Here is a 251,339-nt window from a genome sequence, read left to right on the forward strand (position 1 = left end):
AGAAAACATAGCTATAGAAAACATAATTTTCCACGACTCCACTGGAAAAGAGAGGAAAAAAGGGTGAAATTCTTCAAGAAAATTAATACTTATAAGCTACCATGTTTCATCAAACATACCTCATGCGAGTTTATAATTAAATTAAAAAAACAGAAAAGTAAATAAAATAACAAAGACTTACCCAAGAGTGGGTCTCTCCTTTGAGCTGCAAATGAGGGAAAAAAAAAAGCAATCAGAAACAAAGTAAGTAGGTATCTTTACAAAATATAGATCGAATCGTGATTACTACTAACATCAAACAAATTATGATAAGATTAACAGAAACAAAAGAGAAAAAAAGAAAATCCACAATGATATCAGAATTCACTAATCAAAAAAAAGAATAGCACATGATCGCAGATAAACAAAGTTCACAACTTCCTTCCTTCTCCCCAACACCCAAGCCAAAAAAATCCTTCCTTCTTCCCAACACCCAAGCCAAAAAAATCCTTCCTTCTCCCCAAACACCCAGACCAAAACATCCTTCCTTCTCCCAAAACACCCAAACCAAAAAAAACCTTCCTTCTCTCCAAACACCCAAAAAAAAAACAGAAAAAAAGGACAAAATCAAATATCGATAAGAACCAGTCAACACAATTATGATAGAAAAAGCAATATTAAACACTCATAACTAAAATTACAGAAACAAAACAACTAAAATAGTTTACTCAATTCAAGATCGGATACCATAAAAAAAAACGGTGAAAACCAAATATAACTGATTTTTTGGGAGGAAATCGCTTTGAAAATAACGGATCCGTAAATAGTTACCCTAGATATATACAAAGATCAAGAAATCGATACATACAGTCATGTATCTATATATACAAACAATGATCTATTCAGAGATAAAGCGAGGAGAGAGATAAGAGAGGGCGCGCACCTCATAAACCAAGATGAAAAGGATCAGAGAAGCAAAGAGTGTCTCTGAGATTCGGTGAGAGTGCTATTTTAGAGAGAGAGAGAGAGACACACACAAGGAGAGAGGGGGAGGAAAGAACAAAGAGATTTTGAGCGGTGGGTTTGGACACTGATATTAATGTTTTAGAGAGAGAGAGTTGGTAGAGAGAGAAAGGAAAGAAGAATTAAAATAAAATAAATTGTTGCTTAGAAAACACGACGAGCGCGTGCATTGCTGTAGAAAATCAATTGAAATTGTTGTTTTAAGGCACTGTACCATATAGCTACGTACTAATAATAAATAATTAATAATAATAATAATTCAAGAGGACTTAAATGAGATTAATCTCATAAAAAAAATTATATAATAACAGTAAAATTTCTAACTCTAAATTTTTTTCCATTCAGAAAAAATTGATTATCCCACTAGATTCATTGTAAATAGTTCAAGTAATTGCCAATTTAAAATAAAGGCAGTAAGCATGATCTTCATAAAAATTTGTATTCATGAGATTTTTTCTTTCCTAATATTGACTTTCTCAAAGTCAGATAGCTCATTTCAATTAATTTTGATCTAAAACCTAAAACTTGTTAACGATTGTAACGTTTCATAACTCCCTCTTTCAAATTTTGAATATTCATATAAAAACTATATTACTGAACAATACAAATGAAGAGTTGCTGCGGAACAATGCAAATGATTGAGATGGCTAGATGTAGCAGGACATAAATACTATGAACTTCATAGTGTTATTCACAAATTATGGGAACTACAAATTACAACCATCACAAATCATATACATCATTATGGTAATTCAAAACAACAGCTAGAGTTGAACTTATAATGAATAAATATCAAAATAACCAAAAAAAAGCCACATTGGAATCACCACAAGCTACTAAAATTAATGCATAGAGAGCATCAGTATTGAAGATACAAATTAGAAGCAATAAAAGTACAGATCAAAGGGCCCAGAATGAAACAAATTGTGACAGTAGCTGCAGCTAGCCCCAATGATTGGCCTAACCACTGATGTGCCTGCAAGAAATGCTAAAACCATAGCATAAATGGACCATTCACTGAGCAAGAAGGCATATTTTAACAAGAAAGTAGCAATATAATCCCTTTTAACTCCTGAAGCCCCAAAATTAAGAAACATCGAGGCAGTTGATAAACCAAATGCAAATGAATTTGCCATCACAAATACTCTAAAGCCAGATGCTTTGCTTAAAATTGCCAAGCCTTGATTATCTTGGCCATCCTTGTAGTACCCACCAGGCATTCTGAAACCCGCCACAAAGTTGACAGCGGCAATGATAGTTACTACCAGCAAGTTAACATTGCCAATTTCCTTGAAACATTGAGATGCATTCTTTTTCTCTCTTGCAGGCTTTGCTTCTTCATGGAGAGCTTCAGCTGCACCTTTTCCAGGTTCTTTTCTCTCTTTGTAGTGGTTCGTCATGTTCCTGAGCATCACTAGCATACACTTCTTCAGTTTTTATGGTGTCCAATTCTTCCAAACTTCTTACAGTACCTCTTATCCTCAATTTTGAGCCAGCAAGTATTTGGGAGGGAAAAAAAAAAGATTGCCATAAATCTTTCTGTATTAGTCCATGAATTTTGCAATATAATTGAATTCTGACATCTTGGATATGTGGAGAATACCTTTCCATGTTGTCTAAACTTCGTACTTAATTTAGTAATGTCAAATGTGGTCAAACGCCACTTGTTTATAGCCCCTTTGTCAACTCTACAATCATTTGCTAGCAATAATAAAGTTTTACAGTGCCCTTGAAGAGCAGCACAATGGAAAGGGGCGTTTCCATCTTTACCTCGATTGTTTATGATATCTGCAAAAACTAGTGTTGATAGGAATACCTTGACCACACTGTTCCTACCACTTTCTGCAGCAACTTGGAGAGCTGTACGATCTGTATTATCCAATAACTCAGACATATCGGGATATTTTGCAATAAGCTGTAGCACAACATCATCATGACCAGCCTTTGCAGATATGTGAAGAGCAGACGTGCCTGCTTTGTCCTCCACAGAAGCTAGGGAGGTATCAAATTGTAGCAAGAGGTCAACAACTTCTGCATTGCCCAAATATGCAGCATGGTGAAGAGGAATCCATCCAAACTTATCAGCTTCAGAAATTGCAGACAGACACCTCTTTAGCACCTCACCTATGAAATCTGAGAGGGAGAATGAGTTTGGCTTAGATAAAAAATCACATATAGTTAACTTTATTTTGCTTCTGATATTTATCTTCTACAACTGAGGTGAATACAAATTACACGTATAATAGATAACTTCAACATTGCTTATGTTTGCCATGATTTTCTGCGAGTTGTTACCATTGATGCTTGCCCACCAAATGCAAGAATGTGTGCCCCTCCAGGACATCTAATAAGTAGTTTTTGTTGGTAATGTTTTTTGAAACTACAATAATCCCTATTTGATCTCTATAGTTTTGACAGGAAACCTAGATGAATTTGATGTTGAAGATAGTTCCTAGAGCCATTTGCTATTAGAATCCTAAAAAAATAAGAGCAAGTTGGTTCGGTTTCAATCAGTTTATCAACTTTTTAACTCTCTGATAAGTTTGCTTGATCAGGTCAGATCAGGCGAACATCCAAAATGGGAAACATGCGTGATAGATCAACAACATACTTCCATAAGGTTGTGAAATTTTCCAAAACAACATTTTCATGTATAAAAACAATAAATTCAGAAGGAGATTATGTTTCAGGGTAAGAAGCGTTTACTTGCCCCAATGAAGCTAAACTTGTAAGATAATTTGATTTGTGAACAGCGGATCTTGGAAGAAGCAGGAAGGAACTTGTTTATATACAGGACAAAAATCTTCCAGTACACAGCCATAATTTGTATGACCATATTTTTCAGAACAATCAGAAACTCTACAAGCCATAGATTAACAAAGGCATAAGTTAGCCAATTCAGGAATGAAATCAGGAGTCAAGAGCCAGAAGGAAATAAGTGATTCAAAAAAAAGATAATAATATATGAAACTTGAAAGTTATGTCTTTGACCATAAAATAGGAACTTTACAACCCTGATATCAAAAGCATGAGGATATCCTAGGTTCTTTTTGATTTACAGTGATGAACCACTCACGGATAATCCATTGATGTTGAACTCTCACTGGAAAACTTACTCTTCTCAGCTCTAATGATTGCCACAAGCAAAACATTCATACTGTTCCTTCCTCCATAAGAGCAAGTACGAGCAACTTCAAGAATAAGGCAAGCAATTTTGTAGAACTTCCTATCCACAGTAAGGAAGAGTGGAGATTCTCAAGCATTATTTACAACTCGAGCCAATTCTGGTTCTTCATTTATCAGTAAATTCACAATCTCAAAGTGCCCATTTCGTGCAGCCTCATGCAAAGCAGTATCTTTTTCCAGATTCTGCATCCTCAGCAGTTCCTTCTCCACTTCAACCTCTATGAGTTTTGCACAATTAATTAGAAATTGAGTCACCTGGAGACGTCCCAATCTTGAAGCTATATGTAGTGGTGAATCGCCTTTTGAGTTGGTTTGATGCAGAAGTGATGGATGTAAAGGAATGATCTTTTCTGCCATCTGCAACTCTCCACATTTTGCTGCGATATGGAGAACGGAATTTTGGCAGCCAGATGTCACTTGTAGCAAGTTATATGAATCAGTATTTCTGAGATTCTCAAAGAATCTTTGATCTCCAGAAATTACAACAAGATATAATTTGGGATCCATCACTATTCAGTACAGACCTAAGCTGATCTATGCACAAACAAAAAGAAATAGACAGAACAAAAGGGAAACAAAAGAAACTCATGTTTGACCTTTCTTTCATCAATGATACAGTCAAGCATGTCTTGAAAAATCTTCTCATTTACAAGTTTTCTATAGATTATTATAAGAACATCGCTATGTCCACTCCAAAACAGCCTTCCATGTCCTTCCAAGCAATGGTTGGCTTTGTCTTCTTCTCTGTCCAGTAATAATCTAAACAGATAGTGAAATGGTAATTTATTTTGCTTTCAAAAACAAATGGGACAGCCTTTTACTTTCAGAGACCATTCTTTCTTATTCAATAAACATAACTCAATACATGCATTAAATTGGCGTTAATTCAATTTATGCACTTACAAATAATAGGCTAGAAGCTTCTTAAGAATCAAAACAAATGCCATTTAATTCAGATGTGGCTGATATAATGAGTTACATTATCAAAGTTATCAACTTTAAACTTGATTTACTCTGGAAGTGATTTCTGAAGCATAAAACCATCAAAAAAGCATCACCGTTTGTTTAGTAAAAGAAAAATGGAAATATGAAGAAAAGAAAAACCTTCGCTTAGACCATCCAACAGACACCTTAAGCGCATTTGTAAAACTCATTAAGTTGCTTCGCATAAAATAAATGGATGTTTAAGAGTACAAGAATGAGAACTTGACGTTCGTGCGATAAGATACTCTCTCAGGACATAAATCAAACATATTGCAGACAGAATGGGAAACTAAATTTTTAAAATAAAACCTATTATTTCACTTCTCGATTCCCTCCTGAGAGGCGAGCGAGTTGTCTACTATAATTGAATCGCTGAGAGAGCTTTTTGGCTGCTGTTCAGCATTCATTTGCTGTTCCATGTCCCTTAGCCTTGTCCTCACCACGCTTGTAACTAGAACTGTAAAAAAAGAAAAATGGTATATCAGTGTGTGTTAAAAAGCAGTGCAAAGCAGAGAGAAAATCAGAGAAAGAGAGAGTGGTGAGTGTACTGGCGGCGGTGCCAATGGTCCAAAGCCAGAGGATCTTGAGGCCTGGACTCTTCTCTCTCGGCATTTTACAAATGGACAGGCAAGTACTTCACTGAATTTGCTAAAAATAAGCAAAAGAGAACAAGAACAAGAACAAAAATTAGCAATTTGTACGTCTGATTTTTGAACGGGAAGTCTTCGCACAGTCTGCACGACAAAAAATGCTGTTTGCTGACGAGGCAAAAGTTTCCCTCGAACTCTGCATATGAGATGGAAAAGTTTCCTTCGCGTAAGAGAGATTTATAATAGTCACGGGCGGAATCGAAAAGGCCGAGTAACCCAAAAAGCCCAAAACTTGAGGGCTAAAAGCCCTTAATTTTTGAAAGACCAAAGCCAACTAACCTAACATTCAGTTACGCTCCCTAATACAAGCGCTTCCATGGCCACAAGCCTTCGCTGACAGTGTTGAAGATGTCGAAGACGTTGATCACGCGGCGAAGTATTTTGGAGACCACTTATTCAGCTCCAGTTTTTAGGAGATTTCAATTTCAACAAGAAATAGTTATGGGTACGATATTTACCAATTCAATCACCTGTGCTGGTTATACTAGTTACAGAAATAGACATAAAGGTTCAAGCTTTGACAAATTTTTAGGAGAGAAATGTAAATATGGGTCATTTACTAATGTTGATGATGCCTTAGTTTCGTTTGATCGGTTGCTTCATACAAATCCTCCTCCTTCTATTATGCAATTTAATCAGTTATTATCTGCACTTGTAAGAATGAAGCATTATCACACTGTGGTTTCCTTGGTTGGAAAAATGGAGTTATTAGGAATCTCATTTAATGTTTATACTTTTACTATTTTGATTAATTGCTTTTGCCATATGCACCTTGTAGATTTTGGGTTCTCAATTTTAGGGAAAATTCTCAAATTTGGATTTCAGCCCAGCATTGTAACATTGAATACCTTAATTAATGGACTATGCACAGAGGGTAAAGTTGTTCAAGCGGTGGAACTTTTAGATGAGATAGTAGCCAGAGGGTATCAACCTACTGTATATACTCATACTAATATAGTTAATGGTCTGTGTAAAATTGGGAAAACCAGCTTGGCTATTGGTTGGTTGAAAAAAATGGTTGAGAGTGGTTGTGAGCCTGAGGTGATGGCGTATAGTACAATCATTGATAGTCTTTGCAAGGATAGGCTAGTTACTGAGGCTTTAGACCTCTTTTCTCAAATGAGGAGTATAGGCATTTCACCTACCGTTGTCACTTACAACTCATTAATTTATGGTATGAGCAATTTGGGTCAATGGAAGCAAGCAGCAGCTTTATTCAAAGAAATGCGACAGTGGAACATAGCTCCAGATATATTTACTTTTAGTATATTGGTTGATGCACTTTGTAAGGAAGGAAATGTTTTGGAGGCCAAAGGTATGTTTGGTAAGATGATTCAAAGGGGCATTGAGCCTGATTTATTCATCTACAGCTCCTTAATCCGTGGTCTCTGCAATTCTAGCCAATGGAAGGAATCGACCACTTTGTTGAATGAAATGATCAAGCGAAACATCCCTCCAGATGTTGTTACATTCAGTACATTGGTTGATGTGTTCTGCAAGAAAGGAATGCTTTCAGAGGCTCAAATTATTGTCGATATGATGATTCAAAGAGGCTTAAAGCCCAATGTTGTCACTTACAATTCATTGATAGATGGATATTGTCTCCAAAGCCAAATGGATGAGGCCCGAAGAGTATTTGATGCAATGGTCAGCAAGGGTTGTATACCTGATGTTCTTAGTTACAACATCTTGATTAAAGGATACTGTATGAGTGGAAGGATAGATGAGGCAAGTCAACTTTTTGATGAAATGCCACAAAATGGATTGATTCCTAACTTAATTACTCACACTACTCTAATACGTGGCTTATGCCATACAGGGAGACCTCATGCAGCAGAAGAGCTTTTCAGTAAAATGAGTTCTCATGGCTGTCCTCCAGATATAATAACTTACTCAACTTTGCTTGATGGCTTTTGCAAACAAGGGCACCTTGATGAAGCACTGGCGCTATTTCAATCTATGAAAAAAAGCCAGTCGAAACCTAATAATGTGATCTATAATATCCTGATTGGCGGCATGTGCAAGGCTGGGAGGCTTAAAGATGCAGAGGAACTGATTTCTTGTCTTTCAGTTGAAGGGTTTTAGGCTAATATTTGAACATCTAGTTTATTAATATGTGGCCTTGAGAAGAATTAAAAGATGAATAATATAGATTTCCCCAAAAATGGAGGAAGATGACTGCTGAACTAATAGCTGCTCTTTGTCATGAAATGGCCAGTGCATGCATTTCTGCAAATTCCACAATGACCGCCTTGGTCGTGGAGCTTCTGTCAAGTACTATATATTGTTCTGAAGATGCTTCAAGGGTTTTCTCAAGGCTCTCAAGGTGCATATGTGAAGTGAGATATTTATATTAATGAATCTTCAATGGATACAGAAAACTGCAAGGAGCTTCAAATATGTTGTAAGTTATTGGTACTTGAATCTCTTTTAACATTTGATCAATGCCACTGGTCAATTGCTTTTGCTTTATAGGGAAACCTAATTTTCTCAGGCTTTTTGGGGATCAGGTAGCCATTTACTGAAGCAAATGTCTACATACGCCACTGAGGCAAAATCTTGAATGATATAGCCAACTAATTTTGTTGGAGAGAATTCAAGATCTTTTGCATTGACAGGATCTCTACTTATATAGGAAACCTGGGCACTTACCTTGAAATTGTTTTCCAGCAACTTGACGTAAGTATCTCAAATTTCTTATGTAAATAGTTCTGTACCAAGAATGTGATGACTCTGGTGAGTATCAATAGTTCTTCTATATATGGTTGTCCTGTGTTGAATTCATTTTGAAATTTGAGCTCGAAATATCTTAATATGATGACATCTGACTAAAATTCCCAATTCTGATGTGAAACTGCTCACTTCAGTTATCTTGTTCTCATATCAGTATCCTGCTTTTGAAGGTTATGTATTGTCATAAAATGTGCAGCTTTCATTTTGGATTCAACAAATTTGCTCTCTGATATGGTTAAAACACTAGATGCCAGGAATTTCGAACTCCTTGCACACAAAGAATTCATGTTCAGAAAGTTAAAGACAAGGTGATATGACTGATATAAATTCAATCAAATAATGGATTTAGATTCTATTATATTTGTCTATTTTCATTGTTCTTTCTATGTCACTCTCTCTCTATATGAATCCATATTAATATATATATATAGTACAGCCATGTGTCAGTTTGCAACTTTCTTGGGGGACATCAAAGGTGATGATGATGATAATAATGTTGCAGCAAGAATTTTAGGAGCTACTTCAGCTTCAGATTTAAGGAGCTTGAGCAAGAAGTGCAAATGGGTATATTCAATCTCCTACCTTGCATCCTGTTTAGTTTTTCTTTTAATGTTTCAATGCTAGAATAGAAAAGATGCATTCTTTGTCAAATTTAAGTTCCAGCAATTTAAAGGAAAGGAATGGCTAGGAATCACATAATGATTATGCTATTTACATCTTGACAAAGTGCTTTTCACTTACACTGTGTGGGATTTGGGTTCTACGTGCTGAGTGAAGTCTCTAAACTTCAAGTCAACTTCGAAGTAACTAGTATGCCAATATTGTAAAGTTTACTCCCTTAATTAACTGGCTGTGTATAGACATAAAATCACTTTAGAGCCTAATCTTCCTACCAATTCTGTGCTTGTAAGTCATCTTTGATTGGGAAACTGAACAGCAAAATCCGATTGCTGAAGAAAATGGTTGAGAGAGAAAGCGAAGAACAATGCAATCAACTAGTTTCATCAAATTTGAGCTCATATCATTTGGACAACAAATTTTTTTCCTGATCAATTTCTTTGGACTTTGGTGAAAAGATGATAATGTTAGGGGGACTTAGACATCTCATGTACTTCTCTAGATGGCACTGTTCCCTTGTCCATGTCAAGATTAAGCGATCTGTTGATTTTTATTCTCTCTAGCAACAACTTGACTGGAAATTTACCTCAATCATGAAATGATATACCGTATGTTTTATGTTATAGACTTTTCAAACAACAGTTTATCAGGCAGCATATCAACAAGTTTGGATTCACTTATTGGACCCAAATTGTTAAGGCAAAGGAACAATAGGCTTTTCTTGGGTCCCTTCAGCCTTACAAAACTGCACACAAGTAGAAACTCTTAATCTTGGAGATAATGAGTATTCAGGAAAGGTTCCTGAATGGATTGCAGAGAAGCTCCAACCTGTGCTGATTATAAGCCTGAGATCAAATTTGCTTACGGGAGAAATTCCATCTAATTTATGCAGTCTGTACTCTCTTCATATGCTGGACCTAGCACAAAATGACTTTTCAAGAGATATTCCAAACTGCATTGGCAATTTGAGTGGAATGACAACTGTTCTTGACCGTGCAAGGTATGAAGGACGGTTGTGGATAGTGGCAAAAAGTAGAGAATACTTTTATGATGGCACCTTTTATCTCGTAAACAGCGTAGATCTATCAGACAATAACCTATTTGGAGAAATGCCAAAAGGTTGATAGATCTCTCAAGATTAGGAACTTCGAACTTGTCCATGAATCAATTGAATGTTAAAATACCAGCTGATATTGATAACTTACAAAGACTCAAAACTTAAGATCTTTCAATTAACAATGTTTGTGGTACAATCCCTCTAAGCATGACCTCCATTATTTCTCTTAATCATTTGAACTTCCCATTTGAGTGTCCGATCAGATCCAACCATTTATGGAGGAAATCCTGCACCATATGACCTTCCAGTACCCACAAGGTGCAATGGCGACAAAGATGAAAAACCTGATCCTCTACTAAAAGGAATCTATGATGAAGAAAAAGAAGATAGAGATGAAAATGAAATGTTCTGGTTTTACATAAGCATAGTTCCAAGGTTTGCTGTAGGGCTTTGGGTCATCTGTGGAACTCTAATAGCAATGAAGACATCGAGACAATCCTTTTTCTAGTTCATTGAATGACACGAGAGACAGGTTGTTTGCTGCTTTTTCTGTCACATTTGCTCGCTTGAAAAGATCGTAAGCAGTAAGATACTTGGGAGGGGAGATAACACTAGAAGGTGCTGTAGAATACAGGTATGTGAAAGCTTTGTTATACTGGAAGTAGATGTACTCTATATTGATTGAAATAAATCATTCTGAGAAGTCTTTGTCAAATGATAGGCTAGGACATGTTATCAGCAAGACTAAGTGTATATAGAAAATTTTGAGTATAAGTGTTACACAAAAGATTTCACAAAATCCAAGATCATGAAATTTCCTTTTTGCTATTCTTGAGAACTTTCTTTGACCTTGTTGTTCTGAATGTCTGACCGTTGCATGAATGTGAGAAAGAACTAGAATATAATGTGGATGAGCTAATGAGTTTTCATCTAATAGTACTGTAAAGTTTCGAGTTTGAATCCCAGTCAGAGCTAATTAACTGAAAATAGATACTCTAAATGACAGCCATCGGATTGGATCAGCTGTACAGATGCTAATCCAAGGGACCTAAATTATTCTTCTAGATTATGGGAATCTGCAGATGATATTCAATTTATTGACATCTCACAACTGCTTATGCACCTAACTCTAATGAAAACTGACTCAATTTAAAAGAAATATGGTTAGCAAGGTAAAGTATAACTTCTGATTTAACACCTTTGGATCTTTGCTTATGTTTTGTTATTCAGTACCTTCTATATTTTTCCTTTTCAGGTCCAAGCAATGATGAACACGACACAAAGCAGTATGTATTTGATGCAAATAAACAATAACAAAATACAATGTACAGTATACTGGTTTAGACATTGACATGTATAAGACAAAAGGCAGTATATTAGTGCAAATGAAATAAGAAAGAAATATATTTATGTCAGGCTTGAATTGAGTGAAGGTGATTCATCCTCTTGGGATAGGATTTTAGTCTTGTATGTATATATATATTTTATTGACATAAACAATGAGAAAAATTGGTAGCAGAGATGCAGTGCTTTGTTTGACTCTGGAAGAGGATGCCAAATTTGACTGAATGCTTTTGGTTTTTGGCCTACTTTGGGGTTGTTAACTTGTTACTAGCAGCGGCAAAAATTTAATGGCTATATTTGTGGGCAAAGTCTATACTTTGCATTTTCAAAGTTAGACATTTTAAAAGGTAATACTCACTCGATCTCATTATATTTGCTTGTTATTTCTTTTTGAAATATTTGCAAGATTTTTAAATTTATATATTTAAATGATTATTTTTTCGAGAATCATATCTATGATTATTTATTAAATAAATGATTTTTATTAATATCTTAATGAGTAAAAGATAAAAATGATAATAATTTTTATTGACTAAATTTTTAATATATGTATTTTGTCAAACCATATAAATAAAATGGGACGGAAAAAAATATTATATTAGATAAAATTGTCAAATAAGGGATAGAAAAGGGAAATGCTATACTCTCACGGTTCATTAAGTGAAATTTTGACCACAAAATATCATGGAAATTTTTTAAAATTTTATCTTATAAAACAATGATTTTTTCTTTTTTTTTTTAAATTTAGCCTCCTTTACCTTAATTTTTTAGACAGTCTCCATCTCTTACCCTAATAATAAATAGGGATTAAAATCTTACAATAATCTTATAATAACAAAAGATTGTGTATATATATAAAAAAAATCATATCGAGATATTCATACTTGTAAATACAACAAATCTTGTAAAACTTTGACTAAAACCTAAAAACTAGTAATAAACAATTAATTAGTGGGTCCATCACATATTTTTTTAATTGTAATCCTAATTAAGCAAATTACCAAATATCAAAGATTTGCCAAATTACCTATTAAAATCAATAATCAAAATTGCATAAGAATCACAAGTTAAAGAAAAAAAAAAAAATGCTTCCATTCATAATTCGCGGATACTTCCACAACTCCATATATACACTTCCAAGTAATTGGAAAAATATATTAAACATAAAACAAAAAAGAGGAAAAATGTCTGTAGCCTCTCGCATGCTAAATACCCCTACCACCACCAGACTCTCTTCCTCACTTACCTCCTCTGCTTCATCTCGCTCTCCTCTGTTTCTTTCTTCCAATTTTGCCCTTCCATCTCTTCTTCGACTGCCTCCCATTCTTAAATCTTCTTCCCCTCCCTTCTCGAGGGTTTTTTCGTCTTCTCTGCCCTCAACCTCCGCTACTACCTCCATGGGTGACGCTCCAGATGCTGGCATGGACGCTGTCCAGAGACGCCTTATGTTTGAGGATGAGTCTGTTTTTAATCTTTGGCCTTCTGGTTAATTGTTATTTACGTGTTATTGCTTTGATTAAATTGCTGTGTAGCTGTGTTCGCATAAGTCTTTTGGTTATTCTTATTTTCCACTTATATTGGTTTTGGTAATACTGATACTGAAACACTTCAGAATTATAAGAATCTCTCTCTCTCTCTCTCTCTTTATTTTCTATTGTGCTCTTTATTTCCATGTTTCACATGTTCGCATTAGTCCGTGTTTGACTTTATAGTTGAAAATTTTCTAGTTTTTTGGGTTGTAAGTTAAACAGAAAGTGTATTTGTATATTAAGATTTGGATTTAGTTGTATGTATATGTCTTAAAGTTTCAATCTTTTATCGTGTTCTATTCATATGTGTTAATTGATTTTCTGGGTTCGTTTTGTCTATTGATTAGAGCACTTAAAATGAAGGATCTGCTTTGACTCTAATAGGAAAAGGTTGAAAAGTTAAAAGAAAAAAAATGCTGTTGGAAGTTATCTAGATGAGTTCGGTTGAATGAATCACTGGCTCGTTTGAAAAGGCTGATCTTTTATTGGATTAAAGTAGATTAGAGGAACGAGATTTTAGATTTCTTTTCTCTTATATTATTTAAACGGTTGGATAATAGACTTTTTAACAAAGTTCTTTTTTTTTTAATCCACTCAACCTTAGAAGTTAGAACTTTGGTTTGGTTAATGTTTATATTCCATGTCTTATGGATCTGAATTCAGATCCACTTTTTAACATCTGGGAAGTTCCTTTTTTGTGTTTTGCTTTGAAGTTGCAATCTGCATATTTTACTGGGGTTGCAAAATAAAATGAAAATAACATGTGAGTATGACTTGTGTCTTGATTATCATTTTCCTATTTATATTGCTTGCAGATGCATTCTAGTGGATGAGAATGATAAAGTCGTTGGTCATGTCTCCAAATATAGCTGTAAGTAAAATTTCCCATTCATAACTTTCTGTAATCTATTCTATGTTAAAAGGTTTTTGGGAATTTAGCATTTAGTGATGTTGAAAATTTGTGTTGTACATAATACGTTATTTATGTTGTTAGTTCAAATGACCTGAATAAGCAATATGCTGGAAAAGGAAGAAATCTTAATCCCCAGCTTGTAGTTAAAATCTTACCATTAAATTTGAATTCCGTTGTATTTGTTTTGATAACTCAAGATCGTACTATTCAGGTCCATATGCACACAGGATAAATTGTGGTCATCTTTGTTTTCTCATATTTTGATGCTTTCGGAATTTGCAGGTCATTTATGGGAAAATATTTTGAAAGGGAACTCGTTACACAGAGCCTTTAGTGTATTTCTCTTCAACACAAAATATGAGCTCCTACTTCAGGTATGTGATTACTACTCATGGGTTAGATTATAGGGGTTTTTATGTTATGTTTCAGAGTTTAAAGCTCAATATTATTCCTGTTTCTCTTTTTAGATCTTTTCTGTATCATCTTAAACACACAAGGTTTTGCATTTATTGGTGAATGCATGACTGAAAATTTCAAGTGGTACTAACAACTTAAAGTTATGAACCTTATTGGTTTTTTTACCTGATTCCAGAGTAGTAGAATGTTAGAACAAACTTATGAGTATGACAGAGAACAGTAGATTCTTGGAGGACAAACCTATATATATAACACATGATAACTTGTTATATATCTGTAATTGTAACTTTTTGTGCACTTTATTCGAAAACTGAAGATGGAAATAAGAAATGTCATTTAAGTGTGGTTTTCTTTTCTGTATATAAAGATTAGTGCAAACTGCCCATGCCAATGGACAGAACTTGAGACCTAAATGCCAAGTTTAGGAACCAATAAAAAATTTAGATGACTTGTTCTAAGATCTGTCTTTGTGGCTCAAAGAACGTGAATGGGTTAGACAAATTTCATTGGCAATTATTTCATGAAAGTTATGGTATATTGAGATTACATGCATTTTTCAATGTTGACAGCAACGCTCTGCAACAAAGGTCACATTCCCCCTTGTGTGGACAAACACTTGCTGCAGTCATCCTTTGTACCGTGATTCTGAGCTTATCGAAGAGAATGCTCTTGGTACATATTTCTGTATTTCTATCCCAATAAAAACTCAATCTCCAATTTCACTGGAAGATCAGTAATGATTTTCTTTTTCTTATATCAGGTGTGAGGAATGCTGCACAAAGGAAGCTTTTGGATGAGCTTGGTATCCCTGCTGAAGATGTTCCAGTTGATCAGTTTACCTCATTGGGGCGTATACTATACAAGGCACCTTCTGATGGAAAGTGGGGAGAGCATGAACGTAATAGTTTGATGATTAATTTTACTCTTTCCTCTATTCAATTTATATTATCTGAATCTTTTGAATTGAGTATGCCAGTAACTGCATCCCTACTAACAGTATGCTGGGTCTTTCGCAGCTTTTATATTTAATCTATATGTTGTTGCTGTTTCCACCAGAATCTCCTTGACTGTCTTTTTTTTTTCCCCTCCTTAATTTACAGTTGATTATCTGCTCTTCATAGTTCGTGATGTTAATGTAAATCCAAACCCTAATGAGGTAGCTGATATCAAGTACGTTAACCGAGATCAGTTGAAGGAACTATTAAGGAAAGCAGATGCTGGTGAGGAAGGTTTGAAGCTGTCACCATGGTTTAGACTAGTTGTTGACAACTTCTTGTTCAAATGGTGGGAACATGTTGAGCAGGGGACACTCAAGGATGTGGTTGACATGCAAACAATTCACAAGTTAACTTAAGATTTTAAAGCAAATTTGGGACAAAGTTTGATTGTGTGGTATCACCTGTAGCTTTATTTAAATAAATTTGGTCATTTAGGAGTTCTAAGCAAGTTAGCTTTCCGTATCCATTGTAACCTTCAATATTTTCCGAAGAGAGTTTATTTTAGCCTGGTTATGCTGAATTTTGAGTTATTACCTGAAACCAGCTGGGCATAACGTCTTGTATTATAATCTAGAATTGGCTTTTATGATTTAAGAACTTAATAAAGACTTTTATACTTGCATTGATTTTCTCTTGACAATGGAATGGTCCTACACACACCAAATCAACCAATCTATATGAGCATAACCTTGCTTTTGTGACATCTGAGAGGGACTATTTTGCCTAAGAAACTTTTTCTGATTACAACCTTACCAATCTGTATAATAGTTTTACAGTATAGAAGTACCAGTATGAGAATAGCCTTATCTCTCTTTTCTTATTAAAATTAAATGTTTACAGCGAAAAAGACAAAAAGAGATTAGACCTGCCGCTACCCCAAGATCTGAGCTAAATTTGAGAAATACCAGCCATTGTCTCTCACCAGTCCTAAAAGGAGGAGCAGACAAGTGGAAAAATAATTCCTTGATTGAATCTGTTTAATGCAATTTCTATCTATAAATATAATGCAAAAATGAAATAGAACAACTCCAAGTGGCATGTGCTGGCATGTGCTAACATGTGATCGTGGATTATAGCTCAGTTGTTCATACAGATAACTTTCAGAAATTAAGGGCAAAAGAAAGAGAAAGAGCACAGCAAAGAGTTCCCTTAAGACTGTCCATAACAATTCAAAACCATTCTGTGAAATTAACAACCGCACTATTGAACATTGCTATGACACAACAAAGAGCTTTGAGTTTTAACTCTAGAAATGACAAACAGAATATCATAATCTTTTGCACCTTCAGAGAAAATTTGCAAGATTGTCTCTAAAATTCAAAGGTGAATTCAAGAACCATGAGCTTACAAATAAGAATTACAACAGAACCTACTCGCTGTGAATAGCTTTTTGGAAAATACTCTCTTTCATAGAAAAAGGCAGCTCAGACAGACAACTCAGATCGAGAAATAAGGATCCCGTCAGTGTCTGCATAAAGCCATTCCCCATCACTGATTCTGGTCCCTCCAATGGCTATTGGAACATGTTTCTCCCCATTTCCCTTTTTATTGGCTTTCATTGGATGAGAAGCCAGAGCCCTGACCCCGATATCACAACCATTGATCTCATCAACATCCCTAATGCAGCCATTGACCACTATACCTGCCCACCCATTATTCTGAGCTTGTACCACCGGGTTACCTCCCAATATTGCACATCGCAAACTGCCACCCCCATCTACAACAAGAACTCTGCCATTGCCCTTCTCCTCAAGAAACTCACGAATCAGAACATTGTCTTCAAACACCTTAAGCGTCACTACTGGACCAGAGAAGACTTGACGCCGACCATAAATCTGAAACATTGGCTGGAGAGCCCGGAGTTCTCCACTCACAATGAGTTGTGGATTCGCATCACAAACTTCAGCAGTTGTGACAAATGCCATCTCTATTCAGTGCCTTAATAACATAAAGCATCAAATGCATTAGAATAGTAATAGGAAAAATATTATTAATTCATATTTCACATCTTGAACTGCAAGATAATAGTTAAGTATCAACTATCAACAATACTGGCAAACTAATAGGTATGGTTTCCAGTTTTATCACAGTTGCTAGATGTAACCCCATTGAGTCTGGATTTAAAACAATTATACTCTCTAGTGGTTTCCTGATACATCTGATAGGAAAAAAAAAAAAGTATCATAAATAAACAAGTTCAGAGTTTCCATTGCAGTACTAGATGCAAAACAAAGAAAACCTCTTGCATGCAATGCTAACAATGAAACTGACAAAGTAAATCTATTTGATGAAGAAACAGCAAATTTAAGACTTGTGATTACAAAAAGACATCAAGCACAAATAATTCCAGGGCTTCATCATTAAATTGAGAAGTAATAGTTTTCATCGGTCATTCCAAATACTATTTGTCTATCAGGATGGTTGAAAACTCATGTCAAAGCATCAGTCAGACTAGAACCACTTTGTAAATCATATACCCTCCTACCAAACAAAGTGCTGTTCCAGTTTTACAAGCAGTAGTTTGCGACATAAAAAGCTTGTTACCACATGGAAACGGGGTAAATACAGCCTAAAAGATAGTATCTTTATCATGTCTCAAATTACAATTTCTTTATCTGCCTTATAGTTGCTCTAATAATTCCATTGAATCAAGTCATGAAGCAGGCAATGGAACAAAATAAAAATCAATCCCTACAGTTTCATGTTCTAAACGGACCAGCTCAGGTAAAACCCAAGAGAAGTCCTTTCATACTTCAAAAAACAAATTAAAAATTCAGGTCAAAGAGCCCATTCACTTCCTCAATGAATCCGCTTTATTCGCCAAAACCACATAAACCCAGCCGAACCTCCATAAAGCTCTACTTATTGATTGTTCTATAACACCAAATGACTCAACAATCTAACGACTATGCCAAAAGATCAAAGAGGTAGTAAAACCAAGAAAAGTCCCAAGTATGCCATAAACAAAACAATCTAAATATCGAAAAATCATAAATTACATCCACAAGAAGTCTCAATAGTTTTACCTGGAAGTTTAAATTCAAAAATCTAAGTTATTTAATTAGATCCAATTTGTTCATGTGAGGGAGATTTAACTGAAGAATTCTGCAGCTAAAAAGCTAACCAAACAAATATGAGATATAGGCAAAGATATTAGATTTATAATAAATTCAAACACAATAATCCAAATCCAAATCAATCAAAGACAAATTCATATTAGCTCGAGTCTTTGCATCCAATCTCACCGAGAAAAAATCAAATGGAAAGGAAGAAAAGAAAAAAAACGAAGATTCAACGGCAAAAATTTACCAGCGATCGAGCACCGAACAAATCGGAATAAGTGAATTTGTCTCTGTTTGCGAATCTAAGGATTGGCTTCAACTGTATCTATAATCTATCACAGTATCAATGAAAATTAAACAAGAAAGAGTGGGAGAAATGATAGCGCATTAATTAATCACTTAAAGAGCCGCAGAGAGAGCGAAAGAGTGAAGTTCACGATTGTAAAGCGCGTGGAATTGATAAAGTTCTTTACTTTGCATAATTGTGTTATTTTTATTATTACAAATACAAGCATTCATTTTGAAAGATATTTATAAATCAAATTAATAATTAGTAATTACGAATCCTTCTCTCAACGACATATATCGAGTTTATCTAATCGGTTTCATGGCCCACCTTCGTGTGCATTATAATTATGGGAAACGCGACCCATACAATAAAATAAAAAAAGAGTTTTTTTTTTTTTAATTTTATTTTGTAATATACGTGAGTTTCATTCAGCCAGGGAGCTGAGAACTTCGTACACCGATGGTTAAAAAAAAAAAAAAAGGAAAAAAAAAAAAGACGAAATAAAGAACCTAAACACCAAGTACTAGGAGGAAAATAAAAACACTAACTGATATTAATCAATCACCTAAACAAACCGACTCTGAATCCTCAGTATCTTCGACCACCATGCTTGCGTCTTCCCTTGTAACACTCATGCTTGAAGCTGATGAGCCAACTGTTTCTGTTATATCTCTTTGCAAAAACATTCCCTTTCTCTTCCTCCTCTTTTGCTGCCACTTTCTCACTAACTCAGAAATTTCCCTTTCATCTCTAGTTTCCATTTCTTTCTCTTTTGATTCCTTCGTACCCAAATCTCTGTCATTGTCATCGTGTTCACCTAAAGTCACTCCTGTTAAGGGGAAGAGAAGAGGTCTACAACAACAGATTATAATTATAACCAATAAGATGTAAATGTATAATGTAACCCAGATAGAAATTGTCCATTTCCAATTCCGAACGATTTGCTTTGTCCATGGTAGCTTAGATTTCATCAGAATTTCAGATTCATATAATTGCGGGAGATATGATGTTCCAGCTCTTGGAATCAAAGTCACTCTAATAGATTTCGTTCTTGAATAATGTCCTTCCTTGTGATTTAATATCTGAATAGATATCTTCTGGGTCTCTGCAGAGATTCCTAATACTAATGGTATGCTCATAAGACATGTTCGTAGGAGGCGAATGGGTAGGCTTCTAAATGGCAACATGCATGGCTGGCTAGATTTTGCAATCACAAGTCCATTGCTTGATAAAAGTTCTGCAGCCAACTGATATGAAACTATATCAAGAAATTATAAAACATCAAAGTAACTAGAATCAAGCTTTTCTTTAATCTAGGGTTTTCCTTATTAATTTTTTGCTTGGAGAGTTTAATTAGCATACCTGAAACACCCCAATTTGCCTATTGTAGTCAGATTCAGGCACCAAAAGCTCCAAAGAAACATGAAAAGTATGACCAATTGGAACACCCATTTGCCTCCTCTTGATGCTATCAAAACTAAAAACAGCCTTAGGATTCACATCAGTATAATCAAAGAACAATCTCTCTCTTAAAAACACAGGCTCCTCCACGCAATAATGCACCAACCCAACACCTAAAAATCCAGCCAAAATCATAACACTTATCAAAACCATAACCACATGTACAGCACCCAGAACCCCAAATCCTATTTTCCTCACTAACGTTATACTGCCATGCGTCACTCTCAAGGGAATCTTGAGAACTTCAGACTCTATTCTAGCGGTTGCCGCCTCTGTGCTGCGGTAGGACTCGAAGGCCATGGAGAAGGAAAGTATGAAAGGCGATAAGAGAGCGACAATGCAATTGTATATAATATCAGCTTGAAAAGAGATTAATTTTGTGAACCAATTTGATTTAGATGTCAAGTGGTAGAGGTGATGATATTCTTCTTCCTCTTCCATTGTTGACGGTTGTGTTCAACCGTTAGCTTCATCCAGCTAGACGGAGTTATTACAGAGAGTGTTCAAATTTGAGAATTGAGAATTGAGAGTTAGAACCTAAAGCCTCCACCTGTGATTGCATGCAAAAAAAAGATGAAACGTGGTGGGTAAATAGAGAGTTATTGTTGACATCTGTTACAAATGGACTTATCTTGCCTAAAGGAAGATTAACTATTTTGCCGTTGACTGTTTTTACTTTTTACCATTGTTTTTTACATTTAATAATCGTTTATTATTAATCCATGTTCGCTTAATAATAGTAATTTTTTGAATTTATAATATATTTATACCTTCCAATTATTTTATGAAATTATTTAAATTCTTTTTATTTGTTATGAAACTCAAATACAACATAGATAGTCGTCTTTTACTTTTATAATCGAGAATATTTAAATCCGAAATTACTCCTCCAACGATAATAAAAAGCTATATAAATTTTAATATGGATATGAATAATGAAAATCATTTCTTGTTAAATCTATCTATATTAATCACTACTATTCAAAAAAAATTTATTTATATCTCAGTCAATAGATTCGATTTTTTTTTATCTGTCTCAAATTTCTGATCCAATATTTTTTTTGATAAAAATCAGTTATCTTTATCATAGTTTTTTATTCTATATATATTAAATACAATAATTTTAGAATAAACAACTGAATACATCATGGATTTCCATATTCTTTAGATTAGAAAAAAAAAATCCATAATAATATATTAAGAAAAAATATTATAAAAGATTATATTTAACCAGATTAATTATATTTACTTAATTTGTACGAAAGACAAATTAGACTTATTTTTACGGGATGAAGGTAGTATTATTACAATGTTATAAGTTTCTAACATTTTCATTTTAAAATTTTAAATGTAAAATTTAATCATAAATATGATTGAGTTTAATTGTATATTTATTTTCTCATAATTAATATGAAAAATAATTTTATAACAACCTTGTACTATATATACACAATGATCCGTTAAACTAATTAAGTTAGGATCTTATAAATAGATTTCATGCAAGAAAATCTCAAGTGTAGTTGAACAAATTTAGCCTATGTATTGTATTGTAGAGTGAATTTACCACACACCATTCTTTTCACGTGTCTTTTTTTTTTTTTTTGAACAATTTTCACGTGTCATTCTAACCGTAAAAATGAAAATGTACTTGTATTAATTTAACTGTACTTTCAAGATTTCCCGCAAACCAAAATATTTTTGCGGAGACAAAATCTATAATACAAAAACTAATTTTTTCACAATCTCACCCATAAGTATTACTTCCGTACAGAATTAACAAAGAGTTTGACTCTGAAATTGTATTCAATTCATCTAATACGTCAATTATGTAAACTTAGGTTGCCGATCAATTTGATAAATGATAATCATTTGGTTTTGATTCCTGTTCAATTATATATAATTAATGTAATTGATTTTTTATACTCGAGATTGATGGTTCATATTGAAATAATAGAATTAAATTTGAACCAGTCTTATTAATTTGACATTAAATTGATTTTTATACTGTTTAGTAGGATTCGATTATTATGATAATTAATTCGATCGGACTGAACTGAATCGAACCAATTTAATTAGATTAAACTAAACATAATGCTTATCTCTAATTCAGTAATAAGTGTATATAAAATTTTTACATAAATTAAAATTCGAAACTCTCAGTCCCATTACCTAAAAAAAATTAACAAGCAAATTAAATAAAGAATTTAAAAAGGGTAAAATTCATGATATTTTTGAAAAATTATATAAAGTTCAAATAGGCAATCTCATTCTCAAATTGGTAATATATCTCGTTCTAAAACAAAAAATGGTAATATATTAAAATTTTACAACTGATAATGAGGTAATAATAAATTACAGTATGGTCAAAACTCATTAGTCGGTAATTTTACAGACGAAACGATTACAGTGGGTCCGACATTACTCCCTCCTTATTGCAGGCGCCAACGGATCATTTTCGAGAGAACCCAAGAAGAAGAACTGTATACCTTAAAAAGAGAAATAAAAAGAAAAATTATTTTATTTTTTTTTAAATATATTAATTATTGATTAATATTAATATCCTAAAACGGGCAGTGTCACACACTTTCTCTTTCAAACTGTCTGTGTGTTGGAATTCTGATAATCTCTTCCTCAAAGCCTCCATTTGCAGTCTCTCTCTTACTCTCTAATTAGTTTCAGCTCCAAAATTAATCCAGAAAACCAAAAAAGTGGGGCCAAACTTCCTTCACAACCCTCCAGTCTCTCCCTCTGAAAATGACAGTCGCGTAACTCTTACACTTCCCTTTCTAATCTACCACCGGAAATGGACCCGAATCCACCGCCGCAACAGCCATCCACCTTCGCCGACTTCGAAACCAAAACCCTAGTTTCCGCTTCCAATTCTCAAACCGATGACTTCTCTAACAGAAATGACTACGCCAATGCTGATGATGCATCGGGAACTGCTATCAGAGGAAGCATTGCGGAGAGAAGAGCTGCAAAATGTGGCTTCAAAGCGGAGAGGATTAATACGGCACGGTTTCGGACCACTAGCCCCTTGAATTCACCGGCTGCGACGGCTCTCGTTCGGTCTCCTTGTATTACTATTCCGCCCGGGATTAGCCCCACCGCGCTGCTCGATTCGCCGATTATGCTGCCTAATTCTCAGGTGAATTCAGTTATTTGATTTACGATTTTTGTTGTGAAGTTGACTGTTTCATAGGACATTTTAATTGAAATGGAATCATTAGTGTCTGAATTCCCAGTCATTTCCACGATGTTTCAATTCTGAACCTGATTGTGAATGTGTCTCTTTGTTTCAATTTAAAGAGTGTTCTGTTTGATTCTGCAATTGTGTTTGGTAATCGATCCCTCACCTCTGCTTTTTGATGGATTTTCTGAGAAGAGGGAAAATTCTTCTGTTTAGTAATTGTATATGACAACATATAGCTGTTTGTTTAACAAGCTTAAATAGAGAGCAGGGAAACCCAATAGTTGGCATGTTTCAGATTGCAATTTTTTCCTGGTGAGGAAAAGATTAACGGAACCTAGAGTAATGCAAGCACTGTCTTAACGGACTGCACCATCTCTACAGAAATCAAGTTTCTGCTGTTTATTATGGTTTCTGATTGCTTTGAAATCAAGGGCTTGAGCTGGTACTCTCAGAATTCGTTTGAATAGATTTCACACAACAACTTCTACTAATTTTACATAATCTGCACTGCTATTGCACATTCTAGTGCTGCTTGTTTTCATTCACCATGATTATTGCTGAACACTGGCACTTATCTGTACTGCCTCTGAACCTTTTCTAGAATGATCAACCAACAAGATCCCTCCCGACTTAGCTCATACTCTTTTTTTTTTTTTCTTGAATATTACATGTTAAAATGTGGTTGCTTTCCAAAGCAACAACGTCCCTCCTTCCTTGGCTCATACTCCTGTTTTACATGATAAATGAACTTTTGATAATCACCGAAGCTATGTGTCCCTTTATATCTTGTTTACCATGGCATTGGTTGTGTTTATGGTATGTCTCTTTAGTTCTATCATCATTCTTTCAATGTCTGCACACATTATTGCCTATTTTCATGATGTGACCTGCGTGGCTTTTTCCAGCCCCACTTTTTGTTTTATATCAATTTCTTTGGTTTTTTTTTTTTTTTTTGGGAAAACAGCCTTCTCCCACCACTGGAACTTTTCCGTTACCGCTACTCAATTATGAAAGTCCAATGCTGAATACAGTGACTTCTGCTGATGGGGACGAAGGCTGTGATTCTGGTTCCTTCAGATTCAAGCCTCACCAGGATCCGGGTTCTTTGCCAGAGTTTTCTACCTTGGAAATTCAGGTACTTGGTGTGCCAACTAACATGACTTGTTCAGTGTTGTAGAACAATAGTCAACGGTTAAATTGTTCCATTCCCCCCTCCTTACAATAGTCAACGGTTAAATTTGCTCCATCCCCCTCTCCTCTTCCCCTTTCTCAGCCCAACAAAAAAGAAGTTATTTGTATGAATGAGTAATTGTTTATAGTGGTCTTGGTTTGGTTCAAGATGGTGTCAGATCTACAGTCTATAGAGTCAAAATTTTACCTGAAGCTTTGTACATTGAGACCTCTGAGCAGATATTGAAATAGCATTGTCTGACCTAAGTTGATAGCATCATGGGCATAATTCAATTATGGTAACTAGGTTATTCTTGTAATTTAATCAATGTTTCACTTGGGATTTCTATCCTATGTAAACTTTTTTTTTTGTTCTTGGGCAGGCAAATAATGTAGATTTTCAAGCTGGTTCAGCAGAACCATCAATGGATTTTGAATTCCCTGTAGAGTTTTCGAAGGAAGCTACAACAGATAGCTGTGCTAAAGATTCAGAAACTGATGTGAAAGTTTTAAATAGCATGATTGCAAGTGCCAACTTCAGTGACATGCAAATGGGTCATGCGGATGTAGGTAGCAAACAAATATCTCTTCATATGGAACCTGTTTCTGGGGAAAATATTGGGACACGTCAACCTTTGGATCATGAAAGAGGGATATTCCGTTCAATAGGAATGGCAAGGAATTCAGAAGATGGATACAATTGGAGAAAGTATGGGCAGAAGCAGGTGAAGGGTAGTGAATATCCTAGGAGCTACTATAAGTGTACGCATCCAAATTGTCAGGTGAAGAAAAAAATTGAGCGTTCACATGACGGTCAAATAACTGAAATCATCTACAAAGGTGCCCATAATCACCCTAAACCTCAGCCTAGTCGCCGAGCACAAGTTGGACCAGCTTCTTCATTTGATGAGATGCCAGAGATGGATGAAGCCAGTGAAAACCGTGTCAAAGTTGAAGTTGGGTCTATTTGGAAAAATCCACAACCAGGGTCCAGGGATTTTAAGGCTGATGGTCTGGAAAGAACATCTTCAACATCTGTTTTAACTGAGCTTTCTGATCCATTCTCAACCACCCAAGTCAAATCTATAGGAACTTTTGAATCAGCAGAAACTCCAGAGCTTTCTTCCACACTTGTTAGTAATGATGATGATGATGATGGGGCCACTCAGGGAAGCTTATATGTTGGAGTTGATGCTGATATTGAGGAATCTGAGTCAAAAAGAAGGTAGTTATCTCTATGCAGTTGTGAGTACTTGCAATGCAAAACATGATAAATTGGATATATTTTATTCATTAATTTTTTCTCTCTCATTTCAGGAAGATTGACAGCTGCTTGGTTGAAACTAGTTTGGCATCCAGAGCTGTTCGTGAACCAAGAGTAGTTGTCCAAATAGAGAGTGATGTTGACATACTTGACGATGGGTACCGCTGGAGAAAATATGGTCAAAAAGTAGTCAAGGGGAATCCAAATCCTAGGTATTTATACTGTTTTATCATAGTCCATTTCTCTACCATTTTCAATTGAAATGGGCAAGGAGTGATAGGGATTCTTATGTGGACCTCTTTGAATTCTTATGGAGTAGGTGTTTGATTTTTGCGAGTGTAAAATTTGTATATTTCACCACATATGTTTGCCTTTCAGGTTTCTTCCTGTTTGGCAAGTACGCTTGATTAATGCATTTAAAACGTGTTTTTTTCTAAAAAGCCAAATCTCCCGTCTCTTTGACAGGAGTTACTACAAATGCACGAGTGCTGGATGTTCAGTGAGGAAACATGTTGAGAGAGCCTCTCACAATCTAAAATATGTAATTACAACATACGAGGGGAAACACAATCATGAAGTGCCTGCAGCCAGAAACAGCAATAATGTGAACTCAAATGGTAGCAATTTACCTCAGGTTACTACCAATACACAGCCTGCCCTGGCATTAACCAGAAACGCCAATGGGGCAAAACCTGAAACACAATTTCATGAGCTTGCACCTGGTTTTGATAGAAAACCAATATTTAACAATGAGTTTTTGAGACCTAGTTTTCCTGGAAATTTCAGTAATGAAATGAAGCTTGGAGCTTCCACCATTTATCCATTGAAGTTTCCCACCTTTCAACATACCATGCCTTACAACTCTTTTGATTTCAACCGTAGTGCAATCCATCACTCTGGCTCCATAGCTTCTCTTGTTCCAAATTTTCCAATTTCGTTGCCATCAACTGTTCATGCATCTGCTACTGTTTCTCTGAGTGGTGTTGATTTTAATTATAATGGGAAACCAATTGGTCAAGGTCAGCCTTTCCTCTCAGGACAGCAACTGGTCAAGCCCAAGCAAGAACAAAGAGATGATAATCTTTATGAGGGTCAGCCTATCATTGATCATGTAAATGCATCTCAGCCATCATCAGTATATCAACACATCATGGGAAATTTTCCATCATAAAGAACTTGCCTTACGTCAAAAGTAGCATCAGAAAAGAAAAGGGTAAAAAAAGACACAGTTCAAGTGATTAAAGGCCTTTCTCTTGCAATGTTGTTATTGTGGTAAATTTCTTTCTCATATCTACAGTAATGAACTTTATATTATAGAAAATGTACACAGGTACTTGTATTAATTTATATAGTTTTCAATTTTGTAAGTAGAAGCTCCTTCTCTCTTACTCTACCGAGACCTACTTTGATTAACTTGTTGGAACCCTTTAGAGTAAGTCGCCTATATAGTGATATTTAAAAGTTAATATATGTATTTGCATGTTTGTACAGTACTTAGAAGACAATGCTTGAAATGCAATGCTATGGAAAGTGAATTTTTTAAATTATTTGCTTCCCAGGAGCATACTGAGACGAAAAGGAATTGTCATGAAGATGATTACATTTTACTTTTCATGTACACTTCTTTAGAGTCATTTTCCACTGACTGGTTTTCCCCTTGTCCAGTTTATGTTTTCTTCTGAAATGAGAAGAATGTAGCTCAATCACCAATATAATACGGTAAGCACTTAACACCTATCATTAAATTGTTTCTTCGCATGTTCTTTTCCCTGTGTGCATTGAGCATGCATTTAGTTGGCAAACTATTTTAGCTCTGCTTGAAAAAGCCATGACATTTTAAACCTTAACCATATATTAGAGAGAGGCAGATATATACATATGCTCGACTTGGTTTGGTTGAGTTCCTCAATGGTCGAACTAAAACCCAAATTGACATATTTGATCTTTGAATTTTTTAAAATAAATTTGGTTGTTCCCTTGAATCGTTTTGTCATGGGTCGGTTTCTGCGTCCATGTACATCCCTACCTGCCCCCATAGCATTTTTTTGTGAAGCAAAGCTTGGATTTTGAACATTTAGCGTTCCTAAAACAAGAATGTGATCACAGGAACATCCTTCTTTTAAGAATGATAAGAAAATTTAACATCAGTACTATCAAGCCTTGTGTAATTTTTACCTCAGGGTTACACAAAACAGCAGAGATCCCATTTACTGATAACTCTAATCAATTTATAAGACTTCAAATTTCTCAGATCCCCTATCTGATATTTTGGCCTATGGTGCATGAATTGTCTCTCCAAAAACCACCGTGTTTTTCCATCTTTGATTATTACTTATTATTCTTAATTGTGGTGAATAGGCAATTGGATTCTTCCATTTTCAAAACAAAAACATCATATTTGAACTCCATTAGATGAATGCAAAAGCCAGTGAAAACATCCATTGACAAAGGCACGATGAGGATCTTGGTCAGGACAATAATAATAATAATAACCCTCTGTAAAAGGAGGAGTTCGTTACATCTTCATTCATTATTTTACGTACTCATCTGAGGATTGTTCTTAACAGGATCGAACAAGAGAAGGAAGGTGGAAGGTTATTTTGATGACATTGAATCATGAAGTTCAGCAAAATCAAGGTCTACGAGAATAGTGTTTTCTTGCCAACCTAATTAAGGGTTTTGATTAATTTAAGTTTAAAACCATAATAATAAAAGGGGAAAACAGAAACAAAAATTGTGTTATTTTCAATGCCTCGTTTGAGAATTCAAAACAGAGGATCGGTGTATTGGGCTTATGATTCTTGAGCCTCTTTTATTTGATATTGGGGTACGCCTTGACGCTTGTATTTCTATTTAATCAAGGTAGCAACTCCAAAACACAATCCTTCAAATGGAGACGTTTATGGCTGATAGTACAATAAGAATACTGTACGCACAAAACAATACTAATTCTTAATCTCCCGTCTTCATTAATTTGCTTTTTAGAAATCAAATCAAGTTTCAATCGATTAATACATGCGCAGACATGAATATCTAATGCCATAAAGAAACAAGCTGCGAAGAGACGAGCTATATAAGTATCATCTTTCTCCTCCGTCAGAAGAGAGAGAGAGAGAGAGAGAGAGAGAGAGAGATGTGCCAGAACACAACCATCAATATAGGCATAAATAATAACAAAAGGAGAAGCTCAAAATATATAAACATCTCCTTATTATTTCCTCATACTACAAGCTTTATCTTCAACCTCTAGTTGAACCAAGCTAACTGACCAAAAGGCAAAATCAAATTAGCTTACATGTTATCTTAATTACACAATTGGCATTTGTAAAAGTTTTGATCTTTCAAGTGTGTTGACATTCAGCTCATCCTTAAATCTGCTCTACCTCCTCAATCTTATACCAGTTTAATTATTAGAGCTAAAAAACAATTATCAGCTAAGTAAACGTATCATAAGCAACTATTATGGGCACACACCAGTATAGTGTAAACATAACCAACAACTCCCATTAAATTCAACTCATTAAAGGCAGAAAAGTTACCAATAAGGCCATACCCGCTTCATAATTACCATAATAATAACATATCTCTAATATACATTCCATCCCACTATCAAAGCAGATGCTAGGAACTCCCTTGTTATGTTAACTGAAAACATCATAGCTTCCCACAAGCACCAGAAAGGAAAAACACAACCAGATCGTACCCAAGAAAACATTAAAAAGGAAAAAAAAAAAAAAGGAAAACATGGGAAGTAGTAGTTTTTTTAAGTTTGGCCCTCACCCTTCACTTTTTGTGGCTGCCCCTAACGCCGGGACGCGGTTTGGAGGATGAATCGGCAACATGGACAGCATGTAGATTCACGAGCTTATCTTCCTCGTAGGGAAGCTTTGGGTGGCGAGCCTCGTGATGGATCTGCATAGATTTCAGGTCAGGAGCGGTGACTTTACAGTGAGGACACTCATACTTGGCGTGACCTCCTTTATCTTGTCCCGTCCTGTCTTTCTGTCCTGCCTTCCCTCCGCCTCTGTTTGTGGTGGCTGCATCGACCTTCGCCGCGATCTCCTTCGCCGTATGCTTCTTTGGCTTCGCCTTTCCGGTCATAATTGATTGATTATCGGGACGACGGCAATCGCCGAAGATTGGTTGATGGATTTTGGAAATAGAGAAACCCTAGGAGGGAAGAAAACCCTAAATAATTGGGTTATTGATTGGGAGTGAGGGAGACAGAGACGGAGATTGTAGGACTTATATATGTGTAGGCTTATCTGCCATGTAGGTGATACTAATTTTTATACTCTAAGGATGAGTTGAGTGAAACCACCACGTGTTACGCATTAATTGGACAAGGTTTTCGTTTATTTTCGACGGCTGAGGCCAATGAAATTATAATTAGAGATTGAGATTGGATATGACATGTATTCCTTTTTTTTTTTTTTTTTTTTTCTAATTGAGATAGGATAGTTAATTATTGATTATTATATAGTAATATTTCAATATTATTTGTCAAAATTTTTATTCAAAACTTAAAAAAAATCAATTTTTGGTATTATATATTTTTAAAAAATTATTTTTTCACCTAAAAATACAAATTCTTTTGATGGCATTTTCAAAAAATAAAAATTTTAATATGCATTAGACTCAATGTTGTATCGATGAAATATAATTCTAATAAATTATTTTCGTCAATTTTATTAATATAACAATTTTTAAGGATTTGGAAGTGATAATTAAAATAATGGAAAGCATGTACACCCTTAGATTCCATATGGTTGTTTTTATATATCAACATCTAAAGCCTTCGTTTGTTATAATTGTTTATTTTTAATTTTTTATTTATTAGAAACACAAAATAATTTTTAGTTTTTGATTACTCATTTTTTCAAAACCGTTTTTTCTCTAAGATTATTTTTTTCTTTTCTTTTGGTTCATAAGGTAAAAAATTCTTCCAACTATCAAATCTCTTCTTTATTAAGCCATTAAAAATTTTAATTAATAATAATTAAAAATCCAACTCTTGAGAGTAAATAATTAAAAATATTTCACACTTTAACTTTTAAATTTCAATAAATTTTACGGTAATTATTTATTATTATGTATACAATCAATTGAATAAAAATATAATATCCAAATATTATAATAAATAAATAATAATAAATTACGTTAGAAAATAATAATAAATATAAAAATAATACTAAATAAAGAAAAGATAGAAAACAACATAGAATTTCAATGGAGATAAAACTATTTACTTGTATATTTTGGATAATTGATATTAGATTTAAATAGGTAGAGAAAATAATAATAATAATAATAATAATAATAATAATAATAATAATAACATTATGAGGATAAATCTTATCAAAATGAAAAAAAAAAAGGAGAAATGTAGTTAAAAACAGAAAACACAATGATATAAACCGTTATTTGTAGTTTCATAAAATTTATTTTTTTATTTTAAAAATAGTTTCCTAGAAAGTAAAGAAAAAAAATTAAACAAGTTTTGTTTATTTTTTAAGAAAAAAATGAAACACAAAATATTTATTTTCACCAAGATTACGAAAGTGATTTACAAATTTTCTTTGCCTTGTTTTTCCTAATTTACCCCTTAATATCTTACTAATTTCTCTTTTAATATCAACGTATGCCTTAAATAATGTTCCAATTTTAAATAAGAATTTAAATGTTTTATTGGAACGAAAGAAATACATAACGTGGAAAAAAAAGTTTAACTTTGACTTTGGAAGGTAATTCTTTTCATCTTTATTTGGAAATGTTGTGTAAAAATATAAAAACTTGTGCATACGAAAACTTATGCTCGTTAGACCTTCCAACTACCTATGGTTATTGAAAATATATTTTAAATATGACTCGATTTTTCAAATATTCAAACAACGTCCAAAGGGATTCTTTTTAATGTGTTCACCTTTGTGGCTACTTTCTATGCAAACTCCATTTTATTCAAACTCCATTTTAATTAAACTTTTTATATTGACAATGTCTCCAAAGTTATCAAATTAGGTAAAGTTCTCTATATAAAAAGAATACTCAAAATAGGGGAACGAGGAGTAACAGAGGGAGTATATTTTTTATATTAAAACAATAGTCGTTTAAAATTTTTCTTTCTTAACAATTGACATTTTTTTTTACAAAAGGAATAAATCTTATAATGTTTTAGAGTAAAAAAAAAAAAAAATTATATTTTCAACATTATCATAATTGATATAATTTTGAAAAATAACAATTAATTGGCCAATTACCCAAAAAAATAATCCCTTCATTCTATTTTATTTACTTGTTATTCCTTTTTTTTGAATGTATAAATAATTATTTTTCTCATAATAACTTTTATAATTATTCATTGAATTTTATTAATATCCTAATGAGTAAAAGACTTTTGGTAAACAAGAGAAAAATATCTTTTATTAACTAAATCTTTAATACGTGTATTTTATCAAACCATGCAAATAAAATGAAACAGTAATAAAAAAGTTACTAATTGCTAATAGTTTCGTTTACAAAGACAAACCCATCATTTGGGGTTCCAACAATTGAGGAAATTTATAATTGAGGTGGAATTCCAGATAATATACAAATATGATGATTAAATCTGAAATCCCGAAATTATGCTATAGTACCTCCATCATCGCCAATGTGGCAATCCTCTCCCTTGTATATGAAAAGTTAAAAAATAAAGGAAAAGAAAAAAAAAAAAAAAATGAAAGGCACGAAACAATGAGTACAAATGGATAATGCTTTGATAACGGAAACTGTATAATTGGAGACTATAAGTCTGAAACATATGCCTTTGAAGTGGCTGACTGGCGATTGTTGTTAGTAACCAAACTAAAATGAGGTTCTTAATTGGACTTGATCTGGGGCTTCTGTACATTCTCTTCTCTGTACAGTAAACGCCTCTTGTTCGACCCGAATCCATGGTACTGGTAGATAATGCTGTAAAGACACTGCCTCAAGCACACCACTTTGAAGCTCTCAATGAACTTCTGATCTGTAATCCTCGATTTCACACCAGCAAAATGTTGGTATTCCTCAAACACAGAAGACAAGCACCAATTTTGAAGCTTTCTAAAGCAACCAACAAGACAACCCGTGCGATGCTGCAGGAGAAATGAAATGGAAAGTTAGATGCATATGGTCTTGTATATAAGGATCAAAGAATCAATATAAGAATGCCAGCAATTATGGACAGCAAATCATGCAGGAATCAATGAGGGTCTATATGATATTGAGCTACTGCTTGTGCACCATGAAGTGTCGAGAATCAGATAGAAGGCCAAGGAATTATACGAAACAAACGATATGATCTCAGAATGGAGTAATGTTAAACATGTTCTGAACAGACACAAATATGTATCAGCAGATGTTAATAAATTCACTTAATTACTTCAATACACTGTCCTATGACAAGAGAGAGAATGAGTAACAGCCTTCATCAAACAAAATAACAAAAAAGAGTGGTTCTTGTTCTTCCTATAGTTAGGACTCACCTATCTAACACTTCTTATGAACATAGGAAAATAATTGGGGTTAAGGAATTCAAGATACAGTTAATTAACTGAATCTCTTAGGTTTAATTACCAAGTTGGATGGCAAAACAGAAAGCATCCATTGTTACGATTTCAAGAGTTACAAACAGAAGGCATAATGGAAATTGATTCTGAGAGCACATAACATTGCATATATCTTGGCAACTTTCAAATGCATATAGGAAAGAAAACAAATGGAATATGCAATAAAACTGAATACCTTTCCACGTTTGCAGTGAATCAGAACTGGATGATTCCTCACATCTGGAAATACCAATAAACAATATCAATAAGCATAGCAAGAAAGAGTCATTGGAAGGGGAGAAAACAAAAGTAAACTACGAGGGAAAAAAAAAAGCAATTGACAGTTCAAAATAGAAATACAAATTTTCTGCAAATTTTTAATTACCAATTAAGACTTTAAGAGCATTCATGATAGTCTCCTCGGGAATAGATACTGAAGGTTCCTGCATATACAAAAAATTACAGCATGAGCAACAGAGATTGCAAAAATACAGCTTATACAGTATTATAATAACCACTACAAATAAATCATCACAGCCAAGCAAGCACCAAAGTTATAATCTTTTATTGAAATACTATTCAGAGATTTTAGGCTCAAATGGTTATGATTATCATATAAACGGTAAACACTATTCAGAAAGCCCATAAAATACTTGAACAATAAGAAAAAGAGAGAAAAAATTTTCAGCTTTAAAAGAATGAAAGAGAAGAAAAGTAATATTACCGTTTTTCCTTCAATTCCAAACTGAAATAGTTTGATGTTATGATCACGAAGAAACTGCATATTCTCTTCTGGATAAGGTTCGTAACACAAGTATCTGCACAATCACAAACAAGAAACGTTGAGGAAAAAGAAAACAAATATATACAAACACATTCACATATCAAATCTAAGGGTTTATTACTATTTAGCAGTTGTAGAGATCAATTTTTTGATCAAACTTACTCATCCAACTCTTTCAAAAACCGAAATAACAATTCATACCACCAAAAAGAAAACACAAAATCTGCGCAAGAAATCACTTACATGATTGATCGGAGATTTAAAGACTCTAGAAAAGAGAAATTGGAAGGTTGAGGGAATGCAGATCTGTAAATGCCGTCATCAACCATGGAAAAATTCGCCGGCGGAAACAAAACTTGGTCGTCGTCGTCCTGAACGGATTCGAATATCAAACCCATTTGTGATTGTTTCTATTAACCCTTGCCAACAAAAAAAGAGTGGGGGGGCGGGGGACAAGCAAAACAAGTCTTCTCTTTGATCGTTCTATGAATTATAATATGAAATCAAAAAGAAGACTTGCTGTTTAAAAAGAAGGATCAAGAACAAGGGGAGGAAGAGCCCATTGATTCAGAAAAAAGACAAGAAAAGAAAGCGAGAGAAGTAGGTATTTAATAGATGGATTAGGAGAAGAGGAAGAAACGAAGTCGTTTTCAGTTGGGATTCCGATTCCGATTCCAACTTTTGTTTGAGATTCAGTGTTTGGAGAGGAAAGGGCTATCAGATGAGTGGTTTTATTGAGAGATTTTAGGATTGGTTGTATATATATATATATATTATTATATATATATATATATTATTTTATTTATCAAAAATAAAAAAAAAAGAAAAAGAAAAAGAAAAAGAAAAGGAGGTAGAGGCGGCATAGTGTAAAGGTGATAGTAATGGATGTGAAATTGTCCAAATTGGACCAGAATTCTGATTTTATATGGATTAGATCTTGAATTAGTCAGATTGATCTCATATGAAAGGACACGGATTAAAGTTTGTGGGTCCCATTTAAGGAATGTTCTACGAGTCTTCTCATCTTGACACCAATGAAACTCTAATCAATAGAAGTGAATTGTTCTTTCGGATGAAATTTAACTATAAAGTTTATTTATTATAATTTTACATTTTACTTTTTAATTTAGAGTTTTAAGATAAATTTTATTTTTTTATTATATTATGTATTTTCAAGAATAACTTATATATCCTATTCTTGAAAGTCTTGAAAAAATTTTCCGATCCACTGGTCAATTTCTTGGTTGACAATTTGGAAATTTTCAATTTCACGTCTTTCATATGGGAAAAAAAAAAAGCAGTAGGATAAAATTTCATAACTCTTATATATTTTTATAGATTGTTACTATTATTTTTCTTCATTCCACATTTAAGACTTTATAATAGTTGAAAATTATAAAATCAATTTCAAAGGTTTAATTCAGAAGTAGGATTTAAAATTTTAGCAGTTTTCACAATTCATTGATCGAGTATTTATCAACACGAGTGGCTTTTCCTTTTTTTTTTTTTTTTTTTTCTTTTAAGAATAACATCCCTGATCGATTTTTATTCAAATAAAATTAATATATAAAAATATAAAGATTATCACTTTAAAATACTATTTGGATTAAAATAAGAAATTCTTTTGGAATACTATGGGATTTGATTTTCATTATTTTTTTAAATTTCTAATAAAATTATATGAGTTGCAGTTGTCTTTAATTGAAATTCATCATTTAAAAACTTAAAAAAGAAGAAACAACAGTGAAGTGTTTATGGGTCTCAAACTGATCTGATCCATACATTCTCTTCTCTTCATAGGCTCATCCATAAAGGATGGGCCTCTATGAAACCAATATATAATTAAATTTTTTTTCCCTTAGTTAATTAGTTAATCTCTTTTGTTCCCAAATGTGTAGATAAGACCAACTGCTAATAGATATAAGTTTCGAACAATTTTTAAAAAATGTTTAGTTAATGGAACCATGAACCCGGGCTATGCAAGTTTTTTTCAACGAAAGACAGAAATATATGTATGAAATAATGAAAAAATTTACAAACTAATCTTGAGAATTGACAAATGCCAAAAAAATATGTATATGAGATGCCATGCACATACATAATTACAAAACCAAATCTCCAATGGCAATTATAAAAAGTTTCACAGATACATGTATGCAATAGAATTACAAGTACAAGAGAATATTGCAATTTGACTTCTTTTTTTTGCCTTTTGGGTTTAAATATAAAGCTATTATGAATACACCATCTGTAATTTGGCTAATAAGAAGAAGGCATGCATGATTAAGCAGATGAAGGCCTAACAAGAGGTGAATTATTAGTTTTTGCAGCCATAGAAAGCTCAAATTGCCTTAAAGAAGGTTGAAGAGGAAGCAACTGATCAGGAGAAATCAGATTATCCCAACCTTGAATTGGGTTTTCATTTCCTGAACCATCCCATCCTATATGCGTCACATGCTTCACATCTGTTGGAAGCCCTATTTCCATTTCCATTTCTTCTATTTCTTCTTCATACACTGCCAAATTAACAGGTACAACAAGGCATCTTCTAAGTAATTTCTATGAGCTATAATATTATATGCTCATAAAAAATAATACTGCTAATTAAGTAGCTTACCAAATAATTGAGAGAAGGTCTTGAAGCCCTTGACTATCCTGTGAAACCGATCAGAAATATTGGGTTTTGAAAGAGCAAGAAATTTCAATGCATTCTTCATACTCTCATCAGAACTTGATAAACTTTCCTCGTCTTCTTCTTTTGGTCCTGGTAAAAGTTTCAAGAAAACAAAACACAGATTAACAAAAACACCAGAAGAAACCTATGGGACAAACCAGAGCCAAATTAATAATAGAAACCAGAAAGATAGAGACTTGTTGAAGATGGGTTTGTATCATGTGATGGCTTAGTTCTTCTAGGATGGTGAATCCCAATAGCCACACTTGATTCAGAGACACAACCAATGGAAAAAGGAAGAAGAACAAGCCTTTCCATTCTATCTCTCATTTCTTCATCAACAAACAAACAAACAACCAAATAAAATTATATGTGAAGTGGACTGAGAGACCGAAAGAAAAGAAAAAAAGTTAATAGGTCGGTTGAGGAAGACAACCCTAGAGCTTGGATTTGGGTTTGTTATATTGGTGGTGGTGGTGTTGGCTTTGTAACCAAGTTAATATAATTTCACGTACAACAAGTCAAATGTACAAATGAGTTCTTGTTTGGTAGAGAGAGTGAAAGAAAGGGAGAGGTATATATGTTTGTTTCTGTTTTATTTTTGTTTAATGTTTTGAGTTACAAGTGATGTTTATGTTTGGACGTGTAATTTAAAAAATCAAGAACAGGTTTAATTGATAAGTTTAACCTAATTAATAACAGACCCAACATAAACGTATTTGCTTTAGACATGCAATAATCCAAAGTAGGTGGAACTGCTATGTTTAGCCTACTGCAATCTCCCAACTAAACCTAAAATTAAAAACTATAATTATATTTATCTTTTTGTTTAAGTTCTCCACAGTGGGCTCCTACTTATACTTGCCTGCTTCTCTTGTAGAATAAGCATTAACCTTTTTTTTTGTATTATTGTTTATAATTTTTCTAGGTTAATACTTTTGCCCAATTCTTTCTTTTTGTTTTCTTGATTTTTTTTTTTTTTTTTTTTTTTTTTTTTTTTTTGGTGGGTTTTCTTGGTTTGGACTCAATACCAAACTTGAAGGGGAGAGTGCAATACAAGCGATATCTTTCTCTTAGAATCCTGTCAGAGCTCTCTTTGCAATTGAGGACCAAACTGCACTTTCTTGTTCTTAAAGAAGAGAGAAATGATTGATGCTCAGAATATTAATTACAATAGAAACATAAATTTTTGTTGGGACAATGATGTAGTTGGACAGGGGAACTTGTTTCTAAAAATCATTGAGTGATCAATGGAAAAACAAGTTCCTTTGCCTATTATTAGGATAAGATCAAGAACTTGGATAAATTGAGTATATTAAAATGAAATTTAAACAGGCATTGGCTAGTTAATTTCGCTTTCAGATACATATTTGGGTTTTCTATTTTGAAAAATGAAAAATCTAACAATTTTCATTCATTAGTACAACTGAAGAATGGGATAATTTTCAAACAAAACATTTAAAATTATTTGGAATTATTGTTAATACAAGTGTCGATCTATTTGTGTCAAATATATAAATTATATGTTGTAAATAGTCCGCACTAGCTACATCTTTGGCAGTAATCATGCTTTAATAAGCTTATAGAACAAAATCTCAGCTGAGGCAGTCTGACTCAGATATTAACCTGTAATTATCAGAGAAAGAAAATTAGGTCAACATGATCAGAAAAGCAAGAAGAAATTGTATCTCTGAAATCACTTTATATTTTCTATTCTATTTGCTCTTTATTTTCCTTCAATTCTAATAAAAGAATGAAGATCAAGACTTTTTCTTTTCTTTCCTTTTCCACCTGGGAAAAATTCAGGCCTACTCAAGTAACAGATATTTACCTTATGAAGAAAAACAACTGTACAGCAAAGCTTATTGAGTCAGGATTCAGGAAATTCTTACATTTGTGGTAAAGCTCTCAACTACTCCCCTCAGTGTCTAGTACTCTGTTGCTAATCCATAATCGTTGTAAACCAGAGATGCATTACATTTACATCCACATGATTAACCGTTTCAAGCCCACATTCTTATTCTCTGTCATCATCATTCTGCAACATTCCAAAACACACTTCACAGATTAAAAAAAGTTGCTCTAGGAAGATATTGATGTAACTTTAAGGGCCAAATAAGGATCGTGATATGTCATAATATAAGAAAATACTCTTTCTGCGAACTATCTTATTAGTATCCATGAACCATACTGGATCAGGAAATTGGCTGCTGTCATATAGTTTTGCCTTCGTAATAAGCCCAAGTTAGAGAAAAACAGACTTAAATGCCAACACATTACACATGCAAGAGGGCAAACGGGTACCCCTCAGGCCACTGACTCATTCAGAGATTAAGGCCGGTTATAGACAATTACTCTTTCCGCAAACATTCCAAGAAGTTTTTTCAAGTTTCATAGTACTATCCTCTCAAAAGAGGAACTGCGCTCAAAATCTCAAAATAAGAACATGTGGAGCAATGTTGCATTAGATCCTTGGGATACAGACTGTTTCCTTTTTAGTGGAAAAAGTACTTATCATGCCTATCATTAATTTTATGATACTAATTAAAAATAAGTAGCTTTTTTTTTGTCATACAATTACTTGATTAATTTAACTCTGTCTATGTTGCATCAAAATACCTTGATAAAAAAAGTGAAAGAAAATAAGAGCAGAAATATAGAAGAACCAAAACAATTTCCAATCCATTAATCAAAACTTCATTTAACCACTATTCATACAAATACTTGAATAAACATAAGCTCGAGTACACTTCTGTTAGGTCGTGCCTAATGTATATGCTCAATGATGTGATGCTTGACAAACAAAATCAATCAAAATGTTACAATTTTAATTTTTTAAGCCATTTGAGGATTGTTGTAAATAATAGGTAATTGGATAGGAATATTATGGCATCATAGAGAATACCTGCATTATGCTTTGGGATGAGGGTGTCAAAGTCAGCAAGACATAACCAAGAAGCTTGGACTTGGTCAAGACATCATGTAATTCCAATTGCTTCTCCGTTGAATTACCATGCCAGCCTCAGTCATAATTAGTTGCTGGGTAATAAGGATATTAATTGTAGCAAGTAAGAGCATCACAATGACCTATGGCTCATATTGACCTACGAGATCACAACCATAAGAAGCTCTTTGTTCACCAGTAATCTCCACAAGAACAATGTCCATTCTTGAAATGATGAAACCGGCAAAGATCTCTCACGATTATTTCTCTAACTGAAAGCTGAGAAGTATACTTGATAAAATTATGACAATCAGAGCAGATACGAAGGTTCTTCATTATACGAATCGGCATTTCAGATGATGTCCGCATAAAAGCATAAGCAAGTGCTAGTTTCTCGCTATGGAAACCAAGAAGAATTTCGCTCTGCTCTTCTTCCACATCTTGCATTATAGGTTTCACATCAGATGAGTACCCAATTTCTTTCAATCTTCCAATGAGCTTTTCTAAGTAGGAATATATCTCAGTGACTTGTGGATGAGACCTATCTCCCATGACAAAAGTATGGACCTGATTCTTCAGTAGCATCCAAGACTGTCCTGGGAGTTTGTTAACTCTTTTCTGCTGCATTAAACTCCTAATAACAGCTGCGTCTTCCCATCTATGACCTGTAGCATAAATATTTGATAACAAAACATAAGAACCTGCATCAGATTGTTCAAGTTGAAGTAATCTTTCAGACACCCACTTTCCCATCTCAAAATTTTTGTGTAGTCTGCAAGAGGATAGAAATGACTTCCAAACTGCACTTTGGTCGGAGATGCTATTTTCTTGAATGAAATTCTTTGCCTCATTCAAGTGACCAGCTCGACCATAAAGATCTACCATACATACATAGTGTTCAGCACCAGGCTTGATACCATAAGCTTTTTGCATCAACTCAAAGTACTTGCACCCTTCTTCAAGCAACCCTGCATGGTTACAAGCAGTTAAAATGCCAATAAATGTAATCTCATTTGGTGTAATTCCCTCATTCATCATGCATTCAAAGAGTTGAACAGCCTCCCTTGCCTGTCCATGCAAAGCTAAACCGGATATCATTGATGTCCATAGTACAACATTCAAATTATTGTTTTGTTTAAAAATCTTCATAGCATCACTCAAGCTTCCACATTTAGCATACATATCAACTAATGAGGAACCTAAATGAGCATCGATTTTGTGCCCAACTTTCTGAATGTGGGCATGGATCTGTCTTCCTAGTTCCAACATCCCACTATTTGCGCAAGCAGAGATAATGCTTGTCAGTGTAAACTTGTCCACCACAAAATATTCATTAACCATAAATCTAAATGTTTGTAAAGCAAGTTCATAATTGCCATTCCTAACATATCCAGAAACCATTGAGCTCCATGAGACAATGTCTGCCAATGAATCATCACAAGAAATCTCCACAGGCATTTTCCTAAATATGATGGACGCCTCATCCATTTTCCCACATTTGCAATACATATCTAGAAGTGAATTCCTAATGAAACCATTGCTGTGAAGTACAAGTCTTAGAACCCGGCCATGAATCTGTTTGCCCAGTCCCAAAAGCGATAAACAGGAAGCCAAATTCAAAGCTATAGAAAAAGTAACTTCATTGAACACAGGTCCACTTTCCACCATCTTATAAATGAATCCCAGTGCTTTTACTTCGCATCCATTTCTCATTAGTCCATCTACGATATTGTTCCAACTCGTTACATCTTTAAAGTACAAACTTTGAAACAAACCAAGTGCTCCTTCCACATTTCCAATATGCAGATATCCACCAATCATTATATTCCAAGACACTGTGTCTTTGCCCTCCATTGACTCAAACAATCTTTCCGCGTAATCCAAAGCACCACATTTAACATAAAGATCAAGAATTGAATTCTCCAAAACAACATCTAATCCAATCCCATTTGTCAATATCCACCCATGAATCCCTTTCCCATTTCTTAGTTCAAACAAACTAGAGCAACACTTCAAAACGCTTGATAAGGTGAATTGATTAGGACAAATACCTTCCTTTTGCATTCTTCTAAATGCATCAAATACCATTTCATACTTCTCACATTGAGCAAAACCTGATATCAGAACAGTCCACGAGCGTACGTCTCTATTAAGAATTTCATCGAACAACTTGTGGGCGTGATGCAAATTCAGACATTTCTTTGCGTAGAGGTTCAAAAGATGGTTAAGGGTACCCACATTATGAAGAGAGCCAGTCTTGATAAAATTAGCATGCAGTATTTCTGCTTCTGTCAAGTTTTTTGAGTGACCAGAAGATAAGGGTTGATGGTGCCTATAGAATCGCCGACATTGGTGACGCTCATATTTAGTGGTGTTTATAACATGTGTGATTATGGGAACCGGAGAGGGTGAGAGGGTCAGGTTATTTTTGAGATAAAACATATGGTGCCTACTCAACTGCATCTCATTCTACCGGTATGGCATTATCAAGCTTGATAGTTTCAGACTCGGTCACAGTTTGGCTGCTGAAAGAGTGTGACCACAAACGTGGACAAGAGCTACATTTGCGCAGGGTTTCGGAATAAATCATGCCGAGGAATATTTTTCCCTCCATACTCAAAGAAAGATCATTCAGCAATGCCAAAGGAAAGCTTTCCATCGACTCAAAAATAATATTTCTTATTTAGAAACTACAGATTTTTTTTATGCAAGACTGCAAGAAAACTTTACATAATTAAGTAGTAATTATCAATTTGACTATTTTCGCACTAACCTGAAAATTAAATTATTTTGCATTCCATCGCCTTTATTTTCCATACTTACAATACAAATGACACTAGTAAGTATCGACTATTACTATTTTACTTACTAATGTATCCGCTCTCTTAAACTCTATTTTCCATTAAGTTAAAAATTCCAAAATCATCTCCCTTAACGAAGGCACTGCCTTGCATCTCCAAAATTGTTGGCAGGAACTAGTAAACAGATCAAATATCAAATTAAGCTACCTGTGTTAACATTCATCATAGTTTGCCAAGATCATAGCTGATGAAAAACTTGTTTAAAGCCATTAATATATGCTAATTACACAAATGAATAACTGAAACTGTCTAGTTTCAACTAGTTAGTATAAAACCTTTTCAACAATATATAAAAAGAATTAGGAAGGAAAAAAAAATGGAAACTGCATTACAGTGTGCAGAGAGATATGTTAACCTACATTTTTAAACTCATAGAGGAGGATAGAAATAAGAAGATAAAGAAAAGCCAAGGAAAAGCAAGCCTCCAATTGTAGCAACTGTCCCTTGTGAGATCTTAGATGCTAGCATGCTCCCTCCCACCACTGCCAAGGAAGTGCAGATTGTGTGTCCTAGGGTAGCACCCACAGCTACACCGATTGCATTTTTGTGCGTTGCTAGCTGCAGATCAGAAATTCTAGTTTCAGCATTACATGAATGCCATCGATAAAGAAAAATGCAGGTGTAAAATTGCATGTGTTGATATGTGTACATAAATGCCTTATATAAGAAGAGAAGTTAATTTGATTGAACTTTGCAGCTAAATGTATAAGAAGAGAAGTTGATTAAATTGTCTTACAGCAATTGTTGCAATCTGGCTACGATCCCCCCATTCAGCTAGAAAGGTTAAAATAAATGACTGCATAATGAAACAAAACTATATTATTAATACAAGTACCAAATGATAAACAAATAATAACAAGGGGCTGAGCAAAAAATTATATCAAACTATCATAGATTATACTCCATATTTCATGCAATTAATACTACTATATAAGTTCCAAGGCATCAAACGTACTTCCAAAAATATTGGAGTACAAAATCTTGAAAAGAAGCGGCGGAAGGTTGTTTTCCCTTGCCCTGCTTCCAGCTTTTCCTCTACCTGAAAGCATAATATACAATATCAGAATAGAGATAATACCAAAATCTGGCAAGAGTGATGCAGAGACAAAGAAGAAGGGGGAAGGGAAGAACATTGAGTTTTGATCTTCAAAAGCAATCCACAGAAAAAATCTTTCAAAATCATATACAAGAAAATAGAAGGAATCTCAATTTAGTATTATTAACTAAACTTATAAACAATAATAATAAGCATTGGACAAAGCAAAACAAAAGGGAACAGACCATAAGGACATCTTTCTAAAGAAGTGTTGTTTCTGAAAGATAAACCATCAAGGGGAAGAAAAGTAAACAACAATATGTTTACAAGGATGGAAATATGGAAAAGATGGTTCAAGGCGACTCAGTAATATGCCAGTTCATTGGCTAATCCAAGCAATTCATTCATGTAATGGGAAGATTGCAAAGAAAGAAGCTTCATGCAATTGGTAAACAGGAAATTGCCTATCAAAAATATATATATATAAGTAAGCCACAAATCTCCACAGGCCAAAACTAATAACCGTCCTTTTAGCATATCACTTGTCTGTAAAGAAATCAGAAGCTTGATATAGAAGCCAGCATTTGAATGCCATAACACCATTCAACCAACAAATATGTTCTCACTTTTCGTTTAAAATAGAATTGGAATGAAGTGTGTGCAGCTTTGGAATAAAAATGCATCAGCTTTACTGCAAAAACACCAATGACAATGTATGAAACTGAAACTGAAAATGGGAAAAAGAATACTTCTTCCATTTCTTTTTTCTGGGATGATTTTGAATCAGATCTCCAGGCAATGTAAAGTAATCGCAGACCAAAAAAAGCATAAAGAACTGCACGAGAAAAGAAAATTCCAAGGTTAATGATTGATAATTAAATCCACATAGACATGCTATAGCATATTGTCCTAGAATGTATATATGGGCAATGTTTTCTGCATTTAACATTTTTTTACAAAATATCCAGAACCCAAATCAAGTTGATTTATTAACTTAGTTCAAAAATAATCTAAAAAATTTTTCCACAAAACAACATTATAGAAAGCTTCAATGGCTGCGAATTGCTTATCTAGAAGAAAGTGAACAAAAAATGACATGCTGAAAGCAATATTACATATTGCTCTCTGCATACTCATCATGCCAACCATGGCGCATCCAGAACCCAAATGGATGATTTACCACAACAAAATTTTTGGTTCTTGCCTAACACTCAATATAGAAACTACAGGATACATCTAGAAATCTCCAAAGTCTTGAATTCAAAGACACTTCCACATACGCCACTCAAGGTATTAGCTGGTTAATAAAAAGTGCAACATACAGAATCATCAGATTCTGCTACTTTTCCAACCTCTCAACATCCACAAACAATAAAATGCACCGAAAAGGACTAGATTATAACTCCAAACTGATATGAACTCACATCACGTATGATCAACAAGACATACAACAGAAAGCATCCTATATAAAACATTAAAAGGGGAAAGAGAGTATATGCCACCCAAATAAGTATTAATAGATACAATTTATATTTTTAAGTACCTGTAGCAGCACTATTTGTATGCTTTCTTGATATCAAATTTGGCACAATCCTACCTAGTCCTGTAGAAAGTACCTAATTAACACATAAAACAAACTTTTTAAGTTTCATAAAATTGAGCTGGGAGAAGTACTTTCTAGTTGCTGGCACCATTCCATTACATTGCCATGCAAATGCATTGCAATATCAGGTAGAAAACAAGTCGCGGCAGATCTAAAGGGAAAACATAACTCTTTCAGGCAAAGTTAAAACAGAAACAAAATAAATGGATAACTCACTGTCATAACCACTAATGCAGAGAGAGCACCAGATAAAACAATTGACTTGGGGTGGCGCATTGCCATAAGAGCTGCTATAATAAAAGTCTCATCTCCAATCTATAAAAAAAATTGTCATCAAAAGAAACATATATTAGATAAATAAGCAGCAAAAGTTAACTGCAGTCAACTCTTTAATCGCCATCACACAACAAGAATGGGATCATTTATTGATGGATGCCAGATCATCTTTTTCCTCCTCCCTTATTCTAATAAGGGCATATGCAGAACACAAAATATTAAGAGAAATCAGGACTTGCATTGCAGAGCTAGTAAAAAAAAATGTTCAAAAAGCTGAAATTGTTATATAAGAAGGCGAAAGTAAGAAATGAGCTCAGAACAAACCTCACTAACAACAATCATGGACAAGCTTGCAATAAATGCATCAAAAATTCCAAGACCAGAGTCCACCTGAAGTCCAAGATTATTAACAGAATTGACGTCAAGGTCATGTGTGATTATCTGCACTCACAAACCCCAAATACAATAAGCATATCTCCAGTTATAATTGAAGCAGAAAACAATTTCCGCTATAATTTTTCAAAATTTCCAAATATGGATAAGCTCACCATGCCACGGCGGCCAAGATCTTTATGAGATACAGTCGACTCTTCCTTCCCATTTTCCATCAAAGTTTCCTGGAAAAAAAAACAAAAAGCTTGAAATAAAAAAAAAAAAAATTGTTTTATGCAAAAAACAAAGCACACGAACTGTAGTAGAGAGAGACCTGAGCAGCGACGTAGGAGAGAGCCAGTAATAGGAAGGAAGCGAGAAGGAGAAGCCTAGAATACGAATGAAACCCCATGATAAGAACGAATTGGAGGTGAAGTAGATGAATAAGTATGTGTTTGGCGAGAGAGAAAGCAGAGGAAATTGGGGAATTAGCTTAGCTTTTCTGAGGCAAGTGGATCAGAATCATGGAAATGAGATAAAAAAGATAGGAATGGGGATCTAATTGTACCTTTACTCCGATTTTAAGGTACAGTCGTGAAGTAATGAGATCTAAGAAAGTAGAAACGAGGGAGAAAGAGAGAGATCTTGCGAAAGAGCGAAGATCCCCAGAGGAAAGAGGGAAGTGGGAGAGATTATGTAATATAAAAAGAATTGCGCGTTTGGTGTATGACCAAACAATTTTGGGCAAATTTTTATTTAGTCCTTGAATTTTTAATCTAATTGTAATAATCACTATATTTTGATCAAATAACTAAATCGTCTATAACTTTTAGATACATGAAACTATTTAATCCTTTTTAAAAAAATGCCATTTCACCTTTGAGTGAGAGATTAATTGTCAAAATTATGTTAATTTTCAAAAAAAAAAAATATCAAAATTATGTTAAATAGTAATATAATACTCCGTTGCAACAAAAACAGTCAACCTTTTCATTTTGCTCTGTCCCAAAATATAGTCAATTTACTTTTTTTTAATTATAATTAATCTTTAAATTATTTACTATGCCTTTTTAAGTTTTATCTTATTTTTAATAATCTTCATTAATTTATTATTTTTCCTAAATCAGTCATCCTTCAATTAATATGGTATTTATAAGTAGTTTTTTTTTGCCTCTTGAATTTTAGAAAATTATCAATATTAGTCACTCTCATTAATTGCAATTTACATTATGATTTTTATTATTACAATATAATATTAATTGCTTATATGCTATTTAAAACGAGTATAATAAAAATATTCGACAACAAAATTTTCCACCAACCATAATAAATTTCATTTCTTAACCTGCGTGGAAAAGAAAGTGAAATGTCTTGTTCAAGTTGGAGCATGAATTTTTGACTTTGGTAAAAGTAAAAACAGAGACATAGTGGACAACTACACAGGACTATTTAAATTATGGAATATTCTTTTTCAAATTGATGCAGTTGCAGACTAGGCAGTAAATAGTGCAAAAATTATAAAGCTTGAATCTTTTTCATAAATTCCTGAGTATTAACTTCAGCTTTAAAGAATCATATACCAACTACCAAAAAACAGAATCCATGAAATCATTCCTCATGATAGGTTAGCTCAACCTTTTTTCAGCTTCTGATACTATCCTTTGTTCTTCAGCTTCTAAAATTATGATCCATAATTTGTTTTCGTGAATTTTAAATTATTGATATTGCATTTCACTTGTCTCCTCCTTGCATACAAGTATGAAAGTTACAGGTAACTTCATACGGCTTGAGAAGGAAAGATTAAAAGAATGATGAAATGTAGATTCAAGAAATGAAATGCACTTCAAAATATCAAGCAGTAAGAGTTTGAAATTTACAACTATAATATCCAGTGGACAGTTTTACCCAGAACAACAGCAATTATGATGGAAATAAGAGCTGTCAAGGCACCATGTCTAGAAAGCCAGAACTCGTACAGCGTCAACGGCCTAGTAACCTGCAATAATACTTTCTGGAATTGTTCCTCCAAGTCTTCTAATGAACCAGTATTATCAATGACAATGTCAGCCTTGGACCTTTTCAGATCTAGGGCCATCTGAGCATTTATCCTATTTCTGGCATCCTCCTCGCTGGATTTATCTCTTGCCATAAGCCGTTGAAGCTGTGTTTCCATATCAACCCATACAATAATAGTCGGTTTTGTCCATTTATCTATCTTGGTCTCAAAAAGCAATGGGATATCAAGAACAATTACTTTATATCCCTTCAACCATAGCTTCAGAGTTTCCCAGAAGATGCCAAAAGAGATATAAGGAGCCAAAAGCCTGCAAGAAATGAGAGCCAAAGTTAAGAGTGAGGTAATGCACAATTCTCTGAACATTGTCCAATGCAGTTCTCTTGCTAGCAAACCAATGCAAAACCAATACCAATGCTCTAGCAACCAAGATTTGAGACATCATAACGATTTAACCTTGGAAAAGTAAAAAATTACGAAACAGAACTTCAATCATATGACTTCACTATTAAATCGAAACTGCTTTAAGATTATCATTGCGATTAGGAATTCAATTTGCTATGACATGACTATCAAACTAAATCGTCAAGGAAGTTGAAGACAAACAGCTTTTGTAGAATCATGAACTAGTGGAAGCAAGAAGCTAATTAGCCAGTGGCCCTGACACTAAACAAGGAGCTTTGCTTCTATTTCCATCAATCAAATAACATATGTTCAAACTATGCATTTCTATATTTCCTTCAGATCACATTGATGCATTTCGATACCAGTACAAAGGGGATTCTCCAGAAATTTAATCCTTGCACTACCATAGACAAAAATACAATTCTAACATAGACCGTGCAGCCATGATGATAACAAACAAATCAAGATGATTAAGAGCATTAAATTTTATTCAGTTGCTCTATTGATTTGTTAGCTTATCAATTGATTCAAATTTAATCAATTTTCATAGACATAAACTCCTATTAGGAACTAAGCTTACCTATTAAGAAGTTGACGTTTTGCAGTATCAGAGAACACTATCTGGCCTAATTTTGGCCTATCCACTTCCCCATTAGCTTGTAAGATATCCTCTCCAAATGCTGCAACAACCTTCTTATATCCACAGGCTTCTTTCTTCAAAACGTCCTGCATAAAGTACCTAGAGAGAACATCAGGAAATTTTAAGTGCTATAACCTGAACATAAAGCATATAACTTTAGAGAAAAAAAAAAAAAAAAAAAAAGCTCCAATCGAATACTAAAAATAGAAGCGATTACTATGGAGATATATAAGAGAAACGAGCATACGCGTGAGACGAGATCGGCGTCAACAATGGGAATTCCATGGGTTTTGAAAAGATTGGAGACAGTACTCTTTCCAGACGCTATTCCACCAGTCAATCCCACCATTCTCATTCTCACTGCTGTCTTCGAGATGCTCCTTTGGCACTCATAGTCATGTACAGCCTTTTGAAAGCAGGTTAGAGGTGGACGGATTTCATAGGACATCATCGAAAGCTAAAAGGAAGATGCCATAGCAGACTCTTTGAACAGAAAAAGACAAAAGTCAGGAAAAACAAAAGCTAGAGATTAATACCCGGTTAATATCTGGGCGGGCCTTGCAATGCATTAAGACCCGGTTAATATCTGGGCGGGCCTTGCAATACATTAAGACCCGGTTAATATATAAAATAAAGAAATAAAATTTTATTATTAATAAAAATTCAGAAAGTTTGTATTTCTTCGTCAGAGTCACTTGTGTACTCGTCTTCATCTCTAACCAGAGTCTCATTTTCAATCTCTAAGCATCTCTGCGACTTCATTATTCCGTCAAGCTCCATTGCTACTTCTTTCATTGAAGGCCTATTCTTACCATTTGGATTTACACATTTCACAGCAAGTTTTGCAATGCCATGAACATCTTCACTCCTAGCTTCTCTAGGATCAAGAATTTGAAGCAGGCAATTCTCTTCTTCCATTGAAGTGAAATGTGCAACAAGGTTTCTCTCATCCTCAGCTCTAGTAGAAGAAATTGGCTTTTCTCCAGTTAAAAGCTCAATTAGCACAACGCCAAAACTGTACACATCACTTTTCTCTGTAAATTGACTTGTGTAGAAGTATTTAGGATAAGTATCCAAATGTGCCTTGCACTATGGTGGTTATATGAGTTTTGTCATATGAGAACGATCTTGAAGTACCAAAGTCAGCAACTTTTGCACTATACTTCTCGTCAAGAAGTATATTTGAAGATTTGATGTCCCGATGAAAGATTGGGAATGAAGCTGCGGAATGCATATAGGCTACTGCTCCAGCTACTTCACTTGCAATTCTAAAGCGATCTTCCCATGAAATCGAAGATTCTGTATTTTCCTTATGAATATGATGAGAAAGAGTTCCATTGGAAATGAACTCATATACCAACAATGGAAATTCAGTTTCTAAACAACAGCCTAAAAGCTTGACAACGTTTCGATGATTTATTTGAGATAGAATCACAACCTCATTTACAAATTGATCAATTTGGCATCTGTCAATAGTTTTTGATCTTTTAACAGCAACTATACTACCATCTGGTTGTTAGGATTAATTCAAAATAATATTATTAAAAATATTTTGAGATTTTAATTTTAGTTAGTGCAGATTTTCTGCATAGAATTTGATGTTTTTATTATTAGGATTAATGATTTTTAGGAGTATTTTTAAGTCTTATTTGATTCACTTGTAAACTTATAAATAGGCATATCCTTTTGCTAATTCAGGTGTAAAATATTGTTAATCATCTTGTGTATTTCCATTCTTCCTTCCCTAAAAATCTCAACACAGGTAACATTCCCTTGTAAACTGTTCCAAAGCCTCCCTGACCAAGAAATCTACTTTGGTTATAGTTGTCTGTTGCTCTTTGTAGCTCCTCTGCAGTAAATACTTTAGCCTTTTCACTAATTCCATACCATGCCAGCCTCTGTTGCAAGCCTCCATTTTGCTCGAAATATTTTGATTTTCGAATTCTTTCTCTTCTTTTCTTCAAGAATTGGTAAAATTTGTAGGCAAAAAGGAATAAAGATGTAACTCCCATACCAATAACAATACCTGAAGTAAGTATAAAGATAATTTAGTAATATTCATGCAAAAGCTAGAGTTTAAACGTAAAACATCAAAAGAACCAAGTGTGAGAAACAGACCCAGTACTACAATAAGTTTGGCTGGAAACTTTTTACTACTTTTTGGTGCGCAGTCTACACCAACTGCAATAGAACCATTGGGATCTTGGCAGGGTAAAACCCCTGGATTTGTCAAACGACTCTCATTTGTAAGAGGAAGCAGAAGAGGTGTGAAAGGATAGATAATGCTGTCATCTGACAATTTATTGGCTTCAATAACGCTTGCTACGTCGCACTTGCAACTTTTGAAATTGTATCTCCCCTTGTCACCATATACACCAGCAAAGATATCACCCCTTTTTTAGTTTGGTTCTGAGTTGGGCATACACATCTTAATGGAACTATAAGCTCCTGGCTACCAATGTCGTTTTGGTCCATAATTGCCTGACAAGTAGTTAAGCCTTGGTAAGTATTATCGGCAATAGTAAAATATGTCTCATCTGTACCTTTGATATAAGAAGTGTTGTGCTGGTAAATGCTACCAGAACATGAACAGGAAATAGGAACTGTGATTAATTTGTCAGAGGGAAATGTGAATATGGAAGAAACATTGTTGATCAAGGCTAAAACTGAGGCTTCTGAACCTAAAAGAGAAGAGACGGTGATTGGTGAGTCATAAGGTGCGCGTGATGAAAAGGTTAAGAAAGCTTGACATTGGAATTGGTTTCCATTGCAGACATACCCTTTCGATATAGAAGAATTATCTGCACAATTTGTTGTCCTCTTGCTAATATATTCTTGTTGGGAGTTTACTGGTTGATGGGTTAGAAACAGGAGAAGGAAAATTGAGAGGCTGTAAAAAGATGATAACTCCATGGATTTAAGTTCTTGGGCTAAGGTCTGTTGAACTTAGTTATCTAGCTACTTTCCTGCAACTGATATAACTGGCACAGCAATTAGGCTGGATTCTTTCACTTGACAGTTCTGGAGAACTATAAACAAACGTAAACAAGTAAACAACAGCCTCTTCTTGGACTTTTAACGAGAAAGGAAGTTTCCAAAATGTTTCCCCTTCTATAAAATGTTGAACATTGACTCTTATAGCATGCATCTAACGCGCTAATAATACAATAAATTTATCTGTAAGTTTTGGAAGAATTGTATTTCTCTTATTTTTTTATTGAGGTAAATATATATAAATTGCACTAATGTACAGAGACTGGGACTGTGAAATGTAACTTTGATGCAGCTATCCATACCACAGAAGATCGTTCATCGTATGCTGGTCTCATTCGAAACGAAGCTGGGCAATTCTTGGCAGCTTGCACAGGTCATTTTGCGGGAGTGCTGAAACCTCACATTGCAGAGGTCATCGGTCTTAGGGAAGTATTGTCTTGGCTGCTCACGAGATCTATCGATTGGGTTCCGGTGGAAACAGATTGCCTGCAACTGTAACTGCTGGGTTTGAATCTTATTCAGACTGGGCACCAGTGCTCGAAGAGATTAAACAACTGATTTCTCAAATGCCATCTTGTGAATTGGTTTGGGTTAGGAGGCAAGTCAACAAACCTACACACACTCTTGCTCGTGTGGCATGTTTATATCCTTGTTTTCGTCTATGGGACTCAGACTCACCCATGTATTGCAACTCTTATTTCTCATGATTTATTATAAATATATGATCTTATTTACTGTCAAAAAAAAAAATATATGGGAAGGTAATAACGAATAAGCATAGAATCCCTATAATCACTCCGTAAAATATCCTCTGACAGCTCAAGTCAACAATATGAATAATTAAAAATCACTTAAATACAAAAATAAGTCAAATTAAGATATCCACATCTTTGCATTCATACACAGAAACTACACCAACATATTTAGTCTTGAATGATAATCAGAGGAAAAAGTCCAATTAAAATGTTACTGTTTTGATACCTCTAAAAAGCATTCATTAATGGTTGGGATGATAAGCAAACTCAATCTGTAAGGGTGAGAATACAAGTTTGATCTCGGGCAAAAAACTTTTAGGCTCTATGGTTTGAGGGGATTAAACCTTGCTGGTTTTTTTTTTTTTTTTGTGTAAAATGAAGAGCAGAGCTCAAAAGAAACTACAGTAGACAAAGTCGAGGATTTTAATCTCAACAATCCAGATTTTAGACCAAGCAAGCAAAGAAAGAAAAGAAAAAATCTCATCTTGCTTAGAAAATCTATGTCAAAGTCCAATGTGGAGGCTGCTGAAAGTCAATGCCGTTTTAAAATTGAAGTTGGGGAAGATAATATATTAATTAATATCTGATGTGAAATAACTTGGTTTTTTCAATTGCCAAGTTAAAGTCAAAGTTATAACTCAACTAATATGCATAATAAACGCAGGTAACCAAACACTATTGCCTAAGAACTCAGTTCCATGGAGGCACCATCATCATTTTACTGCCTTTCAATCTTCCTGTTTCTGTTTCTTTTACACCAACCATCAAAGTGCCAGCAAGAATATCTTAACAATACTCAGCTCAATTGTTATGAAAATCCTTCCATATCGAAAGGGTATCTTTGCAATGGCAATCAAATGCCATGTCAATCATTTTTGACCTTTTTATCTCGCCCGCCTTATGACTCCCCCGTTTCCATTGCTTACCTTTTAGGTTCAGAAGCTTCAAGTATAGCCTTGATCAACAATATACCACTCCATGATAAAATTTCCTTTGAAAAATTGATTATAGTTCCTGTTTCTTGTTCTTGTACCGGTAGCATTTACCAGCATAATGCACCTTACACTGTTAAAAATCTATCTGAAACTTACTTTCGAATAGCTAATGACACTTACCAAGGCCTAACTACTTGCCAAGCACTAATGGGTCAAAACTACTATAATTCTGGAAATCTTCAGGTAGGAATGGAGCTAATGGTTCCTTTAAGATGTGCTTGTCCAAGTCAAAACCAAACAGCAAATGGGGTGATCTCTTTGCTGATGTATATGGTGACATGGGGAGATACAATTTCATCGATTGGAAAAGCTTTCGGGGTTGATGTAGAAAGCATACTGGAGGCTAACAAGTTGTCACAAAACAGTCTGATCTTTCCATTTACACCTATTTTGGTTCCGCTTAAGAGTGAGAGTTGCATGGCTAATTCAGATAATTTCTTTTGCCAATGTCCTAATGGGTTTCTTGTCAATGGAGGGGCAGAAGGTCTTAATTGCATACCAGACAGCAAAAAATTTCCTGTCAAACTGGTTACACTATTAGGTATGTATCTACGCCCTCTCCCAATTCAATCTGGCTTGCGTTCGATTACATTATATTGCACTACAACCTTAGTGTACCTCTTTGGTTTAGTCCACTTATTCATGTATCTATTGTAGGCATTGGAATTGGGATCGGACTGTTGTTTGTATTCCTCTGTAGCTACAAGTTATATCAGTACCTAAAGAATAGAAGACAAAGAATTCGCAAAGAGAGATTACTTGAGCAAAATGGAGGCTTCTTGTTACAGAAGAGACTATTATCTTGTGGAGGAGGTGAAAAGGCAAAATTGTTCAGGGAAGAGGAGCTGAAAAGAGCAACAGACAACTACAACCAAAGTAGATTTCTTGGTCAAGGAGGTTATGGCACTGTGTACAAAGGAATGTTACCAGATGGCACAATAGTTGCTGTTAAAAGATCAAAAACTATTGAAAGAAGCCAAATTGATCAATTCATAAATGAAGTTGTGATTCTATCTCAGATAAATCATCGAAACATTGTCAAGCTTCTAGGCTGTTGTTTAGAGACTGAATTTCCATTATTAGTGTACGAGTTCATTTCCAATGGAAACCTTTCGCATCATATTCGTAAGGAAAATTGTAGAGAATCTTCAATTTCATGGGAAGATCGCTTCAGAATTGCAAGTGAAGTAGCTGGAGCAATAGCATACATGCACTCTGCAGCTTCATTTCCAATCTTTCATCGCGACATCAAATCTTCAAACATACTACTAGATGATAAGTACAGTGCAAAAGTATCAGATTTTGGGACTTCAAGATCAATCCCATATGACAGAACTCATTTAACCACAGCAGTACAAGGAACATTTGGATACATGGATCCTGAATACTTCCACACAAGTCAATTCACTGATAAAAGCGATGTGTATAGTTTCGGGGTTGTGCTGATAGAACTCCTGACAGGCCAAAAGCCTATTTCTTTTACTAGAACTGAAGATGAGAGAGGCCTTGTTGCACATTTCATGTCATCAATAAAGGAGGATCGTCTTTCTCAACTTTTAGACCCCACAGTTGCTACAGAAGCAAGGAAAGAAGATATTGAAACCATTGCAAAGCTTGCAATGAGATGTCTGAGATTGAATGGAAAAAAGAGGCCGACAATGAGAGAAGTAGCAATGGAGCTAGATGGATTAAGGAAGTACAAAGGAAGCTTGGAAATTGACAAGCCTAATTGGTTGATCAAAGAGGAAGGATTGTTGCTGCACTCTATTGATGTGTCTTCACAAGAATCAATAGAGGATTTCATTACCTTGGAAATGGAATCTACCTCACTCTAGATAGCTGATTATATTTTATTTTTGTAAATTCTCCTAGGGAAGTTTATGTGTATAGATAATACTTATTGGTAGGTGCAACCTTGAATGAATGTATCTTTTAAATTCATTATTTTATTCAACCTCCAATTTTGTGAACATGAAATAATTTCAACAGCATAATATTCTTTAATTTGTTCCTATATGTTATCCACACATTTAACTTTGAAGGCATTATTTAGAACATCTAAGAAACTTTAAACTTTATTGTCCGTCTGCTAGCAGCTTTTCATTTGCATTCAAGATAGGGACAGCACTAGAGCAGAGGAAGAATCAGACATCACTGACTAGTTAGAAGAAGCAGCTTCTGTTTGGAAGGTTTTGGGAACTCTATTAAGTTGCTTAGAAATAAGCAATCCAAAATGGAAAATAATAATATTTGACCTCAGTTTTTCGTTTTGAGATTGGTTGTCTGGCTATTATTTTGCAGTAAAGATACTAAAAATGAATAAGACTCTTTTGATTGTCCATTGTTTTACTTCTCTCAAATAAATGATCAAAAGGTGCTTTGTTTCAATTGTGTAAACATAATACATAGAAATTCTTGATCATAGAATAAGCATTGCTTTTATTATCCAAAATAAGAAAATGGGCTGATCACATCTAGATTGAGATGGTTTCCATCTCTGCATATTCATGTTCTGCAGTTTCATCAAAGGCATACACAAAGGATGATGCTTCATCACTCAATGAAAGCTCATGACCTATCTCTATGGACTTTTGTGACTTCCTTAGTTCATCCAACTCCATTGCTGCTTCTTTCATTGTAGGCCTCTTTTTCCCATTCAAACTTAGACATCTCATTGCAAGCCTAGCAATGCCATCAATATCTTCTTCCCTTGCTTCTCTAGCGACTATAGGGTCTAAAAGTTGGAAAAGGCGATCCTCCTTTGTTGATGATATGAAATGAGCAACAAGGCCTTTCTCATCTTGAGATCTAGCAAAGGAGATAGGTTTTTCCCCAGTTAGAAGCTCTATTAACACAACACCAAAACTGTAGACATCGCTTTTCTCTGTGAATCGACTTGTATGAAAGTACACAGGATCTAAGTAACCGAATGTTCCTTGTACTGCAGTAGTTAGGTGAGTTTTGTCATATGGGATTGATCTTGAAGTTCCGAAATCGGACACTTTTGCACTGTACTTATCGTCTAAAAGTATGTTTGAAGATTTGATGTCTCGATGAAAGATAGGAAATGAAGCTGCAGAGTGCATGTAAGCTACTGCTCCAGCTATTTCACTTGCAATTCTAAAGCGATCTTCCCATGAAATCGAAGATTCTGTATTTTCCTTATGAACATGATGAGAAAGAGTTCCATTGGAAATGAACTCATAGACCAATAATGGAGATTCAGTTTCTAAACAACAGCCAAGAAGCTTGACAATGTTCCTATGATTTATCTGAGAGAGAATCACAACCTCATTTATAAATTGGTCAATTTGGGTTCTGTCGATAGTTTTTGATCTTTTAACAGCAACTATGCTACCATCTGGTAACATTCCCTTGTAAACAGTGCCAAAACCTCCCTGACCAAGAAATCTACTCTGGTTATAGTTGTCTGTTGCTCTCTGAAGCTCCTCTGCCGTAAATAGTTTTGCCTTTTCACCTACTCCACAAGATGCAAGGCGTTGTTGCAACAAGAAGCCACCGTTTTGCTCAAACAATTTCTGCTTGTGCATTATGTATGATCTTCTCCTTAAGAACTGACATACCTTGAAGACGAGAAGAAACAAGCATAAGAGTCCAATTCCAATGCCAATACCTGAAGTATAAATACATAGACAATTTAGTATTCTGATTGTCATATATAGAAAAGCTGTTTGATTTCTTTTAAGTGTATGCAAGAGAGAGACCTAATATGATAACCAGTTTGACAGGAAACTTTTTTCTGTCCTTTTTGCAGTTGAGACCTTGGACGCTTTCATCTTCAAGAGAATCATAAATAAGACAATTGCAGAAGAATTTTCCTGGATCAGCCTTACAGCTCTGGCTTTTAAGTGGAACCAGAATAGGTGTAAAGGGATAAATAGGGCTGTCCTTCGACAACATGTTAGCCTCTAATATGCTTGCTTCATCAACACCAAAAATATTGCCAATAGAAGCAACGGAGTCTCCATCTCTCAACATATACATCAACAAAGAAATCACCCCATTTGCAGTTTGGCTTGAACTTGGACATGCACATCTTATTGGAACCATCAATTGCCCTTCGATTGTTAAATTAGGTGCATCATAGTAATTTTGACCGAGAAGGGCTGCACAAGTGGTCAAGCCTTGGAAATTCTCATTGGCTATTGCATAATAATAGTCCCCCGCTTGAATGGTGTAGGGAGTGCTATGCTGGTATATGCTGCCTGTACAAGAACAAGAAATAGGAACTATGACCAATTTCTCTGAAGGAAATTCTTCTCCGGGTGAAATACCATTATTGATTAAGGCTATACTTGGGGCTTCTGAACCTAAAAGAGATGCAATGTTGGCTGGGGAGTCATATGGTGAGCGGGATAGAAAGGTCACGAAGGATTGGCATGGAACTTGAGGTCCATTGCACAGGTATCCTTTGGACACATTACAGGTAGTTTGATTGCTGTGAAGATACTCTTGTTGGCAGTTTGTTGGTTGTTGAATAAGAAATAGAAAGACGCAGATGAAGAGGCAGTAGAATGATGATGACTCCATGAGTTTAATTTTTGGGATATAGGTTGATTTTGTCTGCAATTTATTGATCTTCTTGATTTACTGGTTGGAGGAGGTGAACCCGAAAACTCTCCTTATGCAGGTCAAATATGCACTTCTAGCCATCTCTATCAAAAAAGAAGGAAAAAATAAAAAGAAGGAAAAAATATGTTCAGTGACTTATACAACCAAATTCGCAAACGCAAGCAGCTTTCATTTGCATTCAAGAGACAGAAAGCTTTCAAATGTCACTGACTGGTCAACAGAAGCAGGCTCTGTTTAGCAACTCTAGGAAATTGTAGAGAAATAAACAACACTAATCTGAACATAAATTTTGCCTGCCTTAGTTACTAAAATATCCAGTGAAAATGAAGGTACCACCAACATAGATTTACACCATTGATTTCCCTAATTTAAAGGTCTTTGATTCCTAGCACTGGAAGGAAATTTTGGAACTGGAAGAAATTTCAAGCTCTTTGAGTATTCTTAGAGATACATAATGGAAAATAAAGTGGAATATTCATTTTATGTTTTCAGGTTGGTTAGTTGGCTTGATGTTTATATTGCATTGAAGATACCCAAAATTGGTGAAGAAAGAGTGCAGCTGTTTACAATTTGATGCAGTGTCATCATAATCAAGAAAATAATTGCCTTTCAGATTGATTCAAAGTTTCAAGTTTTAGCAGATGAATATGAATGTGAATAAATGACAAACAAGTTAAAAATTGTTTTAACAACAAGAAAACCCACAAATAAAATTATACCATTACTTTTTGTTTATTATAGTCCCAATCTTTTAATCTCTCTTTCTCTCTATTATATATTCACTGCAACCATCTGATGAAAAACCAAGTTCAGTTAATGCTTAATGTATTACACAAGACAGAACTCTAATGCAGATGTCAGAAGGGAAGCAAGGAATCACTAATGTTAGAAAATGACACTACTTATATAGTATTATATCCAACCTAATTATTGTTTTTCTTTTTCATGTACATGAAGTAACCCGTTTCTTGGAAAATATATATATACATATACAAGAATTATACAGTGAAGATTTAATAAACAGTCTTTGTCAGGATTATATAGTGACTGAACAAGTGAGACTGTCTACTGATATTTCAGCAGGTATTAGAATTTCCACTTGCATATTCCCTTCCTTGCTTAGTAATCTTAATTCTTCACTCATTTTCGCAGGATCAAATAAATCCGAGACTGCCTCTGTTATCTCTCGAACAAAGTCAACGATCACCCCTTCCACGCCCATCAAATGCTGCACATATACCACTTCTGGCACATTGCTGCGAAATGCACAACTATTTTTTACTGTGTTAGTGAAACTAATCAATTCTGCAGAAAACCCCAATTAGTAAATGTTACTAAAAAGCAAAAAAACCGAGAACAATTCAATGCTTACTTTAGTAGGCCATAACTGATGAGGGAAAGCTTAGACTCTTTAACTTTTGTTACTGCTTCTGGATTTCTAAAGATAGCCTTGACTTCAGATACAATTCCTTGCAGGTCACCTTCCTTACAAACTTTTATTGCTTCATCCAATGAATTCCTTCTTATGTCCGCATATATTTCTGATCCCCCATTAGTTAAGAAGAATACCTGTTGTAATATTTAGAAAATGGAGCACGGTCATTTGCTTCAATTCTATAAAATCTATAATTTATATATTATTACAGAATCAAAAAAAGATGAGAAAGTTATCTTACAGGATACTTATTCTGCAATTTTCTCATCAATTGAGCTGCATCAGGTTGAAAGCTAGAGAACATGATAGGTCTATCCTTAGCATGCTCAAACACAACCTAGCCAATTTTTGAAATGAATTATTTACTTCAAAATTCATTTACACTAAATAAGCGGTAAATAACAGATGTTAATTCGCAAGAATACCTTCAGGATTGCTCCAAGAATGCGTTCGAAATCTTCCTGTTTGTAGACAATCTGATCATCAAATTTCAACTCAATATTGAAGCCTATTGTACTATGGACGTTTTCAAAAACCTCTTGTAATGTACAAAGAGGATCATCTTCTTCAACTTTCCATTCAAAGATTCTCCCATCTTTTGTTCTCCTGAACAAAGGCTTTGCCACCTGAATTTTGATGACAATAGAGTATAAAAAAGAACTACCAACAATATCAATACAGTAAAAATCATACAAATTATGAATATATACTTACATGTGCAGCCTCCTTTTGGGGTCCATAGGAGAGAAATTCAGCTAAAGTGAGGTCTGTAACTCTTTTCTCAACAATGGCACCCTAGAAAATTTAGCATTACTTAACAAATCAGCATTAACGATTAGCCTGTTGAAGAAAATTCTTACAATATTAAAACAACGGTAAGGTTAAACATATAAAAAGCAAAAACCAACTGACCTGGTCTTCAGTAAGAATGAAGTTGTCATGGAAAATGACTGGAATGTCATCTTTGGTCACCTACAACAAATATGTTTTGTTTTTGTTTACAGAATTCTTTCTAAAGGAGCTTCCCTCATCAATAGTAAAAGAAGAAAGGGGGAACATTTTGACACAACAAGACACCAGAAACAAACCAATTAGTACTCTTCAAAGGAGATTGTTGTTCTGACAAAATGTGTCAAATTAATTAAAAGTTAACAATTACATATTTCATGTTGTATTTTTTATTTAATTTTTAAATTAAAAATATATTTGGTTAAGTTGTAACATAATAAACGCAGCAAAAATTGTCCAATTCACTGGTTTTACAATTGTGAATTATCCAGATGATATAAGGGTAGAACAAACATCTACAATTATACAAACACAACAATTACGTCTTAATCCAATTTGGTTCTATCTGTTCTAAGTCTGCACAAACATCAAGAAACAGCGACACTTTACAACTTATAGATACAGACAACAAAGGTGACAAAATGGAAAACAAAAAGTCCACGTGGTTACATGACAAAAAAATCCATAATCCTCAATTAATCGGTGGCAGTTTTCCGCGGATGGAGACAAGCCTAAATGCAGCTTTTTGGCGTTCGGGTGAGGAATATAATCTTAAAAGCATTAACATTTACAACAAATAACAAGTAAAATAATAAAAAAAAAATCCGATCACTCACCTGAACATCAAATTCAATGAAATCCAAAGCCAATTTAGCTGCAGCATTGAAGGAGAGGATTGAATTCTCTTTCTTGGATTTCATTCTCCTATCAGAAGATTGTAACATGTTCATTCCACTCCCTCTGTGACCCATCACCACAAATTTTGGGAATTTAAATGGAACAGACTTTCTGTTATCATCACCATCATCATCATTAACACCTGAAAATATCATTCAAGAAGTAACCATATAAATAACCAAGAATAGTAAAGAAATGAAAATTATATCATAGATTGTGATTCAAGAAACCGAACTTTTATTGGAGAAACAGGTGGAGCAGAGGGCTAATGTTGCACTTTCTTGGACTTGATCAAGATTTGGCACATCACATACATGAACAGCTTTGAGAGCCATCTTTCTTTTAACTTTGTAGAAATAAGGATTTCAAGAATGATGACTCAGATGAGAATGCGTAGCTCTGTCTTGACAAAGGCTGCAGGGCGAGGCAAATGCAAGGGATGGAGGGATGGTACTTAAAAGGGTCGGTTGGAGTCTAATTTTGAAAAAGAAAACATATGTAATAAAATAAATAAATTGAGAAAAAAAAAAAGAAAAAAGAGAGCATATTCTTGAAAGGGAGAAAATAGAAATAGATAGAATATTCCACTTAAATGAGGTAGCATTGGTTTTTTTTTCCCCCTTTTTTCTTTCTTTTCTTGGTTAATTTGGATTGGGATTTTCTTGATAGATGAAGAAAGAGAGTAATTTGCGGTTTTTCTACATCATACTATCAGTTTTAAGACAGAAGAGATATTTTCAAGGGGGAAAATGGTGTTTTGAGCCTTTCAAATTTGTTAATGGAAACGTAGAGGAATGTTTTTCATACGTGGATTACATGTCCATTCAGTTTTTGTGTTTTTGATAAATATACTTTTATATTTTCTTACAAAAATTCCATATTTATTTTGCTAAAATTGAATGATTTAGTTAAAGTCAAAATTATTAAAGTTGGTAAATTAGGAATGACAAAGTAACTTTCTTTCTTAGAATAGATAAATTATGTTGTTCTATTTAAATTAAGAACAGTTCAGGGTTATCAAATCATATATACAAGGAATTACAAAAATAATTTTATTTTTGGATTGTCTTAAAGATGCATGTCTAAATTATTATATATACATTTATTATTAGATTATGCTTTAATACCTATTAAAACTTAGACTTTTTTTCTCCCTGAATATTCAATGGTTGATGATGATGGAGTTCTAGATACATCATTCTTTTCTCAGATTTCTACAAAAATCTCGATTTGAATCTTCTATAAAGGAAACAAAAAAGTTTTCAAAGATAAAGAAAATTTTAAACATAAGAAAATATGGATGTGTTTTTTTCTAGGGAAAAAAAAAAGAAAGAAAAGGAAAGCTTTTATTGGACCTCTTACCATTAAAGAAAAGGGCAAAGGAAAAAAGAAAAAGAAAAAGAAAGACTGTTGCAGAATGCACTAGAACATGATAGGAGTCTCACGTTCATATATAGATATAAATACAGTTGGTACATATTAATTCTAATTGCAGACAGAGTAGTTTTGAGACTAAAAGACAGCTTCTAGTACATTTATACGTGTCAAGAAAACACTTATTCTATAATCTGAGCAAATGAGATGAAGCCACCATACAAGGCAAATATTAAAGCTTGGAAAAGGTAGGGTTTCTTTTCTGGATTTGTGCTTTAATGGCCTCAGTTAAATCATCAGATACAAGCATTGCAGAATTCCAAGTTGCAATATAATCTAATCCTTGTTCTAAATTCATGTCTCTGCTTCTTAGTAAGACTGCTTTTGTCCCAGTGACAGCCAGAGGAGACTTTGCTGCAATCTCTGGCCAAAATCAACACCAAATTAAGAATCAGAACAAATCATCTTTAGCTATTGAATTTTTATAAAATACAAAAATGATTAGCAATGTTAAGAATGATGATTTAAATAACTATAGAGATCTTAAAAAAGACCAATTTCGAACCACATCTACAATTGATCTAATCAAAATATCAATCTAAAACAGTCACACAACAACACAAGTCTCAACAAGCACCTACACCTGTTTGTGGACTGCATGGTGAGCCTCGATCCATGATGAAAATTATGGATTGAGTTTTTGAATATTCAGTATTTTCCAAGTATGGGCTCAGTCCATGAACAGGTCTTTACATAACAGTTATGAGACTGTATAAGGATATGCCACCATAACTATTCTGCCAAAAACTCATACTGGACAGGACGCAACATGGAAACAAATGTCAGTGATTCATGAAATATATGCACAGCCATATATGATATATCCAAACCCCACCACCATTTTTCCTTTCTCTTTTCCAGGGACAAAATCAGCAAGCCAGAAGATTAGTTTGGAGGCCTCCCTTGCGACACTGGTTGAAAATTAACTTTGATACTTCTGTGAATAAAAAACTGAAGGTGAGGTCTATTGGTGTCATTGCCAGGGACAATCAATCAAAGATCTTCAAGTGGGTTGTTAAGAGAATTCAGTTTCAGACATGCCATCAAGTTCTTGGAGCACTGGTAAGTAATGAGGGAAGCTGTTTGCTTCCTCTCAAGGTTATTATCGGGTTGGTCATCCAAGCTATTCAGGATCCTAGCATTGGCTGTTCCGCCAATTCAAAGCGTTGTCCAGGATACAAATTGTATTCTCCTTATATGTCTACTAATGAACATGGTCAGAAATAAGAATTCTAATAGATTCCGTGTTCCCTTACTACAAGAACACTACTGATAAATCTCTCGAGGCAAGAACACATGTATTATGCATACATTATACAATACCTAGTGCTATAAGAGAGTGATCATGTCTGTTTATAACATTTATAACACAGTTTAATTAGTTCAGATCATATCATTTAGTAACAAATTATTCACATTCATTGTAATTGTCAGAGAATTAAGAGAATAAAGATACGAACTTACCTTCAGCTACAAGCCTTGCACCTTCATCCAATGACTCTTTAGATGCAAAAACCCGTGAAACCAGACCCAACTCCTTGGCCTCTTGACCCGAGAATCTCCGACCCGTTAAAGCCAATTCCATCGCGTTACCATAACCGACTATACCAGGCAGCCTCTGGAGTGTCCCGAGATCCGCCGTGATCCCCAAATCCACCTCCTTAACTGAAAAGAATGCATCTTGAGTACAATACCTGATGTCACAGGCAGTCACAATATCAACACCCCCGCCAATACAACCCCCATGGACACAAGCTATTACGGGTTTCCTACACCTCTCGATCGCAGTGATCGCATCCTGTAAAACCTTTATCTCTCGTCGGAGCTTCTCGTTGGCACGGGCTCTATCGAAGGATGGGGGATGGTCGGTGATGGAATTTAGTGCTTTGAAGTCGATGCCGGAGCAGAAGTGATCGCCGGTACCGGAGAGTACGATGACGGCGGCGTCTGTATTCTGGTCCAGAGATGAGAGGGCAGCGGAGAATTCGGTGAAGAAGTCACGTGATAGGGCATTGCGATGATGTGGACGGTTGAGATATAAATGAAAAACTCGTGAATTTGGGGATTTTTGTAAGATCTGTAGGGTTCTGTATTGCTGCATTTTTCGTTTATCCTAAGTGAAAAAAGGGAGAGGAAAATGAGAGAAAGTGAAGGAAAATCGGAAATGATAAGGTGACAAAAAAAAAAAAAAAAAAAAAAACTTTATTTAAGTCAATCAATAATATTACAGTCATGTGAGAAGCAAGGACACGAGTTTATAAATTAAACTTCCAATAAATATAAGTATTTATGATATTCTTCCACAAGATAAATAAATAAACATATCATTAAAATTTATTTACAAAATATTTAAAAATATGAAAAAATTAGAGAGCTCATTAAAATACTAAAATTTTTTAATTATCTTGACTCTCAAGATGATATTAATCTAAGCAGTCAATTAAAGTACAATTAATATGTTTTCTTAACAAAATATATTTATATCATATTTCAATGTAAATAAATATTTTTAATTCTAAAAATTTTAGACTAGAGAACCTTACTCTTTTTCAAATCCTCTTCAAAAATTTACTTATGCTATTTAATTTGAAAACTCATAACGTAAATATTAGCTATTTGAATTAAATATGGCTCGCAATCAATTAATTAATTTTCATCATATCTTATTATACATTAGAGATTTTAGAAATTCCATATCCTTATATGTACACAAAGACATGGATTGTTTTATTTAAGCAATTAAATCAGAAAATTTATAAATCATAGAATATTTTTGGTTGGACCTATTTAACAACTAGTGTGGGCTTTGTTGGGCTGAAATTAGACTTTTTAACAAGTAGCGTGGGCTTTGTTGGGCTGAAATTAGACTTAAAAGATTCGGTTTATCTCAACTTGTCCTTTTTTAGAAATGTTTTCTGTATTTTTATTTTGAATAATTAATGATAATAATCTTTAATTTTTTTTTATAATATTAAAAAAAAAAAAGAGGATAATTATTGAAAAACGTTAAGCTCACCAATATTTTACTTGAACATTTTGAAGACGCCTTCAGTAAATCAAATTGGCAAATACTTCTTTAAAAAATAGGTCCTACCGGGAGTCGAACCCAGGTCGCTGGATTCAAAGTCCAGAGTGCTAACCACTACACCATAGAACCCCAGACGGCAACTATTTCAAATTTAGATATTTATAAGATAGAGTTCTAAACAACAATTATTGTTACCTTCCAATCATAAACAGAAAGAAGAGTTGAAGGCCAACCTGCTACGAAGAGAAATCCATACACGTAACATTTCGTAATGTCCTCGTACACTGAAACATATTATTATTATTTGTTGTCCACTTGGATGCCAGATGTGCAATGCAATGAGCAACGTTGAAAATCGAAGAACTCAAGCTACAAAATTGATTAGAAGCTCATCATATGAAGAGACTTCACCTTCTCTTCCCGCATCTCTATCTTCAAGTATAGTTTTAAGAATGTTTTTGCCATTTTCAATATATAACTTTATCTTTTTATTTCTTTTGCACTAATACTTAAAATATATATATAGAGAAATTATTCGAATTTAAATATTTTAATATTGCAATATAATTATTCGATCGCTAAATTACTGCATCAATATTAATTAGCATTAATTAATAAAAATAATATTAATGATAAATTATTATTTAATTACTGCCTCAAGATTTTTTTGGAAGCACAAAAGGTCCCCAGCTTATTTAATTTAATTAAAGTAATTGAGTAGTGCGAAATTGGTTGTTAATGATTGCTATTACAGTATCACTTTCAACAAATCACATCATCAAGTATTTTCTTAATTAACGACTCAGAAGTGTTAAGGATTAATTAATGTAGACAACTCACCTTATTTACTTCAAAATGACCTAATTATTTGGGAAATCAAATAATTGGTTCATCACACCTCCTAATAAATTAAAAAAGTTACATTCAAATTGTAATTAAACCCGGACCGAATTAGACGGTCCTCCAAAAACCGTGATTTACAAAAAAAAAAAAATAATAATAATTATCTTATGGATGAGATAAGAAAGTTTATTTTATTTATTTTTTTTTTTTTTGTTAATGTTGATTGATGAAGTTGCATACGAAACTTTGTGTACATTGATTGAAATTAATAGTTCCACATAAAGATAATTGAGTTAGAGATATAATAGTAATTTAGGATTATCATGGTCCCAGAAGGTATTATAATTTAATAAATCAAGAAAGAAAATTAAGCCATTTAAAGAGCTCCATCTTGCACGTAATCAAATGATTTCCAGCTGATTAGAGTAGATTATAGTAGAGTAGATTTTTATTTTTTTAGACAAAAAAAGATAACACGGTTTGTTAAAGCTCCAATAGGAAAATATGCTCTTTAATGCCTCACCTTCTTTCACACAATTATTGGATGCAATTCAAGATTGCGGCACCAATAATATATGCATCTGCCTTGTTGTCGGTTAAATGTTATTTACATCATAAAAATTAATTAATTTTTCTTAATTTATGTAATAAATTTATTTAATTAATATTGAAAAGAATCTAACTTTTAATTACTTTTCTTTTTGAAAAAAAATATATATATATAAGCTTTTAATTCTTTCAATTTAGACATTTAATTTCATTCTCTAGGTATATAACAAAGAATGCCCCCCAAATCTTTCAAATGTCAATTCTTAGTCTATAAATAGATCTTTCAAATCAGTGCATATATAATAATAACGTAAATATTATTCTAAAAAAAGAAAAAAAAATCATGTTTTCCTTGCTTAAAATTACATGTTGTTAAGTAATTGGACACAAAAATTAATATATATCCATCTTCTAAGGTTACCATATTCCACAAAATTCTCAATGTTGTCTTGTTCCCCCCACCATCTCAATAATTATATGTATATTCAAAACCAAATACGAAGAAATTTTCAAACACAACCACTCTTTTTTTAATTAATTATTAATTTTAGTGTTTGTCAATTTGACTTGAATTTGAAGTTTTGTTTTCGCATACTATTTATATTATACATGACTTACATGTCATGTATGTATATATATGTATATCTTTGTAATGCGTAGTCTGGTTGGTCTTCTTATGAATACAAAAAGTGATAAATCTCGAGTTTGAGTCTGAGTTCTCTCAACCATAAGAATTTTTACCAGTTTAGCGACACAGGAGAAGATTGCATCTGTTGTGTAGCTCGTGGTGTTAATTCAGAATATTGGGCCTTCTAAATTGAAGAAAAAAAAAAAAAAAACTCTGTAGATTTCAATGATTGGAGATCTCTCTAGATCAAACACTCAACAATTATATATGGGTGACATCACAAGGGTTGTTTAGTTGTATTTATTATGATCTTGAGACAAATGTCTGGTTCAGATTAAATTTCATCTATGGTATGCATGAACATGTAATTTTCAATTTTCATAGTGGCCAATGAAAGCGATTCTTCTTTCATTTCTAGCTATCTCCCTTTGAAGCATTTTGCTTGCAAGTACAATTGCATGGGATAGTGATAGAAGTCCACTGTTATATATATGACAAAATATATTAGATCTTATGTAATTCATAAATTATCTCAAGCAAAATAGTTATTAAAAATTTCGATGGACCGACCTGTAACGCCCCATTTTTCTGTGTCTGAAATAGTACGTATGTGAATTATGAGCACCACTGAGTTTGATACTTAAATTATTTGTATTTTAAGTAAATTGTCATCGCAACTTTGGTAAATATGTAAATTATGAGCACCACTAAGTTTTATACTCAGCGCGTCGATTTTTATCACGCATAGGTTGAAGATCGTGGTTGCGACTTGAAGATTTGAAGAGTAATAGCAAAGCAGAAGTGACTAGTTTAGAGTTAGATAATTAAGAATTATGACATGTATAATTATTACATTTTTAGAGATTATATGATTTGAAATATAATTGAAGCCTGTAATTATTTTGGCGTAAGTATTTAGAGAGAAGAATAATACTTATTAAATGATTGATCATGAAATATTTTAAAATAGTTCACTAAGACTTGATATATATAATGAATGCAATTATTTGATGGATATTAAATCCTATTGAGGATTTATACAGTTATAAAAATATAACAGTGTTATTGTGTTCTGATGATTATTTGGAGATGTTGGAAGTTTGGAGTTTAATTGGGAGTGTTTTGTATTCACATGATTGGCGAGCTCAGTTAGTTTTTTAAAGGGAACTTCTTCTAGTTTTATGTAAGATTTTTCCAATCTATGTATAAAAAAAAAAAAAAAAAAAAAAACATGACATAATATTTAGCATGCAGGATGATATCAGCATGACAGGACATAGGTTCAACCAGAGTATAGCGTCTCGGTTTGGTTCATTCGAATAATGGGTGGACCGAGAAGGGATGTTACACGACTGACTTTAATTATTATTATTATTATTTAATAATCCTGACACTGAATTCGCCGTTAAACTTAAGAAAAAGCGAAGCCAAGTAGGAAAAAAAGCTGAAAGCTGTCAAGCTGTGATGGTTTACACCTAGCAGAAATTCTGAAACAAATCCTAACAATTTATACATAATAAGAACAAAATGAAAAAAAGAATAACAAACCATCATTAGTGTTATATTGTTGAAGATGTCATGTATTTTGTCATTGCTTTTTTGCCTGAAATAACTGCAATAACACCAAAGAGCTAGCTTGGAAATAATCTCGTCTGTCACACGGAATTTGTAATATATATATAGGAATATTACTAACAAACAAGAAACAAAAAACAGAAATGGGAATTAGGGCTTACGCGTACTCTTTTTTCTGTTTTTCACGAACAATAGAGGAAAATTTGTACACAATTAATAAGAAAAGAAACGGCTAAAAAGCCACTCTAAAAGGGTGTTTGGACAAACCTTCACGTGAATTAAGCTTTACGCATGACAGACTTTCCATATCTTAGTAACGTAAATCCCCTAACTTCACTTCTTCATTAATATATCTTACACCTCAACACGCTCTTTCCAAGCGTGTATTTTTCCATCAACAGCTTCGTTCCAGGTTTTTAAACCCTGAATTTTACAGGCCTTAGGCAAAAACTTAGTTATCTCTGTTATTTACCGTATCGCAGTTGAAAGAGTGTATTATAAAACATCGCTCTCTTTAACAATAACGTTAAATATAATGCTAATAAACTAGAGCTTTTAGAGATAATTGACAACTAATAAAATAACGAATTTTGCCGAACGGTGCCTAAGAATATAAATACTAATTAAACTTTCAAGATTTTCTTGATTCCTTTAACTATTGACTCCCGAACTTGATTCTTTAGTTTTAAACGCTAATTCTGCCTCTAAAGTTTATCTGATAATGCAATATATTTCTGCGAATTTGATTGAATTGATCATCATCCAATCAATAAATATACTATATACCGACTTATCTTAGTTTTATTTTTCATAATTAATGATTGAATAAGCATCTTTCTGTGTAGTAGAAAAATTTAATGAGATGAATAATAGGTTAATTAGTCACCCTCTTAGCTATATATATATATATATATATATATATATATATATATATATATATATATATATATATATATATATATATATATATATATAAGAATAAGGTGAATTACTAAATTGTTAGTGTTACGTACAAATTAGGGTAAATTAAGTTAATTTCCAAGAAGATGATGATAGAAAGTAAAAACTAAAAAAAGAAAGAAAGAAAGAAAGAAGATAGATCATAAATGAGATGTAATAAAGGCCATAAGATTGGAATTATTGGGACGCGAAGTGGGGGCACGTGTTTCAGAGATATGTGGCTGTGTGTAAAGAATGATTTTGTGCTACGCTACCTACTATGACTCCACTTGTCAATGCAACAAGAATGAGTTCATTACGCACACTCTCTTCTGTTCTATTTTTATTTTACTTCTTACTATTTTCCTCTTAATATATAAATCCAAACAACCCATTGCTTCTTTCTGCATGAGGTTGAGAGCTTTCTTCTTTAGATCACAGAGAGCTAGGGTTTCTTCAAGGCCCTGCTTCTTCTGTTTTGTCCATAGTTTCAGAGAGAGCTAGAAAGACAGAGAAAGAAAGAGAGAGAGAGAGAGAGAGAGAGAGAGAGCCTTGTGCTTTGTTATTCGGAGATTATTAATAATGGCAGTACTTAGCACTCACCAACCATTAGCATTTGCATTTGGCCTCCTTGGTATATATACAAGCTTCACTCTTTCTTGTTCTCTTTTTGTTTTCTGGTTATCTTTCTTCTAGTTTATTCATAGGTTTAAATCACTGATTTCACTTTCTTGTTGTGTGACTTAATTGCAAGAAGCCCTTTTGCAAATGTTCAATTAAGTGCAGTTAAAACTGCTGCTTAATTGATTATCCAATGCTTAAAAATAATGTAAATACATTTTATTAAATTTAATATGATCCACCAATCAGTTTTGGTTCAAAAATATATTAAATCAAACTTATTTTGGGAGAATCACAATCAAAGAATTAAGAAAAATTATGATCCACCCTCTTAATAAATAATAATAATATTAGTATTTATGAGTTATATATGTGAGTATATGATTTTCTTTATTAATGTATGAAAATGTTCTAGAATACCAAAAAATGATTAATTAATGATTGCTTTTTTTTTTTCTTTTGTTCAAAAAATGGTAGGCAACATTATCTCAGTGTTGGTGTACCTGGCTCCAGTGTGAGTACCTTTTTACATTCAATCATTTTTTATTATTGAATATGACAGGCAATTACGAAAAATCAATTCTTGTTTTTTTGAAAATTTTCATTACAGGCCAACATTTTTAAGAATTTACAGAAAGAAATCAACTGAAGGTTTCCATTCACTTCCATACCTTGTCGCACTCTTCAGTTCTATGCTTTGGCTCCATTATGCAATGCTCAAAAAAGACGTTTTCCTTCTTGTCACCATCAACGTATTTGGATGTGCAATTGAGACCATTTACATTTTCCTGTATATGTTTTACGCTTCCAAAGAAATTCGGGTGTGTATATATGTAATTATAACATTTCAATCATTAAAATGCTTAATCGAATTTTATTTTATAATTACTAAAATAATGAAATAATATATTTGCAGGTCTCAACTTTCAGACTTCTTGTGTCCATGAACATAGCTTTGTTCTCCTCCATTGTCCTCTTCACTCATTTTCTAATGAAGGGTTCGATCCGAGTTCAGGTTCTTGGTTGGATTTGTGTTGCTGTTTCTGTCAGTGTTTTTGCATCTCCTTTAAGCATTGTGGTGAGTAAATATTATTAATTAATTCTCAGAAACATATATATTATTTATATTCTCGATTCTTCCAGTACTGAATAATTAATTTTTTTTTTAATAATTTATTATGTAGGCTCAAGTTGTCAGAACTAGAAGCGTCGAGTTCATGCCATTCACTCTGTCGTTTTTCCTTACACTGAGTGCTGTTATGTGGTTTGCTTATGGTTTTACTACAAAGAACATGTGTGTCGCTGTAAGTTATTTTTCCGGCTCTTACATTAATTACTCATGTTCTATTCAATCATTATTATTAAGTGGGACATATTATAATTACTATCTGTCTCTAAATCATGGATTTATGATTGTCGTACTAATATGTGAATATGAGGTCCACATTAAAATAAAAAAGATGACTTTGTCCCAAAATATCTAGCTAATTATATGTTTGATGTAAACAAATTTCATATTTTTATATTTATTATATATTTTACTTTTACGAAATGCAATATAAATAAAACAAATTCAAATAAGAAAAAGAATTACCCAATATTTTTAAATTAATTTGTGTTAAATAAGAAAAAGACTCGGTCTAAATTAATAGTTCAAACATTATGCTACCGAACACTGTAAAAAATAATAAAAACTACTTAAAAGACTCTTACCAAGTACAACCTTAATATAATAAAGAAAAATCAATCCCTTGTATCCCCTTTCATTAGTTGTAAATATATTAACGGATTTATAACCCACACGGAATAAAGTTGTCATAAAAGATCTAAAATTTCTTATCGTCAGTGTGGATTTAGCTATGAACGAGACAAGATGGAAATGATTTATATAGCCGTAGTAAACTAGTTATTAGAATTAAGGCTTTGTTATTATTGTTGTTGTATTTTGAATATATTGAATAATAATTTTATTTAATTCGATAATCTAATTGGTTTTTGTTCATTTTGATTAGCTCCCAAACATCTTAGGATTCATCTTGGGGCTACTTCAGATGCTGTTATATGCAATCTACAGGAAAGCAAAGGTGGTGGTTATAGAGGAAAAGTTACCAGAAAAAAATTTGAAGAGCATTGTCATACTAAGCACATTAGGCAATTCTGAGGTTTATCCTGTGGATGTTCGACCCGAATCCGAACCCGATGAGAATAAAGTTGCAAAAGAACAAGAACAAATAGAGGAAGGAAGCAAGAAGAGTAATGAGAGAAGCTTGGAAACATCAAATGATCTTAATCCAAATGAAATTGCAGTTTAATATGTTCTCATGTATTAATTATAAATGGCTGAATAATTAATGTTTGTATACTCTCTTTTTTTTCCCTTTTTGTGTATTATTACCTCCCTTGGTTGATGAGGGAGGTATGTGTTATATGTAAGCATAAAACAAGAGAAATACTAAAAAATAGGTTTTTTTTTTTTTTTCAGTCCAAAATGTAAATCGTTTAAAGTTTTTACGCGAGAATTAATTCTCTTAAATTATGATAAAATTTGAACAAATTACCCTTTTATCTCAAAACCAAAGGATAATATATAAAGATAGTTTTTTTTCTAATATAAATAATGTAAAATTAAAAAATATCATTTATTACTTCTTAAAATACTCAAAACGAGGACTTATGTTTTGAAACAAAATAATTACACTAAAACGAATTATATTTTAGACAGAGAAAATATCAACTGAAATGTCAATTCATTCTATATTAATTTTGATGCCTTAGGATCCAAATGTTCCAAGTTCCATTAAAATTTGGATTACTCTTTTAGTGGGTTGTATTGCCTTTAATAGACTTTATAACGGATTTTAAAGGCTTTATAACGGTTTATACTACCTTGACGAAGTTTGTCATCTATTATAACGGTTACATACACAGTAACTAATGACAAAAAGAAATAATTAGTTGGAAAAGACAGTGTGTGTAACTTTCAAGTGGAAATAAATATTATACCTAATAAAAATCACATCAAATACATATTATATGGCCTTTGAGAAGAGGGTATGGTGCCCTAAATAGATTTGTCTGCATCAGACAGGTTTGATGCATACTTATTATATGACCTAGACTTGGCTTTAGCATTTATTATCAATTTACCACCGCCGTTGGTGGTGGTTTCAATGGTTAGCTACTGGTTTTGGGCAATCCATGCTTTAGACGTGGCAACTTTTACAAGGTTCTTGTTAGATATTTTCATTCTACTGCTGATTCTGATTATAACCTTCACAAGAGTCAACAAAAACACCTGACAATAGTTGTTCCACTGCTGCAAATTCCGTACATTAACTGTTCTTAAAATGTAATTTCTTTTGTCCTATAATACTTATCTTGCTTTCTTTCCTTTTTCAATTTTGTCAAATTGCAATTTTGTTTTTTATTTTCAGAGTCAAAAATATCCCAAGTTTATTGTTTTTACGCTTGTTTAATACCCTTTTTGTTCTGTAAAGATCGTCTTTTATGTGAATAAGATGAAAAACGGAAACAAATAAATTATCATTACATTAATTGTATTTTTTTTTTTAATTTATCTGAAAAGAAATGTAAAAAATATTTTTTGTGACGGATGAAGTTTTTTTTTTTTTCTTACCAAAAAATATAATAATCAAAGTACCATATTATCATTAATTAAATCCAGATATAAAAAAAACTAAAATATCAACATTTAAGATATTACCTTCGTTCTGTTAATTCCGACATTATTTGATTTTTCACTCGAATCATGATATACATATACAAATCATGATATACATTATTGAATGAAAAGAGTGTAATCAATCATTTTGATAATCTGTATATAAATCTAAGTCATGATATACGTATACAAATGATATATATTACGGAACGGAAAGAGTATAATCAATCATTTCATTTTCATAATAGAGTAGTTGCAAGGAAGAAATCATCACATGCCATGAAACCTGGCCTAATGGCAATGGCAAAGCAGGGACCCTCAGACCATTTCAATCTCTTCCTCTCCTCTTTAATTATAATATCTCTCTATATATATATTTTTTAAATGGGCTTTATAGCTCCAATTTTTTCATTTATGTTAAATTTATAATAATTCTATAAAAATGTTGGAATTACAGCATTGTAAGAAAATTATTCTACCATCATATCTTGGAAGAAGAAAAAGAAAAAGAAAAAAAAAAAATTCACATCACATCAAAAGTAAGCAACTAAGCATCCCTTTCTTGAAACCGTTCTTTGAATCGTAATTTAATTAGAAATGTATAAATCTTACAACTTTGAAAAGGAATTCAAAATTATAAGCTTCAATTCATTATTAGAACAAGATGAGTAGCTTAAATTCATTGAGTAAGATTACACAGAAATTAGTTGGTAAAATGCCATTCAGCAAGATTACAAAGTACAGACAGCAGAAATGTTATTGCTCAAAAGAAACCTACACAAGAGCAAAGAAGAACATGACCCAGGCTTTGTAACTCAAAATTTTGTTTTTCTTTTTTCTAAATGTCTTGTTCTTATCTTGCTCTCTTGGCAGATAATGTACACTCAATTATGTTTTTCTTCTTCATAATCATCTTCTTGCTCTACGTTTCAACAAAAAGAGAACTCTAAAAAAGTGAGTAAAAAATTTAAAAGAGAAAGTTAAGAACATGTTGGCAGACCAGCTCAAAGCTTAGCTTCTGATGCTTTCCCACCTCACCCCGCAAGTCCGGTGGCAAAGTCAGGAAAGAAGAGAAGATGGAGAAATGATGGCCAGAATACTACCCATTACTGCCATCAAAACTACCTTGAGCACTTTGTCGCCTTTTTTCTCGCCAGTTCTCACCCCACATCTTTGCCTCTGCAACAGCTCGTTCTCTATCTAAATCCCTGTTTAACATTCTTGCCGTTTCTCTTGGGGAATCCTCTTTTTCCGACCCATCCAAGTCCCATCTACAACCAGATCCTCCCCCTTCTTCGCTCTTTGATAACTGTCCACCTCTCTCATCTCTGTGTCTTTTATCATCCTTATCACCAGAACCCCGAGTTTCATATGCCTGGTTTGCCAAATAAGAGAGAGCAGTTACCACATCCCCAATGAGAGGGCGTGCAGCAGCCTGTTCCTGGATGCACATGGAAGCCACTGCTAGAGCCTGGTAAAGTCCCCTCATCGGATACCGACCCTGCAATAGTGGATCTGCCAATTTCGAAAATTTCCTACGATCATTGAATAGTGGACGAGCCTGCATATTTGTAAAACCACCACCACCACCACCAACACAATTATTAGAAGGGCAGTGAAACAATGCATGTAACAGTAAGACAAGAAAATGAAAGGACAGGTTATACTATACGTTCAGAGTATTACCCATGTGACAAGGTTCTGTTCCCCGTGTGGTCGAGTACTGTCAATGGCTTTCCGTCCAGTAATGAGCTCCAAGAAAACTACTCCAAAACTGTAAACATCAGATTTCACAGTCAATTGTCCAGTCATGGCATATTCAGGAGCACAATAACCATAAGTGCCCATAACTCTGGTGGATACATGTGACTTGTCTCCAGTGGGACCAAGTTTTGCAAGTCCAAAATCAGAAAGTTTTGGGTGAAACCCTTCATCAAGTAATATGTTGGATGACTTGAAATCCCTGTAAATAACAGGGGGACTTGCTTTATCATGCAGGTATTCCAAACCTTTGGCAGCACCCGCTGCTATCCTCATCCTTGTGTTCCAATCAAGTGGTTCCTTTTCAGGTGGGAGATCTGGACAAAAATTCATCAACCACCATTCAAGAAGAACAAAGGCAATTGTGAGAAACAGAATTGGTAAAATATCTAATATGCATCAATTTTATATCAACATTCAATGCTTCTACACCTCTCCGAATGCAGAAAACAAGGCTTGAGCTTCCATACTAAAAAACTTATCTAGAACAAAGCCGGGTACTGAAAAATTTCAAGGTCAAAAGTTCATTGTTCAGTCGTAATATCAATATATGGCCTCCCATTATTCACCATGTAACTTGATCAATTCTTGGGTTATAATATTAGATTCTTTGAAATTTGGAGGCCACATCCAATTATCTATTAAGTATCTCAGTCAAAGCAACATCAATGGGTAGAGAGTAGAAAATAATACTTTCAACATGTCTACCAAAATTTTCAGTAGCCATGGTATGTCAGCAAACTTGAATTCATGAGACAACAATAAGCAGTTAATGTTATTATCACAAATATTGATGAGCAAACTGAAATTTATGCTTCCATAGTCACAAGTAGCAGTAATTTATAGTTTTAATATCTTACAAGTAAAAACTAGTCAATTATGAAAACACAGTTGATACAGGTTCTTGGTTTACTATTACCTCATGGATCAACAACCACCCTCCAAATAAAGTGCCCAAACTTGCATATTTGAACTCATACCCAGTGAATGCACATATTCTTTTTCTTGAACATCTAGTTCTAAGATGAATGATATTCCACTTTCACAGACTATACTGTTATCATAATTAGAGTTCAGTCTAGCTCAGTTGCAAGAATTATATCTATCTCTTCAACATATTAACCCGGGATTTGTAATTTGGGTATAAATTTATCGTTAAGTAAAACTTAGACATATGAAGTATAAATGAAATTATTCCAACTTCCTTAAATAGGCAGGTTTTCAGCTGAACAAAAATACCCAAGAGCTAGAGATTAAATAAAAGGACTTAAAAGAAACAAAGAGAGAAGAAGAATGCATCACATTCATCTACCACTGAAGGAATATGTCAATTTTATCCACCAGGAATTAGAAAAGAGAAAAGGAAGAAAGAGAGTTTAAAAATATGTCTTCTAGTCATTACAGCACAAAGTGCCAATATATTTTAACTGAGTCATCTTAGCTGTCATTGCAGAAATTCAAAAAGTCCAACTGATTTGACCCTAGCCTTGTCTTTGCTTTAGCCAACCTTTAAAAGACAAATCTTTCAGCTACTCTACACAGAGATCGTGTTTTTTAAGTTGTCATATAACTGGGAATCTACTTAAGGAATTCTTTTTTTTTTTGTTCTTTTTTTTTTTTTTTTTTTTGACAACTTTGATTTCGTACCATTATGCAGTATTATCATGCTTCAATCAATCAGATGGTACAGATAACATAGCATGATTGATCTTTACAGAGGAACACAATGCTCTTGATAAGACAAATAAAAGAAAACACCAAAAACTGAAATTGAAAGTTCAGGAGAGGAGAATAACAAGATTACCGTGAAGGTGATCTTCCAACGATCCCATAGGCATAAACTCATAGACAAGAAGCCTTTGATCGCCATCAGCACAATAGCCAATTAGATTCACAAGGTTAGGGTGATGTAAAAGGCTGAGCATGAGAACCTCAACCAGAAATTCCCTATTACCCTGGAGGCCATTTCTATCCAATTGTTTAACAGCAACAACCTGCAACGCATAAAGATCATTAGAAAAATCACCCAACCAAGATTTGGTTACAAGTCTCTTAATGTAGAATAAGAATTTTAAACTCAGAATATATGCCCGCCAAACTTTTCATTACTCTTGATAAATTTGAGCACAATGTCTAACTTGAAAGGACCATATTATTTTGCTATCTGCATTGACTGCAATAGCTCTCTTCCCTTGAAATTTGAAACATTAGCAATGTCATCTAGCACCAACATGCCATAATAGGTGCACAATATCAATAAGCTTAGGGCATAAGGATTGGCCTATTTCAACTAGCAACAGCTTGAAATGAGCAAGGTCATCATCAATAACAAGCTAGAAAAAAGCCAAAAACTAAACAGCTCCGCATTGATTCCACATAGAATTCTACTCACTTTACAATTCTGAATAATTGGTGGATAAGAATTTGAGATATTTGATCAACAACTACAGGATACAAAAATCAGCTTAAGGAGTCTATAGCCATGCTGTCACTATCTTGCTTTCTTTTTGTAAACCTTGTGAAGGGCTGTTATAATCAGAAAGAAAATCTAAAATCCTCATCTATATATTTATTCACTATAGATGTTAGGGAAATGCTAAAAGAAAACACCTCCAAACCTTATGTTTGAAACTAAATTCAGTAGGATACGAATTTGATTGAGGGACTATGTTATGCCTTCAAATGCTAGACTTCGCAAAATCATCATGAGAAGTTCGAATTAAAGATTCTTAATCTCATTTAAGTTAGGCAGAGACATGTTCATCCAGAAACAAGGAAATGCCTAGAATCAGCGTTTATGAATCTGATAATAAAGTGAACAAATGTTATCCACAACATTTACCTGACCAGTGCTCTCAAGGCGCCCTTTATATACACGCCCAAATCCTCCTTCTCCCAATAAGGACTCTGGCCTAAAATTCTTTGTTGCAGCTGCAAGCTCCCGAAAGGTAAATATTTGAGCCGCAATATTGACCCCAGGTGCATCCTTTGGAATTGGGAATTCTCTTTTTGACCTTCCATTAGTTCTTGATCTGAGTCTATCGGCTCCTGCAAATTTCACCCCCGACCGGACAATCGGATTAATAATTCAAGACATCAATACACGGTAAGATAAATAAAATAGTTGCATGCAAATGGGAAAAAAAAAAAAAAAAGGAAGTCCTTGATCGAGTCATTGCCAATAAAATGAAGACCAAACTCATAAAGCGACCATGGCGGATACCGTTTGCCATATTTATCCAAAATTTGGTTTTTTAAAATTGGCAATTATACCCCGAATTCTCCGTATCCTTCCCTTCACCAATCAACCAGATCAAACCCAACTGATAAAATTGATCACAAGATCTCTTTTCACTAAAGAAATCAGCACCCTTTATAAATTGAATCAAAATCCGGTAAGGTCTACAAGAATTTTATTTTTGGTCTTAATGAAAAGCCTAAAATCTAAAGCTCTGAAGAAATTTTATGAATGCAATTCAATCCATCATACAAAACTGACATAATAAAATCAAACAGTCAATTGAGTGAAAATATAAAATCAGTAAGTACCCAGATCAGATTGGTGGATAAATAAATAATAATAATAATAATAATAAAGCGAAAAAATAGATTAGTAAAAATAAAAACTAACCGGACGATAATTTGGAAATATTAGAAGCTTCAGTTGGCAAGCTCTGTTTTCGATCATCAGATTCCTTCTGTGGATTCAGAGTTTCTTCTTCCCTTGAATCGAAACAAGGAAAACAACCCATCTTCTACAAATCAATTAAAAAGAAAAAATTTTCCTGCTCTCCAAACCCTCTCCTCAAATCACAGATGCATAAAACAAAGTTCGATCAGAATCCCATACTCTTAAAAATCAAATCTTTATTTCCCTTCATAAAAATCTCATCACAAAAACCAAAAGAACTGTGGTGGGTATCGCTTCCTTTCTCCAATCCCAAGAGTCAAAGAACAAAGTAAAGGAATCCAAGTAATGGAAACACCAATATCTATAAATATAAACAGATCAAAAGAACTCTCTTGGGCAAGCTAGAGAGAAATTGCTTGCTGGTGATGTGAGAAAGAGAGAAAAAAGAACATGAAAATGGGATTGGTGGCAGTGGAACGCACTCGTTACGCAGCCGGCTTTGTCTTCGGGTTCGTTTACACTTTACACTAACATCACTGTACAAAACACGCTCACTTTATATATAAAACATAACATCGCATTCTCTCTCTCTTCCTATCTATCTCTTTGACCACTAATATTATATATATAGAAAGAGAGTTAATAGAAAGAAATGCGATCGATATTCTTATTCTTACCCACCTTTTTTTTTCTTCTGCTGTGTAGTTTCCAAAGGAAGGGATTAACAGAAGAAAACAGAAATGAAAATGAAAATTCAAAGACTGTAAAAGGGAAAGAAAATGAGAAGAAGGGAAAAAGAACGTGTACGTGTCAAATGGCGGGACTGACGGAGCTAACCAAGAAATGGAAAGCAAAAATATTTCTACTGTGATTAGAGATTTGGATTACGTCTTAATCAATTAATTCTCTCTCACACTTCGCATTTTGTTCCATCAAATTCTCCTCTTGATTCTTCATAATTAGATTATGATAAGCATGTTCAAATTCACTTACCTTACGCTTTCATCATACACTCGTGTCCCGACTCTTACCGGATTGATTTCACTTACCACTCTAATCAATATTTTTTATTAGTCACAGTTCTATTTTTTTCGATAAAAATAATATTTACAGTTTTTTATTTAAATTGTATTTATGTGCATCTTTATTAACAAATATACTATTATTAACATTATTAATCAAATCTTAAATCACTAATTAAAATATGAACCTCCCACTCTGCTAAATTAGGAAAAAATTATGAGATTATATTAGGAAAAATTAATAAAAAGTTATATTTACCATATTAAATATATTTTTCTTAATTTATTCAAAAAAGTCAAACTTAACTTATTTTTATGAGACAGGAGAAACAATAAATTAAAAATATATGTGGATACAGCAATTTTGTTTAATAGAACTAATTAGATCATAATTTATGTATAATCCTGTAATTAAAAGTCAAAATATTAGAAAATTTCAAAAATAGTAATAATCCATATTATATAATTCATTTTAATTTCAACATATTAGAAAAAACATAATTAGATTCTATAATATATTTTAGCGAAAATATATTGATAAATAAACATACTTATATAATGATTTGGTCAATAAATAATATGATTTTACTATTTTTATATGTTGATTAATAATTTTTAAGACCGAACAAGAAGAGAAATATGTATGAAATTGCTTGTTGGATTCAACCATGCCAAAGGATGTTATAGTAAAATTACATAATATGCTTCCATAATCACATTATAGTAAAATTATTAAATTACTAATATTATTATTAGAACGAGGAGATATAATTTATCTTATGATCACATAGCGTAAAAGTTTTAAAATTATTAAATTAAATAATATAATGGATGGTTAGATTGTTTTAATGTAGTAGAGTATTATTTTTTTGGATTAATATATTTCCAATGGAAGATTTATTGTTTGTGTTGATATTAAATATTATGATAATATAAATTTTGAAATGAATTTTATATAATTTATTTATATTAAATGAAACCCTAAAGAAATCATACATTCTTTCACTAATAATTTAACCTATGAATTTATTTATAAAATCATGAAACTTCCTTTCTTTTTAAAAATTTTAAATGTTTAAAAAATAAAATCAATTCCCAAAAGTTTTTAAAAAAATTAGCCTTAATTAGGCATAATAATAAGAACCTTGTTTTGGAGATGATATATATAATAAAATTAGCTTTTTTTTCCCTTTTTTTTTAATTATTCCAACAAAATTCCAAAACGGTGTCTCTTAATAGAAACCTCATTAAATTTCACATTATTTTTACATATATGATGTGGCATCACATTATTTACCATATTTAACCTTCTTATTTTTACATTTCTTGATTGAAAAAAAAAAGAAAAAGAGAGAAAAGAAAGATAAGAGTGTGTGAACCCAAAAGGATAAGTTGAAAAGTAAAATCCCTTTCACATTGTTACTTGGTCTTTCAAGAACAAATGCCAAGGAAATCCAAGTGGGTCGCATTGCAATACCATATTTGCCCTTGTGAAATTCGAACTCATGGAAATGTGGTGATAACAAGCCACCGACAATATTCCAAAAACAAAAATCCATGTATTGGACTTAATAAGGATTCTTCTAGCTAAGGGATTAGGAATTTAGTAGAGAGATTCCATGCCAAATTTTGTCATTTTCAAGAATGAATTATCTATGGTTTAGAATTCATGATTAGACAATGTTTATCGAAATGATTAAAGTAAATGTCTTCAGATTAAAGTAGATGTTCTTATCGGTCGGATTATCTTGTAATGTAAGAATTTAGAATATAATTTATAATAATACAGTCTTTTTTTTCAATAATATATAAAATTTTCTTAAATTATAATATTGTCCCCCATCTTGCTCATGCCTCTAAAGCAATAATAGAAGAGAAATGGGATCCCATTCCACTTATCCTATGCTCTAGTACATCATGCCTATTGGTAATAATATCACCATGTTTAACTCATGTGGTAGAAATTAATGAAAGAACATAACATTTTTGTCCTTTCTAACCATATTATAAAATATATGAAATAAACTAAACTAAGGTCAAAGTGTAGAACACATGGCTCTAACAAAGCAAAACCCTAAAAGATCACAACTCATATCTCACAACTAGAGCCAAATAAAGGGAAGATTCCAAGAAACATGAACAAAGAAGGAAAAGCACCACTTACCAAATTATTCTTGGCACGTTTTGGTGATTCATCAAATGAAATCCCACCACCACCTCCCATATTTCTTTCCATATGCAAAGATACAAACTAATAATTTAATTTTTGAAAAGCCAAACACTTATTTTTTTTTTTTTAAGAATTTTTTGACCAATTGGATAGCAACATCTTTGGTTGTTTCACCCTTTATGAGTTCAAAGTTTAAACTAATCAAGGAATGTCATGCAGCCTACATCTCTTTCATGAAAATTGAAAGATTTGCCAAGATAATTCTTTTGAATTTTACAATTGGAGAATAGTTTTTTATTTAAAAATTTATTGATAAAAGTAATTTGAGAAATTTATTTATAATGTTTTGAAGCATTTTACATATTAAAATTTTAGTTTAAATAAACATTGAGAACTTAAAAACGCTATGAAAGGTGATTGACTTGGAAAAAGTGATAGATAGATAGATAGATTTGTTTACGGTTCGCAATAGCTTTTTTAAGTAATTTTTAGCGTTTTAATTAAATGATATTTTTTACAATGTTCGATAATTTAGAGATTAAAGTAGCGTTTTATAAAAGATTAATCCCCTTGACGTTTTATAAAAAATTATCTAAACAGCTAAATACCATTAAAACAGCTTATTTTACCGAATATACTCATAAAAATGGAATAAGTAGATTAATTTACCATATTGTGTACCTCATTGTGGTATATAGGATGGTGGATGGAAAAGTCCGTTTTGTTATTCATTACTTCTTCTTTATTTTGTTTCCACAGGCTTTGGTAATTGGGGTAAATAGTACTTATTGCTTGCTGACCCTTTTATGCAAAGGCAAGTAAAAAGCAAAAGCAATTAATGTAAAATTAATTGTTTGAGGCAAAAGCAGAAGATACAATAATTGTGTACTTTGAGACACTCAATAATGTTTTCATCTAACTAAAGAGACAGAGTTTCAACACATTTAGTAGTTTTTACTCTTCTAAGTTGTCTCGGCAAAAAACAAGTATGGAGGCCTCAAACCTCTATAATTTGGAGAAATTACTTAAATATTCATGAGTTTCACAACAAGAGTAAAATGAGCTTTTAAGCTATTTTTCCTGATACATTAAAATATCGAATGGACCGAAATAACAGCATAGACCGCATTAGTAAAATGATGTTACAAGTCAATTTTTATGCAAATATACTAAACGTGCCTTGTTGGTCCAGTTAAATATGAATCATTTACGCCAAAACTAGAAAATTACTAAATGCTAATGCAGGAAGGAGTGAGGAGTTTTAACTGTGATTAATCCCCGAGTCGAATTAAGCAGTTTCTGGTAATGAGATCCGGATACCGCTGATTTTTTTTTTTTTTTTTTTTTTTAAAAAGGAAGAAAAATTCACTTTGTTCTAAATCAAATCCTTGCCAATTAGATGGAGAGTAAAACCACGCAATACCATTTAACAACTAAATAGTAAACACTACTGAGATACTTAATCTTGATAATTTTTTAAAAATATAAAAAGATTAATTAAATAAATCCTAATTAGACATTAAAAAACCAAGCATTAGTTTCTCACGAGGGGCATGAAAAAGGAAAAGCCCAAAGGCCCGTAAGGTAAAAGCAAGTTTGTTGTTGGGACCCAGTTAACTCCGACAGACAAATATTTCGTTTTGGGCCTTTATTTGTGGGTGCTGTCTTTGGAAACTTGAATGCCCTAACTTGATTGCTTGGCCCACTAAGTGTATCAACGTGAAAGAAGTTAACCTTTCATTTTACTTTATTAATTACTTTTCAAATTTTAGAAAAAACGAATTATACATTTTTAAATTACATGATTAAAAAGCAACGGTTAATTTGAGTGAAAATGACTTAGATCTCTTAAATAAGAGGAACTGTTCGGTTCTTATAAATTGATAAAATCTCTACTCGGAATAAGAGATCGAGTGTTTAATCGTTGTGAATGTAGAAATTATCTATTAAAAAAGACACTGTAATTGATAAATTTCAAAACGAGATTAATTTTATATTCGGTCCGAAATGGATATGGAGAGATTCAATGCAAAACTATATACATATATATAATTTAAGAAATAAATAATAAAAAAAAGAGTTATTCGAATGAGTCGGCTTTTTATGTTTTGTACAGTAAAGCGAGGCGTTATGAGCTGAGCAGGAACTGTGTTGAACAGTCAGAAAGGTCAACTTGCGTTTGCGCCATTTGAAAACACCGTGAGCAAAGAAAAGCCAGAGACAGTATTGGACAGCTGAAAAAGCTCAAAATAATGCAGAGGATGGTCGGACCCCCACTACCCGATCCAAAAACCCTGATCTTTCGCCGGTATTCGGCGCAACCGTACCCAGCACCAGCGCCGCCTGGATATGGGTAATGCAGGCCACGCCTAACTTTATTATTTATTATTAGTATTATTATTTTGTCTTTTAATTTGTTTTTCTTGGTCTCTGTTTTTGTCTCTGCTTTAGGTGAACATGTCACCAGAGAATATACACATGCATTATGTAATTGTAAATGGATTCATCCTTTTTACTGTACTTACTAACCATCACAGTACTCCTTTTGCTAAGCTCGTTAAGTAAAAAATTAACCACCATCGCGTTTAGCTGGGATGGTAAGCGCCCGCAAAAAGGTTATCGTAAGAATTAAATTAAAATGCAAGTTCGATCTACAAGGTAAAAAATCTTAACACTCTATGCAAATTTCATTTTTTTTGGATGTGAAGAGAATTTGAATTTAGATCTATTTTGATCGGTGTAATACACGTAAGTGGAATTTCAAATCTACATATGCTTTGACAATTAATTATTAACATACAACTTATATATCTATAAACAAAGAGTCACAAATGATCACACCTTGTAATTTTGCTTCTAAACTATACAATCTTGTTTAAGTAATTTCAAAGTAATGTTTGGTGGAGGAAACATTACAATTCACACGCACCACAAACTTTTTCCCATCTCAATTTCAACAAAGAATAGTAATAAAGATTTACTCTTTGTATCGGTATTTTTGTTCGATGTATAATAAAAAATATTTTCATTTGAAATAAAATATATTTGTAATTGACTTGATATAGAGGTGAATCCGTGCATCGGAGGTGTAAGTGGCTCCTTAAATCGAGTATAGATAAATCCTTTCCATTAGTGAGGTTAATTCTTGAACCGTTAATTAATTTTATAAAAAGAATTTATAATATGCGCGTAATGGTCACGTCACAATAACAAAAGCAGACCCCTCATTTTCCTTTTTGTAAAAATCTAAAATCCGACAACTAGGACGGGACAGCCGTTGAAGAAAGTCAGGAAAGAGAGAAAGGTAAAACAGTAAAAGAAACCATAACAAGAAAGGTAAAACAGTAAAAAAAGAAAAGTTACAGACATTTCTCTAATATCTACTACTCCCTAGAGTAGACAAATAACTTGTAGCCGCCTTCTAAATCTGACAGCTTTGCTTCCCAGAAATTCTATAAGTGTACACATGATGTCTTCTCACGACAGACAACAATCCTTTTAAAGCAAAAATTACAACATAAATTTAGCACGCGCTGCGACAACTACAGACAAACCCTTCATTATTACCATAATGCCCTTCCACCATAACCCCACTATATATAAATACGTTACGACCTTGTTTTCCTCTGCAAACAAGTACAGAATCATATTTTTGTTTTGAAAGAAAACGAAAATGCATTACCAGATGACAGAGACATGGAGTGGTGGTTACTACGAAGCAGAGCCATTAGAGAGAGTGGTGAGATTGGCATCAGAAAGTGCAGTGGTTATATTCAGTATAAGTAGCTGTTGCATGTGCCATGCAGTTAAGAGGCTGTTCTGTGGGATGGGGGTTAATCCAACAGTGTACGAGATTGATGAAGACCCAAGAGGAAAAGAGATAGAAAGAGCTTTAATGAGGTTGCTTGGGAATTTCTCGTATTCTTCAAGTGCAGTTCCTGTTGTTTTTATTGGAGGGAAACTCGTTGGTGCCATTGATAGAGTTATGGCTTCTCATATTAATGGAACTCTTGTTCCTCTTCTTAAGGAAGCTGGTGCTCTTTGGCTTTGATTTTTATGAGTTTATTGTTTTTCTCTAACATAGGAAAATTAAGAGAAGTAAGTCATCAGTTTGTTTTTAATCATAATATAAATCTAACTTCTCCATATTTTGTTTTAATTTGAAAAAAAAAAAAAAAAGAAAATGAAAATTTCATTATCGGGTCTTTCCTTCTATTTTATTATCATACATACACACTGTGTTATTTTAATTACGTAGCTTCTAATTACGTTCTGTAATGGATGTTTAATTATTGGGTTTCTTTGCTTAATTAATCTTGCTAAAAGAGAGGAGGAGATGTCCCGTTGACCCGATGACGATTATGTTGACAAATGAATGAAATTGAGCCACGTCAGCAAACAGACAATCACTGAAAAGTAGTGAAGGAGTGAATTGGGAGGGACATACTAACAGATTCATGTCGGGTTGTCTTATGTTTATTGTTAGAGGCATGCTTGCTTATGTAGCCCTAATTAAATTAGGCTCTCTAAAAAGTTACAAGACACCAGACAGTGCAAAATGATTTGAGATTATAATATAATTAGGTGTCCATAGAATGAGGCCAAGAAGGATTTCACCACTCACACTTTTAATTTTAAGGGATATTGAAATTAATTTAGGATGTTTCAAATTAATTAAAAGTTAATGTTGATTTGTGTTTCAAATTATGGTTTTCAACATAATTGATTTTCAGCTTAAAATAGATTAATCTCTCGTCTAACGGTTAAACACGAGAGGATACTACTGATAGTAAAAAAAAATACCATTTTGTTTTATTGAGCTATGAGATTGTATCTATATCTTCAATTTTGTAAAATGTAAAAAAAAAAAAAAAAAAAAGATATATGTTGCTGACAGATATGAGGCCCAAGCAGACAGTAAGTTGCCAGCAATGTAGTATTCAGTTTGGGCCTTACAGGGTCCCTAAGTCTTGAAAACTTGGGCCTGTACATTCTCTAGCCATGTAAAGATTTGACCAAAACTCAAAGTGGGCCTTTGAGTATTATTATTATTTTTTTCATAAGAATAATAAACACACACATAAGAGACATCCACAAGACATATCATTTATCAAAATTATGAAAATTTTAACAAAACATCCTAATCCATTTATCACAAACACATGCATGGTTCATACATGATGCCTCTAAATATTATTATTATTAGTTATTAATTTTTTTTTTGAAAATGTAATTCATTAATAATAATATCAAGAATTATAAATAAACATATAGACCAGATATAGATATAAGTAAATGTAAAAAATAATGTGAATGCCAAAATTGAATAAAATTGAACCTAATCTTGAAATTATGTGAGTAAAATGTTAGTATTAAATTATAAATTGAGGGATTAACTTGTTAAATGTAGAGCCTTTGTTTAGCAATTGATGATTGGGTATTGATTATTGAAGATGAGCAATCTTGATAATATGAAATCCTGGGTAAAAGACACAAACATTGAATAACACTTCTACTAGTACTAAACTTGAAATCACATCAGGATACTTTGACCACTCATGAGAGACAACATTCTACATGTGCATAACTGATAAGCTAAGTCCCAACTGGATGAGCTTTAAGCTTGGGTTTATTTTTTTATGTCTTTGATCAAAATAGGTAAGAAGCTGACATTTTTAGACAAGTGGGTGATAAATAGAACAAAATCTTTGATATAGCACTTTTTTAACAAAACAAAATGATCCCAAATCAAATCCAAACCATCAATCCCAACCTAGGGTTTTAATCGCCGCTCCGCCATCTGACTCTGATTCTTGTCTCAACCAGTTTTATGGTTAGATCTACACATGTTCAATCAATTCCTAATTCAACTGTTATTTCATACTTCTCTATCCAACCAATTCTTAATTTACTTTATTTGAACATGAGATCTCCATGTTCCCAATTGATAAAACTCTAAGAACAAACATATGTGGTTGGGTTTAGTAACAATGCATGATAAAGAAATAGCCACATATGGAGAGGAAACGACAAACAATAATGAGTCAGAAAGCAAGCTATCTATCAATATTACGGAACATCAAGAAATTCCAATCTTCTCTTCAGTAAAATATTGTCCTTTTCAATTCTTAGACTTTACACACTCAAAAGATAATAAAATAATTACAGAGACAGCTTCCACCTCCAAATCAAAGCCCACTACCTGTCAATCTGCTACAGAGTTGTAAACCCTTTCTCTTCACAAGCTTCCAAAAGGGTTCTTCACATGTTTTTGTTTGCAGTGAATAGATAAATCATTTCTACACTCTGATTACAGTTGGTCCTAACACCAACTACTCACGGGCTCATTATATGCATATCTCAAGATCTATTATTGCAGAATAATAATATTAATAATATATAATCCCTACTGTGATGTGATATGCACTTGGATAGATTATCAAGTACCAACCATAACTCTACTTGATGTTCTTGTAGAAGCTTCTCCTATGTTTGCTGCTATGGCTCCAACCATTTTTCTCCTTCTTGCAACTTTTTTTGCTTCCCTGTTTTCTGTTCTTGCTCAATCTGAAAATCCTATTTCTAGTATCAGTGTTGTTGGTGTTGTTTATTGTGATACTTGCTCCACCAACTCTTTCTCCAGAAACAGCTACTTCTTGCCAGGTAAAAAAATTCTCTCTTTTTTGTTATTCATTTCTGCTCTGGAAAAGGGGGGTAAGAGAGTTCAATTTTCTATTCTGAATTCCATATATATTTCAAATTCATTGATACCAAACAGGGGCAACAGAGTTCCTGAATTGTTTTAATTGGATTTCTTTTTTTCAGGTGTGGATGTTCATATACGATGCACGTTCAAAGCAACTTCACCAAAAACAGCAGAGCAGATAAATTTCTCAGTTAACAGAACAACAGATAAATATGGGATATACAAGCTAGAAATACCACATGTAGATGGAGTTGATTGTGTAGATGGTTCATCAATTGAAACTTTATGCCAAGCAAGTTTAATTGAGAGTTCATCTTCAGCTTGTAATGTTCCTGGTCTAAAAACAACAACAAATGAGGTATCTGTCAAGTCAAAACAAGATAATCACTGCATTTACAGCTTAAATGCATTGAGTTACAGACCAGTCAAAAAAAATATTACCTTGTGTGGGAACTACAAAGAAGAATTATCAAATTCCTTTAATTCTTCAAAATTCTTTCTTCCTTTTTTCCCACCATATGGTTTTCCTTGGCCACCTCTGGCTCCATTCCCTTTTCCTCCATTGCCACCACTTCCACATTTGCCTTTTCCCTTTGCACAACCACCACCAGCTTTGCCTTTCCCATTTCCACCACTTCCACCTTGGCCTTTTCCCGTTGCACAACCACCACCAGCTTTGCCTTTCCCATTTCCACCGCTTCCACCTTGGCCTTTTCCCGTTGCACAACCACCACCAGCTTTGCCTTTCCCATTTCCACCACTCCCACCATTTCTACCAACACCATCTCTTTTTCAACCACCTCCTCCACCGGCTTTTAATTTAGGAGATCCAAGAACTTGGATACCTCGTATTCCACCATTTCCACCAACACCATCTGTTTCTGAACCACCTCCTCCACCGGCTTTTAATTTAGGAGATCCAAGAACCTGGATACCTCATATTCCTCCATCCACAGCAGCTCCTCCTCCTCCACCTGCTTTTAATCTAAGAGACCCAAGAACTTGGGTTCCTTACTTCCCTCCATCACCTTCTAACAGACCTCAGAATCAAAACCCATAATAGATTTCTTAATTATATGAATGATTTATGTTTAATATGTTATAGTTCAGAATACCATGAGCTTTTTTTATGTATAATTAAAAACAGATGAGTACAGAAATAGTATGTCCTCAATAACGTCATTATAGCTATCATTTACTTGATCTAGTTGGAAGAATTGTATATAGACAGCTGTTTCATATGTTCCCAACAAATGAATTCCATAAGTTTGTGGAATTCATTCAGAATTTCATGTTTTTATGTTTCGTGTGAAAGAAAATATTCATTTGCTCTCATAAATAAGATTTTCTGGAATTCAGTATAAAAGTGGCAAGTTGAAAATCTAACTGATAAATTAAAGATTTCAACTGCTATCCAATAATCTAAATTATAAATTGAAGATCTCAATTGGTAATTCGTTGATGCATTTAACACTGACTTTTTGCAATTTCACATGAGATGCATTGTTGCCCTGTAGGACAATTCAGAAAGAAATGTAAAGTTTGTCAAACCCATAAAACATAAGCAGCAATAAATACATGCTAGTCCTCAAAACATATATATGTGTGTGTATGTGTAGACAGAAATACATTTAACTAATTGATCAGCAATCTCTTGTTTCTAACAAATATATATGTATATATTCATATAATCAAACTTATAGAATATAAAATTTTCTTCCGTTCTCCTGTGAGATCTTAAATAAGTTAAAAAAAAAAAAAAAAAATCAAAGTTTTACTATTTATATTATACAAACTGTACTGTCTTTGATGCTTCCTAAGTCGATATATATTTCTTTAAAAGACTAGAACCCTTTACAATTGGTGGGATTTGCCAAAGGAAAATGATTCATTGCATAGTTGTAAATATGTACCAAGTAAAAGCTTATTGAATCATGACCTTTTGTCTTTGAGGACTAGCGTGCCTACAAATTAAAGCTCCTAAAATGAATCAAGACTCATAATCAGTCCTTCTCAATTTTACAGTTACTTGATTTGCACCCTTCTAGCTGCCTCACTCTCTCCATTAGCTCCTCAATAGTCTTGTAAGCATCCTGCAGAAAAATCGATGAAAGGGGAATCGATAAAAATAGTTAATTTTTCAAAAAGAAGTATGAAAATATAATGCACCAAAAAGGCCTAACCTTTAACTTCTCTGTTAAATCCTCCTCCATTTGGTCCCTTCTAGTCCTTTCTTCCTGTATCATTTCTACAAGAGCAATATTTTCTTGATCCAACTGTTCTGCTTTCTTTTTTTCAGCATCTAGCTCTTCTGTTTTCTCCTGAAGCTGTTCATTGATAAAAGGAATTCAGTAAATTACAAGAAAAAAAGGGGGCAACCGGGCAAGTTTTTCGGTTAATTAAAAGGTTATCAACGCATGCCTGATTTTCAAGCTTTCGCTGCTTCTCCCTTTCATATTCTAAAGACTTAATCAAATTATCCACCATTTTCCCAGTTTGTCCATTGAATCTGCAATATATATAATAGCACAAGTTGATGGTTATGTAAATGTATAGCAAAATTAATAGCAGAGGAATATATTAAATCACTAATCATACCTATCCTTTAATTCAGGACCCTTTTTCTTCAAGTTATTTGAACTCTTCATATCATTAGTATTGGCAGCCTGTCCATTCATCTCATTTGTGAAGACTTGCTGCTTAATGAGGGAGCAGTTCAAAGAAAATTTTCCTTTGAATGTAAATAAAACAACTATATAATAGAAAACACATTAATAGAATTTACCTTTGAATGAGAACCTGTGGCCATTTGCTGACCTTTTACTACGGAACAATACAAAGGATCTGTGGTAATACTGCGCAATGGTGTTTCACCAAGTTTCAGACAAGCTTTGGCTTTTAAATCCCCATTAATAGAGCTTTGCTGGTTTGGACTAATTGCATGTACTGCTGGAAATCCTTTAGCAGAGCCTTTTACTTTATTTTTTGATTGCGAAGTGCATTCTATGTTTGAAGAATTATGGTTCTTGGGGTGCCGCCTTGCAGCATAACCAATCTCCTGGCAGTTTGAAGACCTGATCAGAGTAAAATTGAAAGGGTTATAACTAATCGAAGTACCTGAAGGTAAAAAAGAAAAACATTGAGAAAAAAAAGAACTAACCAATAACTCTTCTGTATTGCATTCAGTCTCGCCTCTAGTCTTGAGAGACCATTTGTACGCTCAAAACCTTGCTTATCATGAGCTGGTTCAACAAAATTAACTTCCATTAAACCTGCAGCAGTAACAATAAACTAGAGATTAGTTTATATAAAAATACAAAGAACTGAAACGGAATGATAATAATGAAGAATAGATCCTAAGTAAAGGTACCTATTACTCCACGGCCATCGCTCCCAGCAGCATTCCACACCCTCCAGAAAGGCTGAAATTAAATCCTTATATAATTTGAATTTCGGAAAACATTGTAAAGCACAGATATTAGAAAAAGGAAAAAGAAAAAAAAAACCTTGATGAGCCTGTTCTTGTGATAAACATTAAATCCCTGAACATCAATATGGTGGTGAGCATCTTTTACAAACCCAATTGTCCCGTATGCGGCCACCTTAAAGAGCAGCAAACGAAATCAGGGTTTTTAGGCAGAACGAAGAACAATAAAATTGGAAAAAAAAAAAGAAAAATTACATCTGGATCATTCTCTACATGCTGAGGTCTGTATACTATATTCTTTGCCAAAATCATGTCATTTACTATGTCATGATGTTCAACATCCTTTCCCCGGAGGAATATTCTGAAGCCAGTTGGAAGTCTGAGATACAGAATTGCTGCATAACTCTAGTAAGCAAGATATAATCAACAAACATTAAAGAAAAAATTATTATTCTGTATGTACAAAAGGAATCATGATTATCACTAGTAAAATGATAATTTACAATATAAACAAATTAATGTTTATTCATACCCTTAATGAATGCTGATAAGTTAAAAAATGCCTTGCACTGGGATATTGTTTTGCCATTTGTATATTCCTCTCGTCTCGGTTGACTCCTCTAATTTGTATGTCCTGCCATATTACAAATTCCACAAATTCACAAGTAATGGCTACTACCTTCTAGTTGTATGTAACTTTCAGAGAAAGGAATTAAGGTTGTTTAAGACATACATGTGGATTGGTGTCAAAATCCAGTTCCAAATTTCCTTCATCATCTTCCCAAAGATTATAGATTATGATACGAGTACCTTGATCTTCCAGGAATTCGAACTACAGCATTAAAAAAAAGTAACCAGTACCATTAGAAGAAACTAATAAAACCTAAGAGCACTGGGAAAATCTTTAACTTACCTGCTTGAAAAGGTCTTCTTCACTTATAAATGGTGACCACTGCAATATGATTTCTGAATTGGCATTCCAATCATTTAAAGAAGATCTTATTTTCTTGTTCCATTTATTAGATTTCCCTTTCTTCTCAAAGTCAATCTTGAAATCGAAACGGAATAGAATAAATAAAATAATGGGATTAATGCAATTTATAAGCAAATCTTGAATAGAGCATAATACATGCTATCCTTAATTACCATGGGAACCACAATATCTTCTTTTCCTGTCGCCCGTAAAAATGTGTAGGAAAGCAATCCAATGCTCTGTGTTGGGCTGAAAAACAATAATCAGTTTATCATTAAATTCAAAAATAGTACTAATAATAATTAATTAAGCACAAGCTACAAAAGAGACAAACTAACCTCTTCCCATCATCACAACGAGAAAACACAATCACATCTGCTCCGAGCCTCATAGTACTCGTTTTGAAACCATTCCCATCTGCAGCACTTAAAAAAATTAATTAAAAATGATTAACACCAACTATTGATTTAAATTTTTAGGAGCTTAAAGAAATTAGATAGCTCACATTGGCCAATTGCGTTTGACATCTTGCTCTTAGCAGAGTATCCTAGAGACATACATTGCCGCATTTTATCAGGATTCATTCCACCACCATTGTCTGTAATCAAATGAAATTTTTTACTATAAGAAAGCTATCTAACTCAAATAATTATTTATTATATTATGAATCTAATTGCATTGTCAAAATCAAATCTCATAGCATCAAATTTGTAAATACCTTCTACAAGAATCATCATGCTCCCATCTTTCTGGTTTTCCAAAACATCCACATTAACATAGGTGGCTCCATTGCAAACCTGATGCCCAATAATTTCAAGTTAAATAAAATCAAAATCATCTTTGATTACAATGTTAATCTAGTTTAGTGGTAATTAAGTGAAGACCTCATCTAAAGCATTGTCTAAAAGCTCTGCAAATGCTCCCAATGCCCATTTATGACTTGTTGCATTTGAATGTAGAAACTTTGGATGTACTCTAACATGATCCATGCCAACTGCAAAAAAATTTCAAATTTTTTTATGACATCAAAGTTTAATCACGCACAAAAAAAAGTGAACTTAAGAATTTCTTTCAACTTTTTATAAATAAATTAATGTGTATGTACTGACTAGCAGAATAAGTAGAATCAGTAGCAACGTCTTCCTCGTAATCTCCTGCTTTCCAGAACTGCTTGCAACCGCGTGAAATCGTAGCCACCGCCAGTTTATTGTTATTATTATGAGCAACCGTCAATGGCAACAGCGAGTTGTCCTTCCGTTCCATTGTTTTTTTCAGTAATGGCTGTGGCTGTAATTCCTGGTTATTGTTAAGAGAAGCAAGAAATCCTGCAGGAGGCATAATTGAACAAAATTCCTCCTCGCGTTTCGGTTTCTTCAAGAGATCACCGAAACTCGAGTTTTGCTTCCGTTTATTAGCATTGAGATTTGAAACACCGCCGTCGTCAATGTCATTGGAATCGGAATCGCTTGAACTACTACTACTACTGCTGCTTCCGCTATGATAACTAATTTGCGTTTGGGAAAGCTTCAGAAGTTTTTGGTTTAGCCTGGGAGATGAGTTAGCCGGTTCAGGATTTTCTCGCTTGACTATGGAGTCCATGAGTGCGTTATCTGTTTGGGAAGCGAGAAACCGAGGGAAAATAAATTAAAGCCGACGAGAGAATTGTGAAAAGCGAGCGGTTGTGTTTGTGAAGGAGTTGTGGCTTCGTGGCGGGATTCTCTCTTGTTTATAAAGGGCTTGTTACGGTTTTGCATGTGCGAAAGCACACAGGAGAGCTACCTAGCATACGTCTCTAGCTCGAATTCAACTATTCAACCAGACCGTTCGATCAACAATTTTATTGGAGCAAAAAAATAAATTCAACATGACCGTCCGATCAACAATTTTATTTGAGTAATAAAAATCAATTTAGATTTGGGATATTAAGCTTTGTATTATACAATGGGAACCTATTATAGGAGTACATAACCAAAATTAATCAGGAATATTAACTATACAAGAAATTTTGTATATTAAAAATTAAAATATTTATAAAATCGATTCTTCCTATTTGGAAAATCCTATTTCTACAAGGAATTTTATTACACAACTTTGTTCTTGTACTACATCCAATTCACAGGATTTGGGGTAAAACCCTGAAATCGCAGTGAAGCTAATAGTACAATTTGATTGAATTAAGTATTCGATTACAAATAATTATTTTCTATCAATTGAAGTCTAATAATGACACGTTCTTTCATTAATGTTTGGTAATTTAAACTCTTCCATTAAACGCGGTGAGTTCTTGAAATGATGGTGTTGCATTTTTTTTTTTTTTTCATCTAATGAGGTTAAAAAAAAAGAGATTTAGCTATTTAGCAATCACAAGTTATTACTTCCTAATGTAAACTAAATAGCAAATTCCATCCCCACCAAGATTAAAAATTTAAGACAAACACCATCTTCAAAGCATATGGTGTAATATCCTCAATTTTGTAGTTTTTTCTATTTTAGCTTTTTCGATGAATTCGGTTATCTGAATAAAAGGAAAACTTAAAATAATGGGAAACACTATAGATTGAGGATATTACTATTAATTAAATGAAACATTAATTGATCTTTGCAAATCAATGTGAAAGCTTAAAGGAAATCAAAAATGAGTTAAAAGATGAATGACTTCTCGGTAAAGCACGATTTTACCCGAAAAGCCTGAAAAACGGTAATTTCCGTACGATTTTTACCAAGTGGAGTTTAGAATATTAAATACACTTGGTTTATACCTAATAGGACTAAAGTAAAATGATTAAAAAGATTAGAGTGCCAAAGGATGAAGGGAAAATAAAAGGGAGGATTATAGTGCAATTTGCATTTAAAGGACATGGAAGGAATTTTTAATAAAGTTTATTATATAATTTTATTGAAGAAGAGGAAAGAACCACGACACTTCACTCATTGTTGCAGGCCAAACCATTCAAGAAGAGAGGAGGAGGGTTTTGAGTCAAAACCAAGCAAAAAGAAGGTGAAAATCAAAGAATTTTCAAGTAATTCTTAAGAAAAGGTTAGTTATTTTCACTTCCTCCTTCATTTCTATGGATTACTTTTTGAATTCCATGAACTTTGAAGTGATGTGCTTGTTTGTGTAATCTGATTTGGTGAAGATGAAGTGATGAGAAGTGATTTTAAGGTGATTTAAGATGATTGAAAGTAGTTATGCATGAATTCAAAGTCTAAGTTGCATAAGTCACCAAGATGGGTGATTTTGAGTTTGTTCTTGATATGCCATGAACTAGGGATTCTGATATATCTTATATTATGATGTTGTGTAAGTAATAGAAGAGTTGAATTGCATGAATTTGTGCTGGAAGTGAGTTGAGAATGCTTGAGCAAACATATCATTGTTGGACCTGTTATAGTTGGGCTGTCTGAACTTCAGCTTCTGTAATTGACCTATTTGGCTCAGCAAATGAACTTCAAAATTCATGAAAATTTACATGGAGATAGGCTAAGATGTTGGGTAGGTCGTGGTAAAAGGGGAAGGCCATTGGATAAAAGGAAATGGAGTTATAATTAAATTAGTACAGGCTGCTCAGCATGAGAAAAAGTGACATTCAGATTCTATAATTATGTCATTTAAAAATGCAAATGAGCTTTAAAAATTATGAAATTTTCCAGAACAGTACCCTAAGATGTTGGGAACCTACTGTCAAAATTTCAGGGCAATTGAATATGGGGAATTTAAGATATAGTCAACGCAATGCCAGCTACTCAAATGCTGAAATTCTGCATTTCATAAACCTTGAACGAATTTAGCATGCTATTCACTTCTATTGTTTTCATTGTTAGTATTCTGTGTCTAGGATGTGGTTAAGTGTTGGATATGAAGTGTTTCATGCTTAAATTCAGATCATATAACACTTGGACAAGTATAGTGAAAATGAAAGAAAAAGCATGAGACTACATTCTAATGCTTAATTTACATTCTTCTAGAAGTGCATGTGTGTACATTGTGTAGTATGATCTTAATGTGAGTATTAATATCATGCTACAGCTGCTGAGAGAAAGGGAGTTGAGGAGAGGGTGATTAATAGAGGAAAAGGGCTAGGGGAGCCATCTAGTTCAGGTTAGTGTATATTATTCCTTTCCTACTTTTATTTAACCAAAATGAAATTGATTTTGCAAAATATTTTCAATGGATTTGCTTTATGAATTATAATTATATTCATAAGTTTTTAAAGAGGAAAAAGATTATTTTGAAAGCATACGACTGAATGATATTTATAAATGAATTTTATGATTCTTATACTGTGAAAGAGGAGGACGTTGGCCAATTGATATCTGTAGTATGAGGGGTGGCCGTGATTGAATGTTTTTAGCAGTGGTTGTGAAATGAAATGTTGTCCATTGTGATTTTCATATTAGTACATAAATGGAATGGTTTAAAAGTCTTACAGCTGATATAGATATGGTTATTACCCCGAATATCATTTCATTTGTTGAAGTTGATATTACGATCGATTGAACATGGATATCATCACTAGATGATATATGATTGATATGAAATTCTCCCTCCATGTTGAGGTTGTAGATTGCTCCCTCTTCTGAAATCATATCACAGATTGAGGTTGTAGATAGCAGGTCTAGATGTGCACATTAGACACTGATGGCCCTCAGAATTGACTCTATAAAAGCTGTAAAGACCATATTATGAATTGATGATTTAAATGGTATTGATTTATTTTGTTTCTTATTTTCTTTACCATGGTGGATTTATGAATTGTCATTCCTTATTATTTTTATTAGTACACCACTAAGCCATATGCTTAGCGATAGTTGCTTTTGTACTATCGCAGATAAAGGAAAGGAAAAAGAACCAAGAGAGGATCATTTTTATTTGATGTAGATAGTATGCTACTGATGTAGCTATTGTATATTTGACTTCTTTTGGAATATGTATGATGTATTAAACATTAACAGATCATTTATGTATATTTGAGCAGATTCATGTAAATTATGATTGTATGAATTTGAAAATTTATAGTCTATTAAAGTAATTAATTTCTATTATGTATCTAAGATTTGAACAGAACTCCAATATGTAATTAAATCATCCATGGACTTATGGGTTATGGAACCATTTTATTTTATGTTTTTTTTTTTATAATATGTTTAAGAAATTATATTGAGATTAATATCTACCAAAAGAAGTTATATATATTTAATAACTAAATTATTTTGCTACAAGATATAAAAATGAAGGAATTAAAAGGATTAAGTCCCTTGTAGTATACTTAGTAAGCATTTATAAGAATTAAGTGCTTATTAATTATATTACGGGCAACATGTCATGTCTTACAGTAGGGTAAGGTGTGACATATGGTCTGAAGGTTGGCATACTACACTCAGGAAGTTATTATGGTTGGCAAAAATACAAGTTGGCGTTTCTAGCTAGATGTTTAAATACTCTCTGAGGTGAGATAAATTAACTGTGATTTGTGATTACCGTTATTTGTTTTTAGCTATTTATATTTTTCTAACAATTTTACAAGATTAATTGGCATATATATAATAAACTCTTGCTTCAGTTATTATCATATATATAAATATAATTTCCTAAAAAAACAAAAAATGTAACGCATCACTCTTAAACTGCCACTCCACCGCCCACAATTTTCTTCAGTGAATAAATGACGAAATCTTTTTTTTTTTTTTTTTTTTTTTTTGAGAGGAGACGAAATCTTTCTTGGCATATATAGCATTAAACAGTATATATATATATATATATATATATATATATATATTAAGTACATTGAAGGAGTACTACCAGATATAATTTTGCAAAATCTTTTTTTTTTTTTTTTTGAATAAAAATGCAATATTTTATATAGTATTCTTCCCTATATGTAATCTGTCATATAGCATATTGTACAGTATAGAAATTTTGAATTTGTATATTATAGATTTTGAGATCAATAATTGAGATTGTCACCTCCAAACTTTATGTCATTTACAAACATCATGTTGATTAAAGATAAGATTAAGCTATGTCTCGTTGTAACAATTGATTTTTTTTTTATTATATCAGAAAATATTTAAAGGGAACATTAGGTTTGAATCATATGATAGAAACTGAACCAATTGAATTAATAATAGTTTAAAAAGCAAATAAATTATTTATTGTTTAACCAACTCAGAAAATTTTCCTTTTGGAATTTCCAATTATTATTAACATGGTTATTTCTATGTCAAATGAGGTAGGATGTAGGGTTTGTCTTCCATATTTATTTTATTTTTTTGGAATTTTTTTAAGTTTAATTTCCATTAGCAAAACTTAAAATACATTTCTCATAAGACAGATGACAAAGCAAGAAAATTCTGAGTTCTGGGATTGGCCGCCATTGTTAATTAGTAGGAAGTTCTTGCAATCTTCCCCATGTTGTGAATATTAAAAGGATGGAAAATATTGAAATTCACCAGGAAACTGTTTTAACTTTTGAATAGTAGCATGTGTTAGGTGGAAAATTTAAATTATTCCATAATTGCTAATATTAATCAGAGTACTGGCCATGGTGGTGCCAGAATAGTAGAGCCTAACTATTTATAACCCTTATTAATATATGAGTAAGCAAAGTCAAATATGTTTTTAATAAAACCCTCTTGTCTTATACCCTCAAGGCAAATATTAATATATAAAAAGTAAAAAATATGCTTCTCCAATCAATTACATTATTGAGAAATTTCTTAATATTTTCTTGAGATTTCTGACTATTCAGAGAAATTAGCCGTTTCATGTCATTGTAATAAAGGATCAAATGGCCTATGAAATAACAGAGAAGATAAGTATACCATATATAAAAAAAACAGATATAGACCTTTCACATTGCATTGACAAGTGGGTTATTTTTTTAAGAATATATATATTTTTTTGGTCTGTTTAGTCGTTATATATACAGAAGCTAGTTGCATCTTTCTTTGCCCATATTAATTTGCCCTTTTGAAGAAAGCAAAGTGTTATCTTCTATCTTTTTTCCTTCTTATCTGCTATTGATCTTGAGATACTTCTCTCTTATATATGGCTACTTTCTCTTCAACCTTCAATTTTTAATTATCAGTTCATGTTGTAGGTATAATTATTTTTTGAAAAATTTTCTTGGTTTCTTTTCTCTTTTCCTTTCCTCTTTTGGGTTTCTTTCATGATCACAGTTTCATTTCTTGATTTAGATAGATATGAGTAACACAATGAGGCCGAGGACGAAGGTCATGTTTCACTTGATTTACGATAGGGGATAATGGATCGATCTTTTTCTTTTTGGCCCTCTTATTAAATCTTATAGTTTCTTTTTTTTTTTTTTTTTTTTTTTTTAATTAATAGCATCTTTCATATAATTAATTTCTTATATAGATATGAAGGGAGGTGTTGTGTATGGTTTTTGAGCTCAACACTTCTTTTCTTTTTAGCTTTCTCTTGCATAATTATATATAAACAAAAGTTTTTCTTTTTTCCTTCGAGAAATTTTAGTTAATGGATGTGATTAAAGTGAAAGAAAGAAAAGGAAATCTGATAATCAAGACATGGGAGAGGTGCAAATCCCTGGGTCGTAGCAGCAAGAAAACATCAAGAATTGTGAAATCTTTAACAGCTAAGAGCAAATCATGGCCAAGGGTCCCTCCATTAATACATGATGAAGGTCAAGAAGATGATCAAGATAATAAGAACAAGAAATGTTCATCAAGAAAAAGAAAGGTAACCCCAGAAGGATGCTTCTCTGTATGCGTAGGGCCACAGAAACAGAGGTTTTTTATAAAAACAGAATATGCAAACCATCCACTTTTCAAGATTCTACTTGAAGAAGCAGAATCTGAATATGGTTATAACCCAGAAGGTCCTCTTGCACTCCCATGCAACGTCGATATCTTTGTTGAAGTGCTTTCGGCTATGGCTGACAATGAAGAAACGACCAATCGTATTCATGGCTGTGGGTTTTCCAAGAATTTTAACTCTTATCGCCTTCTCAGCCCATCAAGAATGGTTGCCATCAATCACTTTTAAGTTTATTTATTATATGTATATTACTGCTACTGGTATATACATATATATTAGTTATTTCAAGGTTTACGGTTAAAACGGGTTTGGAAGCTGAAAACCCTTTTTTAGATTTTTTTTTTCTCTCCTAATCAAGACTCTTCAAAGATAAAAAGAAGAGGTTTCTTGCGGATTAGGTTTTGTGTTTCTTTTTGGTACTTTATTAAAAGTTTGTCTGCTGAATCATGTATAATACGTATACTACTGTTATAAATATGTAGTCTGTTTTGGACTTTTTTTTGTTAATTTTCCAAAATACAGACTCTATATATATAGCTTAAATACAAAATACTTGAGGAAGAAAAGCAGAAATAATTAATTAAACCTTTGTTTAAACAAGTTTGAATCTAAAAATTATTTATTTATTCAATAAATTAATTGAAAATTTTAAGTATTATCAAACAATTATAAGTTAATAAATACTAAAAATGTTAATTTGTAAGTCTAAAATGATGTTATATCAAACATCTTAATCATCCTTTTATAGAATAGAAATAAGAAAGAAATGATGTCTGGCGAGAGGTGGACTGAAAGCAAATTAACAAAGGAAAGTAGATAGCTGGCTGCTACAAAATAATCAAGTAAGCAAGTGGATCCTTCATGATTAATTAAATATATATTAATGATATTTTGACCTATTGGAAAATATTTAATTGCCTAATTAAATCAATCAATTAACCAACATTTTATTAAAACTAATATTATTTAAAAATTTATGATTATTAATTTCCTTTCCTTTTACATAAATCCTCACATTGCATAACTAATGATAAATTATAATAAAATTGATTAAATTACATTTTATTTTACATTATTATTTCTATATCGAATCATTTCATTACTATCTAATATAAATAAATGTAAAGTTAAAAAAAAAAACATAATTTATTATTTATTTATAATACAGTGTTATAATTGGGGGTCCACGTGTCCACAATGACGTAAAGTTGAAATGTAGAGGGCTCAATTTTGGATTAATCATGAATATGGCAAATATAAATAAAGAATGTGGCAGGCAACATTGTGGAAGAATTGAGCCGCCACTAACTGTAGTTTAGTGGAAAAAAAGTACGCGTGTATAGGCATGATCCATGACATTGTGAGTATACCGTATATGCAAGAGTATATTAATAATAATAATAATAATAATAATAATAATAATAAATCCATTAAAATGTCATATTTTTGAATTTATCAAACAATATAAAAAATATATTATCTATGCGTTTTAATAAACAAACTTATGTATATTATCAATATTATAATTTATAGTCAGAGAAGAAGTCAAAATATTAGTTGGTGAGTAAACAATTAACAATTAAATTAAAAATATGTGGATTGAGTCAAAAATATTTCAAATTTTAAAATATTAAAATTATATAGTGCCATGTTTCAGAGTATCCCCTCCACGTATGCGGTAGTTCATCAAAGTTGACCTTAAAATTATTATTATTATTATTATTATTGTGATAGTAGCGAGTTTGAAGTTTACACGTCTTGTTTGGCGACGGGTTTCAGCTTAACTGCTCTTTTACATGGAGTTTTGACTAAAAGTTAGCTTAAAACTATTAGCCAAACAGAGCCTAAAGAACAAATTTGCTGGCCCTGACGATCTTAGCTTGTGAAAAGGGTTTGGAGTGGAGCTAAAAGTCCATTGCCTCTTTAGAAGGCCGATTTTGCAAATTGCAAAAGGCCCAACAACCCGAAACAGTCCATCCCATGCAATGTAATTTACGTCAGACGGAAAATTTTTCTTCGTCAGAGCTAGCTAACTGAAACTCCGAACTCGAACTTCTGAAAAACAGTGGATAGCCAGCAAAAATGGAGAAGAAAAGCAGCTCAGTGGTGATTATCCACAATGCGAAAATCGTTACTATGGACGCCAATAGCCGAGTCTTTAGAAATGGAGGGGTCGTTATCGAACAAGATAAAATAAAATCCATTGGTCAATCTCCCGATATCGTCGCCGAATTCTCCGCTGTCGCCGACGACATCTTCGATCTCCATGGCCAATTCTTACTCCCTGGTCCTTTTCTTTTTCTATTCTAATTTAGTTTCGTTTTATTACATATTTGAGCGATTTAATGGTTAATTCATTGACTCATTGAGTTGACTATCGTTGAATAGGATTCATCAACACGCACGTTCACACCTCTCAACAGCTCGGTAGAGGGATAGCTGACGATGTAGATTTAATGACTTGGTTGCACCGTCGAATTTGGCCTTATGAATCAAATATGACCGAGCATGACTCTTATGTTTCCACTTTACTTTGTGGAATTGAACTGATTCACTCCGGTGTTGGTGCTCTTTATCTTTTTTGGTTTTTGCATTTTAATCGGGAGATTATTTGATGGATTTTGATGGCATTTGTGTTTTATTTGAATTAGGTGACTTGCTTTGCCGAGGCAGGAGGACAGCATGTGTCTGGAATGGCTCGAGCGGTTGAGGAACTAGGGTTGCGAGCTTGCTTAACTCAATCTACTATGGATTCTGGTGATGGTTTACCACCATCTTGGGCCAGTCGGACCACTGATGACTGTATTCAGGTTGAGCATTGCTATATTCTTAGTGGCAATAATTACAAGTAGTTGCAGCTTTTGTATGCAAATATGCATTTCGCCATTTCCAATAGAAACAGAACTTTACTTGAAAGTAGTTATTAATAAGTGTTATTGTATTCCCATTTTTTTATCTATATTTTGATAATATATGGTATTGATTTTTAGACACCAACCCTGATTTCTCACTTGAAGGGTGCAGTCTCAAAAGGAGCTTTATGAAAAGCATCATAATACTGCGGATGGGCGCATCAGGGTATGGCTTGGAATTAGGCAAATTATGAATTCCACTGATCGCCTATTGCTTGAAACAAGAGATACAGCTATGGAACTGAAAACTGGAATCCATATGGTATGAGCTCTCTTTTTTGCTGTAAGAAAACTGCTTAATATTTATGTTTTTGCTTGGTTGAATTGTTATGAAATATGGAAAAATTTTCATTTGCCAAATATTCGAAAATTCAATATATCTTTTGCCTCAATTTCAATATATTTACCATTGACATGTATAGAGAAGCATTTAGGGGAATGAATTTGAATTGTGTATCATATTTATTAGCCTACACAAGTTGAAGTGAATATAACTCATATAGATCTGGACACTGGATGGTGGTCAGATTGAATGATTTATCAGAAATTGACTCAAAAAACCTCTTGTTGCTTTTGTCAGAGGGTTCATCTTTTTTTTTCTTTTCCATCTTTCAAAAGGGAACTTATATATATATATATATATATATATATATATATATATATATATATATTTCCTCTTTATCCTCAGAAACTTGTTTCTTAGTCACGTAATTTCATGTAAGGGCCAATTAACTAAGTCTGAATTTTGATGCTTAGAGAGTGACAACATGTTGATTTTGGAATATATTCATTTAACCTTTCTAATCTTTAGCATGTCTCAGAGATACCTTATGAGAATGAAGTTGTGAAGAATACGCGAAAAATTGAACATGGAAGTGGGACAGTCACTTATCTGGAGAAGATAGAATTCCTGCAAAAGAATTTACTGGCTGCTCACACAGTTTGGGTCAACAACACTGAGGTGAGTAGCTGCTGCTAATACTTTGTTAGCCATTGTGGAATTAATATAGTTTGGCTTACTTTTCATCCTTCTCTAGAAAGTTATAAGTGGCTAAGTCATCAATAAAATTGTGTAGTATATTAGTTAGGCGGTTGGTAGAAGTATTTCTGAATTTGACTTTTATTTCTGGCCAGGCTTAAGACTGTCATGATGATTGATTTTGACTTTGAAGTTGCTTTTTATGCTTATTTTTGTGCGAACATTTTTGAATCTGGTCTTGGATGTTTCAGAACTACACGGTTCGTTTATAATTACAACAATAAGTGAAAATTTATAATTGGATATCAACTACAAAGTTGAATGGATATTCATACATGCCATGCCACCTTAATCATAGGCCATAAATAGTTAACCCCACTGCAGATGTTTTGCCTTTTTAACCTGTTAGCATAACTCAGGACATTTTCATTGTGACTTGCAAGTACCATTAAATTGAATACTTCACTTTGTTAATATTTTTGCTCATGCATACTGTTATAAACATCTAACCATCAGATATGCATTATGTCTTTACACATAAGGGAGGAACCATATGAGATGAAAATCTAACATTCTTCCATTTAAGCATGATTGATGAATGCGCAATCGGAAGGACATTATGTGGAAGCTTATAAAATTATAGTGAAGCTCTGTGACTAGAAATGTACCCATATGAAAAAACTTATATTTTCTACGATATGCTGAATTATTTGGTGTATTGGTATTTTCTTGCACACCAGTAGTAAACATTCGTTGACACTTTTGCATATAGTCCCTAATATCATGTTTGTATGTCATCCTTATTGTATTCCCTCAGATTGGTCTTCTTTCAAGTGCCGGTGTCAAAGTATCTCACTGTCCAGCTTCTGCAATGCGAATGCTTGGATTTGCACCTATTAAGGAGATGCTTGATTCTGGGATTTGTGTCTCTCTGGGAACAGATGGAGCACCATCAAATAATAGAATGAGCATGGGTTCGTTAACTTTTTGATATTCTGGTTCCACTCACTTTTCATTCCAGTTCAGTAAGTGCATATTTCTGAGGCAGTAGATTTGCGAGTTAGCCCACTTTTGCTTTCTCTTTTATCAAATGATAGATCTGCTATTAAATGAAGTTGTCGAAACATTCTCCTACAAGGTATAAATATCAAGGTTCACTACTATGGACATGGAAAATTTTTGAAACTCTGTATGCAGAGGAAATAGCTATTATGAATAATGGTGCATAGGCATGAACTAAGTAGAATAGGTGGCACTGCTGATTTACCAACAAAGTGAAAAAGAAAAAAAAGGAAAGAAATTCTATACTTGATATTTAATCTTTGCGAAGAATTTCCCCTTTTACCAAATCAATTAAATAATGGTCTAGATTAATCTTTGGAATAGCAATTACTGCGAACTTACAGATTTTGCCTCTTCGCAGTTGATGAGATGTATTTGGCTTCTCTGATTAACAAAGGAAGGGAAGTTTTTGCAAATGGAACAACTGATCCTACAGCTCTCCCAGCTGAAACAATTCTCAAAATGGCAACCATAAATGGTGCAAAAACAGTACTTTGGGATGATGAAATTGGATCAATTGAGATTGGGAAAAAGGTTGGACAATTAAATCAAATTTAGTTGCTCTTCTTCACATGACTGTCCCCCTCCCTCCCCATCTTGTATAACTAAATGACAATCCAGTTCATATCTTATTCCAACTTTGTCATACTTTTCTAGAAAGTTGGTGCTGATTACATTTGATTTTCTTAATTTGGCAGGCTGACTTGGTTGTTATCAATCCAAATTCATGGTCTATGGTCCCTGTTCATGACTGGTATTAGAACTGCTTTTGGAAATATATATGCAATTTAAGTTGTTAATTTCATTAAGTTCATGTTGAGGAAAATTTTGAAACATGTGCTCAAGTTATGTTTTCTGATGACGCGTAGGCTTTGAGGTTTATGTGAACTGTAAGCAGTTATTTGATGCTGAAGGCACTTGTAGTTCTTGTGGTTCCATTTTCTTGGATCTTCATTGAAACTATAAGTAGTTGAAGTTTTGTAGTAGGGATTTGATTATGCTGAGGGCTTAAGGAACCAGTTCAAATAGCATACCGTAAATAGTTGTTTAAGCTGACTGAACAGGAGATTAAACTTTTCTTATTTCGCCTGGAAAACCATCAACTCGAGATCCAACCGCTGAATGCTGATACTTTCTGTTTCGTTGAGCCGACCCTTTTAGAAAGGAATAAGACCTGAGAGTCTTTACTGGGGAGTAGGAAGCAAAGGCATAACGCTAACCCGTCATTTTCCAACAAAATTTTGTTTGCTGAGCTTTTTTAATCTCAATACCTTGCATTCTTTGCTTTATGAAAGTGAGGCCTCTTGCTGCTCAATAAACTTGATCTGCGGCCTCTTGGATTGATATTTTGCTTTTCACCATTCTGCAGTATTTCAAGTCTTGTTTACTGCATGCGGAGTGAGAATGTTCACTCTGTAATGTGCAATGGCAAGTGGATTATGAAGGACAAGAAGATATTAAATGTTGATGAGGTACCTTATAATAGCATTTGTTTCCTGTTTTGTGTCATTAAAATTGTGCAATCTAGTTTAACCAATCAAAACCAAAAGAGTATCCTTTTGTTACTTGTGGCCGTTGTTTTTGAACAGGGAGAAGTAATTTCAATGGCTAAGGAGGCTTCTAGTGAACTTCTGAAGCGGGCTGGTATCAGCATACCAAACAGAATGAATGTTCTCTAATTGTTCCTCTGAAATTGTTATCCCTCCCACAGTCCCCACCAAAAAATAGAAAAAACATGTTAAAGTTCAATTCATGTGTGAGATAGTTTGAAGATTTGGTTGTTACTGACTGTACTTTTCTCGGCAACCGAACATAGAAGAGAAAATGGGACGAAGGAGAGGCATCAGTTGGAGTTCAGGATTAGAATACCGGCGAGCAGCATCAACCAAAATGTAGTGTTGACACATCCTGTCATATTTCACTTGTAACAAATTAGAAATTAGAAAAACGATGGGTTGGTTGTAAAACTACAGAATTATACGCAAGTAGGAGGAATAAACGACAAGGCGGTTGGAAGCAGTCATAAGATTATGATAATATGATATCTTTGGATTTATAATTAAGAATGCTAATTTTATTTGAGAGTGCCATTTTAATGTCATTGCCGATTATTCTCCAATGAAAAGGGAATTAAAACAGCATAAATAAATGAAGTTTAAATAGTGTTTTAAACAACGATAAAAGATTATCGAAAATTACTAGAAAACGGAAACGAGAAATCACCCGTCAAATAATGGGCCATAGGACTTAATAACAGAGCAGCCAACACGGCCCAAATCTGGCTCTCCCATTCAATGATTTTAATAAACCGCGCGCAAATAGAAGGTTCGAAAGTTATCCAGAAAAAGTGAAAACCCAAAACTTCGTCAAACATGATATCCCCAAGCCTCCCTCCAAAATATTTCCCCACTCTGAAACTTCTAGAACTTCCCAGTATTCTCCATTTCCAATTCCTTCTCGAGCGCACGCAATCCTCTCTCTTCTATATATATACATAACCAAAACACCCGACGGTACATCAAAACTCAAAAACAAAACCAGACAAACAATCAAATACTTGTTCTATTCTATTAAAAAAATGGATATGTTCGACGATCTTTACAGGAGTTATCCGACTCGTCCTCGCTACTATCACCACTCCTCGCCGATGGTTACACCAGTGAACGTCAATCGCCAAACGACGCCGGCTTCCAAGGTGGTCTCAATTCCTGTCCATTATGTCGGGTCGGAGCGGTCAAGGGCCGACTCTGCTACCAAGATCCAGAAGGTGTTTAGGGGTTTCTTAGCGAGGAAAAACGTCAAGAAGATTGCGGCGGTCAGGAAGGAGGTTAATGAGATCGAGAAGAGGATTTTAATGAAGGAAACTGTGGATTTGATTCGGATAGATTCCCAGGAGCGGTTGAAGGTGAATGAGATGCTTATGAATTTGCTTTTTAGGTTGGATTCTGTCCGAGGTGTGGATTCTGGTGTTAGGGAATGCAGGAGGACGGTGATTAAGAAAGCGATTAGGTTGCAAGAGATGGTTGATGCGATTGTTGCTTCTGATCACATTGCGAGTGAAGCTGATGTGGCCGCTGAACCCGAAGCTGTTGATCGAGAAGACCTGGAAACACGAGATAAGGTCCATGAAAGTGAAGGTACTCCTGCTAAATCTGATTCTAAATCAAATTCCTTGGAGAATGCTGCTGATCAAACCCTAGAATTGCAAGATATTATTGAACCTGTATCTATGCGTAGTTCTGTTTCTAAGGCTAATGCAGTTGAATCTGAAAATATACCTGACGTTGGGGGAGATGCTGTAAATGTGGAAGAATGTGCAGACAATGGGAGTGCAAGTGAGGAAGAGAGTGAAGCAGATTCCTCTGCAAGCCCTCAGAGTTTGATTGAGGGGGATGGGGAAGAGGAAAACGATTCATTGGGAAGCCATGAACGTGCAGTAGCAGAGAAGGAGGAGGAACATTGTGACGGTGGTCAAGGAAAGGAGGTGAGCAGAAAGAGTAAAGAATTGTTGGAAAAGATGATGGAAGATAATGAGAAAATGATGGGATTGATGGCAGAATTATTTCAGAGGAATGAAACGCAGACAAGGTTGTTGAGCTCACTTTCACAGAGAGTAGAGCATCTTGAGAGGGCTTTAATGTGTGAGAGATTGAAGAAGAAGAAGAAGAGAAATGCGCTGCATTAGTAGATTGTTTGGAATCTAGACGAGATATGAAGAAATCTGGAAAGAGGTAGTGAATCCTAATAAATATGTAAAAAGTATGATCAATATATGAAGTTTGGCATTCATTTTCTGAATTGGAATTTGTTTTTTCATCTCCAATCTTGTGAGTTTGAATACTTCTTGTTATTACTACTTTAAAGTCATCTCTCGACACTTTAATTTCCATGAATGAAGGAATTCCAAACCTTTGGTAGTTCTTCCATGGAAGACCAATCAGTTATTGAAGGAATTTCAATTCAATTCTCATTTCTCATTGTCGTGCTAAGACTTCAATAGCACTCGATATATCCTGTTTAGGTTTTCAAGTCAGAATCTTTGAATAAAACATAGAAATTTGAGTTTCTGCAGGCAGCTACAGTGAACTGCCTCAAATTGATAGCCAAAGATTAAGCATGAAGGAAGGAATATTTCAACCCAGATATAGTGGAGCTACTATTTTGCCGACAGTGATTAAGATGAGTATGTTCTACCCTAACAGGAAAATTTCATTCTCGAAGCCTAAGATACCATGGAATGATGGGACAACCTTATCCAATAGCATCAGCATCCTTAAGTTGAATGTAACAATCACAGCATCAATTCTAAATCCTACATGTTACAAAACTAGTGAAGCTCAAATTCACTTTCAAAAATTTTTATGATCTTGAAGAAGGTTGTGAATTGTGATTCATCACTCTAATGGCTAACACACAATTTTAGTTTCGTTGGAAATTAAAAATAGGACATTTTTCACCAAAATGAATAGTAATACAGTTGCATTGGAATTGTGTATAAAGAGATCAAACGTCCAAAACCTTCACATGGTCACTGGCATTTCTCTGAGGAGTTGGGCTATTCCAGTCACCCAGTGGTCCAACTGTATCTTGGTCCGACCCAATCTGGTGAAGTTTGTTGGTAGTTTTTATTATTGGTAGGTGGTTGAATAAGCTTGAATAACACTGTAGAATTGAGATTATTCAAATTCAACGTGTTCCACGTTTTATATAAGTGAGAAAATCAATCATATTATATTTGACTGGTTGACCCTTGCTCAGTAATTGCTTGCTATACTTTATGGATTTTCATATAATCTTGAATTTACTTTCAAATTATTTCTACCTATATTTCATTTGCAAGTATATGCTATAACAAGTTTATAATATGAAATGCAGTTGAATTTTCACTCATTGTGTGATAAATAAAAAATTTAGGATTTAAATTGTCACGCTAAAAATTATGATTACATCTATTGATGATTAATTTTAAAAAAGCACAGTGGCAGTTCTTTTTAATATTAAACTTCCATTTTTTAAATAGATTTATTTTTACAAATTATACATTCAATTTTAGATGTTAGTGTTGATTATGTGCATTGGATATGGATATAATTTTTATATTAAAATATTTTAATAATTTACATATTAAATATGATTATTATATATAGGTTAAAGTTGTGAAACTTTTCTTTTCTTTTTAATAAAATAAAACTTTTAGTTAATTAAACTAAAAAGAAAATTCAGTACCATAATGATTAAAAAAAATCCAGTACCATAATTGTGATAAAATTATTTTTTATGAGATAATTTTAATAAAATTATAAAAAATTATAAAATTAAAGAGTTATCAACATAAAACACTTAAAATAAAAAGAAATTGTCGAACCTGTGAAGTCATATATGCACTTATTGTTAGCTATATATATATATATTATTTATTTATTTTTAAACAATAGAGATAAATTTCAAATAAAAATTAAAAATTTTAATTCATTGCAGCTTTTGCTAAATTTATTTTTCACTTGATTTAATTGATTCCGCTGTTCCAAGTTCTGACCACCCAAGCAAGCCAAGCCCAGCCCCCTTCTTCTCCTCTCTCTCTCTCTCTCTCTCTCAATCGGCACCGTCGCCCTTTTTTTCTCTATCTCTCTCTGCAACACACAAAAGTAATTTTCCATCAGAGCTCGAAAACCCTAATTCAAGGCAGATTTCTTCTTGTTGTTGTACTTTCTCCTCTGTTATCCAAATTTGTAATTACTCCGAAGCCCTTTCTCCTCCTCTTACTCTTCCCTATCTGATTCCTCTTTCGATCTTCACACACACTCTCTCTCTCCCTCTCTCTCTCATTACCTTTCTCAATCGTTTTTAGCTTTTGCCCTTCCTCCATTACTTGACCGTCTGATGGCTGAAGGAAAGCTCGATCTGCCCGACGATCTCCTCTTATCTAAGCAATCCGATCACTCCTGGAACCCTAAAGGTACTCTTTTAGTAACTTTGTTTTTGTAATTTATTTTTCCATCTCTTGCATTTAACTGATTCGAAGTTAATGTTAGGTTTTTGGTTTTGTTGATCTGAATAGACCAGTTTATTAGGCCTTGCCTTTCTGCTTCATCTTCTTTCCTTTTTTCGGAATCATTTATTTGTATTTAGTGCCAATTTCATAAGTTAGTTGGTGCTAATGAATATCAATTCTTTAATTTTTAATTAGGTTATTAATTTTTTTCTCAGTACTGATTGATTTGCTTGTTTATATGTGTGTACAATTTATGATCTATTGACAGTCGTTTAATCTTCATCAACTGCTGCTTCTAAGCAGTTTTATTATATATGTCATTTTTTAGGTTCCTAATTTTAAAAACCAATCCAGAGTGCTGAGAAGGTCAACATTTAAGCCATTTTAGTATTTCTGTTGTTGTTAATAATTGAAATTTGCATTTATTATGTTGCATGCCTAATTAAGTTTGATTTTATGTGCTTGAATTATGAAATGGACCAATAAGCTTATCATTCTGTTTATTTGTGGTTTAGTCATAGCTAAGCATAGTATTTCCTTCTGAATAAGCTTCAAATATGTAACTCTTCTTTTGGTTTTATTTATCTTCACATTGTGACAGTTGAAGCTTCTGGAAGTGATGAGGAAAAGGTTTCTGCAGCATTACATGATGAGACAAAAGGTAGTTCAATCTTCTTTGTTTTTTCTTGACAAAATTTGATTTTTTTTTTTTCAATTTTTTAGCAATTTGGTGTTATTGGTTTTGCCCTCTCCCATGTAAGTAAACTGTTGATCTTTTATTACAGATCAAGTGGCGTCAGAAAGCAGTATACCTTTATCTCCTCAGTGGCTTTATACCAAACCAAGTGAGACCAAGATGGTATATTGCAGCTTCATCGAGATAACTATTTTTGAGATTCTATCTTGCTGTATTGACGCATTAAATCTGTTTGTCACACACATAAAGCTTCCTCTCTCACTTTTGGTTTAACATTCTTTTGCTCCATTTTGTGGCTTCGTAAATCTGGAATTTGCATATCTTGATAACTTCTTCACCTTTTCCACTTCTATTAACGTATTGAATGTATCAAAACATTGAAACTGGGACCTTTTCATGTTGTTTTCATTTTGCTGCCTCACACATTGCATAAAATCAGAATATGTATGCCTGCCTTAATTTTAAATTATTTTTTTTAATGCTTATTGTGTCTTCTGTACTTTGGGGCCTACTCCTACAAGTGAAATTTTGAGAAGAAGAGCTGTGCTATTGTTGTTTATTGGATGTTCCCATCTCCAATCTCCAATCTCCAAGTTATTCTAAAGCTTATGAAGGCATAAAATCTCAAATTCCTGTTTTTTTTTTTTTGGTAGTCTTCATTCTTCTGACACGTTTGAGAGATTAATGCAAAATGTTCTATTAGGGAGTCGTGTAGCAAGACCTAGACCTTTAGGCTACATGTTTTATGTCTGCCATTTGTTCTAGCCCATTTTTTTGATTATTTCCTTCTTTCACTGACGTCAATAGCATTTTTTCCTGCTGTTCACTTTCCATGGGTATGTTCATGACAGGACATGCGTGGTCTAACTTCAGCATCTCTTGGAAATTCCAACGATCTTAGCCAGAAGGATGGTTGGCGTTTGGATGGAACTGAGGACAAAAAAGATTGGAGAAGGATTGCTACTGAGAATGAAGGTAGCCGCCGCTGGCGTGAAGAAGAAAGAGAAACTGGTTTACTCAGTGCTCGAAGGGATCGTAGGAAAACTGACCGTCGTGTAGACAGTGTTTCAATCAGAGAAACAATGGAAAATAGAGTTTTGCCTTCCCCTGATCGTTGGCATGATAGTAGTAACCGTAACTCTGGGCATGAAGCACGCAGGGATAGCAAATGGTCATCTAGGTGGGGTCCTGATGACAAAGAGAAGGAATCTCGAACTGAGAAAAGGACAGATGCGGAGAAAGAGAAGGAAGATGCTCACCATGACAATCAATCGTCTATGGTTAGCAACCGTTCATCTTCTGAGCGTGACTCAGAATCTCGTGATAAGTGGAGACCACGGCATAGAATGGAGGTTCATTCTATGGGTTCCTCTACCTACCGTGCTGCACCTGGATTTGGAGTTGAGAGAGGTCGGGGTGATGGTTCAAATTTGGGGTTTACACTAGGACGAGGAAGGGCAAATGCCATTGGTAAGTCTTCATCTGCAGGTACTGCTATTGCTTCTCTTTTCCACAAAAGTGGAAGTGTCATTGGAAAGCCAAACCATAAAGTGGATACATTTTGCTATCCCCGGGGTAAGCTTCTTGACATTTATCGTCGGCAGAGGGTGGATTCATCTTTTGCTGACATGCCTGATGAGATGGAGGAATCTTTACCAATAACACAGATTGGAATTAGTGAACCACTGGCTTTTGTTGCTCCTGATCCTGAAGAGGAGGTAATTGATTGCTTCCCACAATTAATTTATCTATCTACATCATGACGATGTTTCATTTGAGTAAAAGGTTTTACTTGACTTAATTCTTCCTTGACCTTTATTTGGTTTGTAATTCTGACAGGCTGTACTTACTGACATCTGGAAGGGGAAGATCACAAGCAGCGGGGTGTTGTACAATTCATTTAGAAAAGGGAGGTCAACTGAGAACGTTTCAGGTATTTTAGGTTCAATCACTTGAACAATTTTTCTATGTTTGTTGCTTTTATCTGAATTTTCCTGTATGTTCCTTGTTTGCATACAGTTGGAGATGACGAATCTAATGAGGGGAAACTGACTATCCTTCCCTCTGCTGCCTCTGAAGAGACTGCTGATTCTTTTCAAGAAGCTATGAACAATGGTGCATATGAAGCTGGTGGTGATGATTCCTTGTGGAATCATGATTCACATGTAAATGCATTAAATGGTGAGCATTACATTGATGTTGCCATTATATGCGATGCACATAAAATCTTCTTATATTCTTGTAATAGTAGAGTATTGTGTTTGTGTCCTTTTACATTTGAATGAAAGTGATTATTTATTGTTCCAGAAAAAGAGGTTAATCTTCAAGAAGCGAGCAAGGTTATGGCTGATGGAGTCAGTGCTACAGTTTTGGAAAGCAATAGTGTTTGGAGTGCGACAGAGATTGGCACTTCTTTTCATCCTGGTTCTGAACTTGATATTGGCAAAAATGGGCAGACAGTGGACTCTGTTTTGACTAGACAGTTTCTTTCCGATGATGTTGATTCCACCTCTTCTTTTGCTGTTCAGTCTAAGCTTCCTGATGATTCAAACTCTCTATTTGTTCTCCCCTCCCCTGATCAAGATCATTTTGGCACCATGTCGAACTTGGCAAATAAAAATGAGGGAAAAGACCTTGAAAGGAGCATGCCACCTGAGGATTTGTATTTCTATTATGTTGATCCCCATGGACAGACTCAAGGGCCATTTCTTGGAGCTGATATCGTCATGTGGTTTGAAGAAGGCTATTTTGGGATGGAGTTGCCAATCCGCTTGGCAGATGCTCCTGAAGGTGCACCATTCCAAAGTTTGGGTGAGATCATGCCACACTTGAAACTGAGGGGAGGGTATCCTAGTTCTGAGATGGAGCAGTCTGGGGCTTTGGGAGGAAATTTGGAACCTGGTTTACCTGCTGTTCCTGCTCCTGAAAATACCGATCCATCTTCAGTACATGACCTATGCCAGCCTTTGTCTGACTTGAGTACTCTCTCAGCCCAGCATGCTCAAGCAAGAATGACTGAGCCAGAGAATCCACTTCAACTGCCACACTCAGAGGGTCAAAGCTTTCATGATTTTGTTGCTCAAGATGAAGGTTTGTTCTTGTTTTTTACTATTATCTTTTGGATTGTTTAGTAAAATTGAAAGACTTCTGATCATACTGACAAGGTTTCTTCTTATATCCTATTCTGATAATCTGTTATGATTTTCCAGAGATTGTTTTTCCGGGAAGACCTGGCAGTAGTGGCTACCCTACTGTCCAATCATCCGGAAATGGTCATGACCCTTTGGCAAAATCTAATGGCCACCCATCTCTTCCAAATAAATTGACAGAACCTGGTCAAAGTGATAAGTTGCACCCTTTTGGCTTGTTCTGGTCTGAGCTTGAAGGCTCTCAAGCTAGACAGACCGAGTCATCTGATGTGCCTTCAAGTCTGGGAAGGACTGCCCCATATGGTGCTATGACTGAGCCAGCTTCTGTTGCAGAGAAATGGTCCGATGTTTATAGACAAGATATGCTTTCTATCCCCAACTCATTTCAAGAATCCACTGCTGCTCGTCATTTGTCACGTGTTGAACAAGAGCATAATCATTTTGATCTAGCAGAGCAGCTTATGCCACGGCAATTTCAGCAGCAGCAGCTACAACAGCGAAATATGTTGTCATCACATTCACGCTTAAATGAATCACTTTTAGATCACGTGCCAGGTCAGAATCTTATTCACCATCAACAATTGGCCAACCATCCTGTGCCTGATCTGGAACATCTTTTGGCACTTCAGCTGCAACAGCAGCAGCTCCAACAACAGCGGCAGATTCAACTTCAGCAGCAACATCAGTTACAGCAACAGCAACAGCAGCAGTTTCATCAACAGCAAAAGCTTTTGCAGGAACGACAACAATCACAAGCTCGGCAAGTGCTTTTTGAGCAATTGCTGCATGGTCAAATGTCTGACCCTGTCCTTTCACATTCGCGTATCGATCCTATTAGAGCTAACAATGTCCTTGATCAAGTCCTGTTGGAGCAGCAACTTCTGCATGAGCTGCAACAACGGTCTCATCATCCCCAAAGACACTTTGTTCCTGCTGTAGAACAGCTTACTCAAGCAAAATTTGGTCAGACACCACAGCAAGATCAGCAGAGAGACTTGTTTGAGCTCCTATCACGTGCACAACATGGGCAAATGCAAACTTTGGAGCATCAGATTCTTCAAGAACAGTTGCAAGCAAGGCAGTTTCCACTAGGATTGAGACAGCAGATAAATGTGGAAGAGGAGAGACATATTGATTCTGTTTGGCCAGTTAATGAAAATGATCAGTTCCTTAGGAGTATTGGCGGTAACCATAGATCTCACTCTTCAGGAATTAGTCCATTGGACTTCTATCAGCGTCAGCAGAGGCCACCACATGAGGACCAGCTGAGTCACCTTGAGCGAAACCTCTCATTTCAAGACCGACTACGGCAAGGGCTTTTTGAACCTGGTTCAATGCCATTTGAGAGGTCCCTGTCTTTGCCTGCTGGTGCTTCTGGGATGAATATGGATGTTATAAATGCTATGGTTCATGCACATGGTTTAGATATGCAGGAGTTGAGCACACGAATGCAATCTGCTGGTCAAGTGGGAACATTACCTTCTGGCAGCCATCCTCATAATCCTCATCACCCTATGGTTCCTAACCAATTCCACGCCTCACATTTGGATGCAATCGATGGCCGCTGGCCTGAAAGCAATGGCCCACTAGCAAATGACTGGATGGAATCTAGAATGCAACAATTGCACATCAATGCTGAGAGGCAGAAATGGGAGACTGACACTAAAATGGCTTCTGAAGATCCAAGTTTATGGATGTCAGATGGGTCAGATGATGACAAGTCAAGGCGACTGTTAATGGAATTGCTCCATCAGAAAGCAGGCCATCAGCCTGCAGATTCGCTACACATTAATGATGGAATATCTTTTGAGAAGAGGTCACTGTCAGGCTTATATTCTGGATCAAGCGCTTCAGATCACCATTTCACTGTTACGTCAGATCGAGAAGCCAGTCTGAACAACTCATTTGTGGTAGGATCTTATGGTTCTAACGTTGGTGAACCAGTAGAGGTTACTCCAGTGGGTGAACGGGTCAGCAATTTGGGAAGCACAGAAAAATTATTATTTAGATCTGAATCTGGAGCAACGTTTGAGGGGAATTCATCTTTGTTAGGCATTAATGAGCCTTCTCATGCAGTTCTTAAAGAATCTAATTTCATTGATAAGTCATCTATCAATAGAGAGTACCTAGAATTAGAAGGAAGGAAATACGGGTCCAAAAACCAGGGTATGACAAAGAATTCAGTTACTGAGATTCACAATTTAGCTGAGCAAACACGGATGGCTGCTGCAGATCATGGTGAGGTTCCATTTAACACTCTTGGCAGGCACTCTTCCCTTGGTGTTTCTGGTAACTTTTCTTTCTTTTTTTTTTTTTTTTCCTTTGAAATTCATGCTTCTTATTTATGCAAATATTGTTCTAAATATTCTTTGCTGTGGGAATGCAGGATTTTATGATGAAAAGGTTGGACCACAAAATTCATTTGGTGAAGATATTACCATAAATCAGTAAGTTTCTCACTGAATTCTTTTTGCTGTTGATTGAACAATCCTGGATTCACACTCCTGCTGTATTTAGGATTTAGGTATAGCTGCAATAAGTTCTTAGTGGCTCTTAATTATCTTTTCCTTACTGGTAAGGATGCACGCTCCATTTGACAGGATGCCTGCACTATCTAAAGGACCTGAGAATATATTATTGAGACGGCCACCTGTTCCGCGGGCTTCATCATCTCAAGAAGGACTGTCTGAGCTGGTCTCAGATACAGTTACCATGGGCAAAAGTTCAAGTGGCATTGAGGGTATGCTTCCACCCCCACCTGCTTTTCTCTTTATCTGACATCTCGGCGAATGTCATTCTGGTTTTTATTTGTGTATATCGCTGATGCTCAAGTAATAATTTGACCCTTCATGTTTTTAAGGGGGGAATCCAGTGAACCAGGGTGCTGACATCACGGCATCTGGAAAGAAAGATGTGCGCTTCCGGCGAACCTCATCTTGCGGGGATGCTGATGTGTCAGAGCCATCATTTATAGACATGCTTAAAAGTAATGCCAAGAAAACCCCTGCTCCAGAAGTCCACATGACAGCAACTGGATCAGAATCATCAGATGGAGCACAAGGGGGCCGAGGTGGCAAAAAGAAAGGCAAAAAAGGGAGGCAAATTGATCCGGCTCTCCTTGGTTTTAAAGTAACAAGCAATCGAATCATGATGGGTGAAATCCAACGGATCGAAGATTAACCAATTGAGTTGTGTAATTTATTTAGCATATTGCTCATTTGCAAGTTGTAAAGGCTCAAAGCAGTCGGGGTAAAGTTTTTGTAGACTAATCCTTTCTTTTATTTTTTTTAACCTTCCTTTTACTGATATATCATAGATCAGGGCGGGTAAAAGTGCCCGGAAATTCTATTTATGTTGTGGAGCACAGTAACACTAACAGGGTATCTGTATAGGTCGGTAGAAAATATCTGTCAATCAATAATTTAATATATTCGTATGTTTTCGGTTCTGAGGCTTTTCTGGATTGTTCTTTTGTCAATGAATAAAATTACTCTGGTGTGTGGATAATAAACTTTTCTAGTACTATAATTTATTTACTAATTAGTACTGCAATTTTTATAATTTTATAATTCTAAAAATTAAATACTAAGAACTTGAAGGCTTAATTAACTTGAGAGAAAATGAAAAATTACAAGAGTTTAATAAATAAAACATTGTAAATTTAGGTAGTGCTTTTTCCATATCTAATGACTCTTGTTGGATGGATACATAAATATTTGCTTATGGAAGCCATTGGCTTTTGAAGAGTTGCATGACAGTTTTCCCCATGATCCATTCCAAATCAGACGATGATAAAGCTACTTGTCTGGCAATATGATATATTGCTTCTTTTGCTCCACTATAACCACATTCTGGAACTACAAATGGAAAATCACTGCAAAATAAAATTATTTCCAAATTTTCCATTAATATTTCTGTTCACACTCTCAACTTCTATCTTCTCTGTGTAATTTCTTAGTTAGCAGAAGAGTTACCTGCCCCACATTACATGGTTTGCCCCAAAGCTAGAGACCACTTGAGACAGAAGGGGTGATAGATCTTGATATGGGTATGGAATTCTCGATACCCTGAATAGGGCACTAAATTTTATGTACACCTGCCATTACAAAGATTCATATTACTACTAAAGAATCAGCTTTCAAAACTCAAAAATTGAAATCCATTTAATATAAAACCATACTTGTGGGAATCTGGATAGCTTTAGAAGCTCAGAGAAGATAAGACTTTCTTCATCATTTCTACAAGGAATATGCAACTTTTTATACGGTCGAAGATTGAAAAGCTCCATCTAATTAAGCAAAATACAAAGAGGACTAACATTGGTGGTTTGCAGAAACCCAAATGATCAAGCAATACAACTGTTGAAGGAAATTCTGTACATAATTCCTGAATTTCTTCAATATGAAGTTTGAGTCCCTGAAATTTTTATCTTGTCAATGTCACCCCAGACAGTTGCAACGAAAAACTAATGTTGCATCAAACTACTCAAGGGTTTTAGGTTGAGGAAATATGTAGTACCTTAAAACACATAAAACCAACCGGTACTCCAAGTTCTCCTGCTTTAGAAAACAATGCCTTCCCAATATTATTTGTCATCTGCATGGATGATACCCTCAAAATACTGAGCCACTTGATCCAATCAAGACTAGAAAATTCAGGCTAGCAATCAACAATAATTTGTACCTTAAAGGACTCTTACCTTTTGACCAGATGGCCATAAATAAGGATTAAAGCGAACAGCACGATAACCATCCTAGCATGAAAAGATAAGGGAAAAAGTGTCAAAATGATTTCTCATTTCGCAAAGACATTAGTTGGTTATCATATAACATGACTAGACCTTCAAGACAAGTTCTTCCAGATGCTTAATTCCACTACCATCTTCTGCAGGATTTGCAAGGCAGCAGCCAACAAACTTGGTTGGATATTTCTTGAGGACACTGTCCAAACAAAAATTTGGGAATTAGGTGATACTTTCTAGCAATTTGGTGGAAACCAATTGGAGTAAATTAAGAAAAGAACTAATGCAATTGGAATCGTCCTATGAGGGCTATGTGAACTAACAAATCACTTTTGGGGATGATATGTTTAATATAATTCTCTTATTGATTAAAATTATTGGAGAAGAAACATGCTTCCCCTGAGACACGATCATCAACATTTCTTTCAATCTCTCATATTACAAGTGCAATGGGAATCCAAAAGACCTACAGGCTTAAGGTAACAAGAGGTTAACCACTAATTAATTATTCCATTTCCTAGATCCTTGTAGCATATATGCTGCAGCTTCATCAAACTCCTTACATGTTCTATTCATTCTACATTTGTACAATGCAGTTCACACACAAATAGTAATGTGTATACTGGGTTAAATATTTTGTTATCAATGTCCAAACAGCGGGTAACCTTAACAGACCTTGTCACTAAAGAATGATCAAATTTATGATTAATGGGCTGCACGATTAGTGCACCATCTACACCTGCTTCTTCCATGTTCTGCAAGAGTAACAAAGAGCAATCTAAGTTAGAAAGGGATACGACGAAGATTCATCAAGAATTGTTTTCAAAGACGTGAGGAATCTCTCTCCATATGCAATACAACAAAAACTAACTGGTTCTCAGAAATCAAAATTACTTATAGAATGAAATATAGGAAACCACTAAAAAGAAGTCCTTATAGAATATCACAGTTGGGCAATATAAAATGGAGGTATCAATTTTCTAGTCTAGAGTCACATGAAGATCGTGGATGGTATCACAATATCCATCAATATATTTTCACTCAATATATTTTCACCAAGTATTAAACTAAATAATCAAGCAATTGAACGAGAAACCAAAACACCAAAACAATGAATCTAACTTTTGGTGTCAAAAATTACATAAAGTGAGCAAGAAATCATAAAATATGAACACCCATGTTGACTTACATATATAAAACGAAAATTACCTGAAGCAATAACTCTACATGTGCTGGTAAAGTGGGTTCTTGGCCAGGGAAGTAAGGGTATTTGTCTGCAGCCTTTAAAAACCAGAGACAGAGCAAAATTATAAAAGCCGAATTACTTTCTCGCTTTATTGATTTAAAGACAATGTAAAGGTCTGAACTTTTAATCAAAGAAAACAAATTTGATGAAAACGAAAAACAAGAGTTTACTGAGTTGGTGTTACCTCTTGAGGAGATGCCCACACATGAAGATGTGAATCAATGATTTTGATAGAATTTGGTTTGATGGTAGGTTCAGAGGCAGCGGTAGCCATTGGGGCTCTGACTGGTAGTTTATTTGAAAGCTTTATAGGCAGAGTGACAGCAACAAGTGACGAGTGGTAATAGCGAGGGAGGACAGTACCTGAAATCAAAGGCTTCAACAACCCATTTGCCATGGGGAGATAATAATGATTTAATAAACCAAAATTTGGACTTTCTTTAAAAGCATATAACTACAATATCCGGACACCCTTTTACCTCTCCCTTTTCAACAATCTATCCACTAGGATAACAAAAAAAACTACATATCAAACATATTTTAAGATTTTTGAGTTGTTAAATGCCCAGTATCTTGTCCACTAAGCAGTGGTTTTAATCTATCAGTAAAGATAATATTATAATGAGTAACTGGTCTTGTTGGAATTGGCCATTTTATTTTCTTTCCATATTATTACATTAATTTCTCCTTTGAGCAATTCATAAAATAATTAATGTCTATTAAAAAAATTAATATGTAAGTGATACATAAATTTCTTAATTGCTTGGATCTTGGTCAAGGAAAATTTCAATTTAGGTGCTAATATAGAGGATTTTCCAATTTAGGGACGCATTTGTCATTCTGTGAAAAACCAGATGCAATTATTGTAATTTGCACACTATCTTGTATTTCCTTTTCTCCACTCAACTTACAAAAACAAAACCAAATCCCCTCTCTCTTCTAGTCTTCTGTGAGCAGTATCAATGGCGGCTTCTTTCACAACTTTGGTAATTCCCTTCTTTTTTCCTCGTTTTCTCAGCAACCAATCACCCTTTCAATCTCCTTTCGTTGACTATCAATCTCATTTTTCTTCTTCTCTTCTTCTTTTGGTTGCAGCCAAATATCGGTTCCCTGCCAGGTCCACGAAACGTGTCGCCGGTTAAAGCGCTAAATCCTGTTTGCAATGCAGTCAAGCTTCCTGGGAAAGTTAATGTTTCGTCGTCTCCATCGAGCTTGTTCTTCGCGGGCTCGCTGAGCCTCGCGTCTCTTACTATATCTTCTTCTTCTTCTCAGAGGAAAACCCATCTTCTGAGCTCGATTCGAGCTAGTTCTGAGGTTTGGGATTATGTGGGGTTCTATGCTTTGCTTCTGTTGTAGGTTCTATTGATTGTCGGCATTGCTTTCTTCAGTTCCACTAGTAGATTTTTCTGCCTGTTTTATTCAATTATTGCCTTGCAATTTATATTTAAAAGTTTGATTCTGGTACTATGTGAATTATATAAGAATTACAATCCCTTATGTGTGTTTAAAGTTTTATGCTTTATGTTTGATTATAGGTAGCAGATTTACAATCCAAAGTGACCAACAAAGTGTATTTTGATATAAGCGTGGGTAATCCCGTGCCAAAACTTGTTGGAAGGATTGTCATTGGATTGTATGGCGATGATGTGCCCCAAACAGCAGAAAATTTCCGTGCTTTATGCACAGGTGGTACTTTTGTAACGTATAACCATGTTTTATGTCAATTACTTTGTTGTGTAGTTCTTTGGCTTGTCCCCCCCTTTTTGGGTTGCTTTTGCTCTGGCAGGCTTTGGAATCTGTTATAATTTAATTTCAATTTGCTATCTTGATTAGGTGAGAAGGGCTTTGGATACAAAGGTTCTGCATTTCATCGTGTCATCAAAGATTTCATGATTCAAGGAGGGGACTTTGATAAAGGAAATGTGGGTACTCCTTCCACACTTTAGGGTCTCTCATTTGCATAACTAAAATGATCGACTGACCTTTATTTTTATTTGTTTGTGTTATTGATTGTAGCTGAAAGTTTTAATCCACCATTTGTTTTGTGGTATGAGTCCTTGTCTTGTAGTGTTCGTTCATGCTAGCATTATCAGAAGGCATGTTGCCTGCTTTCTCTAAGCTCACTAGAAATGGTATGTGGAGAAAAATCCAATGAAAACCGTTTATAATACAATGGATCCTTGTATGTCTTGTCTCTAGCGTAATTTTAATCTTGAGCTCATTACAGCTTCATATTCCTATTGAATAACACTATTAACAATGGAATGCCATCTGTCATTAGAAACATTATGTTGTGTGAGAAAGAGGAAAACACATTGGTGCTAAGCATAACTTAATCTAATACCTAGAGGTGCAATTTCTAGAAAAGGAAGTTCTTTTGTCTGGTACATATGCATTACTACAACTTTCAAGTAGCATGGTGCTTGAGTCCTTTATTTGCAAAATATTAATTCTCTGAGCTTGAAAAACATTGCAGGGAACTGGAGGTAAAAGCATATATGGCCGTACATTCAAAGATGAAAACTTCAAGTGTAAGTTTAATTTATCCCATGTTGCTCTTGCGATAGGGTTAGAACACTGTCCTCAGTAAAATCTTCCAAAGTAGTTTCTTTGACAGAGGGTGGATGAGGACTGACAAATATGATACTTTTGTATTTTGATTATATTCATTTTGTTAATGCATAAGCAGTCTGAAAATTTTGTATTTTCTTGATGCATATCTCATGCCTTGTTGTTTAAACAAGCATATCTCATTTTGATGAAGAACTAAGCATTTGTTGACTTGTTCTTCTAAATTCCACTTGGTAGCCATTTCCCTTTTCTATGCCGAGTATTATACCTTATATTTCATTACACGTCTGTTCTGAAACATGCAATGTTTTGCAGTGGCTCATGTTGGACCAGGAGTTGTAAGTATGGCAAATGCAGGCCCTAACACCAATGGTAGCCAGTTCTTCATTTGCACTGTCAAGGTAGATCAATTCTCCATATGTAGATACATGAACAATTGCTTCTCTACGTGCATACGATAATATGTGTATTTACCAGAATCCTATATTTCAGGTTTGAGTGAGATATATTTAATTCTTCTAGGAATAGGCTATCTAGTTCTCTAACAATTGGCCAGAATTTTCCTTATAGAGGTTTACTGGAGAAAAGAATCACAAAGACATATTCTTCTCCCTCTAGCACTCTGCCTTCAGAGATTAGAAACTTGATATAGCAAATGCACTAAAATTCTCCTGCTTCTTCCTCTTTGGGGCAGCACATCAAAGGAATATTTTGAGGGTTGGTTTTTCCTGGTTATCCAGGCTCAGTTCTTCTCTGTCCTTCCTGGGTAATTGCTTGTTAGGTTGTGATATGAATCTTTATATCATTATCAGAATGCAAGATTGATCTTTATTTTACATTCAAGTACAGTTTCTCTTCTGGATGTGATTGACATGGTTATCATGAAATATACTTGAAGAATATGATGTGCTTAAACTTTAGTTAATTGATAGGCCCTTTGAGGTTTGGTCTACTCATTGTCCTACTGTTTCGAAATTAGATGCTTTAATATTTATACTATCATTAGTGAAAAGTGAAATATGTTTGAGGGATTAAAGTGTTTATATGATATAATTCAGGTCCGATTTTAAATTTTCAAGGACTGAGATGTGGTTGAATTCAAAATTTGAAGGACTGAAATTTAATGAGAAATTCATATCTTATATATCAAGGATTGAAGTATAGTGTTGAGGTAGAAAAGTGTGTAATAGGCCAAATGTTAGGAGGTTTAGTTTCCCCTAAAATTTAATGCAATTGCTTGTGATAGACTCAGTTTTCTATTTTGAGCAACCGTATTGATGCACCTCTAGTTGGACAGATAATATTCTATTAGTGCTCCTTTGTGTTTCTGCTGATCAATTTCAGGAAGGAAAGGGCTCGTTAGTTAGTAAAGACTGAAGATTTTGTAATTACAGATGTTCCATGTTTGATTCAAGGTATTAATATATTCATCTTTATTTGGCAAATGGCAGACCCCATGGCTGGATCAGAGACATGTAGTTTTTGGACAAGTTTTGGAAGGCATGGATATTGTGAAGTTGATCGAGTCACAAGAGACAGACAGGGGAGACCGCCCTAGAAAGAGGGTGGTGATCAGTGACTGCGGCGAGCTTCCAATCTCTGAGTCCTGATATTCTAGCTATGTATTTCCTTCAACCGCGAACTTTGTTTCGTCCAACCCTATTCAGAGGGCTTTTCATTTTTGTATGATGACTTGAGTTTGAAAGTTTATTCTTTGAAAGTTTACATTGTAACGGATGGAAAATATTGAGCAAGGATAGTTAGTCCTCGGAATTGTCATTTTTCCTTAATAACATTGAGATGGCATCATTTGATACCGATGGAGATTCTGTGGGTTTACACATTGTTCTAATCTGTGTATGACAATTTGCCTACTGGCTGTGAGCTCTGATTGCAAATGTTCTAATGGACAGACAATGTTAATATGCCTTGGTGAGCCTATACTTTTACTGAGCTGATGATGGTGGAACTGATTTGATAAATAGGATGGAATTGGGCCTAACTGTGGCCTATCAGCAGACAATGGTCCAATGCAAAGGGATTTAATTTGTGGTGTTAAAGAAATATCTAATGCTATGAAATTGACTATAAGGACTTTTGTCTGATGACTGGTAGAGTGAATCAGGGGAGAGATGGAGGTACTATTAGAGATTGGAGTTTGGTGTTGTTGCTCTACGATTCCCTGCAGGAAAAAACATAAAGAAACTAGTCACCAGAAGCTCTCTCCTGAAGAAACCGATCCTTCTGGCAATATAGAAAGAGGCAAAAGCAAGACAGCTATTGCTGCAAGTGCCACTGCCAGCAGCTCCAAAGATGGTGGTGGTAGCGGTGAAGCCAAGCCTGAAGCTGGGCAGATGGGTGGGGAAGTGAAGCCTGAAGCTATGGAGATCTAAAAACAAGCGTGCCACTTTCAGACTTTCTCAATGTGGCCTGTGCTGTTTTTCTTTTGTTATGAATCTCAGTCTCACGAGTCATGTGTACTAAATGGGAAATAAAATAATTCTTGAAATGTTGAAATTCATTCTGTTGTGGTATTTTTAAGCACTATGGAATACGGATTATATAAGAGGAGCCATCTTTTCCGAGTCCTTAAAAAAAAAAAAAAAACCAAAGTCAAAGTTAGAATATTTAAATAGACTCAATATTCATAATTGGAGAATTCCGATTAAGAAAGAAATGACTTATTATTATCTTATTTGGAGAATGAAATATTTACATTTTAAACGTTTTCGATAATTAAAGATTCAGTACTGGGTCTTTAATTAATTAACTTTAAATATGAAGAAGACGGATTGATTCGTGTCATACATTCAAGTTTCAGCAACAATTTAAAGAATACAATAACTGATAAGACATGATAGATAGACATCTTTGGATTTGGGTCTCCAAAAATTCTACTCAAAGTCACGTGCTTCGAGGCGGATTCTATAGAATCCCCAGCCACGTGACCTCATCTTCCAATTGGACCCCACCAAATAAAACAGATGCAACTTGGCCACTGTTCAAGTGGACCCCAATTTGCACTGGCGGCTGTACTGTTATGTGATCCTGATCTTGACACGCGTACATAGACAACAGGGGCAAAAAGCGAAAGCGACACATCATGTGGGCGTGGAGTTGCGTGTTGGGGGGCCCCACTTCCCCTCCCCCTCCCCCCTCTACGCTCCGTTCAGACTTGGAGATTCTGTCGGTGACCTTTTCGCTTGGTTGTTGTTGTTGTTGTTGTTTCTTTGTTTGCAAAAAGTCGTAATTACAAAATCATTACTCACCAGACCACTAACTATCATTTGTTAATTGTCGCTTTCCCTTCTTTAATTAGTATATTATTATTAAATTAATCATTTCGTAATCTTGAGTTATTGTCCATTTCTTTTCCCATTTGAATTAATGTCCAATTGACACTTCCCACATTGTCTGTTATGTCATAATTAAGCTGTCCTATTTTTCCTGTTTGTCATAATTAAATTAAAATAATATTTCTTTCATTTTTATCTGTCGTTTTAAAATTTTCAGTAGAGATAATCACAGTGAACATTTTTATTTGTACTGCTTTTACCTACTCAATCAAGGCCATGAGTTTCCCCTTTCAGGAAAAAGCTTAAAAAGCAAAAACATTTTGCTTTACGTTACAATTTTTCTTTTCTTTTTTTTTTTTTTTTTTAGCATGACTCATCACCGCTGTATTCTTTAGTGAAAACTGATTCAGAAAGTTGATTTTGATGATTTTGATGGCTTAGTGATAAAAAGCCACCATAGAACAAAAGAGGTTAATAAACCCACATGAATATAATAATGATGTATGTATTTACAGTGACATTTGAGACTAAGGTAGCTAAAAAGATATTCACAAAGAAGATTTACAAGTTTGAAATTTGTGGCAAGATTCAGGAAGGACCTAAGATCAACAACAGATTGACCTGAAGCTAAAAGTTCTATGACTAAGCTAAACTATACCAGCATTTACTGCAAACGACAGAACCTAGCTTAGCTGATGAGCTGCTCAAGAATATGACTTTATTAAACCCAAGTTATAGAGGAACTTTTCTGATCTAGATCGAAAGAGATTACCCAACGAGAACTTCCCACGTTCCTGCGGTGGACTTGATTGTTCATCGTCCTTCACGCAAAGTATGGTTAGACCAATCTCTTTTCTCACTGCTTCAATTGTTTCACTCTTCACTGAATATCCTGATGCATCGGTCACATAGAAAACATTCACAGCCTGCGAGCCCCTGGTTGTCACCTCAGCTCGAGTTACTGACAGACCATTTTCTCTAAATATGCGAGTCACCTCAGACAAAAGGCCGACCCTGTCTTCACTACAAAGTTCTAGTCTTATACCCTGCATTGCAAGAATTCAATAACAATCATATATCAAGAAAGTTGGAAACAAGCATCAAAACTGAATTTGCAAATGTTCACACCTCAGGAGTTCTCCTTCTAATAGCTGCCTCCAAGCAGTTGATAACCCTTTGCCTCTCTGCTTCAGAACTAACAGGGGACCCATCCATATGCCTGATATAATATTCCTAGACAGCAAGAAACAAAAATTAGATCCTATGCAGCTACGTTTAGAAGCACTTGTTTTGTCAAAACAAGGGGATATATGCTGGATTTTATTATTTTTTTATTTTCAAAAAAAAAAAAAAAAAAAGACAAGGAAAGAATAAGCAATTACAATGACCCCAATTGAAATAATAAGCCTGACAATGCAAGGGAATGAGAAACACTGAGAACAAATTTTGACTTTCGAAAGCAATAATGTTCAACTTGCATAAATGCAAAGTGAAATCAACCAGAATATTTGACACTGCATTTTGAGGGAATTTAGAACCACCTGATATGCCTCTGGACCTTCAGCTATGATAGTTGCATGATAGACAACATATTGCATATCTGTTAATGTACAGACAGTATCAAAAAGTAGCTTTGGGCGGTCAGGACACCGCAAGTTTACAACAGTGTATCCTTTATCTGTACAATTTTCTACCGTTACAAGCGGTTTGCGCCGTTCATTTGATGTCCCACATTCTGTATCTTCCATATCATAGTCACGATCAGCATACATCATCTGGTGCAACCTCCTTTCTTTATGAGTGGAACCCACAGAAACAGCCGTATTAGCACTGCGTTTATCTCTATCCCCCATGAGAACATATAGGAGAAGCTGTTTGATCTTAGTGAGCCTCTCAGGATTATCAATAGGCAATCCAGTAGCTTCATCTGTGATATAAACCACAGATGCCATTCGTGAATTGTGGGTCCAGACTTCTGCAGCCACCACGTTACATTTGAGGTCGGTAAGAACAGCAAAAACTTCTGAGAGCAAGCCCGGGCGGTCTCTTCCAGTCAATTCAATGGTTGTATTTTCTGTGGCAGCCTGGACACCTATAGACCGTCTCAAGGACCGGAAGCTGCATGCTCTTGGCCCCAGTGACTGTGACATGTAAACCAACTCATCAACATGACTTTGAACTCACATGGCTCTGTAAATAATATTGCTAAACTTTCATTTCACGTGCAGAACAGAGATCAAACATGGTTCCTGCTTCCTACCCATAGTTAGCATGTATCTCCCCGGGTCATACTTGAGTATCACATCGTAGACCCCCCCCCCCCCCCCTTCAACTCTATCAGAAATTAATCGCTGCTTCTTCCTTGTCTAGTCTTTTTGGTATCAACTTACATATGTCTTAAATTAAGGAGTGTGATTAAAGCAGCAAAATTTGCAGTCTAAAAGTTAAGCATTCATCAATTAAGCTAGTTCTGTTTTCTCCTTGACTTATATAGACCAAGGCCTTTTAAGTTTTAACATATTTCTCCTCTATTCCGCGAACTGTTTGTGTCTTTTTTTTCTTTCTAAATGGTCCTTAAACATTGACTTTCCAAACTCAGACTGAATACAAAATTAGGCATCATCTCATAGTTATTTTCAGAATTTGAGTGGGTTAGAAAACATAACAACATAAAAGAAAAAATCTAAGCCAATAGAAGAACTCAAAGGAGCAAGGTCTCCATTGACTAGAGCAATGATCAACACTCAATATTCCAAGTTATGTGCTCTAAAATCTGTCATAATGAGAAACCAATTTAAGCTGCCTTTCAATGTCACAGTCACATTGGACTCCTATAGTGCCGCAGTTAACCCCTGCGTACATTATAAGATATACGGCGCATCTTCCTCTTTCTCCTATTATTTTTCGATGCGAAGAATAGCGTAGTTTCATACCCAAGGGATGAGACTTTAATAAATAGTAGAATTATACTTTCTATTTTTCTGCAAATTTTCTTTATTTGAAAATAAAATGTTAAAAATGGAGAATGGGTTTGCCGATCTACCTGTTGGATTCGTTCAGCTACATCATCTTCAGATAGTTTATTCCCCTGTTGGTCTGTGACATGAAAGACTGCAAAATAACCATTGAAAACAAGAAACCAAACATATAACAATGAGTTATAGAGACAACTAACTAAATCAAAGACACGAGACAAAAAAACTAACCATCCATAAACCATTCCCCGTCAGAAGAAATGTAAGCTCGACGAATTATAAGATCCAAATCAGTCAAAACCTGAACCACCTCCAACAAACTGCCTCTCTTATTTGCACTATCAACCTGAAAGACATAACATAAAGGAATCAAAATTTCAGCCAGTAATGATTTTCTGATAAGATGATGATAAAAAATTAAATTTATATACAAATGATTGTAACAAGTACCTTAATCAAAGTGGCTTTCCTGCTCGAGACATTATCAACAGTAACCCTGCAACTCAAGCATCAACAAGAAACAAAATCACATACCCATATGGCTAAAACATTCAAGCCCCACCATTTCAGCTGGAGAAATGAAAATTTCATGAAAACACAACAAACCTACTTCAATTCAAGAAAAAAATAAGACGATAAAAATGAAACCCCAATTGTCCAAAAAGAAACCAAAGAAATATGAACGTAATAATACCTGGGAGGATTCATCCGAATCACGAGCTTCTCAAACTCATCATCCATCGCAACAGAAGGAGACCAGCAATCCATTTCAACAAAATGAAAACAAAAAAGGTGAGATTTTTATCAAGAGAAAGAACAGAGCTTGCCTTAAAAGACGCAAAGAAATGGGTTAGCTCTGGTTCTGCACTTCCTTTGTACCTTCGGATTCTGAGTTCAGTTTGTGGCTGTGTTAGTGGCTCTTGAGTTGGACGAAGAGTTTTGGAGGGACCTAACACTTAACTAAAAATACATCGCTAAAACAAACAAACAAACAAACAGGGACTAAAAATAAAAATTATAATTCAAGAATTATTTAATGATATGATAATTTAAAGAAGAAAAAAAAGGAAAGAAAAGAAGAAGAGGAAATGGGACTGCCATTCTGGCTTGTCTCTGGTGAGATGGGCCCCATCCACCTCGTCCTCCTCCTAACATTTGGTCGTTGTGTGTGTTTTCCTTTTCCTGTTTCACAAGGCGGCTCAATGTTTTTCTTGCTGCTTGCTCTTAGTTTGGCATTTTACTCATCTATTTTTACTATAAATTATGATTCATTTACTAGTAATACTCTAAGAATATTAGAAATAATATTTTCAAACATTAAAACAACCTGGATAAATATACTTTAAAAATTTTTTAATTAGTTTAAGAATAAATTTTATTATTTATAAATCAACTTTATTTGTAAAATCATCGGATTCCTAATAGTTTGTGATTGTCATTATTAGAAAAGTTTTAGCTGAATATTATTTTTGGCCCGATCATAAAGACACGTATGCAAATAAAATAATTATTTATTTAATTTTCAATTAATATAATTAATTCAAAAATATTTCAATTATGATTATAAACTAAAAGGAACAAAACTCATTACTATTATTAAAATACCATTAACTAAATCCGAACGGGAATAGATCAGTAATAAAGAGCACTCGTGGGGTTAATCACCATAAGTTAGATTATCTATTTGCTTGATTTGGTCCATAAATGTGCATATAGACCGATTGAGGCAAGTTTTATACATATTATCAGGTAGATTATACTTACCTAAATCAGGTTTATGATTTCATCTATCGATCAAATCTATAAAAATAGGAAATTTTAAAAAATTATTCCTACTTATCTTTTTTTTTTTTTTTCTAGCAATGTATGTATAATTAAAAATACCATCGTTCCAACAAAATTCTTATTTTCACCAACTTGGTGTACTAATGGAATTATTCATGCGGTCTAAACAAGTCAATCCCTTATTAGGTATATTGATTTTTCTTAATTTATTACATACGAGTGTATGTAATAAATTCTAGCTCTCCATTTTGGGTCGTTAAGATCTCTTGCTTTGTAACATAGAGAGGGTGCATCATAAAGAAAGGACTTAGCTAAAGGCACCCTGCCCTTAACTTTCAATCCTTCTCAAGATCACAAGAAAATCTAATAAGATTTTGCTGTGCTTTAAGGAACCCATTTGGAAGAACATTTTTAACATTTTGAAATCTAGTTGGATTTTGTTGGGCTTTAGAGACACTCCATTTCTTAAGATCAAGGGTACCCCTTCTCTCTCTCTCTCTCTCTCTCTTTCACACATTAGCTTTCCTTTCCATATCTATAGGATTCTGCTAAGCTGTATAGGATGCTTATGTCTCTCCATTTCCATTCTTAAAAAACATCTCTGCCATCTTCAATCTCCTGATTTCATTTGTTTGGCAACTTGTGGAATAGAAGAATCACCCACTTGTCCCCATTTCTCTGTATTATATTGAATTATTGTCTGAATTTTCTATCTGCAAAAATAAAACCAAAATCTCCAATTTTTCTATTAGGTTTTAGTTATGGGTTATACCTCATCATCCCCACTTCTTGGAATATAAATCATTAATTTACACATAGTGGTAGGAATATGTTGTATCCAAAATAAAGTTGCTAAAGATACATAATAGGTGTCATTTTATTATTATGAAGTTCTATAATATAAATTCATTAAACTATTCCCAGTTTATTATATCACAAGTTAACTTTTTCTTATATACATACACTAAAAAATTAACTTTTTGTGCATAATTTGAAAAATGCATTTGTTACCCGTAAGAAAGTGACTAAATGGTAATCCATGTTCAAATCCAGACTCATAAGAGAGTAAAGTTTTATTCAGCAATAACTTTTTATCGAACAAAGTTGCTAATAATTCATAAAATACCTAATAACTTTTAGTCTCATCCGTATATCCGATTAATCCATACATGGTGTTTAGTGTTTTTACTGACGTTTATATTAGATTTTAGTGTTTAAAAGAGCAAATTACGAACTATTACTTCCTTTAACGTTTGATGAAACATTAATAAAATAATTGATAATTACTAGAATAACTAATAATTACTAAAATAACTAATTTTGTCTAATAACGCAAAAGCCATTTATAGACGTACTACTTAGAAATGTGCAAGTATATCTATGCTACCATATATAATCATTTAAATTTGAATGATTTTTTTCACACGTGTCTCCATAGTTGGAATATAAAATTTGATCTCTACTTACCATATAATCTCTATAATCTTTTTGAATGCAATAAAAAAAGAGTTGGATTGGATCTTAACCAACAAACCTTGTAATGATTTATCTATTGTATATTTTTATAGTGTCCAATTGTTATTGGAGATAGTCAAAAGTGGTAAATATAAACCACAAAAAAATGACAAATGGAAAGGAGAAGGTTCGAATACCACCTTTGTCCATCATCATCATCATCATCATCATCATCATCATCATCATCATCCTTACATTTATTTTAATGCTTACTTCTCATGTCCACTTGCTTTGCACGTGATTTGCATATGGAAAGTTGGAGAGATAGAGTTTGTTGGTGTTGTTAGGTTGTCTATAGATTGAGCACCATCACATCCGTAATGCATGAGCTATTGTCTTTCCTTTCTTTGATTTTCCTTTTTTTATATATATATAATTTCTATGACATGCTTGAGTTAGGTTGCAAATATTGATCATTTATTAAACATAGAAAGTTATTCTTATAGTTTAATTTATACTCTCTCCGTTCTAAAATATAAATCGTTTTAAAATAATTGTTTATAATATAAAATATGAGTCGTTTGAGTATATTAAACAATAATAATTTTTCAATATTACCTTTATTTACATTTGATATAATAATTATCTTTACAATTTACACTCAATTTTGAGATAAAGAGTAATTTGATCAAATTATCCTTAGTTTTGTTATCATTTAGGAAAATTAATTATTTTCTTAATCCCTCATAAAAACCTTAAACGACTTATATTTTGAGATAAAGTAAATATAATTTAGGAGAATTAATTATTTTCTTAATCTCCATACAAAAACTTTAAACGACTTTTATTTTGTGACAAAACGAGTAGTAATATAAAATTTTAATATTAATCACTGCGTAGATTTTTCATTTGCCTTTTCAAATTCCTAATATTACAAGTAAAGTTTGCTCAAATATGCAATTCACTTTCGCTGATTCAACCGTCTATTAATAAAGTTTAAATTTTTAATATATAGAACATTGAGATAAATACTTAACTACTAAATTATTAATTCAATTTCACACATTTTCAACCTTCGAAATGGTATCGTCATTTTCTCTTTGGAGCTCAGCACTGTATTATTTCAACATAAATGGGGAAAAATAATGCATAGTCCCTTTTAAAAACAAAAACGAAAAAAAAAAAAAAAAAAAAAACACCCTTTTGACTTGTATTATATCAACATGTTGGGAATCAGTTGGTCGGGGAAATAAAGAGGAACCGCAAGGGTGACAAAATTTCCTTACCAGGATGTAAAGATTGCAACTTGTAATAAAAGACCAACTTAGGGTTGGTAAAATGGGTCCAATTCAGATTTCAATCAAATCAAAGCTGAATCAAATAAAATTATGTCATCCGATCTTGTAATAATTATTTGGAATCGGATGAAATTGAAGGATAAATTTTGGATTTTAATTTCTCTCGTGTAAAATTTGAAAATAAAATTAGTTTAAAATTATTGATTAAACCCGCGATTTCAATTCAATCTAATCCCAATCAAAGAAAAAAAAAATGAAAGAACTGAATTGAAACAAAATAGAAATAAACATTGCCATCTACTTGGATCTAGATCAAATCAGCCCGAAACCGGTAAAACCGAGACCGACTCAAAGTTCTAAGCCATGAGCCGGATCCCTGGCAGTACCTTGCTGCTATGCCAAGTGAGCCATGTGACTGGTCTTCTTTTCTGGCACATGATATAGTGTACCATTGATTATTGGGTATCTATTTTCACATGCAAGAATTGGGATTGGTTGTTCATTTTTTTATATTATTTATTTAATTTTCTTTCTACAACAGGATACTCAAACCTTTAAAAGAGGGAAACCACCCCAATTTAGATGAAATAGTGTGATTGTTGCATGCTCTTTGTGTTCTCTTTTTTTTTTTTTTTTTTTATCTGAATCAAGGAAAGATTAATTTTTAATCTAATTTACGGTCCATTTAATTTAGATGATTATACTAACTAAGAAGTAATCATGATTGCTGACGACTGACAACAGTAATTTGATAAAATGATCAACTAATTTAGATTTTCAACGGCTATTAACTGCTGATTAAAGCCCTTTGATATTAATTATTAGTTGGAACTCAATTATCAGCTAAACATTTTTATCCTTCTTAGTAGCTATTTGAAAATTGTTTGTTGTTGTTGAAAGTATAGCTTCTAGGAAACCCAAATTCAGTTACATCTTTGAATTTGTGTTACTACAAACAATCAATAATCTAACAACATAATAGTTGTAATAATATAATAATAAATGCTCCTAATAAATTTACAAAGCTAGTAATAAAAAAAAGATCAGAAGTTGAATAGATAGATAATAAATGTATGATTGTACTCTATCCGTCCATAAATAATTGTCACATCTACGAAAATAATATCATGTTCATAAATAAGTGTTATGTTTGTTAATTTTAAAAAATAATTTTTCTTTTTTCATTTTCACCCTTTGCAATTGACAAACATTAATTGCTAGAATTTCTAAAAATCTCTCTTTATTGTAAATAAGGGTAATATAATCAATTTACTCAATAATTTATTATAAATTTAATAAATTAAATTACTATTTTAAAGAATGAGAAAATTATAAATGCGATAATTATTTATGAACGAAGGCAGTAGTATATTAAAAAATGGACCGAAATCCACTTATCTTGTAGGGTGTAAGTGGTCCAAAAGCCCACTCTATTGGACCACTTCCATTGTGGCCACTTGTGATTAACCCACTTGCCTCAACCGCTGCAGTTGTCTCCATCTCCTGCCTGACTATTTCTACATTTATATTTTTTGGAAGCCTGTGAAAAAACTGCTAAGATTTAGATACTTAATTTGTTATCTCATGAAATAGGTATTTTGACTGTTAAATTATTAATAAAATGATTTTATAATAAAATGTCTCAAATACTAATTTTATATAAGAACTTAAATTCATACATATATAAATAAATTCAAATTATATTATTTTATCCAATTTTCTATTTGAACTTTTTTTTTAATAACAATTAAGTAATTGCCTATAAAAGAGAAAACTTATAATTTGCATACAGTGATTCAAAGATTTTGTGTATCTATCAATGTTGGTTGGAATGAAATGGTTGAGATTCTTTTCTCCTTAACTAAAAGTCTCGAGTTTGAATTTTGAGTATAAAAATTGTTACGCCGAAAGAGTTGTCATCTATAAGAACCCTACTGTACTAGAACTAGACATAGTCAAAGGCCATTGGCTTTTGGATATCAGCTATGGCTTTGAATTGGAGCTGAAATAATGTAAGTGGGCCAAACAAGGGATTAGTGTTGAGGCCACACACCACAATAAGGACCCTGAGCCAATCCTGTTTGTACTTGTTATATTAGATTATCCATGGCTAAGGTTTAGGAGGACAAACCCACGCATAGAAACGAGCAATATCTCATTTCCATGTAAATGATTCAAGTTACTGGTGAGATAGTAGAAGGTCCGATCAAGAAAATCCCATTTGAGCTCTGCTCATTCAGTAAGTTTAACAGTCAAGTTTGAGCTCTAATATGAGTTATAAGGCTAAAAAAATTATCTTTTTAATTATAAATTATAAACATGTTCAATTTAAACTCGATTTTCAAGCTCATATACTTTGAATATACTTGTATCAAACCGTGCTCGAACTCGGTGAATCTTGGCTCGGCCTGACTTATTAATACTCCTATTCGCGTGTAAGGCACATATACAAGAAAAAGGAGCCATCATCAGATTAGAGTGGTGCTATTTGCACTGCACAGCACATCGTCAAGTTTGTATATTCAAGAAAAAGATTATTACTTTGATTCAAATAAGCAAGAAGAGAAAGAAAACAGACATACTTAATAGTACAAACATTTTGTTGTAATTATATATAACACATTCCGCAAAAAATTTTATATGAAAGAAACTCAAATTGCAATCTTCAAACCAAGTTCTCTTTCACCCTGCATCTCACAAACCAAAAGAAAATATTAATATATAGTTTCGTAACGTATATATAAAGAACTCACTTGAGAAGAGAAGCACCTGTTCTTCTTTTTGGATGAAATTACTGGTAAGAAAACTATTGAGCATTTCCGATCCATTTTCAATCTTTCACTCACTAATTTCTTGTCTACAGAAGACAAGAACTATTATATAATCATAAGAAAGCTCTTCCATTTTCTATTGCCTTGATCCTTGAGAATCATCCTTATCAGGAGGCTGTTCTTCTTGTTGTTGTTGCTGCTGCTGCTGATTAAAGGAATTTAGGCCTGCAGGGCGGCTCTGTCCCATTTGCTGGTAGAACTGACTCAAAGCTTGAGAATTCAAAACCCCTATATTCCCATCTTGGGAAAGCCCAAGTTCTAAACCTGGAAATTGTTGATTAGCACCGCTAAACATAGAGTAAACACTCATTAAACCCATGTTAATATTTGGGAATTCAATTCCATGGAATCCAAATTTTGAGCTTTCATTTCCGAAATTGGTTGCTGACTGGCCAGAATTTGAAATAAACCCTGTCCCAATTCCACCAACAGAAGGCCATACCGCAGCTGATAAATTAGATCTTCCCAAATTACTAGTCATCATTGTCCAATTCGCCCTTTCTCTTGACCCAATAGTCTGTCCTAACCCTTCCATCTTTGTCTGCAATCCTGTTGAAACAGAGTTCTCCTGTTGCGAAACAGAGGCCCCTGCAGCTGCAAGAGCCGATGCAGGAATTGTCCCAGTACCTGTTGCAGCTATAATCGATGGCTCCGCTTGTTGTAATAGCCACTGGATTGTTTCTCCATCAGATTTATGGCCTAATTCTCTTGTCAATTGGAAAATTCTGGCAGCACATAAAGCTGGCATCCTTATTCTTCTTCCTCTGCCATCAACTTTCTTGTGCCTATCTTTGTTAGAGCTTCTTTTTGGTGCTAATTGCTTTTTATTGCTATCATCTTTATTTGAAATCATGATTTGGAAATCTTTGATTTCTGAAGGCTTGTTGTTCTCTGCCATGGGGAGGATTGAAGAAAATAGATTGGATTTGGGATTGTTTTTGAATTAGATTTCATGGGAACAGAGGAAAACAGAGGCCTCCTCTTTGATTGAGGAATGTGACCTCAAAAGGCATATACTTTATTGTCCTCTCAAAATTTATTTGTCAATGTTTTTGGCTTCTTGTTCAAACATTGGAATCACAAAGTTTCAACTTAAAGTTACTAATAAAATGATTTCAGATAACCGCATTTGTCTTTTATTTGACTAAATGGCAGTATATATTTTTCATCTTCAATAATGACACTGCCCATAATGATTCATTTGAGTCACCTGCCTCTTAGTGTTTAAATACCAAATTTAACACAAATCAAACAAGTTTTACTCGTCGGGACAGTGAGTTTCGATACTGGATATAATATTATATATTTAAAATGCATTTAATCATATTATATTACATTTTGAAGAGTTTGAGAAAGTGCACAAGATTTGAGCTAACAAGTTAAATTCATTTGACTTGGCAATCTGCCAATGGAAAATGGAAATGATTGAAGAAGGTAAATTGATGTTTTCACCCTGACAGAAACCTCCGACAAGGATAAAAGCGATGTCCTACAACCCTGTTTTATCTCTCACAAATGTAGTCATTGAAAATTATGGCAAATTGGCAATCATCCGTCTATTGTGCCTCGAGTGACTCCTATGGTTTGCTTCCTGATACAATAAGATTACCTTTCACTCTGTGAATGAAAAAACAAATCTAGGTTCCATTTCCATTGTCTTTCTTTTTTTTTTTTTTTTTAAACATTATATTTTTGTTCATATGTTTAAGCATAATTAATTATTTTATCCTTGCATTTTAAAATTACGCTATTTTATCGTTGTATCTTGTCTCTCTTACATGAAATTTGAGATTTCATCCTTTTATACATTATTTGAAATTTTGTTTAACGGAGACAAATTACAAAGATAAAATAGTATAATTTTAAAATGCAATGATAAAGTAATTAATTATGCCAAAATATAGGAATAAAGTCATTTTTCCTTTTTTTTTTTAGCTTTTAATCTAAATCGTTTGTTGTGGCGTATGTTTTGGCATTAGTATTGCATAACTCAACTATAAGCTAAAGCTACATTATAATATAATAATATTAATTTTTATTTTTTAAAAGAGAATATAATAATAATAATAATAATAATGACAATTCAATCTTGTTGATGGGCCAATGTGATTGAACATGTGGTGTGCAAGACAGGGAGAAGGAGAGAGGGATCATTTTCTTGATATAAAGTTGTGAAAGACATGAATTCATGTTTTTTGTATGCATTTCATGACAAGGATATGTCTATTTTTATGTCTTAGCTTAGCTTAGCTTAGTATTCACTCCATTTTGATGTTCTTTGGAAGAACAACTTGAGAATGGGAAATTTTTTGACTCACTTAGTAATACTTTTGTTTTTAATGTTATAGTAATAAGTTTACTTTCCACTATAATTGTAGAATTTACAATTAAAAACTATAATTAACAAGACAAAAAGATTTAAATAATCTTTTTTTTTTTTTTTTTTGGGTGCTCAAGGCCTAGGAAAGATACTAGAAAACCAATAAAATCTTTCTTGTTGAAATAATGCTCACCTTGTGATTCAAGTAGTGCAATGTGTCAATGCTTAATGTGAACCCTAAATCTAGATAAACACAATTAATTAATATTATATTACAAAAAATCAAAAAAGAAACAATCATAAAAATCAATTATTTGTGTTTGAAGTTTGAAAGCTACATGTAAATATTTTCAATAGACTTTTCTTAAGGAGAAGATGAAATCAATTGGTGATGAAAATAATGGATGGGTTGGTGTGATTAATATATATATATATATATATATATATATATGCTGCTCTTATTGGGGACAAGTTGGTGGGCCCTTTCAATGTCTCTATTGACATATCACCAAATTTCACTTGATTTTTAAACTTTAATAATAATAATAATAATAATAATAATAATGCTACTTTAGTTGGTTTTATAGAAAATGTTATCTTCCATGACTTTAGCCTCTAGGGGGTGAAAAGCTTTTGTTTTTCTATAAAGTTTCATTTCTTTTTCCAATTCATAAAGAGATTGAGTACTATTAGAAGTTGACTCAAAATTCATACAATTTTTTCTCTTTTAAGGAGAAATAATTTTTCAAGATTGGATTATTTATCATGTGATTTAGCACACCCATTTTAGATTTTTTTTTTTTCCTGATTGAACATATAGATTTATCGAAATCAAATTAAAAGAAGCTAACTCTATGAATAGAAATATCATATAGATTTTACTTATAAATATATCGGGATCGACAAAAATAACTCTCGTTCGTTAATGTAGAAGTTGGTGAAAAAAAATTACTTTCTTCCATAGTGTAGTTAATATTAAATTAGTAACAAGTAGTATGTATTATGTGTGAATTAAATTTGTTTGTTATTGAGTTTATAGACAGTGAAAGAACTCAGTTCAAAAATATAATTATTGTTCTTAATTATGGTGGATGATGACATGGTTCTAGTGAGAGGATAAACATTATAAATAGTATTATTATTATTATTAATTATAAATTTACATTTCAAGTCCAACTTTTTTTTTTTTTTTTGAACTTTTTTTCAAGTCCAACTTAAATGGACAAAATAGCTCAATCTCAGCAACTCTCTCCACCTCCACTATGGAAAATTAATAAAATTGCCAAAATAAAATCCCTAAAATTGATATTCAATCTTGATTTTCTGGTAGTGAAACACTTTCTGTTTATGTGAATATAAGCCATACATGAAGCAACAGAAAAGAACAATCTGTAAAGCTTCATTTGCCTTTCCTTTACTAACAGAAATCTTGAATTTAGCAAAAAAAAAAAAAGTTTTTTGGCAAAACTTCATCAAGTATAAGGTATTTTATATGTCATTCTATTTTATTTTTTTTCATTATTTTCATAAATAAATGAATAATTATACAACCAATTGAATTTGGTTCTGATAAGTATGATTGAAAATAGGCGAGGTAAGCACATGGACATGTTCTTAAACACAATTTTATCTGTTGTATAGACAAAGAAGACATGAATGTATATACTCATAAACTTGTCTCCAAAAGATGTATACGACATAAGAATACAACCTAACATATGTATATGTATATATATGTGGCATAGCTCACCAAATTGCAAGTGGGTTTTAGAGTTTTTAGATATTGTAACCACTCCCATCAATTTTATCCTATTACAATTTCACATTTATGGAAGCAAACAACTTCCAACTGAATTTGGAATTCAATTATGAGGTTGGTGTTGCAATTTTTATTATTTGAAGTTATTAATAACATGTATAACAAAAACAAAAATAAAGAAAATTTTCTTAAATTTTCCATTAAGAAGCAGTTGGATGAGCTAGAGTAAACTGTATATTTGGTCAACTTTACGTGCATGGTCAAGAAAGCTTATTATGCACATTGCTTGTTGCAAAATATTAACAAAAACCGAAGTTGGTGTTCAACCAACTTCCCTAAACAATCTGTGGCAGGTACCAAATAGGAATTGTTTTCTGTTCTTTTGAATCTAGATTGTTCAAAGATACGTTATGTTGTTTGTCATAGAAGATAATGTCTTTCAGCTTTATTGAACAAGGAAAAGGTTTTACTTTTACCCTTTCCGTTGAAGTTACAAATTTTACAGGTAGCAGGGAAAAGTTCTCCTGTCCATAAAAATTTTTCCCTTTTATGGGCAGACTACAAGGAAACGTTGAGTGCACTTTCTTGTAATTTACCATCATGGAGAAGTACAACGTTGATTATGTGGCAACTCAAATGTGGTAAGGAAAATCCTTATGTCCCTTGATACATTGTGCTTTTGCTGAGCTCCAATGGAGTTTGTTTATGAGAATTCTGTATCTAAGCCTTTCCTTTATAAAAACACAGTAAGAATCAAGAATCTCTATGCTTTCCCTATCCTACTTCAATAGCAATGCCAAACAACATTTTTCAGATTTACTGCTCTACACCAAGGTCACCCCATCTTACATTGTATCTTGCTGCCAGATAATGAGCCCCAACAGGGCCCCGACTACCGTATGGATAATATTCCGGTATAATCTTTTTCTCTTCAAGCTCCTTCAGAACGGGAGTGAACAATGACCAAGCAGCGTCCAGTTCGTCACTTCTGATAAATAGCCTTCTTTCCCCTTCAATGGCATCCAGCAAGAGCCTCTCATATGCATCTGGAATCTCCTTTGAGTATCTATCACGACACCAGCCAAGTTCATTCAGAATAAAACAATCCCATTCACGGAGCAATCAAGGTTAATCAGAATTTGGGAGAAGATAAACAAGAAAATCTTATGCAAGAATGTAAATCAAGGAAATTTTCCTTTTTGTTGAAAGGTTGAATTTAAGGAATTACCAAAATAAACATTAGTTCAATGTGTCCAAGTCGTGTTTTTATGATTTTTAAATGATGCCGCTGGTTCAGTTCAAACCAAGATTGAGATTATCGGTAAACCAATACTGAAACAGTAGTATATTAATCCGATTTTATTACCTTGCTGCATAGTGAAGGTTTAGATTGCTACGGTCCAATCTCATTCCCAACCCTGGGACCTTGTTGTTGATCTTCAAATAGATAGCTTCATCTGGTTGCACTCTGATAACAAGCTCATTTGTAGCTCGATCAAGATCTGTTCCAAAGTTCCGGTTGTATAAGTTACCAGGCACATGCCTGAACTGTACACGTATCTCAGCCCTGAGGAAAGTGGACAAATAGCAGTTGTTAGTAACCTAACCCGCATGGTAATTACAGTGGTATCAAATGCTACACACCTCTTATTATGTAATGCTTTGCCAGCTTTCATAAGGAAAGGTACTCCATCCCATCTAGCATTGTCTATGAAAAGGGCAGCAGCGGCAAATGTTGGAGTTAAGCTGTCTTTTGGCACCGTCTTATCATCAGTATAGGCTGGGTAAGTGATTCCTCCTTTGGTGTGACTCTTGTACTGCCCAATGACCACATCTTCGAGTCCAATAGGCCTCATTGATCGTAAAACTTTAACCTGCAACCCCACAGGCAATAATTTTTACTTACAAATGCCAAAAGAATAAAATTATTAAAAGTTGAACTTTCAGACTGATAACAATACCTTTTCATTTCTGATATCTTCTGCATCCAAACTGACAGGGGTTTCCATGGCAAAGAGGGCAAGTATTTGAAGCAGATGGTTCTGCATTATATCTCTTATTATCCCATAATGGTCGAAGTACCTAATTTAATCAGTAGAAAAATTAAACCATAACCTATCAAAATAGACTTTAACCTCTAACCACAATTTGAGAAAGCAAAGTACCCTCCACGTCCTTCAGTGCCAAAATCTTCAGAAAATATTAATTGTACATTCCTAATATACTGCCTCGACCACAAGGGTTCAAAAATAAGATTGGAGAAGCGGAGAACAGATAGGTTTTCCACCAGTTCTTTTCCAAGATAATGGTCAATCCTGAAAAAGAAATAACCATTAATCAGTTTATGCCTTACATTTACAGAATAATAAAAACTGTTTGAAGTGCACAGAACTCCACCTAAATATTTGATCCTCTTCTAGGTATTGCTTGAGCGCTTTTGTCAAAGCAGCTGAGGATTCTGAATCTCGGCCAAAGGGTTTCTCAACAATGACCCTGGTCCAGCCATTACCAGATGAAGCTGATGAGCTTGCACACTTTACTGCATCAATAAAAATGTTTGGAGGGATTGATAGATAAAAGAGGCGATTGGAAAGTCTTCCACCCTGCATATGCGAATTTCATTGTCATTCTCAAGAGTCAAACAGTTGACTGAAAATTGTAAAATCCCAACTTGCCCCCATCTTTAATCCCAAACAAAAATGCTCTGCATGCCAAAATATCACAACCAACAAAAAGATACAACTACAATTCAGTAGCTATGTACTCCAAGAAGTGTGAAGATTCTGATCCAAAATAATAATGTCAGGCCCACAGCTCACACTTACCTCATGTTCTTTCAACTTCTTGTCTAGTTCTGCAAAATTTTCAGCAGAATCATACTGACCAGAATGGTAGAAACATCTCTTAAGAAACTGTTCCATCTTTTCACCACAGTTTTCCCTGAAAACCCAGATGATATTTCAAAATCAATACATACTGTAAATCCCCCTCCGCCCAATCCCTTCTCTTCATTAATGTATACACAGCATGTGAGCTTTGAGGGAGAGAAAAAACAATTTTAAGAAGCAAAGAGCTACAATCACCTCTTATCAATTCTGCAAGTCAAAGTCTTGCTAACCATGTCTCTAAGTTCAGCATCAGTCATCTTACTCCGAGCATAACCAAACACGGTGAAGTGCTACAATCAAATAATTCCATAACTTAATATACAGATTTGATAACAACATAAAATATAACAGCAATTTGAAATCACCAAATTAATTGACTTTAAGCTTTCACATTATAAAGAAAGGAGGAAAATCGCAAAACCAACCTCGGGGAGACAATCCTCATAATAAAGTGCAAAAAGTGCAGGAAATATCTTTTTCTTGGCAAGGTCCCCAGAGGCTCCAACCACAGTGATACTGACAGTTGACTCATTTTTATTTGCATCAAAATCAGCTACTTGTCTTAATTCTTCAGCAGATTTTATTGAAGACAACAGCCCATCTTTCACATCCTTGAAAGAAATTTCATTTCCTGCTGGGTTTACCGGAGTGGCGACTGCACCTACACTCAAATTTCAATTCAAATAAGGACAAAATCAAGATAAAACTTGCAAGCAAATATTTCAGCAATGGATTGGAGGAAGATTAAAGCTGATAACTTTATAAAATGGATAAATTATTATAAATCAGCCACACAGATTCATATATGGATGGACCTATTTCAACCACAAGAATTCATATATTCACCTCTTTCAAATTGACGATCGATCCAAAACCAATCTTGACTAAATAAAAATGTTAAAAAAAAAAAAAAGCATACCCAATTCATAAAACTAAACCCAAAATCAGCTAGAGAACTAAAACGACACTGGTGTAATGAGAAAACAAGAGTACTAACCATCTTGCATGAGAACCACATCTTGGTAAGAATTCTTCTGCGATTGTAAGGAGACCTTAACTGGTAAAAACCTCTTTGAAATCCCAGAAGAAGAGAAGTTTATGCGCTCAAATTGCTGTCCATTAATGGATGATGAAGAAGAAGAAAATAAAGAACTTGAATATGAATAAGAACGGCAATGTATTGAAGAAAGTGTAGCCATTTCTGTTTCTAAATATTTGAATTACTCCCTCTAGATTAACCTCCTTTTCTTTGTCAATCAATCAAGAAATTTAACGGAGGTGAGGAATTAGTATTCTAAAGGAGATGAATAGAAGATGGCTATGGCTATCAGGGAAATGCTAAAACAACTTCGGAATTATCGAGAGGTCAGGCCCTTGAGATCTCCGAAAGGCTGCCCTTTGTCTTCGCCAACAACAACTAAAGTTTTAATCTTTAGAGAGAGGAGAAGGCGGAGAAGAGCAAAAAGAAAAAAAAAAATTATATAGTGAGTCAGAGAGAAGACAAGTAGCACAAGAATTTGATTCCATTTCTAAGTAGGTGGTGATGGTATGCTGAATACTAGTAATTAGCATGCTCTAATCTTCTTTCTTTTTCTCCTTTTTTTTTTTTTTTTATTTAACCAATAAATCGAAATAATATTATAAATAAATTATATAATAAAAATAATTTTCTATTTTTCTATACATTAAAAGATTAATCGAATCACAATTTACAGAATATTTTAAGATTTAAATTAAATATATAATTCATTTTTCATGTACAATACTATATAAAACATGCCAAAAAAAATAATAATGTGGAATTAATGGGTGATTGTTGTGCTTCTTTTATTATTTTACAAAATGGGATCTATAATTGTTATTGATACTAATTATTGTAAGGCTAGGCTAAACATTTTAAATTTAATTTGATAATATTATAAAAAGACAATGAAATGATTAGAATGATTAAAATTTGAGGAATATTCAAATATTGATACCTCTAAAACATGTTTGATAAGTAATTAAATGGAATAAATACTTGGAGTGCCTCAATTAATTAAATAAGACAGTCAAACAAAGGCACCTCCACGAGAAGTGAATATATAAAATATGCATTTTTCTCGTGCCATCTTCACCGTCCAAAGTGGACCGTTATTATTTACAGGGCAAAAATGGTGAGCTAAATGGTCAAGAAGGACAAAAAATGTACAAAGAAGATGAAAATTGCATAGAGAAGTCAAATTCTGTCATTTGGGTTTCAAGCTTTGCCGTTGCTATTGAAGTCCCATTATTTAACTGTTGACTTAGCAGTAATGGATTGCTTTGTTAACTAAAATTTACTTGCAAATTTAGGGATTTAAAAATTTAGAGTCTGCATCACGTATTGCAAATAAGATATTGTCTTTAATAGAATTTCTCTCATTTACAATTAGGGATATGCAAAATTACTGACCGAAATAAATCAAAAATTGAACCGACTCATTTCAATTCAGTTTGGTTAACCTATTCAAGAGAGTTCGATTTTTTTCATTGATTGATTTGAACTAAAATCATTATTTGGTTCGAGTCAATTCAGTTCAGATGCTAATATTAGTTTAGTTGGCATCTAGAAACTTCATTATTTTTTAACTTTGGTTCAATTTGGTTTGAATCGATCTTAGGGTTTGCTCACCTCTACTACCACTCTATTGGACTGGGCATATGCTTCTTGTTAAGGTTTTAGAGTCAACTTCTTAATGGGCTCAAATAACAGCTCTGGCCCAAATCCAAGAAAGCTTGAAGCCCGGCTGAGTAGAAATTGTCTAGACTAGAACGGATGAAGTCAAAGTGCTACTTCCATTCCTAATCTGATTACATAACTTGCATAAGCTTGGTACTTGAGAAGTGCAAGGCCCTTCCATTTAGGCCCATTTAAAAACGATTAGCATAACATAAATCAATGGCTCGTTAGAAATTTTTTTTCTATTCATCACATATTTCCACGCTCTACTAAGTTAGGACTCAACCCTGTTGGTATCGAGTTGACCCATTAAAAGGCAAAGCGCTCCTATTGAATATATTTGTTATATTCTTAAATATCAAATCCTCAACTTCGCTTAAGAAATAATTATTGTATTATTATATTATAAAGTAGAATTGATGTAAAATCAATGTAGATTTTCATATATCTCCTTTTAATTTTTTATTTATTGAATAAAAATTACATGGTGAAATATAGCTCTTCCCTTCTAAATAATCCAAATCCCCGATATGCTTTGCTTAGGCCTCATTAGTAGCCCATTGCATATTTGGACCAATAATGTAATTTGATGAAAATTGAAAGAGACATGAGTGCTTGCATTTTACTATGTTAGGTATGAGTCCACAAAAGAATAGCCAAGAACCTTTTTTTTTTTTTTTTGATTAAACTATCCGGTATGCAAAGCTTGTTACTCCGATTAATTCAAATTCGCGTTAGGCAAGCATATACGGAGTAAAATGCTCCTTTACAAGTATTTAAAATGACTCATTACTCAGAATTCAAACTTAAAACTTATGATTAGCAAGAACAAGATCATTGTCATCCTATTTTAGCATTGGAGAGTTAAAAATTTTTATGTCTTTGCCTTGACTAATTAACCATAAGAAACTCTTAGGTGCTAAGGAAAGAATATGAAGCCATGTAAGGTAGGGGTCAAAGTCATATATAGAGTGGATGATGGCTGGCCCTTATGATACTACTCAGAATCTAAGGTTGTACCTTAATTTCAAATACCATCTTACCTTTTAACAAAAAAGAGCAATATTCCCTTGAAATTTCAAATCCACCACCTCAACAGAAAAAAATTGGTAAAATACCACCTTAGTACCATGACCCAATCACAAAAATCTATCACACTTTATAGGTCAATAATTAGATATTTTATTTTTAAATAATAGTACAATAATATCATCATCCAGCTAATTTTCGTTTTCTTTTTTTACATTATAGTGAGTTTCTTTTTCAAATTTTAGCGAAATATATTATCCGATAATATCGGGATTTAGAAATTATTATATGGAGAAATTACTTGTTTCTTTTTATAATTTAGCTCCAAAAGAAGTTGGAAAACAAAAAAACAACTCGAGGTTATACATAGAGGTTAGACTTCTAGTCCTTAAAACTCAATGTGTTATATAATATTATGGACATAATGAGTTTAGGTTTCCTTCTAAAAATACTCTCGATGTATTCCAAAATATATATCGTTTTTGGGTTATAAATGAAAGATTTATATATTGGTACAGAAATTATATCTTCAAACTTAAAGTTTAATTTATAGTTTAGCATTTCAGGCAGTTCTAGGCAAATCAATCCTTTACCATATAGCACTACTTATTTTTGTTGTCACAAGTCAGAAATTGCAATGTTGAAATTAAAAGGATCAGAAATGCAAACTTATAATGTGAAATAAACTCATTAATGATAACCTAACAAAAGTAGTTGCAACTTTAAGGATTTGATGTCTCAAAGTTTATATTTAAGTACATATTTCCGTTGGTCGTATGATAAATATCCCAGAAGCAAACTTTACACTTTGTTTTTATATATTTAAATATAAATTAGGGACATTTTTATTTTATATATATATATATATATATAAGGGACAAAGAAGAGATTGTTTTCTATCTTACAAAAAGGAAAATAGGAAAAATTGTACTAGATTTATTATTTCAAAAATAAAAGTTAATACTCATAAAAAAAAAAAACTAATACAATTTATATATATTTACCCAAGTTTTGATTGAAAGATATATATCTATATATATATAAAATATAATAATTAGTGCTAAAACAATAAGGATAATATCATGCAGCACAGCAGACTAATAATCTTGCTTCTTCAAGCCACCTTTGTTTATTAACCCTTGCAATAAACTCTTCTACTCTTTTGTTTAGCTCTTCAGTTGGCAATAAACCAATCTCTTCTTCTTCATCTCTAATATCCTTCTCTTCTTCTTCTTCTTCTTGACATTCTTCTTCAACTTCTTGAGCTTCTTGAAGTATTTCTTCCTCAACTTCTTCATATTCTTCTTCTTCTTCTTCAATGGTTTCTGTGACTTCTTCCATCACTTTTCCATCTTGAACAATATTGTTAATAATCTTCTTCTCTTCACTCAATGAAATCAACTCCAGTTTGCTATTCTCTATCTTTTCTTGAAAATTTGAGAGGGCTCTAAGGCTTCTACTTCTCTCAACATAGTCATCATATATTGCAGATGAGTTTGAATCACCAGTAAGCTTCGATTCTCCAACAAGAAACAAAACAATTACATTAACCACTATAAACAAGCACTTAGGGCTAAAAATGGAGGAGTAATAATTAGTATCAAATACTAATTTCTTGAAAAAAGAAAACCAATAAGAGCAGGAAAAGAGCAAACTGCATGTAAATGCTATAAGAAATAAATCAACGATAATATTTTGAAGAAATTGAGTAATTTTGTAATAATTGTTCATTGCTTGAAGCTTTTTTGTATTGCTCAGTGTGTCCATGTTTTTGAAGTTGGAGTCTTTTTTTGGTTTTCCAAGTGGGTTTTGGAGGGATTTTCTGGGAAGTTATAAATTGAGGCTCATAGAGAGGATTTCACATTTATCTGAAAATAGGGCAATGAGATGAATTAGTTATATATAGTGGGTGAAAAAGTAGGGTTTGTGGAGGATATTTTGGTGGGATGCTACTTTATTTATTTTATATATATGAGATTACTTTTTAAAAAATTTGAAGAAAAGCAAAATTGGTAAGGTTGGGAAATCACAATGTGTGTTTTTATTTTGAGTGCTTTTGTTTTTTAGCCTCCATTCCACTATATATATTATATAATTTTTTTATGGTTTTGAATTTTCCATTTGGAGCAGTTTCACTTGCTAATTAATTAACTACAAACCTGTAAATAAATAAATAAATATTAATTAACATCAAATTGTTATTACCACTCTATATAATGATTATGTGAAATCAAATATTCTTTGTCTTAATTAGGGTTTAAGCGTGCATCACTCTCAAATATAATAATTAAAAATATGTTTTTAATTAATAACTTCGTAAGAGTTATATTTTAATTTAGTTTCTCATCGTTTTCTAGATTTTTATTTTATTTTATGCTAATTAAAGGACATTTAAATTTTGAATTATAATTTATATAAATGGTAGCAAATGATTACCACATGGTAATTTGAGATATAAAATTAATTTGTTGTGCTGATATCATCACTTTTAAACTCCATGTTACTTAACAGTAGGAAAAATCCAAAAAAAAGAAAAAGAAAAGGAAAAGGTAATAATAATAGAAAGAAAGCTATTTATTCTCCTTGCTTTTCATGCTTCAAAATTAGAGAGAGTGTTTGAGTTTCTGAAGAAAATGTGCATTACCAGAACTTCCATGCCTTTCTTTTCCCTCTGTGATTAAGGCAGCACGTGCAAAAAATGGAGATTAAAAAACAAGTTCACTCTCTATAATTGAGGCAACATCCGCGATGAAAACAAAACAACTAAGTTAATAAAATTAAAGTTTTATGGTACAATCTGAGCGGAAAAGACTTAATTTTCATAAGAGATCGAATGTTTGATACTTGTGAATAGAGAAATTTTCCCGTTAGCACTTTTCCTTAAACGTCTGATACGGCACGAATAAGATTATATTCAACTCTGAAGTAATATATTTAATGACCGGTTCATAAAATAAAAAAAATTTGAGGTAATAAAGAAAGGCTAGTGGATTTTGGGCAGGTAGACAGTGATGCTTTTAATATTCAAGTTCTTTTTTGAAGAATTAATATTGGATTAATTTACTAGTTAGCAATAAGTTACTAACTGGGTTGTTTCTATTTGATGCCATTGATGTGATTAAGAGAGTTCAATGAATTGGTATGTATTTGCTTTTGCAAGAAGGAAATTTCTTGGATTCCCTTGTGAAAGTGCCTTGCTATTTTACTAGAGATGGATGTTGAGAGGCTGCATGCACTTGAAAAATTATATATAATGAAGCTTCATAAAAGAATTTTAAAGGAGAGTGTGACATGCAAAAAGCTATTGCTTTCATCTTTTTAGTACATATTTTTGTAATATAGTGTCTGCATAAAGTATAGGTGCTAGACAGTTGAGCATCCTTATGTATGTTTCAGTCAATAGTTTAAATGTATGTAATCTTCATTAAAAATCTTAATCTAATAGAAAAATTTTGACACTAATGCTCAAGTTGTTTAAGTTTATGTAATCTTGATTAAAAAGTACTTTTCTGGGGTTTGTAGAAGAAGTAAATTGTTTGAAGAAGAGGGGAAATGGAGGGAGAGATGGATCAAAGTTCTTCTTAGTATTTATTCGGCAAAATTAATTATTTTAATAGTGTTTAGTTGTTTGAATAACTTTTCATAAAACATTAAAAGCTAAATTATACAAGAGTTAGCCTTTTATAAAACATTATATTAACATCTAAAAGCTAGTTCAAAAGTTATGATACCGAACGCTTAAAAAATAATTTTTATTATTTTATACTTAAAAAAACTATTATCGAACACAGTCTTAATCTTTAAGGTATTTCCGGTTGTGTGCCTAATCAGTTTAAACATAGAATCAATCTAAATGGGCGAATTTATTAGTCTGAATCAGAGGATAGATACAGAGTTAAAAAAGCCAGAGTTCTCCTGAGAATGACTCTGCATGTTTACCAGGATAAATAGAGTAATTTCAGGGAAAAAATGCTTCTATTAGTAGAGTTTGTCTATTCTCCTCCAGTTATTAAACATATGCACAGATAACTGTGACCACTTCTATGACATAAAAAAATTAAAAAAAAAAAAAAAAAGAATTTCCCCATGGAACTAAATCTATTGATAGTTGATACAACAAATGATCAGTGTATAATGTATACCCCTGCTAGCTGGATATATACTGTAGGCTCATCCAATAGCAACTTCTGCAACTCAATCTTCAAGAACTTGAAATTTCCATGGAAACTAATTACACCAACTTTTATGCAATTACCAGAAGCTTTTCATTTCTGACAACAATGAAGCACTATTGGCCATGCTATTTGGTCAGATGAACATTTCTTACACTGGTAGCTTCAATTTGTTCTAGTGTCTCAGCAACCTCTTTCATCGATGGCCGGAGTATGGGATTCGGTTGAAGACATTTAACAGCAAGATGAGCTATTTTTGAGGCCTCTTTGGGAGGATATTTTCCCTGAAGCCGTGAGTCCATTATATTTTTCAATTTTCTCCTATTTATCAGATGTGGCTTAACCCAGTCCACTAGATTTCGTTGCCCAGACGGACGTCTAGTGTCAAATGCCCTTAAGCCAGTTAGCATCTCAGCCAAAACAACGCCGAAACCATATACATCACTCTTTACAAACAATTGACCTGATCAATTGGCAGAAATCAATATCATGATTCAGGATAATTTACTGAAGTTTGTTAAACCAATTTTAATAAAATGTGGCTTCAAGATATAATAAATAAAAATAGGTTTTCGTTTAAATCATACCTGTAGCAATGTACTCTGGAGCAGCATATCCGTACGTGCCCATAACTCGTGTGGTGGTGTGTGAATTATCAGTCAAAGGACCAAAGAAGGCTAAGCCAAAGTCAGATATCTTTGCGTTATTGAACTGGTATAAGACCATTAGATAAAAGAAATTAATTTGCCTTGAATCCTTCAATGCTAATGCAATAGATTAACAAGAAATAGAGGCCAAAGCCATTAGAAGAATAAAAAATAGCATTCCTTTTATGTTTTTTATGTTGTAATCAAAATATTTCCTAGAAATTTACCTCATCAAGAAGTATATTGGAACACTTGAAATCTCTGTAAATTATAGGCTTTTCCAATGTGTGCAAGTAAGCCAGACCTTGAGCCGTTCTTATGGCAATCTTCAGCCTTGTGTCCCATGTAAGTGGTCGAACTGAGCGCTCTACACACATAAATGACATGTAGCATGTAAATTACAAGTTGTGGCCACATAAACACAAAAATAAAAAATTAAAAAAAAAAAAAAAAAAAAAGTGCATATAAGTCAATTCTGCTAAACAGCTCTTACTTCTAAATAGATGATGGTTTAAGCTTCCGTTTTTCATGAACTCATAGACAAGGAGAAGCTTTTCATCTTCCCAACAATATCCCAATAGCTTTACAAGGCTTGGATGAGATAAGCTTCCTAATAAATGAACCTCTACCTGAGTAAATTTGTGGACAACTAAATAAGCAGGCATGTATAAGTACCTGTGGGTAACAGTGCATGAGAGAGGCAGAGACAGAGTTGTACTTCAAAACGTTCAGAACATCAATTTTTATACAACCATTTGAAGAATAAGTAAGCTTAATGATATAACATAACTTTGTGTGCAAGAATTATGAATGACGTTGCAACTGTGACTGCTCTTTTGTTCCTAATCCAGGACTCAACAATATGTATATAACACTAACAAATTTTAACCACAAATGAGGATAAGAGGACTGCTGCATTAAGGATAGCAGTTAAAAGAAAGAATCAGTTTTCATTTGCAAGGAAATAGCTCAATAAATATTAAAAGCTCTTCGCAAGAATATGATCTTGTTCAAGAAACAATCATACCCTATGTTCTATGGCATATAACAACGACGATCTGTGAAAACCACAAGCTTATCAGATTATGTTGCCTGGCAAGTAAAAATTATATGTATAACCAAGAATGGGACATTAACTCACTAAGTATATCAGAGAACTGGTTATATGTTGATCCCAGCAAACACAATAACAGCTATCCAAAACATAAGCAACAAGAAATGAACCATTTTTATCAATTAAAAATCAACCCAGCATATTTTAGAACTGTTGGTTAACTTCAATAAGTTCTGGACCTCCAATTTGGGGTTGCTCCCAATAATTAGTGCTGTCTACAAGCACTTTCTTCCTACTTCCCTTTATTTTCCTTCTAATTCTGTTTGCTCCTCTCGCAAAATGTTGGTAAAAATCCTTCCTTCAAGCTTCTTCAAGCACACCTCTTAGAAAAATTATTATCAATTCAATAATTCATCAAAAAGAACTATCAATTCAATAATTTTCATCATGATCTCAGGAACCTTACCAACCCTTAAAGTATAGACAACAGTAGAACTTTATCTGTCTAGCCATCATCATAAAATAATGAGAAATTTCTACATCTATCATTTCAAAGCAAATCTCATCTTCTACAAGTATAGATAATCGATACAAGCTATATGTTTCAATATCTCCATTTTTACACCAATCTCCAATTAGACTAGTAGGTTGATTTGGAATGTCTTATGACAAACAATATTGTACCAATCAACCACCTTACTATTAATAGGCCACAAATAATATGCAGCCTCTACTTATTATCATTCCCTCGAGTTTGTCCGTTTGGTTTGTTGTCTTCCCCAATTTTGCTTCAGTTCTATATTTTCTTTATAAAGCACGGTGAAGAAGCAGAAGTTGTGCACATTCAAACCAAGATTCATACTAAATCATCACTGTATATAAAAAAAATTCTCTTTTTCTCTCCATCTTTCAGGACAAAGAGCAAAGAAAGAAAGTTCTAAATATATATATATAAAGTTGGTGACTCGAGAAAAGAAACCACATTGCAAAACACATACCTTCCACTCCTTAATTCCTTGCATGCTTCTAGAATCCAATTTCTTGACAGCAACAGCAGTCTTCTTTATCCCTCTTGACGGCACTCTCTCCTTAAGCCAGCCTTTATAAACAGAACCAAAACCTCCCTTTCCCAAAACCATATCAGGTCTAAAATTATAAGTGGCAGCCTTCAGTTGTGCAAAAGTAAAAATCCTCAAATCTGAGTTGATAACAGTTTGCCCATCATCAAAAGCTTCATCCTCTCTTATAGTTGAAGCTGTAATTTGGCTATTTTTGCCCCAAATAGCTGTAAAACTGCTACTTGGTTGAGATATCCATGATATTAGGCTTTTGCTCGTCCCTTGAAGTCCACTGCCGCTAGACAGTTTACCTGAAAGTTTACAACTTTGAAGTCACAGAGGTAGAAAAAATTGATCTGGTTCTGTTTTTCTTAATAAAAAAGCATCAATTTTCAACAAAAAGAGAGAATCTGAAACTTTTACCAGTGGAAACATGATCGACGGAGCTGAGAGGTGGGTATCGGTCGTCGTGAGCTGAACAACTCCAGCAAATTCCCATTAACTATTACTTGCTATCTCTTTCCTTAATTGCACTTCTTCTCCTCCTCTTTATCTCCCTTCCCGACGTTGACTCAGTTCCAGTCAACTACTGTCGAGTTTCAAGCCAACCATTGACTAACAGAAACGTACTTTTAATTATTGAGTCCCTCCCAAAAAATATTTTACTTTTTATTTTCACACACGTTAAAAAATATAATTAAAAAATAATTTTATTTATATAAATTTTCTATTATACCTATTTTAAGGAATGCATGAATATTTATGAAAAAAAAAATAATTTAATAAGAGTACAGTAGACAATTTATAAATTAATTACAATAAAAAAAGAAAAGTGAATTATATTTTGAAATAAACTAAAAAGAAAATATGGACAATTTTTTTGAGACAGAAAGAATATATTTAATTTATAGACAATTCAAGAATTAATTACAATGTGAAAAAAAAAGTGGACTATATTTTGAAATAAACTAAAAAGAAAATAATTTTTTTGGGACGGAAAGAGTATATGTAATTTGTTTTTCATAATTGGATTTTGCTTAATTTAAATTTTTTAATTTGCATTTAGCTTATAATTCGAACATTATGTTCAACCCAACCTACGAAAAAGAAAAAAGAATTCTGCTTTAAAAGCTACTGCTGTTCTTGAATTGCTGAAAATAAATAGTAGTGCAAGGCACTACTACTGTGAGTAATTTTTAAAAAAATTTTATAGTAGAATATATTATTTTTAATTTCACCAAATGGATATAATTGCAACTAAATTTTTACAAGTACATCATCACTAGAAAATGTTAAAAAGACCAGAGAAGGGAATCTTACAAAACTGTATAGATGAATTTTTATTGAACAAATCCATCAAACAATGAAAATGAACAAGAATTCACTTCTAGAATCTATAGCTGAATGTAATTAATCCAGATCAGGATACAACAGAATGGTGCTATTCCAGCTTGGATAGAATAGTACCCTAAGACAACTCAAGCACCCTCAAAAAAACTCAACACCAACAATAATCGAAGCCGGCAAAACCATTACTAATGCTACAAGACTGCCTCAGTTGCAGAAAACAAACCTGCAAATCTAGTGTCAAAATGATCAATCCTACATGACCTCAATTTGAAAAGAAAAAATTATCCTCCTGATCCGAAAAAGAATCAGGCTAACAACATTGGATAATTGAATTTTGTATGAGGGGGAAAAAAATAAAACTACTTCTGTTCAATCTCTCTAAGCCACAAAACTACAGGACAATGCCCTCAAAGTACTACAGCAACCTTTTCATTGGAAACAAGAGAAGAAGGATGCGCAATCAATGGCTCGTAATGATCTGCTCCAGCACCACACCAACCTGCATATAAATAAGTACAGATATATCACTTGATAGCCAACGTATAAAGCAGCTGAAATTCAAGACAGATACACAAACATATGTACAAAACTGAATTGTAATGTGTGGCAAATGAGTCGCATATTACCTGTTCCTTTCATAAATAGAAAGAAGGGAAGTTCACAAATTTCACTCCTTGGGCGGTGTGGGAGGAAGAAAACACAATTGTCTTCATCAACCATCGCATCAGATCCATGTGCTTGCACCTTAATTGTATTAGCAGAACAAGAAAAGGCTAAATTAGAAACAATATGTGTTTTTTACCACCGCAAAATTCACCGCATGAAAGTGATTAATCACAGAACTTCTATATCCCGAGAAAGCAAAAATTGAAATTTGAATGGCCTATCAAATTCAAATCAATTAATCAAACACGCTAAAGAAAGAAGTGAAGCGAGGCTTTCATGGAAATCAGGTAGAATTTCCTTTCTTCTTTCTCTCTATGCATTAATATAATCCGACATCAAGAGGGTTAAAAACAGGGGCCAAACACCAAATGTCAATTGCAAAAACAAAAATGTAAGCATCTATAATCATAGCTACAGTATCCTAATAGCATAATATGCTACATGTTGAAGATCAATCAACAAGAAAAATTTACAAGACACAGGGCCATGGAAATTGGAAACAAAAGCACATACAAGATGTTCTTAGAACAGAATAGCAACTCAGAAAAGTTACTGATAAGGATCAACTACAGCACTTGGCCAACTTCATAAATAGGATATATAAATAGCTGATGAATGATACACAAGGATTCACCATTACCTTCTTGTGTACAAGTGAAAGAAATAGTTGTTATATATTTCATAGAGAGAGTACTGCTTACCTATTAGAAACATTGACTGAAACCAATCACAAGCATGCAGAGCAGTAATAGCTGTATGCCATCCACTAGATTAAGCATTGATGGTGCGAAATTGCTTTACCAATTGAACTAATCAAAATTACAGCCATCTGTACGTTCCCCCAGTTTCCCCAAGCTAGAAAAGTTTCAATTAACAAATGAAAACATACTAGAATAAAATATCAGACTCCCATAATATGATATTGTCATTCCCCTTAAAAGATAATGCATAAGCCATTACAATCAAAAAAAAAAAAAAAAAAAAAAAAAAAAAAAAAAACTTGCAAAAGAATTCCTCCTTACCACATAAATCTCTCGCTTGAACTCGGTTGCAAGACACTCAATTGCTATATCATCTCCAAAAGCCGCGGCATGACCTTCTCTGTTCTCATCTACAGATAATAAACCCTCCTCAGTATATTGCAAAGTGATGATATCATATTCATCATCAGGTGAACCAGAGATCGACATGTATTTGGCCCAACTCGGGCCATCATTCACTGGAATACATCTTTCTTTGTATATAGATTCGGCCGCCATTTCTCTTCAAATAACAAAAGCAAATAATAAACAAATAGGTAGAACTAAAACCGGCAACAATCTGCAATGTCCAGTCACAGGTTTCAATCTTACTAACAAAATAACCTAAAATCTGCTTATATATATTCTAATACCTATATAAAGATCCCAACTTTTATACGAAATACACAGATCTGAGAATTTCACCTTTGCATCCCAAGCTGAACTAGCTCTTCGATCGCCGAATCCAAAGTTACACGATCCTCCTTCTTGGCCAACAGCTTGACCTCTTGGACCACATGAATCCCCCACCCGCTTTTCAGATCCGGCGAATACATGTGTTTAACAGCATCATTTATCTTTTCTTTGTCTTCTTCATGCGCGGATCCAAAGTCCTCCGAGAACCGCCGGACCGTCCGCCTCCTCAGCTCCCGCGCGTCCATCTCACGGGCCATCATCGCTCTCTGCGACGCGGTAAACAGGCAGTTCCCGTCCGCCGACACCTCTCCCCCATGAGATAACCTGAAAACCACCGATCTTGGAGGAGACGAAGAAGCAGAGTCGTTATCACCATCCCCAGGGTGCTTCCAGAGCACGCCTTTGGCTTGGAGTTTCTGTAAATGGCGTCTCTGCTGATCTTCTAGACCAATCACATCATCCCACGTGGTTGTATTTGTGGTCGATACAAGATCAACGGCTTCAAGAGAAGCCCCGTTGGTGTCTCTCCAATGGATGGCCGGCGACGAAGGTTGAAATGTCGTTTCCGCAACGGCCGTGGAATCACATAGTAGTTTCCCCATTTACCCTCTCTTCTTTTATATATAAAGAAAAAGGAAAAACAAATTCGTTTCCTTGTTTTCCTTATCTTGCTCTCCTTCAATGGAAGAGAGAGAAGAGTTGCAGAGACCTCCAGAAGAGAGAGAAAGAAAGAGAAAGAGAGATGATAGATTAGGGTTAACGGATAGATTTGCGAGGCGGGAGAGAATTCTCGTGGCACGTGTCAAAATCTGGAGGATTTAAAGTCTCAAGGAGGAGAGGCTGAGAAATGCTAACGTGAGCTGGTGGACCGTGGATGGCAAACTTGAGCCAGACATAAATATTTTTCTTATTATATTCTCCACTATACGTTGGAGTTAGTTGGCAAAAATCTGCCTAGCATGTTTTTAGTGGGTAAGTGATTTAGGTAACATGGGCCAATTGGCTATAGACAAATCAGCATGCAATGGGACCCGCATGTTGAGATTGTCCAATGAGGATTGGTCAAACCTGTATGTACACGAGCTCGTAAGTGCCGCTTCTGGCCGGCGTTACTCACAATAGTAACTCTCGCCGCGCTTTCAGTGTAACGGTCAATAAATGACGTGGCACTAGTTAGTTTGCGATACCATATAAACCGATATTTTAAAAATTTAACAGCGGATAACGGCTATATATGTATTTAAAAAATTATTTTGAAAAATATAAATTATGCTATGGTCCAAATTTGAAGTCCGTCTGTCTATAAAAATACTTATTTTCTGTTAACGTGGCATGAAAATGGAATGTACATGAGAGAGAAATTTGTTAAATGACAAACTATACCCTTATGGAATTTTTTTGTTTTTTTTTTCTAATAATTTTGCTTTGGTATCATCAGGACATGTTCATTGCAGAGATCACACATTTGCGGCTTACTTTTTAGTTTGGGCGATGACTGAAAATCCTTCCACAACGAGAAAAGGCACACAAGAAGAGATGAGAATAGCCATTAAAGGAAAGCAAAGGTTTGAAGAAAGCCCATGTCATCGTCCTCGATTGCAATACAATAGAGAAGAAATGAGCAGGATTTTGATTACGCCAAAACATTAATGGCACTGCCAATGTATACAGAAGCTGGGAATAGAAGCTTGTAGCCTCTGAATCAGTTCAAGTGCTGGCAAATAAGAGGTGGACTGCTACTTGAACAAGCCCTTCTTTTTCATTAGGTATGGCATCTCCTGGAGAGGTGATACCTCCATCAGCTAAATTTTCTAATGGCCGGGTAGATTTTGCATCAGCAGGATGCGAAGGTTCATGGAATGCAATGAGTAAATCTCCTGCACATACAGTTCCTTATGAGCCCAAGAGTTCATACTGCGTAATGAGTGCATCTTCACCTTCACTTGCAGCTCTATCTTCCCAAGCGAGTTGTGCCTGGGGCTCTGAAAATTTGGGATATGATGGTGGAAATTAGAGCCGCTTGTGTTTGGGTTGGAAGAAAGTTAAATAAAGGTTATTATCGCTTTTTTTGTTCACATTGACAGAAAATAGATAGCTTTTTAGATGGAAGGAATTGAATATTTGACGGTAGCATAATTTAGGTCGTTTAAAATAATTTCTATAATTTCTCAAATGTTAAGGGATCTAAGTATTAATTTCACTATAATTTAGGAATTCAAAAACATTTAATCTTTTAAAAAAAGGTTGTTCTTCAACATAAACCCATTACAAACAATTCAAATCACATAATTGAACATGAAAATACATTCTCATCACTCAGAAGCAGAGAAGGATAAATATATTGGACATGGTACTGAGGTGGATAAACCTTAATTTCTTGTTCTGTGTCTTTTTGTTGATCCTTTCCTTTTCCTTTGTCTTCAAATTCTTGCTTCACAATCTCTACATGTTTTCCCAATCTTTTTGTAATCTTTTCTACTAGTTTTGGTACATCAAACAATCCTTTTATTACCAATGATGATGTTTTCATATCTGGTTCCACACACATGATTCCTACAATACAAAATGGAACAATAATTAATAATAATAAAAATAAAATTAAAAAAAGAAATTATATTTACATTAACTAAAAGAAAGAGAGAGAGAGAGAGAGAGAAAATTTACCTTCCATCTTTGATATTTTTCTCTTGATATCAAATGCACAGCCTTCACAATGCATATGCATTTTGAGCACAACAGTTTTCATCTTAGGCTATATAAATTTTGCATGAAAAGGAAAAAGAAAACAAATGCAGAAAGTGTTAAAAATAACCAATTAAAAAAAATAATAATAATAATAAAAAATAGGGTTGTAATCCACAAACCTCTTCTTTCTTTTGGACTTGTTTTTTGTCTTTAGGATCATTTACTTTTGGTTTGGGAGAAATCAACTCTGCATTTCTACTATACTTCTTTTGAAGTCTTCCTAAAACCTTCATTGGATCCACATTTCTCCCTTTCACAATCACTTTCTGATTTGCATTATCAATTACAATATCTTCAACACCTACTTATCAATCAAAACTGTCAAAATAATTAATATTATTGAAAACTTTACTAAATCACATAAGTTGTATCTGGCACCGTCTGTACACATTTACAATTACACGCTTAACGTGACATCCGTAATATCTAAACTATTAAAAAGTTTTTTAAAAACATTACGGTCTTTTCACTCATGTTGGATCTAACATTAAGTCGTGTCAAAAATATTTTTCGTATTATTAGTAATCCAAAAGACAATCACAAAGAAAGAGAAAAACACATAAATATGAATTAAGAAACCATTAATTACCATCAAATCCCTTTAAACAATTGAAAACCTTATTAGCACATCCTTCGCAATGTATGTAAACTTGAAGAACAACTTCTTTACTATTATTCTTCTTTTCTCCTTTATTTTCCTCATTCTTCTCTTCAACTCTCTCCCCTCCATCACCCCCATTTTTCCAGTTCTGCTGGTTCTTGTTATTCTAGAAACCAAACAAAAAAGGTTAAATAAAAAATTAAGCTTTCAAGATAAAAACTATGATAATACAAAAACAAAACTTTTTTACTCTTTACCTTTCCCATTGCTAGTTTTTCTTGTCAAGCTGAGATGATACTAAGTGATTTAAGTTTAGAAATATATAGGATTAGAAAGCTTAGAACTTTCTAAATCTTTTCAAACAATAAATTTTGTAATTACTTGGGATTTTAGGTCTTATAGAAATTCCCTATTTGGATCATCCACACTTGTAAATTTTCTATCAAATCAAGACTAATGAATAACGTTCCATATAAGAAATCAAATTCCAAATTGTCCATTTTCTTATTTATATAGTGTAAATAAATTCATTTCCAACTTTGGAGTTTAGTTTGCACAATTTTGTTGATTTTCCCATGGACTTTATTTGGGCTTGTGTTTTGGCCCATAAATAATTATGGTTTGGGCTTTAAATTAAAAACTACTAATAATCAAAATGAAGAGAAACTTTTCCCTTGATTAATAGATGAGAAGAAACTTTTATTACTCACCACCTTGGAAATTGAACCTGATGAACTCAAAAATTCACAGAAACACGAGTTGACGAGTGTGCAAGAAACCCATGTACATGTCAGCCACGTGGCTCATTCTTGAAGCAACACTTGATACCATTACTCACCGCCTTCTACCTTGAAACTGAAAAGCCAAATTCTTTATGATCCTTCCACAGAGTATTCAGTTCAGAGGCCAAGGACTTGAAGGAATCCTCAGTAAGTTCAACTGGACTTGTTTTTGTGCTGGGTTCTTTTTTTCTTGAGAAATTTTTGTTTTAATCATTCTATCGTTTCTGTTATAGATTAGAACTTGTCGTTAAGCTATTTTTTCTACAATTTATTATATATCTGTGATTAGAGTGTGGCATTAGGTTCTGAAGTTTTGATTTTTAACTTTCTTCAACTCTTTGATCTCTTGTAAGTTTTTTGTTCTTTTTCCATTCAGGGAAAACCATATATAAATTTAAATTTTACATTTCCAACTTCTGATATTTGAGTGTTATATATTATAGCTAGATTATGGCCTTGGATGATGGATAAAGAATTCAAAAAGACTGGAAAAGCTCTCTAGATCTCTCTTTACTTCATTTCATTCAAATCCCAAGTCTGTATAGATGTTAATTTACCCATATGATCATCGCTTGAATTTGGTGACAGTTTTCTAATAAAAGATATATTTTCTTTGATTATATTTAATTAATTGTTGTGTGCTTCTATTCTCAGACAATTGTCTTTTTTTTTTCTTTTTTAATTTCAGTAAGTTGATCTCATAATACAAACATAAAACAGTACAAGAAGAACACATTCGACCAAATTGAAGTAAAATGTCCGGTGTATCTCTGGCTACAGCTGCTAGAAGTGAACTTGATGGTACTACAACTAAACCTGCAAATCCCAAAGAAAAGCAACAGCAGGCGATGATGGGGGGTATAATGGGATCGTTGCGAGTAATAGAACTCCAACTAGTTGCTTTCATAATGGTTTTCTCAGCTAGTGGCCTTGTTCCACTTCTTGATTTGGTGTTCCCAGCTCTTGCTTCCACTTACATTTTAATCCTAGCTCGATGGGCCTTTCCTACACATGGCAGAGCCAATACAGGCTCTCAAGAGATTTTTCAAGGAACCAAATTCTTTAGGTTTTATGTTATTGTGGGAACATCAATAGGCCTGTTCTTGCCACTGGCATATGTATTAGGAGGGTTTGCTAGAGGCGATGGTTATGCTGTTCGGTCAGCGACACCTCACTTGTTCTTGCTATCATTTCAGATACTTACTGAGAATATAATAAGTGGGTTGTCATTGTTCTCGCCTCCAGTGAGAGCATTAGTGCCATTGCTTTATACTGTGAGGAGGATTTTTGTTCTTATTGACTGGATACGTGATGTGTGGATTAACAAAACTCTACCAGCTGATGCACAGATCAAGGTATTCGTTACTGTACCGACTCTGTTTCAAATTTGATAAATGTTGGTTGATCATAAATTTCATTATAATCCCATGATTCAGAGTATCATTTCCTATTTGATCCCTTTGAATTCCATATTCGAAGCTGGAACAAGTCAGTAGTCCTATTTTGCTACTAACTAAATTTAATGTGACCGACCATGAGTCTTTATGGCCTAATTCAACTAGTTTTTCCATTAAGGTTCAATAAAATCGACTGTTGCTTACTTGGGGAGTGTGCATTGCCAAGAAATTACTAGAAATTTGATGTTCTTTCCGCAGGACGTTTCCTGGTATTGGCTTGGAAGGGGCCTAGCAGCAACCAACTTGTTATATTTTTCGATCAATCTTTTCGGGTTTTTGATTCCTCGATTCCTTCCTCGGGCATTTGAGAAGTACTTCGAGGAGGAGAGAAATGAAATACACTCGAAGATGGCGGAGGACAAGAGCTCTGCTGCTGCAAATAAATCCCAACCAACAGATAAGAAAGCTAATTAGTCCATTGCTCTTTTTTGTATAAACTTATAGTAGTTCTTCCACTTAAACCTGTTTTTCTTTAGAAAAACAATCATGTGCTGTATTGTAGTATATACGTAGGTTTGTTTTTCTTCCTTCTCTTATTCCTGATATATGTATTATAATGTTAAATGACTTTCCTTTTTACTTGCATAATTCTTGTTATAAAAAGTCGAAGATCGGCACTTGATCCGAACCGTTCATAAACTAGGATTAATTCCCACATGGAATTCATGGGAACCATGCTTTAGAAACAATAAGGAAAAAAGAAACATACTTCAATTTCTTTTCTAGGTATATTCTTGACCTTGAATTCCTATATGCATACATATATTTTTGTTCCTAGGCACATTTCTTAGGTTGGATGCCTCAATAACTTGGCTTAAAAAATATGATTTGCATTTCAATATTCTCTAAGTAAATGTTGTTACTTTGATTGTTGAGAGGTTAAGAGACATCAGTGGAAGTGGGAATCTTTAATTCCCTTATTTTGGGTATTATTGTTCAGAATAATTAACAATCAAGGATTAAGCATCCATTTGAAATATTCTATGTATGGGGGTGGGGGTGTTTTTGAAATTTTGCCCAACTATGCTAAAGATATGCATATTTGTATGCTAAAACTATTAGAAAGCTGCTCCATTCACTAATATTCTATTCTTAAAATTTTAATTATCTATTGTTGATTGGGACCCTAATTGTTAACCAAGTACATGATAATGACTTGTGAGAAAGGATATTGCTGCTTTTAGAAAAGAAAAATTAAAATGCCATGTACTTTCAAACCGAAGGTCTTTGCAATAATAATCTAAACTACTGGAGTTCGGTTGATTTTTTTTATCTATTTTATAAAATATAAAGAATGAAATATTTTGAATTTAAATTTTTTCTGTTACAAAAATTATCATTAGAGAAAATACTTTCAAATTCGAGTTTTCTCTGTCACGAAAGATATATTAATTACTAGTGTTGTCTTCAATTTAAATTGGATTTACTTGCTAAATTTAAAACAATCCGATCTCTAACTTAATTTTACAATTTATATAAATTAATTTTTTTGGTATTAGTCAAAAGAGATCATTTTCATATCTTTGTAACAGGGCCCAAAAACTGCAAGGGCCAACCCATTGGAGACAAGGCCAAGGCTGTGACCATGGAAAGATTTTGAATGGCAGGTTTCAATCAAGCTATGCCATTTCAGGTAGCCCTCTCTTCTTTCGAGGAGAGGAAAAAATGGGTCAAAAATTTGAAACACAAACAGTAAAAAAAATAAAATTTTCCTTCTTTTTTTTTCCCTTTGACCAATCATATTCTTACATGTTTTCTCAGCACACCGGCTTCCTATGCACTTCAAAAAAATTTTTGTACTGTTCAAGGTGCTTTTGGTCGGTTGTCTTTATCCATGCCGAGAATATCGAAAAGACTAGTATACCCTTCGTCAGAAGCCGCAGAAACAGTACTCTTTCTTTTGTTCGGTGATGGGCAAGTCGCGTAGCCCACTCGCAAGACCATCCCTCCGTTTTTACCCTCGCAGACAGTAACTCTGACCACCTTCAGGCGTCTCGGGAAGCGTGCTGACACAATTATATTTTTTTATCATTTGTTTTACTTAAATTTTTAGTTTTTTTTACATTAATTATACTCGTATAAAATTATAAATGTCCCGATTCGTACTCTTCAAAGTTTTTAGAAAGATTTGGGAGCTATTGGACTAAATAAACTGTGAAATTCATTAATATAGATCAATAATAATTATTTTTGTTTATTTTGAGATTTAATAATAATAATAATAATAATGTATTTGTTGATATATATATATATATATATATATATATATATTAATGAGTTTTATTAAAAAACTATAAAAATATTATATTCTAAAAAGAGAAATAAAACTATAATTTGATGCCAACATAAAATGAATAAATTTGTAAGGTGGATGGAGTATCTTGTTGACATAATTATTTATTATTAGAAAATGATGTTTTTAAAATTTAATTTTATTAGGAATATGGCAAGTGTTTAGAAATAAATAACGAATAGCATGAGATTTTATCATGTTTCTTTTTATTAGTCAAATATATCTAAATTTTATAAAAAGTATTATGGCACTTTTTATTTTTATTTCGATCAATTAAATACTTTAAATTGTAATATTACATCTATTTTGAATATTTTATTTATAAAATTATTTATTGAATGCTCTAACTAATAAAATTAGTTTGATTAAATGTTAATTAAATAGTTAAAAAATACAAAAATTATTCTTAAGTTACACATGAGATTTTGTTTAAAATATAAAAAATTACAAAATTATCATTACAATATTAAAAATTTATTAAAATTTGTGAATGTATAGATGTATCATATCATAATTTAGGACATTACAAAATTGAATTATAAAATTAAATAACACATTTATGCAATTCCCTTTTTTTCCTTTGTCATTTATTTTGATAACAAAAACGATGTTTGAGTGTAACTAAAGTTATTAAAGGGGAAAAAAAGAAGTTATTAGTGTAATAAAAAGTAATTATCATCGATTTGTTATTTCTAAATTCTAGGCCAAAAGCCTTTTCGTTTATTTTTAGCTCCGAAATTCTTTCTTCCATGCAAGTAGTGGGGACGCGTTCCCGCCAGCGCGTGTTGTACAGAACCACAATTAGCCTGAAAATTAATGGACGGTGACCTCTGTGTCAATGAGGTACGTACCCTTACTTTTTGCCTTGTTTATCAAGTCAATTAAAAAACCCTACCAAACTTTCCATCTGTGCGCCTCCCTTCTCTCTCTATCAAAAACAAACTCTCTCCTCTCTTGTTCTTCCTTCTTCTTCTTCTTCTTCTTCTTCTCTGTTTCTGTATCCAGCAGAAAGCTAAAGAGAAAAAAAAAAAAAAAAAGAAAAAGGAAAGTAAAGCAAACCATACTGAGGGAAAGAAGAAATGAAGATAAAGAACAAAGGTAAAGTGTACCCATCTCCATCATCATCATCTTCTTCCTCTTCTTCTGTTACTGCTTCTGCCATTAAAGACAGAGACAGAGATGTCCTTTCTATACTAAAGCTTCTTCCTGCTGCCATTCTCGCTTTAGCTTCTGTTCTTTCTCTTGAAGACCGAGAAGTTCTTGCTTATATGATTACCAGGTCAATGAAAACCACCACAACTCCAAACCCATCTTCTCTTTCTCAAGATTCTAAGAAAAAATCCTCGAAAAAGCCACTAAACACCGCTACTGCCACCAACAACCACAACAGCAACCGTAAATCTCCTATCTTTGATTGTGACTGTTTTGACTGTTATACCAGTTTCTGGTTCAGGTGGGACTCTTCTCCTAATCGTGAGCTTATCCATCAAGTGATTGAAGCTTTTGAAGACCACCTGACCAACGGCGAGCAGTCTAAGAAAAGTACTCGAGGTAAGAAAAAAGACAAAGCGGGTAAACGGGTTGATGACAAAACAGCTATTGGCGTTTTAAGTCTACCCGAAATGCGTGAGATGGAAACTCCGCCGCCGGAAATAAATGAATCCTCGTTTATTTCTCCTGATGGTGCCGTTGCTTCGTCGGGGATAGCAGATAATGGGGAAGATGTTGAGGAGGAAAAAGGAGTTAAGAAGAATGAACCTGTAGCAGAGGAGGCGGAGGAGGAGGAGATTACAGTTGTCTTAAGGTCGCCGGCGGCAGTAAGTAACCACAAGGGTTTGGCAAGGAAGGTATTGCCGGACGTGCTGGGGTTATTCAATTCTCGTTTATGGTCTCTTTGGAGTCCGAATGTGTAGTAGCAAAAAATAATAGAAAAAATTAAATATTTTTTGCTTTTTTATATTTTTTGAGCACTAAAAAATTTAGAAAAGCAAAAAAATTAATAGTTTTGCTGGAAGGTTTTAAGTGCCTGTCTCAAATCTCGATGGAAGCTTTAATTTAATTTTAGTCTTTTTATGTTCTTGATTTTGTTTAATTTCTTGCCAGCACAAAATTTTCTAGCAGAAAATCTTGAATGGATGATTTTCCAGGAAAATATTCAGAAATCCTTGTTTTTGTTTGTGATTTTGATGGGCAAGTATGATTTAATCTTGCTTAGAAATTAAGATAAAGAGATTAGGTAGAGATAATTTTTTGAGGTGGGGCAATGAAATGAAACTGTGTTTTTTCGCTGGTTAGTGGCGATTATAATAATAATATAATAATAATTAATAATCATATAAACTGGGATATTATCTACGAAAATTATTAATATATTACTTTATTATATTCGGTGCCGCCACTTTCTATGCTTTGTTTTGATTCCTTTTTGGCTGTCTAATCCCTTATATTTCCTTGCAACAATTTTGGTTCTTTTGCTTCTTATTTTATTACTATTTTTTATTTGTTAAAAGCCACTAATTTTGGTCCTAGTGCCCTATCTTTAGGGCAACCTAAGATTGATAAGCCCATGAAAAGCCCAACACTTTCTCTCACTGAGTGGGTGAGTGGTTGTCTTTTTAAAATTGGTGTTGGTTCTTAATAAATTTTTAATTTGTAGATAGGAAAATTGAGGGTGAAAAAGAGAGAACTATACTAGCATAAATGGTAGAACATTGGGTAGTTTTTCTAATGTTGTTTTTGAGATTATTATGTATTATAAAACACTCGATTGATTGAGTTTAATTTTTAATTTTTGTAATGAAAATGAAAAGGAAATAGACTAGGCTCCACTGGTAAGCAGAACCGAATTAAATGACTCAAATTGGTTGGATTTACATAGGTACTTTAGAAATTCGTTTATCAATTAGTTTGGATACATAAAATCATTTGATTTCGGATTTATTTGGGTTGCCATATATAATTAAGCATATAACTAATCAAAGTTCAAATTGATTTAAATTTGTTTGAATTGATTATTATACTATTTGATTTCGGATTTGGATGCCATAAAAATATATGCGGATAAATTGAAATGAGCTAATTCGATGCTGATCCTATCGGGCTTGGACAAGTCATTCTCATTTATTTATTTATTTATTTATTGTTCTCACAAGGGATAATTCTTGAATTTTAAGTAGGTTGAGGATGGGACCATTAGAGTTTCAGTTTCTTATATCAAAATGTGACATGAAATTTATGGTAATAACTGCACAACAACGACAGAAGATGATGGCAAAGAGAAGATAATTCAGTTTTGAATATAGAAATTATATTTCTTCTTTAGGGCTAAAAGGATAAAGGTTGATTTCGCAATTATATTGAAGTTTAATTGGTCTAAATATATTTTATAAGCAAATAATAATTTCATAGAATTAATTTACAAATTTATATTCATTAAATTTCATCTGCATAAATTATAATTCAATTATAAATGAACTTATATTACTAATACGATTTTTTCTTTTGAATTATTTTCTCGATTCATTTTTCAAATATATTTATTTATTATTCAACAACAATCAAAAAGAAATACTAAACATGTCTTTAGATTCCTAACAATGAAAATATATATTTAAATTTTATGAAAGAAAAGAATATTACTTACAAAGCATGGAGTAAATTAGAGAGAAAAATTATGAGAGAGACACACCTTACAAATGAGAGATAGGGTTGCAAAGAGGCATTCACGTAATGGCAAATTAGGGTTTGTCCTTTTGTAGGGTATGGTGATATGTAGTTCGAGTAGGGTAAAAAGCTGCATAGAGGTGATGACAATTTAGGGTTTGTCCTTAAAGGCAGCTTGCTCAAAATCTTATCCATGTTAGGTATATAAATGAGTATTGTTCGGGTCCCCTTCTTGTATCTCAATACGTAGGGATTGGAATGAAATTATTGAGTTAAGATTGCTATCCGATCGTGAAAGATAGATGTAATACATCGTTTGACTAGAAATTCATTTTATCGAGCTTAGCAAAAATCCCTTCTTTTTTTAGTAGATGTCTCAAGTTTGTATTATGGGTATAAAATTACTTTAAACATCAGAGAGAAAACACTTTGCATCTCTTTCGTGAATCTGTTCAGCCAGCGTAAATTTGAATTAATCGAAATTGATATACAAACCAAAAAAGAATTAACTTAATTGGATCATCTCTTTTTCATTACTTTGATTGCAAATATATCATCTCCAATTCATTGGGAACTTAACTAATGTGATGTGACTTTAGGGTAATTTTAGCAATTTAGATGAAGTAAACTACTCCTTTTCCAATATTAATCACCAACCTTAAGTTTTCTATTTTGAGCATCACATCTCTCTTTTTTTTTTTTTTTTCCTTGTTTTGTGAGTTGTCATACATGAATAACTTTTCCTTGGTGTATTTATATGCTAAGCAGCCAAAATGAGAAGTTGGGGGGACAAAAACGATATGGTTCAAACATGAAATGAGATATGTTGCATTTAATGGAGAATGGATCAATTACCTCTATTATTTATGATTGAAAAAACACACATGTTTATCTTTTTAATTTAATATTTTATAAATTTTCAAAAACTGATAGTTCTTGGATTATTTTATGTATTATATTATAATGGATTTTAGAGAGATGGAAAATGGATATGAACTAGTTAAAAACCTGTCACAAATCAAATCTCAAAAACCCATGACTTAAAATGACAAAAGAGTAGGTTTTGAATTTGATTAATGAGAGATGTATCAAAATAAATTGATATGTACATTGACTAAGATGTTTTTGTTTTTTTTTTTTTTAAATTATTGGGTAAATAGAAAATACACTGTACGCACAGTCGTTCAAAAAGCCAAAACATAAAATAAAAAAAATGTAAATAAACAAGTTATTTTTAGCAAAATTAGAAAATCATTGATAAGGCTTAAGAGTGAGATTGGTAGTGAGGGAGAAATATAGCATTTGCTGCCATTCAGAATAGACAATAAGGCCTAAAAAAATTATCCTAAATCCCTTTTTTGCTAACGAGATTTCCGGCTTTTTTTAAACATCTATGGAGATAATAATCTTTTTCATTACTTCTTTTTCTTTTCCCTTTCATTCCATGTGCAAGGTTTTATACGATTTTTTTCTGATGTACATGCCACCGATTGCATCAAAAAGCATTTCAATCAATGATATGAATAAATGGTCCGATCAGTCGAAATCGATTGTATTTTTAAGTAAATTTTATCATTTAAAATTTAGAATCACCATTGTTGGAAGAAATTTTCCTAAATGCTATTCCAATCTTAGCATGAAAATAAAATAAACAACAATGATAATAAATAATATTGCAACATTAGTAGCATTTGACCTTCTAATCTCTAGCAACTAACCAATTGTTAATCACCATAGATAGCCAAGTGCAGTTATTGAGAACTTGAAATAAACAGACTCTAAGATTAAAAAAAAAAAAAATCTAAGTGCAGTTATATATTTCTTTAGTTTAGTTTCCGTTATTATGGTACAGGATTAGGTGCATAAATGATTATAGAATGTATCTTTATCATGCTATAATTCTGCAATAATTTGCAGGGCAAATCAAAGAACCTGACCTGTAATCGAAGCTTGTCAATCTTGAGCTCGAACAGGTAAAATCGTGTTTAGAAACTGGCCACAGAAACTAGATCTTCTGGACAAGGAAAATCTGAAATTTCCAGTCCAAATCAAAGAATTAGGTGTAGAATACAAGGAATCTAGACAAGCAAAATATAACATTTGCAGTCCAAATTATAGGAACTAGGTATAATAATAAACATTAAAAGACAAAATGCACCAAAATGATATATGAAACATCTGAATATCATCCTAAAACTGTACAGGCGGGATTTTCAACACAAGTTCAAGTTTCCGAGTCAGGACCAATTCTACAATAAAAACCAGAACCTCCTTGTTTTCTTCTGCTCAGAAGCATATGAATGTGGAGGTGCACTTGGGGCCAGATTCCAGGAAAATCTTAGCAGGGCCTGGGCATTGAAAGGCGACACATTTGTTGATACAGCATGGGTTGTCTCAGGTTGTATGCACACTTGAGCTTAATGAAGTCCTTCCGCTGTCAACCTGATCTGTCAATGGCACATTCTTACTTGGCCAATTGATGGCCATACATGTGTTCAGCATCGAATCAAAATTATATTACCAACACAACTTGAACTAATGAATTTATTACATTCAATTAGTTAACATACAAATGCAAGAAGTTATTGCCAACATAATACAGGTGACTTACCATACACACCACCTGCTTGACTCTTTCTGTTTGCTTTATATTCTAAGCTGAGTTGTACCAGAAGTCTCTGTTTTAACAAAGAAAAAGAAACAGCATAGTCCCACCATCTCAAAAGGTAATTCAAAATGAAGGTTAACTTAAATTGTGACAAAAGCCACCATGACTATGGGGGTCCATATAGAACTCACATCACCATGGAAATCTGCTTGTCCAGACTCAATGATGGAATAAAGTCAAGTGAGGATGAATGAACCTTTATGGTTTCTACCGCAGAGCCGGCTATGTTTGTGGCTGCAAATTGCCAAATTGTTCAGAAGTTCGTGGTCTAGTTTCACGTTGGCTACCTAAAAGAGCGAGGCACATAAAATTCACTTGACCCTACCCTCTTAGTATATGATTAGCTTATAATGTAGAAACCTAACACATGGTTCGGATTGTGTCTGATCTGCGCCTTTCCATCTTCAGAGCATCTTTCTTTATCAGCATAATTTGTTTTGTTCATGAGTATACACATCACAACAAAAATTTAATGTGCAAACCTACTGAAATGTAATTTAGAACAATTGAAAGCAGGACCACAGACATTTTCACCAACGCATTGAGAAGCATTCAACAGTTTAGGAGCAGTACCAATTTCTCCTTCTCACCAGCAGAACTCCAAGAATCTAGGGACCTGGGATACAGCTCCATGACCTTTTCAGACAGTATCTGCATATTCAGAAGTATTAAACTTTTGATGCAAACAAGCATCAAGATGACACATGCATAAAATTGCTTTACAGAAATATCATCAGGGCAATCACATGATAAATCTACGTGAATTTACTCTTAGTTTAAGCTAGAAATTTAAAACTGCAGCGACTATTCAAACATTTCCACAGCATTTTTAGTTTTGTATTGATGACACCAGAATATAATCAATTCCCTATGAAATAGGAAGTACAACTCAACCTAAGTTAAAGTTCGCAAGTTATGACCTCAAATTTCTTGCAGGGTCCATTTCACTTGGTTCATCATTAACTTCAAGCATATAATTGACCCAGATCCAATATGGCTATTTTTCTAACCTTCTCTATTAAAATCATTCACAAGTTCAATTTTTTCTTTTTTTCTTTTTTTTTTTTTTTTTTTTTGGACTCTTTCTTCTATCAGATTAACAATTTCTTCACAAGTCAGTAGCTTTCCCAAGTCAGGAATTCAAATCCCTTTTGAGCCAACGTAGTTTGATCCATTACATTAAATTTTCAATCATTGATTGCCACGAAACAGGAATATATGCTCACTTTTCCCACTTAGAAATTAATATCTCAAATCTTTTCAATCAATTACTTTAAATTCTAAGCAAATCAATCAATGATACAAATATTTAGTATTGGTTTTTAGGTGAAAAATATGCCAAAAAGGAACAGATTCTAAAAAATAACCGCAACACATTAAATAATTCACACTTAGAAGAATATGAGTTATATTTAGATCAAGCTTTCCAATTACTATCCTATTTGTGCCTTCCATAAATCATTAATAAACTTGCAGAGATATTTATTCCAACCAAAGATGGTTTTTCTCTGGGCTAAAAACTCACTTCAAATCAGCTCACTCCTATCGATAAAGTTGACACTCAGTATCTCAAGGTCAAAAGTCCTGGTCCAGATCATCTAAATATGAGAAAACACAAACCTTATGATGGTAAAGAATTATCATGACTGGCTAACTCTGCAGGAAAAAAAACTTCCTGATCTCAATTTGCAGTTTCAATATCAAACAGAAAAAAAGTTAGCTGGAAGTAGTGGGGTCAGAGAACCTTTAATATCGTCTACAGTTATATAGGAAGTTAAAGGTTAATATATTATCATCAATCAGCACAGGTAAAACCAGGCTCTCACAGTTAGATTGCACCGAGTGGAAGACAGCATGGCAACGTTACTAACTACAAATATTTTACCGTGGAACCTAACATGCAAAACTGTTGACATAAAGGCTAAGGCTTTATTCCAGTGAACTGAAGCTGTACAGGTTTCTTCTGAAATTTTATAATTTTAGAGAGTTCAACCAGTTGATCACCGCAAATATGCAAAGTTTAAGATCAAAATAATACTGTAAATATGGAGATCTTTACAAAAGATAATCATAATTTAGTATATTTCAGATAAAGGACATTTTAGACAAATGCCCCCAGTAGTGGAGTGGACTAAAGGAATTCAACAAGTATTCAGCTTATTATATGCTATTCCCAAGTGAGAAAAGATCTTTTCTTTTGTCAAATTGTCCTTGAACACATTGAACTCTCACAAAATATTCTCTTATCTTATGTCCCCACTTTTGAATGCGGAGTCCCCCTTCACCAACCCAGCAGGAAAATCGACAAGCAATAGCTATTATTAGAAAGATAAAAGAAAGTGCATGTGTGTAAACGTGTCAAACTGCAAAAGACAGTTCCAAACAAGGCATATAGGCCATCTGTCAAATCAGCATGTTAATAGGCATCTGTAAATACAGGTTTATCAGATTTGTAGAAAATAAGATGCATGCTATTATAGCGAAAGAATGTTGCATTTAGTGCTTAATGCAGGACTGTTACTGTGTTACACAGAACAATCACAGCCAACATGAAAAAAAAAATGATGAACCTTGCAACAAAACACACGTGGCTTCCACACATTCATCTGCTGGAAGGATCCAGGACCTACTATCAATTTGTCCACATGATTTGATCTTGACAATGAACAGGCAATCAAATCTTGTAATTATCTTTGTGTTTCTCTCCAGCCATCTTCATCTTTGGGAGATTCCAAGCAGCGACTGAAACCCTATTCATAACAGTACCACCCCTGATTATGAAAAGTGGCTTATCTCCTATCCTCTCATCATAATCAAAGTGAAGAAAGCTCCAGTCTTCTGAAGAGAGAAAAAGAAAATGAAGGTGAAGTCCATTTTCTTTTTCAACAAAAAGAAAACAGTACAACTATTTATGCTAGGAAAAGAAAATAATATTCCTCAATGCTTCATGAGCTAACCACCAAATCACACCTTATTGCAGTTACTAGGTTGGATGCACCGAAAGTTTCGGCAGAATAGCAGTGAACAACTGAAGGATTTTGCCATTGGTAAGTTTCATTTCATCATATAGATTTTTCTGTTAAAATAGGCATATAACCACACAAATAATGATCATTGTAGTTTTGTGTTGCCACACCGCACTGAAAAAAAAAAAAAAGAAAAAAAAAAAGGAGAACAAGAAAAATGACAACCATATTTGCATGGTCATGCAAAGCTCAGATTATAGACATGAACCAAATGATAAGGGTACTTTGGTAATTCCATAATGGAATTTAATGTAATGTAACCAAATGCATTTGCAGTTTAATGTTTGAACTGAAAATGCGTTAGATTACATTCCATAAGGCTATTAACAAAGTAGCCTATATTCCTTGGATGCAGATTCGCATTAGTCTACTAGGATATATGGTTCATAACCAGAAGCTTGATGTGTAATGTCGCTTCAAGAAAGACAACAGAGTTTGAATTGAAAACTTCACATAAATTATAATAGAATTATTTCCTTAAGAGGGCCTATGCCTCATACAGCATGCTGACTGGAATACATCCACAGGAAACAAAAGAAGTTGGTCTGAAATGTATAAAAATTTGAATCTTGGACTGACAAAATGTTAGAAGATAGTCATAATTTTCTCCTTAGGAAATGAAATGATAGAATCGTTTCAATCTAGTCCATTTAACATTTTTTGTAACAGGACACGCCTGCAATTGTCTTATAGGACAGCCATCACTTGATGACCAACAATACTACCCAAAACCAAACTATGGCACCAGACAATTCAAGCAAGCCCAAAAAGATCACATTCGAAAATCTTTTGCTGGTCTAGAAGCAGCAAGAACAGAAGAAGAAGATGAAGATGACTACGAAGAAGAATCATCTGCCGCCATATCTGAACTATTCCATGGTTTTCTTGCAATTGGTACTCTTGGCTCAGATCCTGTCAATACTGACCCCTCAACACCAACATTTGCCATCTCTGTTGAGAACATAACTGAAAAAGAGACTGAAGTAACTGAGAATGAGCTCAAGCTCATCAATGATGAGTTGGAGAAGGTTCTGGGAGCTGAAGCTAGAGAAGATTGTTGCAATGATTCATCAGGAAGAAGCAGTTATGTCAGTGCAGGTAGAAGCAGTCATGGTAGCACTATTACCCTTAGTGGCAAACCAATGGAAGGACAGGATACCAATGCAAATGGAACAGCAATCTGTCCACTTCAGGGATACCTTTTTGGGTCAGCAATTGAACTGTCGGAAACAACAACTATGGCAAAGAAGGAGCACAGGACATCACTTGGTGAGCTGTTCCAGAGGACTAAAATGGCAGAAGAGAATTCTGGAAGCAAATGTGAGAGGGATGAGAAACGCATGGAAAAGGAAGCTGACAAATCTTCTGTACCTCTCATGAAAAAGATGCTGAAGAAGAAAATGCTCCATGCTTCCTCTAGGAGCTCTGCTGCTGGTGGTGGAACCGTTGATTCTGCTTCAACAGAAACAAAACTGCAAAAGGTATCACTTCATAAACCATCTCTGTCAAAATCCTTCGTGCATGAATGTGCAAACTCGGTGTAAGAATTATTATCTCAATGTGATGCAAGTAAATAATCCTAATAAACTTATTTTGCAGCCAAATGATCATCAAAATGCATCTGGACAGATACTCATCCAAACATTGATGAAATAAAATAATAAATTGACAAATTTGTGGGTCAACCATCTTCTGTTTACTATTTTTCAACATACACAAATGAAATCACTGCATAACTGACATAATTCTCACCCCAGAGAAGTATTGCATTACAGGTTTTAAATGATATGTGTACCATTCTGGGTATAAAACTGTGATCAATTTGTGCTGTGCAGATCCTACATATGTTCCATAGAAAAGTTCATCCTGAAAGCTCAACAGCTCCACGGAAGGCCGATAAACCCCCAAAAAATGAAAACAAGAAGAACGGCAACAATGGAGGTCATATGGTCCCAGATGAAGAGATCACAATAATTCCGCCAAAAGCCCTTTCAAAGCGGAGCATAAGGCGATACAAGAGTCAATCTAACCCACCCCAATTTACTCTTAGCAGCAGTGACTCAAGTGGGAGCAGGGAATACTGGATCAAAACAGATGCCGATTGTAAGTATCCATATAATTCAGTCTTAAATACTTTACTGAAACCCAAGCAGATAGTCAGCAACTTCTGAGGAACTAGAGTCATAAATTATATAGCTGGAAGGTTCTGCTTTAAGATCAAGGAAAATGTACATGTCAGTAGTTGGCAAAACATGTTTCCCACTGTTGATCTTATTCTAGCTTCCCTTTAAGTTACATTCTATGGCATCTTTGCAGTGACTCTAGAGTTAAGCATTACAAGAATGGACTGCTTCAAGAGCCATATGCTCTCAGCACTAGTAACTATATTTAGTATTTTTTTTTCAGGCTTGGTACTAACTTCTAAGCAACTATGCTAATTCAGTTATGTTTTGCATGTAGACCTCGTGTTGGAGCTCTAAAATGTGGATGCAAAAGTCAGAAGTGAAGCTTGATTCTTAAGTATCATCTTCAATTTAGTAAGAAGCATTATTGTGTTTGTAAGGTGATTGTTGCTACCAATATATGAGTGATTGTATTATGAAGAGCTTGAGGCGAACGAATAAATAATGGAGGCAGTCCTTCCCAAAAAAGCTGCCTTTAAGCAATTGATCTGCAATGTAACGCATATTGTTTCGTTGTGAATACATAAGGACTCTATGATGCATTTACAAATTGTATCATGAAGTTTCAAAGACTGTATTAAGTTGAGCTGAAGTTCTTTATAAGCACAGCTATAAATTGATGTGCTAAGTCTCACCGGGCTTCGGGACAATGTAGAAATAATTCATTCATTATGCAATTGAGCAACAATATTATGATTAAAGTAACAACATTATAACTCAATCTTATCTCTCAAAATTTTAGCTTATCATCTTCGGAAGGATTTGGAAAGACTAGTTTCAATACATTCATTCCCTCCAAACAAACTACTAACAGGGACCAAAAAAACATGGGTAATCCCCAATTTTCTATTGAGCAGCCAACAATGCAACAAAAGCACATACACAATTTAACATTAAGTTAAAAAAATCATGGATCAATCCAACAATACTTTCCTCCATATTTTGAATACTCATCTAATCATTCATAATAAGAAGAAGAAGAAGAAGAAGAAATTGTTGGTTATATGGCAAATATCCCACGTCGGGATTTTAGGAAGGGAGAGGGGCTCTTTTTGGCTATAAAAGTAGCCTAGTTTCATTTTAATCGTCCCAAGTTGTCTTCCAATACTTAGTAGGGTAGACAAGTTTCTCTCCTTTCTCAATTTGTATATTTCTTCAGTGAAATATAAGTTTGGTAATGTCCAGGACGTAGGCAAAATTGGCCGAACTCGTTAAAATTCTAGTATTCTCTCTTATTTATTGCTTTTGTCTTTATTTATTTAATAGCTATTGTTGGGCAAAAATATTTTGGTGGTTATTGTCTGATTAATTGAATGTCTAGGTAAATTCTGTCAAACGACACGAATTTAATCGAGGCAAGTGGATTTTAAGTGAGACTGTTTATGACTTTTCTATTTATCTTGAAATTTACTTATGTAATTACTCAGTACAATAATTCACAAATTATTTTTAATTTAATGGAAAAAGACTTCATAAATTGTTTGTAATTCGGTGAAAAAGCCTAATTTCCACATAGAAATGTTACATACCCGAGAGGTCAGCTAATAATTGACCTGTATGAATCATCACTGTTGATCATGACCACACATAAACTGGAAGGCACTTTAGAGTTAGAACCAAAAGCGTAAAAACGAGTCTGCATTATAGCGACTAAAACTTTTTCGTACACGAATGACTGGACATGCTACCCAGTAGATAGAATCAATGATGGCCATAAAACCAAAAAATAGGGAAAAACTTGGACGTTAAGGATCAATTCTCCATTAACGGTTCACAGTTGTGGAATCGCGCCACAGTTCTCATTCGCGTTTTCTTTTGATTTTATATTTATGTAGATATATAATGTAGTAGGTGAAAACAGGCGCAGCCCACAAGGACAAGTCGTTTCTTAAATACTTTAAATAATTAACCGGTCTTCCAATGACACGACATTCAATCGATAGAATTGATCAGTTTTTCGACGACACGACATTCCAGCGAGTGGGACATGGCATCTGTGAAATATGAGCTTATGTCCAGTTAGAAAATGTCAAACGTTTAAATAGAATCAAGCGGGCCCAAACAGCCGTAAATTTTTCCAAAAATTGAAACTTACAGCCTAGCCCATGAACACGTCAGCCCTTACAACAGAAATTTATCAGGGAAGCCCCATACGATTAAAATATGCTCCGCAACAGTTTTTTATATAATTTTTAATATTTTAACTAAACTAAAACATTATTTTTATTATTTAGATTAAACATTACTGTCTCCGACCTTTGATGAAATGCTAGGCCGTTAAACTAATCATTTAATTTACTTGCCATAAATGAAAATAATAAGTAGAAGTCCATTTCAATCATAATTAGTGATATATTCTCGTACAAGATCAAAGGTGAGAAAAGTAATAAATTAAAAAGAAAAAAATTGAATTCAAAAGGTAGGGAATGACACTAGCATGTACTGTCCATGAAATTCACTAACAACTCCTGAACCATAACTCTATCTGGTATCCTTCCCGCGGCGCCATAAATTGGAGCTAGGCCTCCACTTATGGGACCTGGGTTTTCTTTCACCTGAAAGATTCAAGTAAAGAAAGATAAGATGATTGAGACATTACTACAATATAACTCATCCTCCACCAGCACCCAAAATGAAAAACAAATTTTGAAGCACCTCATATTTACTAAAGAACTATAAGCTGATTTCATAATTTTTTTTCATAGAACTTACAGTTTCAACAGATTCCCTCAAATCCCTAAGGAAGTCCTCAACAACCGATACATGTTGTAGGGTCACGCAGATGTGAAGGCTGATATCGCAAAATTAGCAGAAAGAAACAATTAGTATGTAAAATATTCTCGACAAATTTATGTTCAGCTGCCACTAATTAGAATGCAATGATGGATACGAATTATCAGATATTGTGACCATTCAGGATCAATCAATTCAAATTGGAATTTATGTTTTCACATTCCTTGTCAATGAAATAGTAGATTTACTTGCTACCGGAGACGAATATGTCATTTTTTGTACGTGTGTTTCCACGTAAATTGATTACCTGTTAGGTCTCTGTAATGCATTCAAATGCCAGCCTTTTGATGACATAATATCATTGACTTCAAATATATCTAGAACATTTGATCCAAATGCCACGATTGTCATATCTGGTCTTCCAATGATAAATAATTCAGGAATCTCCTTTATTCTAAAGAAGAAGAAGACTCAATTTCAATAATTCAATTGCATAATCCAAAGTAGTGCAAAGAAAAATGGCAGTAAAAATACAAACCCTTGCTGTATTTTTTTTGATGCGTCCATTATTGCTTTTGTGTTCTTCAAATAACCTTTAAAATTTAACGAAACAACTATCAAAACAAAAATATAGCATCAAAGAAAATATCTTAATAAGCAATAAGCGAAACCAAATGCAGACACCTTCTTGTCCTATTGACATCATTGCTGCCCAAGCCCCAGCTATTAAACTCCCAGGTCTGCTTCCAGCAATGGTAGGAGAAACATAGAGCCCACCTGACCACTCAGTGACTGCAGGAAGGACAAAAGGAGAACAGATATTGAATGCAAAACATAAACTTGAAACAACAAAAAATAAGAAATCCTATTATACAACTAAAATATTAATAAAAGCAGTTTGTCTTCCCAAAAGGTATTGCCTATGGATGTCCCCAGTGGTCCCATTAATTTATCACAACGTTGTTTGGCAATACCGGAAAACCAGTCCTCCATTCCCACCGCAAGAAGCACATTCTTTCTCACCATTTTTAGGCACAGTATTATGAGTCAGACGGTCGTAATCTTTTAGGGAAAATGATGAGATAAAACTAAATAGTAGTTGCCAGTTAGGCCACCTCTAGAACAAGATATTTGTGATTAAAAACCAAAATACTTGACATTGATCAAAAAAGTTCTTTCTAAAGTTTGTTTGGATAGGAAAGTCGACTTACCAGCAACAAATTGATGCTGTTGGAAAACAGTGAGCCGAGGAGCCAAGCATAAATAACCAATGTCATGACAAGAAACTAATATTAGAAAAAAAATAATTAAGGACAAGCATTAACAAATTAATGAGCTACATATAAAACAAGAAATCTACGCTTCCAGCAAAACATTTATGCAAATATCCCATTTACCAAGATTTTGTTTGTCCTCCAACTACTGATTACCTTGAAGAGGCAACAGAGTAAAAAGAGGCAACAATAGTAACAATCCAATAGCTATTGAAGCAATGTATGGTATTGTGAATTCAAATTCTGTGGCAAAAGACAAAAATCCTAAGCAGTATCAATTTGCATAAAATCAACTGATGAAGTTTCCTGGAGCTAAGATGAATTGCATGAAGCACCAGCACATTGTGTCCAATAAAATTGGAATGGCATTGGGATTTCAAACTTGAAAGCAAGTAGAGAAATTTATATGTCACTGCACTTAACAGATGAAAACAATATCTTATAATCATGCAGTAGTAGACTTTACCTTTCTAATATCGTGATTTCTGTATAGAACTATACTTGTTCCTTTAGGAGCCAGCCCATATTTATGCACATCCACTGACATTGAGGTTACTCCTTGAACAGAAAAATCAAAAGGTGGTATCGGGTACCTGAAAAGGAAAAATCAAAGCCAGGAAATGAGCATGGACATGTGATGAGATTGATCCTGATAAGCATCTTTTTGAAAGTGTTTGAGGATTTGGAATTCTTGATGATTTTGTATTGATGTACAAGACCCTTTAAATAGGGAGAATACAAACAGAATATGGAAAGGAATTACAGAGATTAATTACAGGAAATTAATTGTAATCTGTTCCTAAATCAGAGGAATGATCTGTGGAGATATCATCGGCTAAGACTCCCCCGCAGTTTGAGCGGGCGGAGGACAGACGCTCAAGCTGGATCGAAATGACTGGAACAACTGTCGAGATAGGCCTTTGGTAAAGATGTCAGCATATTGAAAAGCAGATGGGACATGTGAGACCCGAATGTGGCCTATTCGAACTTTCTCCCTTACAAAGTGTATGTCGATCTCAATGTGTTTTGTGCGTTGATGCTGGACAGGATTGTCAGACATATACACTGCGGAAACATTGTCACAGTATACAACGGAGGCCTGCTGAAGTGGGAGGTGTAATTCCAGAAGTAAATTGCCAGGTGGTCTCTGCAACAGCATTGGCTACTCCTCTATATTATGCCTCTGCACTAGACCGTGAGATAGTAGGCTGCCGTTTTGAAGACCATGAAATCAAATTATCACCAAGGAAAACACAGTAGCCACTAGTTGATCTTCTGGAGTCTGGGCATCCACCCCAATCTGCGTCTGAGTATGCTACCAAGGTATGTGTATTTGTCTTGCCAATTCTTATACCGTAGTCAACTGTGCCTTGTAAATATCGGATTATTCTTTTGAGAAAGGCATAGTGTGGATCCCGCGGTTCATGCATGAAGAGGCATATTTGTTGAACAACATATGATATATCTGGGCGTGTGAATGTGAGATACTGTAATGCGCCAGCAAGACTGCGGTACAATGTTGGATCATGGAATAGAGGTCCATCAGAAGCACTCAGTTTTGATGATAGATCGACTGGGGTGGCACACGGTTTGCAAGAGGACATTGAAGCTCTGGAGATGATATCCTTTGTGTATTGAGACTGATCCAAAAATAACCCACCAGATGTCCGTGTCACTTTGATTCCCAGGAAATGATGCACCCGGCCCAAATCTGTCATTGCAAACTCTCGTGAGAGCATGCGGATAATATTCTGTAATAACTCATTAGAAGAGGCAGTGAGCACTATATCATCAACATACAGAAGTAAATAAGCAAGCTGATTTCCCTTTGAGAAAATGAATAGGGAATTGTCACACACACTGCTGCGAAACCCATGAGACAGCAGATGGGTTGCAAATCTGGTGTACCATGACCGTGGCACCTGTTTGAGCCCATAAAGGGATTTTTTCAATCTGCACACAAAATGAGGGTATCTTCTATCTGTGAAACCCGGGGGTTGATGCATAAAAACAGTTTCATTTAAATGCCCATGTAAAAACGCGTTTTTAACATCCAACTGGTGTATTGGCCAAGAACGGGAAACTGCAATGGATAACACAGTCCGTATAGTTGCAGGTTTCAATACGAGACTAAAAGTATCGTCACAGTCAATGCCCACCGTTTGAGATTTGCCATTTACCACCAAACGTGCTTTGTACCTTTGAAGTGACCCATCTGATTTAAATTTGTGACGAAAAAGCCACATACACCGAATGACCGGTCGGTCAGGAGGGCGAGGCACGAGTTCCCATGTATCATTTTCCTACAAAGCACGAAACTCAGCCTGCATGGCATTTAACCAATGAGGGTCAGAAAAAGCTTTTGCATAAGAGGTGGGTATTGGTGAAATTGAGGTGGTCATAAGGGCATGGCGAGCTTTGGAGCGGGTGGTCATTGGATGGGTATTCTGTGTGGGTTTTGATACAGCGGTGGTCTGAGTGTTGGGATTTTGTGAGACAGGTGCAGCAGTGTGTTGGGGTGCTGTAGCATTGGCCACTGGGTTAAGGGGCTGTTGTTTATGGCGGCGGGTGTATATTATGGGGTAAGGAGAGATTGGGCGTTTTTGGGTTTGGGTGGTGTTTGGTGTTGGGTGAGGTTGTATAAACTGAAATCCTGGTGGTGGTTGTTCATCAAGAAATGTGTATGTTTTGGGTGGAGTTGGAATGGTGTATGGGAAAGTTTGTTCATCAAAGGTTACATGTCGTGATATGTGGATCTTCCCGATTGTAGGGTCAAAGCATCGGTATCCCCTAAAATCTGGAGGGTATCCAAGGAAGATGCATCTAACGGATCTTGGGTGTAATTTGTGGGGTTGGGAGGTATTGGGATAACAAGCACACCCGAACACATGTAAGTGATCGTATGTCGGGTGGCGGAGATATACGGCAAAAGTGGGTGTGAAATAATTGAGACGTTTGGCTAGAAGGATGTTATGGAGATAGGCAGCAGTGTGAAGTGCTTCGACCCAAAACATAGGTGGTAATTGAGCATGGATGTGGAGTGAGCGGATGATGTCGTTGAGACGACGAATCATGCGTTCAGCCCGACCATTTTGGGAAGATGTTTGGGGGCATGAAAAACGGAATAACAGACCATGTTGTTGGGCAAAAATTTTGAAGTTATGGTTGTCAAATTCTCCCCCCAAGTCACATTGAAAAGTTTTGATATTACGGTTGAATTGGGTGGCTATGAGTTTATGGAATTTAGTAAAGGTGGTGAAAGTTTCAGATTTGAACTTGAGAGGGTATACCCACACATAATTGGAAAAATTATCAATTAGCACCATGTAGTATTTATATCCAGATTTGGTTGGAATAGGGGAGGTCCACAAGTCACAGTGTATTATATCAAATGGTGAAAAAGTAAAGGAATTTGACTCTAAAAAGGTAATCGTTTGCTATTAGATAAATGACAAGAATTGCAAAAAAATAAATGCTTGTTCTTATTACAAGGAAGACCAAACTGTTTGGTTAAAACATCTAAAACTTGTGTGCCAGGGTGACCGAGGCGATCGTGCCAAGGTAAATTTGGAGATGTGATTGAACAAGCTTGTGGTGGTAGGGTTGGTGGAGTGACAGGATAGAGATCTCCGATACTATTGTGGCGGGAAAGGAGCTGTCCCGTTTTGAGGTCCTTCAAAGAGAAACCAAAAGGGTCAAATTCAACAGAAATATTGTTATCACGTGTAAAACGGCGGACAGATAATAAATTTTTAATGATATGTGGGCTGTAAAGTATGTTTGGGAGGATGTATGTACGGTTAAGGATGGGAAGGTAACCTGTTCCTGAGCCCTCAATTGGTAAATAGTGTCCGTTACCGACTAAAAGTTTAGTGTTAACAGGAAAAGAGTCAGGGTTGCGAATCATACCTCGGTTGTCGGTGACATGACGTTCTGCCCCTGTATCCATGATCAGATTTGGATCTGTGTAGTTGAGTTGCATCGTGTTATAAGCTTGGCTGAGATCGGAAGGACTTAAAGCATCATATCCAGTATGCGGTGGAGGGGGATATGGTGGTGCTGGGCCGTATGGCTGCTATTCTGAATAAGCGGCATAATGGGCAGTGGGTGTGTTTTGAATTTGATTTGGTGGCCATGGAGTTTGTGTTGGGTAGGGACAAGGTGGAGTGTTCCACCAAGCGCATTTTGGGTAGGTTTGATTGGCGGACTGATGTGTTATAGCCCAAGGAGTCCCCGTAGAGTTTCCCCTATAGCCGCGTCCTCTGCCTCTGCCACGTCTGCCTCGACCACGGCCTCTATAATTGGAGTGGTAAGAACTGTTGTGAGGCTGATTGTTTTCAGGTTGTTGAGTTGCGGCCGGCTGGGTTTGGTTTGTTTGCGTGGTTGGAGCGACAAGGACAGAGGTGGTTTGTTGTCGTGCAGCCTGGCGAATGACCTCATCATTCAACATGGTTCGTGCAAGGTCCCAGTCTACGTTTTGTGAGTTAATAAGAGAAGCTATGGCGTCGAATTCTTGAGAAAGGCCACGAACCAGTTGTAAGACCAATCGGGATTCTGTAACTGGTTGGTCAACATCGTTCAGTTGGTCGGCGATGTCTTTCAATTTCTTGCAGTAATCATCAACGGAACTGCAGGCTGCAAGGGTGAGATTAACGAATTTTGTTTCAAGAGCTGCCGCTTTTGCTTTCTTGTTGCTAAGGAAGATTTTCTCAAGTTTCAGCCATGTTTTTCTAGCCGTAGCTTCAGTGTCGAGGATGCGGGTGAGCAGTTCATCAGACACGGTATTGTAAATCCATTGAGACACCAAGGCATCTATTTCTTTCCAGGCACTGTATAATGGATCTGTAGAGGCTGGGGGTGGCGTGTCATCAATGTGATCAAGAACACGGTATGCAATAGAATGAAACTTGAATAATTTCACCCATGATGTGTATGTAACTGTGCTACCATCTAGGGTTCTTATTTTTGATTGGATGTTAGTCACAGAGTAGGCAGGGTGAATGGGGGTGGGTGTTTTAGGGTTGGAGGTCGAAGATGGGACTTCTGTTTGTGTCATGGCTATCGGCGGCAGCAGCTAAAAAAAATATGAGAGAGAAAGGAGAGGGAGGGATAATTTTCAGAACCGAAGCTCTGATACCATGAAAGTGTTTGAGGATTTGGAATTCTTGATGATTTTGTATTGATGTACAAGACCCTTTAAATAGGGAGAATACAAACAGAATATGGAAAGGAATTACAGAGATTAATTACAGGAAATTAATTGTAATCTGTTCCTAAATCAGAGGAATGATCTGTGGAGATATCATCGGCTAAGACTTTTAAGGCAGTAAAAAAAAATGCAACACCAATATATAACAGACACGTTATCAATTCATCAATTATCATAATAACTCCCAAAACTGATAGCAAGATCATCCAATTGATATGAGGCCTTCCAAAACCAATAAAAGATGCGTCTAATATATTATGCCATCTATCAACTGCTGAGAACCAAAATCACAAACAGCCTCTGCATCTAGAATAACAGCACAGCTATTGGTAGCTTTCAATTGAGTCTAAGAAATATAGTGAATAGGCTTCAGTTCCAAAGCTAGTACACATTGGAGCTTAACCTTACGTGCTGCACATTTCTATTCTCGAAATCCTTGGCACAAGAACATATGCATAGACAAACACACATGTTCAAGAGGAAACTCAAAAAAGAATCCATAATCTGTAAAAACCATGATTCCATGACGAGTGAAACTAAATTTTATACTAAAAGAGGTCCAGCTCCTTCAATAAAAATTTCATGGTTCAGTTTCGGAGCATAGCGCTCCAATTGGCAACTGCCAAAAGAAAGATAATCGGTTGCTAAAAGAATCAGGCATACCCAAGATTATGAGCAAAAGGTAATACAAAACCGCCAAGACAGAGGTCGACATGGAGACATATCCCATATTGAAAAGCCAATTCACCAAGCTCCTGCAAAAGAAATTTTTTATAAATTTGAAAAAACAGCCATCACAGAACAATAAATGCAAGTAAAATGAGAATGCATGCATCAGGGCATGGAAATCTACCTCAATAGGATCAATGATGCCATGTGGAAATCCTGGTGCAGATCCAACAATCTGCAGCATCAACAGCATCAGGTCAACTTGTAAATCACATCTAACGTTAGATGAAGCAGCCTTAACATGGGAAAAAATCAACTTATCTTGCTAGAGAGGAACATTGAAAAACACAAGAAGTAAAATCTATTGAGTTCAGAATGTATACCAAAATGGTATTCTTGTTAATGTGCCGCCTTATTGCTTTCACATCTGCTTCAAATTTTTTATTTACAGGAACACGCCACAGCTTGATATTAAAGTACTGTGCTGCCTTGTCATATGCTGAGTGTCCGGATTCAGGTATTATCCTATGCTTAGGAAGGAAACACTTTTGTTAGCAATTCTTAATTAAGGGATAAAGTAACGAAAAAATGAAATCAGATCTTAAAAATTGGCATACATTTCAGGTCTTGTAATTCCCTTCTTTGCCTTCATATAGTCACGGGATGATTTCACAGCCAACAATATACTTTCAGTGCCACCTGATGTCATGTTTCCACATATTTCTCCTCCAGAAGCCTTTTCTTTGCCACCAAAAAGTGAAGCTGTCATTGAAACCACTTCAGCCTCAAATCGTGCTACACTCTGGAATACATCAGAATGCAATGGGTTGGTATGTGCAAACCTGAAACAAATTCCAAATAAGTTTTACTGAGGGGTAGCCAAAGAGTGAGTGAATGGGAAGGAATCATTCAGCAAATGCCACATACCTATCATGCTTTCAAGTAAATAATAAATATCGAACTCAATCAAAGAGTCCAAAGAGGAATGGTGAAAACATAAGCTTAAAGTGGTAATTGCACTAAAGCATATGCCAAAGGCTTTTCCCAAGTATAATAATATTGTGGAAGCAAAGTCATGGTGTTTCAAATCAAACGATTTTACAGTTCCCATAAACTGAGTATCCAAAATGTTAATTGGTATTAATAAATATTAATTTTTTCAGGTTCATCATTTCAAAAGCATTTTAATGTTCAACATAGGAGGTGAGGGGACTTCTTATAGTTCTTAGCAGTGCTTGAGAAATTAACTAGTGCAAATTGTCAAGACAAACTATAACACCCTCTTTAGTTAAGATAAATGCATGCATCACCCTCCACATCCACCCACAACTCTACAATAATTAAGCAAATCTAGAAGCATTTCTTTTCTGACCAGTAAGCTAAATACAATGCCAAAATAAAGTTATCAGGCAGCTTGCTTCCGTGGATAAATAGGGGTATAGTGTATCTTGAAATGAAGCAGTGAACAGAAAATGTAAAAGTCTACCGCAGCATTATTCTTTTATCCAAACATATAGTTTATTCACCGATCAAATCGAAGTAAATAAGAATCAAATTCACATAAAAAGCAACTTAATTATCTAAAGATGACAAAATAAATAAAAGCAGTACTTGTGCTTCTCTTACTAACATTGAACATGCCTCGTTTATCAAAGCAAAATGTCCTTCAGATTCACTTCCCCCAATGTAGCTGCAAAATAATATATAAATAAAATAAAACAAAACATAAATGAGAAACTTTTTAAAGTTCCTTATCATCGATGCATAGGTACTTATAAATGGAATGCTTGGTAATGATTGCAAACATACACTGTACCAGAGCATTTTCCTTGCCAAACTACATCATTCCTTTTCTCTTCTTTCATTTCCTCTATCACTCGTGTGCCTAAGCCTTCTCTTGGCAACTCTGACCTCCAGCTTTCTCGTTTAGATTTAGTACCAGACTGCAACTGATCCACAACCTACATGTTCCAAGGCCAACGCTCAACAAGATTAAAGCAAATGTTGGCAGTTTCAGAAACAAACCCTGGTTTTAATTATTTGACACGCAAAGGAAGAGACCCAATACATACTACGATGGAAATGGAAGCAAGCATAACAGAGAATTGGTACTTGAGAGCTGAAATTAAAAAATCTACAAAGGGTATTTATTAGTCGTGTGATAAACCAGTTAAAGAGGCCTCCAGATCTCTCATCATAATTTGCTCAAAAGCTTCTAGAACTCTCCTTAGTGTCTTTCTACCTTCCAAAACACTGAAATATAAGGTCAACTTACAAATTAATGTCTCTCTAAAATGGTAATTAATCTCAATTACAGTTTACTAAGCAGAAACCTTCTCTTGGGAGAGTGACTTATCCTATCACATTGATATTGGCTAGAAGCTAAAAGTGTCAAATAAATCTCCAAAGTGAGGGTCAACATCACCTACACACTACAATGTTCATGCTGCGCAACTCCAAAGGTTACTTGATCAATGTAATTGTTAATCAACCAAGAAAAGGACCATATAACATCAGCTATTAATTTTGTTACTCGCAATTCTATATAATTTAAAAATCCCTAAAACAAATCGGAGCCCTGGACAGGCTACTGATTGAAATCATTAATTAAACTAATACAAGAAAACTAAAAATGTGCATTAAATGCAACTACTGCTTTTAAAATTTTTCTTTTGTGTTGGTTAAATGCAACTGAACAAACACCCAGTGCCAATATCATAATTATCCAAGTCAAAACAGACCCCACGAATTAGAGAAACACTGACTAAAAAACAATTCACCTAACCAATTAGTTATAAAAACCATACAAAAAACGAACGAACCTTCTGCTTTTCAGCATCGATGTAGCTCTTGACTCCAGGCACCAGCCTTCGTATGAATAACAATAAAATCAATAACGAAACAGTAAATATATTTAAAAAACCGTTTAACTAAAAATCAATTGAAATTCCAGAAAATAGAGTGAACAGTTAATATATTCAAAAAAACCGTTTAACTAAAAATCAATTGAAATTCCAGAAAATAGAGTGAATAGAGATTACATACTTAATGAAGCTCATGAAGAACCCTAAAACAGTGGCTTTGAGTCCATTTTCATAAATAACGCGAAGAAATGAACGGAGAATTCGAGCGAGAAGAAAGGTGAGAAACGGAGCAATAAGCAAATCGAGAGGTTCATATTCCGATAAGAACGAATTCGCAGAAACTCTAAATTCTCTCAATATTGACTTCACCAAAGCCATGTTCGTATCCATTGTCGTTGACGCGAAGCACAAGGCGACAAGACCGATCTGTATGAAGCAGAAACTGAAATAACAGTTATTAAGCATAAATTATAAATAAATAAATAATACAATGAGGTTTTATAAGTGAGAAATGGAAGAGTTGTTGCGTAGGGGATTTTATTTAATTTATTTGTTAAGTTTTGTTCGCGTGCAAGATACGTACGTCTGTTTTGGCCGGTTTGCATTGCATCTGGTTATTGCAAAGTGGACTTCAGAACTCCTTTTTTTTTTATTTTTGTCGGTTGTTTTTTAAAAGTTGAATTTTTTGAATAGTTACCTTTTGCCAGTGGTCAAGTATGAATGAGATTTTTTTATTATTTATATTTTATTTTGCTGTTGAGATGGTGAGTGGTAATATTTATTTTCGTGTTTATAAATTAAAAAAGTATTTTATGAAATATTATTCCATTTAAAGTTTAGCTGTTGATCTTATTTAATTAAATTTATCACTATATATGTCCTAAAAAAGGAAAATATATCGATTATTATGGAAACAGAAATTTATTTTATTTATTTTGGAAATTTTTGAACAGTCTGAACTAGCATTAATTTTCTTTTTTTTTTTTGTTAAATTTTATATAAACGAAAGTAAACCAAGTATAAAGAAGAATTTATCAAATGTTAAAATTTAAAATGTATTAAAATAAATATAATTATTATTGTAGTTGATTAATTTTAATATAATTTTAAATTTTAATAATTGATAAACTAGTTCTTTTAAAGAAAAATATTTTTAAGGGAAAGAGATCAACAAGAACTGAATTTTTATTCAATAAACATGGGCTAGGAATTGATTATAAATTTTGGCCCATTACTAGTTACTACCATAATTGATGGACCGAACAAAGATACTCAGCCCAATGATGGCCCATCCGACCCGAAATCAGTTCCATTGGATAATAATGGACCGGAAAAAAAAAAAAGCCTTGAACTATTAATTTAAGGATTTTAGATGCTAATTAACATTTTTTTTGGGGATGTAAAATAAGCAAATATTATTCTTTAATGAATTTTTCAGAAACCATTTTCTTCTCAACCTTAGATAGAAGATTGGACATGCCGATGAGCAATTTTATTATTATTTTTTAATCACTTCAAAAATTTAAATCTCCACTGCTTTTGAGAATTTTTTATCGAATCACCTTCATTTAGTCATAAATCACAAGTACTTTGTATATAAAAACTAGCCAAAATATGTAAATTTCTCTATGAACTTTATTACTTGAATTTTGTGGTATGTTCAATTTTCTTAAACAAATAAGTTTATTTTATTATTATGCGAATGAATAAGCTGAACGGCTAATAAATCATTAATAACATAAAATAAATTTGGATTTATTGTCAGGTCGTATATATAATTACCACTAAATTATATATTGGCGTGGAAAACAAAACAAAAGACTCTTACATTATATACTCCATTATTTCTTATGTAATAATTAATTTCATATTAGTTTTCATCAGCAGACGCATTATATTAATAAAATATTAAAATTTCATATAGATATTAGGCTAAATTTTAACAAAAATGTAAACTATATCGAGCTAACAACAACTAAAACTAATTTTTAATTGAAATTCTTAAATTATTTTTATTTAAATTGGATCTATAGTTCCACCTATGAATCAAACTAATAAAAATAAATTTTTTTTTATAAAAATTATTCATAATTTAAACTTTTTTTTTCTCTGTGTATAGTCAAAAAAATACAATTGTTTCAATAAAATTTCTTATTTTCATCGGTTTGCTCTATAAGTAGAGTTGTGGAACCGGCTAGATAAATCAATCCCCGAAAACTTTAATTATATGGCTCTATAAATGCATAATATTTCGTAGAAGAAATAAAAAACATTTGACACGAAAAAACCAGTCAGTGTCATTTGCCATCAACAACAACTTCTACTTGCATTCACATGATCAATGACCGTTTATTGTCTGTAACTAATGATAATCAAAGATCATTTGTTGTCAACAAGTAATTGCAATGGCAAAATCAAACATTTCTTGTGCACGTGAACTTGTAACAATTAAGTATAGCTTCAGAGCATTATTTTTCAGAGTTTAGTTCATAAAAAGAAAAAAGAAAGAAAAGAAAAGAAAACTATATAAGTTAATGGTTGAACGTTGAAGCTTCCGTCTGCAAAATTTGACTGAATGATAATAGTAATAGAAATTAGAAACCCTCATGCAGCTTCTACGTAGCTTCTGCGCAACCACAATAATAGTAAATACTAATTAAATTCATAATAATTTTTCTTTTAACTAAAAAAGAATAAAATCTCCTGAACTGATTCATTAGAATCAAATCATAAAACGTAAAAATTTTTAGCCGTTCGTTTTCGTATGGTAATGATTTTCGATCTTTTCAAAGATCAAAATTTTGTTATTATTCGTATGAAATTAAGAACGATTACATTATTGAATATCTACGATTTGATTATATTTATGGATTGTGACAAAAGATTTCTAATGTTGACCAGTCATTTAACATGCAATTGGAACCGTATACATATCTGATGTAGTAGGTTGGACAGAAATTTATTAATTTGACTGCCCAAATCCATTCCGGGGTGCTCATTAATTTGCACACCTTTGAAGTTTCAAGATTCCAACTACGACTACTCATCAGGATATTCAGAAAGCACGTTTGCATATATAATTAAGCTCACTATTTATAATAGTTGTGTTTTCTTTTTCAGAATTTTAAATTTGTAATTTTGAAATAAAAAATGCATTCCAATTTTTTTCTTTCTCCAATAAACACTCTTCACCCTTTTTTTTTTATTAAAAAAAGAAGAATTTTTATAATTTCTTTGTAGCCATTCTTCAGGACCAAAATACTGGACAGGCAGTGGCTGCTTGTGTTCTGAGATCTTGCATGCATAAAATTGGAACGAACCCATCTGCCTTTCTTTAGATGCCTTTTTTTACTTTTTCCATTTTTACAGTTGAAAACTTAAAAGGCATGGCTGCTGTTTTGTCTAGGTTGAATAATTGCATGCCTATTCATTTTCAATGATGAATCAGTAGTTTGACTCGAACCAAAAATATAAAAGAGAATTTAAATACCTTAGGAACATCAAAATATGGTGATGAAGGGTGAAATAAAATGATAAGTGTCTCTTCTTCTTCGATCACGCTTCTAATTCGAGCATTGATAATAAGTATGAAGCATCTTTCAAACTCGATAGAGAGGATTTTATTTCTTTTATAAATTTATTCAACGCAAATACAAATTAGTCGGATCAGTGAATGGTTTCAAAAAATATATACATATAGTGATGAGATTGCTATCAGATTTATAATATTTCTAGAGAAAAGAAAAGAAAAGGTTAGGAATTAGGATCGTGCATTAATCATAATGACAATCTTTTATTTGACAGTTTCATAAATTTATTCAATGCAAATACAAATTAGTCAGACCAATGGATGGTTTTAAAAAATATATACATATAGTGATGAGATTGCGATCAGATTCATAATATTTCTAGAGAAAAGCAAAGAAAAGGTTAGGAATTAGGATCCTGTATTAATCATGATGACAATCTTTTATTTGACAGGTGCCCTTAGTCAAGATCTAAAATTTCTAAATCCAATACCTGTACATATGCCTAAAACGTTGACCACTTGTCAAATATTAAATATAAATCTATTTCCCATAAATTTCTAATTTTATATGGCATGTAATGATTTAATAAAATCCATACGCATATGCTTATGTAAGTATAAATAAATAAATTTTTGACCATTAAATTAGCATTTTTATCAAATTGACAACCAAAATTACGTGTTATTGTCCTCGTAGAATCATTACTCAAAATCTAATGATTTTGATTTTAGTGAAATTTATATTTTTAAATTTGAAAAAATGTAATAATTGTGGAGAATTTAAATCTTGGACTCCTCTTTTGGTCCTCGAAGTAACCTAATAATATTATTCCATTCAAATGCTCTTGGAAAATGACTTGCAGAATTGCACAAAACTTTTCCTTATCAAAGGGAACAAAGATGGGCTTGTACACACTTGTCCTCATTGTTTGAGAAGCAACATGTACGCATGTATATATATATATGCACATTTTCAATCCTAGCCACATAATATGCAAACCATCAAGCATGCTTCTCTAATTAAAAACATCATAGCTAAACCTAACTTTCAAAATTCTATAGTAAAAAATATTGGTTTAACGGTTTACATAATTTGAGTATTCTTTTCTTGCTCTAGGAACAAATAAAGAGACAGCCCGTATAAATTTTATGTGGAGGAATGTGAAATCGTAATATTATAGATCCCTCAATTCTCTCGGATGCACTTAGTTAGTGTGGTACCTTTTGCGGACTTTTTTTATTGATGATCAAATATACAAGGTGTGTACAATTTCCTGAGTTAGTCAAAGAAAAATAATTCAAACAATAACTAAGCAATTTTGATCTTAACATGAATAGTTTTCTTATAATTAAATTTAAATAGTAAAATCGATATAACTTGTTGAAAATATGATCTGTAATATTACCTTATCGCTAAATAAAAAAATGATTAACAAAGACTATTCGAATAAATATTTACTAGTTAGCTTGTGTTGTGATGAATTGAGAAGTCGATAAGAAATATATCTAATCTCTTTCCTTTTCACTTGGTAGCATAATAGTTTACCAGAACATGATCGTCTCAACTATATGCAATGGTAGGTAAATATGGAAAAATAGGATAGCAAACCCTAAAGCTAACCTTAGGATTATGAATCAACTTATTTGTGTCTTGAGAAAATTGTCACGTTAGAAAAGTCCCGTATAATAGATGTTACAGTACTCAAGCTGGATACAATCGGATCAATCTAGTGAACTTTCACAGACCAAAAAAGAAAAGCAAATTTTTGGAGAACCCCATATATAACTTACAAGCCGGTTGTTGATCATTTAATATGTGACCACTATTATATTTACCGGAAACTTTTAATACTACCTTAAGTTTTCGTTTGTTTCCGTAATATAACTTGCAGAAAAATAAGTTGCTGAAAAATATTTTCATAGAAAACATTTTCCTTGAAAAATATTTTTCAAATGACTTATTTTCCGTTGTTTGATTGTAATATTGAAAATTAGTTAAAAATATTAAAGTTTTTATCTCATAAGACCATGAAAAATATTCATAATAATAGAAATTTTATAATTTAAAAATTTTATTGTTAAATATGAAAAAAATGCAAAAAATATATATATATAAATCATGAAAACCACCGATTGCTAGTGGTGGTGGTCGGTGGTAAGTGGCGACTGATGGTAATGATTATAATGATTAATAAATTAAAAAAATATAGATTTATAAGGTTTGTCAATGTTAGGAAAATGCTTTACTCTCTCAAGAATGTGAAGTTATTTTCTTTAAAAAACAACTTAATTTTCCTTTACTAGGAAAATATTTTCTGTTGACTTATTTTCTTAAACGCCTCAAACAACAGAAAATTATGAAAAATATTTTCTTGCAAGTTATTTTACGGAAACAAATGGAGCCTAGAATTTTAAAATAAAATTTCGCCTAATTCAATTTCAAACCTTTCACACAAATACAATGGTTTAAGTTGAGATCAAAAATTAAAATAACATCAATAAAAAAATTTCCATTTGTTATTAATCTGAATTCAATTTCACCATATAGAAGTGCAAACTCTTCAAATCGATAATATAAGTGATAAGTTAAAAAAAATTTATTACAATAATTAAGCATTTCACATAAAGGAAAAGAAAAAGAAAAAGAGGAATTGAAACTCTAACTTTCAATTTTAAAATAAAATGTATAGGTAACGTTCATTTTCAACGCTCGTTCGTATATACTAATTTTTTTAAACGTGTATTGCACGTTACATCTATATATAAAATTAATCAAAAATGAAAGCGAAAAATTATTATAATAATTGAGCATTTCATATAAGAAAAAAAAAAAAAGAGTATTCGAACCTTAATATTTAATTTGAAATATAAAATAAGCAGATAGACATAAAATAATTTTAAAAAGAAACAATATATTTTTACTCATCTATAGGTAGAATGAGAAGTTAGGCAACTTTTGGAAGGAAAAGATGTTAGTACTAGCCTAACTGGGGGCATAAAATTTGGTGTGCTGAAGGGAAAGGAGAGGCTGCTAATGCCAATATTTCAATTCAAACCAAAAGGAGTCACGTTCAAACCCACGTGCTTGTTCCCAAAATCTATTTGTATTTTCCTTAGTAAAACGACTATGACCAATACTTTATTTTAAATTTAAAAAAAAAAAAAAACAAAGAAACGTCTCTTTTGGATTGGAATACACTATAAACTATTCATATCTAATCTTTGTTTATCTCTTCGTTGAATTTGGACCAACTCTTTCTCTCTCTCTCTCTCTCTCTTAACATAAATAGTTCCTATTCCAAAAAAAAAACAAACATATATAGTCAAAGAGGAAGGACTAATCATGCTTGTAGGAAAAAGAAAAAAAAATATACTTTCCAAATCCATTGAATCCCGTTCATCTTGGGGCAAAATTTGTTCAAACCTTTTCAATTTATTTATAAAAATTAATATATATCTACTTTACTTAGTACGTAAGAGAAGCTCAAACTAAAATTCAAAAAAGCAAATTATTATGTTTTAAAAAAATAATAATAGTAATACTATAATATGGTGGATTGCTTGTTTCAACTTAGTAGTGAGGTTTCTAGAAAATAATGAAATAAATAATCGATTATATATATAAATTATTAATTAAAATTGAAAAATATCCAAGTATAATCAATCAATAGATGAATAGAGAAGGTGGATTGTATTTTTAGATAAATTTTACTTGTAAAATTAGTGTTTAAATTATGTTTAATTAAATAAAAAGTAAATTCATTTCATAATTTATTAAGGGAATTTTTACACATAATAAACCGACAAAATAATTAATATATTGATTTTCCATCACATATATATAATATGATAATTTTCCTCGTGAGTGAACAAATCATTTTGACGGAAAATGCATTTATAATATTTATATATGGAGTGAATCTTATGCCACGTAAATAATATTTGTTTAAATATATTAAATTTGCAATCATCTTTTAATTATTTATTTTTATATCTTTGTATAGTTTTCATTCAATTTTATCTATCTTGCTTAAAGTTATTGAAGAACAAAACGGAAAACGGATGCAAAGAAATATAAAACACCAAATAATATTTTGGAAAGCATGCTTTCTTACCAATAATGCAAGAAAGATCACCATCATAAGATAAAACAAATTGTCCTCCACACCCTACATGTTCAAGATGAAAGTAATATTTGTGAAAAAATTCTTTATTTTAGGTTTCAAATGGTAAATTTTATCTTCAACTGCATTTATTTAATCGCCAGTTAAATTTTTCAATCTAATCTTAAATGTAATGTTATATTTTTGAATTATATATAGTTTATGTTTTCATTTTTATAAAAATTGAGATATTCTTTGGTAGATTTTATATATTCCTAGTGCCAACGTGCCATTAATTTTGTATGCAAAATTCAAAGAGTAGTACATGTGTACGAAATCAAAGCTCGGTCAAAACCAACCCAAAAATATTTAAAATATGTATAATATTTAATTAATTGTTAAAAAAAGATGGCAGTACAATTTTCTTTCTGATCTTAAATCTTAATCATGGAGCCTACTGTAATATATTCATTTAATACTCTAATCCTCTCTCTCTCTCTCCCTCTCTATATATATATATAGTTTTTCCTTTCTTAATATATACAGATTTTTACGTGCCGTTTACGGCACCTAACATACGACAAAAGAAGCAGGAGGCTAAGGTAGCCAGCCACCATATCCACCGCCGCCACTCAAAACTCTCTCTCTCTCTCTCTTTATATGTTTCTTGCTCTCTCTTTTATCACTATACCTCTTTTTCTTGAAAATCTTTGAATCTCTCTATCTAAATATACAAGAAGTTCCATTTCTTGATTTTCCATGGAGAACTACACTTCTTTTTTTCAGCTTTCATCTTCACCACCGCATGCCGCGGCCAGTTCTTCTTCCATGTCTTTAAACATGGGAAGTAGTAATAATTCTAGTTATGGTTTCACTGACTATTTCCAAGTAAATAGTAAAGAAAATGGGTTATTGGGATTGATGCAAGAAGTGGAAGCTGTTGATCGTCCTTTGATGTTAGGTGGCAGCGGAGGCGGCCACGGTGGCGGTTTAAATGGTAATCATAGTAGTATATCTTCTGAACATGAGAATAATAAGAGTAAAAGGTTTGGTTCAGGGAGTGAAAATGAAGAGAAATTATTAGGGATAGGGAAAAAGATTAGTAGTAACAGCAAAGGAGAAAAGAAAATAAAAAAGCCTAGATATGCTTTTCAAACAAGGAGCCAAGTTGATATTCTTGATGATGGTTATAGATGGAGAAAATATGGCCAAAAAGCTGTGAAGAACAATAAATTTCCCAGGTTAGTAATTAATTTCTAATTATTATTAATTGAGCTTAATTTTTTTTTTCTTATTTTTACTGCAATTTATTCTCATGATATAAGAAAAATTATTGTTTCGAAATTTACATTCTTTAAGGGAACAAAAATATATATAACCAATTATATATCTTTATGCAAATTCGACTTCAATCCATCAAAACTTTTTATACCTACACTAATGAAATATATATTTTCTTTTCTCATATATTCGTGTATGTGGAATTCACATATTTATGAAATATACAACTATTTTTACAAAGTATTTAGTTTATATTGAAAATTCAAATTAATTTTTTTATCGAAAATTTATGTAATTCGAAGTATACACATTCTATCATATATATCTCTTGTCATTTCATGCTATTTGATCATATAATCAAATTAAGACTTGAGAATTTTCTGTTTCCATTTTGCAAAGAATATAATAATACGTATAATAATACGTACGTATATAAATACACATCTTAATGCAACAATAAACTTGTTTCATTAAGTGAATTATACAGGACAAGGGTTCAAATACTTATCATAGAGATTTGTCATTTTGACTTGCTATACCCAAATTAACATTTTGAATCATCATCACAACTTTTATAAAGTGACAAACACAATAGAATTGTATAACTTTTTTCTTATGCATATTTTGGTTTCTATTGTTTTCAAATTAACAATTTTAGAATTGTATGAAATAAAACCAACCAATTGTAAAACAATATTCAGGAATGTATATCTCAATATATATAGTCTGCCTATAATATCTACTATTTAATTATGAATAATAGAATAATTTAATTATCCTCGCAAAAAAAAAAAATTATAGAATTGCGAGAGTTTTTTTTTTTTTTTTTTTTCATGCTAGATATTGTTTGCACTCCCACATTGTAATAAGCATCAATAAAAATCTATAATTGGAATTATTTACATTGAACATCTAATTAAATTATATTAAGCATCAATAAAAATCTATGATTGGAATTATTTCAATCACCAATTAGTCATCACTAAACATGCGTAATTAATTAGTAATCAATATCTAAAGTTGAATTTTATAGATATGCACATGTGTATGATGTAGTAAGCTCCTTAAGGTCCATGAACTAGGGACCCATTAATTGGAAGATTTTGCAAAAAAATAATTATTTTCTATCTAAACCCTAATATATCTTCTAGATTATTTACATTTTTTTGTTTTTTTAACTTTGTACAGAAGCTACTATAGGTGTACTCACCAAGGGTGCAATGTGAAAAAGCAAGTTCAAAGATTGACAAGAGATGAAGGAATTGTTATAACAACATATGAAGGAATGCATTCCCATCCAATTGAAAAATCTACTGATAATTTTGAGCATATTTTGACCCAAATGCAAATCTACACTAATTCCTTTTAATTGAAACAAGTCAATGTATTTCTTGTATATTATTTATTTTTTTATGCACTTCCTAGATAAAAAAAAAAAAATCTCAATAATAATGTAATACTTGTTTTATTGTAATTTTCCTTAATTTCTTGCTAGGTGAAAAAATTGGTATAGAATATTTTTTATTGTCTAAGTTTCTAGCATTATCAATTACAAAGGAGTGACGAACATAATAACTATAGTTGATCAGTTAAATAGTAAAATATCATTCTCTTATGCCCCGTTTGTTTCCATAAAATAACTTACTGAAAAATATTTTGCATGAAAAACATTTTCCTTAAATAATATTTTCTAAATGATTTATTTTCCGTTGTTTGGTTGTGACATTGAAAATTAGTTGAAAATATTATACTTTTTATCTGATAATACCATAAAAAATATTAATAATAATAGAAATTTTAAAATTTTGCTATTAAATACGAGAAGAATGCAAATATATATATATATATATATATATATTATAAAAGTTGGCGGTGGCCCGTGGTGGTGGCTGTCCGTGGCCAGTGGTAAATGATGACTAGTGGTAGTGACTATGATAATTAATAAATTAAAAAAATATGAATTTATAAGATCTGTCGATATTGAGAAAATATTTTACTCTCTTAAAAATGAGAAGTTGTTTTCCTTAAAAAATGACTTAATTTTTTTTTTATTAGGAAAATTTTTTCCGTTGACTTATTTTCTAAAATGTCGCAAACAACAAAAAATTATGAAAAATATTTTTCTATGAGTTATTTTACGGAAAAAGCCTTATTCGTCTAAAAAAATAGCCTCTTCTTATTATTATAATTTTTTTAAGTTTTTCCCCCTTTCTATATTTCACCTCGTCCAAGTACAAAATAAAGGGACCAACTCCCATGCTATAAATGGGTCATGTCCAGACTTTAAAAGAAAATTTTAGCCCAATGAGTAATGAATTGGGTTATTTTCGATTCTAGCCCATTTCGTATTAGCTTAGTTCCAAAAACATTCTGAATACTTTTTTTTTTTTTTTATATAAATCATAAATTCTTAAAACGATCAAGAATTCCTTCTCAAAAAAAAAAAAAAAAAAAAAAAAAATCAAGAATCAAAACATGATAATTGTTAAGAATTTTAATTTTTTAAAAGGAAAGAAAACTATAAAAACTTTTAAATTCCATAAAATTTTGTAAAATACACTTAAAAATCTAAAATTTTGTGTTCGGTGTATATATATATATATTTTTTATTTATTTATTTATTCATTTTGAATGCAAAATTTAATCTTTTTCAATTGACTTTTACTTCCATTTAACTGTTAATCATATATCTCACGATTCAAAAAATATATATTTTTTTAATTGATGTAGCTAAATTCAAATGATATCATAATTAAATCTTCGTTTAGTGTATTTAAATTTATTTATTTGGATAAAAAATGCACAAATGTCTAAATTAATTAATAGGTTTACATTTTTTTTTTCTTTTGAGAGTATCTAATTCTCAATGTTGAATGCTAGATAATAAATAAGTAAATACAACTTTTTTTAAATTGAAAAGGACTTGAAAGAAAGAAGAGAAATGTTGCATGATGGAATATCCGACGAATGCTGCTAATTTTGTGACCGCATAACGCAATTGATCCATCGCTACAAAACGTGTCACTATTGTGCCCGCAAGGCATATTCTACTCCATTTATTTTTTTATTTGCACTCTTCCCTCCACCTAGACTGGTATTCAGATAATATTTTTTTAAATAATGGTAACACTCTAATAATAATATATTTTTATTAAGCGTTATTAAATTTGATTCATGACATTTATCCGGTTAAAGAATTCGAGTAATTATTAAATTTCTGATTCATCGATTTTCTGGATTGATCCATAAAATCGGACTGAGTTTAAAATACATCTTAAATAAATACATCTTATTTCATTATGAGAAATGGAAATTTTAATTTGATGAATTCTAAATAAGCTCATTACTATAATTGTTATTGAAAGACATCAATTAATAAGTTTAATGTACATCATTTTAACGGTCTTTTTTTAACAATAACTATAAAAATTATCTCCAATTGAAATCTTAGTCATTATACACATTATATTCAATTTTATGACATATAAAAAAAAATCCCCATGTAGTGATGTAATTAATAAAAAAAAAAAGTTATGGAATTGAAGTTTGGTATTTATATGTAAATTTATAATTGAGTTAAAATATATTTCAATTCGAGAGATTTGAAATTATAAAATTCAATTCTGATTCGATTTGCTTATAGTTTATAATAAAAAAGAATTTGTAATTTGTTTATAAATTTAAATTTGAGTTCAAGATTAATTTATTAAATTAATTGAATTATTATTTTTTTAAAATTAAGTCTCAATCAACTAGCTAGAAAAAATATTTAATGTTTTCTAATCACACTCTAACTGTAATTTCTGAATATTGGTTGGAAATAATAGTCAAAGGGTATTTCCGAGAATTAAACCACGGTAAAATCGTGAATAAAAGCGAAATATGAGGTCCAATAGCCAACCTAACCAGCAAATAGGTTTATTGCGTTCGTAACAAGTAGGACCTCGCTCTGTACTGGATTTCCAGTTCCTTCACTGGAAGGAGACAAAAACCCGATACAAAACCCTCACAGACACAGAGAGGTGCAGAGAAATAAAAACCTTTCTTGTTCGCCAATTATACAATTAGAGACTAAGTTGATGGCATTTATCAGCGAACTGGATTATTTTTAAAGATTATAGATTATAATCTATATAGTGTGTATCTATTGGTTGAGGATCACCGTCCATGGCTCTCCCTCTCGGCAAGATAACCATCATTGTTGGTGCAGGTCCGTGCAATTTGTCCCATCTCCAGTTTTCCCTCTTTCGATTTTTTGTTTTAATTTCGGGTTGGTATGATCATAAATTGGTTCCAAATTGATTTGATTTATTATTTTGGTGTTTGCCGTAGAGTGTAAGAGTGGTTAAGTCTTCTGAAAACCCTACGCTTAATTCGATCTATTGGTGTGACCTTTTTAGTATTCAAGGTTAATTAATGGTTGTATTAGCTGGCAATGCCTCTGAATTTATTTATTTATTTTTTTTGAACTATTCAATATGTGGTTATTGCCAATGAAAAACATGGAGTACAAAAGTTGGGAAGTTGCATAATATTATTGCACATTGGGATAGATAAAAGAAAAGAAATTGATAGGGTACTTAGCTTTCTGAGCAAAGGGCCATTTTGGGTTTTTTGTCTCTGTAATTCTCTTTTCCCATTCCATTCTCATGGCACTCAGTCATCAGTGTTATTGTTTGTATCGAATTGTGGAACTAAATGCCTAATTGCAATGCTAACCATGACAAAACTAAAGTTTGTACTATTTTGTAACTTCAAATGCTTATAATGATTCTTCATTTCTGTATCAAATTTATTTTCTTTGCTAGTGTTGCTGAATTAGTTATCTTATGCCTTTTAGGTCTTATCGGCTCAGTCCTAGCAAAAGAAGGGCGCTTTTCTAATGTTTCTGACCTGGTTTCGGGTGCATTCAAGGTACTTGTAGGATTAATTATTATGAGAACTTCGGAATGTATGAAATCTAATTATACTTTTTTTATTAAAAAAAAAAGAAACTTTTAGACTGGTCCTTAGACCATACTGCCATTGGCTGTCATCATTCACCATTGCTTTGTGATTTTCTCTTTCATTGGACTATTAGTTAAAATGGAAATTTTATGGGTCCAAACACACTCATGGCTTTTTCATTGAAAGAACATTGATTTTTTCCTGTATACTTGAAACAATATAAAGTTATTTGCTGATTATTTAATAGAACTGAACAATGCAAAAGTGCTCATTTTCTCAAACAATGTTTTCCAATAATTGGTTATTTGGTGCATAATAGACAGAGCTTTACTCTATTCAAGGCCAATTACTAATGATTTGTCTTCTACTGCAGATTGCTTATAAGCAAATTAGGCGAGATGATTCTACTTCATCAGTTAGCAAGCCACATAATGACTTGTTGATGGCTCAGGTTTGCATGCATACTTTTTTATCATAGATTTTCATTTTCTATACGATTAGAGTTAGGCGTGGTAGGTAAGGAACTTACATAATAATTTTGCAACTCTAAGAGGATGCATAGAGAGATGCAGTTCCAGAAATGGGCTTGGCACACACAAGAAAGGGGAGATATTTTGGGTTGGAGAGTGGGGAGGGGTTGTAAGGCAATTGGTTTGAACCCGCGCATGGAGGGAGCCAATTTCTACTTTATCTTAATTTTTGATCGAAATAGAGCAGAATTTGATTAAGTTTGATAGACAGAGTCTAATTTGCTTCAGTTCTCATTTTTTCTCAAATATGTGTATCATTTTTTACAATAAGGTCACTGTGTGCTCAGTTTTAGAAATTTCTGCTAGAAATTTTGAACATATATCCTTTTTTTGACTTTTATAGGTTAACAGTCTTCGCCAAGAGCTGCAGATGTTAGCATCAAGCAGACCACTTACAATTGTTACTGGAAGTGGGACAGGTTTGGATTTTTGCTCCTTCTCCTATGTATGAAGGGAGAGTGTTATTTATAGTAATACTTTGAGAAATTACAAAACCATGTTTAGACAAGGCTAGTGATTTACATTAATGAAGGTTGCTTTTCGCAATGAAGGAAGCTCCCTACCTGTCCCTTTCTTACTCCTGTTATTGGATCCATTCTCTGAAAGCAGCAACACATCTCCAATTATTTGTCCTTATCGAAGTTCTTATAATATGTTGGACTTTTGACTTTGCTGAGCGTTCTTAGATGTTTTTATAATGTGCAGGTGGCAATAAATATGGCATAATTGTTGTTGTGGTTGTAGCTGGATATGGCTATGTTTGGTGGAAGGTATATTCCTGTTTCTAATAGGTTTTTGGAATAATTGACGAGACGTGCATACATGAATAATTCATACAATCCAAGGCCTCCATTCCCAACTGCATTTACAGCAGAACTCTATTCAACTCTAATCTTGGGCTACATGGTTCTTGTTTCCTACATTTTGTCCTTGCTAGGGCATCTAGTTTAAACCTATTTGATTGTGTCTGTCTATAAATTTAGCTAGGTATGGCTATAGGGCATAGCATACGCCGGCAAATAAAATAACAACATCCAGTTGCTTTTTTGATCTGCTCTTTCTGCTAAAGCTTATGGGAAGCTGATTTCTTACAGTTTGATTGATTTTCTTTCTTTTTGTGCAGCATCATGTAGAGTGCATTTTTTTTGTGGCACAATTATAATGTCAAAAGATTTTAGTTTTTGTTGCTCATTAAACCCTAGATATTTTAAATTTGAATATGGGTATGTGTTTGGGAACTCATCTGTCATCCAACACTTACATATTTCTAGACATTCAATTTGAACTTATACATCTCAAAACATCCTCACCTGACATTGGCACTTCAGCGTAAATTGCATCGTTGAAGTACATACTGAGGGTCTTGAGTGCTGTATAAGCAAATTCAATTGAATTTGATGCTTGTTCAATGGAACTCTAATTTTATTTAAATATGTTATGTACTGTGTATAAAATGTAGATGATTCATGACTGAATTCCTTTGTGGTGTTTCTAATGCATAATGTTCTTCAATGTTGGCTGATGCTGAGAATTGTTTTATACTTTCAGGGCTGGAAACTTCCAGACATGATGTTTGCAACAAGACGAAGTTTATCTGATGCTTGTGCTTCTGTAGCCCAACAACTTGAAAATGTTTATGCATCAATCAGGGTATGAGATTATAAGTTAAATTTTTTTTTCCTCTTTATATTAAAGGAAGAACTCCCTCTTGTATCATGTCTTGCCACATCAGCACACCAACATCATTTTATCTTTTTTCCTGATTTCCCTCTGACTTGTCTTTGTGGATTCCTCTGTATTATGATTGTTTTTCTTCTTCTTCTTTTTTCACTAATATGTTTAATTTTGCTTACAATCATTTATCTGAGATTACTAATTTTATAAATATCTACCGATGAAATGTTCGTTTAACTTGGTTGCTTCTGAAGTTTAAAGTATAGAGCTTTCTTCTTATCTTAACTCTTTTCTAATAGAGTACCAGGAGGCAATTATCTTCAAATATTGATCGTGTAGATACTAATTTAAATGAAGTTGCTGCTCTCACTGCTGATACACATGAGAAGGTGTGTCCAAACTTGATATTGTCTGCAAAAGATATTTTAATTTATATGATAAAGTGCTCTGACTCACACAGAATATTTCAACCTATTTAGGTTGTGGGACTGTTGGGAAATTCAGAAATGATAGATGATAAGGTTAAGAATGTTCGTGATGCTGTTGAAACACTGGTAAAAAAATCTTTAAGATGAGTTTTCTCCATCCAATTGAACTACTTTTCAGATTCGAATTGAGGACTTGAATTTGTTTCTTCTTTTTTTCCTTAATGTTGCAGGGAGAAAAAATCAAAACAATTGAAGACAAGCAGGTAATTGTCATTATTGTTATCAATAGCATCATGTACAGTCTTGTTAGGAATAAGTTGCTCATTGATTTGGATTCTCTGTTTAGATGACGACACTAAGTGGAGTAAAGAGGTTGGTTGATGTTGCAATCAATTTGCAAAATTTGTCACTCGAAGAGAACACTCAGGCATGTATCCAGGATTTTTTTTTTCTTGAATGATACATACTCTCTATATCTACAGTGAGACAGATTTGATTTTTCAGATCATTAGTTTCATATTTTGTGTTTGTTGTGAGACTGAATTTTTGGTGAATCAATCCCTTTTATTGGTTTGTATGGCACCAAGGAAATTCAAACGTGTGTTGATTTCTTTTCTAATCTTGGTTGTAGATCTGTATGCATAGTTTTTGTTTGCTTTTATCCCATGAGTTCATGCTATTAATTATGTTTCCCCAAATTCTGTAGGCTTCATCATCCAGTTCTCGAATTGCATTCTCACCAAAGGTAGTATTTTCCTTCCACATTATGACTTGTATACTGTTCTACATGTATGATAGAAGTTCAGCTAGTTGGAGGCATGTGATATTTATATTTTCAGAACTAGGGAATGCCTTTTCTATTTTTATGTACCATGGTCATGAGATCTGTTCAAAACTGGAAAATTGTATGTGGAACTGAATCCATTTGCCATTTTCAAACTTTCCACTTGCCACTTGCCATGCCTAACCTGGTTGATCTATTCTGTTCTGCCGATTCATTGACTACAAGCTTAAAATGTCATCGACTTGCCTGCTGTGTTCTTGTTGGTGTTTGCTAATGACTAGTATTCTCACTGGTGTTTGTTTGTGCTTTTCCAGGAGGCTTTGCCTGCTCCATCCAGTGAACCAACTTCTCCATCTATTTCCAGTGGAGCAATTGAGGTTTGTTGACTTCTCAAAAATTTAGCCCTGTTCATTTACGTTGGCTTATATGCAAGACTTATTTTCCATGGGATTCACTTGGAGAAGATTGATACCGATTCTTTTGTTTGCTCCTCCCCTAATAGGATATATTAAAGTTAAAGAATAGTCTGCCGTGACTTTTGAGAACCCCTTTTGTAGATTGGAAGATTGCTACTTTATAAGAAATTCTTACTTGCTGTTTCAGAATTATAATAAACTCTTTTCCCTTCTTGCTTTGACATATCTCAGGTTCAGCAGTCATTCCAAAATGCTGCATTATCTACACCCCAGCAGGTTGAACTCGATTTTAATTGCACTTTACATCCTTATTATGCATACATATATCATCTTGACATCTCAATGACTAAAATTTGTTTCAGATGAGTAATGGGATTTCAAGAGTAGTTTCAGTTTCAAGCGCTTCTGGGCTTTCTGAGGGGATCCGTACTCTAAGTGAAACAAACAATGGCTCTTCAGGTTGGTTCAGATCATTTCTTCCAAGAACTTACAGTGCGACAAATGCTGTGTCTCGGCAAACAAGTAGCAGACAATGATCTTGATGAAATTTTGCTTTGAAGAACAATACTTTTATGCGGTAATTAGTTGTATAGTGGGAGGTCTTCCAAGGCTTGTTGTGACTGGCCTTGGTCTGTCCCCAGCTATATGGACATACCAGACTGGTACTAAATTTTGTAGAGATGTTTATGCTGGCTTTAAATTCTTTCTATGTATAGATTCAGTGGATATGGGAACTTAGAAGATGGAAGGGGTGAAACCCAGATGGATCTTTACTCTGTTATGCCGATTAGTTTGTCTACTGGGACTCTCCGACAACATAAACAAAAAATCATTGTTTCTCATGATTTTGCTCTGATATTGTTCCTATGTTTTTTTCCACAATATTTCGTAGTATATGGCGTCCATATCATTCGAACTGTTTACATTAATCAAACTTTTTCTTTGAGGCATTTCATCGATCAAGAGACATGTATAACGAAAGGAACAAGCAGTCTGACAATATCGCTCATAATTTGTTTATCTAATTCCATTGATCTAATCAAAATGAGCTCTGTCGTTGTCGTATACCATTGTTTCGCCGGCGGTTATCCTGTCTGCTCTTTATGCAAGTCTTTTAGCTAACGCGATCCCAATTATCCATCGTGAAAGTTAAATGACGAAGGATTTTTTTCTGCCGGACCAAGAGTTTCCCCCGTTAGGCAGAGAAATATTTCCGTCGGAGGCAAAAAATTACGTGTCATCTCAAATGATTTTAGTTTAATAAAATAAAAACAAGGGAAAAAAAAAAAAACAAAAGAAAAAACTTAACTCTGTTGCTTACCCGCTTCTGCCCACAGTAGTCCACTTCACAGTCCAAATAGAGGCCCAAAACCGAGCAGGAGCTTCGCTGATGCGTTTCCCGCCAATTTCACTTCCCCTATTGGCGCGCGAATAAAACTCGCACTGACCAGGCAGAGAAGAGAAAAAAGAAGGAAGAATCAAATCTACCTTCTTTCTTCTCTCGCAGAATTTATTCAGTATTGTGTGTACTGTGAGAGGCTTAAGAGAGGGAAACGAAAAATCTTTGGACAAAAATGGAGATAGTAAGACCTCAGTGGAAGCCTCCAACAAATGACGTCGTTTCAACACTCCCTCTTTACCGCTCTGCTCCGTCTCTTGAAGTTAGACTCGAAGATTTCGAGCTTTACGCCATGGATCGCCTTCGAGGTCACTTTTCCTTATCATTTCTGCTTCGATCTTTCTTGCTAGTATCATTTTTGTATGCAAAATCCGTTTCTAGGGTCGAATTTTTATTACATACTCCTACACTAGATATATATGATTTAATTTATTACTTGAAATTGCAGTTCTTAAAGGTATATCTGATGGATTATCTCGCGGCAAAAAGCCAGAAGAAATGGAAAAATTGGTACTTACTTTCAATTGTTACTATTAAAATGAAATTCCTCTTTTTAGGCCAAACCTTATTTGTTTGTTGATTTTTTCTTGAACAGGTAAAAGATCTATGGAAAGTAAATATGAAGCATTCACAGGCATCTGAAGTACTCAACAAGGACGTTATATCTCACTTTGTTTTGCGTCTTGCGTATTGTAGAACGTAGGCTTTTGGTGAATTATTATTTTGTTCTTTTTTTTTTTTTTTCTTTTTGGAATTTGTAAATTATCATTTGGTTATTTAAACTACAGTTGTGACATTTTTGAATTCTTCTACTTATTAGCAGAATTTTTGTTTTGTTACTTGCTCATTAGGGAGGACCTCAGGAAATGGTTTCTTTCCATGGAGACTGCGCTCTTTCGCAATCGATTTCGCCTTTTGACTGCTGAAGCTCAGGTGAGATAGATAGATTTATTTTATTATTGTTTTTTGTTCTCTATTTGAGTTGGCTTCTTATTGATTGCAAGTTTTAGAGAGCTCTATTTGCAGAATTTGGACTTCCATACAAGGCAGTTCCTGGTGCAGAAATCGAGGTTTGTCATGTTGCATCCACTTGCTCAATCAATCTGCTTGCGTTTTGCAATACACATTTCTTATTCCTTTTAAATGTACATGCGCTACCTACTTTTTAAAATTTTTAAGTTTAATGTTAGATTTTTCTACTGTTACTATTTTATCTCAGGGTGTAAAGGAAAAGTTGGTTCAAGTTGCTCGTTCAATTGGTCAGCCTATACCTTCTTGTAAGATCATATCACTAGTTGGCTTCATTGGCCTTTCATTTTAAATCTTGTGAATACTCACTGTAAAACTGTTTATATCTTATTCATTCTCATTTGTAATTCTGTTTATTGCTCATTGGAATTATACTTTATGTGCTGTATTTATCTAGTATAACAAATGTCACCTATTCTTGAGGCTTTGTCATTGATGAGATTTTGTTGCCCTACCAAAATGCTGCATAGTTTTTGTATCACAGCAGTTTTTTTGGTAGTTTATCTTCTTAACAAGATCCATGCTGAGAGAATTTTTGAGCATTCTGAAACCTCTGTGTAAGAAACCGATTTGTGATGTTGATATGCAATTAAGGAGGAGCCTACTATTGATTCTGTCAAAATTGCATTGTTACTTGGCTTACTGGCAAATAAGGTTGAGCAAGCACCTTGATATTGTTTGTGGTTTTGTTTGCACAACAGCTGAATGATCTTATGTTAGTCCACTAATTCTTTTGGTTTTTCTTGGAACAAACTCTACTTTCTCTATATTCGAAACCTTGTATCCAAGTAGTTAACCTGCCTTTTATTGATCATAGAACAGGCATAAAGTCTGGGTTTAAGAGTTGAAGCTACTCTATATGAAACTGAAAGACATATTTGGGCGCTATCTTATGAGCCAAAATTATAATGTTGGAGCATAGTTTAAGAGGAAAATTAGGTTCTGTTCCCTTAGTCAAATAGTCATTGGTAGCACACCAAAACTTGGTACCGAGAATTTATTTTTCTTTTTTTTTTATTTGAACTCTAATTCTTTTTTTTTCCCTTTTTCTTTTTGCAGCTGATGCAATATACTACAAGGTTAGTCCATGTTGCTTGATTGTTTTTGTCCATGTTGCTTGATTGCTTCATCCTATCTGTATGAGATTTGCAGCTTTAGTTATCTATGATTAAGCGAACTCATGGTAGTTGATAGGAACATGAAAAAACTTTGCATATATTTATGATTTTAGTCATAGCATTTTTACTACCAACATATTGGTTAATGTAGTTCCTTGGGCCAAATTATCAGTCATGTGAACAGTGACACTGTGTTGCTATATGAATGGACAGAAAATATATTAGTGTCAATCCTTACAATCTATTTTGGCTGGCATGATTTCAGAAAGTAATTGAAGGTCTCAAAGTAGGGTTTCAAATTTAAGGATTTGACATGTTTGACTAGAAAGATCCTCCCCATGTTTGAATCCTAGCAGTATTGGTATGTTTCTCTAACTTGAAGTTGATAGTAATATTCATTTCACCTGCTTTGCTGCAGGTACCATTCGAGGAAGTTCCAGAACTTGTAGCGGGTCGTAGAGTTTTTATTTGCAAAGGTTATGCTTATGTTGCTATGAATCAGGTAATTCTCTGTGTCTGAACTTTTGCATGTAGACCTTTAAACTTTCAGTTATAATTTCTGATTGATGTTGTTAACTTTCATTTTTTAGGTTGTCTCCCTTGTTGTGACACAATTTCGCAGTTTACTATCAAAGACACTCATTCTAACAAACAGGTCACTATTGTTGGTTTGATGTTTCAAATACTATCTTATAGTTTATGTTTGAATGCAATATCTGCTCCTATCTTTACTATTCAATGAATGTAGTGAAGAATTCGACAAATGCAGAAGCATATTATGTCTGAGGTTATGCTGGTTGATGTGACAATCTTTGTGGTATTGTGCAAGGCATAATGTTTGGATTCTTTCACATACCTCAACTTTTACAATGCGGGTGTTTTATTTGCAGGAAATGGACATCAATGATCAGAGAAAATGAGAAAGATCGCTTAACTCCTGTAAGTGTTCAATCATGATCATGTTGAATTATATTGGTCATGTTTTTTTTTAAATGTGATGTTTGTCACAATGTTTCGGTATCTTTTAGATTGTGGAAGCTCTATGCACAAGCTATCTGGGTCCTGACTATTCTCAGGTACTTATGGCTGTGCTCAGTTATGTACTCTCAAGTCATAATTTCAAGTAACTTAAGAAAAATTTGGTTGACTACCTTTACAGCCTAAAGAATTTGGTGACATATCAATTAAAGATATTGATGCAGTAGCTAATAGTTCATTCCCTCTATGCATGCGACAACTGTTTGAAAAAGTAAGGAGTTCTGATATTTCAAACAAGTTCATTAAAATTTTACTTCTTCCAAGATGTTCATGATTTTTTTTTATCTATTCATTTAGTATTCTGTGCTATATTTTGCAGCTCAGAGAGGATCATCATCTAAAGCATGGAGGGAGGATGCAATTAGGTCTTTTCCTCAAGGTTGTATTTTTCTCCTCTTGTCTATGATTTGCTACTCTGCCTTGATAAATATAGGCAGGCATGACGCTTCAGAAGCATTACTTGTCCTAGTTGCTCCCTTCCTTCCCTCTGATCATTTTGAGTGTTCTATATCGATCACACGTTTTTAACTATTTAAAGTAAACGTGCTCTCCGTACTCATCATACTTGAGTTCATTCTGTTGTTTTCTACTCTGAATTCACATCTCATCTGTGAATTTCAAGCAGTAAGATTTGCAAGTGCAATTAAGTAGGGAATGATCCATGAATCAGATAAGGAGTTTCAATATGGAAGTCATTGATATGTTTTCCTAATTAAGTAGTGTTTGCAATTTTTAAGAATTTCCTTTATCTATACTTTAGGGCATTGGCTTGAATTTGGATGATGCTCTTGCATTCTGGAAAGCAGAGTTCTCCCAAAAAGTAAGTGTAACCTATACACATTGTCTGCAATAATGCTGGTATTGATTTTTCTTTAATTATAATCTCTTTTTGTTTTTGTTATTCTAGTAAAACTGTTTCAAGGATAATGATGCATTAGAGGCATAAATCACTCTCTCCCATTCTCCAGTCTCCTGGCAGTTTGGATGTGCATGCAATGTTATTTTGGAATGCTGTATTGGGAATGTAGTATGGTGTGCTGGGGACTGGAAACAACATACTAACCACTAATTGCATCATCTTTAATCTACTGTAGGTTGGCGCAGAAAAGTTTGACAAAGAATACGCCTACAGCATACGCCACAATTATGGAAAAGAGGGAAAGAGAACAGTAAGATATTGAAACTATCAGCATAGTTTCTTATTCACATGTTGAATATAATGCCACTTTCATAATAGATTCTATTAGGCCATGGTTCTTATCAGAAATTTTTTTTTCCTTTTTTTTTTTTTGGGGGGGGGGGGGGGGGTGGGCTATTTAAATTTGGGTAATTGTGCCATCTGGATTCAAATTTTTGTTTGTGTTTTCATTATTGCAGGATTATACGCCTTATTCTTGTCAAAAGATAATATCTTCAATTCCTGGTGTTGGAGATCATCATGGCTGCCCTTATCGACATTTTAGGTTAATTCTCTATAAACTTGATGTTTTTGAGGACATGAACTTAGACACATCAGAATGATAACTCATCTTGACGAGGGTCTGTGACTAGGCGTCTTGTATAATAAAAAATCCTCAGCTTTGTTTATCATCAGTATATTGCAATTCTCATTGTTTTTATGGATTAGGGAACATCCAAATTATGGAGTATGGATAACCAACCAGAAACACTAATATTTTGGGGTGATTCATTTCAGAATTCCAGTGAGAGATACTTACCAAGTGCTAGAGTGTCTTAGTTCCATAAATGGTGAAATTGATGATAAGACCCATGGAATCAATTAGTTATTCTAAATCTTGATACTTATCAATTGATAAAAAAAATTACACATTATTCGTTGTGATGTCACATGTGTGCGTGTGTGTGTGTGTGGGACTCGCGTGATCTTTTTTATTTGATTGCCATATGTATATTCAAATTTTGTTCGGCATGCAGTGAAGAGAATTTGAGGGCTGCACTCTTTAGAATGGGAGTAAACAGTGGCGCTGTAGAGGATGTAGTTGACAAAGTGCGAAATAGACATTATCAGGTAACGAGATTGGTAGTTAACGTCTGATTATACCCCCAAGTGCTTTATCCATTTTAATACACGGATTTACATGATTGACCTGGTAAACATGCAGTTGGCGTGCACGTTGTCATTTGAAGCTGTTCATGGCTTATCATGTGATGCTGGGATTAACCATCCCAATCAGTACTTCAATGACAGCCAAAAGATCATTAAATCCAAGGTAGATGCTAAATATGATGTTTGAACTTTGATTAACCTCGTAATAGTAAGACTTTTTTAATCTGTACGAGGGATATTTTATCGAGGAAATCCCATTGTCCTGCATTTGTTTTTCATCCCTATGTAACTGTAATTCAAACATTTACTGGGTACCAGGCATTGTGTTGCAGTGAATAGGATTGATGTGTTCCCTCAGTTGAGGATTGTAGACATCATTATTGTGACAGACCTAAAGCTTAATCTGACCTGCGACTTTAGATGTTTGCTTTGTATCTGCAAGTCCTCTTTGGATGGTCAAAAAAACTTCATAATTTGATTATTATGTTATCATTTTCACACTTGCCTATCTGAATGATCTTTATGGTCCTGCTTTACTCCACATAGGTTGCGTAATCACAACCACAGGATGTCTGAGAGATTATAATAATAGAATGTAACAAGTACTAGAATAATAAGAAAAAAAATTCTCATTTATTATCTTCATTATGTTTGGTCAAGATCTACCAAATCTTCCAAATCAATTTTATTAATATTTCTGTTCTAGTGATGTCAACCTGACCTGCTATTTTTTGAGTGCTTGTCTTGTACTTGCAATGGATTTTGGCTCCAAAGCCTCGTGATTTGAGATTTTGTATCCATTCTGGCCGGTCCTGAGTCATTAACTGGGAAAGCTTTAAAAGCATTTGTCGCTTTACTACATCAAAAATGGGGAACAATACGCTTAATAGTATGTTATTCGTTGCAGATCCATTCCTCAGAGTAAGGAGAATCTACTAGCCACTGATAATTTGCTGCTTCTGCTGCCCTTCGCAGGTTTGTCATTTTCTGAACTTCTTCATAAGAAACCTGTTTCATCACGTGTACTGTAGTTCTATTGGTCATATGATGGACCCACAAATGCCAAATAGTAGGGCAATAAGTCAATTTGAACTAGTTTAATATTTACTTACCCGGATTTTCCACTCACAAGCGACTCCTAGGCTTTGACGTTTTTATCGGTAAAAGACGCAAAACTTGTCCACTAGTGGAAAGGGCTAAAAGCGTTTTCCTCATTCTATCACTGAACCCAGATTGTCCTATTATAACATTTAACAGTTGGACTTTGTTTGTCGTTGAGAAGACAGTGGACAACTGGAATTATTGGAATTAATTAATTAATTACAGTATTTTTTTTTTTTTTGGGTAGCTAAGGGGCGGACATATTGTAATTAATTTGGAGTTTCACCTTTATCCTCAAGAATTCACCAATTGGGTAATACCAGATGGTTGGTTGTTGACCCTTCAGTTTTATCCCATAAATTTGGTAGGTTGGCAAGAAAGTGTTGATAACTTGCAAATCCAATTTTCTTTTATTGTTATATTTGTGTTGATTTGGTGTCATTTTGTGCTTAAAAGAGTGGTTTAACTTGATTTATTGTTTTTATGCTAGGAAAAGTTGGATTTGATATGAATGAAGCAAAAAGGAGCACAATTGAAATGTTTTGGAGCAAGGAAGGAGCTGCTGGAATTTTGGAACACAAATGCAAGTTGTTAGGCTCTTAGCCTTGGGCAAGACTAAGCAGGAAATCAGACCAGCGGACTGATTGTGACATTATTGGCTGGTCACGACTTCTTCAACTAATTCCAGCACGTTTTACAGCCACAGGATGATATTAGACACAGGTTTTAGTGGGTATTTTTATTGTATTAGTGGACCCCACCTTCTAGGGGCTATTTAAGTCGAAATTAGGTCTTTTTGTGGATTATCTTCCGCCTCCCTTGGGTTGTGACGAATTTGACAGAATTTTTTGAGAGATTTCTACCGAACTTTCAATTCTTGTGAGGATGTTTTCTTCCATAGTCATGTGTGGCTAAACGTTCTGTTCAGTTAAGGCTAAACCAAGGTAGAAGTTTGATTTCGATTGTGAGATTATATTGAACTTAATTAAATTTCTTTATTCTATTGCATTTATATCCTTTCTGTGATTTATTGGGAAAATATATCCCCTAGCGAAATTCTATTGAATGATTTAACAGGGCCCGTTATGTTGTTTGGTAGAAATTTCCATAGCTATTCGGCGTAATCAAATCCGTAATTGTTTGGTTAGGTTGATGCAGTAGTAATTAATATAACTTAATTGGGTAGAACTTTCTAGGTTGTATTAAGAAAGAATATAATCAGATTTAAATGGATGCTCGTAGTTTCTGTTAATCTGGACAGGGTTCTATTAGATTTTAAAGCGGTTAACAGTTAAATCCTTCGTCGTACTTAGGATTGCTAGTTGATTAGGGGTTGTTATTAGATCGTATCTTAGCAACCTATTCCTACGGCAGAATTGGTTGGGTTGACGTTCTTTCTGGCTATAACTTGTCTGTAATATGAATTAAGGAATTAATCTTGAATCAATGATCACTCGAATCAAATTTTCGATCCGCGGTATGCCTTGGCTGAATTTTCTATCAATTGTTCAGGTTCAATTTTTAATTTTATTGCATTTATTTCTTTGATTTAATTTTAATTCGTTTAGTTCGATTATTAAATTCCCCCGTTTCAATATCTATTTTTAATTTTATTTTCAGTTTTGGTCTATTTTCGACAAAGCTAATCCCTAGGGTTCGATCCTTCTCACCATATTTACAAGTTTTATTTTGTAGGGGAGCAGGTTAATTATTTTTGGCGGATTCGACGCCCGTCAAATTTTGGCGCCGTTGCCGGGGACTAGTTAACTTTACTGTTTGTTGTCTTTTTGAATGACCAGGTCTGAAAATTTGCCAATATTATTTGATCCTGAGATAGAGAAAACAGCCCGCTCACTAAGGAGACAAGCGAAAGAGCGAAAGTGGGCCGAATCGATTTCCGGAACTGAACCGGAAAGTCCAGCAGCTGGTCACCTTGATTTTACAGCTGAAACCAAAGAAGAAAGTCTAGAGCAGGAAGAGATTCTTGCAGAAATTGACCAAGAGGAAGTTATGGCTGAAAACCGCACTGTTCGAGAGCTACAGGCTGCCCCTGTAGAGCAGCAGCCTATGTGTATTACTTACCCGGAGTTGGAAGTGCCATTTGAGCTTAAATCGGGTCTGATTCATCAACTTCCGGCTTTCCATGGAATAAAGACTGAAAACCCGCATAATCACTTGAAGGAATTCCATGGAGTTTGTTCTAGCATGAGACCGCAGGGGGTAACTGAAGAGCAAATTAAGTTGAGAGCATTCCCATTCTCTCTTAAAGATGCTGCTAAGGAGTGGTTGCTTAATCTACCTCCAGGTTCCATCACCACATGGCCTGATATGGCCCGAGCATTCTTGGACAAGTATTTTCCCGCTTCTAGGGCAGCCATCATACGAAGAGAAATTTGTGGGGTTAGACAAAAGGCTGGAGAGAGTCTTTATGACTATTGGGAGAGATTCAAGAAGTTATGTGCAGCCTGCCCGCAACATGGGATGTCTGAACAGTCCCTAATACAGTACTTTTATGAAGGGATGCTTGACATGGAAAGAAAGATGGTTGATGCAGCTAGTGGGGGAGCACTTGTTAACAAGACTCCACTCGCAGCAAGAGAAATTATTTCCACTATGGCCGCCAATTCACAACAATTTGGCCAAGTTGAAGAACCCTCCAGGAAGCTATATCAGGTATGTAATTCTTCCATTCAGTCTCAACTGAATGAACTAACCTCTATTGTTAAATCTATTGCTGCAGGGCAACCTGTGAAGAGAAGTGTGTGCGAGGTATGTTGCAGCGATCACCCAACTGACACATGTCCATCATGGTATGGTGATCAAGAGCAAGTTAACGCTATGGGAGGATATTTCGGGCAGCCCCAAAGACCGATGGGTAACACCTTCAATAGTACTTGGAAGAATCATCCTAATCTTAGCTATGGAAGCCACTACCAAAATTTCCAAGGATACCAACCAGCTAGACCACCTCCTCAACAAGCTCCTCCCCCAAAAATACCATTGGAAGATATTGTGAGGTCACTTGCCACTTCTCAACAAGAATTCCAGCAAGAAACAAGAAAGGGAATGCAGAATATGGAACAACAAATTAGTCAACTTGCATCTTCCTTGAGTAGATTGGAAACACAAGGGAAGCTTCCTTCCCAAACGGTGGTAAACCCAAGGGAAAATGCAAGTGCGATCACTTTGAGGAGTGGTAAAGAGCTAAACACAGCAGCCCCTAAAAAAGGCAGCAGCAGTTCTAAGGAAGAAGCTGAAAAGGAGGTAGAAATTCACCGAAATGGGCCTTCCGAACAGCCTGAAGTACGGCAGCCCCAAACCTTTACTGTTCAGCCTCCTTTTCCCGAGAGATTGGTTAAAACAAGGAAGGAAAGTGAAGAGAAAGACATTTTGGAGACCTTTCGCAAGGTGGAGGTGAATATTCCATTATTGGATGCTATTAAGCAAATACCGAAGTACGCAAAGTTTCTCAAGGAACTTTGTACCAACAAAAGGAAGGTAGATAGTGTTGAGAAGGTAGAGATGGGTGAAGTTTGCTCCGCCATGATTCAAAGGAAGAGACTCCCACCAAAGTGTAAAGATCGAGGTATGTTTGCTATTCCTTGTAAAATAGGCAATGTAGGGATTAAGAGATCTATGTGTGATTTAGGAGCTTCTATAAATGTCATGCCTTTATCTATCTACTCATCTTTCAAGGGTTGTCCCTTGAAAGAAACGCGTATTATTATTCAATTGGCAGACAGGTCTATAGTGTATCCCGTGGGATTGCTAGAAGATGTTTTGGTTCAGGTTGGTGATTTAATTTTTCCAGCAGATTTTTATGTACTTAATATGGAGGATGATAAATCCTCGACTGTAGCTGATTTATTGCTTGGGAGACCTTTTCTCCGCACTGCAAGGACAAAAATTGATGCTTATGAAGGCACATTATCTATGGAGTTCGATGGTGAGAAAGTCGAATTTAATGTTTATGAGGCTATGAAGTACCCTAGTGATGTGTCTAGTATTTGTTCTATTGATGCAATTGATCCTTTAGCACAAGAAATGTTTGAATTAAATGCTGTTGACGAGCTTGATTTAGTGCTTTGCAGGAATATTAATATGGACAGTATTAAAGAGATTGAGGAAACCTTCTTGGTTAATGAAAATGTACAGGAAATTGTGTGTGAGATGGAGACAAATCAGCCCCTAACAAGCAGCCACAGCCATATTGTTTTGCCTTCTCACCATGAGAAGCTTTTACCATCTGTTTTGCAGGCACCCAAGTTAGAGTTGAAACCGCTGCCCGGCCACTTAAAATATGCATTTTTGGGGAATGGAGACACACTGCCTGTTATCATCTCAAGCAAACTTAGTGAGGTTGAAGAAGAGTGCTTGGTTCAAGTTCTTAGGGAGCATAAAGAGGCCATAGGATGGACAATAGCAGATATTAAAGGGTTGAGTCCATCAACTTGTATGCACAAGATTCTTCTAGAAGAAGGAAGCAAACCCACAAGAGAAGCTCAAAGGAGGTTGAATCCACCTATGATGGAGGTGGTGAAGAAGGAAATACTGAAGTTGTTAGATGCTGGTATGATTTACCCGATTTCTGATAGCAAATGGGTAAGCCCCGTACAGGTAGTGCCTAAGAAGACAGGAATTACTGTAGTGGAGAATGCTGAAGGAGAGTTGGTTCCTACAAGAGTTCAAAATGGGTGGAGGATGTGCATAGATTACAGGAAGTTAAATGCAGCCACAAGAAAAGATCACTTCCCACTTCCATTTATTGACCAAATGTTGGAAAGATTAGCTGGTCGTTCTCATTATTGTTGTCTTGATGGTTTTTCAGGCTTCTTTCAAATACCAGTGGCACCCGAAGACCAAGAGAAGACGACTTTCACTTGCCCTTTTGGTACATTTGCTTATCGACGGATGCCGTTTGGTCTTTGCAACGCACCAGCCACATTCCAAAGGTGTATGGTTAGTATATTTTCAGATTTTGTAGAGGAGATTATTGAGGTATTTATGGATGATTTTACTATCTATGGTAATTGTTTTGATGAATGCTTAACTAACCTTACAAAAGTCTTAAAGAGGTGTATAGAATCAAACCTAGTGCTAAATTATGAAAAATGCCATTTTATGGTGGACCAAGGTTTGATTCTAGGACACATTGTTTCATCAAGAGGCATTGAGGTTGACAAAGCTAAAATTGATGTAATTAAATCCTTACCTTACCCTGCAAGTGTGCGGGAGATTCGTTCTTTCCTTGGCCATGCAGGTTTCTACAGACGCTTTATTAAGGATTTTTCAAAGATAGCTCAACCGCTTTGCAAGCTTTTGCAAAAAGATGTGCCTTTTGTGTTCAATGGGGAGTGTAGAGAAGCGTTTGATATGTTGAAGGAGAAGCTCATTTCTGCTCCAATAGTCCAACCACCGAATTGGAACTATCCTTTCGAGATTATGTGCGATGCGAGTAACTATGCTGTAGGGGCTGTTCTTGGACAGCGTATTGAGAAGAATCCTCATGTCATATACTATGCATCAAGAACGCTGGACAATGCCCAATGCAACTACTCTACCACAGAGAAAGAGCTTTTGGCGATCGTGTTTGCTTTGGAGAAGTTCAGGTCGTATTTGTTAGGAACAAAGGTGATAGTTTTCTCTGACCATGCAGCATTGAGGTATTTGTTAAAGAAGAAGGATTCCAAGCCCCGTTTGATTCGTTGGATTCTTTTGCTTCAAGAGTTTGATATAGAGATAAGAGATAAAAAGGGGTCCGAGAATCTTGTTGCTGATCACCTTAGCCGGTTGATTTTGAATGAAAAGCCATCACCATTGGACGATGATTTTCCAGATGAGCAACTCTTTAGCTTCCAAAAAGTTGTTCCATGGTATGCTGATATAGTGAATTATTTAGTTGCAGGTACTTTACCGGAAAATTTAACTAGAGCTGCAAAAGATAAAATCAAGAGAGATGCTAAGTATTTTGTTTGGGATGATCCATACTTGTGGAAGTTTTGTTCTGACCAGGTGATTAGAAGATGTGTTATGGATGTGGAAGTGCCATCCATTCTGAAATTCTGCCATTCATCAGCTTGTGGAGGTCATTTTGGTCCTCAACGAACAGCTCGCAAGATTCTGGAGTGTGGACTTTTCTGGCCATCAATGTTTAAAGACTCGTACATTTATTGCAAATCTTGCGAAAATTGCCAGAAGACAGGTAATTTGAGTCGTAGAGATCAGATGCCCCTTACCTCTATTCTTATTTGTGAGATTTTTGATGTGTGGGGTATAGATTTTATGGGGCCATTCCCATCATCATTCGGGAACAGCTATATATTGTTGGCAGTGGATTACGTGTCCAAATGGGTTGAAGCTAAGGCAACCCGGACTGATGATGCGAAGACAGTAGTGAATTTTGTCAAGAGCCATATCTTTTCTCGGTTCGGACTTCCAAGAGCAATTATAAGTGATCGAGGAACTCATTTCTGTAACAAGATTATGGAGAATCTGTTCAAAAAGTATGGTATTACGCATCGTGTCTCTACAGCCTACCACCCGCAGACAAGTGGACAAGCAGAAGTTTCGAATAGGGAAGTGAAGTCTATACTGGAAAAAACTGTGAGTCCTAATAGAAAAGATTGGAGCGTCAGGCTGGACGACGCTTTATGGGCTTATAGGACAGCGTATAAGACACCGATAGGAATGTCACCTTATCGCTTAGTTTATGGCAAACCATGTCATTTGCCTGTCGAGTTGGAGCACCGCGCATTTTGGGCTATTCAGCGCTGCAATATGCAATATGGTGAAGCTGGTGATAACCGAAAATTACAATTGCAAGAGCTTGAGGAAATTCGCAATGAAGCTTATGAAAGCTCCAGAATATACAAAGAGAAGACTAAGGCTTTCCATGATGGCATGATATCCAGGAAGAGCTTTGTAGTTGGTCAAAAAGTTCTATTATTTCATTCTAAACTCAAATTATTTCCTGGTAAGTTAAGGTCCAGATGGACTGGTCCATTTGTTGTTACTAATGTTTTTGCTCATGGTGCAGTGGAAATTCAAAGTCTAGAGACCAATAAAATTTTTAAGGTGAATGGGCATCGATTGAAGCCATTTTATGAAGGTTTTGGAGCTACTCAATCGGAGAATTTGAGGCTCGAAGAGTCTGGGGAGTACAGCTGATTAGCTCAAGAAAGTCTAGCCGGAGACGTTAAAATCAAGCGCTTACTGGGAGGCAACCCAGCATTTAGTTTTTGCCTCATTTTATTTTATTTTATTTTTTTTTCTTCTCTGAATTTTCATTATTTTTTTTTTTCTTCTTCATTTTTTTTTTTTTTTGAAAAAAAAAAAAAAAAAAATTTTCATGAAGGGTGTCGTCCCTAACCTGGGGACACTGTGTTTTTCTGGGTTCAAGAGTCTATAGCAAAGCTTCTATGGGGTTTTTAAATGGCATGGTTAAAATTGTTTTATTTTGTATTTTATTGTGTTCGTTGGGGTGAGTATAGAGAGTTTATTCATTTTAGCAAGAGGGTATATTTGACTTTTTTTTTATTTTTTTATTCAGCTACTTTGTTATTATACTGGGTAAAAAATAATAATAATAATAATAATAACTGGTTATATTTGTGCGGCAACTGCAAAGAAAACAAAAAGAAAAAAAAAAGAGAGAATAAGAGAACCCAAACAGGGGCAGCAGGCACAACAGGGGCAGCAGGCGCTCTTTGGACGAAATCTGCGTTGGCTGCGAGTCTTGAACGACGGCAAGAGTTCTGAAGAACGACGACAAGAATTTTGTCACTCCGATCGACGATCTAAAACCCAAACAGACTTTCTTTTCGTCCTTAGCCCAATCCTACGTCACTCTACAGCGCGACGCAAAACCCAACAGCAGCGTCTTCCTTCCTCATCTGATTCCTCTCCGTGCCAACTTCAGCAACAGGTATTAATTTACTTCCTATTAGAATAGAAATCGTGATTTAAGATAGTGTCTGTGCTCCAATTTACTGCATTGTCATTGATTTCAATTGGGTTTTTTTTTTAGTTAATCAATTGTTGCTGAATTTGAATTAGGGAAGAACTTAGCTATATTATAGATTGTTGGCTGAAGTTATTTGAGCACATTATGATTTATGGGTTTTGTTGTTTCGCAAGTTTTTATTGGGTTTTATTGTTTAACTTTGCAATACTTGCTGAAGGGGACGTTTTTATAATTTTCTTGCTTGTTGATAATTCGAATTTTGTTTAAATTGGAGTTGGAATTGATAACTGAGTGGAGTTCGATCGCTGAATATTATGAGTTGGGTTTAATTCTAGGCTTTTATTGACTAAATTCAGTGTTCAATGCGATTTGGGATCAATTTATTGGGTTTAAAATTAGTATTTTGAATATGAGCTCTTAAAACTTAGAATCTGTTGTCATTGTTTGAACTAAGTTTGCTTGCCTGTTTTGCTATGTTGTTTTAATGCCATGTTCAGTATTGGAAATTTGATTGATAGTTGAGCAGAATTGTTTATTAAGTTGAACTGATTTTGCTTTGCTGGCTCTTTGCTTGGTTAACATCTTTGAGGTAATAGAAAGCTGAATAACATTTGCAGACTAACAACCATTTGGTTTGCATTTTGTTCTTTTGTTTTTCTTTTGGTTGTGTTTTTGTGTTTTCAGTTGCATTTCAGGATGAGCAAGAGCAATATTCTTAATGGCTAGAACAGGGCAGTTTCCTTCACAACAGGGCAGTTTCCTTCAACTTTACCTTTTATTTACATTTTAAGCCTTGAGTCCACATTGAGGACAATGTGTGGAGTAAGTGTGGGGAGGGGAATGTGACCATCTTTGCTGAAATTTTTAATTTTACTGCCATGTGTTGTTCTTAGTACTTGCTTATGTTTATGCTGCTGCCATGTGCATATTTGGTATGAAACTTGACCGGTTTTGACTGTTTTGTAAAAATGCTCCTAGAGTTTTTATTTACCACTTATCCCATGAATATTTTGAGTAAAATTTTTTATTTTTGAGCTGCATTTGGGATTACTCTGGGACTTAATTGTGTCTTTAAACATGATTTAGAATTTATAGGATATCTAGAGAGGATAACTTTGCTTTTGAAACTTGGTCTGACTATTGTGAGAGCCCTAGACGACAAGACTTAGCAAGCGAAAACCATAACTTGAAATTGACCGTCATTGCACTCGTGAATCTTGGTTTAAATTGTTTACACTTTGAATTCTCAAATCGGGTTTTCGAAACTTAGCCTCTTTTGATAAGTGTTTTTGAGAGCAATCGTTGAAAAAAAAAAAATTTTAGGATAGCTTCCGAACACTAGAACTCTCTTCTACGTTCCCTTGAGGCGAAATCCTAGGTGAGTCTCGACTTTGGAAATGATCTAGGCATTCTTTGGTCGATCTAAAAAAAAAAAAAAAAAAATTCTACGTTTTCCCACCTTGACGTTACCATCCTTCTTACCCCTTCTAGCCAACGAAGCATGCTAAATGCGTGTTTCCAAATTCTTTTCATAACCCCCAATATAACCATATAACACAAAAAGCTCTTTGCCCACCACCTTTGAACAAGGAAATACTCTTTTTAATCGTTGTTGAGCATGCATGTTTAAGTTTCAAGTTTTGGCGCGAATGCATTTTTGTTTCGTGTTTATGTTTGTGTTTTGGAATAAATAGTCATAGCGACTTATATGTAATTAGTCGTTGTGATGTCGAAAAAAAAAAAAAGGAAAAGAAAATCAGAAAAGAAATAAAAAAAAAGAAAAAAGAAAAAAAAAAGAAAGGAAGAAAGAATAAATAAACAGCAGCAATAAAATAAAAAAAAAAAAAAAGAAAAATAGAGGGAAAGGCTACAATGTTATGTTTTGTTTTGTGAAGTTGCATTTGTTGCCATCTAAACATTAAAGTTAATAACGTGCATTGCTCTTTGAACTTAATGTGAAAGACTTATTTTCTTGTTACTCTCTAGCCTTACATTATCCTTTTCTTTTGTAACCATTACCCTAGCCTAACCCATATAAAAGACCTGATGATCCTTAGTTGAGACTTGTCCTACATTAGTGGAGAGGGAACCGCGAGGAGAGCTTATGGTTGTTCATTATCTTGTTTTCTTGAAGCTACGAAAATGTATTTTATATGCTTTGATTATTGCTCGATAAAACATTTGTTGATTCAAGCTTCGTATGTGTGCGTGAGTGTTTTCAGAATTCTTAGTGTAACCTTTTTCGATTGAGTTCACGATGATGGGATGATTTTGACGGTTTGATATCCAATTGCGATGTTGCGTTGTTTGCGGTTTTTGCATATGTTGAATCGAGTTTCGTTGTGAAGTTGTGGTCTCCTATATAGAATAGATGTCGAATTCTAAGTCATGCTTGAGGACAAGCATGGGATAAGTGTGGGGAAATTTGATAACTTGCAAATCCAATTTTCTTTTATTGTTATATTTGTGTTGATTTGGTGTCATTTTGTGCTTAAAAGAGTGGTTTAACTTGATTTATTGTTTTTATGCTAGGAAAAGTTGGATTTGATATGAATGAAGCAAAAAGGAGCACAATTGAAATGTTTTGGAGCAAGGAAGGAGCTGCTGGAATTTTGGAACACAAATGCAAGTTGTTAGGCTCTTAGCCTTGGGCAAGACTAAGCAGGAAATCAGACCAGCGGACTGATTGTGACATTATTGGCTGGTCACGACTTCTTCAACTAATTCCAGCACGTTTTACAGCCACAGGATGATATTAGACACAGGTTTTAGTGGGTATTTTTATTGTATTAGTGGACCCCACCTTCTAGGGGCTATTTAAGTCGAAATTAGGTCTTTTTGTGGATTATCTTCCGCCTCCCTTGGGTTGTGACGAATTTGACAGAATTTTTTGAGAGATTTCTACCGAACTTTCAATTCTTGTGAGGATGTTTTCTTCCATAGTCATGTGTGGCTAAACGTTCTGTTCAGTTAAGGCTAAACCAAGGTAGAAGTTTGATTTCGATTGTGAGATTATATTGAACTTAATTAAATTTCTTTATTCTATTGCATTTATATCCTTTCTGTGATTTATTGGGAAAATATATCCCCTAGCGAAATTCTATTGAATGATTTAACAGGGCCCGTTATGTTGTTTGGTAGAAATTTCCATAGCTATTCGGCGTAATCAAATCCGTAATTGTTTGGTTAGGTTGATGCAGTAGTAATTAATATAACTTAATTGGGTAGAACTTTCTAGGTTGTATTAAGAAAGAATATAATCAGATTTAAATGGATGCTCGTAGTTTCTGTTAATCTGGACAGGGTTCTATTAGATTTTAAAGCGGTTAACAGTTAAATCCTTCGTCGTACTTAGGATTGCTAGTTGATTAGGGGTTGTTATTAGATCGTATCTTAGCAACCTATTCCTACGGTAGAATTGGTTGGGTTGACGTTCTTTCTGGCTATAACTTGTCTGTAATATGAATTAAGGAATTAATCTTGAATCAATGATCACTCGAATCAAATTTTCGATCCGCGGTATGCCTTGGCTGAATTTTCTATCAATTGTTCAGGTTCAATTTTTAATTTTATTGCATTTATTTCTTTGATTTAATTTTAATTCGTTTAGTTCGATTATTAAATTCCCCCGTTTCAATATCTATTTTTAATTTTATTTTCAGTTTTGGTCTATTTTCGACAAAGCTAATCCCTAGGGTTCGATCCTTCTCACCATATTTACAAGTTTTATTTTGTAGGGGAGCAGGTTAATTATTTTTGGCGGATTCGACGCCCGTCAAATGTCCTACTCGCAATTTCTGGTTTGCAGTCAGAATTTGACGAGCAAAAAAAGAATGGCATTGGGAGTTGTGGAACTTAAATGAGCTCCTATTGGTTAAAGATATGGAGCTGGATGTTACTTGGATTAATTAGCTAAAGATTCGTTGGGCTGATAGGCGGTTTATTGTGCATAGGTAGACCCAAATGCAAAGTGATGCATTCTTCTATAGACTGGGAGCTGAAATTTTTTGCCCCATATCTATAAGTTTTATTGACCTAATGTGATTTTGTTTTCTGGTTGCATTAGAAATACTTAAAAGGGTACATTTGTGAAGATTTGAAATCCAACCTTTATTATGAGACAAACTAAGTACTTCTAGTTTCTATTGAAAGATGAATGATGCAATTGTTTTACGTGATCCTTGCGATAGGGAACTGAGATGGAACATTGAATCTAAATTGCAAAATTTTCATACAGAATAATCTTCCACGTTAGCTATTTAAGCAAAAGGTCGAGTGAGTATTCCATTCTTGAGGACTAAAGACACTAATGGTATAAATTAAAAAAACCTTTAATTATATTACATTATAGTTCACATAAAATAATCAAAGTTCATCTTATTGAAAAACATTATTCAATTTCATTGATTTGTCTTTTAAATCTATGTTCAGGTGAGGACGGTGGAGCTTGTTATCATTCATATACACATGTACCTATTAGAGGTGTAGTCTACTATATTCTTACTTTATGCATCTATATATGTATATATTGTTAAATATGAACTCTACAATATTTTAATAGATCACTAACGCAGTTGAATATTCCGCATTGGGTGATGAGTACTTTTTTTACGAATGAGAATAAGCTGATGTTTAAACATTTCTATTTCTGGCTAAGTTGGCACAACGGTCTAAGCTCTTGGATGAATTTTTAAGTAAAAGCACATGGAAATTCTAGTAATTTCCTAAGATTCTCTTTTTTAGGTACTTGTGGGAAAATTCTTTACTTCTCATTCTAGTGGAATTCAATTTTAAATTCCAAAATTAAACATTTTCAAATCTAAATCATTGAAACAAATCCAAAGCTTCTTGTGAGTTGTGACTGCCTCATCATCAAGGAGATAAATACCACTATTGTTGCTCTTTTTTAATTTGTAGTAGGGCCTTATCCTGTCTTAGAATGTGGTGATACTTTGCTTCGTCATAATGCTAGTATAATCTATCGATGGAATATTCTCTTTGAACCAGAGTTGTAAATGAAATTAAGTGCGGCGCTATAATGCATGTAAAATAACTTTAGGTCAGTTCAATTAAACAAGTTGGTGAGAGAGTTGGATGGATATCATCAATGATCAAACCAAATGAACTTTTGTTAGGGACTATTTATTTATTTTATTACTTGTTTTGCCTCTTTGAAGTAGAGGGACCATTATCTTTCAAGTAAAGTGGATCAACTCCTCCTGCTGCTTTTTCTATTTATTTATATTTTTGGTTAGTATGTAAATGTAACAAAAAAACAAAAGGAAAGAGGAGAGGTAAAGTCTTGTTGGATGGATATTGTTAATTGTGGTGTTCAATTCATGACTTTTATTTGGACTTTACAATCACTCGAAATCTCTAACCCTTTTTTGTCGGTTGATTTGGTGAAGAAAAAATCTCTTTTATATTAGCTACTTAGCACAGGAACTTGCATTGCTGGACCATTTAACATGTTTTTCTATTTCTTCTTCATTCATCAATACTCGAGAGAACCAGATAAGCCCAGATTTGATAATATCAATAGAATTCCCGTCTTTTTTGTTTCTTCCCTCTAAGCTCTAACTTCGATACTATGTGTTTGTAAGGAAAATAAGGTGTCGTGGCAACAATTTAGACTAGAAAAAAATATAGAAATAAACCGAAATTTGTTTTTCGAATTTGTAATTCAGAGAAAAAAAAAAAAAAAAGTCTAAAATCGAGCTTTTGGGACATTTATTCCCCACAGCTTGGAATCCAGTAATTCGAATACATTCTACACCCCTGCTTGTAGGTCACCAATAAATTACAACCTAAAGTTCAGGGGTACCCAAAATCTCAAGTTTAGGGCTTTTTTTTTTTTTTTTTTTTCTGAATTACTAACTTTGTATGCAAATTTGAGTTTATAATAAAAATATAATGCAAAAAAAAAAAAAAAAAAAAAAAAAAGAAATAGGGGCCGGGTCTATTTAACCTTATACTAGCAGGAAGGGGGGGTTAGATGTCATGGACAGAGACAAGGGTCCCCTCTACGAAAACTTGGAAATGGATAACACATTGTAAACGACAAATAACACAAATACACAGTATTTGGGGACATTAATGTATCTGTGTTAGCACTCTAACAGAGTTTTGGTGGATCAAAGGCATAATCATGGACCTCACCTTTTCCAATTTCCATTACTCCCAAATCTTAAACAATCCAACCTTTCTCCGTACAAGTCTGCAATACAAGGCAACTGATTATATTAGAACTCTAGTATGACAATTTATCAAAAAAATTACTACTACATTAAGAAAGGATAGATAGGTGGAGACGTGGAGTCTTTTCTTTTGCTTCTTGTTCATGGGCAAGTACTGTGTCTGAGTTGACTTAAAAAGTAAAAATTCTAATCCTTGAGAACCGTACAGTCAAAATCCAACGGATATTAGGAGATACCAACAAAGACTTGTGGTGGGAAGTTCCCATAATACCAGAGCTCAAGACTCCAAAATGAGTCAAGACCCCGAGAAGGAACATTATGGAATGTGAAACACAAGAAACTCATACCTTTCCTTCTCCACTCCCTTGTACTTTTCTCTCTCTATCAAAATTTGAAAGCAACTACACCCTGTCGCTTTTTTTGCCACTCGTTTTTTAGCTCTTATTATTATTATTTTTTTGTTTCCCCCATTTCTTTAACCAATAACATTATTTTATTTCTTTCTCTTCTCTTAGCACAGGGCCACAGGCCTAAAAAGGAAGGGGAAGAGAATTGGAAATAGCAACTCCTTACTCTTCAAAGTCTCCTCCTTTCTATTTTCAATCCCTCACTTTCCTTTTCCCTTACACACGGTTCCAAAGTTGAATACATTATCCACTTTCCTTATTTCTTCCAATAATTTTCACAATAAAACCACTTTTTTTTTTAAAAAAAAAAATTTAAATCTCTTTCTTGCTTTCTGTCCTGCTTCAAGGTTTGGCAGACAAACTATACATCTATCTTTCTCTTTCAAGGCTATTCATCAAACTGTTGTCAGAAAATTAATGTCTTCTTCTTCTCTTCTTCTTATTGTCCTTCTCTATCATCTGTAATTGGGGTTTAACTGCTTCCACACTATTTTAGATTTCCAATTCTTGCTTGTTTATAGTTCAACCTGCAGTTGTTTCCTTTCCCGCCTCTTTTTCAAGATTCTTCTGCAATTTGAAAGCCTGGAGACTACCAAAAGTCGGGATTTTTGCCTCTTCTGTGCTTGGTTTCTTGGGTTCTCTCAGGTACCCATCATTAAATTTTTGCTCTTTTTAAGTCTATTTTTGGTTTCTTGTGATTATCAATTGCAGAATCGGTGTAATTTTCTGGGTTTTATTTTTTAAGCCACTGTATATTGCAATAGTAACTTATTTTTGTACAAGAAAAGCACACTGAAAAAAGAAAGCAATCTCAAACAGTAACAGTTAGTGATACATGTGGTTCTCCTTGTAACCAGAATAAAGTTGTGTTGGAAACTTTTTGCCAACAAAAATGTCTCCTTTAATAATTATTTAAGGAGTAAATTTTATTTTTGGGATTATAATTGATTTTTGAGATGCAGCCTTGCTGGCCCATAATCAGCTTGTTTAAAGGTTTAACACATTCAAACATGGTATTTTGGTCCATCAATAAACTAGTATGTTTTTGGTATTTGGAAGCAAAATGATTCATGGAATTACTTGTTCATTGAAAAGTAAATATCTTCATTGCTGTTTGTGGCTGGGATGAAGGTGCTGACTCGCATGATGTGACAGGTAACCAGTGTTGGAATAGCATTAAAAATGCACTTTATTGTTAAAGTGCAATGACAATTATGCCCCTTTTTCTGCGCTTTTCCTCAAATTCTTTCCTCGAAATTTCTTCTCTAAACTTTCGTTCCAAGTTAAACAAACCAAGTCCATTTGGATGGATATTTTGTCATCTAATTTGGAAAGCAAAGGTATAGAGTATTTCTTCACGTTGATGTCCAAGAAAACCATTTCAATGCACGTGAAATCTTTTCCCATGGATTTTCTTGTTCCCTCTAATAAACTGTTCTTGTTTTTTGTTGTTGTTATTGATTCTTTCGAAATCTGATTAGGTGGATCACTTGGATAAGTTTTTTTGTTCAAGGGAGGGAAAAAGAAACAACCTTTGCAAGATAAGGATGTTCTATGGGCTATAATCTTAAGACACCTTGGAGATTAGCTGAATTGGAAAACCAAAACATTGCTCACATTGCTCAAACTACTGTGTCTAGTAGCTTAGGAGTGCATCAGGCTATCAAGCATTGCTCTGTGGACCTGAAACTTGGGAATTCAGGTCTTTTGCAGGATAAGTTGGTGGAGAAATTTGCAGGTCCAGGGGACTATTTAATGGAGTCATCATCATCTGGATCATCAAAACGAGTTCGAACACCTAGCAATGGAAATCAAGTCCCTTCATGCTTGGTGGATGGGTGCATTGCAGACCTTAGCAAATGCAGGGATTATCATCGAAGACATAAAGTATGCGAGCTCCACTCTAAAACCCCTAAGGTTTTTATTAAAGGTCAGGAGCAACGGTTTTGCCAGCAGTGCAGCAGGTAAGAACTATCATGCTTCTTTGAAAGCTAGGATTCTCTAAATCATAGAATTCTATCTATTCCTCTGCTTTGTTTTTGTCTTGATTACCCTTTTCCTACTGACAGAGATTGAATTGTACAGCAGCATTTAAGTTGTCTTTAATTCCAGTGTACTCTTAATCAATGTAGTTACTTAGCCTTTTTGTTTATAGAGTCCTATGTACTTGAGTCTTCAACTTTTCGATTAGATTCATGGATGTGGAAAAACCTTATATGGGTTTGTATTGTAGCTTTAGATGTGATGGTTGTATCTTGGGGCGCATGCTAGCTCTACATATGAAACTCTGTTGAGCTCTCCAACTTCCCCTGCATTAATTGGTACATCACAGTAAAACTCTCTCTGATAGAGTTTCAGTATGCTGTAGCTTCGTTACCATGAGAGCAGGTAGCAACTTGGTGATGATTGTTAAAAAGTGGTCCTGCAAATACATCTTTTGCATTTTGGGAGAAGTCTAAAAAATTGTCCCATAATGTTTCAAAGGGAAAAAGATTAAATTTGTGTTGTCAATTTCAGATAATTGAATGGAGGAAGGATCTTAAATTTTCTCTGGATGTTACATTAATCAATGCCGTTCTGAGGTATAATGACTGAGCTGCATAACAGGTTTTCTAGTGTTATAGTTGCAACTTCAATTTTCCTTACCCCACACCTCCCTTCTTTTTTTGGCGAGGGCATGGCAGATGCAACTCAACCCCCAAAGATAATTTTTTATTCAACTGTGAATATATAAATTTTGGAAAATGTTGATTGCTTTCAATGTCACTATTATAGGTTTCATTCCTTGGTGGAGTTTGATGAAGGAAAACGAAGCTGCAGGAAACGTCTTGATGGACATAACCGGCGCCGAAGGAAGCCGCAGCCCGACTCAGTTTCTGTAAATTCTGCAAGGTTATTTTCCAATCACGAAGGTTCGATTCCCAACTTCAAGAAATTTTAATTCAGTAGTTATTTCTTAATCCCTATTTCTTAACCATCAAATTGAGGAAAAAAAAAAAAAAAACGAAAGGTACTGAACACTGCTGGTGTGCACAACATTTCAGGTACTAGATATTTGCAGTTTGGTGGCTCTCAAATATTTTCAACTAGTCCTCAGAGCTCTGCATGGACTGGAGCTGTCAAACCTGAGAATGATCCGATGCTTTACACTAGTCAATCCTCGCTAAACTTCAACAGCGGAAAAAACCTTTTTCCTGGATCCTTATCTCAGGGCTATAGAAGTGGAAAGCAGTTCCCATTCTTACAATGTACTAGCTCTTCTGCAGTTCCTCGAGAATCTGTTTGTCAAACTATTCTTGATTCTGATTCGACATTAGGTAGTAGCTGCAGCAGCCAGAAAATGTTCTCTGATGGTGCAAACCGAGTTATTGACTCGAACCGTGCTCTCTCTCTTCTGTCATCTCCATCAGCCCAGACTCGAGAGATTGGCTTGAGCCACATGGTGCAGCCTGACCTGAACCCCCCTGCTCGGTCCTTGAACCCAAGCCTGAACTTTAATGCTCTTGGAATGGGAAGTGGGCCAGTTGAATCTGTTTTAGTCTCTGATGGCAGTAGCAATGCCAATCTTCATGGCCAGGATATGTTTCAGATTGTACCTGACGGGTCTTCTGCAAATGGATCCCTCCAGACGCTGTCTTTCTCCTGGGAGTAGTATGTTACTATTTCTGAATCCTCCATGTGATTCCATGTTTAAATGTGAAAAATAAAAGGATTTATTATCCTAAACTATTTCATTGTCATGATGCTACTGAATTTTGTTGATTCCTAAGTTATGTATGCTCATATTTTCTTGTTTTTCCTCCCCTTTTTTACCCATTTGTGAGCTTTCACGAATGTTCAGTGAATGCATTTTCTAAAGAATAAATTTTATTGCGATCTTTAGCATCTTAAAGAACTTGTAACATTATGGGATGAACGTTTGAGATTGTTTTTTTTTTTTTTTTTTTTTTTTTTGTTATTAGTAAGCTTGCTGGTTTAAGGCTAAAGGATATCTTTACATATCATAGACTCAACACTCATACTGCAACTTAAAAAGCAAAAAATAAAAAAAAAATAAAAAAAAAGAAAAGAAAAGAAAAAGAAAGCTCTTTGCAAAGATAATCTAATGCAGGTATGGTCAAAAAAGGCACGCCAGATACTCAGAAAATATTCCAGTGAAATAAGAATCTGTGCATGAAAAAGATACATATATATATATATATATATATATAACTCTTAATCTTGCAAGTTAAAAAACAAAAGAAAAAAGAAAAGAAAAGCCTAATTGGTTTTAAAAATTATGTATAATATGAAGTCCTTTTGCGCTAGAGACAAGAATTGGAGGAGGTCATTGTCTTTTACCTCCCATGTTAATATGCGCGAGTCCTTTTCTCAACTGCAGCCTCCATCTGCCGACCTATGCTTTTCATTTTTCTGCATTAAAATCCACTTGCAGCCTTTTGTAATAGCAAATATCTATTCTTCTTTAATTCTTGCACATGCAGTTCCAATTCTTTGTATCTACCCTTCTACACATTTGCAGAGCTGGCTCTACTCCTCGTCTCTCATTAGCCTAACCAATCTTTTATACTTTGCCAAATCAAGAAACAGAGAGATTATCAATCAACAGGGCAACAAATGCCGATATTATCGTTACAAATATTAAGGCTTTAAATGTTTTTCTCTATATTTTTATCTTAAATTTTCAAGTTTTAAATCTCAAATCACAAAAGATAATATCAACTCATGTATAGCACTTTGAGGTTTTTGTCTTGACATTGATTTCCTAATAGGATGAGGATGAGGATGAGGATGAAGACGAGGATGAGGATGAAGACGATAAAATTTATTCCATCTTGCTATATTGCCATTTTCTACGAGACAAACTTTGGCATTAGACTATCTATTCAATGGCTTTTTGACTATTATAAGTAATTCAAAGAACCTTATTTATCTAGCTCAAGGAAAAGGATTAGTAAATTTGTCTATGTGCATGAACAGATCATCTTTGTATTATTACATCTAGTGTAAATTTGGCAATACGTTTCCTTTCTATCAAAGAATCAATTCTCCGTTCTGACTCCATTATTGCTAATAGATCAATGACAAGATATTTGATTCATTTGAAAAATAATCCATTAGTTCGAAAGTTGGTTTGAGGGTACGTAGTTATTTATAGAATAATATATACTTATCTACGGTTCGTCCTTTATATTTGGATTTTAGTAATTTCTGTTTATACGATTACAGGGCCCGTTATCCATATTAGTAGGCTGAGCATGCAAGCATATTCCCTTGCATCACAGGCAAGGGCAGGGCATATCAAAAAAAAAAAAAATAGAACACGTAAATACTAATCCGTGAAGAATATATAACAGAAATCTCTCAAGAAAAAGAATATATAGCAGAAAAGTGACGGTTTCTTTCGGTTAAGCAATTTTTATAGCTACGCTAATGACTGTATGAACTGAATCCTTTCGAAGAAATTCTGTTCTTGTTTGTTATATTGTAATGTTGGAGTAATTAACCTGCCAAACCGTATGAAGTCCAAATAACAAAAAAAGACAGTAAAGAAATATCAAGAATACTGTAAAATGAAGTAACAAAATCCTCAGAAAAAAAAAAAAAAAGAAGAAGAAATGAAATTTAAGATTGATTGAAATAAATAATTTTGAGAACATATTCTAAGTAGACTTAGATAAGTAACTTGAGCTAATAAATAAAATTAAAGTAAAAAAAAAAAAAGGTGAAAATGAGGTAACCACCATTGATAAAATCTTGGCCACCAAAGAGAGGAGAGTGAGACTTAAGTGGAAGTAGTAAAGAGAAAATAGATGATAGGCTAGGTTGGAAAAAAACCAAAAAAAAAAAAAAAAAAAAAAAAAAAAAAAAAAAAAAAAAAAAAACCCAAAGAATTATAACTGATTTTTAATCATTATTACTAAATTTGTTGAATATTTATCTTATTATTACAATATAGCTTAAAACATTTTAACATTTTGAATTTTAATGTTCATTTTTTTAAAGTTATTTCATTTTAAAAACATCTTATCTAATAAATTCTACTCTCAATTTAAGGTTGAGATCTTAAAAGTTAAGAAATTTCAAGTCATTTTCCTATTTATTAATGTTGGATGATTCTTATTCTTGCAAATATTAGATTATTCTTATAAATAATATTCAGAAAAAAAATTAGTATAAGTATATAATCAACCAAAAGGAATTTTCAAAAAAAAAAAAAAAAAAAAAAAAAAAAAAGGAAATATAAGTTTGCTTTCACAAAGGTAGAAGGATTCAAATCTTTCGGAGCAACAAATGAAAGAAACATAAATAATCAGATAGAGATTGAAAAGAAAAGGAAGGCCTTATCTAATGTGGGTTGCTATCAAAGGTATCAAAACCCAAGTTCTCTCTATGTATATATTACACAGTTTAAAAGCTCAGCCAAGGAATGGAGAATATAATCCAAAAAACAGAACATGGGTGTATGAAGGATTAAAAGGTCGGTGGGCCAGCCAAAAAAAAAAAAAAAAAAGAAGAGGAAGAAGAAGAAGAAGAAGCTTCTTACTTATCTTAAACAACTTTTTGCCATTTTCACACAAAAAAGCTTCTTAATAACAAAAATAATTTCTTTAATACTTAACTATCCAATCAAAAGGCACCACCCCTTACTCTATAGGGCCAAGTATCTTATTCTCAAGGGTAGATTAGGTATCTTAATAACTAAAGAACAACCTCTCTCTATATATATCACATTAATGCTTCTTGAAATGGACACAACCACTCGATTGAGTTAAGAGTAATATAAAACTTTTGAACATCTCACACTTCTAAATTCAAGAAAATGGAAGCAAGCCATAAGGGAAAAGGGTTCCTTAGAGGTAAGCTAGCCAAGGCTAAGTCTCTCCTTAGCTCTAAAAAAGTTAGTCCTAGCCCATTTGGCCCAACTGGTTCTATGGAGTCAAGTGCACAATACAGGAGCAAGGTTAGCCCTAGCCCATATACTCCATATTCTGTAAATTTTCCCATTAGCCAAACAGTCCAAAAGGTGTCTACTAGTCAGCAGAGGAGAAGCTTCATTGACTATGGTGAAGATGAAAATGTGGATATGAAAGCTTCAACCTTCATTTCTAATGTTCGCGAGCGATTCAAGCTAGTCGATTCAGAGTCATGGTAACATGATTCCGAGTCTAATCTCTCATAATAATATTAATTATCTTTAATACCTAAAGTTTTGTATTGAATTTTAATACGTGACAGCAAAATGTAATAGAAATTTCTCTAACGATCTTTACTGAATCAAAATTAATGGTCAATCGGGTTTGCTTTATTGAAGCAAATACTATGTTTTAGTTCTTAATTGTATCGATATATAATGTAATTCTCAAGCAAGATTATAAGGCCAATGACATATGATAATAAGTATATCAAATTATATATCGATATATAGTAAATACACATGCAACATAAAAATAGATGTAAGTTCGAATTCTCTCGTTGTAATGTTAAAAAAATAGTTAAATATTAATAATTTTTTATTACAGCTCAATTCTGATAAATCGTTGTATTCGTTAGAGTTAGAGTATATGAAAATGTTCGTTCAAATTTTAACAGTTTCATTTTGCTGTAAAATTATGGCTATTACTAAAATTACAGCAGGATTAAAAACTTGATATGGGTATCCAGTGATGTTATAATCCATTGCCTTCCCTCAAAAGCAAAGGTATATTGAACCCATTAAATATAATAAATAAAAAATATATACTCAGAATTAGTACCTAAACTATAAATATATTCTAATTAAGGATTATGTTCATGGGGCCTTAGAATATATTTTGACATAAAAAAAAAAAGCTAATCATTATTGATTTGTGGACCAAAAACATGATTAAAGATAAAAATATATATCAATTAAAAAAATCAATATCTCATATATAGTATAATTGGAAAACTTAAAAAGGAAGTGGGTTTGGTAAAGCGGTGCAGTTTTGTCTCAGGAAAGGAAATGTGATTTAATTCACTTGTGATAGTGAGAGGGCAACGTTACTTCATAGGCTATAGGGGTTGGCGTGGCTGCAAAACTAAGGCCAAATCTGGGTTTGTCCGATATAATTTGTTTTTTTTTTTTTTGGACTGGGTTTGTTCGATATGGAGGATGACATTTTTGGATTTTGAACGCTAATTCTATATATGTGCGAAAAAAATTATTATTTAATAATAAGTTGAATACGAGCATGTGTTATTGAACTCATTTATTAAACGAACTGAATTCAAATTTTCAAATTATTTGTTATAAATTGACATCATACGTTTGGTGATGAACTCATGATCAATGTATTGAAAATGTAAGAAAAAAAAAAGATTAATTGCAAATAATTAGAATAATTAAAATTGCCTTCAGAATTGAATGATTTCACAAGTTAACAGTACAAGGAGGTTGATTATGACATGCATATACTAAGATATGACTTGCATGTGATTGGCTCACATTCATGGCATGTATTATTTCCCCACTTGAACACTGTATGTGCATCCATAAATGGTTCACCAAACAACATCCACCCATTCATTTCAAATAATTTTGGGCCCTAGATTGTGACACAATATTTGCTTTTCAATAAAAAAGATGGTGACACATTTCATAATGCTGCCCTTTTAATAATAATAATAATATTAATAAAGATATTTTATTCATTAGACTCAATATCTCCTCTGTTTTTTACTTTTATCTTTTAATAAAAAAAATATTAGAAATCGATTTAATTAACAGGAGTCAACTGCATCTTCAAATTAATTTTATTTATAAAATTAGAGGTTTAAAATTTAAAATTATCATTATTAGAAAAACTTATACTTAATTTGTGAATCTCACGCTCAGTTAGAACGTAAAGACACATGGTTATTTTATAAAAATTACATTTTGATCCTTTGAAATAATAATTTAGATAACCATCTTCAACCCTCTCTAATGTGTTGTGGGTTTTGAAACCCGAAGCTTCTCTATTGGGCCTGATGGTCCACTATCTTTAAATCCATTATACTGATTAATGTCTAATGTCCTACACTACTAGTAATTAAATGACAAATGTATACACTCTTTATTTCAAGAAACTATACATACTTCTAATAAATATTAAGCTGTCAAGCCCGACTCTAATCATCAGAAGAATTACGATTTTATCCTGCAGATGAAATAGGAAATTTCTCAGGAGGTTACTCATCTTAAGATTTCTATTAAGCGAGCACGTTTAATCCTGAGTTCTTCCAACTTTCCAACCATTCCACCAAAAGACGTCTCTGATGATTAATTTTTCCCTTTTCGATATATGATTCGATTCATTCCTATGTCTTATATTCCACTATCCTAGCTAGCCTACCATCCTAGAAGCTAGTCAGGAGCTTCGCTCTATCCGCCCTCTTAGGATCGCTTTGCCGGATCGAGATATCACATAAGCAGTTTAAATAAAATATTTAAAAACAATATGAAGCATATATATATATATATATATATATATATATATATATATATATATATATATATTTCTCAAGTTCAATTATTATTTTTTATTTATTAAGAGGCTCAATAAACCGAAATAACATAATGAACTATACGAAAAAGTAGTTCTCCTCTTAATTCACAAAATTTGTGAAAACTCTTATAGTCGAGAGATATTAAATTCGATACGTTTCACTCCTTATACCAATGAAAAGACGGATCCACACTGAATTGACCTAAAATTGAATTAATTGGAGGGCAAAGAAGTAGGCCACATTGTCATCTTCCATCCATATATGAAAATCAAGCTCACTTTATTATATGCATAGAGGGGTCGCAAGCATGATACAGACAGCTCAATAACATTCCTTATTTTTTAGTAAGTTATGTTCTGAACATAACAATAAAATGGTTTAACCTTAAAGAGATCCCAAAAATAATTGTCCAAAATAAGGCCAGGAAGCACCAGCAGCACCAGCTTCTATCGGTTTCTCATTGAGTACTTAGCGATGATAATCTTGTTATTTCTACTCCTTAAGTGGGTAATTAACAACTGAGTGCAAGCAATTAAAAGATTAATGCTTCCCATTTTCCAAGAATATATAGACATATGCCTTTTACCTTCTTATTTTGGTCTCTCTTTTTATGCTAATAAAGTACAAACACAAGAATCAATTTCTTGTTATTTAATTTAATTTTTTTTAACTTGTGGGTTTATCAATTGACAAAGAATATAAATATCTGTGGGCCCTTTGCCATAGATATGTTGTGATGATAATTATAAATAGTAACTAAATGAGTTTACCTATCATAATGGGGATGAATGTTTCGATATTATTTTACTTTAAGTTAAGTTGAAAATTCGATCTTTATGGATGGAGTAAATACCCATTAGAAGCTTTTACTCCTTAGTGAGTAGATTTGATGCGAGCAAAATTTAGTTTTAATTCATTGGATTAGAGATATGTGTGTGTTTAATTAAAGAAAATAAAATAAGTTTTAGGGTAATTGCACTATCTAATTATAGAATAAGTGGAAAAATGTAAGACTGCAATAAAGGATGGATTTAAATGTGATAGTTACAATAATAGAGATACAGCTATCTAAGAATATATGCATGTCGCTGTTTGTGCACTGCTTTTCCCATGTGCAGTGGTTGAAAAAAATAATACCTCAAAGTAGACATTTTATTTATTTATTTATTGGTGAAACAAAGTGCTACTTCAGTTATTATAGAATCATAAATTGCACTATATTCATAATCAAATTAATGTTTTTAAGGATGAAAATTAATTGAATATATATATATATATATATATATATATATATATATATATATATATATATATATATTCCGAAGCTGATATTTACAGGGTGATTTGTATTATTCAGATATATAGTCACGATCAAAAATTTTGAAAATGATTATATAAATTTTTTTTTTTTTAAATTCTTCACATTTTATAAATTATTCATTTTCTGATTAAAAAAATTTTAATTTATATAAATGGTTCATGTCAAGTTCATCTGTTCTTTTTATAAATAAGATGTAATAAATCAGTCACTTTGTAAAGTAATTATATTTGATTCTATATATACTGAAGTCATGATAACATATTAATTAAAAGGTTAAAGATTAATTAATTTTCCAAACATTCACCTAATAACTTACCAACAAAGAGGAACTTTCTTAATTTCCCTTAATTAAACTAAATAATGACATACATAATCATCATGATGACTCAAACCATCTTAAAACCACAATTTATGAATATTATAATTTTAACATATTAATTATTACAACTAGAATGGTATTATAGCGTGTTGATCCAGAATTACTATGCATTCTGATTCAAATTCTCAATGAGAGAATCGCTTTTTTATTGCATTTGAGGAGGAAAATTAAAATTACAGTGAAAAGTAAAAATTCAACTGTCTAAATAAAATAAATAAATATCTAAAAGCATATAAGGATGGAAAGTCAATTGCGTAATCTCTTAATTTTAACATTTTTAGTAATAGTTTGATCAAATTTAATTATAAATTCGAGTAAATTGATAATAATAAAAGAAAATAAAATAAAAAAACAAAATATGAAATAGGGATTTTCCAAAATTGGACAATGGAGAAGAAGTAAGACAACTAGGCACGGAAGAAGGGTAAGTGTTGTAGGGATAAGACTTGTGGTAACAGGGAAACCCCACAAGACGTGACTTCCTTAAAGAGAACTATCCAAGATTGGTATAAGGTCCACGTGTCATTATTATTGACGTTGATTGTGTCTGTCTTAAATTGGCAACAAATCTGACATTGCGAACGTATTAAATGGACCCCACTTGCATTCAACTCCTAGCCATTGGATTTCCATTTCACACTTTCATATGGTCCCCACAACTCCCCCTTCCAACTGGCCACAGGCCACCTAATTGATTTCACTTTACATCTCTAATCTCTTATTAAACTCATATAATTAATTAATTAATTAATTAATTAATAGTTAAAACTTGCGTACAAAGCATGGCCTCAATTTCCTAATCTACTAATTCAAGAATAGTGACATGGTTTCTAATTTGGGTACTAATTATCTGCTAATTTCTTTTCAAACTTAGTCCACACAGAATCCTATTTGGGTCAATGGTACTGTTTTTTTATGGTGAAATTGTAAATTTTAAATTTAACCCAAATCTAATTAATTAAATAAAAAAAATTCGAGCCACGAAAAATATTTTGAGAAATTTTAATCGGTTTGATATGACTTTCTAGTTAAATCGATTCCTTTTGAAAGGTAAAATTTATAATTTTGATTAATTCGGCTTGATCATTTTTTATAAATACATTTTAATCCGATTCGATTTAGTTCTCAATATTTACTTACCTCCAAGCCTACTCTAAATTCAGCATCAGATTGTAAATTCAAACTTGAATTAATTGAAAAAAGGAAAGTAAAGCATACTACTTTGCTTGCTTTCAATGGCTGACCCGAACCAAATTTAACCATATCTAGGAAGGTAAAAAGAGTGGTACATGTCTAAATAGTACCCATTGATTGTTTGGCCTTAGTTTGCAGATATTTAGCTTTCCATCAAGATATTCACAAATGGAATATATCAGGATTGTGCCTGATGATGATCATGTAAAGAGGAATTGAAATTTTGGGTGTGGGTGACACAGCCATAATAAGCTTTATTTTCTAACTATCCACCACATTGGAAATTATGACAGTTACTGTCTTCCAAAACTTCAATCTTCCCTATTTCAAGTAATTGAATTGGTTTTTAGTTGCTTAAATTTGTTTTCACTAAAGCAGAAATGTGACTATGATATTATAATCGCGATCCTTTGCTAAAAACCCATAATTAACTACAAAAAAAAAAATCTTATATCAATCTGTACAAACTTAGACCATATTTGGCAATAATTTTTCGTGTAACTTTTTCGTGAAATGAGTGCGAAATCCCAGTGCAAGAAGGAAGTCGTAGCATTTCGGGTGGAGATTTGCCGCCCATCAGCAACGGGGAAGCGCCGAGCAAAAGGGATTTGGCACGCTCTTAGGGAATAATCAAACAAACGTTTCGGGGTCCAACCTCAAATCAACACTATCTTTATATTCAACGACATAATGTTTAGAGTTTGAAGGAGCGAATAATAAAATGTTACTCCCTATAACGTTTGATAAATCGCTAGTTAAATAGTTAACAGCTATTAAAACAACTAATTTTACCGAAGAGGCAGTTAATATGTAATTTTTTGAACTTATAATTACAATTAATTGTTGAAATGGTCAATTAAGAATCAATAATTATCTGTTAAATTTACCTGAAGGTAATGTACATTGCTGCATATTTTTTTGCAGGTGTCTTTTAACATATTTACTAAAGTTATCTGTGTATTGGCCCACTGTGATTGATTATTGAAGAGGCTGAAATAAAGGCTTATAGAGTGGGAGGGTACATAGTCACAATCAAATAAGATAAGTGATCTATGTGGCTTTATTCATTATTCTACTGTACCTTCTTCTTAGTGTTCAGGATCAAGGATTGCATTTATTTTTTTTTTTCTTTCATTTTAATCTTTGTAACCTAAATGCCTTTATGACATTCTTTAGGGTTTAGCTTCTATGCCACATTCTTCATTATATATGTATATTGGTATTATATTGCATCTAACTTTATATTATGTCTACATGATACGATAATAATTTGTGCTTAATTATTATTTTAATCAAAATATGATCGATAAAACTCTTAATTCGTTAAGGGTGGCAAGTTGGTGAGAAACACGTGTGCCAACTTGTCTCATTAGAAAATTTCTTGCCTATACACTCCGTGTATGGATGGTTTCATACACCAGGCCAATCAAATAAGCAAAGATTGTAGTTAGCATTGATCGTGTTAGATCTAGCAAGCATATTGGACAATATAGTAATATACCGATTTTTATCTTTTAGAAATATCACTCCCAACGACTATAAACTGCAAAATTGGTAGAGCATTATCAAAAAAAGCAAAAAAAAGGAAAGGAAAGAATATATACATATATATATCTATCGAACTACCCTCCACTTCCAATCAAGTTGTTTATATCTCTTGATGGAAGAAATAATTTCATAAGTTCTCTCCTTTTCACTAAAATACTAATAGTTTAGATATAAGTATTTTGGTAAACACAAAAATTTACATCTTCGAGTAGTTCATTGATCCATTTGCATTTTTCATTGAACAATGACAATAAGATTATATTCCTCTTTTTTTTTTTTTTTTTAATTATATATACGACACAAATATACTTTTGAAATATTTGTCGATGTAGGTCTTTTTATGTCAAACCACATAAATATTATACAAAACATGTGCGACATAATTCATAAAATAGCAACTCTTGTTAATTATTTTATCCATACAGAAGCATTGCAAGTTCTAAGCATAGAATTTAACAATAAAATCCAGAATTTCACTTTATTATTGTTTTTTTAGATCAAACATGCATACTTGGTCAAATCAGGTATGCAGTTTAACATGGTGAGTAGAATTTTTGCAGGAAGTGTAATGTATTTAGTTAAAAGAAAAGGTGTAATAAAAAACTTGCTAGTGTAGTAGTGGCCAATAGGGCAATGTAGACATCAAAAGTACTATTACTGTATTTTTGGACCGCATTACAGTGCTTGAAACTTAGCTTTCTTGATGAACCCATGTGGCCTTGATTTTGTCTCCAAGCACTTATGTTCCGTATGCCATCATTGGTCCCCCACTTCTAGCTAGCTCGCAATCTTTGGCTGATTTCTTTCTTTCTTTCTTTCTTTTTCTCTTCCATTTTTTTTTTTTTTTTAAAATTAAGATTAGTATTACCCTCCGAGTACTTGAGTGTAAAGATTTTAACCATTTCAATAAGTGCATTTCTCGGATGTTGAATTTACATTCTTATTCTTATAAAAATTGAGATCACTTACTATTCCTGCTAATATATTATTGGTTCGAACTATTTATTTTTATAGAGCGTTAATCCCTTTAAAAACTTAAGCTAAGACAACCAATCATATGATTGGAGAGATATATATGTATTCCTCCCCTTAGAATTGATCAGGGCTCACAACGTGAGTGAAGGGTATCTATATCTGAAAATAAATAAATTTTAGGTTGTTTCATTTTTTTTATTAATTTTGTAATAAGAATTAAAATCATAATTTTATAATTTGAAGAATAATTATAATAATTAATTAATTAAATTCTTATTGATTATTATTAACTTAGGACTGTAATGAGACGAGTTGATTTCTTTTGAACTCAAGCTAACTTATTACAATTGTATTCAAACTCGATTAAAAAACTAAATCTAAACTAAATCTACTATCAAAAAAAAAAAAAAAAAAAACTAAATCTAAACTCAGTTCATTTATAATTTATAATTAAAAAGAAAATTTTCATCGTTAATGAGCTAAAACTCGAGTTGAACTCAACTCTTTCATTAAATGAGTTCAATAAACAAGCTTGAACTCAATTTGTTTATTTATTAAACGAACTTTTTTGAGCCGAATTTTAAACAGCTCACCTCACGAATAACTTGAATCATTCCGACCCTAATTTATGATTAAGAGTATTCTTGATCGGTTTATACACATTAAAATTACGTCTTTTCTTCGTACAATTTTAATAGTGCACCTCTCATATCAGTCTGCTCCGGTGCATTTGGGAACCTATTCTTGGAGAATTCTGAACGATGAGCTTGAATTTTTACTAATTAGACAAACCTAGCTAATTGGATTAAACTAAGTTTAATTATTTTTATTATTGGTAATAGTGGGTAATTGTTGTCTCCACCTAATTACACAATATGAAATAAGCATGTGCAATGCAATTTGTCGAATAAGACCAAACTTCTTTTCAAAATCCCAATTCACAAAATTAACCATTAGAAATTATTGATGTTATCCAAATTAACATCATAGTGTCACACTTTCATTAAAAATCGAATCTTGCTTACACTCAAGATGGGACATGTCACAAAAGAAAGTGATTAGATATTATCTCGAACCCATTTTCAATTTCTTGTCTAGCAGGAAATTTAAAAACAAAAAGAAAAAAGAAAGAAGAAAGTTAGGGTTGGATGTTGGAGGAGAGTCATTGTCTTATTAGAGAAAAACAAAAATACTTCTATTAATGTACATATATCTTCAAATAGCAACAATGAACTACACATAGTAATTTCAAACCCTCCTCATTACTTCTTACAACATTGGATTAAACCTAGGATTTCTCTTAAAACTTGTTCTTTCACTTTGGGTTTAAAAACTAATTAGCAAAAAATGAGGGGGGGCCTGAAAAAACAAATCATATATATATATATATATCTTTCACCAATTTACACATACACATACACAACCCACCACCGACCAAGCCCCTCTCTGTCTAACTTATATGTACAAGCACCAGCCTAGACATATATGGTTAAGGTTTAATGTTTTCAGGATAATGTCAAATTTTGTAAATGTTAAATATCCCCAATATTGACTTTAATTGATATGTACATATCAATCTGATTCATACTTTATGAATTAGGGTTTGAATTCTCTTTTAGAATATAAAGCTAATTAAAAACAACTCTTTTGTTTTGTATTGTATTTTTCAAATGAAAAATTTTTTCAATAAATTATTTTCTGTTGTTTGATTGCAATATTGAGAATTAGTGAAAAAAATATTAATATTTTCAATTTATAATTACAGAAATTTCATATTTAAAGATTTATTATTAAATAAGAGAAAAAAAATATAAGAAAATAATAAATTGTGATAATCGTAAGTAATCGTTGATGGTGACCCAGAACCAATGCTAGTGCCTATTGGTAATTATTAAATTAAGAAATATATATTTATAATGTTGTAATAAATTTGTTAATATCCGAAAAATTTCCCTCTCATGAAAATATGGAATCGTTTTCTTTAAAAATGATTTAGTTTTCATAGTGGTCAAATTCTTGCGATAAATAACTTATTATTATTTTTTCTTTGGTTCATAATAATAAAAAAAAAAAAGTTATTAGTGATGTTAAGAGAATATTGCTGTAGGTGTACGTGACTTAAGTTCCACGTTAATTCATTTAATTTTTATTTTTTTTCTAACAACCTGCAAATTAGGCTGCACGATACGAATATGGGGGCAAATGACATAACACGATATAAATACGGGACACCAAAATTTTTTACACGGTAAGACGAGAAGCATTCAAAACACGTTGAAAAAAAAAAAAAACAAATAAATGAACAATTATGTTTTAAATAACGAATTGATATTTTTTTATATCTTTTTAATATTTTATTATAATTAAAATTATTATTTAATTTCTATTTAAGACCTCAATTTCAAGGTTTTATTAATAAATTCATCTAAAACTTCTCAAATTGTTATAAAAGTGTTAGTAAAATGTCTAAAATTAATAAAATAAAATAATAATAGACGACGGTCTTTTACATTATTTAGAATGTATGATATTTGTTGGATACAACCTAAAATTTTATTTTAAAATTATCCATTTCTATAATGATAGAAAATGAAATCAAAACCCTAACACTTCCATGAAAACCCTATTTTAGATCATATGTGATTTTATGCGCAGGGAAAAATAATTTTCCACCTTCAATTGAACCATTTAACAAAAAAGGAAAAATTTACCCAATTTTCTCGACCAGAAAATAAACTAAAAACACCTTATTACGGGTCAAAAAAGCGAAGCAGCCAAGCAGTAGGTAGCAAAGTTTTTGACGATAAGGGAAAATTTTTATTTTAGAAAAAGTTGATTGAAAATTTTCCATTTCCTTATACTGACACATTAATCGTGTGGAAGTAGTACTTTGAAGTTCGAACAAATATTTGTTTTCTGCTATTAGACTTAAGTTTCAGATCATCTCTTTCAAGGATTTAATTAGTTAAAAGTCATCACTTTGATGAAGACCTTGTTTTCTTTATTTCTTCAATTCATTAAGTCACTCACTCACGAGAAATCAATCTCTCTCTGTCAAAAAAAAAAAAAAAAAGTTTTGAGATAAGTTTGATGGCTTGGACTAGATTGTTCAGATTTGTTAAGTTTTTTCTAACTTTTAATAATAAAATTAATTAAATTTGCTGATTAAAAAAAAGGGTTTAACTTGGTGAAATTTCATAAATTAATGATAACTCTAGAGTTGTAAACATGATGATCATCTTAATTATAATGGCTTAACCACAATACTTTTTATATATACCTAATACTTTGTTGCCTTTTAACATTGTAGTGTGTATATATGTATATTGCTTTTTAATTCAAGAAATTGATTAGATTAGATTAGATGGTGTATTGCTAATTAAACATAATAATTATGAACTAAATTTAACACGTAAGCAATTAATGAAATTAGAATCACCATGATATATATCTTTTTAACCTATGTATATATCTAAACAATATAAGTAAAGCATGTTTGATTTTTTGAAGCATTTTGCTTTTTAATTCAAGAATATAGTTTCTACCTCTTATTTTGTAAATTCAATTAATTTGGAATTGTGGCAACCGTTTTCTTAAATTTAAGAAATTTAACTTGAAGTGGATAAATTCCCAGCATGGCATATGGGTTTCAAATCAAATATTTGGCAGTAATTAGATATTCTAATTTCAATACAAGCAAGGGATTCTTGTTATTGTGAAACAAAGCTAAATAAGAAAATTTAAAAGTGACTGAAGAATGAAGCTTCAGCTTGGGTCATCCAGTAATTTTAGGTTATACAAGTTTAGGTGAGAACAAATTGTAGGTCATACACATATAGATGAAGGCATTAGCAAGCTCGAAAGTGATATTC

At 33.6% G+C, this 251,339-nt stretch overlaps 42 protein-coding genes, 2 long non-coding RNA genes, 2 other non-coding genes and 2 pseudogenes across 72 annotated transcripts in view; 21 read left to right on the forward strand and 27 right to left on the reverse strand.

Annotated features, from left to right (window-relative positions):
- Positions 1-1,138, reverse strand: part of LOC105644879 (uncharacterized) — a 4,500-nt gene extending 3,362 nt beyond the window's left edge. Inside the window, exons 1-2 of the mRNA XM_089719433.1 lie at positions 923-1,138; positions 182-205 (exon numbers count right to left, since the gene is read on the reverse strand). Coding sequence (XP_089575559.1) covers positions 182-205; positions 923-927 — 29 coding nt within the window. The 5' untranslated portion in view covers positions 928-1,138. The remainder of the gene's footprint in view (positions 1-181; positions 206-922) is intronic.
- Positions 1,139-1,710: 572 nt separating this feature from the next.
- Positions 1,711-5,494, reverse strand: LOC105645013 (uncharacterized). Its single transcript, XM_089719444.1, is given in 5 exon segments — positions 1,711-1,958; positions 1,960-2,429; positions 2,432-3,135; positions 3,709-3,861; positions 4,119-5,494. Coding segments are annotated over 5 exon segments (2,001 nt in total). The 5' UTR covers positions 4,696-5,494; the 3' UTR covers positions 1,711-1,861.
- A 590-nt stretch (positions 5,495-6,084) lies between these two features.
- LOC119369578 (uncharacterized) lies at positions 6,085-11,750 on the forward strand. Of its 10 annotated transcripts, none has more exons than XM_089719437.1 (4): positions 6,086-8,226; positions 8,333-8,863; positions 8,992-11,402; positions 11,486-11,750. In XM_089719437.1, the coding sequence occupies exon 1, from the start codon at positions 6,171-6,173 to the stop codon at positions 7,905-7,907; it is 1,737 nt and encodes a 578-aa protein (XP_089575563.1). In that variant the 5' UTR covers positions 6,086-6,170; the 3' UTR covers positions 7,908-8,226; positions 8,333-8,863; positions 8,992-11,402; positions 11,486-11,750. The 10 variants fall into 10 exon arrangements, with proteins under 10 accessions (XP_089575569.1, XP_089575563.1, XP_089575564.1 ...); XM_089719438.1 differs by having other exon boundaries at positions 8,992-10,864; positions 11,237-11,750; XM_089719435.1 differs by having other exon boundaries at positions 8,992-10,864.
- A 977-nt stretch (positions 11,751-12,727) lies between these two features.
- LOC105644876 (isopentenyl-diphosphate Delta-isomerase I) lies at positions 12,728-15,951 on the forward strand. Its single transcript, XM_012230373.4, has 6 exons — positions 12,728-13,033; positions 13,919-13,974; positions 14,299-14,390; positions 15,003-15,105; positions 15,194-15,331; positions 15,534-15,951. Exons 1-6 carry the CDS (start codon positions 12,759-12,761, stop codon positions 15,785-15,787), a joined length of 918 nt encoding a protein of 305 aa, XP_012085763.3. The 5' UTR covers positions 12,728-12,758; the 3' UTR covers positions 15,788-15,951.
- A 624-nt stretch (positions 15,952-16,575) lies between these two features.
- LOC105644875 (putative 4-hydroxy-4-methyl-2-oxoglutarate aldolase 2) lies at positions 16,576-18,923 on the reverse strand. The gene is made up of 2 exons (XM_012230372.4): positions 18,741-18,923; positions 16,576-17,369 (listed from the first exon to the last, which is right to left on the reverse strand). The coding sequence occupies exon 2, from the start codon at positions 17,354-17,356 to the stop codon at positions 16,856-16,858; it is 501 nt and encodes a 166-aa protein (XP_012085762.1). The 5' UTR covers positions 17,357-17,369; positions 18,741-18,923; the 3' UTR covers positions 16,576-16,855.
- A 232-nt stretch (positions 18,924-19,155) lies between these two features.
- On the reverse strand, positions 19,156-20,792 carry LOC105644874 (Putative adipose-regulatory protein (Seipin)). Its single transcript, XM_012230371.4, has 2 exons — positions 20,145-20,792; positions 19,156-20,029 (listed from the first exon to the last, which is right to left on the reverse strand). The coding sequence occupies exons 1-2, from the start codon at positions 20,682-20,684 to the stop codon at positions 19,340-19,342; spliced, it is 1,230 nt and encodes a 409-aa protein (XP_012085761.1). The 5' UTR covers positions 20,685-20,792; the 3' UTR covers positions 19,156-19,339.
- A 2,015-nt stretch (positions 20,793-22,807) lies between these two features.
- LOC105644873 (WRKY transcription factor SUSIBA2) lies at positions 22,808-27,414 on the forward strand. Of its 2 annotated transcripts, XM_037635958.2 has the most exons (5): positions 22,808-23,391; positions 24,401-24,571; positions 24,990-25,831; positions 25,924-26,082; positions 26,336-27,414. In XM_037635958.2, the coding sequence occupies exons 1-5, from the start codon at positions 23,047-23,049 to the stop codon at positions 27,039-27,041; spliced, it is 2,223 nt and encodes a 740-aa protein (XP_037491886.1). In that variant the 5' UTR covers positions 22,808-23,046; the 3' UTR covers positions 27,042-27,414. The 2 variants fall into 2 exon arrangements, with proteins under 2 accessions (XP_037491886.1, XP_020539016.1); XM_020683357.3 differs by lacking the exon at positions 24,401-24,571.
- Positions 27,415-29,405: 1,991 nt separating this feature from the next.
- Positions 29,406-30,107, reverse strand: LOC105644872 (protein METHYLENE BLUE SENSITIVITY 1). Its single transcript, XM_012230367.4, has one exon. The coding sequence runs from the start codon at positions 29,969-29,971 to the stop codon at positions 29,654-29,656; it is 318 nt and encodes a 105-aa protein (XP_012085757.1). The 5' UTR covers positions 29,972-30,107; the 3' UTR covers positions 29,406-29,653.
- A 2,496-nt stretch (positions 30,108-32,603) lies between these two features.
- Positions 32,604-34,781, reverse strand: LOC105644871 (inositol diphosphatase DSP3). The gene is made up of 5 exons (XM_012230366.4): positions 34,466-34,781; positions 34,163-34,256; positions 33,824-33,881; positions 33,635-33,678; positions 32,604-32,985 (listed from the first exon to the last, which is right to left on the reverse strand). The coding sequence occupies exons 1-5, from the start codon at positions 34,618-34,620 to the stop codon at positions 32,728-32,730; spliced, it is 609 nt and encodes a 202-aa protein (XP_012085756.1). The 5' UTR covers positions 34,621-34,781; the 3' UTR covers positions 32,604-32,727.
- Positions 34,782-36,324: 1,543 nt separating this feature from the next.
- On the reverse strand, positions 36,325-37,378 carry RIC4 (ROP-interactive CRIB motif-containing protein 4). 2 transcript variants are annotated; one of them, XM_012230364.4, is made up of 3 exons: positions 37,079-37,378; positions 36,840-36,986; positions 36,325-36,738 (listed from the first exon to the last, which is right to left on the reverse strand). In XM_012230364.4, the coding sequence occupies exons 1-3, from the start codon at positions 37,224-37,226 to the stop codon at positions 36,506-36,508; spliced, it is 528 nt and encodes a 175-aa protein (XP_012085754.1). In that variant the 5' UTR covers positions 37,227-37,378; the 3' UTR covers positions 36,325-36,505. The 2 variants fall into 2 exon arrangements, with proteins under 2 accessions (XP_012085754.1, XP_012085755.1); XM_012230365.4 differs by having other exon boundaries at positions 37,094-37,372.
- A 957-nt stretch (positions 37,379-38,335) lies between these two features.
- On the reverse strand, positions 38,336-42,745 carry LOC105644867 (pentatricopeptide repeat-containing protein At2g03880, mitochondrial). Of its 3 annotated transcripts, none has more exons than XM_012230361.4 (3): positions 39,802-42,745; positions 38,789-38,934; positions 38,336-38,522 (listed from the first exon to the last, which is right to left on the reverse strand). In XM_012230361.4, the coding sequence occupies exon 1, from the start codon at positions 42,301-42,303 to the stop codon at positions 40,033-40,035; it is 2,271 nt and encodes a 756-aa protein (XP_012085751.1). In that variant the 5' UTR covers positions 42,304-42,745; the 3' UTR covers positions 38,336-38,522; positions 38,789-38,934; positions 39,802-40,032. The 3 variants fall into 3 exon arrangements, with proteins under 3 accessions (XP_012085751.1, XP_020539123.1, XP_020539122.1); XM_020683464.3 differs by having other exon boundaries at positions 38,728-38,934; XM_020683463.3 differs by having other exon boundaries at positions 38,336-38,934.
- A 141-nt stretch (positions 42,746-42,886) lies between these two features.
- On the reverse strand, positions 42,887-46,678 carry LOC105644868 (GDT1-like protein 4). Its single transcript, XM_012230363.3, has 9 exons — positions 46,323-46,678; positions 46,165-46,233; positions 45,941-46,057; positions 45,557-45,655; positions 45,281-45,353; positions 44,487-44,572; positions 43,657-43,740; positions 43,438-43,497; positions 42,887-43,259 (listed from the first exon to the last, which is right to left on the reverse strand). The coding sequence occupies exons 1-9, from the start codon at positions 46,398-46,400 to the stop codon at positions 43,071-43,073; spliced, it is 855 nt and encodes a 284-aa protein (XP_012085753.1). The 5' UTR covers positions 46,401-46,678; the 3' UTR covers positions 42,887-43,070.
- Positions 46,679-47,807: 1,129 nt separating this feature from the next.
- Positions 47,808-49,552, reverse strand: LOC105644866 (dephospho-CoA kinase). 2 transcript variants are annotated; one of them, XM_012230359.4, is made up of 3 exons: positions 49,295-49,552; positions 48,988-49,133; positions 47,808-48,312 (listed from the first exon to the last, which is right to left on the reverse strand). In XM_012230359.4, the coding sequence occupies exons 1-3, from the start codon at positions 49,496-49,498 to the stop codon at positions 47,868-47,870; spliced, it is 795 nt and encodes a 264-aa protein (XP_012085749.1). In that variant the 5' UTR covers positions 49,499-49,552; the 3' UTR covers positions 47,808-47,867. The 2 variants fall into 2 exon arrangements, with proteins under 2 accessions (XP_012085749.1, XP_012085750.1); XM_012230360.4 differs by having other exon boundaries at positions 48,988-49,146; positions 49,295-49,432.
- Positions 49,553-49,629: 77 nt separating this feature from the next.
- LOC105645012 (wall-associated receptor kinase-like 1) lies at positions 49,630-52,096 on the reverse strand (annotated as a pseudogene).
- Positions 52,097-53,463: 1,367 nt separating this feature from the next.
- LOC105645011 (putative wall-associated receptor kinase-like 16) lies at positions 53,464-55,776 on the forward strand. Its single transcript, XM_012230514.4, has 2 exons — positions 53,464-54,332; positions 54,449-55,776. Exons 1-2 carry the CDS (start codon positions 53,495-53,497, stop codon positions 55,624-55,626), a joined length of 2,016 nt encoding a protein of 671 aa, XP_012085904.1. The 5' UTR covers positions 53,464-53,494; the 3' UTR covers positions 55,627-55,776.
- A 395-nt stretch (positions 55,777-56,171) lies between these two features.
- On the reverse strand, positions 56,172-58,441 carry LOC105645010 (wall-associated receptor kinase-like 1). Its single transcript, XM_012230513.4, has 2 exons — positions 57,517-58,441; positions 56,172-57,425 (listed from the first exon to the last, which is right to left on the reverse strand). Exons 1-2 carry the CDS (start codon positions 58,340-58,342, stop codon positions 56,266-56,268), a joined length of 1,986 nt encoding a protein of 661 aa, XP_012085903.1. The 5' UTR covers positions 58,343-58,441; the 3' UTR covers positions 56,172-56,265.
- Positions 58,442-59,179: 738 nt separating this feature from the next.
- Positions 59,180-62,048, reverse strand: LOC105644865 (glycerophosphodiester phosphodiesterase GDPD3). Of its 2 annotated transcripts, none has more exons than XM_020683614.3 (8): positions 61,741-62,048; positions 61,445-61,647; positions 60,732-60,791; positions 60,534-60,614; positions 60,245-60,445; positions 60,061-60,156; positions 59,757-59,953; positions 59,180-59,640 (listed from the first exon to the last, which is right to left on the reverse strand). In XM_020683614.3, the coding sequence occupies exons 1-8, from the start codon at positions 61,838-61,840 to the stop codon at positions 59,421-59,423; spliced, it is 1,158 nt and encodes a 385-aa protein (XP_020539273.1). In that variant the 5' UTR covers positions 61,841-62,048; the 3' UTR covers positions 59,180-59,420. The 2 variants fall into 2 exon arrangements, with proteins under 2 accessions (XP_020539273.1, XP_020539272.1); XM_020683613.3 differs by having other exon boundaries at positions 59,180-59,655; positions 61,741-62,009.
- An 875-nt stretch (positions 62,049-62,923) lies between these two features.
- DCI1 (delta(3,5),delta(2,4)-dienoyl-CoA isomerase 1) lies at positions 62,924-65,118 on the reverse strand. Its single transcript, XM_012230356.4, has 2 exons — positions 64,404-65,118; positions 62,924-63,302 (listed from the first exon to the last, which is right to left on the reverse strand). The coding sequence occupies exons 1-2, from the start codon at positions 65,038-65,040 to the stop codon at positions 63,112-63,114; spliced, it is 828 nt and encodes a 275-aa protein (XP_012085746.1). The 5' UTR covers positions 65,041-65,118; the 3' UTR covers positions 62,924-63,111.
- Positions 65,119-66,024: 906 nt separating this feature from the next.
- On the reverse strand, positions 66,025-66,096 carry TRNAQ-UUG (transfer RNA glutamine (anticodon UUG)). The gene has a single exon. It is a non-coding gene; the product is annotated as a tRNA-Gln (tRNA).
- A 4,781-nt stretch (positions 66,097-70,877) lies between these two features.
- Positions 70,878-73,603, forward strand: SAG29 (senescence-associated gene 29). The gene is made up of 6 exons (XM_012230355.4): positions 70,878-71,135; positions 71,600-71,636; positions 71,733-71,943; positions 72,039-72,200; positions 72,307-72,426; positions 73,135-73,603. Exons 1-6 carry the CDS (start codon positions 71,084-71,086, stop codon positions 73,432-73,434), a joined length of 882 nt encoding a protein of 293 aa, XP_012085745.1. The 5' UTR covers positions 70,878-71,083; the 3' UTR covers positions 73,435-73,603.
- Positions 73,604-75,455: 1,852 nt separating this feature from the next.
- Positions 75,456-80,883, reverse strand: PBS1 (Protein kinase superfamily protein). The gene is made up of 5 exons (XM_012230354.4): positions 80,197-80,883; positions 79,408-79,613; positions 78,370-78,559; positions 76,491-76,882; positions 75,456-76,365 (listed from the first exon to the last, which is right to left on the reverse strand). Exons 1-5 carry the CDS (start codon positions 80,315-80,317, stop codon positions 75,904-75,906), a joined length of 1,371 nt encoding a protein of 456 aa, XP_012085744.1. The 5' UTR covers positions 80,318-80,883; the 3' UTR covers positions 75,456-75,903.
- Positions 80,884-87,002: 6,119 nt separating this feature from the next.
- LOC105644860 (glutaredoxin-C1) lies at positions 87,003-87,618 on the forward strand. Its single transcript, XM_012230353.4, has one exon. It carries the CDS (start codon positions 87,062-87,064, stop codon positions 87,437-87,439), a length of 378 nt encoding a protein of 125 aa, XP_012085743.1. The 5' UTR covers positions 87,003-87,061; the 3' UTR covers positions 87,440-87,618.
- Positions 87,619-89,580: 1,962 nt separating this feature from the next.
- On the forward strand, positions 89,581-91,288 carry LOC105644859 (uncharacterized). The gene is made up of 2 exons (XM_012230352.4): positions 89,581-90,051; positions 90,214-91,288. The coding sequence occupies exons 1-2, from the start codon at positions 89,877-89,879 to the stop codon at positions 91,152-91,154; spliced, it is 1,116 nt and encodes a 371-aa protein (XP_012085742.3). The 5' UTR covers positions 89,581-89,876; the 3' UTR covers positions 91,155-91,288.
- A 538-nt stretch (positions 91,289-91,826) lies between these two features.
- LOC105645009 (protein MICRORCHIDIA 7) lies at positions 91,827-96,174 on the reverse strand. The gene is made up of 16 exons (XM_089719776.1): positions 95,604-96,174; positions 95,379-95,488; positions 95,213-95,291; positions 95,000-95,092; positions 94,833-94,911; positions 94,668-94,743; positions 94,435-94,569; positions 94,255-94,353; positions 94,054-94,155; positions 93,777-93,926; positions 93,601-93,696; positions 93,465-93,516; positions 93,255-93,366; positions 92,693-93,168; positions 92,278-92,603; positions 91,827-92,187 (listed from the first exon to the last, which is right to left on the reverse strand). Exons 1-14 carry the CDS (start codon positions 96,091-96,093, stop codon positions 92,847-92,849), a joined length of 1,995 nt encoding a protein of 664 aa, XP_089575902.1. The 5' UTR covers positions 96,094-96,174; the 3' UTR covers positions 91,827-92,187; positions 92,278-92,603; positions 92,693-92,846.
- Positions 96,175-97,409: 1,235 nt separating this feature from the next.
- LOC149497266 (uncharacterized) lies at positions 97,410-99,541 on the forward strand. Its single transcript, XR_016320157.1, has 3 exons — positions 97,410-97,531; positions 98,522-98,593; positions 99,324-99,541. It is a non-coding gene; the product is annotated as an uncharacterized LOC149497266 (long non-coding RNA).
- Positions 99,542-101,992: 2,451 nt separating this feature from the next.
- On the forward strand, positions 101,993-102,541 carry LOC105644857 (uncharacterized; the record flags this gene model as incomplete). The annotated part of the gene is given in 3 exon segments (NM_001308710.1): positions 101,993-102,509; positions 102,511-102,519; positions 102,521-102,541. Coding segments are annotated over 3 exon segments (547 nt in total), but the record flags the coding sequence as incomplete, so codon positions are not given.
- Positions 102,542-104,256: 1,715 nt separating this feature from the next.
- LOC149497267 (uncharacterized) lies at positions 104,257-109,335 on the forward strand. Its single transcript, XM_089719879.1, has 10 exons — positions 104,257-104,579; positions 104,681-104,853; positions 104,944-105,102; positions 105,317-105,466; positions 106,016-106,165; positions 107,001-107,157; positions 107,607-107,779; positions 107,944-107,999; positions 108,615-108,717; positions 108,835-109,335. Exons 1-10 carry the CDS (start codon positions 104,375-104,377, stop codon positions 108,922-108,924), a joined length of 1,416 nt encoding a protein of 471 aa, XP_089576005.1. The 5' UTR covers positions 104,257-104,374; the 3' UTR covers positions 108,925-109,335.
- Positions 109,336-109,704: 369 nt separating this feature from the next.
- Positions 109,705-111,043, forward strand: LOC149497268 (uncharacterized; annotated as a pseudogene).
- A 1,719-nt stretch (positions 111,044-112,762) lies between these two features.
- Positions 112,763-120,531, forward strand: LOC149497269 (uncharacterized). Of its 3 annotated transcripts, none has more exons than XM_089719614.1 (11): positions 112,763-113,201; positions 113,839-113,898; positions 114,023-114,096; positions 114,786-115,652; positions 115,774-115,867; positions 115,954-116,115; positions 116,242-117,024; positions 117,144-119,372; positions 119,470-119,530; positions 119,663-119,823; positions 119,944-120,531. In XM_089719614.1, the coding sequence occupies exons 1-11, from the start codon at positions 113,126-113,128 to the stop codon at positions 120,261-120,263; spliced, it is 4,887 nt and encodes a 1,628-aa protein (XP_089575740.1). In that variant the 5' UTR covers positions 112,763-113,125; the 3' UTR covers positions 120,264-120,531. The 3 variants fall into 3 exon arrangements, with proteins under 3 accessions (XP_089575740.1, XP_089575741.1, XP_089575742.1); XM_089719615.1 differs by having other exon boundaries at positions 119,684-119,823; XM_089719616.1 differs by having other exon boundaries at positions 114,023-114,082.
- A 130-nt stretch (positions 120,532-120,661) lies between these two features.
- LOC149497270 (catalytic/ hydrolase) lies at positions 120,662-123,709 on the reverse strand. 2 transcript variants are annotated; one of them, XM_089719617.1, is made up of 10 exons: positions 123,255-123,689; positions 123,034-123,105; positions 122,500-122,579; positions 121,924-122,023; positions 121,783-121,836; positions 121,602-121,679; positions 121,402-121,499; positions 121,264-121,321; positions 121,058-121,179; positions 120,662-120,957 (listed from the first exon to the last, which is right to left on the reverse strand). In XM_089719617.1, the coding sequence occupies exons 1-10, from the start codon at positions 123,465-123,467 to the stop codon at positions 120,804-120,806; spliced, it is 1,029 nt and encodes a 342-aa protein (XP_089575743.1). In that variant the 5' UTR covers positions 123,468-123,689; the 3' UTR covers positions 120,662-120,803. The 2 variants fall into 2 exon arrangements, with proteins under 2 accessions (XP_089575743.1, XP_089575744.1); XM_089719618.1 differs by lacking the exon at positions 121,402-121,499 and having other exon boundaries at positions 121,264-121,371; positions 123,255-123,709.
- Positions 123,710-123,896: 187 nt separating this feature from the next.
- On the forward strand, positions 123,897-127,457 carry PNSL5 (cyclophilin 20-2). Of its 2 annotated transcripts, none has more exons than XM_089719619.1 (7): positions 123,897-124,056; positions 124,166-124,396; positions 124,606-124,756; positions 124,904-124,992; positions 125,547-125,601; positions 125,957-126,042; positions 127,093-127,457. In XM_089719619.1, exons 1-7 carry the CDS (start codon positions 124,033-124,035, stop codon positions 127,249-127,251), a joined length of 795 nt encoding a protein of 264 aa, XP_089575745.1. In that variant the 5' UTR covers positions 123,897-124,032; the 3' UTR covers positions 127,252-127,457. The 2 variants fall into 2 exon arrangements, with proteins under 2 accessions (XP_089575745.1, XP_089575746.1); XM_089719620.1 differs by having other exon boundaries at positions 124,166-124,384.
- A 1,939-nt stretch (positions 127,458-129,396) lies between these two features.
- LOC105644850 (ACT domain-containing protein ACR4) lies at positions 129,397-132,920 on the reverse strand. Its single transcript, XM_012230340.4, has 7 exons — positions 132,607-132,920; positions 132,363-132,408; positions 132,144-132,258; positions 131,981-132,048; positions 130,479-131,078; positions 130,066-130,170; positions 129,397-129,983 (listed from the first exon to the last, which is right to left on the reverse strand). The coding sequence occupies exons 1-7, from the start codon at positions 132,678-132,680 to the stop codon at positions 129,642-129,644; spliced, it is 1,350 nt and encodes a 449-aa protein (XP_012085730.1). The 5' UTR covers positions 132,681-132,920; the 3' UTR covers positions 129,397-129,641.
- A 6,043-nt stretch (positions 132,921-138,963) lies between these two features.
- Positions 138,964-140,357, reverse strand: LOC105644849 (transcription factor TCP20). The gene is made up of 2 exons (XM_012230339.4): positions 139,220-140,357; positions 138,964-139,137 (listed from the first exon to the last, which is right to left on the reverse strand). Exon 1 carries the CDS (start codon positions 140,177-140,179, stop codon positions 139,358-139,360), a length of 822 nt encoding a protein of 273 aa, XP_012085729.1. The 5' UTR covers positions 140,180-140,357; the 3' UTR covers positions 138,964-139,137; positions 139,220-139,357.
- A 3,604-nt stretch (positions 140,358-143,961) lies between these two features.
- Positions 143,962-147,777, reverse strand: G6PD2 (glucose-6-phosphate dehydrogenase 2). Its single transcript, XM_012230338.4, has 10 exons — positions 147,246-147,777; positions 146,674-146,909; positions 146,444-146,538; positions 146,186-146,300; positions 145,758-145,963; positions 145,526-145,675; positions 145,322-145,442; positions 145,005-145,234; positions 144,727-144,927; positions 143,962-144,426 (listed from the first exon to the last, which is right to left on the reverse strand). Exons 1-10 carry the CDS (start codon positions 147,445-147,447, stop codon positions 144,177-144,179), a joined length of 1,806 nt encoding a protein of 601 aa, XP_012085728.1. The 5' UTR covers positions 147,448-147,777; the 3' UTR covers positions 143,962-144,176.
- A 6,157-nt stretch (positions 147,778-153,934) lies between these two features.
- On the reverse strand, positions 153,935-157,513 carry LOC105644846 (putative serine/threonine-protein kinase PIX13). The gene is made up of 6 exons (XM_012230337.4): positions 157,333-157,513; positions 156,850-157,220; positions 155,291-155,426; positions 155,025-155,164; positions 154,738-154,861; positions 153,935-154,613 (listed from the first exon to the last, which is right to left on the reverse strand). Exons 1-6 carry the CDS (start codon positions 157,406-157,408, stop codon positions 154,279-154,281), a joined length of 1,182 nt encoding a protein of 393 aa, XP_012085727.1. The 5' UTR covers positions 157,409-157,513; the 3' UTR covers positions 153,935-154,278.
- A 712-nt stretch (positions 157,514-158,225) lies between these two features.
- Positions 158,226-161,242, reverse strand: LOC105644845 (Gap junction beta-4 protein). Of its 2 annotated transcripts, XR_016320046.1 has the most exons (5): positions 160,371-161,242; positions 159,948-160,188; positions 159,627-159,780; positions 158,886-159,003; positions 158,723-158,758 (listed from the first exon to the last, which is right to left on the reverse strand). XR_016320046.1 is itself a non-coding variant. In XM_089719064.1 (4 exons), exons 1-4 carry the CDS (start codon positions 160,961-160,963, stop codon positions 158,667-158,669), a joined length of 1,044 nt encoding a protein of 347 aa, XP_089575190.1. In that variant the 5' UTR covers positions 160,964-161,241; the 3' UTR covers positions 158,226-158,666. The 2 variants fall into 2 exon arrangements, 1 of the variants encoding a protein (XP_089575190.1); XM_089719064.1 differs by lacking the exon at positions 159,627-159,780 and having other exon boundaries at positions 158,226-158,758; positions 160,371-161,241.
- Positions 161,243-162,529: 1,287 nt separating this feature from the next.
- LOC105645007 (Heavy metal transport/detoxification superfamily protein) lies at positions 162,530-163,973 on the reverse strand. Its single transcript, XM_012230510.4, has 5 exons — positions 163,965-163,973; positions 163,696-163,873; positions 163,226-163,407; positions 163,026-163,113; positions 162,530-162,914 (listed from the first exon to the last, which is right to left on the reverse strand). The coding sequence occupies exons 1-5, from the start codon at positions 163,971-163,973 to the stop codon at positions 162,643-162,645; spliced, it is 729 nt and encodes a 242-aa protein (XP_012085900.1). The 3' UTR covers positions 162,530-162,642.
- A 504-nt stretch (positions 163,974-164,477) lies between these two features.
- On the forward strand, positions 164,478-166,585 carry LOC105644844 (uncharacterized). Its single transcript, XM_012230335.4, has 3 exons — positions 164,478-164,636; positions 165,178-165,844; positions 166,145-166,585. The coding sequence occupies exons 2-3, from the start codon at positions 165,245-165,247 to the stop codon at positions 166,358-166,360; spliced, it is 816 nt and encodes a 271-aa protein (XP_012085725.1). The 5' UTR covers positions 164,478-164,636; positions 165,178-165,244; the 3' UTR covers positions 166,361-166,585.
- A 2,571-nt stretch (positions 166,586-169,156) lies between these two features.
- LOC105644843 (uncharacterized) lies at positions 169,157-170,331 on the forward strand. The gene has a single exon (XM_012230332.4). The coding sequence runs from the start codon at positions 169,319-169,321 to the stop codon at positions 170,150-170,152; it is 834 nt and encodes a 277-aa protein (XP_012085722.1). The 5' UTR covers positions 169,157-169,318; the 3' UTR covers positions 170,153-170,331.
- Positions 170,332-177,164: 6,833 nt separating this feature from the next.
- LOC105644842 (protein LAZY 1) lies at positions 177,165-180,500 on the forward strand. Its single transcript, XM_012230331.4, has 5 exons — positions 177,165-177,433; positions 177,551-177,617; positions 178,266-179,077; positions 179,432-179,699; positions 180,057-180,500. Exons 1-5 carry the CDS (start codon positions 177,428-177,430, stop codon positions 180,074-180,076), a joined length of 1,173 nt encoding a protein of 390 aa, XP_012085721.1. The 5' UTR covers positions 177,165-177,427; the 3' UTR covers positions 180,077-180,500.
- Positions 180,501-182,088: 1,588 nt separating this feature from the next.
- On the reverse strand, positions 182,089-193,128 carry DPL1 (dihydrosphingosine phosphate lyase). Of its 2 annotated transcripts, XM_089718936.1 has the most exons (16): positions 193,112-193,128; positions 192,710-192,954; positions 192,487-192,532; positions 191,474-191,625; positions 191,295-191,354; positions 190,282-190,506; positions 190,048-190,189; positions 189,849-189,899; positions 189,659-189,750; positions 184,253-184,379; positions 183,724-183,739; positions 183,197-183,304; positions 183,051-183,105; positions 182,820-182,966; positions 182,492-182,570; positions 182,089-182,334 (listed from the first exon to the last, which is right to left on the reverse strand). In XM_089718936.1, exons 2-16 carry the CDS (start codon positions 192,916-192,918, stop codon positions 182,212-182,214), a joined length of 1,632 nt encoding a protein of 543 aa, XP_089575062.1. In that variant the 5' UTR covers positions 192,919-192,954; positions 193,112-193,128; the 3' UTR covers positions 182,089-182,211. The 2 variants fall into 2 exon arrangements, with proteins under 2 accessions (XP_089575062.1, XP_089575061.1); XM_089718935.1 differs by lacking the exon at positions 193,112-193,128 and having other exon boundaries at positions 192,710-193,062.
- Positions 193,129-200,707: 7,579 nt separating this feature from the next.
- LOC105644839 (uncharacterized) lies at positions 200,708-202,915 on the forward strand. Its single transcript, XM_012230329.4, has 2 exons — positions 200,708-201,401; positions 202,630-202,915. Exons 1-2 carry the CDS (start codon positions 200,920-200,922, stop codon positions 202,808-202,810), a joined length of 663 nt encoding a protein of 220 aa, XP_012085719.1. The 5' UTR covers positions 200,708-200,919; the 3' UTR covers positions 202,811-202,915.
- Positions 202,916-205,352: 2,437 nt separating this feature from the next.
- Positions 205,353-211,062, forward strand: LOC105644838 (hypothetical protein). Its single transcript, XM_012230328.4, has 14 exons — positions 205,353-205,651; positions 206,282-206,355; positions 206,762-206,839; positions 207,262-207,337; positions 207,624-207,688; positions 208,467-208,568; positions 208,892-208,981; positions 209,072-209,146; positions 209,251-209,283; positions 209,367-209,447; positions 209,727-209,765; positions 210,119-210,181; positions 210,452-210,496; positions 210,583-211,062. Exons 1-14 carry the CDS (start codon positions 205,609-205,611, stop codon positions 210,754-210,756), a joined length of 1,038 nt encoding a protein of 345 aa, XP_012085718.1. The 5' UTR covers positions 205,353-205,608; the 3' UTR covers positions 210,757-211,062.
- Positions 211,063-211,145: 83 nt separating this feature from the next.
- Positions 211,146-211,664, reverse strand: LOC149497271 (uncharacterized). Its single transcript, XR_016320122.1, has 2 exons — positions 211,542-211,664; positions 211,146-211,391 (listed from the first exon to the last, which is right to left on the reverse strand). It is a non-coding gene; the product is annotated as an uncharacterized LOC149497271 (long non-coding RNA).
- Positions 211,654-230,466, forward strand: EMB2813 (DNA primase, large subunit family). 4 transcript variants are annotated; one of them, XM_089719477.1, is made up of 21 exons: positions 211,654-211,927; positions 212,068-212,129; positions 212,215-212,318; positions 212,471-212,552; positions 212,630-212,689; positions 212,839-212,896; positions 213,708-213,727; positions 214,185-214,268; positions 214,357-214,421; positions 214,657-214,705; positions 214,795-214,842; positions 214,926-215,015; positions 215,124-215,183; positions 215,565-215,624; positions 215,899-215,973; positions 216,182-216,267; positions 216,740-216,833; positions 216,928-217,035; positions 217,780-217,847; positions 218,221-218,337; positions 218,464-218,985. In XM_089719477.1, the coding sequence occupies exons 1-19, from the start codon at positions 211,795-211,797 to the stop codon at positions 217,795-217,797; spliced, it is 1,356 nt and encodes a 451-aa protein (XP_089575603.1). In that variant the 5' UTR covers positions 211,654-211,794; the 3' UTR covers positions 217,798-217,847; positions 218,221-218,337; positions 218,464-218,985. The 4 variants fall into 4 exon arrangements, with proteins under 4 accessions (XP_089575603.1, XP_089575604.1, XP_089575602.1 ...); XM_089719478.1 differs by lacking the exons at positions 218,221-218,337; positions 218,464-218,985 and adding an exon at positions 230,368-230,466; XM_089719476.1 differs by lacking the exon at positions 218,221-218,337.
- Positions 219,358-225,140, forward strand: LOC149497272 (uncharacterized). The gene has a single exon (XM_089718842.1). It carries the CDS (start codon positions 219,765-219,767, stop codon positions 225,138-225,140), a length of 5,376 nt encoding a protein of 1,791 aa, XP_089574968.1. The 5' UTR covers positions 219,358-219,764.
- LOC149497273 (small nucleolar RNA R71) lies at positions 220,350-220,456 on the reverse strand. The gene has a single exon (XR_016320287.1). It is a non-coding gene; the product is annotated as a small nucleolar RNA R71 (small nucleolar RNA).
- A 1,985-nt stretch (positions 230,467-232,451) lies between the features above and the next one.
- Positions 232,452-236,339, forward strand: LOC105644836 (squamosa promoter-binding-like protein 16). Of its 3 annotated transcripts, none has more exons than XM_012230324.4 (4): positions 232,452-233,185; positions 234,022-234,504; positions 235,316-235,452; positions 235,585-236,339. In XM_012230324.4, the coding sequence occupies exons 2-4, from the start codon at positions 234,095-234,097 to the stop codon at positions 236,190-236,192; spliced, it is 1,155 nt and encodes a 384-aa protein (XP_012085714.1). In that variant the 5' UTR covers positions 232,452-233,185; positions 234,022-234,094; the 3' UTR covers positions 236,193-236,339. The 3 variants fall into 3 exon arrangements, with proteins under 3 accessions (XP_012085714.1, XP_037495875.1, XP_037495874.1); XM_037639947.2 differs by having other exon boundaries at positions 232,454-233,185; positions 234,243-234,504; XM_037639946.2 differs by lacking the exon at positions 232,452-233,185 and adding an exon at positions 233,215-233,880.
- The last annotated feature ends 15,000 nt before the right edge of the window (positions 236,340-251,339 follow it).

The sequence above is a fragment of the Jatropha curcas genome, chromosome 3 (genome assembly GCF_041381405.1).
Source record: "Jatropha curcas cultivar XTBG-Jc1 chromosome 3, XTBG_Jcur_1.0, whole genome shotgun sequence".
Classification (NCBI taxonomy): domain Eukaryota; kingdom Viridiplantae; phylum Streptophyta; class Magnoliopsida; order Malpighiales; family Euphorbiaceae; genus Jatropha; species Jatropha curcas.

Bases quoted from the DNA above. Each gene is read 5' to 3' on its own strand.
- G6PD2 (XM_012230338.4), bottom strand. From the start codon at position 147,447: ATGGCTACACTTTCTTCAATACATTGCCGTTCTTATTCATATTCAAGT. The intron at 146,539-146,673 runs GTTGGTTTTGCG...ATTTGATTGTAG, and splicing joins ATGAGGATTGTCTCCCCGAG to CACTTCACCGTGTTTGGTTA. The intron at 146,301-146,443 runs GTGATTGTAGCT...CTGGGTTTTCAG, and splicing joins ACTTGCAGAATTGATAAGAG to GGAAAACTGTGGTGAAAAGA.
- LOC105644850 (XM_012230340.4), bottom strand. From the start codon at position 132,680: ATGGATTGCTGGTCTCCTTCTGTTGCGATGGATGATGAGTTTGAGAAG. The intron at 132,409-132,606 runs GTATTATTACGT...CTTGAGTTGCAG, and splicing joins ATTCGGATGAATCCTCCCAG to GGTTACTGTTGATAATGTCT. The intron at 130,171-130,478 runs GTGGTTCTAAAT...CTTGCTGTCTAG, and splicing joins AAGGTCCAGAGGCATATCAG to GAATATTATATCAGGCATAT.
- LOC119369578 (XM_089719436.1), top strand. From the start codon at position 6,171: ATGTCGAAGACGTTGATCACGCGGCGAAGTATTTTGGAGACCACTTAT.
- SAG29 (XM_012230355.4), top strand. From the start codon at position 71,084: ATGGCAGTACTTAGCACTCACCAACCATTAGCATTTGCATTTGGCCTC. The intron at 71,637-71,732 runs GTGAGTACCTTT...TTTTCATTACAG, and splicing joins TTGGTGTACCTGGCTCCAGT to GCCAACATTTTTAAGAATTT. The intron at 72,427-73,134 runs GTAAGTTATTTT...CATTTTGATTAG, and splicing joins CAAAGAACATGTGTGTCGCT to CTCCCAAACATCTTAGGATT.
- LOC105645010 (XM_012230513.4), bottom strand. From the start codon at position 58,342: ATGGAGTCATCATCATTCTACTGCCTCTTCATCTGCGTCTTTCTATTT. The intron at 57,426-57,516 runs GTCTCTCTCTTG...TTTATACTTCAG, and splicing joins CAAACTGGTTATCATATTAG to GTATTGGCATTGGAATTGGA.
- DPL1 (XM_089718935.1), bottom strand. From the start codon at position 192,993: ATGCTTAATAACTGTTATTTCAGTTTCTGCTTCATACAGATCGGTCTT. The intron at 191,355-191,473 runs GTATGTTTGCAA...ATTATTTTGCAG, and splicing joins GGAAAATGCTCTGGTACAGT to CTACATTGGGGGAAGTGAAT. The intron at 182,335-182,491 runs GTAAGTTCTATG...TGAATCTTTCAG, and splicing joins TGAGGGAATCTGTTGAAACT to GTGAAAGAAAACCCAGGTCC.
- RIC4 (XM_012230364.4), bottom strand. From the start codon at position 37,226: ATGAGAGATAGAATGGAAAGGCTTGTTCTTCTTCCTTTTTCCATTGGT. The intron at 36,987-37,078 runs GTTTCTATTATT...AACTTTTACCAG, and splicing joins AACAAGTCTCTATCTTTCTG to GACCAAAAGAAGAAGACGAG. The intron at 36,739-36,839 runs GTAAGCTACTTA...TTAATTTGGCAG, and splicing joins GACCTTCTCTCAATTATTTG to TGTATGAAGAAGAAATAGAA.
- LOC105644872 (XM_012230367.4), bottom strand. From the start codon at position 29,971: ATGACCGGAAAGGCGAAGCCAAAGAAGCATACGGCGAAGGAGATCGCG.
- LOC105645007 (XM_012230510.4), bottom strand. The intron at 163,114-163,225 runs GTTTGTGGATTA...AAATTTATATAG, and splicing joins AAGTCCAAAAGAAAGAAGAG to CCTAAGATGAAAACTGTTGT. The intron at 162,915-163,025 runs GTAAATTTTCTC...TTTGTATTGTAG, and splicing joins AAAAATATCAAAGATGGAAG to GAATCATGTGTGTGGAACCA.
- DCI1 (XM_012230356.4), bottom strand. From the start codon at position 65,040: ATGCAGCAATACAGAACCCTACAGATCTTACAAAAATCCCCAAATTCA. The intron at 63,303-64,403 runs GTAAGTTCGTAT...GATTTTGGCCAG, and splicing joins TGCAAGGCTTGTAGCTGAAG to AGATTGCAGCAAAGTCTCCT.
- LOC149497270 (XM_089719617.1), bottom strand. From the start codon at position 123,467: ATGGCAAATGGGTTGTTGAAGCCTTTGATTTCAGGTACTGTCCTCCCT. The intron at 123,106-123,254 runs GTAACACCAACT...TGGTTTTTAAAG, and splicing joins TGTGGGCATCTCCTCAAGAG to GCTGCAGACAAATACCCTTA. The intron at 121,500-121,601 runs GTACTACATATT...TAAAAATTTCAG, and splicing joins TTGGTTTTATGTGTTTTAAG to GGACTCAAACTTCATATTGA.
- LOC105644836 (XM_012230324.4), top strand. From the start codon at position 234,095: ATGGGCTATAATCTTAAGACACCTTGGAGATTAGCTGAATTGGAAAAC. The intron at 234,505-235,315 runs GTAAGAACTATC...TCACTATTATAG, and splicing joins TTTTGCCAGCAGTGCAGCAG to GTTTCATTCCTTGGTGGAGT. The intron at 235,453-235,584 runs GTTCGATTCCCA...ACAACATTTCAG, and splicing joins GTTATTTTCCAATCACGAAG to GTACTAGATATTTGCAGTTT.
- LOC105644875 (XM_012230372.4), bottom strand. From the start codon at position 17,356: ATGGCATTTGTCACAACTGCTGAAGTTTGTGATGCGAATCCACAACTC.
- LOC105644842 (XM_012230331.4), top strand. The intron at 177,618-178,265 runs GTAAGTTTCATT...TTTTTGTAACAG, and splicing joins ACTGAAGGATTTTGCCATTG to GACACGCCTGCAATTGTCTT. The intron at 179,078-179,431 runs GTATCACTTCAT...TGTGCTGTGCAG, and splicing joins CAGAAACAAAACTGCAAAAG to ATCCTACATATGTTCCATAG.
- LOC105644871 (XM_012230366.4), bottom strand. From the start codon at position 34,620: ATGGGTTTGATATTCGAATCCGTTCAGGACGACGACGACCAAGTTTTG. The intron at 33,679-33,823 runs GTAATTAAAAAT...TGGTATTTCCAG, and splicing joins TGCTCTTAAAGTCTTAATTG to ATGTGAGGAATCATCCAGTT. The intron at 32,986-33,634 runs GTATTCAGTTTT...TTTCTCCTGCAG, and splicing joins TTCACTGCAAACGTGGAAAG to CATCGCACGGGTTGTCTTGT.
- LOC105644844 (XM_012230335.4), top strand. From the start codon at position 165,245: ATGTCCGGTGTATCTCTGGCTACAGCTGCTAGAAGTGAACTTGATGGT. The intron at 165,845-166,144 runs GTATTCGTTACT...TTCTTTCCGCAG, and splicing joins CAGCTGATGCACAGATCAAG to GACGTTTCCTGGTATTGGCT.
- LOC149497272 (XM_089718842.1), top strand. From the start codon at position 219,765: ATGACCAGGTCTGAAAATTTGCCAATATTATTTGATCCTGAGATAGAG.
- LOC105644849 (XM_012230339.4), bottom strand. From the start codon at position 140,179: ATGGCAGAGAACAACAAGCCTTCAGAAATCAAAGATTTCCAAATCATG.
- LOC149497267 (XM_089719879.1), top strand. From the start codon at position 104,375: ATGGAGAAGAAAAGCAGCTCAGTGGTGATTATCCACAATGCGAAAATC. The intron at 104,580-104,680 runs GTCCTTTTCTTT...ATCGTTGAATAG, and splicing joins TGGCCAATTCTTACTCCCTG to GATTCATCAACACGCACGTT. The intron at 107,158-107,606 runs GTTCGTTAACTT...GCCTCTTCGCAG, and splicing joins AAATAATAGAATGAGCATGG to TTGATGAGATGTATTTGGCT.
- LOC105644865 (XM_020683613.3), bottom strand. From the start codon at position 61,840: ATGGCTCTCAAAGCTGTTCATGTATGTGATGTGCCAAATCTTGATCAA. The intron at 59,954-60,060 runs GTAAGATAACTT...ATATTACAACAG, and splicing joins AATTGCAGAATAAGTATCCT to GTATTCTTCTTAACTAATGG. The intron at 59,656-59,756 runs GTAAGCATTGAA...AGTAAAAAATAG, and splicing joins ATCAGTTATGGCCTACTAAA to TTGTGCATTTCGCAGCAATG.
- LOC149497269 (XM_089719614.1), top strand. From the start codon at position 113,126: ATGGCTGAAGGAAAGCTCGATCTGCCCGACGATCTCCTCTTATCTAAG. The intron at 113,899-114,022 runs GTAGTTCAATCT...CTTTTATTACAG, and splicing joins ATTACATGATGAGACAAAAG to ATCAAGTGGCGTCAGAAAGC. The intron at 119,373-119,469 runs GTAACTTTTCTT...GTGGGAATGCAG, and splicing joins CTCTTCCCTTGGTGTTTCTG to GATTTTATGATGAAAAGGTT.
- LOC105644843 (XM_012230332.4), top strand. From the start codon at position 169,319: ATGAAGATAAAGAACAAAGGTAAAGTGTACCCATCTCCATCATCATCA.
- LOC105644846 (XM_012230337.4), bottom strand. From the start codon at position 157,408: ATGGGAATTTGCTGGAGTTGTTCAGCTCACGACGACCGATACCCACCT. The intron at 155,165-155,290 runs GTAAGAGCTGTT...TTATGTGTGTAG, and splicing joins AAACCATCATCTATTTAGAA to AGCGCTCAGTTCGACCACTT. The intron at 154,862-155,024 runs GTAAATTTCTAG...GTCTTATACCAG, and splicing joins CCAATATACTTCTTGATGAG to TTCAATAACGCAAAGATATC.
- PBS1 (XM_012230354.4), bottom strand. From the start codon at position 80,317: ATGGGTTGTTTTCCTTGTTTCGATTCAAGGGAAGAAGAAACTCTGAAT. The intron at 79,614-80,196 runs GTTAGTTTTTAT...TGAAATTTGCAG, and splicing joins TATTTCCAAATTATCGTCCG to GAGCCGATAGACTCAGATCA. The intron at 76,883-78,369 runs GTAATCTTGTTA...ATTTTTGTCCAG, and splicing joins GTTGGAAGATCACCTTCACG to ATCTCCCACCTGAAAAGGAA.
- LOC105644838 (XM_012230328.4), top strand. From the start codon at position 205,609: ATGGCTCTCCCTCTCGGCAAGATAACCATCATTGTTGGTGCAG. The intron at 205,652-206,281 runs GTCCGTGCAATT...TATGCCTTTTAG, and splicing joins AACCATCATTGTTGGTGCAG to GTCTTATCGGCTCAGTCCTA. The intron at 207,338-207,623 runs GTTTGGATTTTT...TATAATGTGCAG, and splicing joins TGTTACTGGAAGTGGGACAG to GTGGCAATAAATATGGCATA.
- LOC105645009 (XM_089719776.1), bottom strand. From the start codon at position 96,093: ATGGACTCCATAGTCAAGCGAGAAAATCCTGAACCGGCTAACTCATCT. The intron at 94,156-94,254 runs GTATGTCTTAAA...GTAATATGGCAG, and splicing joins ATTTTGACACCAATCCACAT to GACATACAAATTAGAGGAGT. The intron at 93,367-93,464 runs GTACCTTTACTT...TTACTGCTGCAG, and splicing joins CGATGGCCGTGGAGTAATAG to GTTTAATGGAAGTTAATTTT.
- LOC105645011 (XM_012230514.4), top strand. From the start codon at position 53,495: ATGGAGGCACCATCATCATTTTACTGCCTTTCAATCTTCCTGTTTCTG. The intron at 54,333-54,448 runs GTATGTATCTAC...TATCTATTGTAG, and splicing joins CAAACTGGTTACACTATTAG to GCATTGGAATTGGGATCGGA.
- LOC105644868 (XM_012230363.3), bottom strand. From the start codon at position 46,400: ATGGGGTTTCATTCGTATTCTAGGCTTCTCCTTCTCGCTTCCTTCCTA. The intron at 46,058-46,164 runs GTGAGCTTATCC...TTGTGAGTGCAG, and splicing joins ATCTTGGCCGCCGTGGCATG to ATAATCACACATGACCTTGA. The intron at 44,573-45,280 runs GTACTTAAAAAT...TTTCTCGTGCAG, and splicing joins TACAAATAGTGCTGCTACAG to TTCTTTATGCTTTTTTTGGT.
- LOC105644873 (XM_037635958.2), top strand. From the start codon at position 23,047: ATGGACCCGAATCCACCGCCGCAACAGCCATCCACCTTCGCCGACTTC. The intron at 23,392-24,400 runs GTGAATTCAGTT...TTGGGAAAACAG, and splicing joins TTATGCTGCCTAATTCTCAG to CCTTCTCCCACCACTGGAAC. The intron at 24,572-24,989 runs GTACTTGGTGTG...GTTCTTGGGCAG, and splicing joins TTTCTACCTTGGAAATTCAG to GCAAATAATGTAGATTTTCA.
- LOC105644867 (XM_012230361.4), bottom strand. From the start codon at position 42,303: ATGCAGTTGAGTAGGCACCATATGTTTTATCTCAAAAATAACCTGACC.
- LOC105644866 (XM_012230359.4), bottom strand. From the start codon at position 49,498: ATGATGTCCTATGAAATCCGTCCACCTCTAACCTGCTTTCAAAAGGCT. The intron at 49,134-49,294 runs GTATGCTCGTTT...TACTTTATGCAG, and splicing joins ACGCCGATCTCGTCTCACGC to GACGTTTTGAAGAAAGAAGC. The intron at 48,313-48,987 runs GTAAGCTTAGTT...CATTTCTTGCAG, and splicing joins AAACGTCAACTTCTTAATAG to GCTTTTGGCTCCTTATATCT.
- LOC105644860 (XM_012230353.4), top strand. From the start codon at position 87,062: ATGCATTACCAGATGACAGAGACATGGAGTGGTGGTTACTACGAAGCA.
- LOC105644876 (XM_012230373.4), top strand. From the start codon at position 12,759: ATGTCTGTAGCCTCTCGCATGCTAAATACCCCTACCACCACCAGACTC. The intron at 14,391-15,002 runs GTATGTGATTAC...CAATGTTGACAG, and splicing joins AATATGAGCTCCTACTTCAG to CAACGCTCTGCAACAAAGGT. The intron at 15,332-15,533 runs GTAATAGTTTGA...CTTAATTTACAG, and splicing joins AAAGTGGGGAGAGCATGAAC to TTGATTATCTGCTCTTCATA.
- LOC105644839 (XM_012230329.4), top strand. From the start codon at position 200,920: ATGGAGAACTACACTTCTTTTTTTCAGCTTTCATCTTCACCACCGCAT. The intron at 201,402-202,629 runs GTTAGTAATTAA...AACTTTGTACAG, and splicing joins AAGAACAATAAATTTCCCAG to AAGCTACTATAGGTGTACTC.
- PNSL5 (XM_089719619.1), top strand. From the start codon at position 124,033: ATGGCGGCTTCTTTCACAACTTTG. The intron at 124,397-124,605 runs GTGGGGTTCTAT...GTTTGATTATAG, and splicing joins GTTCTGAGGTTTGGGATTAT to GTAGCAGATTTACAATCCAA. The intron at 124,757-124,903 runs GTGGTACTTTTG...TATCTTGATTAG, and splicing joins TTTCCGTGCTTTATGCACAG to GTGAGAAGGGCTTTGGATAC.
- EMB2813 (XM_012230325.4), top strand. From the start codon at position 211,795: ATGGAGATAGTAAGACCTCAGTGGAAGCCTCCAACAAATGACGTCGTT. The intron at 212,130-212,214 runs GTACTTACTTTC...TTTCTTGAACAG, and splicing joins CAGAAGAAATGGAAAAATTG to GTAAAAGATCTATGGAAAGT. The intron at 212,897-213,707 runs GTAAGATCATAT...TTCTTTTTGCAG, and splicing joins TGGTCAGCCTATACCTTCTT to CTGATGCAATATACTACAAG.
- LOC105644874 (XM_012230371.4), bottom strand. From the start codon at position 20,684: ATGGAAGAGGAAGAAGAATATCATCACCTCTACCACTTGACATCTAAA. The intron at 20,030-20,144 runs GTATGCTAATTA...GTTTCATATCAG, and splicing joins GGCAAATTGGGGTGTTTCAG to TTGGCTGCAGAACTTTTATC.
- LOC105644859 (XM_012230352.4), top strand. From the start codon at position 89,877: ATGTTTGCTGCTATGGCTCCAACCATTTTTCTCCTTCTTGCAACTTTT. The intron at 90,052-90,213 runs GTAAAAAAATTC...TCTTTTTTTCAG, and splicing joins AAACAGCTACTTCTTGCCAG to GTGTGGATGTTCATATACGA.
- LOC105644845 (XM_089719064.1), bottom strand. From the start codon at position 160,963: ATGGGGAAACTACTATGTGATTCCACGGCCGTTGCGGAAACGACATTT. The intron at 159,004-159,947 runs GTAAGGAGGAAT...AATACAATTAAG, and splicing joins TCAAGCGAGAGATTTATGTG to GTGCAAGCACATGGATCTGA. The intron at 158,759-158,885 runs GTAATATGCGAC...ATTTATATGCAG, and splicing joins TCTATTTATGAAAGGAACAG to GTTGGTGTGGTGCTGGAGCA.